Source organism: Poeciliopsis prolifica, unplaced genomic scaffold (assembly GCF_027474105.1).
Source record: "Poeciliopsis prolifica strain line A6 unplaced genomic scaffold, Auburn_PproV2 SCAFFOLD005, whole genome shotgun sequence".
NCBI lineage: Eukaryota > Metazoa > Chordata > Actinopteri > Cyprinodontiformes > Poeciliidae > Poeciliopsis > Poeciliopsis prolifica.
The window spans coordinates 3,563,862-3,811,485 of record NW_026562380.1 but is presented as its reverse complement, the minus strand read 5'-3'; the positions used below and the strand labels follow the sequence as shown (position 1 = coordinate 3,811,485).

Genomic DNA, 247,624 nt, shown 5'->3' with positions numbered 1-247,624 from the left:
CCACAGAAAAGCCACTTTTACTGTTTTACAGCCACCATTAATATTTTTTTTATTCATAATTGTTGCAAGATTTAAAAAAAAAAAAGGAACATTACACGCTAACTAATATTTACATACAAATAGAGGTTATTACAATGGCATGTTAGGGTTGCTACAGAAAATTAGGATATTTCTGAGCTCCAAAAGTTGAACATTTTCAGGTTTTACCTAAAAATCTGTTGAGATCAATCTAAACACTTCTGAGTTTTTTCAAGCAATTTTTTGATTTTTCAAACTCAGAAAACTCAGATTTTTCTAGATTTTTTTTTTTTGGGCAATCTAAAAATTTCACATTCTGTTGTTTTTCCTAGTATGTTTTTTATTTTTTAACTTTTTTTTTTTTTACATATACAGTTATGGTAAGTCCAGTTTCTGACCTGCGAGTTCAGAGAAGTGTAACCAAATGTAAGCAGTTTGGTTGAGGTGCGTTCAAGGTGTGTCTGTTCATTTCAGTTTTCATGAAAACAGGCATGTTATGTTTGTAAGTTTAACATACTGGGTTAATATTGGTCATTATGTTATTTATAAAGCTTGTTACATAATGTTTACATGATTTGAAGTTCACTGAATATATAAGAAAATAATTATTGGTTGCTCTTTAGGAACTGCGACATTTATAACTATAATTTTTATTGTATTAGTTCTCATGATGGGTATAAACCATCTGTAAATAAAGAACTTGTTCTTGTAGTGACTGACAAGTGTAACTTGTAGATGAAATTGCCACTGTAGTGTGCCACCCTTCTACAGTTTGTGTCCCCCTAAGAAAAAAAATTCTAGACACGGCCCTGCAGCTGTTTCCAGGAATCTCATCATCAGGCAGACGAGCTAATTCACGATCCTCCACAGTCTGGATGACTGTCAGTAATGGCCGGGCTAATTATCTCTCACAAACAGTATCACAGTAAATCTGCAAAGTTCCTGCAGCAGGGGTCAAGTGGGCTTATGAAACTCACTCAGCGGTTCCTTCACTTCCTCAAAGTGTGTAATTACGTCCACCATCCAACAGCAGACCTTTCACCCAAACGTGTCATGGAGTCGATCCAAAGTGTCGCACTCATCCCAGCTGTGTTCTGCAAATGTTTGCAGATAGTGGCAGCCCTTTTACCTCACTCTCCAGCGTATTGTTGCTGCTGTGGAAATGAGACTGGGAGCTGTGGGAGGGATTTCAAACTGTTTGCCCCAGTAGGAAAGAGCCAGCCGTGTGTCTAATAATATCGCCTTGAATCCTGTGAATCAGAACCAGTTAGAAATGGTGGGTCTTTTGGATGCTGGCTGTCATGAATAAATGATTTCCTCTTTGATTTTTTTTTTTGGTGCACACAGAGGAAGAGCTGACTGACAGGAGTGCAGCACTCCATGAGGAAAATCTGGAGTTGTTTGAATGAGTATACAGATGCATGGCGCTCCATAATTCCCTTTTTCCTTTCTGGGAAGGCTGAGCTCAGTCGTCGTTTCATTACTCCCTGACAGAAGCACAATTTCCCTCTAAATGCATCATGTATTTAATTCCTACTTGACTGGGAGTTTTCTATTTTGCTTCCAGGATTTAGATTCTCCTTAAATCCTTAAAAGTGGCCTTGATTAAACAGAATAGGTTTAATTGACAAAGATTTTGTTTATTAAGTGTTTTGCATCTGCAGTCAGTGGATGCAAAACTCTTTGATTCATGAAGGACATTCAAATTGATTGTGTCATACTTTGTCTGCTTTTTTGGTTTCTAATTTCTCCGATCCGCATCCTTGACTACGACAACATCAGAGGTGGATACTAGCTTCATTTACTTGAGTAACATTTTGGAAAAAAATGCATTTAGAAAAGTGTTTCTTCTGCTTAAAATATGGTATTTTGAAATTATGTTTCTTCATTTTAGTCTTAGAATATAATTTCCACATGATTTAAAAATCTTAAATCTGGTATTACTCACTTACTTTTTACTTTTACTTCAGTAAAAACATGTTGAAGTAGTGCTACTTCTACTTGATTAAAATTGTTGCATTATCTACCCACCTCATGTACATCAGGTGAAACAGACAAGATTATGACAAAAGAAGAATAATCAGGTTTAAAACAAAAAACAGGTAAAACACATGAGCAGAATCTGATAAGCAGCATCTTTAAGACATAAAAAAAAGATCAGACAAAGCAGAAACAAAGCAGGACCAGAGATGTTTTCGCTACCATATGCCAAGTCTTCATCTAACAGCTCTGAGAATCACCTTGTTTGTGCAAAAATACAATTTTCTTTCTGTCAGACTGTTATCTTTTGTATTTTTTTTAGAGATTGAGCTGGAGAAATGGGAACATATTGTTGTTTTGAGACAGGTTGTTGGTACCAGAGGGCCCCATATCCAATTTATTTATTCACTAGTTCTTTGCCAAGTTGTCAGTTATGTGTAGCTACAGACACTGGTTCATTTTGAGCTTATGGACATTATTTTCTTTTCTGAATGATACAGTGCTTTCCGTGAGGATTCGGTTCCCTTGGTCCTTAATTATTTGCTGTGTAACAACAATGGTGATGCAGCTGGTAGCACTGTTGACTTGCAGCGATGTTCCAAACATAAGTGGAGATAAACAATGGATTAATGGATGTTGTACCGCAAAAACAAAATCTTAGCAAGTAATTCTGGCCTAGGTTCTTCTAGAAAGATGAGGCTAACTTACAAGTACCTTTTCAGCAAGATTTAGGAGCTTGTTTTAAGAAAATAATTCTTAAATGTTAATGATAAAGTACTAATTCCATTGAAAGATTATATCACTTTTAACAAGATATTTTCTCGACACCAAAAAAATAAACTTATTGTTAAACATTAAGCGCTTGAGCTGATTTTAGAAGTAGAGACCCAAATGGAAGTATAAAAACATGCAAAATGTTAATTTTGCATAACAGAGCAGCACTGTAAAAAGGAGCTTACACCAGTTTACACACTTCAGTTTTTCACTGAATTCTCCTCTCTTTGTCAGAATTAAACTCCAGTTAGTGTCGCTCTGTCCCTCAGAAAACCAGTAAGGCTTTTGATAAAATGTAGAACAGCTCATGGGATATGAAGGTAGAGAAAGGTGAATTAACAAAAACACATTCATCTGAAAGTCGTCAGGTACCGCTGGACCAGAAAAATGAAGCAAAATATCAAAGAAATCCTTTAAAAGAGCTTCAGAGAGCATGGAGGGAACTATGAAGAGGACTTCAAAAGACTGCAACAAAGTCTGGCTGCTCAAAAAGAAAATGAGGGACCTTCTGCTAGTAGACGTTATTAATCAAAGTCAAGTAACTACATTTCCTCTGAGCAGATTAAAGAAAATTAGTTTTAGTCATTGGTTGATGTGAAGCCTCCTGTGTCAGGCGGATCTTTTCAGAACAATAGAACGTCATTTAGAAAATGAGGCAAAAGATATGAAATGGTGAAATGCTGTGATTCAGTTCACATCTTATTTGATAGTAAACAGTTAACATAATAAACAAAGACCTGCATGAAAGGATGGGAAAATGTGTTAAGACGGTAAAAAAAAAATCAAACGTGATACAGTTCAAACCAGACGTTTACATACAGCGATTTTTTTTTCTCTTTCAGAAATTAAATGAGACCAAACTTTTCTTGATTTAAGCCAGTCAGAAATAACAAAATTATTTATATTTGCTAAATCCCAGAAAACTAAACAAGAACATTTTTTAGAGAATTTTTCTGCAACGTTCTTTGAATTCAGAAGTTTACCTTTATCTGATCAGGATTAGAGAGAACTGTCTTTTAAACTGTATGACTTGAATCAAACCTTTTGGGTTTACAGAAGTTCTGTTCCATTCCTTCTGACAGAACTGGTGGAACCGAGTCAGATCTATATGCGTCTTCAGATCTATCCACAAATTCTCCAGGACTTTGACAGCCGTGTCAAAATATCAATTTTGTCTTTAAGCTACTTTCTAACCATTTTGTCTGAATGTTTATGTTTATTGTCCGTTTGGAAGACCAAAGCTTTAACTTTCTGGCCGATGTCTTTAGATGTTGCGTCAATATTTTTGAAGTGCACCAGTTCCTCCTGCAGAAAAGCAGCCCTGCAACAGGATGCTGCCACCACCGTACTTCAAAGTTAAGACAGTACGACAGTCCCCATTCTTCCTCCAAATGTAACGATGGTCATTAAGTCCGCTTTAGTTTCATTAGACCACAGGTCTAATGTCTGCAAAACTTTGAGATCTTTGTCATTGTAGTCTGGATTTCTTTTCTTTTTTTATAAATAAAGGTTTTTTGGTTGATTTCTTTGATTTTTCATTATGTTAAACAAAAAAGCAGGTGTGACTCCAATTACCTGAACTCTGTTAACCTATCAGACGTTTGTGGAAGGAAACCCAGAAGGTTTGACTCAAGTCAAACAAGAATCCCTGATACTGACCAACTTCTAAATTGGAAGAAAGTTGTTGAAAAATATCTTTAAAAAATGTTCTTACCATATTTTCTGGCATTTAGCAAATATAAATATTTTTTGTAATTCTAACTAATCTGAAATAAAAAGAATTTCAATCTAATTTAACTTCAGACAGTGAGAAAAAAAATGTGTGTGTGACTTTATTTGGTGTAAATATCTGATTTTTACTGTATATTTGGGGATGTGGTGCAGGTTGAGTTGGACAATTCAACTTTAAGGACAAACAAAAACATCAAAAAGCTCTGCTGATTGCCTTGCAGCACATCTAGCAGCTTCTTTAAAATTGTGCACCCATTTCATGCCTCAACGAAGAAAAATTACATATATAGAGAACATATAATAGAGCGTCTGCAAAAGCCATTAAAGAAAACAGGACTCAAATTTGTACCATCAACAAACCCTTTTATTCAATCTGCAGCATGAAGATGAGTTTGGGGAAGAAGTGAGACTCAAGATGAAAAGGATTTTCTAAACACAATTAAACGCAGCGCGCTCCCCTCCATTTTCTACAGGCAGTTCCTTCCTCATGCTGAACTGATGATTGCACTTTCTCTGGGAAATATTAATAGAGTGAAAATTAGACAATGTGCTTTCTCTCTCTTGAAAAACTACATATGCTTGAGGACAGACAATTTAACTGGTCTGGGTTCATAGTGATCAAACAGTGATGAATTGAATTCTGGGTCAGCCAGATTACATCTTTTCATTAAACCCAGTTTCACTGCTGCAAAGCTCCGCTTGTTCAGATTATTGATCTGTCGGAGATCAAGGGGATTCTTCAGAAACGGTTTTTCAATCTGAAGCCAGTTTAGTATCGTTTTGGCATCGACATATGGGGTTCGACATAGAAACGTTGAAAAAATTGCATTAATTTTAATATAGAAGGAAAAAGATCCATAGTTTTAAGTTTCTCTTAAAAAATTAACTTAAAATTATTGTCTGAATAGTGACGTTTGTCGAGCATCTGTGACGTCGGATGAATGCGACGTGGACGCAAGGTCACATTTGAATCGGATACATATTGGATATCCAAGCGGCCTGGGTCGTATTTGAGAAATATCCGACCCGTGTTCTTCAGACTGTCATGAAACGATCAGATTTATTAATTTATAATCTAAACCCCCCACCCCCAAAAAACAGAATTGTGTTACTTTAGGCTACAGTGCAAACACAATCTTAGTCGGAGTTCAATCTTTAGAGATGTTAATCTGCTGTTTCTCATTTAGCACTGCTTTGTGCTGCTTATATATAAGCAGCTTCACTCCAGTTATAGTGTGAGGACAAGTGAAGAAGTTCAAAGTGTATGAATACATTTATAGCATCTATTAAACTTTCTATTCTAGAAGCCTGAGGAGAATCCAAACACAATACATTACACAAATCTGCAACTGAACATGCTCCAGTTTGTCCCCAGTTCCAGTTCAGCTGATTTCATCATCTCGTAGCATCTGTATGTACGACTGAGCAGGCCTGCAAATCAAGGATTTAGAGGATTTGGGATATGTCAGTGAGTGACAACATTTCCACATCGCTCATCAAAGTTAAGACAAAAATCAATAACTTCATAATCTACAGAGGCACTCGTACAGAAAGGGAGATTATTTTTCATCTCCCGTGTCATTTCCACGCCGCTCTCAGCTCACGACGAGCCAAATCAGAGGGAGAAGCTGATGGGCTGGAAAAAATGGCGTGCTTATCTAAGCTGAGAGAGTGGAACAGATGCAGGATGTGGCAGGATGTGTTATCATGAAGCCGAGTGAAAAGATGAGAGGAGAGGAAAGGAATATCTGCTGCCATGTCAGGACCTCTTTGGTTGGCAGAAAAAAAAATAAAATCCAAACAAAAGAGTTGTATAATTCTGCTTTAATAAAATATGAAGCATCATTATTTACGAAAACAAACAGCCTGGGGGACTCTTAGCTGTCGTAACTCAGCCTTGATCTGCCGTCTTCTGATCAACATTGATCAGTTCTCCAAAGATTTTCCAGCAGATTTCTGCTTCCTGTCACAACACAATTACTGGAGGAGGATTTCTTATTCTTTTTAAAGAAGACTCAAGTCCATGTTTGGAGGGGTCGAGTTTCCAGCCAGAGATATACACCAAGCAAAGTCTTCATCTCTCTTCTTGGGTTCTTTGTTGACCTCTCAGAGCGTCTGCTTGCCGAAGCGTCCATTTCAGTCGCTAAAGACGTCTGCGGCGAGATCGCACACGAACGGAACGATGGCGAACAAACACGGTAAGGCCACATCACTCACTATTTGCACGAGAACTGATACTGTACAAAGAGTTGCTGCTTGTGAGAAATCTACAAACGTTGGTGGGGGGTGACAACATGTTCACAAAATAAAGCAACTCATCTTTAAAATGCTATTAAATATTCCCTTTAGATTATTAAAGCTTTCTAAAAGTAATTCTGTACATGATTCTTCTCCATCACTTAAACTTTTCTAAAATTGTTAAAACTAACAAGAATTACTGACAGTAAAATACAAGTACATCTGCGTTTAAAGGTGCAATATGTAACTTTTATATAAAAAAAAGAAGTTTTTTACATATTTATTAAAACCGTCACCATGTTACTGTTATCACAGTTTGCTGTGAGACAAATAATCAGTGAAAAGATCTCTACTGCTCCTGACCAAAAACTTCCAATCAGAGCCAGGAGGAGGATCTTAGCGCTGTCAATCAACCTCATGTGCTTGCTTCTAAGTGTGCTACAGGCACAGAAGCAACTTACAGACAGAGGAAAATTGTTTTTCTGCTGTCATGCCCATTAATCTGAGCATTCATGACAGGTTGTGCCAGCTGGAGTGTAGCAGATAGCAATGGCGAAAGGGAGAGGGGAGGTGAGCAGCGCAAGAATGCACCTTCGGACTCTGGTTGTTTCTGGTTACCACTGGGAGCACTGGCAGAAGGCAGAGGAGCTCAATTTGTTCACAGATTATCTGTCACCACGTAGTGATTGTTTCAACAAATACAAAATTTTTTATATAAACGGTATATAATGCATCTTTAAAACAATCCCTTTATCCGAGGATTGTTTATTTGAATATTTTCAATATTATAATTCAGAAGAAAATCACTTCAAGTCTTTGCATCGTACCAGAATATCGAACCACAGCTGAGTTTGACGTTTTAAGAAACTGAACGAGGGAAGAAGTGTTTTCTTTTTACCCACAGTGTCACTGGAGAGGACCACGATCAGCGGTCCCAGGGACACCCACAGGGGTCTCCGCAGGTCCTCTTCCTGTCCCAGAGGACATGCAGCTCCTTGGCCGTGTGCTGTGGAGACGACAACATGTCCAGGTAGCATTCCTTCTCACATAGCCAGCCGGCGTCCTGCAGACAGATGCCAACTCATTATCTGCAACAGACTCTGGTTATTATGGAGCATGGATTAGTTATGGACACGCGCAACTCCTTATCCTTCGTTGGTGGAGCATAATCTTAAAATCAAATTGCTAATTTCTGAATCCCACATTAGAAAAGTAATATTTTTAAGATTAGAATCTCATTTCTCTAAGCCATTTCTTCACTGCACAAACACAAATCTTACCAAGTACTTTTCTTCTAGTTTCTAGTGCAAATACCTTGGTCACAATAAGAAGTAAACCAATTAATCGCATAAAATCAATGAATCACAATCATTTTGATTTAGAAAACAGTTGTTAAAGAGATGTTCTCCTTTATTATTGTTGAAAAGCCGCCATTTTGAGAAACACTGCAAACATTTGACACCCAGTGCAAAGTAGTTGGTTTGTACTTCCTGCCACTTTTACCTGTTTTCCCTATCTGAGATCAATAATTATTATTTCAAATGCATTTTTTATTACAGAAACTTTATTGTTGATTCTATTTTGCTTAATATTTGATATTTGCATTTTAGTTACTCAAATTAAAGGTGGGATTTTTCTAGATTTCTTAGTGTGAGATCGAGAGGCTGATATAGCAGATTTATTTGTTTTACGGGTTTTTACTTATCTTTACCAGGCGGGTCAATTAAAGAAACTGCGCATTGCTAAGCGACATTAAAACTAAATGCCACAAATAGGTATGTTTGCCCTACACAACTATTTTCCGACTCAAAATATCTGTAAACTAGTTTACGCATGCTAGATTAACAAAAAACAAAGCTTTGTCTCCAACTCAGCTGAAATAAATTTGATTGAAATTGAATTTATTTCAGCTGATAACATAAAAGGTTATTAAATATGACTTCTGCTCCAGTTTTCTTTTCGTAAGAAGAAGGTATCTGTAAAATAATGACTTGCAAACAAATGTATGAATAAAGATCAGTTTTCTTTCATGCAGCTTTGATTTTATGTAACGTGCAAATGCTACTGCTTTCCTCTGGAGGAAACATTATTTGTATGCATTATTCATTTCCCTTCTTGAGTTTTTCTCTCTTAATGTCAAACTCTGACCTTTGTGAATCCACTGGTAATAAAGGTGTACAGTGAACATTGGACACAACAATGTAGAACATCAAAAGCCTGATTAGTTGTTTTGCCGCTCAGAAAAAGTGAATCTCATTTGTTTCACCTGATATTTCTGCGGTCCGACGGCTGCCATCCATATTCCCATGCTTACGTCTTCTCCCTGTAACCAAACAACCCAGGCGGGTCGCTCATTTTTATTGTAATGATTATCTGTCACGGCTGCTAAGCATGACGGCTTATGATGGTGGTTGTAGATAAAAAGAAAGGAAGAGTGAATTTCAGCCAAACTTTTTTAGACTGATCTCAGAAATTTTCTTAAAAAAACATTTCAGGTTTTCAAAACTGTTGAAATCCTGAAATTTTTCATCACATCAGGGTTAACACATTTCAACCCTGAATTTTAAACATAAAAAAATATCTAAAACTAAAAAACTTTTAGACATTTTTTGAGTTTCGAAAGTCTGAAATTTTTTACTTTTGAAAATCAGAAGTTTTCAAGAAAATTGATCTCAAATTTGGGGTTTTGGCAAAAAAAAATAAAAATCTAATCTTTGCAAAACTAAGTTTCAAAAGTAGAAAATATTTTGCCTCTTCATAAATTTTTCAGTTTTTTTCTAGAAAATTTCTGAGATTAAGTTGCAATATTTGGAGTTTTTGCCAAATTTGTTGCTTTGTACATGTGACAGTGCAATGACAATAAAGTTGAATTCTATTCTATTCTATTCTAAATTTTTTCAGCTTTTGGAAAATTTCAACATATATTCAAAAGTGAATTTTCCCTACTTTTTCTAGAAAATTTCTGAGATTAATCTAAATATTTCTTAGTTTTCTAGCAAATTTTTTGACTTTTCAAACACATACATTTCCATGTTTTGTTTTTTTTTTCGCAGAAATGTATTCTTTTTTTTTTCCTATCTCCATCTATAGTTGTAGCTAAGTGATCTCTACCTGATAGGGCTTCAGCTTCTCTGCGTTGCTGGCGAGCCACTGGACCAGGTCACGAGAAACCACGTATCCAGAGCCGCAGGCGAACGCAGGGTAAGCCGGGCTGGCGTACTCCAGTTCCTGCCACTTCCCTATCCGATCCACGGCCCAGCTCTGCCTGAAACTGGGTCGGGAGGTAATATACAGTCAAAGGCAGAACCGAGGAAAGAAAAAAAAAAGACATCATCATCAGGATCCAACACCGAGCTGTCCTTACTTCCCCCACCAGAAGTTTCTGCGCTTCAGACCCTTGTGGTCAATTTTCATTAACACCGAGTCCACGTCGATGTAACAATCATCATCCGTCTTCAGCAGCAGATTAAAGTCAGCGTTTCCCACGGACCTGTCAGAAAAGGGAATTTGCAACTTTAATTAAAAAAAAAAAAGCACCTGATTGTTTGCAATATATCAGAGCAGATTTATTCTCAAAAACCACAGAGAGAGAGAAGAGAGAAGAAGTCTGTAGATAACCTTAGAAGAGCACACACTCCTGGTAAAATGCCTGAGAAAATGAGACCATGACAAAATTTCCAATATAGTTTTGTGCAATAAAGCCCACACAACTCGATCAAAAAAAAAAAAAAATAGGTAGGGAGATATTTTATTACTCCCCTGAGGAAAATCATTGCCACGACAGCAACAGTGAAGCCATTTAAAACAAAACCGACAGAAAACATGTAACATGGTGCATTAGTAACATGAGGACGTTTCCATCAATTATCTATACATGGTACAGTATATGATGATGTATAGAGCTGAATAAATGAGTGAATGGAAGATCCAGATATGATTGTTGGTAGGAGGGTTTAATGGCTGCTAGCAGGGATCAGAAATTAAGAGAAAAATAATAAAAATGTTGCATAACCTGCTGCAGATTTAGTACTTCATGGCATCAAGTAGAGCCAATCTGATTAATCTAAAATAAGGCTGTAGCACTGTTACTTCGCAGAGTATCTGCAGGCAAGATGTCTTCACATTGTGAACTTTTCCATGCTGAGGAATCAGAAGATACTTAAACAACCTTTCAGTTTAAGGCTGTTGCAGATTTTTGGATTTAGTTAACCTGCCGGAGATTATTTATTGTTCTCTATTATATTGGATCTCAAAAACAGGAATGTGTACACTTTCTAGACCCACTGCAGCTGTCAATTTAAAGCCTGATACCACTCAGGGAATACAATCTGCTATCTGATGACTCACAACGGTGAAGCTTCTCCGACTGACTGATTGCAGCCGTAATTTTAGCACAAAGACGTTTTGAGGCGACGGCACGCTTTCATTTCAGGTTGCTGATTTCCTCTGAGGGCTCAGGCAATTTGGAGACAGAGAATCGAGTCATTAGCACTTGGCATACCATTTATAGAACTGAAGCAACTTGGAAGGCACGTTCCTGTAGGTGTCCACCACGTCTACGAATACCAAATCGCCATGCCTGAGGCTTTCCTCCTGCAGAGTGGCGTCCTCCCGCCTCAAACCGGAGGCGTGCTTCTCCATCCTGGCAGCGCGGCCTCGCAGGAGCCCGGACAATCCGTCTTCATCTGATACCCAGGTATCAACATGGAGCAAAACGATAGAAAAAGATAAGAGTTTTTAGATGCTGCTAGATTTTCAACAAAAGAGAATTCTTGAGAGATGATAGCTAATTACTGGCTGTCAAATCAATGATAAAGCTGCAACTTGCTACAAAATGGATCATTAAGAGACGCTGAATGATTAATTAAAATTTTTCCACACAAAATGGCTATGAATTCATTCTAAGACAGAAACAGATGTAAACACGTATGAGTCACAATCAATAATCCAACAACAACAACAGGTGTCCATTTGGCATAAGTGCAGGAGCTTTCAGGTATCTCTCAACCTGCCAGAATGAGCAATGCCTTTTGGAGCTTTTAGATTGGGATTATTTTTTTTATAACAGATGGCTCTTGAAGGGATATTGATTGAACACTTTTCATAAAAAGTGCAGCTGAATCAACGCCGTCGCAAGACTAACCGTAGATAGTAAACGTGAATCCTCCAGCCAAACCAGGAAATCCAAGAGCACTTCTGTGAGGCAAGACGCCTTCTGCAATCTGCATTTCCAAAGAGCAAAACAACGGTTTTACACTCTGAAATATGTGAATATTACTCCCGGTGCGGCTTTCTTTGAGACGTAAATACTTACAGAGGAAATCTTGAGGATGCCGCCGCCATCATTGAGCTCCACGGACGAAGAGTTGACAGTGGTGAGCAGAGCAGAGTCCTGACTCTCCCAAACCAGCGTCCCCTCAAAACCCTAAACAAAAAAAAGAAGCGGTTACATGTTTTACAGTCATCTGAAGTCATCTCGGTGGTTTCCTGGCAGCCAACAATTGCCTCTAATAAGCTAAAATACCTCTCTTATGGAAGTTGGTCCACATTGTCATTCAGGTGCATGACGATATTCAGATTTTACACTGGTTTAAATAAATCAAATGATTGAATTTTTACACATTTTGTCATGTGGTTGTATGCACCACTAACTTATTTTCTTCTTTTCTCTTACATTATTCTATTTTGAACTTTAAATTTTGTCGTCTTTCTCTGGAAAACAGATTTCTAAAAGTTCATTTATCAAGATGCACAAGTCTACTTTTCTTTTACTCTTAAGTATTAAAATTGGCTTTACTTTATTGTGGATATATATCCTGTAAAATTTGCTTTCTTGGGTATCAATAAAAATAAAACAAAAATAAAAGACTCTGGTTTTGTTTGCCTGCTGTGTGGATGTTTCTGTCGTCTCTAGAAATGCAAAGCGGGCGGAGGATTACCCCAAAATGACATGAAGTTATAACTGCAGCAAGAAATAGTCCTGCAAAGTAGTTACTCAACCGGATGAAGAACTTTTCATATTTTTATTCGCACTACTTTGTGTTGGTCTAGCAATGCATAAAATATCACAAACTTGTGCTTTTTAAAAGTCAAAACCTTTGTTATCTAGTATGATTCAGATGTTTTCTAAACAAACTGCATTAAAGGTTAATGTAAAACCAAGATACTCCATTCTTGAGATTTCACAGCCATGTGAAAAAAAGTGATATTCTCAATGAGGAATGAGTAAAGCAAGACATTTAAAATGTTACATCATGCAGAGCAGCACTGCTTCAAACTTTAAATAAAAACAGGAGCAGACTTAAAAGTTTTATCATAATATTTAGTGATAATAATGAAAAGTGACAGTAAGAACTATTTATTGCTTTTTTAGGTAACTTTATGGCTGTTCTTGAAATACACATAAAGAATGAATTCATTCACTAAAATGCTCAAAGTAACATTTTTAAATTTATTATGTATTAATACACATATTGAAAAAAACGGTGGAAAAATAGCATATAATCCTGACAACATGTAGTTTTTAGACATTAATTAGAGTTTATTGTGACAACAATAAATTAAAATCTTATCATGATTAGGAATTTATGACAATAAAAGCCTGATTAAGAGGTCATTTTTGTTCATATTAAATATACAGATATTAGGATTTAAAATGAAATTTTGATAAAAAAAAAAAGAAAAAGGAATGAACTATTTGTAAAAAAACAATCCATGTTTTTTTCTATTCAAGCCTGAAGGTTTTCTTCCCCAGTTTGGCTGAAGCGCGACACCCTGAGTGGAGAAACTGACCTTGGGCAAGATGAACTGCTCCACTGGTTTGTACCACACCCAGTTCACCATGGTCCCCATGCTGATGGAGCTGAAGCGGGCTGTAATGACAGCCTCCTGCAGAGAGAAAACAAAAACTAGAATTATTTAAAAAATGAAGAGCGATCCACAATAAAACACGAAAGCATCAGTTTTTAAAAGTGAGGTCAGCAGAGTCCTCCAGCTGCCCCCAAGCTCAGTTTCTACTGAGCTTCACAGATAAAAGCGCTCCATCACCTCCTGGTCCAGCTGCAGAAGCTTCACCGTCACGTTGCCGTGCAGCTCAGGCCGCGTCCCACTGGAAAACACCCCGAGCTGGGTGATCACCACCGGGTGCAGGACTTTAAAGTCCAGAGCGATGGCCGACACGTCGGAGGAGACGAGCAGCGAGGGGTCGGCCACCGTCACGATTTCCATCTCTGCATCCTGACCCAACACTGTGTCACACGTGGTCAGGAAAACATAGTTAATATTTATTACTAACATGCACAGAGTATTTTTTCCTGTGATAAACCCTCAGCGCCTTTAAAGGAAGAAAAAAAAACTCTTTAAAGCAACACTAGCATCTCTCTTAGGAGCTGGTTTTCTGGATTGCTCGCTTCAAAGTGAGCTCCTGCTCACCAGCGTGGCTTCTTAATTACAAAAAGAGAAGTTTACTATTCGGGAGATCAATGGAAAGATCAAGGCTGTTAAAGAGAAGCAGGGTTTTCACTTTAGATGCAATCTGCACCAGTTTCACTGCTCCATCCAAAATAAAGGCAATTAGAGGTGAGGAATCACATGGAGCGAGCAGCGGTTTATCAAACCAAATGTTTTTCTCCCTGACAGAGTGGAATTGAACTGCAGCATCTGAAGATGTAGGTGATGTTTCTGTGCTGATTAAATACAAAAGCTTAGCCAGTGCAAGCTTTTCAAAACAAATGGAGCTCCTGCTTGCAAAGCCCTGTTTGTGATTTGTAGATTGGCTATAACATTAGTAATAAAGCTTAATTATCATTTGCAGTAATTTTATTTAAATTAGATTTGGCAACTAGATACTTCTGGATCTATTTTTGTTTCGAAGCAATTCAGCTGGAGCATTATTCGTCTCCTGTAGAGTTATTAGCATTAGCCCACTGCGTATTTAACATTAGCTGTGATGGTTTGTTTAGAAAAATGAGTGTAAGTTACTTTGTTCATATATTTGAAGGCTTTCCAAACTATTACTGCAGTTTGAAAAATAGCAAATGTGTAAAAAAGTAAAGATATTCTTTTTCCTCCTATTACTCTACAATGATAATTAACAATCACTTCAATTCTGTACTATAAGTTGAACTGACTTCTTGCAAATCTCTCAAGTTTGTTGGGACGATGCTTGTTGAGAATCTGTGCAGTAAAAATCAGCAAAATGAATGTTTATTGATGTGACATGTTGATTCGTGTCATCTGAGCCAACAGAGCCACAGCAGCAAAAGCAACAAATGCTAAGTTCACTCAACATCCACCTGGTGTGACAAGAGGAGAGAGCCTGTGCACAGTCATCCTGAATTAAACGGTGGTGACAGAGGGGAAATGCATGAAGTGTGTGTTACACAATAGGCAGACTTTCACATAGTAATCCTGCTTTTCTATCTCACAGAACTTCAATGATCAAATCTGCGTAAAGCATTTGTACGCGTATAAATACAGCTCTGGAAATAATGAAGAGCCCATTGCACTGAAAAAGTCCAGGTTATTCCACCAAATATTGATTTCTGAGTTAAAATATTAGTACTGTTGTTTCTAAATGAATATGAACTTGTTTCCTTTGCATCCTCTGCAGAAAGAACTGCATTTTTTTCAGAATTTTTAACATTTTTTATTTTCTGCAGATAAATACAAAATCTTTGCTTGGAAATTCATAGACATGTTGTCAGTAGTTCATAGAATAAAACAACAATTCACATTTTACTCAAACATATCCTATAAAAAGTAAAATCAGAGAAACAGATCATTTTAAGTGGTCTCATAAACTTTTAAATTAAAAACATAAAACAGTAAAGAACTATAAACCACACACAACCAAAACCATAAAAAATGGATTAGCAAGAATCTGTAGACAAAATAGTTAATTTTAAGTAATGCCCCCCCCAGCCCTCCTTTAAAATTTCCATGCTTTATTTGTTCTTGTTAGTCTTGTTTTTTTTTCTAACACTGCCAAATTTTATATCTGTTGCTGCTGTTGAACTTGAATTTCCCCTTTGCGCAGCAATAAATGCCTTTTCTATTCTATTCTTTTTCCATTCTTTCCAAACCCGGAAAAAATCCTAAATGTCATGTTTTTCCAAACTGCAGAGTATAGGATTCGTTCTGAAAATGATTAGCATTATTAAGCATTTCTCATTGATACATTCAGGTATGGAACAGGTTTCTTTTCAAAGAAACCATCAGAAACCAAGAAAACTGCTTCACCTCACTATAAAAATATTTTCTATCAATATTAAGCAATTATAATACAGCATTTTGTTCTTTTGCTATATAACTTGAAAGCCTGGAAGGTCATAGTAATTATTTACCCGAGCTGAATATCAGGAGAAGCTGCGTGCAAAGTACAAGCTCATTTCAAAAAAACTAGAGCAAAGTTTTAAGGGGCTAATTAACATTCACCTCATTGTAGTCTCTGAGACAAATGCAGCACAAACACGTTTCAGCAACAAATTAACTTGTGCTTTGACCTGAATCCAGAGTCCAGCGGCTAACTGTCTTTAAAAGCAGCCGCTGTCTCTCTTTTCTCTTCCAATTACACTGAGCGCCTCACATTGAAGCAGCCTGCGATTCGGAGGCAAATCACGTCAATGCGTGTGGCCATTAACACGGCAGCGGTGAGTGAGGGAAAATAAAACGCTGCTCTGACCTTAAAGGCTGTCGTCTGAAAAAAAAGTCCATTCTGATGAGCAGTAATTATGTTTCGTGCCGAGCAGAAAACACGGAGCTGGACCGACTCTGTGAAGGTGAGAGACGGTAACTATCACTGCAGATGTCCAATCTGACAATTGATTCTGTCCAATTACAGCATATTTGGTGCATCTAAGCAAGGCTGGAGGGATAACCTTGATAAAAAAAAAAATAATAATAAAACACCACTGATTTACTGGATCAGCGTACCATAACATTTTTAAGCATATTTATTTTTTAGTGCATGTGATATTTCACTTAAGTGAACTGCTTTTTTCCAGGTTTATTAAAAATGCCCTTGCAAATAACCTCTAATTTGATGAAGGTGGCGTCCAAATACCCAAATGTGACCAATATATCAATTTGGTAGGCATTAGTTGTTAAGTTAAAAAAGTTTCTAATATATGAATTTACTAATTTAGAGGCTTTGAAATGATCAAGAACTACTAGAAAAAGTACTTTATATAGTGTTTATTAATATGGTAAACCTTGAGAGTGGACTTGTGTTTTTTATTCAGTTAATGAGAGAATATCTGGATCTTTGAATGTATAAAACATCAGAGCCATTTAATGGTATTATGTCCAAAATAATACCATGTTGACATTTTTGAATCTAAAGAATGCAATTCCAACAAATTGAACTCACGCTCCCTTCTATTAATCGCATAATAAATTAAAATTATTCTCATAATCTGCATGTTTTATCATGTTCTCTTTTCTGTCTGTCTACCAAAAAGTAACTAACCGATAATGTTTGTTTAACACATCGACATATGTGACTATGTTGGAGGTAGTGTGTAGATAAAATCAAAATATTTACTTAAATCTGTGGCAGTGGAGTTTAACATAGTATCTTTGTTTCTTTTGCTTAATTAAATCAGTAGAGATTAGATATTATTAGTAATCTATGTTTAGTGTGATTAATAATAAAGGCTGCTGGTGTCAAGTCAGTTCTCGTTGATTATTTTGAATGTTTAAAGTGTTTATTTTAGATTTACCTCTGAATAAATACAACAAAAATATTTAGAAATTATCTTACTTATTTTTACAAGACAAATTCAGCTCAATAACATCTAAAGAGTTTATTGTTCAGACAAACTTTGAGGTGATAAAGTGTGAGATTATTAAGTTTATGAACCTTGAAGTAATTTATTGTAGATAAATAAAAAAATGTCAAACAGAAAATTTTAATTATTCTTATAATCTACGGTATTAATTGTAGTAGTTAAAATGTTCTCATCTCTAATATTTATTGGCTGTTCCAGGTTTTGGAAGGTGATTTGTCTATTATGCAGGTGAAGTGCAGTAGCTTTTTGTGGGCCAGCTGAGCAGCAGTGCACAGCAGTAGGTTGAGGAGGGGCGATGTTTTATTAGTCAAAGCCTAGCTACATTTTATAAGCTCCACTTCTCATGTTAGTGAGCCGTTTCTTGTTTCATCTGCAGCAGACTTAGTCAGTCATTTCTGCAAAAGCCTTGGATGGAGAAAAGAAAGTTGTCCTTGAGCTGTGGGTGAGCATGAATGACGCTTTTTCACCTCTTTTTTTTCTGAATACTCATTCTTTTCATTCTCCCAACTCCTCGGCCGCCGTTTTGACAGCACGCTGCAGGCAGAGGAGCGTACCCTGGCATTGCAGTCCACGGACCTTGACCTTTCACTCTCACCTGGCTCGCTGAAGTTCAGGAGGGAGCAAGAGTACGGGTCCTCCCTGTCCTCGTCCGGGATGGGACACCCATGTCGACCCACGATGAACTTCACCGCCACTCTGGAAGAACGAGAAGAAACACAGCAGCACAATTTATTATTATTATTCACTTTATTTGGTGTTTCATCCAAATACAAACATCTCAAAAGCCTGTCCATCTCTCTCTCTCTCCCTCCACCCTCCGTTACCATGGTTACCGGAGGTAGCTTAAAGGCCATCCACACCTTATCGGTGCCCAGATCGCCGAACGAGAAGAATGAAAAGAGAGAACAACATTGGCCACTGGTCAGGCGGAGATAAAAGGATGGATTCCACAGTCAGGCATCTGTTGCCGGCTGGAGGCTTTATTTCCACTATACGAGTTCAGAGTGAAAGTATAAAAAAAAAAAACAAAGAGAAAGAGAGAGAGGGCGATGAAGTTGGAGCGTCGGCTCACAAACCTGTGCTGGAAGTGCGGGTGATCTGTAATGTAGCCCAGCCACGTGTCTCTTATCGCTTGCCGGAGGTCATGATGGTGCCTGGCGGACAGAACTCCCACCAAAACGTCAAAGAAAGGCAAGCGCTCTTCTGCATTCAAAATGTAGATGTTTACAGGTTGTGTTTGAAGTTTAAGCAAAGTGATTAATACCATTCGTTCATTCATTTCTATTGATCATAATGCATCGTCCATCAGCCAAACATCAATTACATAAATGCATCAGCAGGAGGATATTTTGAAAAATCCTTCATTTTCTATCTTTGATAGAAGCGACTGCCTCTATTAAAGATCCTGCAGAGTGTATTCTCTCTTTTGTCAGCTGTACACCTTAGAAAAAAATTTATAACCCAACATATCAGAATCCTCAGCTCAGATCTCAGAGAATGCCATGAAATCTGTATTTTAGTTTCCAGTTTTCACAAAATTCAGCTGAACAGTCACTTCTTTTTTGTTGCAACCTGATCTGGCTACTGAACTGGGTAGAAAAATGTAATAACATTAAATACAAATGACATGACGGCTAACTCAACACAAATAATTAAAACAAAACAAAATAAAATAAAACAAAACATGATTTGGCAACCTGGCTTGATTAAAATAAATGTGACAGGAACTGGAATGTAAAAATAACAAACAATGATACAGAGAAATAAAAAAATGTATAAGTATCAAGCAGGGTAATATGAAAGCTTAGTCTTATCATTGCCAATTTAAACATTTTTGCAAAATACAGATACATTTTTAAGACATGCTTTGCTAAAAACATTTACATTTGATACATTTTTAATGTGTCATATCCTCAAACTTAAACTTAGTGTTCGTTAATAACTTAGGTTTTTATATACGACAGTCACCAAATGTATTAATGGCACATTTTCATGTCTAAATAAAAATAATTAAATATCAAAATTAATTACCTTTCCTACAATAGTAAAGGCATCTCTATAAACAAATAATAGGATAAGAGCACAATACAGCCAAAACAAAGCAAAAATGATTAGAAAGCCAAAATATAAATATTTATATAAGCAGGCAGAAATAACAGAGATTTATGTTTTTGTTCTGATAATTGGTTTGTTCAATTATATTAAATAAATTCATTCATCATCCATCAAGAGCTGCTTCATTTATACTCAAGTGGCAAAGAAGGTTCCTCATGATTCTATAAATGGTAATCCGTGTAAAAACAGCATAAAGAACCAGATTACACACAATCCAGGGTCTAAAGTGAGTCCTTATCTACAGTCTGGGGATAAAAGGCTGAGATGCTGCGCTCCCTGACTATCCCAGCAACGCCCAGCACTACTGAACTGGAATATCCACATAATTTATCCAGAAAACGCACAGAATAACACACAGCTCAGCCATTAACTACCTGCTCACACACAAACTGAATAACACATTGGGCGGTAAGAGGCAAAGTTAGCCAGCTGCTACCACGTAAAAAAGTTCCCAAGCTTCGAGGAGGTAAAGCCCAGATAGGGAGGCTAAAAATTAAAAGTACCCGAGCATGTGCTGTTCTCCAGCGGGGTGAAGAAGAAGCAGAAGGAGGGTCGTTGTGCCAACCACAAGTGCACCAGAACGGCGACAGCACAGGGCAGCAGGAAGAGCGCTAGCCTCCGCATGGACGGAGCCCTTCATTCAGCCGCAGCAGGCTTGAGCTGGAGCGGAGTGGAGCCTCTTCCTGAGCCGCACGGCGCTGCGTGGTGTGAGCCACTCCGTGTGTGCGCTTCATTTCAGCTCCGCAGAACTCCGCCGGGCTCCCAGCACTACCTCTCGTCCTGCCTCCGCTGCTCAGGGAGCCGGACCAATGGGAGGCGGCGAATTCTGCCGCGGTGCATTCTGGGAAGTGAAGTTGGAGCTTATAGCGAGGAAGCTAGTCAAAGAAATAAATAAAATAAAATAAAATGTTATATTGAATAAAATTTAAAAAAATTATTAACGTAATAAATCACCAATTTACGTCAGAATACAAAGGACATTGTAAACAGAAAAAAAGTTAATTTCCGCCAAAAATTCACAGAAATTCTTAGATTAATCTCAGAAATTTTCCCACAAAACTTGGAAATTTAACCATTTCAAATGTCAAAACTTAGCTAGAATTTTTTTGATTAATTTCAGATATTTTCAAGAAAAAACATTTGATTTTTCAAATTAATTGTTTTAAAAAATAATTTCTCAAATTAATCTCATAATCTGGAAGACTAGCCATCTGAAAAAAATACAATTTTAGAACTGTACAAAATAAAAGGTGAACATAAACAATCTTGAGCATTTTCTTCATCAGTTTATGACTCAAAGGAGTGTCTTCAGTCAAAGGCTTCTTCAAATGCTTCCTGACATTCATCTGTCCAAGTAATCTTTACCTCTGACCTCTTATTAGCAGGTATCCCAATCAACAGAGAGTTCAAAGGGCGCGCCATTTTGGCAAAACCAGGGACAAACTTCCTATGATACCCAGCCAGGCCCAGGAAAACTCTTATCTGGCAAATGGTATTTGGAACAGGATAATTTTTAACAGCACAAATTTTTTCAGGGTCAGCTCTCACCCAATTCTTGTCCACAAGGTGGCCAAGAAATTTTACCTGAGACTGAAACAACTTGCATTTGTCCAATCTGAGTTTCAGACCATGCTGCCAAAGACTCTGGAAAACAGTTTCGAGGTGTTGCAAATGGGAGGAAAAGTCTGGTAAGTATATAATGATGTCATCCAAATAGACCAAGGCAGAATCTGTAAGTTGGCCTCTTTAACATTGTTGCATTAAATGCTGAAATGTGGCAGGAGCATTACAGAGCCCAAATGGCATGCATTCAAACTCAAAAAGGCCAAGTGTTGTGGTAAATGCAGTCTTCTCTTGGTTTTTAGGGTCCATCTCCACCTGCCTGTAGCTGCTGGCCAAGTCCAGCGTTGAAAACCATTCCGTCTTTGTTAAAGATGTCAAGGTCTCTTCGATCCTGTGTGTATGCTATGCTGGACCAAGTCTGTTCGGCCAATATCTTCTTCATCCACAGAAAACACCTTTTTCCACCTCTGCAGGAAGGCCTGGAGCTCCCCCTTCTGCTGTGGGGTTAAATCTACAGAAGTTAGGAGTTTGTTCACCTCTTCACAGCTGTTGGGTTCTTCCATCCCCACAACCTCTGTGGGGATGGAACCCTAACCCTAACCCTAACCCTGTTACACCAACTTCAACCACCCCATCAGATCCCATAGTTAAACTAAGGTCGCCGGTACCCTGGATTTCAGTCTCCTCCACTTGATACAGTCGGCCTAACTTCTCGTAGCGTCCTATTTTTATTGGATATGGTTGACGGTTACAGACTTGTGTCCTGCTCACAGCGCCAAAATTATGTGAGGCCAAAATGGCCCACACTCCGTCTCCAACACAAGGGGGAGCAAACAACTCAAAAAACCCAAACAGCGGAACAGTCAGGTGCAAGGTATTTTAATACAAAAAGTCACAAGTAGTGGCACAATGAAAACCGTTCTCTATAAAATCCAGTGTTCAATAAAAATCACCAGTTGAAGGCCACAGGTTGGGCTCCGCTTATTATCCTGTTCGCAGCGCACACTCTTGCTTGTCCACAGCCGATGGCCAATTAGCACGCCCTGCCTCCCGAGACATACACCTTCAGTCCAGGGTGTTTGGATTGTCAAAGGGGAAAAGGAAAAAGAAAAGCAACAAACCCCAAAACAATCTATACATGCAAAGCAAACAAAAAGGCAACAATAATTAACCATAAAAGAAAATCATTTTCCCCTGTACAACACAAGTCATAAATCATTTAAGCAGAATCATCTATGCATGTAGATGGATGCATGAAGAGGATTTCCTCTGACTCTGAAAGCATTAGTGTTTTTCATATAGAGGAAGGGTGGCTGCAGCTTTAAGAAGGCTTTGCTGCTGCAGATTTTATTTGTATTGATTTCTATAAAATTCGGTGTTACATAAATGGTAGATTAAAAAAAAACGTAACACCTTTTCTACTGATGAATAACAAAGTAATAGGGTAAAATCAATGAGAAACTGCTTCAAAATAATATACGGTGGTTGCTAGTAAATTAAAATGACTTTAAGTTTCTTCTATACACTTCCTTAGTTTACACACACAATTATTTTTCCAAAAAAGATTGTTTTTCTCAGAGTAACTCTTTGCTTTATTAGCAATTTAAACATTTATTGACATCCCTGGTGAAGATGTGTTGTTATTTTCTCCCTTGCTGTTGATAAGAAAATATTTTGAGTTTAATTTTGCATCAGACATAAAGTCAGTCTATCCCTTACTGTTCTCTCAAAAAGCAGGTGAAGTTCCTCCACTCTGGTGGTGCCACCAAATTTTATTCAATCCCTCTGCGTCACCTGCACATCAAAGAAAATGTAATAATTGATTTTTTCTTTGAATGTATGATGGATAACATTATTGTAGTTTAGAAAGCATTCTTAAAGCTTGATGTTTGCAGGGGGTTTGTGTCACAGCATGCAATATTAGATTTTTGGTTTTTCCACTATGTTTCCAAGGTACAAGAGGTGAAAACATATATATTCTCTTTTAGTGCATACATCCAGTATCGGGCAGCATCAGAAAGCAAATCAATAAGAGTGTCCTCTGTGTACCTGCTGTGTATCTGCTGCTGCACCTCAAACTGCTGGAGGCTTTTAGTGATGACCTACGAGGTGACCAACATAGGCAGTTGCCCAAGGCAGCTTTAATCAGTGGGGTGAGGGCTGCAAATGTTGCATGCATAAAAGAAAACAAAACAGAACAGAAAATGTTGCAAATATGTTTTAGGAGAAACATGTACTTCATTCTCAAAATTTCAAATTCATTTTATGTTTACTTAACCCTTTTAGAACTAATTTTCAAATTTCTGCTTATTTTAATTGTACAAAGTTCTTTAAATGTACTGTGAGTAAATATATTTGCCCATTTATCCAAAAACATCTGGAACTTTCAATATCTAGCAAGTCATTTCTGTAATTTGAGTGCCCCTCATATTAATTTCACTCCCTGCTTCGGCAGGGTGAAATTACCATAATATCCCAATATTGGCTGGAAAGAGCAATGTCTCCTCTTTTGGAAACTGTTGGAATTTTTCAGATAGTGCAAAGTGTGGCGGTATTACGGTACTGCACATTTTCCTGTGTCATCACCAATCCTTTTGGTTTAGAGGGGTTGAAAGGGCAGTATTATATATTTTCTAGGTACAAAATGTCATTTCATAGCACAATCTAGTAACTATGTTACCTTCAGTTGTAAAAATTCTATATATTCCAAATATGACTTAAAAACAATGTTCACTTTGAAATTTAGCGCTTTGAAATTTGGCCTCTGCCTCTTTAAAACGACCACTCTTTCTGAAACACTACTTTCAGGAAGTCATCCCAATGTCACTCCACTATTAACTCTTTAACAGGGTTTTTCCCAGCGTTGCACAGTCATGTGGCTCATTCAATGAGCTCAACTCATGCACAGTTCAACCAGGTGTTTGCTAATTGCTGCTGGCTAGTCTGAAGGAGCTGAGTGGCGGGGACATGGGGGATGCATGCTCTATGAAGTGGAAGTTTGGAAACTGCAGCTCTGAAGAGGAGCTGCACCTTGAAAATGGGGCTTGGTCCACCCAGGCATTTGCAAAGCTGAGATCAAAGAATTTCTCAAACATGCTAAACACAATCAAAGCAACACTCCAGGTGTGGTTTTCAATGAGCCAATGATATTATTAGATGATGCAAAGCTTAAAAAAGTCAATTTCACGTAATACGGTTCCTGATCAGATTAAAAAAATATTCATTCTGAATCTTTCTGGACATTTTTACAACAATTGGTAAGGATGTTACTTAGATCGGAAACAGAGATTTTATTTAAAATAAAGAAAAAAGAATGAAAAGAAGAGAAACCAATATTTGTTAAAAGTTGATCTGAATATGCAAATTAATAATGGAAGTTTTGTAAATTTTCAATGTGGGATTATTTCACTTCAACAACAAAGGCTTTTTAGTGATTTTTTTTATCCTTGCAGCTTCGGTACAGTGATTTATTTCCTTTTTTCCAGATGAAGATAAAGGTTTGTTTCACCCCTCTTTACTGTGGCATCCAACCTTTGTCCCTTATGTCTTTTATTTTCGCTTCACATTTCGTTCATAAACTGCACCATATGCATGCACGAACATCTCATCACTGTTTCAGCTTGTGTGAGTATCTGCATGTGTTTTCTCCCTTTTCTCCTTGACTCTGCAGCGCTCCAAGCATCCAGGATTCACTGTTTTCTCTATAAATTTCTCTTTATTCATTCCAGTCCCAGCTGAGACTCATGTTCCCCATAATATCAAGTCTATTTTTTGAATTTCACATTTATTTTTGGCACCACACAGGATATATATTTCTCCCTGTTTCAGAAAACCAGCCATCTGGGGACACAATTGACTGCAAGGAAAAACTCAGACAACATTGCACTTTGAGGTGAATTAGTCATCTGAATTTCATATTTCTTAGTATTTTTACTTCAGTCTGGATTATCCATCAACAAACATTACTATTGGTTTGAAAAAACAGCACCAAAATTCCCTTTCATCATGACTGTGTGGGTGTGGATTGATCAGATATTACTAGCAGTGAGCAGCTGCACACAGAACACAGTGTATTCATTCAGGACCTCATCATTCATTGTCAGGCACTGACAGAGAAAATGTATTTCTGCTGCCTTTGATTTAAAAGAAATATATGGATGACACTCTGCAGCACAGCCAGTCCCAAGGCTTCACAATCCTCCTTCAAAGCTGCTCATGTTTTTATCCACAGCTTGATCCGTTCAGATTAGAGGAGAGAAATCGATGAGAGATGCCAGGATTTGCATCATCATGCAAAAACCCTCCCATGCAATTATTTGTTTTCATCAAGGGTAATTTGCTGCAGCATCCCGGTTCTTTTTTAAAAATGTTTTTCTGTGATGCACAGGTGCATCTCAATGAGAAAGAGAGAGTACAGTGGAGGTTTATTTATTCGAGTAACTCAGTTTAACGGCACAAAAATAATGTAGTAGAGCCACTGTAAGAACATAGAGAAATTAAAAAGAGGAGTAAATTTCTGGCAAAAAAACTCAGAAATGTTTAGGTTAATCAAAAATGTGAATAGACAAAAAATAAAGACATTTTTGAGTTTGGAAAGTTAAATATTTTCTTGAAAAAAAATGCTGAAAATTTGAGATAAATATCAGAGATGTTCAAGGAAAATTGACTTTGTGTGAAAGTTGTTCATTGAGTCCATTTTATTTTATTGTTTTATTTTATCTTTTAACAAACCGTCCTTGTTTTTAAGTTGGACAAACGTACACAAATTACGTTTTGTTTGTTCTTGAGACAGTTTTCCACAGGGTGACATGTCTGTATAAAAATCCCTAGTGATGGGAAAGCACCATTATCCCTCATGCTTTCCCAAATTTTTTTCTACCACCTAACTTTACCCTAAAATGTTATCATGCAGTGATCAATGAACGGTCGGCTATGTTGGCGGTGAACTAACACTCCTTGAGGAGGTTATCAACTTATTAGAGATGTGAGTAATAACAGGAACCAGTAATTAGAATAATGAATAAGAAAATGACAAAACAAAAAGCGAAAAATAAAGCAAAACAAAATAAAATAAAAAAGCCAACAACAAATATATCCAAACCAAGGAAGGTTGATAAAAATTTAAATAAATTAATTAACAGAAAAGAACATAATTATAAAAATTAACAAAATTGGAAGTTTAGCACTTTGTGCAATGAATTCAGATGACAATGTTTTGACTTTGTAAAGTGAATATCTTTAAAAAAAAAAAAAAAAGCTTTTTGAGGAGGATCAAAAAAGGTATAATATGAAAAAAAAAGTAATAGAAGGAGCTTATTCTAGTCAAAGCTGAGGCTGTGAATGAATGGGCACAAAAAGAACCGCCACAAAAGAAACATACAATAATAAAAAAAGGGTATTATTGTATCTATACTTCATGCAAATAAAGGCTCTGCATGCATTGTCTTCTCTGTGTGCTTTTTGCTGGGAAACTAACTGAGGTTGAAATGAGTCATATATATTTTTTTAAAAGTGTCACAACAGATGTAGAGCATCCAGATGGCCGGTGGCTCTGCTCAGCCACAGGAGGTCTCCACTGCACAACAGCAGCAGCATGTTTCCTCTGTGAGACTCAACCATTTGGCCTTTAATGCTCCCAGTGTGATCAGACACTGTCTGGAAACCTCAAAGAGGCGAGACATGAAGCGGAGAGACACAAATGGGTTACCGTTTTCCTTTAATTCATTTGATTCTTCAAAGGGTTTACAAAGCCTTCTATTTAAATGCTTTTCCTCCATATTACCATTCATACAGCTGCTTGTTTCATTGACACATCCAGGCTCCAGTGTGATCATACTGTGCAGAGTACAACGCCAGCCGCATTTATTGGCACCGCTGGTAAAGATGCTTAAATATTCTCAAAATAAATTCAGCCTGTTTTGCAGCATTTGTTAATCCCACTAAAAAATGTTGAAAACCAACCTTTTGATGTTAGTTCCTTCAAAGAAAATTTCCTTTCAGCAGGAAATATGAGCGTGTTTTAAGTCTTAATATTGGTGAATAAGTACTAGTTCCGTCGACAGATAATTTCATTCATAACATGGGAAAAATGTCTTGTTATAAGTGAATTTATCTTCCAATAGAACTAGTATTTTTAAAATCATTTCAAGGAATCATTAACTTAAAACAAGCTCCTATGTGTTGCTGAAAAGTTAGTTATGTCTTATATTAAGTGAACTACAATATTTGCACTTGAAACTGACCCAAATTAGTTTGTATTTTTCCAGTGCAGAGCATTCTTTGCCATAGAAAAAGCAACACAAAATGCTTCATTATATGGAGTAGTGATCCACAACATTTGATCTTTATGGTCATTTATCCAACATCCAATAAGAGCCATGCAGAATAATCTGAACAATCTGTTTTATGTGAATAAAAACATGATTGCTTTTTAGAATAAGGTTTTCTTCTGTACTAAAATTAAAGGTTGAAATTTTCCCAAATATTTAGTGTGAGATAAAGTTTCTCTTTTTAAAAGAAATGTATTGGATTTTAATGCTTTCTACATTACCTTTTACCAGTGGTGCCAATAATTACATCTGGCACTGAAACACCAATAAAAGTCAATGACGGTGCAACATTTCATATTAGAACAATGCTCCCTGTTGTAGACAGAAACAAATCCATGCATTTTTCATCTTTAGATGTTTTAATCTTTGTTGTATGTTTGGCACCATCTTCATGTGAAATAAAACCGTAAACAAACCTGTACCAGGGGTGCGATTTGTATGTTGAAGGTAAAATTCAAGTAACAGGAGGGAGGAAATTTCTCTCAATTTTACAGAAAAGAGGCAAAAAAAGGCCTGAACCACTAAAGGGATCATATCGTGTAAACAACCCTTATTGTTGTTCTTAAAAAATACAGAGATAGTATCAATAATTGCAATGATTTATAAACAATTGTTTCTTAATACAAGCTTATAGTAGCACTACACGTCATGTACCTGTCAGTGCTGTGCAACAAATATTTAATATTACTACTGATAATAACAATAATATTAACGATCATAACAAGTTATTGTAAAAATTAGCAAATGCTATTCAACTACAATGTAAAGGAGACGTTTCGACAGTGTGCTTTCTCTGCCGAAACGAACAAAAGGGAAAGAAAGGGCTGCAGGGCCTGCAGGGTGAGAATCACGCTGCTCTCACAGAAATTGGCACTGTAACATACTGTACACTCTAAAAGACCCACAGTCCCTCGGAAAGAGAGGAAGCTGTCAAAAAGAGGAGGAGTGGAGAAACATGCAGGCCTCTGGTCCGGCATTAATGTCAAAGGCCGTGCCATTCACTCTATTGGACAGGCAAAAAACTAAATAAATAAAAGTAACCAGTCTCAGGAAACAGGCCCAGAAAATAAACAGGCAGGAAAACTCCTCTTGCAAACTCAAAGATAATACTCTAGTTGGGAGCAACACGACCTCATAATGTCTCTTATTTGTAGGGGATAAAATAAACTGGAAATAAATCAAAGAGAACACCAAAGCAAATGAATAATTTGTGTTTGTTGTGATAACCTTGAAAAAGTCACCTGATTGTTGTCATTGTGCCCTTTAATAAATAGATTCAATCTAATTACTTGCAACAGAATTGATTTGCAGCCTCCTCTCTCTTATTTTCAGTGCAAATTAAATTATTTATTACAGGAAACAGTTTCTTTGTGCTTCTGGCGAATCCTGATGGGTGAAGTGGAGATGTCATTTCTCTCAATTCAAAACTAAAGTCATTTTTTCATCAAATACATGATGTTTAATATGAAATTTATTCAGCTGGAGAGACACCTGTGTGGTCGTTATTATAATGATGAACTTAGTTATACAATAGCAACAAACATGTAACAAATGTTGCGTTTTTGCTTCCCAATCAAACCAATTTGGTTTGAGTTAAAGCCAAGTTCATAGAATTTATGTCTCCATCAGCTCTCACATCGTCAATTTGTGAATGAATGAAACCACATGCTTTAATTTAGTCAATCCCTGCATTAAAGTTTTGTACTCCTTAACTCTATGCTGAACTATTTGAGGTTTACAAGTTTTTCTCCACCTCAATTTGAATTATTTAAAATCGTTTTGCAAAGCCTAAAAGGTAAATATGCTCACAGGTAAGATATAGATTTAAAAACGTTATGCCTGAGGCACTGTGGAAAGAGTATATAAGTAAGTATTATGATATTTTTTAATAAAAATAATGGAAATGCTTTTATTCTGATAAGCAGGAAGTAGCTAGAGTGAAGTGAATAAATCAGGTTAATGTTTTCATAGGAATATAATACAGATACTATGTATTATGTGTCAGAGCTGCAGTCATATCAGATTGTTTTAACCTCTGATTATAAAGAATCCCAATCAGACTTGAGTTTCAGTCCATGAGTCCAAGTCAAATCTTGAGTTTAAATAAAATTTGAAGTTGCTTTTTTCCAGCTTGAGGCTCCAAAAAAGAAAATAAATTTTCTGAGACTCTCCTGTCAGATTAAAAGGAGGCATCAAATTAAATTTCAATGTTGCTATAAAATCAAACTGCATCACTCTTAAGAAAATGAATTAAAAATGTTGTAAACTTTGCTCTAGATGAAGTAAAAGGGGAAAACATGATATAAAAGTTTAACACTGGGCAAATCTTCTGTTTTCTGAGGCAAGTTACGATCTAGCACAAGAAAATTCAAAAAGAAAAAGGAAAAAAAAAACCACATCTTTCATCTCATTAAGCACTGAGCAAGGCTGTTCTCTAACAACAAAGCAATAACAAACCTATTTAACAAGACATGGTAACGCTCACTGGGTTGCCAGTTCGGTGGCTGACTCCCCCAAAACCCTCAGCCACTAAGACAGCGCTGACCAGCAACAACAGAGTGTCCACCAGGCAAAACTCAACTCAACGCCTTTGATGGCCAATAGCTTCAGGTGTGGTGAAGACAGAGAAGCCAGGCAACGCCAAGCCTGCACTCGTAGCGGCTGCTGTGGCGGCGGCGGCTCATCAGAGGATGGTGCAGAAGAACTTCTTCTCCCGGAACGGGTTCTCGGAGGCGGGGACGGGAACGATGAGGGGGTCCTCGCGTGTGTGGGCGTCGCAGTACGCCATCAGGTCTGCAGCTGCTTTGGAGACCTGTGGTTTTGATGTAGAGGGGGACAGATGTTTGTCAAAAATTTAAGAACTTTCATATTTAAAGGAATTTGACGTTTTAACTGTCTACTTGACAGTTAAAATGATCCACTTTTTTCACTTCTGATATATTGTTTAGTTTTAAAACACAGAACTGAACCTTCAGAGTCACATAAAGACTGTTACAAAGTCAGCCTTCTATCACCCGAAAAACATTTGAAGGACTAAAGGACTAACGTCTCAAAATGATCTACAGAAACTCATCAATTCGTTCATCATTAGTCGCATTGATTACTGCAACAGGCCTGATTGAAAAAAATCAATCAGACATATCCAGGACCAACAAGCTCAGGGAGAAAATCAATCTTTTCACAGATTATCTGTCTCATGACAAACAGTCATGACATGGTGACAGTTTTGTGAAAGTCACACACACCAACTCCTTTAAATGGTTAAAGGAAAAACCTATGAAATGTGCCTTTATTTTTTTATCCCTTTAATCAATTAATTGTAAGAATTGTAAGCTAATCATTAGTTGCAACCCTGATCTTTTTACAGTACAGCCAGACTGTATGTGAGCGCAGGCTTCCACTCGGGAGCGGAGTGGGAGTTACAGGAGGGGAGGCAAATGGAGAGCAGAGGAGCAGCTGCAGCGGAGGGACGGCCGGGGCCCGGGGATCCGCATGGAGAAGAGAGCCATCTGATCTCCCGCCTGCCTCTTCACCTCACCCACTGCTGCTCTCAGGGGAGAATACATCACACATCATCCGGCCATGTGAAGCACTCGCGTCGACGCAACGATGCAGCACAAAGCCAAAAATATGATCAGCAACTACTACGACTTCAGAAATCAATAGAGCCATTGTTGATGTCTCCTTTAAATGTTAAGGAATAATTGTATGTGCATCTGTATGTCAGACATATTTTCTCACTTAGAAACGCTGATTCAAAGAGGCACATTTACTTTTAGTATACGATGGGTAATTTGTCAAGGTAGGGTGTTCAAAGTGTGGCGCAGGGGCCAATTGAGGCCCCTGGATTGATTTTGAGCGTCCTCTGAATGGAATTCAGGAATGATAAAAACTTGGCCATTGAGGCTTTTTACTTTTGAACAAAATAAATATCAAATATTTTTTATATATACTGAATTTATCTTTCAGTAAATTACGCTTTCTTAAAGAGGACCAGATCTGTCCAGTGACTTTTACTCAAAAGCAAACTTTGGTGCAACTAAATCTGCTTTCACTTAGTTTATCAAACTTGGCTGAATAAATAAGCAATTTCAAAGAAATAGTGACATAAATCTTGTTCCTTTTCTTGTTTTCTCCAACTAACCTCAACATAATTAGCAAATAGGATCTCGTTTGTTTCATATGGTAAACATCCGACTGTGACAATTAACACTTCTTTTTCTCTTTATTCTGCTCAGTTGTGACCCAAAACATTCAACTATCTAAATATCAAGAGGAAATGTATTCTTCAGCATTATATTGAGAGCAAGCATGCATCTAAATCTTCCAAACAAATGACTTCATGGGAGATAAAGTAAAACTGATTTCAGAACCACATGATAAAAAACCCCATCTGTGGATGAGATGTTCTCAAACCTGAGCAATTTCAAGAAGTTTTGCAACATATAGAGTTGAAATGAAAGAAACAAACCTTTGGGTTTCTGTCATGCAAAACACAACAATCTTCCAGCAAAGAAATCTGTCTGTGTGCTGGTATTGTTTTCTGAAAAACTAAAATCCTGCATCTGTACACAGTCATAACTCGATGAGCTAAATAAGATCCAGAACAAAGTTCCCGGTTTTCTCTGCCTGAGTTCCCTTTGTTTATCTTCCAGCTCTAAATATTGACAGAAACATAATAAATGTGATGGATGTTTGTTTATGAAGAATTTCTGGGATGAGATTAAAGCCGGTTAATGAGAAGTCAGACATGAATCATGCTTAAATCCTGCTTAATAAAAGATGGATTTACTTGAAGTAGCAGAAGAGATCTTTATTTTAGACAAATATGTTCATCGCTTAAGAAAACAAGAAGTGTTTCTGTATCTATTTAATAATTAATTGATTTTTTAAAATCTCCAACCTCATATACCATAAACGTCTTACCAGTTCGCCTTGCTTCGATCAGTGCACTGCACGCTCTCTTAATTGGGTATTTATGGATTTTGAATTGCTCTTCAGTGATCCGGTCCATAAGTGATTTTACATTTATGCCCGAACTATGAACTCAAACAGCGCAATATTTTTTTATAAAATGGAAACAGTTTTAGGAGTAGGAAGAAGTTCACATGAAATTCAGAAATGTTTTTCTGTGTTTATTACATTTTTCAAAAATGAAAACTTTCTAATCATGTTCTTAGAAACTCACAAATGTTTTGTTTTTATGGGATATATGTCACAGACATGATGTTTCCAAATGTGTAACACTTAAAAACCTGGAATGTTACCAGAAGTTTGAACAGTTTTAAAAGTCACTATAGAAGCGACTCAGCCCACCAGTGAAGATCTTATCATTTGAAATGTGCTGCTGGCATCAAATTATCACTGAGTAGCCAAATAGATTTCACTGCAAAGAAGCAGATTGCAAGAGCTGTGTCATCGTCACGCATGGCTAATAATCTGCACACTTCTGTTTTTTTTTTCTGCTCTAACTACAGTACCGTCGCTAGTTTCTTCCAGATGATCTGCTTTATTTGATCTCTGTCTGCAATGCTACACCTGCGATCTGTTTGCAACTTCTCTGCAGCTAAAAAAAGGTCAGAAATCACAAATTATACTTGTGTGAGGGAAGGGTACATTTACTTTTAGTATCCAGTGGTTATTCTAAAAATATTGCTTAAAGTGACAATAAAGATTTTCGAAGCTAAAGGGATAAAACCGAAGACACAATCTGTCTACTTTCTGAAAAACCTTCACAAAGTGGAACTTTAACAAAGTCATCTCCAAAAAACACAACCCAATTATTTTCATAATGAAACTAAATGCAGTAATTATCTAAACTGCAGAGAGCAGGAGCCCCACAGGAGGAAAAGTGGTACTGCACTGGGGGTGTCATTAGGCCCAGACTGATTGTAATTACACTTCAGCCCCATGATGGAGGGAGACTCCTTCTAATTAACACTGATCACATTTATTTGGCTGGATGAGCAATTCATGAGAAAGTGGTGATCCCTGCTCCTTCCACTGATACCAACCTCCTCTCACCAGATCTCTTAAGTTTAAAAGATAAGCAAAACTCTCGTTGTAAAAATGTGTAATTTTAATGTTTTTACGGAGGAACAAAGATGTGAAAATTGAGGATTTTGCTGAGGAAACTCAAGCATGAAGATTGTAGTGGTGATATGCTCCTGCAGGTTAAAGGTTATGTAAACATAAATTTATTAAAGTTGCAGTATAAAACTTTTGTAATAAAAAACATGTTCTTTACATTTTTGTATTAGGAGGAGGGTGTTACTGCTGCCAATCACTCTTGTGTACCCTTGTTGCTCTGTGCTATGTTACATCTGGCTCCCCACACCAAAAGCAATGTTCAGGTTAGTTACAATGACTACCAATGACAGCAGATAAAGTGTGAATGAAACTTTAGTCAACTGGAATAACAGAAGTTTATTCTGTTATGCAATGTTGTGCAGAATAACAGTTTTGTACAGTAAGCTGAATACTTTCACCATAAACTCCCGGATACTTTGGTCATTATTACATATTATTTTGATGGCAAATGAAGTTATTTGACCTGTGATAAAGTTTCACTATGAAGTTTTTTTTTATTTTAGTAGAGTAATGTTGCACTTAATGTACAACAGACACAGGACTTTGGAACTAAAACTAGATCTAGTCAAATTGCATTTCTTTCACAGAAATGGAAAAACATTGTTAAATTTGGTTCACCAAAATGTTTTTCAGCTACAATCCAATAGCAGTTGTGTAAATTCATTCAGTAACTCACTTCACACACAAACACAATGTGTGAAAATACTACAAAACAAGCAACTGGTTCATCAAGCTACAGTCACGTCACCGTCTAATCAACACTTCATTTTCACATCAACGCACAAATCTAGCAAAAGTTCAGATCTATTCCTCATGTCTACTCATATTGTTGTTGTTTTTTGAAACAGTTGTGGCTGTTTGCTGCTTGTCAGCCTCAGGGAAGAGAGGAAACGATTCCTGGAGCACATGAGGAGCTTCTGAACGACATGATGACACGGTCGTTTCAGCTGCACAACAAGCTCTTTATAACACATCCTAAGACCTTCTATCTAACAAACCAAAATTTCAAATGTCACAGTTACGAGACTGACCTTAACTTTAAAGAGGAAAAAAAAAATTTAAAAAATCCTGCTGCATTATTAGCATGCATGTGTTTTTGCTTTATATAGGAACTTTTAACTTTGGAAATACAAAATGAGGAGAACCCAAAATGATCCCAACATTAACAAGAAAACGGTGCAGGAAGTAGTTTGGAAAAAGTGTGAATTTCAATTTCAATATTTTCAGTATAGGTATGATTTAATATTTTGTAATACTATTGTGATAACAATAAAAAAAAGCTATTGGTTACTCTTTTTATAGGTAATTGTATGACTGTATAAAAACATTCTCATTTTAAACTGGTTTCTTGACTTAAAAACATTTAATAATATTTTCTATTTTTCCTACATTTATTCATGATCTCATGGACCAAACTGTAAAAAAATATAGAAAAAATAAATAATCTAAATCTAAATGTTTACAAATCATAAAACAGTTAAACTAAAATTACATACGCCATGTTCAACAGTATATATACATGTAGCATTTTTTAATAGTTCTTCACACTTCAATACTCATAGATTGACTAATATAATTAATTTGAAGTTGAACATCAGAGGGCTATGAAGAATAAAATCTCCAACCTTTCTTTCAGCATAAAGCAGGTACAAATTATGGATGATAACTTATGGACAAAACAGTAAAATGGATAGAAAATGAAAATGTTGAGAGGAACTGACTCAACTAGTAGCAGTAGTCCACCTAAAGAAAATGTAACGTGACACGCATTATGTAATAAAAACCTTGATCTGCTTTAGAGGAAGTGATTTTGGTCTTGTTAGTCATGTTGTTGACAGGCTAACCCATTCTTTACCACATGACATGTATTCTGCACCGGCATCAGTAAAAAGCGGAACAGGTGTTTAGGTTGGGTTTAGCAGATGCTGACTATCGAGAGAGCACAGATATGATATCAGTTTTGTGCTTACACGACAAACGATTGCACCAAACGATGTGGCCAAAAATCCTTCTTCAAGTTATGCCCAGATGAAAAACTCTTAAATTGACAAAAACAAATGATTACTCTTTTGTAAATGTCTGACAAGCGGAAAACTTAAATCGTCAGATATGCAGCTATCTATTGTACCCACTGACGCACGACCACGAGATTTTATCAAGTGACCTCAGTGGAACACTGGCATTCTATTGGCTGGAATGGTTGCTTGGTGGCGGTGGTCCAACAGAGAAGTTTGCAAATACAAATTTGTTCTGTGCAGACAGAAAGTTTGCAAGCGAGTAGATGTTTTGAGAGCAAAAAGATGAAATTCTCTTTGCTGAAAACTGAAAACAATCCACTCTTGACTTCTGGCAGTACAATTCCCCCATAAATAAATGCTTATGGGAAGAATACTGCAAATTATAGATCCTGATAAAGGCAGAGCTATAAGGAGCTTGAGTTGTTTTGACACTAAAACCTAAAAAACGTCGCTATCCTCGATGCTTGTGCTTCATTTTATGTAAATCCGAACACGGAGGAGACTGAGACTCACAGGTCTTTGCTCTTTCAGCTCTCCATATGGCAGGTACAACTGAACAGTGAATCTGGTCATCATGCAATCTGGAAACTTGTAGGCATCAGCGTCTGCAGACCAACCAACTGAGGAGCAAACCCACAGCTTCAGACGTGTAAACAAACAGCTTCAGACGTGTAAACAAATCGACATATGTGCTCAGAATGTGTCTGCAATCAGATATAAAAATGTCCCTGCCTGGCAACCAATATTAATGTTTACCTTCAGTCAGAGAGCAAACTTACGCTTTCATTAGAAAGACTGCAGCCATGTTTTTCAAGGCAACCTCTCTCAATACTGGTCCAGTTCATCATTTAAACTCAAAAAAAGTTATTCAAATTTCCTTCAGCACCTTCGTTATTATATATACTAGAATGACAAACAAATGAATGTGAAACCAACAAAAGAATATCTTACAGTTTTAGGATAAATCAAACGTTTCCTCTTAGTGATTCAAATGTCTGATTAAAGTGACTAATTAATGTTAAATGAAGCAAAATTGGAGCAGAGTTAAGAATAAAACAATTTGTTTTTCTTCAAGTTCCCACAATTTGAACCTGACAGATGGTGAATTGCGCAAACATCTCATTAAAAATGGATTCAATTGAGTGCAAAATCAATATTTAGCTTTAATAATCAGGTATTAGAGTAACACCTCTGAACTACTGAACATCATTTGTAGAGCTATTGCTGCTGTTAACTTTGTGTACTTTCTAAACGTTTCTTTAAATAGAAAGTACTTCCTGTCCATGGATTCTGTAAGAAGCTGAGTGTCTTTCCCATCTGATATCATTCGCTTTATTTATTTTCTTTCCATAAGTATTTCTTGCTTAGTGATTATGTGGTTAGCCGTATCTTTGACTTGATTTCTGGAAAGACAACAATTCTGCAAATGGCAATTTTTTTTTAGATAATCTCTCATAAAATGACACATGATAACTTGAGTGCCTTTTAGTGCACTAGGCTTACAATCAGTATCAGATACAAATCTAGACCATTTTTAACACAAAGTGTGCAAAAGGACCTTCATGCATCTGAACCAAGAAGAGAAAAACCTACATAAATGCTGAACCTGAAACCAAACACAACCAGTGTACCTTTATCCTGTCCATGCAGGCCTCCATCTTCAGCTGCTCCACTGCTTTCCTGGCTTGGGAGATGCTGGCCGTGCTGTTATTGGCGATGCTGTCCTTCATGATGTGCCTGTGACAGACAGCAGAGGTAGAAAAGAAGGTGAGCAGGAATCCTACAAACCTGTTTATTCGTCTTGGAAAAGAGATTTTGTGGAGTGTAGTTTATTTTTGAGCAGCTAAATTTTAAGCATTCGCCACTTATTAAAAGTATTTGAAGTATTTCAGCTTGTAACGTTCCCAAACGTGCCTCAATTGGAGGGAATCTGTCCACTCTTTGCCTCACTTTCTCTTACAGATGACTTATTCTGCTTCCATAAACAAGTTAGAGTAGGTCTAGAATAGGTTTTGTGTTTTGGTCTACACAAAAAATATTTACTACATTTTGTTTTAGCACAAAATCATTCTTAGATTATAAAATTTCAGTCTGCTCACTTCTGCTTTTTTGAGCTGCTTTAGGGATTCTTGTCATTTTAAATCAAAATAAGGTCCTGCTGGCCACGACCCCCAGCTCAACGCCACACATACAAATGACTGCAAACAGATGAACACCCACATCTTTGAAAAGCAGAAGTGGAGCCTCCTGCACAATCAACAAGAATCCAGCAAGTGGTTTCTGAATGGTAAGTCAGCAGCAAAATACTTATTGTTTCCAGCAGCCATTGTAAAGCACATAAAGCATCCAAATGTGCTGGAGCTCAGCTTTGGCTGCTAGGTGATGAGCTGGACTTTGTTGGGGTTGGTAGGACTGGAATGTGATTCAACAGTCAGGAGATTTTTGAATCGGATTGTTTTCCAGACATCAAAAAATAAGAACTTATTGCCAAAAAACAGCAGGATATTTTTGAGCCTCTGGGTTGTTTCTAGAAGCAGTTGATACCCAAATGGAAGTACAAAATCATGCAAAAATATTAATTTTCCATCTTAGGTCCCCTTAAAACATGCCTTAATGCAGCTCCCCCACTTGTTCTGCTAACAAAGAATTCTGAAGAGGAAAGAAAACCTGGTTTCAATATATTTTAAAGCAAAAAATTTGAAAGTTTATTTAAATTCAGCCTCCTTTAATCTGATACCCCTAAAACTTCTGCACATCACCCTCAACACAACATGGCAGTTGTTGCATAAAATCATAGAAAGCTTTAAAAAAAAATAAAAAATTTTTAAAAATCAAAGAGAGTGAATCAGAGTTACATTTACTTGATTAACTTTTTGGAGAAAAAAATTGAGTCAAAAATGTACCAACCAGACACACACCAAAATTCCATAAGCTTTTTCTATTGAAAGAAATTGCTTTGGAAAAAGGTTTGCCTCATTTTGTAATTAGATTAAATTAGATTTATTGTCAGCTCCATAAATAGTTTGTTTATAAAAGCACAGGGCTTTTATAAACAAACAGTCCAGACACATAAAAACTAGACAAACGTTTGATCTGGGAAAGAAACAAAAAGGGAGGAAAAATATTGATTTCCATCTCTTTGTTACTGGTTTTATATAATTATGTTAAGTTTTGACTGGTTACTCGGTACACAAGTTCTAACTCTTGTTGGCTCCTTTTTGCTTTTACCTGAGTGAAGATATGTTGCAGTAGTTACTGGAGCATCATGTTTGGGTGCTCTGCCCACCTCCAGTCACCACATTAGACAAGCAGTGACCAAGACTTGCTCTGGTTCTGACCCCCCTCAGCGCTGATTTGGCCCAGTTTGGCAGCAGCAGCAGCAGCAGCAGCAGGGAGAGGAGGAGGCACCAAACCACAGATGCGTTTCATAAGGATGAAGACATGAAGCCTTCCACCAAGCCGGATGCATCCTACCTTTATTTGTGCTTCACTTCCATGGTATCAAACCGAGATCAGTCAGAGATAATAAAGCAGATGGAAGATGGAGTGTTTCATTTCTAATGCGTCGCCTTTTTTTTTTTTCTTTTTGTGTGTGATCAATTTGCAGCTTCGGATCACACACCCTCGCACTAAGCTACCAGGCCTACAGATTCCCCCTCAATCCGCGCATCGTGAGGCTTCATCCGGCTGGATTTCAGCCTCTGATCGCCTGTGTGTCGTTTTATCCAAACGCAACCGATGCTGATTGTAGAGCCAAATCTGTCAAAACGAGACGCGGGCGCCTCTCCTTATTTCTAAGGAGACAAAAACAGAGCTGCGGCCCTGCTTGGACCCGAAAAGCCCACGCCACGAATCACATCCCAAAATCCGGATTTAAGGACTAAAATGCTCGACTATAAGCACACATTAAATCAGGCTTCCTACCTGAGACGTGCCAATGCTTTTCCAATTTGGAGAATTCCGGGTTGACTCCACCCAACACACACACACACAGAATAAGGAGAGGAAGAAGAAGAGGAGGAGGATGTAGGAATAATAATAATAAAAAATGAAACGATAGGAGGAAATCCCAGCCTCGCTTCTGATCTGAAGGAGGAAAATCCGAGAGGGTTCTGATGCGATCCGGGCGGTCAGGTGTCGGCGCGCTCCACGGCTGGACCCGGAGAGACGTTACGCATGCAGCAGAGGGGGGAAACCTCGGTGTGACGGAGAGATCTCTGATGCACAGGCTGCGAGATCTGCGGACCAGGAGCTGCTGCAGCAGCGACGGAGCGTTTCCAGTGGACAAACTGGCCCTAAACGCACCGCCTGCGACTCTAATTAGAAGCGGACGGGTTTGTTGCCCCCCTCCCTGATTTACCGCTCCAGAAGGCGGCAGAGATCTGCAGGCTTCCCCGTTTCATTTTTACATCAGCTTTGACATCACCGGGTCCTCCCCGCAGCAGCTGACGGGCCTCACCCAGTTTTAACGACGGCTCTCTTCCTATGGATTAATAACTAGATTTTAATCATGCATTTGTTGGTATCTCCCCCCGGCAGAGATGCCTAAAAATAAATTCAATATCTAACCTGAGTACATGTCTTTTATTTCTCTTCAGCTCACCTGGATGTAAATCTGGGGATCAAGAGGCTGAGAAAGAAAGCGGATTTTGTGTCTGATGAACCACTTTTAGGTTGATTTAGTTGGTTATTTTGGACCTTTATCAACTTTTAAGAGAAGCAGCCCACAGCACCACTGATGGTACATGGTGTATTCTCCCAATCTCAATTCTTTATTAAGTCACAAAATCACTTCCAAGTTTTTAATGCTATCCACCCTTTTATCTATTCCAAAACAATGGCTCCTAACAACTTTTGCTGATATGATTTAATATGTATATATATCAAGAGATTATTAAAAAAATATTTATATCTTTGTTTTGGTCAAAAAGAATGAACTTAATGGCAAAACACAGCTGAAGGTTTATTTATTTGTTTAGAAACCTAAATGTAGATACAAAATCGTGCCAAATGTGAATTTTGCACATTACAAAAGGACTTGCAGAGTCTACAAGTATTAAATTAAAGGTTGGATTGTTCTATGTTTTTCTTCTTCAAAGTAGAATTTATTTAGTTTTTAAAGGCAGTGTGAATAAATCAGTTGATTTTCTCATGCTTGTTCCTCATAGAAATGGACACAATAAAAACAAGGTGTCGTAATACTTCTTCAGATATTTATATATATATATATATATATATTTATAATATTTATCACTTGGTTTGTCCATTCAGACACGCACATATGTACACCAAAAAAAGAAGAAAAACAACAGAGCCATGATGCCAATCTGCAAAAAAACACAATACTAACTAAGACAATGATCTTAAATTATGCATAGCTTAAGTTATTAACAGGAAAAATAAAACTTTCTTCTGTCACACGCAGCCTTATTTGACTTCCTTTCATGTAACAAAACAAATTAGAAACTGAAAAACAAAAAACTTTGATGCAAAGGAGAAGATAGAGGAGGATTTGTAGATAAGCATTGGAGACGGTAAACAAGCAACACAACGTGACACTTTCCCCAAGAGTCACTGAGGCGAAGACGAAGGAATGATGATTAACGAAGACTTCCCTTTCTCTAAGACAAATCAACCAGTGAGGCATTTTTCCTTCATGCTGCATTCAACACAGAGGCAGGAGATCTAAAAAAATAAAATAAGACATTTCTTGTGAGTGAGATATTGCTTCCAGGTATTTATTTATGTGCAGCATTGAGTCACAGCCCCTGCTCACATTAAGACCACAGATTATTCTGCTACTCTGGTAAACAAACAAAAAGTGCTTCTGACAAATATTCGGCTTAAAAACAGCCAACATGTAAGTGCAGCGAGTTTGGTGGGAATGTAGAGCGAAGACATGTGGACCTTCTGGTGGGTTCAAAGGTCAAAAGGCCGGCCTCCATTTCCCTGGACTGATCAGTGTAGTGTTAACAGAGTCTGAGAAAAACCTCAGCTTCATCTTTCAACTGAACTGCAATCAGCCAAAAGCTTTTATTAACACTCAAAAGGGCCTAACGAGGACCAATTACTGCTACCAGGGTTACGGTTTAAAAACATTAATGCAATAACTTTAAGTCATACTGTTCCTGTGTTTTAAAGACATCTGAAAAAGATGGCAGAGTAAAGCCACACAGCGCCTCCCCTCCCCTGCCTGTTGCTGCATACTGCCAGTCAGCTGACTGAAAGGATCAGAGAGAAATTGGAGATATTACAGAAAACGCAAACAGTCGTGGAGTGAAAACAAACAGAGGATCATCCTACGCCCCTTATATCTACACTAACTCATTTCAGCAGGACACACAGGAGCTGATAGCCTGACTAACTCCAAAACGTTTAGACACCAAACTACTGTTAAATTTAGCAGGTGGTTTATTCTGCAGTTCTACCAAAACAGTAACTTTATGTTGATGTTATTCTTAGTTTTTTTGTGGCTAAGATGCCAATTTTCTGCTTTAAGATCTCAAAAAAAAAATTATTAATTTGGATCTTGTTAAGGACAATAAAGTATAAAATAAAAAAAGATAAAAGGTTTTACTTAGAGGTCACAGTTATGAACCATAATTACTAGATTAACTGATATTTTTATTCAGCTTCTGAATGTTTGGAGTTTGTAAACCAAAAATACTGAGATTGCTCAGATTAGTTTCATTTAATAAATACAAAAAAGAGGAGTAGAGCTGATTCAAATCTCTAGTTGGCTGATCGGTGTATCTCTAGAAATGTGCAATATTTTAGTTTTAGCAGCAGCAGCTTCACTGTTTTAAATAAAATGTAAATAAATCATGCTATTTTTGTTCTACTTTCTTATAAAACCCATAAAATCTCGATATTTCTCTTCCAGGTCATCATCTCATGATAATCTCATGCCGGCCCGGTTTTGGATCGGATCAGATTCTGGTCCTTCTCCGTAAGCATTTAATGCTCTTTGAGTTTCAGAGCAAAGGCCTGACAGTACACTGCAAAAACACAAAATCCTACCAAATATTTTTCATCTGGTTTCTAGAGCAAATATAGTATTTTTGTCTTATTTCAAGTGTACAAACTTTTCAACGTTTCAGTAAATGCCTTCTAGTTCTACTGGCAGATTTTTTTTTACCTATAACATGTAAAAATGCTTTTGCATGAGTAAAATAATCTGAAACTTGTACTTTAAAAAAAAAATCAATATTAAGGAATTATATATCTAAAGCAAACTTATTTGAGCTTGTACTGTTATTGGAGTTTGAAATCAGACATAAATACTGTTGTGTTTTTGCAGTGTGGCTTTTTTAACAGTTAAATCCAGCAAAAAAACAACAACAACAAAAAAAAACATGGAACATGAGCTTCAGTTTTAAATAAATACATAAATATGAGATTTACTAAACGCAAGAAGACATGAGCAGCCCAGGTAGGCATTAAGACGGCGAGCTCATGACTGGAAATGTCATCTCTGCATTCACAAAGTTAAGGTCAGCATCATCCTGGCATGCAGAAGTAGTACAGAACAACAGGCAGCACAAGGTGCAATTCATGGCATCCTGTCTCCCCTGCGGTTCCTCCTCTGAGCCGGGCCGCAGAGCGAGGCGGGCCGGGCCGTGACACCGCTGTTCAGACCAGAGCGGGGCCGACAGCCGCCTCACGCAGAGCGGGACGCCTCCCGGTGTCGGGCACAAAGAAAGGAAACCGCGGCGTCGGCACGACACGCTCCAGCTCTGGCAGGAATCTGTCAGCAGTGAGGCGAGAGACGAGTGGGGTGGTGGGGGGTAGAGGGGAGTTTTTCTCTCTTTTTGGTTCCGGCTTTGCTCAGACAATAGCAGCGTACCCGGGAACAAATACAACAGAGCGAAAAAAATGAAATAAAATGGAAAACAGAAGGAATCAGAGTTAAAAAAAAAAAAGGGAAAGAGGAGGAAAAAGTGTCTGTTGCAGCTGAAAATTCATCCACTCCTCCAGTATTTTACTTTATAAATATAAATCTATTTACACATAACGCTCGCTTCATCTTGTTCTCTTAATGCTGGGTGTGGTAGCATTTGCTCAGCTGGGAATGGAGTTATTAAAAGTCAGGGCGGGTTCGGAGAGACGGACGCCATGCTGGTGCGTCCTTTCCTCCCCGTCAGTGCAGACAGGAGCAGAGGGAGGCGGGAGAGGAGAAAGGCGATCTCGCTGGGAAGTGGACAGCGGTAAACATCAGACTCGCTCAGCCGGCCGCGTAGCTGCTCAGGAAGGAGTAGAACATGGGCAGCTTCATGCGCTGCTGGTCCCGTCGGCACCAGGCCATCACCGTCCCCTCGCTGTTGGCCGTGTAGAGGTGGTGGCCGTCGCACGAGTACGTCAGGCTGCGGTGGCCAGGAGAGACGCGCATCAGCAACGTATTTATGAAGTAATCAGGAGGTGGAAGATCGTCGTGTTGCTAAATTACCTGATGATGGGTTTGCTCGACTTGGGGAAGGTGATTTCTCTGACTGGTTTCAAATCCCAAGTGCTCCACAATCTGGACAGAAAAAAAATGAAATTCAATTTATTTAAATAGCGGCAATTCACAACAGGTGTCATTTTGAGGTACTTTACAAAAAAAAAAATTAATTTCAATACAATTGTTCCCTTTTTTTTTCCAAATAAAGAAATTATAAATGACATGGGAAATATTTTCAAAAAATGGCTTTTATTTCAATCCTCCCTTCTCTGAGTTGTCAGATGGAGACAATGAGAATTTCTGTTTATTTACGAGAATAATAGCGGAATAAAGATGCAATTTTACCAGAAGAACGTCTTAAAATTACAAGAAAAAAGTTGATTTAATGAGAAAAAAGGAGTTCTTATATAGTTACGACTTCATTTTTATTCTGGTAATATTATGACTGTACTCTCATATTATTTTGATTTTTTTTTTTTATCATACTACTTTTCTGATATTACAACAACTGTATTCTTGAAACATTAAGACTTAAAAAAAAGATCTCAGCCTGATCCTTATATTTTGTCACAGAGTTGACCTGAATTCAAAGTCCAAATAAATAGGAGGTGTTCAAAACCCTTGTGGAACAAGATGGCCGCCTTCGATGTGTTGACATAGCTCCGAAATAATCCAGATTTTCCCCCCAAAATTAAAACATTAAAAGACAAAAATTCAGTTAATTAATCAATACTCAAAATTCAAAACTGAACTGTTGGATTAACTTTGTGCATTTTTATTTTACTTTTTTTACAGATTTTCGCCACACACTTATGGATGTGCTTCATTACCTGACGACGCCATTCTCCAGACCGCCAGCGATGACATTGACGGAGACCCCCTCCGGCTGATTGGAGAACGCCACGGAGCAGATGGTCTCCCTGCAGTGGACGTGACCAATCAGGTCTCCGTTCACCGTCCACAAGCGGAGGTCGCTGCCTCCACCCTCTACATGCAAAATAAAATCAAATTAAAATGAAGAGAACCAGTGACTCCAGATCCATCTGTGAAGCAACAGACCAACGTTGCTGAACAATCAGGTCTCACCAGAGTTACAGACTGTAGCGATGTCACCTGTGGTTTCGCTCGCAGAGACGGCCGTCACTGGACTTTTGTGACCCGTCAGGCTTTGAACGTAACAGAGTCTGGGATAAAAACATAAAAAGGAACAGTTCAGAAACTAAACAAACCGAGGCTTGTGTTCACTGTTAAAACCACGCTGACCTGTTGAGGTCCCAGAGGATGCAGGTGCCGTCGTTGCTGACACTAATGAGGATGCTGTAGGGTTTGCACACAAACAGGCTGGTGACTTCTCCTGTGTGTCCGTACAGGTGAACCTGAGACTCCACCTCCATCTCTGACGGCTGTAAAATAAAAAAGAAAAGTGTAACTAACCCGCAAATTAACTGTACCCCTGTCGCCAACTTGTCGATATATTTAGTGACATATTTCAGATACTGATGTCAAAGAAATGACCAGCAACAATTATAGCGGCTTTCTCTGGTTTATCGGAAACTTTGGTGACAAAAATGAAAAACACCAATAGGAGTAATGCCATTACAGTGAGCAGTGAGTTGCTTAAAAGTTGCATTTACGTCAGTTTTACTGCTAACCTACTGCTAACTGTTCAAAGGAATCCAATCGCTAGTGAACGACACATCAACACTCGGCAGCTGTGACTTAGCTTCCTCATATTCCTAGACTTGATTTCTTTCCACCAGTATCTGCAGCTTTTATTTTTTGTATCTTGGTTTTAAGCCAGTTTTCCATCAATATTTTCAACACAATCCTTTGTTAAACTAGATGTAGCATCGCACTTTGAGCTGATGTCGTGGCCGTTTACCTGCATTACCACGCAGACCATTAGGGGGTGCCAGCGGACTAGAGCCACAGTTTGAGAAAGACTGGGTTTTGGTCTTTTCAGCACTAGTGGATTGGCTCTGCCCTGTTTGGTGGTATTTTTTAAAACTCGTCAGGGTTGAAGTTAGCAACACAATAACAGATCATGCAGCGTCTGTAACTCAGCTCAGTATCAGACTTTTATTTATTTATTTATTTTTTCACTTCTTCGCTGAAAAATGACTCCATTAATGAAAATTCAACAAGGCTCTGCAAGCGATCCAGTGCTGAAAAGCCCTTCAGACACACAGAAGCAGGAAACCTCCACATAGTATCGTGCACTGATGCACATCTGAAGGCCTCTCTGATGAGTGAACTGCAGGACCCCTAATCCCACTTAGAAACTCAGTGAAATGTGTTTCAAGGGCAGCTGTGATGTGACTAATGAAGCCGAGCGTTTGAGCACGGAGAGGCCGTCTAAAGAGGAAGAGGAGGTGGGGGGGGGTCGCGATCGGCGTTCGTGCGGAGGAGGAAGGTTAGTGGGGGACATCGCCATGGAAACCTACTGTGGTGCTGGTGAAGCGGTTGCTGTAGGCGGTGATGACTCCACACTTGCTGCCCGTAAATAGCTGGCAGCCATCGGGAACCCAGGCGCAGCTGGTCACCTGGAGGAGACAGGAAGCGAGAAACCTCCATGTTTGTCGGCTCGTCAGCGGTGTAAAAAAAAAAAAAGATCAAACACAACTGATCTTGATGAGTAGGTTTAAAACCCAGTGATAAATGTTAAATTAACCACTAATAATGGTTATTATTAATGGTCATCATCTACTAGGAATTAACTTAATCTCACCAGTTAATATAAATCAAACAATTTAATTATATTCAGGTTTTATTATAATGACACAACTATTTCATTATTTTCTCAAAGTAATTTTAATCCACTGGAAAACTTAATATAACAATAAAAAAGTTTAAAGAAGTCATATACTATTTATATGAATTTTTACAATTAATAATAAATTAATAAGATTTGCATGCCATACTTAAAAAAATCTTATATTGTTACATATTTTTATTTGTCATTATTTGCTTTATAATGACTTTTAAATATTTTTTGTAATTTTTTTGTCAGAAACCCAGATTTAGTTGATCAAAACTGATTTCTAAAAGCAACAAAAAAGTAAAACATCCATATGTTCCATATTATTTCTATATATTTTTTAATGATCATTAAGTGCACTCTTAGGCTTATGTTTTGGATGACATACTGTAACAAAAAAACAACAACTATATATTTCATGTTACATTCATATTTGCCATCATTTACTTCATAGTTTTTTGTCAAAAAAGTCATAATTGTTGAAAATAACTGATGTGTAAAACCAACAAAAATACTCTTCCTATGCATTGTATCTAATAATATTTGTTATAAAATGTAATTCATAATATAATTTATAAAATATCATCTGTAATCCTGATTATTCTGAGCTTTTGTTTACCTGGTGGAGCTGTGAACACTGAATGAAGTTGATGGGCGGCTCGCTCTGCTTGCTCTTCAGCCTCAGGATGTTGTCGGCGTAGCCCCAGCTCAAGATGGCCGACCACTGGATGTCTGTGCTGTGCATGCTGCGCACACCTGAAGAGCAGAGAGCGCGAGGCATCAGGCAGATGCTGCAGTTTGAGTCCTGACGTGCGCCGTGACTCTTCCTCACCCTGCTCCTTGCTGTAGATCATCATGAGGCAGAAGCTGCGGGACAGACCGCAGATGGCTCGGGTGGGCAGGGCCAGCAGGGATCCGAACTGCTCTCCGTGTGGCTGACTGAAACACACCACCGGGTCCGGAGCAGACGGCGAGCCAACATACTCACCCCACTTCAGACCTTTGATCCAGGGCAGCGGGCTCTGAGGAAGACGAGCAGGAATACTTCACACCAACTGACTATGAGCGTGCGATACCACCAAATCTCAAATTCATTTAATCCAATTTTAACTGATTTTTCTCGTTTTCTCTTCTAAAAAAGGAAAATGCAAATGACAAAATATGTTTTCTAAAAATGGTTTTAATAAAGAAAGGCGTATTCGGGTCATTTTAGAAAGAGAAAAAATGCAAGAAGATATTTGTACTAGAAATTTTCCCCAAAAAACTCAAAAACTTGGAGACTAATATCAGAAAGTTTTTAGAAAAAACTTGAAAATTTCTGAAAGGTTGATAATTTGCTATAAAAAAACTCTGAACTTTTTTAGTTCAACCTCAGAAAGTGCTTCAAAAGTCGACTTTTGGGTACGAAATCTTTGCTTTTTGGAATTCAGAGAATTTCCAAAAGTTGAAAAATTAAGACTTCCAAAGTTTAGAAATGTAAATTTTTTTTCTAAGAAATTTTCTGACGTTAAATAAAACATTTTCTGAGTTTGTTTCTAATTTTTTTTCAAGCTCAGAAGTTTCCTTGCTTCTTCTAGAAATTAATCTCAAATGTTTTAATTTATTTGCGCAAATTTACTGCTTTTTATTTTCTGCATTGGCCCAAACACTCCGTCGTGCGATCGATGATGGACAATGGAGTTTTAGAAACAGGCTGTGAACTTTTCAGATTTGATTTGCCATGTATGATTTTCCATCTACTCCTCAGTTTTGCATTGATGGGAACTTTACCGGGCAGACGATTTCCTTCACATGTTCCCGCGTCTCTCTGAAGGCGAGCTGAACCAGGAGCCCCATGGCTGCTGGGAGCTCTCCCTCCATCATGAGCTTTGGGGAGGTTCTGCTGATGTGAGTGGCGCTGAAAAGCTGCCTGGGCGTCTGGCCATACGTTTTGATCATCGTCTCCAACGCCCGCCGCTGAACCGGGTCTTCTACAGCTGATACGTCCATGCCAAAATAAGTCTGGAGGAACGACGCCCATGTTAGCAACAAGATAAATGGATCTTCAAGCAGAATGCACTTCAAGGATTTTTAGGCAAAACTAACTCACAAGTAACTTTTTAGCAAGATATAGGAGCTTGAATTATGTAAACAATTCATTTATATTAATAAAAAAAAATACTAGTGTCACTGGCAGATTATTTCACTTCTAACAGTGGATAAATGTCTTGTTTTAATAAAATACTTTGCCAATGGAAATAGAACTTTTTAAAATCAATATTAAGTAATTATTGACTTAAATAAAGCTTCTATTTCTTCCTGAAGTTACTCGTAAGTAAGTTTTGTCTTATACCAAGATATATGTACTAGAAACTAAAACAAAAATACTCATTGCAGTGAAAAAAAAATATAAATACTGTGAAAAAGTAGAAACTGAAACTCATCATACAGATTCATTACTTAAAGTGAAATATTCAAACCTTTATTTCTTGTAATGTTAATTATAATAACACAAAATCCACGCTACGCCACATTGATGCGTAGCGGCAGTCAATTATTTGAATTCCTTTCTTAGATAGGAAACTGTTCCTCCATTATTATTATTATTTTGCATTAGTAAACAAGAATTGAGCGAGTAGAAATAGAATATAAATACTTTTGAGAAGCCAGGCGTTTCTATTGATAATAAATTTTCAGTAAGACATAGGAGCTTGTTTAAAGTAAATAACTATTTAGTATTGATTAAAAAAGTACTAGTTCCTTTTGCAGATTATTTCACTTGTAACATGAGAAAAATTTATTGTTATAAGTGAAACTAGTATTTCTTAATTACTGACTTAAAGAAGCTTCTATATCTTGCTGAAAAGTAACTTGTATGTTAGTTTTCTCTAACTTCAAGTGTATAAAGACCTCTGCACTAGAAACCAGACTAATAATCATAGGATTTTGTGTGTTTGTGGTGCATTTGTTCCTTACAGCGGGGTGGAAGACGTTGATGGCGTGGACCGCTGCTTTGCCTTTCTGCTTGAGCCCGAACACCAGGTCGATCCACTGGCACAGCGTCTGGGAGACGTGCTCCGACTCCAGGGCCTGCCGGTGGATCAGGATGAACAGGCGCGGGTCGTTGCGAGCCCACGGAGGTAAATTCACGTGATTCACCCTCTCGCCATTCTGACGAACCCCGAAATCAAAACCTGTGCCATTCATAAGCAATGTGGTAGTTATGACATGCATAAAAACTTTTGCTAAGGCGCCATAAAGAAAGGAAAATAATCACCTTCCCTGTTGACCAGGAACTCTGGGAGGTAGAAAAACTCTGGGATGAGCTCCTTCACGTCAGTCATGGACTCGTAGGAGGACAGACGCCACGTCGTGTTCATGGAGTGAAACGTGCGGTCCGGGATATCAAAGCTCTGATCTGATTGAGGTCAAAGAAAATGAAATTTAACATTCAAGCTGCTGCTTGAAACACACCTCCTTTCATGACCTTAAACACCCGGCTTGCTGAATACATTTACAATCGCATGAAAAGAAGATCAGAAGAGAGAGAGAGATGATTAAAAACTCCAAAAAGTGTTTATCATCAGATAGAACCACAGAAATGAAATCTTTTTCAGAGAAAGAAAAGTATTCTGCAATTATGGCTTCACTGAATACAACTCATAAATGGAAGTTTGGTTGTTTTTTTAAAAGTACAGAGTAAGATTAGTGCTTCTTCTTACTCTCTTTTGGACGTTACCCTGTTTTTGTTTGAGTATTTTGGTTGTTGTCTTCTTTGTTTTGATCATTATTTTATGTTTGTTTGTTATGTTTTTCTCCTGTTTGAAAATGATTAAATGCTGTTGCTTGCTTCCTTCAAGCTAAGGCATTATTTATGTAATTAAAGCTGAAAAATAGCAAGAATTCAAAGCAGGACAAACCTGCTAGATTTTGTTTTTCAGAACTATAATAACTTATAGCAAGTCTTAGCTTATTTATTCTATTAAAATGTTGTGTTGTTTTTGTTGTGCAGATAAAAAAACGTTTTTTTTTTAATCAAAAATGAAAAAAACCTGAACTAAAGAACTGAAGTGAGCAAAGTTGCTCACTTGAGTTTAGTAAAGTCTTAATTAGCATTATTGCTATATTTCCATATTTCTCACTGTAACAAATTAGTATTTTTTAGATAAATTGTTTAGGATAGGAGTCACATTTAAGGAGAAAAACAAACTGGTTAAGATGGTCTCATATTTTTACATCACAATCAGCCTGACATTTTAAAATATCCACTGTGAACATATATTTTTCATTAATCATGAACTATACAACAAAAATGCTGAACTCTATTTTGTGACTTTCTGAGTTTAACTTTAGAACCAAACTGACCTTGGTAGGCGAGGAACATCTTGGTGAACGGCGGCATTCGGACCAGGAAGTGCAGAACCGTGCCGCTGTTGGAGTAGTGTGAGCCGTAGTGGTAAGGCTGGACTGGAGGCATGGGGTCATCCTCACGAATCCCCTTTTTGTACTCTTCCTCCAGGTACTGTGCAGGAAACACAAACACATAGACATGCTTTCTCCCAAAAAAAAACTCTGAAGAAAAGAAAATAGATCTTTTTAATTACCCTGTAATTATCAACGTAGCGATCCTCTTTTTCTTTTGACTGAACTGCAATGGGTTTGTTTAAATTCCTGCAAATCAAAATGTGAGCAAAGAACAACTGAGCTGAAAGTCTTTAAATCAACAAGAATGTAATAAAATGGACAACATCCATGCACACATACAAGATAATGGCTATCCCTATGCATTATGCAAGATGTAAGCCCACCTGTAGATGTTTGTGTCCTGCAGGTCGATGGTTTCGCTGACGTAGTCGCTGAGGATGAAGGGAAACACCGGGTACTGCATGAGGTCGTTGAACGAGCGGCCCGCGTGTTTGTTGAGGTGCGTCAGGTACTCGAAGTTTGTGATCTGACCGGAGCTCCACAGCTGGGTGAGCGCCGAAATGTTCCCGTGCTCCAGCAGGTTGGGAAGGTCGGAGGTCAGGATGTTGTGGTAGACGTCATCCCGAAACTAAGCCCAGGAAATACATGCAGTGTTTAAGACAAAAAGAGAAACTTGCTCTTGTTTTTAAGCTTATTTAATTGAGGTAAATTTCTTACTACTTTTATTGTTGGTGTGTTTGTAATTTTTTGCTTTGTTTTATTTTATCAAAGCGGTTCTCTCTTGTAAATGAGATCCTGAACTTTAAAGATTAAACCTGCAGGAAAAATTTTAAATCCTTCTTTCATTTGAAATGTAAATGTTCTCCACTAAATCCCTTTGAGTCTTATTTCATTTTAAAACTTTTTGCATCACCTTGGAGTTGTCGAAGGCTAACAGCAACGTCCTGCCGTTGGTCAGAAATATCTCCACTGCGTTGTCTCTCAGCTGCCACCATCGCTTGTGCACCTCCTTGATTTCCTCGTACGTCCAAGAGAAAGACGGCGCCTCCGTCTCACCCTGAAGGATCTATTCAAATGAAAAACACGTTTAGATCTGAGCGAATCAGTGGAACATCAGTCCACTAACTCAGCCGTTTACTTGGTTGTCGTGAGCATCAGCGGCGTTGTCCTCCACAAAGTACATTCCAGACTTTCCTATGAAGAAGAGAAGAGTTGGATTCAGAGAACGTCTACTCTTTGTGTTACTCTTTGTGTCTGTGCCTGTACTGCAAAACCACCAAATCTTAGCATCTTGCAGACATCTTAATAAGATGTCTGCAAGATGTCTAAGATGTCTGCAAGATGTCTGCAGACATCTTAATACACTTGAAATAAGACAAAAACAACTTAAAAATAACTTTCACACACAATTTTAATTTAATTTCTAATTTAACCGTTTAAGGCCTACATTTTAATTCTCTGTCTGATTATTTTTGCTTACTTTAATTGTACGCAGTTCTTTAAAAGTCCTGTGAGTAAGTATGTTAGCCCATTTATCCATAACAACTGGAACTTTCAATATCTGTCAAGTTATTTTCACAATTTAAAGGATTATTTTATCAAATTAATTTCACTTCCTGCTGTGGCAGGAAGTAATAACCTGATATTGGCTGTAAACCGCGACGTCTCCTCTTTCAGAGACTGTTAGAATTGTTGAGATAGCGCAAAGTGCGGTGGAATTATGGTACTAGAAATTTGGCTGGATCGTCGCCTATCCGTTCGGTCTGGAAGGGCTAATGAAAACAGAAATCTCGAAATTGTGTTTTTGGGACAAAGATTTGTGCATATTTGTAATAGAAATGCAGCTACTTAAAATAAGACATTTTTGCCATTTTATAAGTGAATAGTCTGCCAGTGGATCTAGTATTTTTCAAGGTATTATTGACTCTAAACAAGCTCCTATATCTTTCTAAAAAGCATTTTGTACATTTGTTTGGTTTTATTTCACATGTACTAGGATATTTGCACTGGAAACTGAACCAAAAATACTTGGAAGTATTTTGTGTTTTTGCTGCTGTTAGTGATGGTCAGGGTTTTACCCAAAAGCAACTCTCCCGCCGTCTCTCTGGACGGGGCGACGCTGGTGCATCGTCTGGTGAATCTGAGAACAGAAATACATTTCTTTAACTCCTGAGATCAACGTAGCATTTAGGAAATCAGTGAGCTTTACCTGATGGACTCGCTGGTGGCTTTGTCTTTAACAGTAGAGGAGAAGAAGGAGTGAGTTTTGTCCTCAAACAGGAAGGATAGAGGAGGCTTCACTGTTTCTGAACACAGGACAAAGATCAAATGTTTAAAAAAAAAAATGCAGCAAAAGCTTTAGAAGAGAAACTTAATCGAAGTTTATTCACCCTCTGGTTTTCGTCTGTCTTTGAGCAGGTATTTGTTTGGTATGGTGAGGTAGCAACGCTGCAGCCGCCGCCGTTCTCGGTTCGGTCCTTCAGTTGGATCCAGCTGCCACGACGTCGGGTAAGATGTCTGGTCATACCAAACGGCTCTGAAACACAAAATAAACCCAGATTTTACTTAGAAAGTCTGGAATACCACTGCAGTTTCTGCATAGTTTTTATTTCCAAACTGCAGATTTTTTCAGAGTTAAATGCTCAGACGTCCATGTCTTTTTTAGACAGTTTGTGACATCAAAATACAGATGTTTCAATTCATTTGGTTTAATTTTTTGCAGTATTTATTGATGTGCAATAAGCTTTGAAAGTAGGGTTGAAAAATGATTAATTGATAACTAATTTAGGAATCGATTAAGACTGAAAAAAAGACTAATTGCTGAAAGAACAACACATTCAGAGCAGCAGTTAAGCCAAAATTGTACAAAAAAAATATATATATAATCTTTAAGATAAAAAAAAAAAATTTTGTAAACTTGTTCTACCTAAAATCTCTAAGGTGGGATAGTTTTTGTTTCAAATTATGTAGAATAAAACCTTCTATTAAGAATGTTTTGCTTGGCAGAAGAGAAAACACTCATGCACAGGGAGAACCCAGAAAAACAGAAAACAGTTCAGTTTAAGAGGCTTAAAATAAAACAAGATATCTTGAACTAGACATCATGTTCAATGTGAAAGTTACTTAGAACAGGTAAACAATATTTTTTTTCATAAGGTCACATTCCATGTTGTGAAAAATGTTTCTTCAATACATCATTTTATTTTTTTCTGTACTTCAGACTTTTTAATACAGCAAAAAATTATTTTAAAATGATACGATCATAAAATCAGCTTGGTTTTGGTAACCAATATTTCTAAAGCGAATGAAGCCGTTTAGTTCACCCACCGGTCGTGTGTGAGCTGCTGCACCAGCTCCTGCCAGTGGCGACTGGCGCTCAGGTCGGTCTTGTACAAACCCCTGATGTGCTGGATGACTTTCTTCCTCTCCATGCCTTGCCGTAGAGACACATTTTGGGTAATGTCAGCCGCAATCTTGGAAATATCCTTGGATTTTCCGTCAAGCCTCTGAATTAGGCTGAGTAGGAACGAGAGAATTAAAAATAATCAACATTTTTTTTCTGTTTAAAGCTACAGTTTATAAGATTTATAAAAAGTATTTTATGAAGTGACAGTATAGTAGAAGAGATTATCTGTGCTAATAAGAAGCAACCAATCAGAGCTCAGAGGAAGGTCTTAGCATTGTCAATCATGCCGTTGTGTCTGCCGCTCTCTTACTCTCTGGTGCAATAGAGCTATCAGCAGAGCTAAGGCTAGTTTGCATGGCCACTGATAATAATTTTCCTGTAATGTTGAGTTGTTTTTCCTCCATTAGCACTTTTAGAATAAGTTCACGAGGTTGATTGACAGCGCTAATACCTTCCTCCTTGTTCTGATTGGTTGTTTTTGACCGGGAGCTGTGGATTTCTTCAGATGGCAGTAGCAGGACAAGAAGGTTGTGACGGAGACTGATCTTTTCACAGATTATTTGTGTCATATTATACAGTCACAACATGGCAACAGTTTTAACAATTATGTAAAAAACACATACATAGATATATAAAAATATATATATAAAACAAGACTCCCAACTTACTTTTTCTGCGTGTGTGCCACTTTCTTTTCCCATGCAGCTTTGCTTGTCTTCTCTTCTGCTTCAAACTTCATCTTTTCCTGCATCAGTAAAGCAGAATCTCTTTCATATTTCTGTCTTGTGATAGTGAAATAGTGTCTGTGATTTCCACCCTGGAAGCTCCCATCTTCTCCTTCACAATGACAGCTTTTACCTCCTTTATTGCCTTGAGCAGGTCGTGTTTGTGCGGCGCGTTGAGTGGGATGCAGCGATGGCCACAAAGCTTCAGAGAGGTCATGAAGACACCCACAGCACTTTGCTCCTCCTTCGTCAGTTCGTCTTTGTGATCGTGCAGCATCTCGAACAGGTACAAGCTCAGTTTTGGCCCGTGCTGAGGGAAAAAGTGTTTCAGGGTCAAACCCAATGTGAGCAGCTCAAAGGAATAATCAAGGAGAAGCGAGGATTTCTTATTCACCTCTAGTCCTGGGCTCAGGCTCTCCTTGAGGATATCTATATGCTTGTGATCAAACACAAACTCAAGTGCCTCCTTTCTGTCCTGTAGTGGAAGTGAAGGGCTGAGCGTGTGCACCAAGAGCCGGCCTATCTGCACCCTGAACGTGTCCCTGCAGGACCACAGGATCCGCCGCCACTGATGGTTTGGGGCTCCGCCACGACTCGTGCTGCCCTGCATCCGCACAACAATTAGTAGACAGAAAATACACAACATGTCTGACACACAGAAAAAAAAGGTCAGTGGTGGAGAAAGTGCTGGAACTCCATACTTAAAGGTGACTTACTAGATGTACTTGAACAATTATGTAAAAAATTGTTCAAGTACAATTTCAAGTACTAGTTTAAGGCTAGAATAGGTCTGTGGACAACACAAAACATTCATTACACTTTTTACACACAGAATTGCACTTCAATCAGATTTTAGTCTGCTAAGTCCCAGGTAAAAATGTCTGCAAACATATTGCACCATTATGCAACTATACATCTTTGAAAAGTAGAAGTAGAGCTTTCTGCACAACCAACAAGAATCCAGCAAGTGGTTTCTGAATGGAAAGTCGACAACTAAACAATTGTGCTTTCCAGCAGGCATTGTACAGCAAGTACAGCATTAAAACTAGCTGACCAAACGTACTGGAGCTCCGCTAAGTAACAACTGCTACTTAATAATCGAGGTTTTAATAAAAGAGGTTTTTGAAACGGCCCATTTACTACACATTAAAAAGCATGAACTTATTGGCAAAAAATGGACATGTATTTTTTTAAAAGCAGTTTTTAGAAGCAGTAGAAACCCAAATAATAATAGTTCCTCTTTAAGTAAAAATAGAAAAAAAAACAGACTTATGACATGGGAAAAACGCATTGTTACAAGTTTAATAATTTGCAGAGGAAAATTCAAATTTTCAACATTAAAGAATTATTTTTACTTAAAACAATATCCTATTTCTTTCTGAAAAGTTACTTGTATGTTAGTTTTATCTCATTTCAAGTGTACTAATGTAGTACACTAGAAACTAGACAAAAAATACTCTGTAAGATTTTGTGTTTTTGCAGTGTAACTAAAGCACAGATGCTGTAGTGAAAAATGTAACGAGTTAAAGTTGTCAGACCATGCTGATTTTGATCCCGTCCATCATGAGCTTCAGGATGTCCTTCTGCAAACTCTTCTTGCTGGCATGTGGAAGGATAAAAGGAGTCGGAGAGTGTGGGACGGAGCACGACCCGCTTTCGTCGTGTACTTGATCCCCCAGATCCGGCGTGAAGATGTGGTGGTCCGGAGAGTCCGGGATGTTCAGCAGGTCGAATAAATCCTCACTCACGTCTGAAACGGGAAAAACATTTGAACAGAAAGCAGAATTAGATGACAATTAGAGGGAATAATTCAGAGAATCAGACAAAGTTTACCATAGTAGATCAGTCTGTTGATGGCCAGAACCACAAGCCTCTGCAGCCGTTGGACAAACTCAGTCTCGCTGGCACGGATCGGGTTTTCCTGGCTCATCCTCCGCTGCATCATCTGGTGGAGCTCGTCGCTGGCGACGGAGCGCATCCGCATCAGGAGAGAGTCCGTCTGGGCCAGAGAGAACCGGCGCCAGCCTGCAGGGGGCAACGTTAGCAATGAGCTCAGTTGGTGACAATAACCTCTACAGAAAGTCTGACCAAACCTTGGATTTGTTCACATTTGGTCTCATTACAACCTAAAACTTCAATTTATTTTTTTTTAGTTAAATGTGAGAAACCAAAATAAAGTAATGCAAAATAGTCAAGTGGAAGAAAAATTACACATTGAATTTTTCTTAATCAAAAAGTGGTTAAATCAGGGAGGTTGAATTGAAATGCCAGCCACACTTTTCAGATTTTTATTTGCACTTAACAATTATGCACTAGGTGTTGTTGTTGGTCTGCAACATTTACAACAGAAAGAAAAACTTTGTTCATTTAGTCGCAATTGTCGCATGACGTTTTGAAAAAAAAAAACAAACAAAAAGAACAGTTTTTAAAAAAATATCTATTTTAGGAAATTTTTTCTCAATTTTAAAGAACTGGTGTTTTATTCATATATTTTGGATTTAAAATAAATATAAAAATACAAGAGAATGCCTTTTATTTCTCTTTACAATGAATGAAAAAACAGATCTAAAGATATATTTCTGGTACTTTTAATGTCATTTTTTGTGAAAATTTAATACATTTATAGCAGAAAAAGTTCAAAATGGTTAAAAGCCTGCATTATTTGTTATATCCGTATGTAAAACGGACATAAAAACAGATATAATAATTTTTGTAGCTAAAGCTATGAAGACGACATTGTGGAAAGTGCAAAGAGCCAAAGATTGCAGACCAATGATCAGTTACATGAAATCCCAATTAAATAAAATTGATGTTTGTGGTTGCAACAGGAGAAAATGTAAAGAAAAAAAAACACGTTGAAGGGTGTGAATACTTTGGTGAACCACTGAATAAGTTTCCAGAGAAGGATCTTTCAAAGACAAGATGATTGTACTGCAAAAACACAAAATATTGGCAATTATTTCAGGTTTAGTTTCTAATGCAAATATCTCAGTATACATGAAATAAGATAAACAAAAAGAAATATGAGCTTTTTCAAGTCAATAATTCCTTCAAATTTATGAAAAAGTACTAGTTATGAGTAAAATAATCTGACATTTTCCCCATATTAGAAGTTACTATGTAAGTTTCTTTTGTGACATTTGCACAAAAAACTAAACCAAAAATTCTGTGTTTTTCCAGTGATGTCTATTGAAATGCTTGACACGGACTCATGTAAGCATTCGATTTGAAAGCACCAGCAGCAGCTGAGGATGCCGGGCAACATTAAACCCTAAAGCGAGGAAAAGGATCCGAGTTCATAGCAAACACGGGAGAGATGCTGGACTGTCTCCACTGTGGGTCAGAATCCCAGCTACCTGCATCACAGTGGAGCATGTACGACGGCGTGCCAGTAGGGGAGGGGTGAGGGGAGTCCTGGGACAGGAAGCTGAAGGGGGAGGGCATTGGGATTTGGCCATAGGAGGAGTAGTGCTGTCTGGGGATGCGGGGGATAATGGAGTCTTTCATGGCAACGGAACCTTAAGAGCAGGATGACACGAGGATCAACAAACCGACAGACAGAAAAATCTTTAAAACACGTATCAAGTCTGCAGCGTTCACCTGCTATGCTCTTACGCTTCCGATAGATGGCGTGATGCGGAGAGGTCGGCGTGTTAACAGCACTGCTCAGCTTCGAGGCCTCCTGGTTGGCCGTCGTCTTTATGAACTCGATGGCCGACTGGAGGACTCTGAACTGCAAAGCCACAGCCATTTCTGAAGAAACAGATTAAGCATGCTTATTTTAAAAGCTTTCCCCCATGAGCTTTTAAAAAACACCCTCATTTTATAACTTCAGAGTTCAAACGGTTAGCAAAATATACATAAACAACAACAAAAAAAACTGTAAAATTGAGATTACAGTTATTAAGAGTACAACTACATTCAGTTTTAACATGAGTCTGAAACAATTAGTCGATTATTGAAATAATAATCAACTAATTTAGTACTTTAGTATAGAAACTAAACTCAGACCAGTAACTAACCTAAAACTGTACAAAAATAAATACATTTAGCATTTAAGAGACAACAAAAAAAGTCAATTTGTGAACATGTTTTACCCAAAACTCAAGAGGCATAGTTTTATATTCTGAACAAAAATAAATGACTGAATCTTCTATTAATCTTCTTTTTCAGCTTCTCTATATTAGTGTTGAGTTGAGCAGAAAAGGCTGAACTTTTCTCATTTTTATGTTTGAAGTGTTTTCATTTTCTGCAATAAATGATTAAGTGTACCTTAAATAATTGCTGTTATTTCATTTTAGGCAGCAAAATGTTTGCTTTCAAAATTAAATAAAAGGAACTGAATTATTTATGTGATTTTTTTATGTATTTCTAATATTTTCTACAAAAAAAACTAAATGAAAAATCAGCAAAATGTCCCAATTTATTTATGTGATTATTGGATTAACTGTCAAAATAATAATAAAAAAAAATTAGTTGCAAACGTAAAAATTCTTATTTTAAAGGTAAAATTGACAGGCAAGAGATATTCCCAGACAGTCAATTTATCAGCAGCAAAATGAGATCTATTTTCTACTTTTTCACGTTTTCACTCTGAGGTTATTTTAGTTTCGTTCTGCAGCAGAAGCCGGCTGCTCGGCTTTGTCCTCCACATCAGAACGCAGCAGATGAGAAGCCCGGCTTGTTGTCTGGATGTGCACTGAATGCTGGAAATGCATCCCTCACCCTGGGTGCGTCTCATCTTGCTGGTTTGCATGAAACCCAGCAGGGTAATGAGGTCTTCGATGATGCGGAAGTACTGGGACCCCGAGGAGCTGCAGGAGTGGATAGTCACAGCAACTAACATCTGCTGGATGTCACACACCAGGAGCTTGTAATCATTCAGGGGGATACTGCAGAATGGTGAGGTAGAAAGTCGAAACAAAAACACACAAAGTCAGGCAACACAGAGCAGCAGACAGAGAATAAATGATTTAATGCTGTGTTACAACTTCTCGTCTGTTCTGGCTGCCTTACCCATTCTCCATGCCGTTCAGGGTAGAAAGAGTGTTGAAGAGCACGTAGAGCAGTCCGTGGTCCAGCAGGATGTCTGCCAGCTTGGGGCAGGCATTGACAAGCTGCAGCAGCATACAAAGGATGTTGTGCACCAAGGAGTTCTCATAAAGGGAGTTCTCAATAAGACCCAACACCGGGATTATGCAGCGCCTTCTGAAAGGTGAGATATTTTCCATTTCCTCCAGGTCAAGACTGTGGAGAAGGAAACAAGGGAGAACAATAAGAGGCGGGATTCACAAACAGCTCCAGAGAGAGTGATCAATGCACTCAATGTGGGGAGCAAGTGGATAATTATGTTTCCAATCTTATTTTTAAAGTGATGATTTCACAAAAAAAATACATTTTGAAAGCAAGAGCTGGGTGAAACATTTTTTATTAATGTTATAAAAAGAGATAAAATTATAAAAAAATATTCTAGATCAGGTATTAGTGGCAAAAAGCAAAAGGGAAGATTTTTGCTGTCTAATTCTATGCTTTATTATTTATTTTACATTATATTTAGAATTCCTAATTGCAAGAAAATATGTTGCAGTTTATTTCTTTATTATTTATTTGGGTTGTTATACTCCGAATTACCTTGACTGAACAAATTAAATCTGGTTTTACATGTTTGACTAAGTTGTTGGTGTATTTAAGGTAAGTTAAGGTGAGGTAGTTTCATTAATATAGCACGTTTTCAGAAACAATGCAGTTCAAAGTGCTTTACATGACTTAGAAGAAAATACAAACTGTGCTGTATTGGTGCAGAGTTATCAAATAAACTTGTAATTCAATACATTTATATTTGTGTTTTAAAAAAAATATTGTTTTTAGTTATTTCAGCACTTTTTCTCCGTACTGGCCAAAACTAAACCTCAGATAACAGTATCAGTATCGGAAGTGAAAAAAGTCCATCGGTGCATCCATGGTTATAATCAACACAACCATCTTCTGTAGAAAACAGTCCTGGTTAGACAAGACAAAGATTGAGGTACTTGATAGTAAAATGAAACGTATTTGGAGGAGCAAAGATGATGTTTTAAAACTTAAACTAACGCTCCTACCACACAGGGTGGAGGTAGTATCGTGCTTAGGGGTTCTGTTGACTCACTCTTCTTCGAGGCCCATGGGCCGCCCAAACAGCATCTCCAGGAAGCACTCCAGCAGCCCCTGGCTGCCCTGGTGGATGTACAGCTGGTTGGCCAGCAGCGAGAAGCCGTGGTTCTTCAGGAACTTCTCCTTCTGCTCTTTGAGAGCTCTGCTGAAATAGGCGTCCAGGAGCTGGAAGCAATTAAGAGAAAATAAAAGTCTTTAAAATACGGCTATCAATGTCAACACTTTATCGCATGGGATTAACCTAAAAAGTTTAGATTAAACTCTGCAGTGGAGGCATCACATTACACGATTTTGTACTGCGATCAACAATGTAGAGTCGCAAAGATGAGCAAGGAGAGACACATTGATGTGGCTCAGTGGGAAATTTCAAATAAAAAAAAATTAGATCCTTCCATGGACGTTTGGATAATGATGAATTATCCTTCCACTATGGCTGAACAATAAATCAATAACTATATATTGTGATTTACACATGATCAATATGAATAAATAAAACATCTGATAGAAAATTTAATATTCATTATATGGAATATTCATTGATTCAGATTGATGCTTTAATTTGAAATGTTATGGATTATTACTGGATTGTAATCCAGTTACGACTTTCGCCACTCAAACTGAGCTAAACAAAGTTTGTGGCGGTAGGAGTCTCACACTTTCTGGAGGATTTGAAAGAAAGTTTGTTGTAGTTTGTTCTTACATGTCTGACCTGTTCCTTTTGTCAGTTTCAGTTTTTTATTATTTATTTCACATCAGCTGTTGTAGTCCTAGTTGCCCTGACTGAACAAATTAAAGTTGGTTTTACATGTTTGATCAAAGTTTTGACGTTATTGGTTTACACAAAAACACACAAAAAAATTCTTTCATCACTTGTCTGAAAAGACAAATACATGTAACATGTAGAGCACATTTAAATACACCAATTTAAGTATTGGTGTATTTAAATGTGCTGTACTGGTGCAGACCTAACAAATATAAATCAGTACATTTATGTCTGTGTTTCAAAACAGAAACATTTTAAGTCAATTCAGGACTGTTTTTCTGTATCGGTTCGGTATTGGCTGATACCGAACCTCACAGTATCTGTTTCTGTAACAGTAGTAGAAGATGATTGGTGCATTCCTACTTTAAACTGCAATAACCCAAACAACAGGAACCAGATTTTGACCCACCTTCATGACGCCTTGCTGGATGAGCGGTGAGGGATGATTGACCAATACGATGAGTGCCTCTGGCTGGATCAGCTTGTCCATGACCTCCTCCAGCATGAGGTCGGGCAGCAGCAGCAGGACACCCCTCAGGAGATCGTAGAGACCACAGCAGATCAGGACCAAGCAGTCCTCCGTACTGGACCTGAGAGATAAAACCTGTTATAGTACAGGCTTTATTAAACTGGCAGGTTATTTTTGCTATATTGACCTATCATTGGCCTCCGTCTTGCTGTGTGTTCTGTCGGAGCCAGGCGAGTATGTATAGCTTTCCCAGTCTTCAGGCATCGAAGCCCGGTCAGCTGCACTGGGCCAGCGGGCGACCGCCAGCGAACCATTAGGGAATGGGAAGGCCAGACCCAGACTGGTCAGGTTGCTGTGGCTCCTCTGGAAGGACTGGATGCCCTTCAGGCTGTCGGGGCGACGCGGTGCCTCCTCGCTGGCCCAGTCCTCTGATTCCACCCCGCCCACGCTGCCCTCCGCCAGACTGTCTACTTCCGCCGACTCGTCCCGCTCTTCCTCCACGCTGATGGACGGCGTCCGTGGTGCGCCGCCCTCCCCCGCGTCGCAGATCGTCTTGGCGGACTCGCAGCTGCTCAGAAGCTGCTCGTCACCTCCGACCTTCTTGAGAGTCTCCGTGCTGCCAAGAGCCTGCTGGGAGGCCAGGGAGGCGTTGTCGCCCTCGGCCGCGTCGCTCGAGCTGCCGTGGCCGACGCGAGGCGTCACCAGAGGTGAAGGGTACGGAGACGGAGCCGCACTGGGAGGCCGTAAGGACTGATCATCACCTCCATGTTCAGGCGAAGGAGCTAGAAGATGGCCGGGGAATGATACCAGTTCACCAGTTCAGGTTTGCAGTGTAAGACTTCAGTAAAAAGTTGTCAAATCTTTGCTCATGCTTATTTAAACCTATTATTTCTTATGATTAATTGATTTACTTGACAGTTTACAGAATATCTAAGACAGTTTGCTGGACTATTTCACTGTGAAAGTAGCTAAGCTTTCTCTTTTCTATGCAATCATACAAAAACACACTACAAATGATCAAATCTGGATTTAAATGTTTCTTCAGTCTGCAGAATTTCCATGTAACTGTGGGAGATTTCTGCACCTACACCATCAGTTCAATCCTTACTATACATGAGAAACAGTCATTAGTGTTTTAATCAGCAAAATAGGCTGCTGGAGAGACGTTGCCTAGAGAACAGATTGGTGAACAGTTATTTGTTCTGTGTAAATGTCAGTCTGAAGCAATTATGCTAACAAAATCTACAATTTGTATTTTCTATTTTTTACCATCACTGATGACTGAGCTGATCCCAAAGGCTCTTAAGCATAATTTTTTAAACTTAAGCCTAAGAAAGCTACAACTCTCATTGGTCTCCCAAAAACTTGCCCATAGGTGCAATTTGGAGGTGTTTTTCCATACAATGTGGCTTTAATTTTCGTCATTCCTTCGGTGAGTTGATTTTCCAAAAATTATATTTTCCAAACTAAAAATTTGATAAATCGGTAGTCAATGTATTGCCCAGCGGTAGGACAAACTCATCATTTGCTGTAGCAGTGTGGTGGCCTGCATACGTACCTTCATGGGGGCCGTCAGGGAAAACAGTCGGAGAGAGAGACATGACGGAGCTGCTGGCAGACCTTCCTCCGCTGTTGGAGCGTCTCAAGTACATAATGGACTGCACCTTTTCCTGGTACAACTTCCCGTCTGAGAAACATTAAAGAGAGCTCAGAGCTTTGAATCACTAAAGCTTTGATTTAAAGGGCCAGTATCATGTGTTTTACAGGCATACAGTGCAATTTTACATCAGTTATTTACAATTTATAGCCTATAAAATAGTGTTTCAGACTAAAATGAAGAAAAACATGATTCCAGCAATGGCTGGAGTGAAATTATCATAATAACCCCATATTGGCCGGGAAGCGCAACGAATACTCTTTCAGAAACTGTTGGAATTTTTCAGACAGCGCAAAGTGCCATGCAGTTATGGTACTGTGAAGCTTGCTTGTAAAAATGTGTTGTGACTGACACATTCAGCCGAACAGAATTAACCAATTTAGCAACGTTTTTAGCATTATATGAGAAGTAGCTGATATAATGAGCTCAGTAAATGTTTCACCAGGTGGTTGCTAATTGCCGTTAGCTAGTTTGAAGGAGCAGAGTGAGTAAATTACAGAGGAGTGCTGCTCTGTGAGGCAGAAGCTTAGAAACTGCAGCTCAGAAGAGGAGCTGCGTCTGGAAGGCGGGGCTAGGTCCACTCAGGCATTTTGCACAGCTGAATGGTTGCCATGAAAGAATCAAAGCACTCCAGGTTATTCCATCCAGGTAGGAGGAAATAAGATTATAACATGATATAAAGCTCAAAAAAGTAAATTTTTTTGTGATACGGCCCCTTTAAAGGTGCTGCGTTCAGCTGGACTACTTCCTTACCGATGTGCAGCGAGAAGTAGAAGCTGGATGGAGTGTGACAGACGTAGGTGTTGGTGGGCGGGTGAACAGCCAGCAGGAAGTTGCAGATGAGCTTCAGCAGATCCATGTCTGGAGGAGAGCCCAGCACTTCCTGGATGATTTTGATGAAGGACAAAGACACTTCCTGAGGTATGGACGTTAGATGGTCGTCCCGGTGCTCCTTAACAGAAATGCATTCTTAGTAACAGCGAAAGAGAGGAAGTGGAGGCGACATTAGAGCTGCGTTATTTGGCAGGATTACCTGCAACACCTGGCAGGTGAGCAGGAAGCGATGCACGACTTCAGCGTTCAGGAACTGGCGGATGTTGTAGACCTGATGTGGGTGGTGAACCCTGATGAGGATCTCTAAAGCGGCAAGCAGTTTTTCCCACACACCACACTAACGAATACAACAAGAATATCAAGTTACTTATACTATTAGGCTCAATTTATCTGCATTTAACCCAAAACATAGGGCTTATAATGAAGGCAAAAATCTGCCTCCATCTTGATAAGTCTTTAGTAGAAACATTTTAAGTAAATAGCCAACAAAAAAAAGGAAATTCACCAGCTTTAAAGACTGAATGTTGAATTTAAAACATTCAAAATTGTTCTGTGTTGTGCAAATATAAGCAGAGTTGGGTAATAACAAGTTACATTTACATAGTTTCACAAAAACAGATTGATGCAGAAGCAAGGACAGGAAGAAAAATCAATATATTTCCAATTAAATTATTGAAGACCTCACGACTCCATCTGAATGGATGACATTTACACACCGAGCTGCCATGTCAGGATGGATAAAAGTCTGATCTGCGACCAGCCTGACTGCAGTGGTCGTAAATCTTCAGTCCTTTGGGACTCTGAAAGCTTCAGGTAATAAAGGCTACAGGCATGAAGTCTTAAACGTTAGCAGAGTTGGGTAGTATATTACATTTACCTCAGTAACATTTTGCAGAAATGTATTTTTAAGAGTGTACTTTTTACTTTTACTTGAGTAATTTTCTTATGAGGTATCACTACTCTTGGAGTAAAATTTCTGGATATTCTACGCACTGCGAGTAACTTCACTGAATGAAGAACAATTTTGTTTCAACAAAAAATTCAAAAGACACAGACACACACCTGCAGTTTTTGTTAAAGTTTCATAATGAAGCTAACAACCTTGCAAAGTGCAAAATACAAATGTGTGTCTCTCTTGAAAAGAGGTCTGCAACCTTTATATTCCAACAAACCATCTCTATGCATTGTCCAGTGAAATAAATATAAATTATAACCACAAATGACATATGACCAATAAAATAAGAATGACTTATAAGGATACAGGTTTCAGATCCCGGCTCTGGAATCTAAATATTAATCAAGATCAGTTTCAGACTTTAGGGCAAAACCGATATCTACGTGTGAGTTCACCTCAGCTTTCGCCCAAATCTTCCAGTCCAGCAGGATGTCAGAGAGCAGCCTGATATCCTGAACAACAGCCACAGACTCTGGGTCCAATCGAAACTGGCCGTTGTCCCCCAGGATGAGGACCGGTCCACTGCAACAGCCGTCCAGCAGAGTCTACAAAGACGGGACACGTCAGTGTTCAGACTCATCAGGCACACATGAAACAGATTGATGAAGAAGCAAAGACAGGGAGAAAAATCAATATATCTCCAATTAAATTATTGAAGACCTCATGACTCCATCGGAATGGATGACATTTACACACCGAGCTGCCTTGTCAGGTTTGATAAAAGTCTGATCTGTGACCAGCCAGACTGGAGAGGTCGTAAATCTTCAGTCCCTTAGGACTCTGGAAGCTTCAGGTAATAAAGGCTACAAGTGTAAAGAATTTTTACTATGCCATACTTTTAACTTTTATTTGAATAATTTTATTATGAAGTATTGCTGCCCTTTCTTAAATAAGCTTACTGCAAGATTATTTTAATAAAAAATTGACCAGATCCAGACACATACCTGCAGTTTTTGGTAAAGTTTCGTACTGAAAGAAATTGATTTGTAAAAAATGTTTCTTTTGCCTGATTTTGCTATTCTGTGATTATGTTACATATATGAATCATTTTGGTTTTTAAAATACCAAAGTCTCCACATAACTTTATATTTTAGTATGTCTGATTATTTTTAAACATTAAATGATTGATTATCTGATCAGTTACTCAGTACTTGATTAGCCTTTTTATCAAATACTTGAGTTAAAATATGTTTCAGTACTTTACCCTCCTCTGCCCACTACTAATTAAACAGTATGATGAGGCTGAAGAGTTACATCAAAAGATATTAGATATTTTAACAGAATAACAAAAAATGGTGAGAATAAATTGTAACAGCATGTTTTCTTTCATAGTGTAATAATTACGAGAATGTGGCATCGCTAATCAAAACACAATAAAGGATTTGAGGATGTGTAAACGGTAAAGAGGCATGCAATCAGAGGAGCCATGGACGTCAGTGTCTCATCAAACCAGACGGAGTTGGTTTCAGCGCGGCTCTATTACACACACAGCCAGAGGGTCAAGTAACAGCGGGTCACTGACACCGGCTCAGACAGGGTCCAGTCTGTCGCTCTAGATCAGATTCACAAAAAACCCCCTCCAGAAAAAACAAAAAAGAGATGCAGAACAGAGGAATAGAAACAGCAAGGGGTTGAAGGTGTGACTCACTTTCAGCATATGGTATCCTACGATGCATTTGGACTTGATGAGGACCTGATGGATCATGGAGTAACCATGGTAACAGTCCATTTCATGGATGCGGTGTTGGTTGTGCTTGCAGAGAGACAGTAGCACTCGCAGGGCCAGAGCCTGGGTCTTCTCGCAGTCACTCAGCTCCACCGTCTGGACGATGCAATACCCAGAGACAAGAGAGAGGGAAAAAAGTAAAGATTAAAAAAAAAAATTCAGGTCACATTAGACTTTGAACCAAAAGGATGCACAAAAATATAACAAGCTAAAACATCGACAATGTTTTCACACTAAAAGAAGCAAAAGATGTATTCAAATTGTCAGAATACAATGAATGTCCAGTTGCTCTGCAATGTCGATGCAACATAAGCTTAAAGCAGAAAATGTATTTTAAAGCAATATTTTCCTGAAAAATTGTCATCCTAATTCAAATTATTTACTTGTTCAATAACCATGCAAAAAGATAAATAGGTAGAACAAATACATAATGGCAGCATTGCTCAATGGTTTGGAAAAAAAACCCCGTCAAGTTAACATTAAAATACTAAATAATTTCATTGTCAATTCTTTTACCTTTACATTCTCAGCAATAACAGTACATGAAACATGTTGTTGTTTTTTTTACTTTTTGGGTGAAATGATTCCTATTTTGTTGGTCTGAAAAATATTTTTAAGATTACTCTCCAAAAGAAATAAATGAAAACTTTTAAAGTACAACAAAAGTTTCTTTGAAAATCATTTTTGTATTTAGCTATATTTACTGAATGGGTGTTACATACTATAAAACGAACACAAAAATGCTTTGTGTTAAAATAATAATAATCAATTTTATTTATCATGCCTTTTACATCTCATTCACACACTGATGATGAAGCTACAGTCCAGTAGCCACAGCTGCCCTGGGGAGTCTGACAGAAGCAAGGCTGCATTTTTTCACAACAGTGTCAATAATCTGCACCATCTGTTGAAAAGCCAAATTTGTTCCACTTTTGAACCACAAAAGTCCCCAAAAATCCATTTGAACACCAGTGATGAATGGTTAATAATAGAATTCTTAATTTAAAACACATTAAATTATTAATTTGTGTATTTGCATTGTATCTAAATTAGATGCTCTACCTGTGCAAAAAGGAAAACAAAGTTTCCCGTCCCTCCAATCTTATGCAAGACGCTCTGCAGGCCGTGGGTTTTGATGGGAAGCAGAGATCTAAATGCATTTGCATCCAGTGAGATGCTCTGCACCTCTTTGGAGCTGAAGGGCCGCTGGGTGACGACCGTCTTGGCCTGACCTTTCAGCCTGATCACAGGCTCATATATGGTGTAGACTCTTGGACTGCTGGGGGCATAAACTATCGCCAAGCTCTCCTGTAAAGAAACAGAAAATGCCATCATAATTATCTCTTCTGTTTGTGGTGACTTCTGATATTTGATCTGCTTTATATTAGTTAAGATTCCAACTGGGAGCATTAACTTAACTAATCTATTAATATTTAATGTTCAGTCTCACTTAAATAGCTGCAGCGTAACTAACAATTTTTTCCATGCGATGCAGGTGAAAATTACTTCCTGCATTGTGTTATTACTGATCTGAGAAAATCAAAAGGAAACATTTCACCAGCACTTCTTAAAAAAGATGCTTTTATATGTGGCATGAATAAAAGTGACACCATTGAACATAGTATCCATCACCAAATGTTTTACTTACAACCAGTGCTGTTGTGTCAATGTCCTTGTTCTTCATCAGAATCTCTCGGACACGTTCACACCTGAGGCCTTCCTGAGAGACGAACTTGGAGATTGAGCCACTCGACTTGCCGTATTTACAGGGCATTATTGATGTAAGGTCTGGTCCACTGGAGTAGAGGAAGAAGGCCTCCTCAGATCCTATCCTCGACCCTGACACAAGCAAGTAAACAACAAAAAGAGTGAATCTTTATCTCTGTTTTGGGAAATCAGGTGCACCTTCCGTTTTTAAGTTCTTGCTTATTATTTTTCCCACAAAGAAAATGATTCCCAAACTTAATTCAATCAAAGCTGGAGAAGTAGAGTTTGCATAAAAACATCTGTTTTTAGGCAACTTCAGTCTTGTTCTGAGGTCCCACTTGAAAGTGATGAAGTTTAAAACGTCTATGAATTAGGACATGTAATAATAATTTCATTGAAATATATCAACCCAAAATAGAGTATAATTGTGATGAAGTAAGGGTCCCTTTACTCTGGTATGTCAAAATGAAACTCAGTGCAACCTCGAATGTCAAGGTTGCACTGCAATTTAATCTCAGTGTTAATCCAGCTGAGCAGTTAACAGTGTAAAGACGGTGAGGAAAAAAACTTCCTGATTAATAAGAGCTCTGACTGTCATTACTCAGCTTTGATATTCTTATAGAGCTCAATCCCTGTTAGAGGGAAGGAGCTGTAAATGTAACAGGAGTCCTACCATTAAAGAGAAGCACAGTGCCCATGCTCCAGCGTCCCGCCTCCTTCTCCAGCTCCTCTGACGAAACTGTGCAATGGCCCAACATGCAGAAGGTTTTGTTGCTGTCAGACGATAAACTGGACTTGCGAGGGAGAGTGTAATCCAGAGAAACCTCACATTTCCTTAATAAACAAATAAAAAAGCAACTTTAATATTTAGAAAGTGACAGAAGTATGGCTTTTAAGTGTACATCTGTCATTTGCAGTAAAGGATGCATACGGAGATAAAAAAATTTGAAAAAGCGAAAAGCTCAGCCCATTCTGCATGAATTATCAATACATTGCTTTGGCTGAGTTGTTGATTATTTTTTGGATTATTTGATTAATAATTTGACAATAAAAGATAATTAATAGAAGATTAAGTCATTTTGGGTAGAACATATTTAGAGACAAATGTTTTCTATTTTTAATGCAGAATGTGTATCTTTTTAATACAGTTTTGGTTTAATCAAAGCTCTGACTGTTATTCTTTCAGCAAGTGGCCATTTTAGAGTTTGCATGCACCAGTTAACAAGTAATCAATTCCTAAATCAGTTGATCATTATTTCAATAGTTAATTGAAATAATTAATTAATAATAATTAATCTGATTGATTGCTTAGCTAAAACACGGCATATTTCCGACAGGTTTTCTTACCAGATGCCACAAACCCACACGACAACGCGGCCGTGGATGTTCTTCTTGCCCTCTGGCTGCTGGCTGTACGTGAGGCCGAGGTGCTGCCACTGCCCTCGTCTGAACAATCCCTCGCCCGACTCGACCTGCGCCAACAGCCCAGCTTTTATGTCATCGTTCGGATCTATGCAAATCCTGAGAGAGCAAAGAATTACAATGAATGAAAGTTCAGATCCTAGCAACAGTACACCTTAGAAATAGCAGCCTGTATGGAGATACCAGTGGAGATATAATACATCACTACAACAAGAATTTGAACGGAAAAACCTCATAAGATAAAATGTAAAACATTAGGTTCTTTGGGACTGTCCGATCATTACGGATTAATGGAAGAAGATAAATAAGTATTATTAGTGTTACTATTTTCAAGAGACAAAGCTTATGTATTTTGGTAATATGCAAGTTTCAAAAACAAACAAATACCGATTAAGAGCAAGTAACATAAAAATGGCTATCACAGGACAAACAAACCTTATATCACTGGATGAATATAATATTTGACACATATAAAAGGGCCTATTGTCATTTTAAATCAAAATTAGCTGCTGCTGGCTCCCCAAACTCAATTTTTACATTCAAATTTTCTGATTAGCTAATTTTCCAGAGACCACAAAGCATAAAGTTATTGCAAAAAAACAGCTGGTTGGTTTTCTCTAAGAGCCTTGGCTGTTTTAATAGGCAGTAGAGGCCCAAATGCCAGCATAAAAATTGGCATATTATATTATCTTTGAAATTTACTCACTTGGAAATCAGTAATGATAAAAAGTAGAAATATCAACTTATTCTGCACATAAAACCTTCATCCTCACCTGAAAGTGAGAGAGCCTTTGGAGAAGTTTGCCCACACTTGAAGCATCAGCGCCTTGGAGCCCATGGAGAGAACATGAACGAGGTTTTCTTCTGCTGACTTTGCTCCAGACTGAGGTGAAGCATGATGAATCTCAGATGCAGAACAGACGCTTTCTTCTGGAAAATGAAACAAATCTTAGAAACTGTCCATCTTTCAAGTAGATCAAGCAGTAAGAATCCCAACCTTTGTCGTCGCTCTTCTCCTCCAGCTCCGTCACCCTCAGCCACATCGAGGCACTGAAACCGGGGGCCATGTGGGGCCAGCAGTTCTGCCCCACGAGAGGTAGGTGGAGAGGGGCCGTGTGCCAGGGTGAAGACCAGAGGTGGCTTGGTCGATACTCTGGTTCCCCCTCCCGGCGACCAGGAGAAAGTTTCCCCTTCCAGAGCAAGCTGACGGCTTTGCCTCCGGCGGCACCGCTCTGCCTGGAGCCAGGAGATGAGCCTCCAGGTGTTGAAACCCCATGGAGTATCGGAAACGTCAGGAAGTGAAGAGGCTCCATGTCCATGTTGGCTTCGACAATTTCTAGGATACCCTTCAGTAATATAGCCTATAAACAAAGAAAATTAAATGGCTGGGATAAGAGCACACAAATATCTCAGATTTGACCTTTTATCTTTATTAAGTTTTTTGCTCCAGGCCACTTTAAACTGCAAATGGCAGACTTGCTAAAATAAGCTCCTATTTCACACAGGCGACACCCAGGCATCTCTGAATATTAATATTTTTGTAACTTTAAGCATCGTTACACCCAAAAAAGATGTAATCTTTTGTTTGTTGTTATTTGTCACTTGGAACCAATGTTCCCTCTAATTTTTCATGTGTCTGGGCATACACACAAGCTTCCTGGGCACACTGAGGACCACTGTGAGCATCATCAGTGTACACGGTGTGGCCACGCACAAGTATCATAAATCTGGAATCATAGAAAGTTGCATGGCTTATTAAAAAAAAATCAAATACATCAGCAATTTTCATTCGTTTGCTTTTAATTTAAGTGATTTGCTCAATTAAAATAAAAAAAAGAAAAGAAAACATTGGTGTTCATGTGATGCATGCTATAAGTAAGAGTCCTGCTTCAGCCAGGGTGAGAAATGAGACATTACACCTTTCAGACATAAATGTTTGTTCATATTAAAACATTCACATTTTGCACAATGAAATGTTTTCTGTAGCTTGTGATGCAGTATAAATTCTTGTAAAATATTTAATTACAGTTTTTTTACGTCTGCCCTTCTCACTTCTTCTCACTTCTCCAGTGGTTGTTCACTTAGCCCAGGTTGATGGACAGTCTGCTTCTTGCTTTATCTACTTGAATTCAGCATATTGACTGTTAATTGCCTCCATAATCTGTGGGTGGAGGAGAAAGGCCTCATACTTCTTTGCCAGTGTACAAATGTCTGCTTATCCATAGTCAAAAATCTGAACTCAACATTTCAATATCAAATGCAGACCATTCCTTTCATTTGATTTGATTCCATTTGATCTTAGAAGAAGTGCATTTATTTTTTTTTACTTTGGCTTGGTGAGTGGATGTCCCACGTAGACATGATAAGGTGATTCCTTTCACGTTTCTTAACTCTGCCGCACTATTCTCACCTACACGGCGCATATGACCAAGGCACGTCAGCGCATGCTGATTGGCTGAGTGTAAGTGTATGTAGCGAAAGTGAACCGTATCGTATCATTGGCTGGATTCCTGTCACTCACTGAGTTCGATCGCAAAGTAGTACGGAAAAAAATTTTTATTGGTCCATAGTCAAAACTGATGTTTGAGCTCAATGTCCACTTTACGCTGGATTTTATTTCATGCGCTACATAGATTTTCTTGTGCGCTGAGAATATGTGAGCAGTGCGAGATTGCGCAGGCGCGCAGCTTAGAGGGAACACTGCTTGGAACCTGTCATTTCAGTAGAATAATATAAAAATCGAGGGTGCTAAAAAAATACATTTTACATAATAAAATACTCTCCATTTAAAAATACAAGAATCCATGTTTTAATCATCTCCACACAGTGACAGTTTTTATGCCTCTGATTGGATGGTCTGTCCATCTTGATGGCTCTTCATCCAGAAAGGAGTTTTGAGCTCCAAGTAACAAGAACCAGCAAACCAAACAAGAAAAGCCTTCCACATCAGGCTTTGAGCCAATTTTGATAACCTTCTCAGATTCGATATTAATAACTGTTTGTTTTGTGTGTTTATATTCTGTGCAAGTCTTCAGCCATTCAACCATGTTGGACCTTACATCCAACATAATGGCAAAAAAAAAAAAAAAAACTCCAACAAGCTTCGAAAACATTCCCCCTTTTATATTTTTTCAGCCCCTTATGTTAATATATGTACTAAAACTCTAAATTAGATCATAAAACATCTGTCCTTTGAATCTTGATAGATAAAACCTTAATAAGTCCCAACATTTAATTTTGTATTTATAAAACTTGTTCAGAAGTAGTGTGCAGAGAAAAGGCAGTAGTAGTCTAGCATGTTTGTGTGCATCATTAGTTAATACATTTTAGCTCGAATAAACATATTTTCATTTTTTTTAATTCTTTTTTTTCCTTGTAGCATATGCACTATTACATCAGATCAATTTCCTACTCTGTGAACTTGTATACTAGCAAAGGCAATGAAGTGATTCTGATTTAATTGTTCATTAGCTGTTGTTTTTTTTTTAATTAATGATTAAAAGTTTGTTAGTAATCATCTTAAAACATTCTACTTCTTTAAATATGTGAAGATTGCTTTAAAAATGGGAAAAAAGATTAATCATTCAGGTTGATTTTTGGTTTATAAACCTCCGTTTGACGTAGCTTAATAACGTAAGAAGCACTGAGAATATTCCCTTGGTAAAAATAAACATTTCACTTAAACAGAGGCTATGAACAGCTCTCTCCTGCAGGCTTCCAACCAAACATACTTGTGCTAATGAGCTGCAGCACCACATCTCTTCCGCACACTTTGGTGTTAACTGTGTGTGATGTGAAGAGAGCTCCAGGATCTAGTATGTGTTGATGAATTTTCAAGAACCACAAAGTGCAAAGCGAGAGTGACAGGAAGCGCGTCTTACGCAGAAACTCTAGTTTACATTAATAAACTGAACTCGCAGACTTTGATCACAAGCTGGCTGCACGTAAGCAAATAGTACAGTGCTGAGTGACGGAGCGGTATTTACTGTAGGTGGGGTTTTCTCCAGGAAGAGGCGAATCAATAGGGCCAGTTCCTCTGCCGTAATGCGCTGGCTCACCATGGCAACCAGCAGCTCCACCAGCACCGTCTGGCAATCTAAACACCAGCGATAAAGAACAGGAATATATGAACAGTTTGAATTCAATCTACCAAGACAAGAACACTTAATCGTGTTGGTTTTATTGTCGAACTTGACTTGCAAAAGTATTTACACCTCTTTTAAGTTTTTCACACCATGTCCGGATGCAACCACAAACTTCTGTATATTTTATTGCTGTTTCATGTGATAGACCAACACAGTGTTAGATTGCACTTCATCACAAATATTAGGAACTTTCAAGTATTTTATGCACAAATTAAGCTCTTTCTAAATTTAAGCATTATCAGTTGAAGCACCCATATAAACACTGAGATGGAGAGAGTCTGCTAATGTACATCTTTAGGTCTTTCCACAGATTGTAAATTGGATTTACAGGGGGTCTAGACTTTGATTAGGTTTGATGTGTCAAAGGATGAATACTTTTGAAATGGATGGTTATTAAGGAGAAATAACATACACTGAAGTATATCTTAAACAATAGAAATTGTAAAATAAGTCCAACTTTGAGAAACTAACTGGGTACAGATTTAGCCAAGTATCTAAGCTAAATATTATGCTTGAACTCTGGGGGTCAAGTTAAAACGTCATGTCTGTAAACATATGAACTTTTAGACATGCTTCACAAAATGTTCTGGCGGATAAAATAAATTACAAACCTTTAAAGGACAGCTCTGTTTGACTGAGGATGTTGTGAAAGCTACAAAGGATGGTTTTGACTCCTCCCTGTGAGAAACCAAAGTGATGGGTTACGTCAAACCTGCAAGGCAGTGAACACCATCACAAAGAGGAAGACGTATTCAGTCTGACCTGGTCGTAGAGCAAGGCGGCGTTGCGGCGGTTGGCATGCACGGCGCCCAGGAGGCTGTGAAACACGTGACTGAGAACCTCCAGTTCCGGCGAACCGGAGGCAAGAAGCCGCAACTCCATGGTGCATATCTCAGGGAACAGCAGCACGCCACGCTCCGGCCCATCCTCCGCCACTGCCGCAAACTCACTCAACCCTGCAGGCTCCACCTTCCCTACTGAGGAAACGTCCAGTCAGCAGGGGAAGACAAAAAAAAAAAACCCCAGAAAAAACACAATCCAACAGATTATTAATTTGCCCTACAGACTAGCTGACACCATTAACATGAATAGCCTCCAGACTCCATCCATTCCCAACCATCGATGTTGGAGGAATCTCATGGAAATGAATTAGCCGGAGGTCTGCGCTCAGCCTTGGAGCAGTCTGGGTTTCCCCTCATGATTTACAGGGTTGCAGCCCTGCAGCCTCTCACATGGTGCCTGGAACCTCCTTTTATTAATGAAGCTGCACGTTCGCGCACATCTGCACTGCTAGCACAAATACACATAAATACTGTCTTCTGTATATTTACAGTAAGGTCTAACAGTTTTCCCTGAAGAATATATAAAGTAACGAGTAAAGCTTGTGACGTATTGGAATGTAAATAACACAAAATTTCTCTGTTCAGAGCAGAAAATTTAAGACAGTAAAGCTTTTTTCTAGATATTTGTGATGCTTTTGTACAAAGTGAAGGTTGGAGACAAACTAGGCCTGCGAAATATGGCTAAGAAAAGAAAACTTTAGATGTTTTTGTATCATATCCAACTTTTTGTATCATATCCAATTTTAATATTTAATAAAATTTTCTTACTATAGATTCTAAAATAAGAAATAAATGACTTAAAATATTTTCCAAAAGTGGCTTTTACGTCAGTCATCCCTTCTGTGAGATGGATGATGTCATGTTAGTGCCAGATTATGAGAATATAGTAACAATATTAGCAGAATAAAGATACAATTTTATAGAAAGAATGGTGAAAATGAGAAAGAAAGTAATTTTAATGAAAAAAAAAACTTTGATATAACAGATTTGATGTGACCAGTTCATGTTGTTCATTCTTCGAAGTAAACAGTTGTTTGCACAATTGTTTCAATCTCCTGCTACAGATAATAATTTGAAGTTGACATGTTAAGTATTTCTATAAAATATAAAGTATTATCTGTGAAACTTCTACTAAAGTGTAACTTCACCAAACTCTCAAAATTTATCATTTTAATTTTTTTGCTTTTTTGTGATGGAGTTTGTGATAAAATGTATTATTCTAATATTACAAGATATATTTTTATGGTAAAATCACAACTTTTTCTCAGATATTATTTTGACCCTATTGTGTGTGAATATTATGACCTTTTTCTCTGAAAATGTTGACTGGCTCTAATATTTTTTTGTAGACCTAAATTCATAGTCCAAATAAATAGAAACTGTAAAACACTACTGCCAAACAAGATGGCCCCCCTAGGCGTGTTGACATCACTGAGCTGTGAAACATAAATATATAAGTACATTGGTGAAAAAAAATTTATTTTCCAACACGAGAATTTGATTAATTGTTCAATTTAAAAACACCAAAATGACATACTAAGTTGTGAAAAAAAAAATGTCAGCAGTTTAACCCAAACTGTGTCTTTAAAATTAAATAATGTTTACATTCTGACAAAATGTCCAATAAAGACGACACCAGCAGTAACTCTGCAGTTACTCCAGCAAGTGACTCGTCTGTCACTGTAAAAATCAGATCTGTCACCTGCATGCTCTTTAATCAAAACTACTCATTCTTTGTTCAATTTCATGTGTCTTTTTTAAACTTTATCAGTGATACTGGTTACACTGGGAAAGTTATTGGTGCTTTCAAGTGAGGTTGTGTTAAAAAAAACAACCCAAAATGCTGCACAACCCATGCAACACTTTGCAGCTCAAAAGAAGTCAAGAAAAGAAAAGATTAATGCCGCAAACAGAATTTGTTGAAACTCCTGCTAAAAAAATGGCTAAAAAGCCTTAAATTAAACAGAGCGCGAGATTGATGATTAGCACAATACAGTATACCAAATATATGTAAGGGAGAGACTTGGCTTTGAAAATCAACAAATGGACAAATTTGTGGATTTTAAGGATTAGGGCATTAAAACTTGATTTTGTTTAAACATTGGCTTCATGTGGGTTGTTACAAGGAAGGAGAGTAAATTATCATATTTTATTTTTTAACCAGCAATTTTACCTTCTGTATTACCGTTCTTTAATGGTTAAAAAATAAATCTGTTTTTTATTCTTATTTTGAATGTTTTGGTTTTTTTTGGCAGAAGCAGTCATATTTGTTTTTGCTTTTTAATTTTGTCGTTTTTTGAATTTATGTTTTTGTTTTTAGCAGAAGCAGTCATGCTTGTTTTTGTTTTTATTTTTCAATTTTTACTGGTTTTGTTTTTTGGCAGAATAAGTCATTTTTGTGTCTGTTTCATAATTTTTATTTTCTAGTTATTCTGATGTTTAAGCTGAAATGTGAATTCAACACTTTGAAAAGCAATAATGAGTACTTTGACACATATTTTTTGGCCACAATTATCACTATTTTGCACAATATGTGTTTTTTATTTAAAGTAGAAAAAGAGACAATGATTGAAAACCAATGTATCTGATTTTAGTCAGTCTGACTAAAGGTCAAAAAAGGGACCATTGTTAAAATCGGATAAAGATTTTACAGACATAGTCATTTCATAGACAGAGCCATTCAAAGTGTATAAATTAATTAGTTAGACCTGATGGGTTTTTGTTTCTCATTCTTCAAAATTAAAATGCTCTCTATTTTAGGTGATGCAATCGTTTTTCCATGAAGCCAGCGCCTCCATCAGATTGGAACCACAAGTCACAAGATGCAGCTTATGAGGCCAAAGCAACTCGCTGCCAGCTAGTTGTAAAACTTATCACAATGAGTCCTTTCTGAGGAGATTAAAGTATAAAAAAAACAGTGTAATCAGGCCAATTCGTCAACCTGCATCAGGCTCAGGGCTGCTTTCTGCTTTGTCATCCATACGCAATAAAAATATCAACTTCTTCTTGCTAAATATCCTCCACAGGAGGATGTTGCTTTATCTGTCACACGACAGAACAAGTCAAAAGCCAAAAAAACAAACAAAAAAAAGAAGTCCAGAACCATTCATTTTTGAGTTGGTCAGAGTTAGAAATGAGGTTTTCCCAAGGCAAGTTTTCAGCAGGGTCAGAGGTTGAGACCAGCACATGACCTCTCAGTCAAGCCAGATAAGTGTGCTGACATTTCTCAGCAACAAAAACAAGACGTAAAGAGCAGATGACGTTTATAGTGATCCACAAGAAACAGTACAGCTGAAGCAAATGGTAGTAACAAAGAGTTGTTTACACAGTTTTAGTGTGCATTTGTGTGTGGACCTACCCTCTTCCTGCTGCTTCATGGTCTCCGGGTTGCTTTCACTATCAGCGTCGTAGCCCTCCTCCTCCCCCGGCAGCCTGACACTGCAGCTCTGCACCTCATCCACCTCCTCAGACAGATCTCCTGCTGGAGCCGCCCCCTCAGCAAACACCTGGAGCTTCTAGTAAAAAAAAAAAAAGCTAAAATGAAACTAAACCAAGATCCTCCTCCCCAGTCCTGCTACCTTAAATGGTGATAAGATTTAAGACTAATCATCAAATCCTTTGATGATTGAAAAAACAAATCTCCTTGACCAAAAGTATTTCCAGCATGACAAGTGGTGGTCTTTCCACTTATGTGGTAAAAAAAGGCAGGGAAAAAAGTACAAGTTTTTGGTCATAAGACAAATATCAGCTGACTTGCACCGCATCTACACAACCCAGTTCCTTGTTGTGCACAGTTGGTTATAGTACGCACACATCAGAAAACTCCCAATAACAACACAGACACTGAGGAATTATTCTACACCACCGCGATGTGAGAAACCATACCTTCAATTGTGATGTGTAAGTTATCATCTAAAAAAATGTGACACCTTCTGTTGCAAAATACTAATTTCAGAGCTCTGTAAATTGGGTAATTTTTAAGTAAACATCACACTCTGCTGGGTCTACGGAGAAAGTACTAAGCTCCTAGAAAAACAATAACTCTGAGCCAAAAAAAAAAATTATATATATATATATATATATATATATATATATATATATATATATATATATATATATATATATATATATATATATATATATATATATATATGAGAAATACACTCTCATCCAATACTTTTAATTTTCCGAAACAATGCAGTTACAGTGATTTGGAAAAGTATTTATATACCTTATACTTTTGTGCATTTTGCACTTCAAAATCATGAATATTAAATAAATGGATTTTAAATCTAGTGCAAAAAAAAATTCCTCAAAAGTTAACTTATAATTAAACTTTACAGACAGCCACAGCTCAGGTGGAAGAGTCTGCTAACTGGACAACCATTTTAAAAACAGGTCATAATTGCACCAATGTGCTGAACAAAAACAATGCCATAATAGAATAAATTGATGGAATTAAAACATAAAAATAAGAAAATAAAATAAAAATAAAACATCAAAACAGAAATGTTACAATATCATGCCTCAATTAAATGCCAACGCATAAATTAAAGTTTTAAGAAGGGTGTGGGCAGATCTAAACTGGAAAGGTAATTTATTCCAGAGAGTAGGAGCAGAAGTAGAGAAAGCCCAATCTCCTTTGAGCTCAAGATGAGTCAGAGGGACTTCCAATAGCAACTGATTACTGGATCTTTAGGTTCTGGACATAGATGCGCTTAAAAAGGTTGTTAAAAGAATCTTAAAATCTATCTGATACGAAACAGGCAGATAGCGTAAAGAGGCCAATATTGGCCTTATATGGTCGGGCTTCTGGGTTTTGCACTCTGGATCACTATAAGATTATTATTGGTCATTTGATAAACCAATCAGCAATTTATGGAAGAATGACAGAAAGACAAATATAAAGTCAAAATTGAAGCTTGAAACAAAGAAAACGTTACATATCTTGAAATTTTGGACCTACATCCAAAACAGTGTGGGAGAAGACTGACGAGACACATCAAAATGCATCCAGCTGTAATTATCATGAATAGTTCGATGCTAAAATTAATTTTCAGATTTGTTATAGATAATAAATGATGCTGATAAAAATAAAATGCTTTCGCACGGAACAAAGGAAAGTGGGTGAAACTGAGTGTAAATTTAAATAGGTTATGCTTGCTCTTCATGAACGCTGTAATTACGTCCACTATCTTGTTGTCCAGATAGTGGTTGCCCAGCAACATGGTGTGAATGCTTTACTGTAGTGACTGACAACACTTTGCTAGATGATTACTTTCCTTTCATTCATGCTCAACTTCTTTACCTTCTTTGTTAGCCAACAAAGCTAAAGTGATCAGGTTTGTTGGTTTGATACTAATAAATCAGGTGATTCAGAACGCAAACAGCAGAGGGGAGTTGATAACGTTGATAACGTTCCTAACTGCGTGATAGCGTCTTAGTTATCACCTTCATGACATCTTGAAAAACAAGTCACTGTTTGACAACTTTGTAAACTCAGTGTTAGGGCTGGCGGGAATTTATTTAAAAATAATAGTACAGAGGAGGAATAATAGACAAGAAAGTAAAAATGAAGCTAAAACATTGCAACCTACACATCCTCTAAACAAAATTTGATATTTTACTCAATTACTAAAACTCTGCTTTGGTTGTAGCAACATTTAACGTCATTATTTTAAAAGCCAGTTCCACTAAAATACCACAAAAATTATGTATTTTGTTAAATCAGCTAACCAAACGTGGATAAGTAGAATGGCAAACTCTTCAACTGAGAGCACAATTAGCGTCAAGTACACCCTAAAGACGATACATGGCTCTGAATGGAAATATTGGACAGGCAAATTTGCGATCGCCTTCACTGTCCTATGTGTTTGTCTGAAAAAGCTGCAGCAAACAATAAAAGTAAAATATTGATTAAAGTCACTTCACTGCAAAAACATAAAATATTACCAAGTAATTTTAGTCTAATTTTTTGAGCAGGTATCTTACTACACTTGAAATAAGACAAACAAACTTAAGTAACTTTTCTTGTTTTAAGTCAATACTTCCTTAATATTGAACGATAAAGTACATATTTCACTGGCAGATTATTGCACTTAAAACAAGACATTTTTTCCATGTTCTGAGTAAATTTATCTGCCAGTAGAACCAGTACTTCTTCATAAATTTTAAGGCTATACTTACTTAAAATAAGCTAATACATCTTGCTGAAAAGTTACTTTTAGATTAGCATGTCTTATTTCAAGTGTACTGAGATTTTGCACTAAAAACTAGACCAAAATTACTCTGAAAGATTTTCTGTTTTTGCAGTGTAGCAGACAGTAAATCATATTCTGATTTAGGGTTGTTGTAGATTTGTAGTAGCAAATCTTGCACATTTTGTGTTTTTAATCCATTTCTGGGTCTTAGGATATAGCTACAAATGTTTACTAAACGCTCCTTCTTGCGCCACAGGTTATTTTTACCTCATCACCTTTCATATTGTTCCAGTTTTAGTCATTTTATCAGACTTTTTACCATGATTCTCTCTACCATGGGGTCTAATGCACCAACTACGTGTCAATTCACACCCGCTTTCAGCTCCTCTCCCCCACTAGCACTGATTTTTCAAAACAAAGGCCACAAAGCGTGTGGTTTTAAGATCCCAAGGAGCACAAATGCATATTGGGACACATTTGAGAGCAAAATATTTCAAAAATAATAAATATAAAAAAAATTGTGTTAAAAATTATAGTTTCAGTACACACACACAAATCTTAACAAGTATTTTTAGTCTAGGTTCTAGAACCCCACCTTCTTCAAATCAGACAAAACTGGTGTCAATCAACTCAACTGTTTTGTGGAGCAACAACTTTTGTTTGTGCTGCTTTGGCTTTGAAGATATTAATGAAAGCTAATTAATACAAATATGCATAGATTGTATCTTGCTATGCAGAACTTACCCTCTCTGGTTTCTCCTCGGGCATATCAGTACATGAAGACACCTGAGCCAAGGCCACTCGCAGCAGAGAGTCGAACAGAGGCACGGCAAGGTCAGAGTTCACCACACCTGAGCGAGACAGTTGGTCTCTCACCTCCAACAGGGTCTCCTCCACAGACTGAGGCTGTTGAATTTAAAATGCAATAGATCAGGGCTTCTCAAAGTGTGAGCAAAATGTTTACAGGTCAGGTTTTCACTAAATGGCATAGTTTTTTTGTGGCGGAGGTACAGAGAAAATAGAGCTGCAACAAACTAACTATTAATTGATTATTCTGACAATTAATACAATTAATCTTATTTAAAAGGTGGCACATTATGCAGATTTTCACTTAACCATGGTGTTTTATAAAACCACCTTTTTATAAAACATTGTAAATACATTGAAACATGCTAATAAACTAATAATTCAATACCGTTTTAAATCAAAGAAATACACATTTTACTTCCAAAAATGCAATTACAGCGTTCCTTTAGTGTACGCTTGATTATTTGTGGTAATTGATGCATCTGGAGCTAAAAAAAAATAAATAAAATTCATATCAACATGTGAAAAGTTCGGCCTTTGATTGTTTGTTTTGATTAAGTGATTAAGTGATTAATAATCGGACGTCAAAAGGTGCTTAATTTAATCCAGTTTTGGCTTACTAATGTCTCTGAGTGTATTGTTCTTTGAATAAATGGCCTTTTTGTAGTCTGCATACATCACTTAGTGATTAATCAATTTCTAAATTAGTTTATGATTATTTCAATTATCAATTAATTAAAAAAAATTAGCCATGGAGATAATAAACCAACCTGAGAAGAAAGCTCCGGTTCTGTCCTTTGCATGGCAGAGTTAGCGCTGTGCAGACAAATTGCCAGCAGGGCCTCAAGAAGACGAATACTTTGAAGCTGCCACTGATCATCAAATCTCTTTCCTGGATCTTTGGTCTTCCCCTCAGTCGGACCCAAACTGTGAAAATCTCCTGATTCGTAGGGAGGATCTTCAGATCCCAGTGAAGCAGCAGAAACTGCAGACTCAGGGCTGCCTTTCCCTTTGCCCTCTCTCTTCTTCTTTGTTTTTCCATCCTTGCTCTTACACGAGAGTTTCTGGATGACCATGGCCATGAGGCGCAGGCACACATCTAGTCCTCCGAGGCTGAAGAACTGCCTTTGGAAAAGAGGGCTGGCCATGTAGATGAAGCGGCACACAGACCAGACGTCCGCGGCTCGTCGTAGCTGTTCTTTAGAGGGCAACGCCACGCTGTCTGGGGACAGATATGGCAGGCGGCCCCCTAGAGGTTCGCTCGCTGTACTGTCGTAACCTGAAGTGTCCTCAGAGTCGTTGGCAGAGTCCCGGTCAGAATCTGCCTCTTTGCTGACACAGAGGAAGGCCACACAGAGGAACAGGTTGATCACATGCAGGTGGGTCTCCGTTCTGCTTCTCCTTGGTCCATGGTTCTGTCCAGTTCGGCTTTTGTGACGTGGATACACTTCCTTTAGGCCTTCGTAGAACTTGCTAAGGCTCTGTGGGCCTTCTCCTACCCCTCGTGACCCCAGCTCCTCAGCCAGGCCGAGGATGGCCTCCCTTTCTTTGGTGTCGGCACGCTCCAGCTCATGAAGAAGCCCGTCACTCTGCTGATGTCCAACTCCTATGATCAGAGTTTCAAACACCTTCAAGGCCAAAGAGCGAGTCTGGTCGAGGTAGACGAGCTCTGTCACCTGGTTGAGCCCGTTACAGCTGATGAAAAGGTCTTGCACCACTCTGAAACACAAAATGTGGAACTACAATGAGTAGAGCTATGAAGAAAAACCTTGAAATTGAACATAACCTAAAGTCAGACTATTTTTTTCTAAAAACTTGTACTATTTTTTTACCATCATTTTATCTTCATAAATGAGATGCCTGTCTCATTTCACATCACAAACAAACTTCTAGGTTGAATGAAAATAACCTTAAATCTAAATCTACCAAAGGTATGAATAATTTTGGGTCCAACTCTAATTCAGCAGCCTTAAATGTCACACATGAATAACAGAACTGGTGAGAAACAGATAAAAATAGATGAAAATTCAAACGTGCGTTTTTAATCTTTTGGAAAACAACCAAATCAAAAGACAGGGAGATAAAATTACCATCTACATTAGAAACAGTTGCACTCCTCAAGGTCACGCTCAGTCGATAAATTTAATTAATTCAGATTAAATCTAGCTATGATTTTTAGCACCAATATGTTAATATTTATGATACATTTTCTCCTATGATGTGATCCTGTCAGTCCATATGTGAATTAAACACACAGGGAATAAATAAATACGTTCCTTATAGGCAGTGGTAAATTTATACTTGCTTCAGCGATCCGTGCTTTTAAATAAATATGTTTAATCGACTCAAACTCAACATATGTTTGTATCAAGCATATGGTACCATATCTACCATATTCTGTCTATATATATATATATATACAAACATATGTTGAGTTAATTATCCCCAACCAGACATTGTCGTAGTGGATAAACATCAGAGGAAAGCCGTTGTGGTTGATGTAGCAATACCAAGTGATTGCAACATCAGGAAAAAGGAGCACGAGAAACTGGAGAAATACCAGGGCCTCAGGGAAGAACTGGAGAGGGCCTGGAAGGGGAAGACCACAGTGATGCCTGTGGTCATCGGGGCCCTCGGGGCAGTAACCCCAAACTGGAGCAGTGGCTACAACAGATCCCAGAACAACATCAGACATATCAGTCCAGAAATGTGCAGTCCTTGGCACAGCCAAGATACTGCGCAGAACCCTCAAGCTCCCAGGCCTCTGGTAGAGGACCCGAGCTCAGAGGATAAGAACCACCCGCGGTGGGTGAAAAGGGAATTTTTTATTTTTTTTTTATATATATATTTATAGAAAGTATAAAGTATCACCTGGAGACACAACAAGAAAGGAAATCCAAAATAATCCTTAAAAAGTCACTTTTAGCCTCTTTTTGTGAGTGTGGTAGAAATCTAAATGGAGAATGTAGCAATTTCTCTTCTTATGTTGGGAAAACCAGATTATGCAGATTATCTAAAGCATGGCCAGCTGTACTAGACATACATAATTCACTAGCAGCACCTTTATATAAATAGACCACAATATATGCAACTCTGTAGCCAACAGCTTTAAATAAACTCAAATTAAACCACAACTTCTACTGTATTTGATATCCATTATGTTTTTTGCTCTTTGTGTTTTATGAGCCATCGTAATTATGATGTGGATTTAAATTTGTGTTCAACTTAAATACAAATGAGAGAGATGAATAACAGAATATTACATCTAACACAAAAAATAACCTTATATAACTTGTAGGATAAGGTTAAATCAAAAGCAATACTTGATATTTCCTGAATTTACACATTAACTCCCTGCCAGTACAAATACTTTTTATTAAAGTAGTGGTGTCCAAAGTGGAACATTTCAATGAACTGTGTTGGAGCAGAGACGCGTCTGAAACTGGCAGGACATTGACTTTTGAGGACTGGAACTGGACATCTGTGAATTAAATAGATTCAATTTCTAAATTAAGCTGTTATTTTTGCTCCCTAAAATTGAAACCCTTTCCTCACCCTTCCTCTAATTTATCTCATTCTTTATTAGTTTTGCTCTCCGGAACATTTCCTGGTTTCATTAGCAATGTGAAATTCCATCAAGATGGCTCATCTCTAACTCCACGTGTCGTGATATGTACGATTTTATGAAAGGGAGTTGTGTTAAGCCAACGGTCACAGATGTGGAGTCAGGGCGTGTATTCAAACAGCATAAAATTGCTTGTCTTAATTATCCTCAAGCGCTCTAATGTTACCTAATATATGCATGAGAAATCTAATAATCCACCAATTCTGTTTTTATAAAACCATGTTACCAGATTGGTCCAGCAGATGGAGCACCTTAAAGTACAGAACAACAATAAAATTTAAAAGTTTTTTTTTTTTAATTGTGGGCTTGTATAAAAGCAATCTCTCAATAGCTAGATTTGAACATTTTGTTTCCTAGAACAGGCTAAATACTTTAAATGTGGCATATCAGTCCAAGCCAGGCAACAGATGAATTGATTAACCCTTTATGATGTCCTAAATTTAAAATGTCAGCTGGATATTTTTGTTTATTTTAACTGTACGCAGTTCTTTAAATATCCTGAGTATTTATATTTGCCCACTTTTGCATAACAACTGGAACTTTCAATATCTAGCAAGTTATTTTTGCAATTTACCATCTATTAAAAGAGCGCCCCTCAGATTAATTTCACTCCCTGACACAACGAGAGTGTAATTACCGTAATAACCCGACATCGACTGGAAAGAGCAACATCTCACCTTTCAGAAACCGTTGGAATTTTTCAAATAGCGCAAAGTGTTGAGGAATTATGGTACATTTAGGACTTATATATTCAGTATGAATATTCAAAGAATAACGTTTTATTAAAGCAACTTTATCCAAAAGGTTGCACTGCAGCTGAATGAAATGCGGCACAAAAACTATTTCAACATTAGAGATGCACCAACAAACGTCTGAAGAAAAAAATATGTTCTTCAAAGTGGAAGTTCAAAACTCAATTCTTTTTCCAATCAGTAAAAAAGCCCCATATGTAAGCTCTACCAGGTTACAACAACACTCTTTGGGGTGGAAGTGGTTACTGAAGGAAGACAGTTAGCTATTTCTATTTAGAGGAATGTTTTCTTTGACATGTTTTGATATTTCTACAGTCCAATCAGACAGTGAGAGACGAGCTTTTCACATGAAAACACAATTAGAGCAGAGTACACCAAAGACCCTCCAGTTTGGAACATGGAGGATTTAAGCCTTTTAAAAATCTTTGAATGCACAAAACTGCTGCTATTTTAGAAATGCTGTTTGCAATAATTGTTAATATAAGACAAAAAAATATTTTGAATGCTGATTTAACAGCACAGAAATCCAAATTGGCCAAAATCAGAGTCAGTGGAAAATATTGATCAGTCCATCAAACAATCTGGGAATGTAGCAAGAAAAACACAAATAGGAATTATAAATATTATACATAAACAACAGCTAAAAGTCCTCAAAACGTCATTCGACAATTAAAGTTAGGTGTACTTTTGAGTGAGCATCTCAAGCGTGAGCACTTTTGCTCATTTATCTCTCAGTATACACCAAGCTAATTGAACCCAATCTAAAAAAGTCACAAAAGAAAACACACAATGATTCATTTCCATATGTTGATGTAGATCATATTAAATATATTTTTTAAGGTGTTGGAAAAAGAAATGTAGTATGTGGATCAACAATGCCTGCCTTATAAGAGAGGCAACAATGTTACATAACAGTAAATAGTCTTGCATTTCTTACTAGAAACACCAAAACAGGATAAATTATTGATTAGTAACAATTACCACGTGCTTGGAAAGAGGGATCTCATGACCAAGTGGATACGGTCTTCTTTGAGGTGTCTCGTGTTCATACAATTCCTGAACTGTTGAAAATTGCAACGCTGCACTAAATTATAACAACTGAGACGTAAACGGATTTATGGTATTTATGCAAATAATCCCAATGTCTTTGGGATTGTAGCTGCTAAGAGTTGAGCAAAACCAACAAAAGCAGAGAAAACTTAAAGGGGACTTCTTGTATAAAAATTCTAATTTTTCATCTGTAGGGAAATAAATACACATATACATCTTTTTGGCAATAAATTCATGTTTTGTGGTGTCTGGAAAATGAGTCGTTTCAAAAATCTTTTGAAATAGCACTGTGCCATTATTTAGCAGCCTGAGCTTCAGTGCCATTACCTAGCAACCCAAAGGGAGCTCCAGCACATCTGGTCAGCTGGTTTTACCACTGTATAATGGCTGCTGCAAAACACAAGTGTTTAATTATTGTCTTACTATCAAACAACACTTGCTGCATTCTTGTTGGTTGTACAGGAGGCTCCATTTCGGATTTTCAAAGATGTAGGGTTGTATAATTACGCGTCTGTTTGCAGCCATTTTCACGTGCAAGTGTAAACTTTGAGTTGAGGGGTGTGGCCAGCAGCAGCAATTTGGATTTAAGGTGACAAGAGGCCCCAATACAACTCATTCTGAAAGGAATTAAAATCTTATTATCTAAGAATGATTTTGTGCAAAAAATGAGAGAACATGTTTTGTATTCCCCACAAATCTATTCTAAACTGTTCAAGGAAGCGTAATAGGCCATTTTTAGGTCAGAAGATTCCAGATTGAAGTAAAGAAGAGTGGTTGAGGAGCTCACCTTGACTTGAGAAGTGCTGGTAATGTTTGCAGGTAGATGAGTAGGACCTCCACAGGCAGGCACTGTGTGTGGTAGCTGCAGACCTGAGTGCAGACAGTAGAAACCCCCAGCTGCTGAGCATGGTGGACCAACTCCACCCCTCTTTGCAGAACGGGGTTGAAGATGTGTGTGTAGAGTTGCCACTGTACTACAGTATTGCCACGTAGTGTTACATGGCACACATGGCCGGCTATCTGCTGGCTCAGCTGCCAGTCCTCACCAAATACTAGCTCCTGGTAAGCCTCCAGAGCATCCCACTTCCAGAGCATGTCCTCAGCCCCTCCTCCGCTAGGCAGGATACCTTGGGAGCGGTAACATAAACTGGTAGAAATATTTGCAGGTTCTCCTTGTTGCAATGTCTCCTCCAGACTTGGAAGTTGGCTGCTGTCCAGAGTACAGATGTTACAAGAGGCCAGTTTAGCTTTCTCGGATGGCTGACCCCCACCAAGCTGATCTAAAATCAGCCGACTTAGCACACTGAGCACATGGGACTGGTAACTACGGAGACCTGGAGCTCGGAAAGCATGTAAAAGGGGTCCTACAACTGAGCGAGGGTTCATGCAACAGCAGATTCCAACAGCTTGAATCCCAGCTAATACCTGCAGCACAGACGGCCCACTGGGCGAGAGGCGCTGCAGGAGCCTGAGACATTGGTGGGCACAGGCAGCCAGGCAGCAGCATCTCTCAGGGTAACGCACGTTGTCTCCCTCAGATTCTTCTGAGCCTTCCACATCCTCCTCAAAGGGGTTGCTTCTTCCGGTTTGCATGAAAGCAGAGACAGGCAAGCCAGACATGTCTCTGTGGTGATGGAGGAAGTGGGAATACTCGCAGCGACGGTGCCGGCGCCGAGCACAAACCGATTGATGAAGCTGTTCCGACTTGGCTTTCTTAATAGCGCTGATTATTTTGAAGACCCCTGCAATGAGACCGCGTATCCGCTCCGACGTCTCTCTGCCTAGGTCAGAGCTGGCCCTGCCAAGTCCCTCCAGCCGCAGAACCGTGGCTTCAAAGAGCTCGAGGCCACGGTGCATGACAAATTCATGGATGAGCTCCAGAGCCTGGCTAAAGAAAAAAGGGTTGGGCGTTGAAGCCTGGAGGCAACTCAGGAGAACTTGTAATACTCCCTCTAAAAGCTCAGGAAGTAGTAGAGCCCTGTGGCGATAACGGGAAAAAGAAAAATCATCCTGGACCTCCTGTAGGGTCTTTTTTGACCGCGGAGCAAAAGGATTATTCTGCCTCTCCAAACAGCTTCGGATTTTGAGAGTTGCTCGCAGCAAGTCTGTCAAACTTCGCCTCAGGCTGTCTGGAAGTCTGTCGCTCTGGCTTATATCCACAGACATCAAATGTAAGATGGTGCGTAGCAGCATCCTCTGAACCAATGCGATTGGTTCCTCCGTCCAGCCTCCAGCAAGTTCCTCTGCTCCCATCCCTCCTCCTCCCCCCAGACCACAGCAGTCTCCAAACTCAGTCAAGATCTCCGTGAGGGTCGGTACGACGCTGATGGCCAGACCGGGGTTGTGATTGATGCTCATGTCAAACTTACACACCTTCTCCAACAGGGAAAGCAACACATGACAAAGATCAAAAGGAGAGTTCTCCATGCGGTTGAAGATGGATATTGCAGCCGGGTCAGTCAAGGTTTTGTGGTCTACCATCTGAGACCCAGGGGCTCTGGGGTGGGGATATGGTGCACTCATGGTTTCTGTAGTGTTGGTGGCCGTAGACATCAACTGCGAAGCCTCAGAGCGGTGATGCTGGCAGCTCACTTGGATGGTGGAACCGTGTGGTCTTCGGTTCCTTGAGCCCCCAACAGCTCTGTCTTCAGAGTTGGCTTCTGAATCTGAGGTGGAGACCTGGGACTTGCGAGCATCTTTCACAGAGTATCTCTGTGACGTTCTGCGTGATCTCCGTGATTTCCAGGTGCCACTGCCAACGCGGGACCTCTTCCCAGAACTCTGCTCATCAGATGCAGCCTTCTGTCCCGTCCTGAGTGGGACGGCCTTCACCTCCCGGCTAAGGAATGCTTCAAGTAGGGATGGCAGGTTGAAATCTGTTCAAACACAAAGACATTCACTAGGTTTTGGCATTCTGCATTAAAAGACTTTCAGTCAAGAATATTTTTGTAGTTAAATGTGAAAAAAGATGAAGAAGGTTATGCTCCACTGCATGTCAAGAGCAGGTTTGGGTCAGTAAGGGTGTCTTGCATGCTCGGTTTGACTGGGAACAAAAGTTGTAGCAGTTGTAACATTTTCGGTTGGTACAGTTCACTTTCACTCTGAGCTGTGTCAAACTTATTGAAAAACCTGCAGCAATAATCACTGAAGGAAATGACATGAAAACCTCTGAAGACATGAGCGCACGTCTTCTTTCGTCACAAAATGTAAACAAAAATGAAGTAACATCACAGTTTAGTGGTTGTAGGATTTCTCTTTTGTCTTTCTTCCACTAGTATTAAAGCTATATCAAGGTAGGTCTTGAGTGGGCTGAGTATGGGGCACCCTTTCTGTCCCTCTCCCATCTGTTGCTGTGCACTGCCAGTCAGCAGGTTGAAAGAAGGTTTCACAATCTTATAATATAGTAAAATTTTGTAGTTAAGAAATATTTCCAGCTTTAGTAAACATATTTATATGTTGTGTGACATAGTACTTGCCCATCACGTTATCATTTTCACAATTTAAAAGTAATGAAACCAATGACGTATTAAGTTATGATGCTTTAAGTGTATCATTAAAATGAAAAAAACTTGAAAATGTGATAAATAATGGTACAATGGAACACATTTATTGAAAATAAAAGCATTTTGTAGATTTTGTACATTTTGCTTATACAATATGTGTAACAAATGGCATGGTACTTATGATTTGAAACATTTTAATTTATAAGAAGACATAATATCATGTCTATTATTTATTTTTTTTATTCACCATTATCACTTTGCGGCAATCTCGTAACAATTTAATGTCTTGCCACGACCCAAAATCTTGTGTATTAAAAGTTTCAGAAAGCAAAAATTAATTAAGCAAAAAAATTTCTAGACTCCATGTTACAGAAGATCAGCAGCCTTATTCTAAATGCCGGAGTAGTTCTCAGGTCATAGGCCTCTACAAACACAAATGTTCTCCTGCTCTGAGACAGGTTGTGCTGCTCACAGCTGCAATAATTAAAGGTTAGTTAAAAGCAAAAATTTAATCTGGATTTCTACACATTTATTTTTAAATTTTTGACTTTTAAAGCTAGAATTTCCATAATTCTTGGTATGGAAAATACCAAGAAATATGTATTTTTGTATTTTACATAAAAATACATATATATTCTTTTTATATATTTTTATGTTTAAATATATAAAAAGAACAATTTGAATTCATGTCAGATAATCATACTTTATGGACAGACAACTTTATGCAACACTTCAAATAAATTATCATGTGTTTAAGAAACTTTCCACTGTTATTAACCATTTTCTCATTTAAATAGAGGAACATTGATGCATAAAGCCTTAAGGTGTGTCAGTATGTATGCATCTGCAGGCCTTTGGTCAGGAATTAATATAACTTTGATGATGCAAATTTTTTATGCAAAAAAATTTAAAAACATTAATTGAAGCAACATTTTAAGATATTGATATGAAAAAAATACATGGGAATACAAAAAGTTCCATAATACACTTTCATTTTTTAAAGCTACTCCAGACTTGTAAAATACTTAAAGCTTTATAGATTTTGAAACTTTCAAGACTATGTTGGAACTCTGCCAAAAGGAAACTGAGTGCAGTGCAGCATTGAGAAAATAAAGGTTTATTGCTGTAACATGAAGATGATATCAAAAGTTATAGATAAAATCAACAAGGTCTTCACATAAACCCATCAAAACAAATGCTGCAAAGCTGCTGGATGATAAAGTCATGCAACCTCTAAATAAGTTCGGAGGAAAAAATATTTGTAACATGAACACAGGTTACAGATAAGTAACACGAATACATAAGTTACAGTAGGAGTGTGACGGCATTAACAAAACAACAGAAATTAGTAAGTAAGGTGGTAACGATAGTTGACAACAGACCTGGAGCTTTTTCCTCTTGCACAGGAATCTTCCAGACCAGAGGCAGCAATGACAGCAGCAGAGTTAGCAGCTCTTCCCGACAAGTCAGCTCCTGAGAGTTCAACAGATCACAGTGTCTTACTTAGATGGAGAAAGAAAAAAATCCTTTCAGTCGTCACTTTGGTCCCACTTCGTCACCACACCAAATCACTCCCTCTAAGTCCTACTCCACTCCTCCCTAAATTTAAATATCCATTCAGTCTTCATTACAAAACTCTAATTTATGAATACTTCTAGTTACAAAATTATGGTTTTTTTTTTTGTTTTGATGTATTTCATTAGAAATGTCACAGGGAGCAATGTAGCAGCTAGATGACGGGCATACTTTGAGGAATTTTGAATCAGACGTGTAATCTGTGCATCCTTGCATTCCTCCGTCATGTGTTAATTAAAAAGATCAAACCAGATCATTTGTCAAACATAGAAGGTTAAATATTAGGTTAAAAACACTTTGTTCTAAACATAATGTTACAAGTTTGTATTCAACTGTTTAATTATGGTACAAAATCTTAACCTAGAAATTAGGGTTCCTCTAATAGTAAAATCATCACAATGATAAAATAGGCTTCAGATTTTAGAAGTGGTATACAATTCCAATTAATTTATTTACATTAATATTTTTTGACCACGTGGAAGAAGACAGATGAGCTTTATTTCACAATCTAACAGTTACCAAAAGTGTTATTGTATTATGAAACAAATATGTAGCAACTCTTTAAATGTTTACCTCTTCAGGGTTTTGCTCACCATAATTAGCAGCAGCAACAAGTATTTTTTCTCATGACCCAAACCGAACGAGCAAGAGTGTCTGATTAGAGGCCATCTGATAACATATCAGTATTTTAATCTCTACCATGTAAGACATGCTTGTAGAGCTCTAACAACATGTGAGAAAAAACAAGTTGTGTGACAGAAAGTGTCTTCAAAATGATGCTCCAACAGCCACATCTCTATAGCACGGAATAGTACAATAAAATACTGGGAAATAGTAATTAGTCATCTTTTTTTGCTCTTAAATAGAAAGAACCCTATGTCTTAAAAAAATGTTACAGCAGTATCAAAAATGGAGCTGAATATTATTACGATAACCAACAATATTGCTGAGACAATTTTCAGGTTATGTATCGGCAGTGGCATAACAATGCAAATCCACCATGTCAAATTTCAATAAACTTTAATTCTCTAAATAGTTAAAACTGGAACTGGGAGATATTTTAGATACGCAAACCAGCCGAAACCATAAATAAAATGGATTATGTCATTTCTGGAAACAAAATCTTCCTTAAAAAGACTATTAATCATCAGAATACAAATTATCAAGCTTATTTTAATTCATCATGCGGTTAATTGAATGATTATTGTGAAAGGCTTACTGATACAAAGAATAAGAATGTATTTTAAAATCTGTGATATATATTGTGTATCTTGATACATAAAAAATATTGTGGTGTTGCACTATTGACCTTGTTGTCCAGCTCTACTTACAGCCTCTTAATATTTTATAGATTTTAATCTGACAGGAGTAAAATATCTGGCACATGACTCAGAATATGATCTCTAAAGACAGCAGAGTTACATTTCCCAATCATAAACGATACAAAACATTTTATACATATTCATATGAGGGCATTTCCAACCCAGTGGGACAAATACAAATCACAACACATTTGCTACTGAATCACAAGCCTATTTCTTTGATTCGCAATCAGCATTAGCAACACACAAGCTGATTATAAAGTAGTTCTGATTGCCAAGTCAGAGCTGATCCCTAGCGGGATGCTGTTGACGCACACAGCCAGAGCTTGTGATGACAATTTCCACATGCATGCCTTAAATTTGCAGACGAAATGCTAAAATAAAATGAGAATTATAAACAGTGAGTGCAGGCCCAAACATGTGAGGTAATATTTTTAATAACTTGCATACCATTCAAAGTTTTCTTTAAATTGAAGGGCTGTTTTATATAAAACTGATGAAGAAGAAGATCATATTTCTCTGTCACACCACAAAAAAAGAAAAGGTTTACATCCTTGGGGTTTGTTTAATCATCGCTTTGGTGTCCTTATGTCACCTGAATGAACCACAGAAGTCTAAACTCTGCTGGGGTTTCATCTGCATATTCCTTTAGGCTTATTCTGCAACGTTAATAAAATGTGGACGCTAAACGCTTTGCAAATTCCTCAAATTTTATAGGTGCCATCTGACTAAGCAGCAAGAAGATTTCTGACAAAGTGTGCACCACAACTCCCAGAAGTCATATTATTTCCAACTCCATCAAGGACTCACACAGAGCACTAAGAAACACGACACTCAGAACGGCAATTATAAACCTAAAAGTTGTGTCTGCAATTGAAAGTCTTTCCCAGAAGACTTATGGTGAAGCGTGCAGAAAGCAACGATATGAACAGACAAAACAGCGGGCTGCCTGAGCCTGGTGCTGGTTGATGGAGTAACATTGCCTCCTTCCTTGAGGCCATTCCTACCATTTCACACAAGCCGCAAAGGAGAGATTCCCCTTCTTTCTGCTGCTGAAGATCCACATCATCAACAACAATTAATATATATTTAGGCACTGAACCCTTAAGGGTAAACAAAAATATTTACACCTGATAACAGGTGGATACTGGAGAAGCAGCCGTAACAGATATATGCAGAGAATTTAAAACCTCAGTGAAATTTAAGCATCCTCTGTAGAGAAAAACATTTCCATTGGAGAATGAAAATGTGGTCAGTTCATAAAACTTTACAGCATCTAATTGTAGCACAACCTTTTTGTTTATTTAATCATTTTATTGCACCCAGTACAAATATATATCGATGTAAATGTTCTCATGTAAATGTGTTCATTTCTCTTAAGCATCCTTGCAGTCTGTCTGATTCTCTTGTTGATAAAAAACTATTAAATGAATGAAGAATGTTTAATAATATTGCAGTAGAAGTCTAGAGTTTACCATGCAAAACTAAATCTGCAACTAAAAGCAATTTGGGGTAAATAATACTAAAATTAGGTATGCTATGCTAAGTTAGACAAGCTGTGTAGGCTTCCAGTAATTTTTTTAATAAACACTTTTCTGGTCTCAGATTTCTAGATTTTTTTTATTTTCTGTAATGAGAAAAAAAAATCTACCATGAAATTTTATGAAACATATAAAACCACAAACCTGAAATTAGAATCAGATTCACTGGTGTGGTAAATTGTTGTTCATTTGGTATTCTGGAGTTATATTGAGATTGTTTCATTGCTTCTAAATCTATTACATCTAAAACTGTTATTGTGCTCTTTACTCATTTCCTTTTTGTGCAACCAAAAAGGGAGTTTTAATCCTTTTTACTACACGTTTCCTTTATGTCACTGACCTTTGACCCTTTTACTTTATTAGACTAAAAACTTGATTTGGACTTACATTAAACTCAAAATGTGAAGTGAAGCATTTTCAATACATTTTTGTCTATAGATAATAGAGTAATTAATAAAATCTGGTAATATTCTCTGCTACACTTTCAAATTTTGTCTCAGTTTTTTTATTACTATGATTTGACTTTTAGGGAAAACATATATTAGCTTTTCCTACCTGATCAATGATGGCGTCCAGAGTGCTGAGCAGCAGGAAGCCCCGCCCCCTGACCAGGTACTCGCCCAGTGCCACCATGTGACTCTCCTCCTCATCTTCATCCCGCGCCTCGGCTCTCTGGGCCACCGCACTGCATAGCTGGTGTACATCTGTCAGAAACTCTCTGGCCAGGGTGTTACTGGCCCCACTCATATCGGAGCTGCAAGGAAAGACACCATACGTCAAAAGCCTGCGGCAAAATCTAATTATTTACAGACTAGGGCTTCCTGAACATAGATCACGTGTATGAGGTAATCTGTAACGCAACAAAGATTTTTTTTTTTTAATCTAAGGTTGCAAAAAAACAGAAATCTGGGATTGTGTGATTATCCCTCCTCATGCTTTTCAGAGCAGCCCCAAGCTGCTGCACATGTGTGCAATAAGCACGTGTCTCTAAAGAGATTCTCTTTTCCACAAATTACTGAAAGTCCTATTTAAAGTCAGCAGAACCTTTAACACATGGCACCAGGATGGCATAATAATTAGAAACCATAAAAACCAAGTAGGTACCACCAGCAACGCAGTCTGTTTTTTGTCTTAAAACAGTCAAATAAAAACCCAGAGACCGATCAAAAAGCACAGATCCACACATACAATCTGCATGATCTTACCAAATGTTGCAGGGCCAAACGGTTTCCCTCCACACATCTTGTATGCGCTCCAAACTTGACTCAATCCTGCTAGCTGGATCTGCACACTTCCTCACATGACTGCTGACTGATTTCTCTGTTCTGCTGCACAAATTCCATTAAATCGGAATTTCAAATGGAGGCTTTCCAGATTCGCAGCAGATCAGCGTATCACATGAAAGCATGTGATGTCACATGTCGAGGGGACTGGTCTTGGTAGCACTGACAAGCACCCAGTGCCCTGCGGAAGACCTCAGTCGGCAACCGTCATTGATAGATACTGGCGTTTATATTTTCCACTACAGCAACTGGGAGTGTCTTTAAAAGCAAAGAAAAGGCATCTTAGGGATAGCAGCCCATGGTATTATAATATAAACCTATCATTGGTATCTAACTAACAATTTATTATACTATAAACCTATTATCTAACTAACAATTTATGAATTCATTAAGATAATATGATAAACACAAAGTACTTTTGACTAGTTTCTAGTGCAAATGTCTTGGTAGTCATAAAATAAAACAAAATTAGCTCACATTAACTTTTTTCCAAGGTATAAGAGCTAGTTTTAAGCCAATATTCTATATCTATAGATTTTTTTCTCACTTATCTTTTTTTCTATATTTTTCTTGTCTTTTTTCTGGACAAAGGCCTTGATAGAGAAATTACTGTCTTCAACTACTTACAGTCCTTCCTTCTTCCCCCGATACAAATGTACTCATGTCTTAGTGCTTTTGTGCTTTCTGTCTACTTCCTTCACGCTCAAACCCCATCTGGTCGCCCCAGAAAGCTGATTAAACTAAGCCTGGTTTCCTACTCCTCTTTTTATTTTCCTCTTTCTGTGAAAAGGAGTACACCCTGTCCACTGCTGATCAACCATCATCAATCACTCTGCTCCCGTTTTTACAAAGTCGAACGTATGATGAACTGAATTTGACTGTATTGTGTTATAACTGGATTTAATTGAACTGTAATTGTGTGTGAATGTGTGCTTGGATGAACTGGATTCATCTGAAATGAACTCAAACCAAATACGACTCAATATACTACGAAAATGAATTTCAAAATTGCATTGACTTTTATCTTTTAGAAATGCTGCAAAATAAACTGAAAGAGCTTAGATGAGCTTGTGCTCTTCCAATTCATGAGTTCTTTAGATCAACTGAAGCTCAGCATGCAAAACATTTCACAACAATATTATTTATTTGCTTTGAGTTGTCAGGAAAAAAACAAGTTTGATAAAAATCTTCTCCACCAGGCTTACAATAGACTGGGAGAAACCCTGTAATACCAACAAAAATAAACTTATTTCATCATTTCTTAGTCCGTTCTACACAATCAAGAAGAAGCTCAATGAGCTGGAAATAACACAAACATAATTTTGGTTGTGCAGGGAAGACTTTCAGGGAAATCTCAGAGTCAGCAGATTTGAATTATTTTAACATAGTTACACATATTATGTCAACGGTGAGCTCTTTAAAATGCCTGCATTGGGATAAAACGTAACCTTTAGCAGAACAGAACCTTAATTGGGTCATTCCTGCTCCCTGTCAACCGACTTTAGTCTAAACCAGTAAAATACCACAAAATACACATAAACAGTGTCACATAAACACTAAATATTTGTTGCATCCGTTGGAAATTAAAATTACACTCCGACCAAGACTTCAGTGACACACGCTGCCCTCTTGAGAAATTCCCGCTCAGCATGAAAATGGTCTCTGAATTGAGCGTAATGAAGGTCATCCATAAAGAGGCCAAAAGAAAATCTAAGATGGTTTGACAAGCAGTCGCCAAGTGTGACCAGATTCCTCCTCAAACCACCACAAGATCAGACATTGTTCAAAAATCTGCACTTTTTGTGGCATCCATAAAAACTACTAGAATAGCAGCAAAACTATAAACATTTTATTCATAAAAGATAGCAATGAAACTGTGCATATTGTGTATTTTCAGTAATGTATTACTGAATATTTTTGTTTGTATTAAATAGTGCTTCAACTAACCATTGTTTTAGTTGTCAATGTCGATTGATTCTGATGACTAATTGATTAATCGGTAGAAACAAATTGGCACATTCTACAAATATTTTATGTAAACCGCAGCCGTAATACAGCTTACCGTACTAGAAATACCGCAAAGATGCAAATGAACAAATAATTAAATACATTTTTTAAAATCAGAAAATAAAATGTAAATGTAAAATGTAACATAGCATATTCCTTCCTTCATTTGTAGAAAAGAATACAATTTAATTTCCATTAATTTCTGATCTGAGTTCATTGTTCTTTCAGCCTTTTTTTTGAATCTGTATAATTAACAATCGATTACTAGATGATTAGTAGACGATTGTTTCAATAGTCATGATTAATCCAATTAATAGTTCGGCTCTAGAATTAAATGTTATTTTTTCCCCAGCAGAGAGCTTTGGTTGAACAACAATTATGCCCACTAGTTTCGTTGACGCTTCTTAGTCCCGTCCTCTCTACCACAAGAAACTGATTAAAGCCAAGTAAACAGAGATAATTGCTTCCACACAGCTGCCCACTTTAGATTTGCAGTTTTTTCCCTTCATCCAGTTGTTTTGAGCTTCTTATCTGCAGCCCAGTCATTTCCATCAGAGGCTTCATTCATCAGTTTTTCTTTTTTTGGGAGTGCAGCTTTAGATGTTAGACAAACAGAGGCCTGGTTGGCACAGGGAGGTTTCCTGTGTACAATGCATGGTCGATGGAGACTCTACAGCTACAGTGATGTCAGGGAGACAAACAGGGTTTATCTATATCAGTATATCTGTATATCTGGCTGCAGTGCAAACAATACCAGAGTCTGCAAACACTCACTCTACTTTCCATTTGATGCAATGTTGCTGGCAGTGGATGTAACACTTTCAATTTATGCAGTTTAGGATTGATTTTATAATTTATCCACAGATCAGACTTTTTGATTGGAATTAAGCATGGACTTTGACTAGACCATTTAAGGGTTAATATATTATCTTTAGGGTTGCTTTTCTCCTGGAAGGTGAACCTCCAGTTTCAAGTCTTTGCAACTGCTATCAAGTTTTATTCCAGGTTTGCCCTACATTCAACTTTGATCAGTTTCGCTTTTTGGCTGAAATATGCTGCTACACCTTGGAGTATTGCTTCATAAACCAACCCTGCTTTAAACTACTCCACTCCTCACCTGTCTGCTGTGTTAGTTTATTGCTTTGTAATAAATCTTTGCAATGTTTGTACTGTATCAGTTTGTTTCATTGGATTTCTTTTAAAGAAAACTGCATGGCACACTTTTGAGATATTTGTCAGAAAATTTTAAGAGCATCCTTTTTCTTCCACTTGACATATAACGCACAATTTTGTCTACTACTTAAAAGTCCTAGTCAACAACATTAGGACTTTTTGAGAAAATCAAATATGAACATTTTAAGCTGTATTGCACAGCTGATTTATTGACCTTGATTTCCTTAATTCCGGGAGATCAGATGATACTTATCCACCAATATCTGCAAAGGTCTCAAAATCACCCATGAAAAAAGGCTGAAGAAGTTTTATGATGTGAATAAATATAAGATTGGAGGAACTAATGTTTTGTTTAGCTTAGATGATATAGTAGCTTGAGTAGCAATCTAATTACATTCAAATGTACAGCTAAAACAAAATAGTTTCATGGGTTTTGTTCAATATTTTTCAGTAAAATAAGATTGGAACATTGAAGGTGTATTGTAATCTTAAACTTAAACCGTTTTAATGGATTTCAAATACATCACCAAAGTCTTACACATGCTAAGTAAGATAAACACATTGATTATTTTAAAACGACAATACAGTGAGGAAATCTTACCAGAATTTCAGAGCATCTTTGGTGCTGTTATTGGGGTGGTGTTGCACGTAGTGGAAGAGACAGAGGAAATTCTCCAGACTCTGAAGGCTGATCTGAGAATCGACACACAAACGAGAAACAAGAGCGACAACGTGATTGGTACTTGCACAAAGACGAAGAGGAACTGAGATGTGTATCAAATATTTCCTTTTCTCAGAAAGGTTAACAATGAGTTGGATGGTTTTAAAGTGAGAGCTCAGTTTTGATTTTTCATCAGAGATACAAAAACCACTGGAAACTAGTGTGCAGTTTATATTTCTCCTTTATTTCTCAAGCACAACAAATCAATAATACTGAAATAACCTAATATTAGATCAAATCTGAGTGACAAAGTCAGAACAAGAGAAACTGTGACTTTCTAAATGGTGAGATGAGCCATCTGACCTCGGTTAACAGCATTACTGGTTCCAGGGTAGAATGCTAAAGCTTCCTGGCTTACATGCAAGCCGCTAAGCCAGCGTGCCGCTGTCCGTCATCCCACACAGGAGGCTTCTTTACGCTTCTGCTAATCTGACACCGCTGACGGGCTTCATTCAGGCAACGCTGATCCCTGACTGATGTGGCTGCCCTGACTGTCTGGGTTGAGAAGCCTGAGAATCCACACCACTCCACAACCACTAGATGGCAACGACACGATTAGAGCTGACGCGATGAATCAGATTGAATATATGAATCGATTATTGACATAATTGCTGGCTAATTTAGGAATTGATTAACCGTAAACTGGAGGTGAGAGATTCAAAAAAGTATATATATTTATAAACATATGCTTATTCAGAGCAGGACTTAAGCCAAAACTTTGCATTTAAAATAAAGAAAAACTTTATAAATATGCTCAAACCAAGTGTCATAGTTAGAGCTTCTATTAAGAACCTTTTGCTATCCAAAAATCAAAAAACAGTGAACAGATCTGCCTTTCAGTATATTGATGTTAAGTCAAGCAGGAAGGTTTTCACATATTGATGTTAAAAGTTTTTTTTTTTTTTTTTTTGGGCTGAAATGCATCCTTTGATACAAAGGACCAGGCGTTCACTATAAAATGTTTCTTTTCTCATTTTTAAAAAGGAATTTAATTGGTAATTTGCATTTTTTATTTATTTTTAATACTAGTTTGTGTGTTCCTAACTTTCAAATCCTGCGTATTTTTCAGGAAGCGGACTAAAAACTCACTTTCATTTTTCATTGGTCTACAAATAGCAGAAGTTGACCCTGCTAAGAGGAGCTGCTGCTATATTTGTTTTACAGGGTGCAAAATTTTTAAATACATTAGATTTACATTTTACATTTATTTCATAGCCTCAACTGCACAATTTAAAAATATTGACATATTTGGGCTATTTTGTATTTGTATTTTTATTTCACTTAAAAATTAAGAAATATGCATTATTGGATCACTTTTTTCGGATAAAATGTAGTTTTTTAGGTTGTAAATTTTCAATGACAATTATCTGACAATTATTCAATTCAATTCAAAGATACTTTATTTATCCCAAGGGATATTAAATGTTGTTATAACTCATGTTGTCCTTTTATTTTCCAAAAGTTATTGTGGATGAAGATGTGGGCAGGAAAGATATCCAGTAACAGTCAATCTTGCATTAAATCTGAAGATGCCTCTGACTGAAGTCAGCTTCACAGCCATTATAACATGATAACAGTTCGATATGCTGGCAACAGAGACATAATGTTACATCTAAATGCTCAAAATCAAATTTTATTCTGAACGTACTAAAGAAAGTGAATTTCGTAGTTTTAAATCCTGCAGGATGAAGGTGCAGAATGGACCACACTCACCGGGGTCAACAGCTGAGACAAAAACCCAACCAAAGCACTGATGGGTTTGGTGAGCAGGAGTGTGGATGGGTGGGTTTGGGTCACAGCACATCAGGGGGCTGAACAAAGCCATACACAGGAGACAACAAAAAAAAGGAGGAAAAAGAAAGGAATGGATGAGAGAGTGGAGAGGAAGACAGGGGAAAAACATGAGAGCTGACATGATCACAGTGACAAAAGAAACTAATGCAACAGATGAGAAGCAGATATAAAAGCAGGGGAGAAAAACTGGCAGTAAATCAAAGTTGCAAAGCTGCCAGACCTACCATTAGTTCATATAAACTACACCCTGAAGCAGCTCTGGACCTGAACTTGTGCTGTTAAATAAATCTAAAAATTGGTGTCTAAATGGATCTGTTTGTCCCTGCGATATCTGTGTTTTTGAATTAATCAAATAGGAAAGGAAAACCAAATGGTTGGAGATAATTTCCAAGCAACAGGATTGTTTTTTTCCTCCATGGCCCTAATCCAATATTGTAATGCATTCTGCACCACTTTGATTTGATAATGGCGACTTTACTGGCCGATACCAGTGAACACAGCTTAGGAGGGAAATTGGTTCACAGAGCTCAGTGTTTAACCTTCCCTATGAACTGATTAACGTCTTTCATCATTTGCCACCAAACATTACGGTTTTCTGGATAGGTGGAGCCTGACTGCCACAGATTATTGCTCCCATTTGTTTAATAAAGATGAAACAAGAATATAATCAAAGCCACCAGTTGGAAACTTTAACAGCTTTATCTTTTTTCCAATAAATTAACTCACCATTCCTTGGTAATATAAGGTTGTACCAACAACACACTTCAGTGTAGAAGCTGTTACTGAAGAAATAATGTTCACACAGCATGTGTTGTGTTAACATATCCAACTTTTTCACATCAAAATGATTGTATTTTTCAATTTAATTTTGGGTGGTTCCAAAATGTATTGATAAAACCCATTGACAAACTGTTATATTTGTTCAAAATACGAGTAAATAGCTGTCTCTGCATTCAAAAAATTCTTCTTAAAATTAAATACTAACCATCCATTAACACCGATCAGTCCCTCCAGTATTTTGTGATTGTTTTGGGGATTTTATGGCATTCAAAATGACAGATTTTGTGGTGCTAATTTAGAAATATTTACAATTTTGAGATATTTGCGTTTATCTTTGACTCTAAATATGACTTTTTGCTACTCACCACCAATTGCAGAACAGAACTGAGACATACTGCCACCTGCAGGTGGGAGTTTGCATCACTCAAACCCAATGTTTTTGACCATTTTTTCAGAAAATGTGGAGATCTGTTGATTTTGAGCAAATTTCATCAAAAACTGATTGATATAATTTGGCTGCAAACAGGTACAAAACTGCTTTGATTTGATAAAATAATATTTCAACACTTGAAGGTTCTAGTTGTGCAGACCTCTGGAGTCTAGAGGGGCCAGATAAAAAGCTATAGTGAGCCAGATTTGCCCCCCAGGCCTTGGGTTTGAATTTAAATAAGAATTGAAATAAGAAATTGAAATAAGAAATAAGAAAAATAATTTGATAAACAAATATAACAAGGTCTGATTGTGTCAATTTACATTTATACTTACTTAGCAAGAATTCTTTGGCGATATGTTTTAGAAAAATAACCAGGACAGAATTTGCTGTTTTGATTTTAACAACGCTTAAGAAAGTGAAAGTGTAAAAAGCTTATGCATCCACCTACACTTTTATTCAGTCTACACTTTGTGCTTTTCTAATTTAGAAATGGTTTACTGATCCCAGCCCAGCCAACCATGCTAATTCCTAAAATATGAGGCTAAAGTCGGTTTATCATTTGATCTCTGATAATAGAAAAAGACAAAATGGAAAAATTATTTGTCACAGTAAAAGTTATTGACAATAAAAGCAATAAATACAAAATAAAATATAAACTGTGTACAAAAACAGCATAAAATGCCATAAAGAAAAGGCACAATTTCAGAATTTGTCCTGTTTTAAAATATGTGCAAAACTTTGTTCACAGACAGTGTGACATCCACTTGGCTCAATGTAAAAAAAAATTTACTTATTGCAGGAAGTCTGCAAAGAAACATTTTGAATGCTGTTCTTCAGCTTATATTCTGACAGAATCAGGTCAAAGCATTAAAAAAGCCCTGCAGATCAGCAATCAACACTGATTAATCTCCCATTATTTGCACTTATAGAAAACAGAAACTCAGAACTGAATGGAAAACAACAAAACTCAATCCCTCCATTTGCATGAAAGAGATGCATCTTTGCAATATGAAACCCCTTGGATTCAGTGGCTGCGCCCAGTGTGGCGATCATGGGAGAACTGGTCATGGGAGTCTCATAGCTGAGTCACCCACATCGGTACAAACTCTGCAGCTCTCTGGATAATTGGTTAGACTACAACTTGGCAGAGGGAAGAGCCATGCTGCTACTTATGTAACATTTTATTTTTGTTTTTTTCACTTCTCTCTCTTCCCGTAAGAAATTCCTATTGATGCAATTTGACGTTTGGGTGATGAGCGTCATGAGGAGCGCCTAACGTTCCACATTTCCGCTCAAACTGAGCAAAACGTCTCAAACCCACTCGGCTAAATATAATACGCAGAGGAAGCGTAAACCAGTGTTACTTAAAATGATCATCCTGCTCTGGTCAATTTTCTGCTGTTAAAATTTTGTTTTCTTTTCAAAGCAGCAACGGACTTAATAACGTGTCTGTAGGTGGAAAAAAAGCTGAGGTAGAGGAGCAATGGTTCAGAGGTCTGACTCAGCCTGGAACAAGGGAGATGAATTATTCATCCTTTCAACCAGTCGAGTGAAACAAGTCAGCGATCGGCGCGAGCTGGACTGAAAAGACGGGGCAGAACAATAAATGCAGATGTAAAAAAGTCCTGACAGCTTAAGAACTTCTATTTAATCATCATAAATAAGCTGAGGAAAGTGTAGAAACTATAAAAATAAATTACAATGACCAACATGAGGATGCTGAAAGCCGTGTGATAATCACAAGACGTCACAGTCGTCTATTTCCCTAAATGAGCAAACAGGTGAGTCATTGTGAATTTATGTGAATTTAAAAAGGAAAAAAAATCACTGAATTAAACATTTTATTCATTGAAAGCAGAAATAGAAAGTACGTTTAGCAAATGATATGCGGCCTTTTTCTATAGAGCTCAAAAAAACCACAAATATGCTTCATCAGAGTGGATTTCCTCTTCTGTAATGTTTCACCAGACTAACCGCATTGTCTTCAGTTGTTTGCGCACAGGTTTTACAACCTCCTTAAGTGGTAATTTATAAAGAAATAAGTCGCCTTTCTGAAGCAGCATCAAAACACTGCTGGGACACTTCAGTATCTGTACCACAAATACCAAAATAAAGCATATAAAGAAGAAGAAACAGCCCAAGATCAAAGATATAGAGAAGATAGAAGATAGAGAAGCTGAACATAGCTTTGTCAAATTTTACAGAAATCTAAGACAAACATATTCATATGTTTTATAGTCATAATCAAAGAAAATCAGAAGTTTAACTTTCTATATCAAACCTTGTCAATAACAGGAAGCTGGTATCAGCCAGCATCTCTAAATAAACCCCAAAACAGGTAACTGTTTTCATATTTCTATAATATTTGAGAAAGAAAGTCCTCAAAAAGCAAGAACAATTTCAAAAAGCAACTATAATTTTTCCTCTACGCTGTGTCGAACTGATGCTGCTTCCCACACATCATCACTTTTTGCTTTGCAGAGCTTAAGCTTCAATGCTCCTTTCTGCTGAGCTAAATGCTACAGAAACTTGTATGCAACTCTTATGGTGACATATTGCTTAAAACATAAAAACACCATTCAAATTCACATTGTCTTGTAAAAATAAGAGCTAAAACGAGATTAAATCACTCACCCTTCACCTTGTTCTGCAGCACATTTTGTTGTGTTTTTTTAGCAGTTTTTTCTAATAAACATCATTACACTATACAAAGTACAGCTTTGACGAGATCCTAGGTGGGGGAAAAAGCACTTTGAAAGCTGCACAATGGAGAAATAAAGGTGCATCAGTCTTGCAATCTCTTCGAGCTACTTTGTATTCAGCCCATTTTGCCATATTCTTCGCTTGAGAAGTTTAATCTTCTTTAGTCAAGCAATCAGAACTTCACCACAGAAAGACCAGAACGTACTGGCACAGGCGAGTGTGAAGACGTAACAACATGACGTGGCTGGGATGTGTAACCAGGGTTTCTCTTATTCAGGAAGTCAAAAAATTTCAGCAACTTTACCGACACTTAAGTTGTGCTATGCATGAAAGTAGAATTTGCATGATTGTCAACCATAAAACAAAAACAGGACTGAAGGCAGAGGAGATGCAGAGCTGTACTTACAAGACCGATCAGCCTTGAGAAGCAGAGTGAGCATTAATCCAGGAGTGTGACTGACTTCACTTGACTGAACTAGATGAATCAGACACACAGACTCAGGTGAAATGTTTAAGCAGGAGCTCACAGTTGGTACACAAAGACAAAAAAACGGGGCCTCAAATGCCTCACACTGATGTTTTGAAACATCCTGTTGTCTCATAATGAAACTCAACATTGACAGGCTACAGAAAACCTGCTTCTTATGCTTGGCTCCTGCCCAACAAACCATTCTGCTAAATTGACTCAGCTCATCAGGATACAGCGAGAAAGGAAACATGACTGACCACAAACTGCAGATTTACCTCCCCTGAAGGAAGATTTTGTTTTTAAAAAGAAGAAAGTACTCATTTGAATTTTTATCTGTGCAATGCAAAAAGGAATTTATTTAACTTTTCTTTATAAACAAAAGAATGTTTTCACTCCAAAATAGAGGAAGTAAAACCAATCTGTCAAATAATTTCTTTATCTTAGAAATTCACCTGCTGACCGTATTGTCATGAGAGTCAAGGCGACCTGGAGGTCATTTTTAACAATCCGACAGCAGCAATCCTGATCACTGAGCTGCAAAAACACAACAGAAGAAGTTAAATAGACCTCAGATCCAACACTTTGCAAAAGAATTCAACTGATTTTAATTTTTTCAAAGTTTTGGTTCAAACTTTATTGCTTTTTATTGTGATTTGATGCGATAAAACAGTAAAGCTGTGAAGTTTGCAGCTATAACTAGGCAGCAGCTTAGGCGCAGGGTGTTTTCACACTTTTTTTTATATAAGGTTCCTCTTCAGCTGCTATAAAAGAACGAGTTTATTTACCCTCCATATTTCACTGTAAGGTGTGATCACAGATTAAGATGCAAAACAGAAGAGCAGAGTCCTCCTGCTGTCAGTGTTTAGACATTTCCCACAATCACCATCTTATTTAGCCTTCATGAATGGACATCTACACTTTTAACACCCTCAATTTATTGCTCCCAAAAAAATTTTTTGGTGTTGTTTTTGTGCCACCAATTTGAGTGTCCAGTGAAACCGATGTGAACATATGTATCTCTGTAGACAAAAAGTAAAGTGCATGTAAACGAACACTACTGGTAATAAATGACTGATAGATATCTTTCATCCATCAGCGTATTCCTTGGATGTGAAGGAACCAACAACAATCTACAAGTCAAAATGCTCCAGGAAGTGACAAAAATTACACAACATACAGCAGATTTTCCTGCCTACATGCTGTCTGACAAAGAAAAGACACGGACCGCCAAACTTTACAGTGTGCTGTTGTGAAAAAAAATAATTTACAATGGTAGCCATGTGAGCACAACAAACTGTCACAATATCTTCCCCACTTCAGGATCAGTTGAGAGGGAAAGGTAGCACTATGGAGATGACAGCTGTGTTCAACAGACCCTCTCTGTGTGTCTGATACACTTAAATGATCATGCTTATCTAACTGACAGGTGCAGGAACAACCGCAGTTGTATCAAGGGAGCCATCGTAATAAAAAATGACGGATTAAGTTAAAATATTATTAGAAAATTCAGAGCATCCTCAGTGTAAAGCGGGTAAATAAGAATAAAGCTCACCAGTTTCAAGGATAAGACGAAAACAGAGCAAAAAGTGAAATTTTAGGTCAGTGACCTGTAATGTATCTCATACAATTCTAGTGTAACCCAGCTTTTCTACCAGAAGGAAACAAAGACACAATAATCTGTTTGTATAGGTGTGTACACTCAAATGAATCCTCTTTTTCTGCACCTTTTGATCCAATTTTATTGTTTAGTCCTCTTGGGTTTAGCAGCTCTGATTAGACACAAAGTGTAGCTGTTTGTCATTTGTATTCATTAGCTAAAGTCATGGTGTGAAGAGAGCCTAGAGTGCAACAAAACCCACAGAATCTTATTTATCTCTGAGAATCCTGAGTAAGAGCAGAAAACATTGGAGAACGGTGAATCAAAACCAGGACTTTTCTCCAGAAGTGATGAAATCAACAAACTGTCTGGTCTAACAGAAAAGCCATTCCCGCCACAAAAAAAAAAAAAAAGATATTCTAAAACAAAATGGGAAAAAATGTGTTGTGATCTCAGTAAATAAACACCATGCCCACAATGAAACACAATGGTGACAGCATCATGCTGTGAGGTTATTTTTCTTCTGATAAAACCAGGGATTTGAGCCAAACTGGATCAAATTATCAGCAACTGTAAAAAAAAAAAAAACCAGCCAGTTTGATGCAAAACTTCCAAGCGTGTTTGTGGTGGATTTAAATTTTTAGCATCACAGTGATTTTAAACAATATATTTTCTAATAGATTATATTTGAAATAGATCAGCCTATATAGAAAGTTGAAAATGGCAAAAATATCTGGGATCACCTAAAGAGAACTATGAATGACATATGTCCTTTTACAAGCAATTTGCAAGGCTGAATGTTACTAAAACACGAGATGTTTTTGTTTTTCTGATAAATTGAACCGGCTTTTGCATTACATAAACATTTAAACTAGTTATTTCTGGCATCAGTTTTATATTAAATAAGATGAGGCATTTTAATTGGAATCTGGACTGCTGAGATTTTCTGAATAAGTGTGTGTCTGATGAGTGTAAAGACACGCAGTCTGATCCTAATCTAGGTCTCGTGATCCGACTGCCGTTCTGCTCCAGCGGCACCAGGGGAAGGCAAAAGGAGCAGCAGTCGTCTGGGAGAGATTTCTGAACAAACACATCACAGCTCTTTCAGACAATAATGCATTCACACTGTAACACAACAAGCTGTGGTTTACACCTGCCTCCATCTCTGCTCTGATTCACCACACAGCACGTATGTGCTTCTACTTCAACTCTTGTGAGATTATTTCTTTCTCCAAAAGCTGGAAGCAGTGGAGGTAAATGGTTCTTAAGTAGGAATGGAACAGATCCTACTTCAGTAGGATTGCATTACACCCAAAATACTATTGTAGAAATGTGGGTGTAATGCTGTACCAGCAATATGATGGTATATTGTATAAACATATTCATGAGTAACTTCAAGACAAACGTCTCCTTTTGGCAGTACATTGCATAAGGTAAAGTAGTAGTTCTTATAATTGAAACTGGAAAAAAACTAGGTTCTCAAATATTTGATGATCATCTCTTTTTGGAAGAAAAAAACAGCATCTTCTTAAGCCACCTTAGACATTTACACACTGTTGAACACAATCTCTGAGGTTTAGTGACTCTAGGAAGCCATAAAACAGAAAAGGTAGACGTTTTAGACAATAAGAATGTCTGAACAATGTTTTCTTTACATTGCAGAACAGCCCAGAAGGTTTGGAAAATGATACCAATGCAGACAGAATATGACTAATATTACCCAAGGGAGCATTTTAAGAGTTCGACATGAAGCTAGATATATTTCATATGTATTAACATAAAAAAAACATTTTTATTGCATTTTTTCACCTCCAGAACAACTGGCTTCCAGTGCAGCACTGACAAGGATCACCACCGACAAAGCTGAGCTTGCATCCTATACATACTGCTGCAGAACCTTACCTGCAGATCTGCTCCCTGCAGCCTACAGTCCATATACTTTTCCCACGCATATGACAGATCGGTCTGCTCCAGATGAGCCATGGCTTCCAGGTTCTCCAGGCGCTTCCCCGAGAAAGTCAGGGATTTACAGCAATCCTTTCTTAACCCCCGGGAGGCTGGAAGCGCCCCGGAAAGAGACCCAAAGGTTCTCCTGAGTCTTTCATTGCAGATTCATAATTCACTGCGCCGCTTCGCCGCTTTTAAAGTGGAGCTCCTGGATGGAAAAACATGATGTTGAAGGGTATTAAAGCCAAAAAAATAACAAAATATAAGTCGTATAAGTCACTTGTTCTTAGAAAACGGCTTTCAGATGAACTAAGACGTTACTACAGCACGCTTTGCCCTGACCTGAACCCGAAAAACGTCGGTCTGACGATCCAGTCGCAGCGTAACATAACCAAAACAAAACGGTCTCAAGCTAGCTAACGAGGTACTACACAGAACTACCATCAAGCTAGCGGCAATTCCGTACCACGCGATTTCCTCTGGGGAGTTTCCTTCAAAATAAAAGCTTTTACGGATCACTGAACTACAAATCAATGAAGAAAAATGTTTGCAATTTTAGTTTGGTTTTGTATTGATTCATATGTTGACGCAACATATGAATGTGAAACTGTCCCATGTAGTAAGTAATTTCACTTTTAAAAAAATTGTATGTTTAGTGTTTTTTCATTTAGTTGTTTATATAACCATTTTATTTGTCCAGCGTTGTAAAATTGGGAATGTGCAAAGTGATACACATAATGAAAAAGTGAATAAAGAAAGAAAACTAAACAGAATAATTAATACAGCATTGCATTTATAGATATCTCCATTATTTTATGTGTAATTTTGCTATAAGACAAAAATAAGTATTTAATTAATATATTTTGAATAGAATACAAAATCGGTTTATTTAGATATTTTTTTTTTTATAAATACACTGCATATGAATTTCATTCAAATTTCATAGTGTAATAATTTCAAAAGTGTTGCACAGCTTAGCGGATCGAGTGTAATTAAAGCTTATGGGTTTGTTTGTCAAAACCAACACTGGGGAAATTTAATATCCACAATCTAAAGTCTTATTAGACGATATAATAATTTATTTTCTCAGCTAAGAAGGGAGCTATTAGTAGAAAAATTTGTGCTTGGTATTTTATTTTGAATTTCCTTTCCTTCCGTGAATTTAATGTTATGGCTACCTTGGCCGTAATGGACACACACGGTACTGGAAACTATAACAAAATACGATCAGATTTTTATATACCAACCGCACAAGCCATATATTTATAATTCATAAAACCATTTCCGAAATAAGCCCATAAATTTCAGGTTAATAACTGTCGCAAACAGTCACAACATTAGCTATTTTATTGGTTATTGCACCGCTCCGATCTGTGTGTTTTGTCAACTGTCAGAACTGTGTCAAAGAGAAATGAACGCATCCTCAATTGCTTTTAAAAAAATAATTATATGGTCTGGCTAAGTCGACATACCCCTTACATCTGAAGAATAAATACGAAGATTACGTCTTTGAACATACCTTGGTTTGCAGTGACTAAAAAACAGTTAGCCTTCGTTCAACTCTAATCAGGCTCTGGGCGATTTCGTCCTCAACATTGACTGGAAGGCAGCACCAACGTCTGTCTCGATTGCTAACAGAGGCGCCGAGAATCAATATAAAAGGAAGTCATTCACGAAAGCACGTCTGCATGCTTATTTAGTAGTCAATTTTATTAACCAGCATATGAAATGTAAAAAAAAAAAAAAAAAAACTCAAAACGTAATTAAAATTATAAAGTTTTATAACTTTATAATTAAATCTCTATATATATAAAAAACAAGTGGTGAAAAAAGACAAATTACTACAGTAATTTAATGCGCATAAACTAAGGTGTTTCGAACAGAAAATTGAGAATAATGTTTAGATTACGTTGCTTAAAAAAATGGAGCTGGTTTCCTTGCAGACAAGTCTGAGGGTGTAGCTTAAACAATTATAATCCTTTCTCGTGATATGGGTCCGTTCTTGCTTCCGATTGGACGTCACACAAACCGTGTCCCAATCAATGAAAGAACTGGCAGTTGGCACAGAGAGCTGTGGTGCGTTCAAAGAACTTCTGTACATTATCCAATCAATCGCGCTGAGATGGCGTTTTCGATGTTTAAAAGAGAGAAATTGTTCGAAAATTTCTCAGCCAAATCTAAATAATATTTAATAAGGAAAGGGAAGTTTGGTACTATCTGCTATGTTTAACATGCTATCAAAAGAAATTGCACAAATTATGACAAAATTAGCCATGATTCATGTCTTTTGCCATTTCAACTGAGTTGTTTGGCAATAGCTTGGCAACCCTGACCTATTGTTTGAAATATTAGCTCCCAAACATGTTGTATCGCATTCCAGATATTTAAAGTATACCGTAGCCAACACAAATGATCAGTACTAAATACTGATGAGGCCATTTTTAGTGCGGCCTCATCAGATGTGGAAAACCACAACCTTCCCTTTTATTGTCATTGAGAATAATTTCCTGTGAGCTTAAACAGGAATATATCTGTGTATATCTGCATTATGGTTATTTATTTAATATATGAGCTCAGTCCTGACAGAAAATTAATTTGCTCCAGCAAATGTCCTGTTTTATTCATAGAAATAAAGACAAAAGCAGAGAGTTAATCCGTGCAGTGAGGGCAAAACATTCCCAAACTATGACACTTCCAGCCCGTGGGTCACAGTTAGCCTAATGCTGTGTTTTGTTTACGCAAATCATGTCCAAGAACATTATTGGACATAATTTGCGAAAGATGGTGGTTGTTGTCCACCATTTTTCTGGTGAACTTTAGTCTTGGCCTTCACATTTCTCTTAGAAAGCAAAAATTTCCTCCCTGTACATCCACTAGGAAGTTGAACTTCTGGAGGATTTTTCTAAGAGTGACTTAGTCTTCTCCTATGACCCTGGCCAACGTTGATGTACACTCCCTCTTCTTTTTAGAGTTTATCAAACTTAACATGTTTATATTTGTGGTGGTAAGACAAAATTAGTTACTTCCTGGCACGCCTTTAAAGCTAGTTTACACATCGACTGTCTAATGAATGTCATGGAGACTAGTGATGCAAAGATCCTTTCTGCAGCTCCAGTGATATTTGGAAATGTTTTTGCCTCGTTCTCACTCATCTTGAGGTCTGGTTAAATATCTGTCATTGTCTTGTCTGGGCTAGTACTTAAGAAAAATGTCTCCCTGTGCCACGTCACATTTATACCCCTCGGAAACAAAAAGTAGACAGATTCAAAGTTCCTAGAAGCTCTAATAAAATCAGAAATCTTTTATAAATAAAAAGAAAAAAAAAAATAAACCTCATTGGTTACATTTATTTTACAGGACTTGGAAGTACCAACAACTATACCTTTGGTGATTGTTGTTAAAAACATTTTATGCTTTATGTCATTCTAGTATTTTCTCTGAATACAAAAGTAAAAGTTTACTTTTTCTTAAATTTTCAGGGGGAGATGTTACATTTGCAGAGTCAGATTAATTCATTTGAATGATCTCTACACATTTACACCACGTATGAAAATGAATGTGGCCTTGACTATATATTCACATTCAGATATGCAATATAAGCGATATGGCATTGAATAAGCTAATGTTTTATTATGTATTTGTGTAATTGTCTTCTGAGCTGATTAGCTCATTTTATTTTATTTTCAGTTGTTACATGACCTATTCATATTTGTTATTGAGTGAATTACTTAAAAAAAATAAAATGAAATAATAGAAGTGAAGTTAAATTACTCTGTTGTGTCATTTGATATGTTGAGCACTGGAGCTGCAGAAAGGATCTTTGCATCACTAGTTTTCAAAAATAAAGGGCAGCCGCAATGGTCCCCAATTCTCACAAAGTAACCTATTAAACATGGGTAGTGATTACAGCCAGGTTGGAGTTGATTACTTATAGCGCCATCCTGCAATTTTATTTATCAAAAAAAAAAAAAAAAAAGGATTTATGGCACATAGTTTTCCAAATTCCCATACAACTGCAAAGATGTTTTAGCATGTCAATTCAACCATCGGACACATGATGGCATTGTTGCTTTGCTTATGATAAAAACGCAAAAGCCTCATAGTGGTAGAAAAACATCTATTTATTTAATAACTCGCCGGTGTGTAACGGGATTCTGCCAGCTTCACAGAGATGTTTATCCAATCAAATCAACATTGAGACCATAAAAGCTAATAAGCTTGTAGTCGGACATGACACAGTGTAACACCACTGACACCAGATGCTGCCCCAATAAACTTCACATTAAATTATGGATCCCTTGAGCTTTATTCTCAGTTTATGTGCACTCAGGAAATAATTAAACATGACAGTGTATTTTTATGTACAGAACCTATTATGGATGAGATTTTAGTGAATAGAAATGTTAAAAAGTTAACTTTTGTTCCAATTTTTTCAAAAGATTTCACAACACCGAGTGGTCCAAACAGCTGAGAACGTTCGACTCTCTGAGGATTTCAGTACTCTCTCTCCACGCAGCCCACGCTCGCTCCGTTGTCGGGACACTTGCAGGAGCGGCCCCTCGGCGTCGCTAAACAGAGGTGAGTGCAGCCGCCGTTGTTCACAGAACAGTAGTTTTGACCTGTTGAAGGAGAGCAAACATTAAAGGACACTTATTTCAATAAGAAGCCTGAATAGCACGGAGTAGCAGGAAACAGCCTCTATACATATATGAAACACATCCAAGGGAAACACATAGCAAACTCCAGATGTTGGGGGCCCACTCCCTCCACTGCACATTCCCTCGGTTTGGTCCAGCCTTTATCTAGAGGGGAGTATGAAGCCTGGTGCTTCGCTTTATCATGACTCATTCTTCCAAATAAAAAACATCGAGCTGCAAATTCCTGCTGTTACTTTAAGCTCGTTATGCATGCAAGCTATATTTCTTTTTTGTTTGTTTGTTTTTACCAGTTACGTCTTGCAGTTTGTTTTCTAACTGCAACCTCACCTTCGATCTTAGCTGAAGTTTTGTGCACATTTGTAATGGAAACATAGCTACTGATTAACTGAATTTACTAGTTAGGTAACTGATTTTATAAAGACGCATCAAAGTAATGGGGGTTTAACAGAAATGCACAGCCGAGGTAGTTAAAATCGATTTCACATGTAAAAATCAGCCGATCACCAAGGAAATCGGCACCGAAAAATTGTCTGGTTGATAAATCGGTGCACCTGTACATAAGAACATGAGTCTCAACGTGACAAAGTGTTAAAAAGATGCAGTTTGAAACGTTTTGAAGAATATAAAAGTAATCATTTGTCACATCCATTGAAAAAATGTTGCACTTTTTAAACCTTTTCAAACCGGTTTACTACCTGGAAGACACTGGGCGTAGGCCGTGGTGATCCCGTAGATGTTGGCCCGTTTCTGTGGCTGGAACTCATCCGTCTCCTTTCCAGCATATTGGTCCACTTCAACGACGGCGGCCCTGTTGTAAACACAATCAGCACGAGAGATTTCAGCAATGTGGGAAGGTCTCGGCCTGTGGGATCTTCCCAGTGTCTCCTGTTTAGTGTGTAAAGTCTGTCAAGGATGAGTAAGAGTTTGGTTTGGCTTCAGAACTGCAGTTTGTTGCAAACTGTCTGAAGTGCTCGCCTCCCCCCACAACCACCTCTCAACCTTCTTGTGTAAGGTCCTGCAGAGATCACAGAGAGGCCCCTGGTAGGACACTGGCAGATGCCTGAGCTGAGAAATTGCAAGCAGCTGTCACTTTTTAGGATTCCTCCTAACTCCTCGCTCGAAGCAACTTATCCCCAACCCCCGCTTTCTTAGCTGCAACATAAATTCAGCTAAATAGAATCTGAGCTTGAGAAACCATGAAGAAACAACTCCAAACCTTTTCCAATCAGTGTAGTAGAGGTTCTTCCCAAAGGTTGTAATTCCAAATGGGTACTGGAGTCCTTCCAGAACCGTGCTGCGCTGCGCCCGGCCAGGATTCATGCACTCCATTTTATGTGTGCCTGGAGGCAAGAGGATGACGCACAGGACTCATCCCAGAGCAGACATAAAGTGAGGGTTAGTCATATGTCTGAAGCCTACCTGCGTCCGCCCAGCACAGCAGGGAACTCTGAGAGTCGTACGTCAAGGCGTTCGGAAGGCCCAGCTCGCTCTGAACCAGCAGTCTCCTGTTGGATCCGTCCATGTAGGAGGTTTCAATCTTCGGAGCGTTACGATTCCAGTCAGCCCAGTACAAATTCCTGTTGTCAAGAGAAGAACAGTATTACAATATTTCCAACTGAATCAAATAAAGCAGATAGACTGTGTTTTTACCCAGCAATAAACAGAAAGTTGATTAATTTATACCAGAGTTGGGTAGTAATTGGTTACATTCACTTGAGTAAAATCTTGGAAAAAATGTACTTTTAAGAGTATTTTTACTATATGATGCAGTTTTTACCCTTACTTGAGTGATTTTATTAGTCTACCCACTGTGAGAAACTTTACTGAATGAAGACAAGCTTGTTTTAACTTCAAATTCACCAGATACAGATCTGCAATTTTTGTTAAAGTTTCATAAACTCATTAGGAAAAATGTTTCTTTTCAGTGATTTTATTCTTTTATTATGTTATTTACAGAAATGTTTTTATTTTGTTCCTTAAAATACCAACATTTCCACACGACTTTGTTCATATCTATTCCCTCTGATGATGTAATTTTAAAATATTACATGATTTATGTTCCGATTAGTTACTCAGTACTTGAGTAGCATTTTAGTGCTACTCTTGCTTGAGTACAATTTTTGGGTAATCTACCCATTTCTGGTTTGTATAAATCCAAGCCAGTAGCCCAGAAAAAGGTTGAAAAAACAGTAATATCCATATTCTGAGACATTTGTTTTAAAAGAATCTGCAAAGTGTCGCCTATTTTTAGTCAAATTGATTTACATTTTTCTGTGATAAAATTTGCTCCTGATATTTTGCTGGCTTGTTTGTGGCAATAATGACTTAAAAAAAGAGGTGAAAGTTGATATAACAGAGTTTTCTGTTTATCTCTGAAGTCAAAACTTGAATCTCAGACCAACTTACTCACAACTCTTTGTAGTTTTTGGAGATTATCTTTTTTCCACAATGTTTGGAGTAGTCAGGCTTATTTTTGAGCAAATTAACTAGATTTTAAACAATGTTTCTGAAACATCACTAACTCTTATTTAACAATTAATTTTATAAGAGCCTCTTATTTTTAGATCTCAAATATGTCTTCAACAAAAATAAGACACTGCTATGTTGTCTTATTTTTTATGTGGGGTTTTGTTTTGTGCACCATTTGAAATGAGTTTTTTTAGATAAAAATGTTGGTCAAAAATTTCACAATCCTAAATTTTTTTAACACATCCAAGAGGCTGGTGTTTAGTAATATCTGGAAGATATTAAGCTTTTTATTTTAAGAATTACACACCCATTGATGGGGTCAGTGACAATAGCTCGGGGGTTTACGAGATCTGTATCTACGAGGACTCGACGCTGAGTCCCGTCCAGAGACGCCACCTCAATGCGATTGGCCACGGAGTCGGTCCAGAACATCGTTCGACTCATGTGGTCAACGGCAATCCCTTCAGGGCTGCTCAAATCTGCAAGAATACAAATTTACTTTATTTCAAAGCAGTCTCTTAATGTGTTGAAGTACAAGGAAGCAGAAATACCTGATGTGATGACAGCAGTGGGTTCTCCTCCATCTATGCTAGCCTTGTTAATCGAAGGAGGTGAAATTTCTGTCCAGTAAATCATTTTCCCCATGCAGTCGTAGGCCACTCCAATGATTACCTTCCCCTGTGGATGGGTCAACAAACAACATTTTTAAGAGTGTTTGTTCTCAGAGTCGGGAGCAGATGTGCGTCTAGACACAAACGATTTGAGTAAAAAAAAATCCAGTGCGGGCCACTGAGCCAAACTTCAGTCCAGCTGGTTGAAAACATCTCAAACTGATGTTAATCATTAGAGCGGATAGAGTTGCCATGTGACTCCAATAAAAATGTAAGTCCTAAATACAAGGAGCAGACGGGAGTCTGACAGAAAGACAGCAAAATCTTTGACCCAAGATTCAGTGACTGTATCAAGAAATAATTCCTGTTCTGTTGGTTAAACTAAACATTTTAAACATCTTGACTGTTTAGAACTGGATCTTAGACTTATGAGGGAACATTTTATGGAAGAAACTTACAGGAAGATGGAGGACAGCCTTGGCATCTTGCTTTCTCATATTGTAAGCTTCCAAAGGGATGTGATCTATTCTGCCGCTCTGGGCAAACAGGAGGTGTGTCCCTGGGGGCAAAACCACATCGGGTCGAGGTCGGGGTCCAATGGGTGGAGCCTCAGTGCCATGAGGGAGACCTGACGAAGTAAAAAAAAATATAGAGTCAATTCAATGGACCTTAATCAAACTCTAAGGTCGGAAGATTCGGTTTGATTGGGGACCAAAGTTGCAACATTTGCTGCATTTTCAGCTGCTGTGGTTCGCTTTCACACTGAACTGAGTCAAACCAACCAGACCAATTGAAAAATCTGTTCCCCCAATTGCCTGTGGTGGCTCTGCACCAAGAACTACTGAAGGAAACAACATGAAAAAGACCAGCGCAACTTCTTTCTTCACAAAATGTAAACAGAGTTAGTGTTAATCCACCCTTCATAGCTGATTTGGGAGCAGCCATTTACTTACAGTAAGGTTGGCTGCCATCGTCTGTGCGAGTCCCAGGGATCTCTTGTCCATTTCGATCCACACACCAGCACTCCCCAGAGCTACTGAAGCACTGAACGGGCCGATAATCGCCATTTTCGTCACACTCAGGGATGAACTGTCCAACAGGTCGGGGTCCACGTGGATTGAAGCTGGTCTGACCTAGAAGGCGTTCTCTGTGGTCCTCACACTGGGTTTTGGTACGCTCTGAATGTAGAATAAAAGGAATCAGACCTCCAAGTAGCAACAGACCACTTCTGAAAAACTCCCCTCTCTGCCAGAAGTATAAAATAACCTCAATAAATCTATTACCAAGAACAGAATAGATGAAACCTTTTAACTATTTCACCTGAATAAATATACAACAGATATGAACTAGGGGTGACTACAGTGTGACTCAGTTAAGGAATAGCAAATAGAGCTGATTTTTATCTCCAGTGACTTTTCACTCAAAACCAGTAACTAAAATGGGCTAAACACTGGGGGGTTTTCTTGTCCCCGAGGATCTTTGTTGGCTTTAATGGCCCGTATTTTTTTGAAAGTAGGCTGACAGGAAAGGGGGGAAGACATTTCTGTCGAACCCACGACAGCCACATTGAGGATTAAGGGCTCCATAGGTGGGTTTTGCGAAACCACTACGCCACCACAGTTAAGGGTTTTCATGGACACCTCTCATTTCTGTTGCTGGGAATAAACTAAAATTAATTTCTTGACCAACAAATTAACATTATTTAGCATTTTTTGCTTAAAATGGGATGTGGCTCATGAGTGCTCTCAATTTGGTGAATTTAGTAAAAAGTTTGGACACCTCTGGTGTAAATCATAGACTCACCTGAGGAGCAGTATAAACCGTCTCCGCTGTAACCCGGCCTGCACTGGCAGATGAATGAACCCTGTGTGTTTGTGCACAGCGCGTTCTGATGGCACCTGCTCTGCTGGCATTCGTCTATGTCTTCAGGAAAAAGATGAAAGAGTGAGTGAGGCAAAAGGAGCAGCGTAACTCATAGAGCAAACTTCAAAATGGGCTTTCAAGCGGTTCTGCACTGCATGCAGCACAATATGAGGTCCTATTGTTTTGCTACATTGACATAATATTGCACTGTTTCACATGCAGCATGTGAAATAGAAAAGACCTTCATTGGAAAATGTGTTGTCTGGGTGCAACAAGGTTTGCAAGCTTATCTATACACAAACATCACAGCGAGGTCACTATTCTGCAAATAAAGTCAAAGGTTTTTTTTTCCATATTTAGAGTTTCCAAAGCCTCTTAGAAATATATGAGATTTTTAACTTAGCATACCTCAAATTCAACTGAATCTATTATAAAATGTTTAAATAAATTATAATTCTGTCTTACGCCGCTTTATAGTTTTGATTTCCAGCAAATTAAAGGTGTTTAGAAATTTGGATCGTTGACGTGCAACTTTATTAGCTACTTCCAAAAAGCTAACACTCTCTCCTACCACGGCAAGATCTCCCATCTCCTGCGAACCCTGGGAGGCAGGTGCAGATGTAAGAGGAACCTCCATTGTAGCTGCACTGAGCTCGCTCAGGGATGTCACAGTTATGCGTCTCTTCCTCACAATGGTTCACTGGTCGATCAACCTCTGTGGAAGGAAAGAAATAAAAAAAAAGAGATTGTGAATGATATTAACTTCAAAAACCCGTTGAGGAGATTCAGCTCAACATGCTGCATGTCTTTGTACATTCATTTGGTTCTTAAAAAACAGCACAAGTGCTTAGAAAAACTAAAACGCGAGACAATGATTATAGCTCCACCCAAAACTCTTGTTTCACTTCACTGAACAACAAATTCCAGAATTAGAAATAGCTTTATCCCTCATTTGGCTTTGATTTTGATTCATTTCATTTAGGGAACATTTATAAATTGTGTCACATCCTTTCCTATACCAAGTCAGAGAAAATTATTGCAGCATCCTTGCTATCATATTTAGATAACTATAAGATTCTATTGAATTTACCATCTAGTAAATCATCTTTCAAGCTGTTCAAAATGCTGCTGCCAAACTACTTGATTTCATGTTTATATCTGAAACAAACACTAAGTGATGTTTATGGTATGTTCTTTGAAAGTAAAGAGATTAGGCCACTCACCAATGCATGTCCGTCCATCAATACCGAACTGATACCCTTCATCACACTCACAGCGAAAAGTCCCAGGCTGATTGTTGCAAATTGAGTTAGGTCCACAGATCTGAGGATTTTCTCTGCACTCATCGATGTCTGGCAAAGACAACAGGCTCTTATCACTTCCTAATTATTCCCAAGAAAATCTGACTTCTGAAATCTGCATTTATGAAATCCGTCTGTTTTTCTGTCGGATGTTGCATGATGAAAGAGAAAAACTTGATGAGATTTGGTCATTTTCTCAAGATAGCATCTGTCTGAAACACTTCCTTCCTCTCTCTACTGTGCCTTTTTCCTGTTTGCTCTTTCATGTATGAGACTTTTGGTTGTATGGAGGAAATTGTGACCACGCTGGACATGTCAAAGGGGATTCAATACATTGGATAGCCCCTGTTAAGTGGCACAATTGTCCTGTCCCACAGGAGGAAAGTTTGAATTACCATAATAGTGGGTCTGGAAAAGATATGAGAAGTGTGTGATTCACAGCGAAACCATCATATGAACTTTTTCTATATTTGGTCACATTACGGTTATGAAATTTCAAAGCGTTATTAGCTTCTGTTATACATTTTTATGATGTATTTTATTCTGAAGTTTCTGTTTTAATATAAAAAAATGGCTTTTGATGTATTTTCCTTCCTTTAAAATGTGGTAAAATAACTATTTGATTACTGTAAATTGCAGATTGTTAATGAAAATGTTAACACAGTAGTAGACAAGAAAATAAAAGACAAAATGAGGAAATTATAGTAACTGGACTTGATTGAGGGCAACAAGAGTAAAAGAGGACAACCATTTATCTTACCCTTTCAGATGTATATTCTACTTTGTTTATATATAATGCATGAAAACACATAAAAATAGAATTGCAGAGATTATGCTGATATATTTCATTAAGACCAGTCTCACCATAACATGTACGCCCATCACCATTAAATCCTGAGGCACACTGGCAGGTGAACTCATTTCCTTGACTGGGTCGGCAAATGGCATTGGTATCACAGCCATGTCTCCCAGTAAAACATGGGTTCTCTTCTGGTTCCCCGCCTGACAATGACAATTTATAAGCCAATTTTATTGGAGAAGAACAAAAACAAAACTTAATCTTTTGTGGAAGTCTCTTTTATGCTGACGCTTTGTGCCCTTACCATTGACATCTCCAATCTTGTTGCTCATGGCCAATCGGAGGAGCTGGTTTGGAGCGTCATACAGAGCGAAGACCTGATCCACGCTTAGCAGCTGTGTAGGCTTCATGTCCCTGGAAACCTCGCCATGCTGGCAGCCCTGGAAGGAAATGGTCTGGCGCCATTGAAACCTCCTGTTTTCACTGGTTCCTTCGGGGAAAACCAGCTTGTAGTTCTGAGTGGAGGATGAGGTGATCACTGAAACATAAAATACCCTGATAAGTAAATACAATAAAGACATCCTGAAGCTTCAGACTCTGTGTCTTACGGTTGCTGCTGTACTGGTAGATTTCTGTGTAAGGCTCAGACTGGATGGAAGTGCCTGGAGGAACCTCAGGGACCTGGCCGTTCAGGGTGGTGGTCACCACAAGGTGGTCCTGTTCGTCCGTCCCTTTAAACTCCTGTCTGATAGTTAGCTTCTCGTTCCCAGGTAGAAAGGTCACTTCAGCCTGTCGGGTGAACTCTCCCCCTACAGAAAACAGCAAAATTTAAGATCCTGACCATAGAAACATTATAATCCAGCTGGTAAGTGAGTTAAACTACAACGCAATCGCAAATGTTATTCCTTTTTCTAGTTTCATGGCATTAAATTCTTGTTGAAAAAGTAATTTGATTACTGATCACTCCTTGAAAATGTAACAGATTAGGTGTGAAAAGATCAATCTCCTCCACCTCCTCCCTGCGCAACTGAAGAAAAGCACCACTTCCCACCAAAAACAACCAATCAGAGCCAGGAGGAGGGTCTTAGCGCTCTCAATCAATCTCATGTTGTTGCTAAATGTTCTAATGGCAGAGAAACAACTAATTGTTACAGAAATATCATATATGAGCTGAACAGGTTGTGTAATATGATATCTGTGATTAACAGTGCTAAGACCCACCTCGTGCCTCTAAGCCATTCAGTTAGGACTGAATGGTTCAGTGCTAACGAGAACTCTGACTTCTACCACTGGGAGAAGGTGGTAGATTATCTGACTCATCCTGTACTCTTCTGACATAGTGACAGTTTCAACATACATACTCCAGCTTTAATCTGATTATTAGATTAAACATAGCAACACGTTGAAAAATGAATCGTAGAGTAACTCAATGTCAGAACTGATATCACTACTCACCAATAAGGCTGAAGCCGTTCTTAAATCCAGGCTGCTCAAGAGCAAACGCCCAGCCGATCACACCACTGATGGCCGACAATGGCATCAACGACGGCCCCAGAGCATCAGGAATGTCGCTGATGGCAACATAGGATCGGCCGTCGTTCACCACCACATACGAGTGGAGGTCCTTGCTGCTGAACTCCACTGGAGACTGAGAGTTGCCCACAAACACCCTCCCATTGACTTTACCATTCATTCTTTGTGGCTTTCCTGTAAAAAAAAAAACAAAAAAAAACTAATTGTTTATTGAATGTTCTCACTGTTATCATGTTTTATAATTTCAGCAGTGAAAGCGTACCCTCTGCCACACACTGCAGTCCATTTCCATAGTAGCCGGGTCTGCAGTGACAGCAGAATCCACTGGCATAATCTCTGCAGTCTGCAAACTGGGAGCATTTATTTCTGTTGTTGGCACATGTCCCAAGGTTGTACGAAAACACTGAGAATGAAGAATTAAAACAAAGCTAAGATTTCACAGATAAATACTAATAGTTTAATAAAAACATTTTTCATTAGAAAAGGTTTCCCACAGAGGTGTGTATTTGAATTTCTGCTGTTTTAATAGACAAATAAACACTAAACACTATTCTATTGGAATTCTTTTTTTTTTTTTTTTTTGATAAATTAAAGTAGAACATTATTGTGAACTGGAAGGAAAATTACATTTGTGTTTCAATTACAGAAATATAAATCTGATTAAAGTTGGTTTGCAAATGTATTCAGATGGTTATTACCTGAGTATCCTAAATAACAGACAGTTAGCAAAAAAATAAATGAGTGAATCAGTAATTTAATCTTAGGCCTGTTATGGCACATCATTCTGACACCATACAGAATTTGAATAAGGTAAAAGTGAAACGATGCCACTTTCGAAGTTCTGAGAATTACATATTCACACAAAAAGAAGGGTTTTAATAGCTTAAAAGCAAAATATAAGTATTTTTAGTATAGTTGTGCTTAATTACTGCTCTGAATGGCCTGTTTTAGAGTCAATACTCCAGTTCATTCAAACACTAAATTAGTTGACAATTATTTCAACAATGGATTAGTCACAATTAATGTCCTGGATTTATTTTAGAGCTCTGGCAGTTAACTACTTCCATAGGTAAAGCATGTAAATATGAAGTTATGTAGTTGTAATGTGACAAAATGAGAATGAAATTCTGTTTTTCTGCGCAGACTCACCATCTACATTTATCTCTGAGTCATCGACCACAACTACTTCAGGGTTCTGCGGCTGATGTGGCTGGTATGGCAGAGGAAGGATCTCAAGGACCTGAAACTGTCCAGCGTCTGGAACAATGCGAGCAGATTTCTGCTGTCTTTCGTGCTCCAAAACCGGCAGCGGAGCCTCTGGCGGCAGATCGGTGACTTCCCCAGGAGCAACGTTGGAAAAATGGGGAGACGTTCCGATTTCATAGACCCAAACACCACGCATGCCAGAGTTTGTCTCCCTGTGAGAGTAGACGATATAAGTGAGTCTGCAAGATGGACAAGGCAGTGAAACAGTGATTTTTTTTGGAACAGATTCTTACTCTGCCAATGCCCTGACAGAAGTCTCCTCATCCTTGCTGATGCGGTAATATTGTCCCTGACTCCAAAACAGAAATTTTCGGACCAAACCTTTGCTGAAGCCAGAATGCATGATCACATCACTGTCTCCTACTGGGGTGGATAAAAACTGAACTCCATCCCTGGCGTAGAGGAGAATTGCATATGAGGCAGTCTCCAGGGAGGCGAGAACCAGCTGGAAGGTGTTTCTCTAAGCAAAAGAAATGCAAGAAAGGGTGTTAATGTTTCGCTCCAACAAAGCCGAGTAAAAAATAAGCCCTCGACGATTGAGAAAGGAGTGCTAACTGGAAACGTGGACTCATTTGAGTTTTTATTTTACCCAATTGCTAACTTTTGTCAATGTGCCAATATAATGCTATGAAGCTTACCAGAAATTGCAGGACCTTCAAACAACCATCCGGCACTGCTAAAAGAGAATATTCAAACAAGATGGCTGCTAATGTTATTTCAATATTTGGAGGCATGGCCAACATGGACTGAACGGCGGTGGGGCTCGTAAAGCATGGCTTCTTGTTTATGTTTTTAGGATGCTTTATAATAATAAATAAAAAAACACTACTTTTTCTTTGAAGTTGGATTGCAAGGGTCTCTGTTGCTCTGAGCGTTTCACTGGCGGAGCAGATTTATTCCTAAAAGACATGTTTATAGAAAATAGGTTTACAGTTTATGCAGTTAAAGCCAGACCAATCACACTGCTGGCACCTCTGTGCGTTGTCTCTCATGCTGCAGCAGCTGGATATCTTAGGTTTACCTCAGCGCGGATCCCGCACACCCCCCTTTTCACTCAAACTGGACACAAGCTGACCTGATATTTACATCAACCCCCTGTGAGGAACTATGTTTCTTTCCAGAGTGTTTGATCAAGGTAGGAGTTTAAACCCCACCGCGTGCAGCTTTATAGCAAGTCGCGCTTTCAGAGGATGATTTATATTTGTGGACAAAGAATTTGTGTGGCTTTTACATCTCAACATGCTGCCCAGCATCTCTATGCTGATGAAGTTTATGCATGTGTTCCTGGTTGGTCGAACCAGCCTTAACCATCTTGCAGGTTCAGCCCGGTGAGGAGCTTTGCGCTCTCCTCGTTGTCACACATCACGCTGGTTTTATACTTTATTATTATTTTTAGTATTATTTTTCCAGTTACGCAGCATCAAACCCTACCAAATGCTTTGTCCACTTAGTCAGCCAGAGTTAATGTGTGCAGCTGCGCGCAGATCTGAGAAATTTGTTCCATAAACTGGACCAACCAAAACAGTTTCTGTGTCCCCTTGTTAAAAACTCATCAGACACAAATGGAAGAGTAACTAAAGCCAAATTAGCAGCATCAAATTAAATCTCCTGTTGTTACGCATCTCTGAGCAGTGCAGCGGGTTTAACTCATGCAGGGCCGGTCTAAGGCTGTCTGAGGCCTTGAGCTGAATTTGACTTAGGGGCCCCTCTTGCTGCCAAAACAGGAGCACCTCTAACAACTTCTAGGTTAGATTTAGTGAAATATGGGAGAGGTGGAGAAGTGTAATTGGCCAACCTAAAAAGCAATAAGTCATTTCAGTTTAATAGTTTGTATTTGTGAACAAACTGCTCAAACTCAAATATTAAACTCAAAGCATCAGATTGCTGCTATTGTAACAAAACAATTTAGCTATGAATATTATTGTTTGAATTTTTACAAAGTAAACTTGCTTTAAAATCTTGCATATACATATTAATATTAAACAATTTAAAATATTTTAATTATCTATGCTGAAAACATTAAATCAAATTTAGCAGCATTGATAATCTCAGTAAATAAATATTACATTTATGTATGTGTGGTCTGTGTTAAAATATTAGCATTTATGGGGCCCCTGAAGCCCTGGGGGCCTGATGGGGCTGCTGACTTCATTTGGATTAAACAAAAGTGCAAATAATTGATATTCATTTTAATTGTGTTATTGATTTGTTGTGGGTTCGGCACACGGCTAAGTTAGCTCCACCACAGATAAACTGCAGAACCGTTTGACGCTCACCTTCTTCTCGATGCCATCTCCTCTGGTTTGGGGTTCATGAGCGGCGACGTCCAGCCAGGTGATCACCACGGCAGCTGTAGGATTGACCTCATCGTCTTCCGGGAAGGCCCTGTTGATGTGCTCAGCAGCCCGACGCAGAACATCCGGACTGGAGTCCTGACGGAAGAAAACTCTCCCCACACCATCGCTTGTGTCCAAATCCCCCTGCAGAGCTGCGATCATGCCAAATTTGGGAGGCATTTTACTGAGGTATGTCGACTCGCTTGTTGGTTCTGCTGTAGCGACAAAACCGTTGGTGTTGATCTGAAATTAAAGGAATAAAATGGCAGCTTGGATATAAAGAAAAATATGAGCGACAGTCTGATTAAACTTTCAAAATTATGTAGCTTTATGTTATTAAAGCTAAAGTTTAGTCAGTAATACTTTTATAACAAATTTATGTCAGATCATGAGTTATTGGTTTAATGTCAAGTTGTCATAACAAAGATATTTTGAATAATGTCAACTTTGTACAAAGGGTCATGATTTACCGAATGACACTTCATAAATATCCATGAAGACTTACTCATGTTCATTACAGCTGTTATGTCATGTTTATGGTGATGTCATGACAGTCTTATTCACAACCCGCCAAATAAAGTGTTACCAGTCCTTTTAACCTTGTTTGCATAAACGTTAATTTGTCTTGCTAAAAACAAACACTCATTATCCAAGTACATTAGATGTAAAACAGCCTTTTGGCTAATTCTGGAGCATTTACAAAAATGTTAATAAATGTGCTTTGTCCCAATCAAATAAATTAGAGTTAAACATTTTCCAAACTCATTAGACCATAGTTGTTTTCCATCCAAAGAGTTATATTTGACCCCACTACTACAAAATAAAACTCACCTAGAGCCCCCAAAATCCTCTCTTTTAAATATGTACGACATAAAATGTTTTACTCTGAAAGCTAACACAATTAAATTAAATGTAATTATGAAAAAAGCAATTCTATAGAATGAGATATGCCATTTTTAAAAATATAGGAAATGAAGAAAGATGGAGAATATAGTTTGATGGTAGTGACTTTTAAAAGCCTGTTGTAGACATTGAAAGCAGATATTGCTTAAGAACTTATGGAAAATCCCCAAAAATTAACATTTTGCGTTGCATTTTGGCTTAGGGGTAGCTTTACTCTAATGATTCAAAAGAGCTATCCTTCTGAATCATTACAAGGATGAACAAACAACACATTTAATATTGTGTTTACACGCTTACTGGTATAATGGGAGCACATGTGAAGGCTTAGAAACAGTAGGATTATATCAAAAACATCCTTCCAGACAAAAAGAGAACAAGAAAACTCTTCATTGGAAAGGTTGTGCTGTTTCCTGTCCCCTGAAGAACAGCCCCAAAGAGCATAAAGATAGGATACTAATCGTCATTACAGAAACTTCCTGCCAAACTGGGAAAACAATCAGCGATTGTCATCTTACAGATGTGGACCAGAGAGCGCGAGGGAAAAAGCGAGATCTTTATAGATAACTGTCAACATATGTTAAACCTTGATAAAATGCAAATTACACTCATAAGGAGATGATAACCACCCCCAACCTGATTACAAAAGACAATTTTGTTTAACCATGTCTGCACTGAAACCGCTGGGAAACAGTTAACTCCCACAGGGCGCAGACAGTTCAGAGCAGACTGTGTCGTAAATGAAAAACAGAGCTCTTTAAAGGCTAGCTGCAGCTGGGAGGCAAGGCTGCGGTGAGCAATGCAGCCGGGAGTCATCCTAAAAAAAATAAATAAATAAATAAATCAGTTTCAAGCTAATGCGTAAACCACAGCTTTTTGACTGTACATGTTTAATTAAAGTTAGCTACACTGCTAAATATGAAAATTATAGTGAAAACCTCTAAATGGCAATGGTAAGAAAATCAAAGCAACAAAACCAAATTTCTATAATAGATATAGCTGCTCAGGGGTTCCCCCAGTGAATCATAAGCCTGGCGGCCCGCCAGGCTTCACCTGTGCCCCTACCAGGCTAAGTACTGCTTGTTTATTTTAGATTTTTTTTTTTTTTTTATGTTTGCATTTTTTAAGACTTTGTAGTTGGTGTTCAGGGGTTAATCTTCCAATCTTTTCAAATTTTCCGTCGACTTTAATCATTTTCAACTCAAAATCTCAGCAGGCCGCTGGATGTATAACTTCTCTAACGCCCAAACACCAGGCGCAGCAAGTTTTCTGGAGGAAACCTAATTCACACAATTTACTGAAATTATTATGGTCAACTGTTGAAAAAAGGACATTAAGATAAAATCTATATGTTCAAATGATATCAACAGGAGAAAGTTATATTACAATTAAAAGTAATTAATAGTATAATTGTTAATTGTTTTTACAGCTTTAATTTGCTTGAATCAGTCACCCAAAACATACTTTAATTCACACAGATACAGGATGTTAAGATGTTGCACATCAATTTTTAAAGCAAACATTTAGATTTTGCAACTTCTTGAACAATAATATAATTAAATAATGAGATACAGTATATGATCACATATATTATTAATAGCAATATCTGGAGCAGCATTAACCCTTTACTAAGTCATTTTTGGGGTGTATAAGAAACTGAGGGATTGTTTCAACAAGGAAAGTAATGTGGAATACACCAATCACAGATTTTTATCTGTACATATTTATTTAAAGTTAGAATTACGACGAGTCCAACACACTGAAATGGCACTCAGCAAGGAACAAACCAGTTCTCCAAAACCAAAATAAAAATCCAGATTAGTCTGCAAATGCTCTAAGGGTCAAAAAACTGATATTTGGAGATGTATTCCGTGACTAGATTAAATAAAAACTAATCAATGTATATATGTAGTTCCTTCAAACTAACTAGAAGTTTAAAGGAACAAACTTCAAGGAAAGTTGTGGGAGGTGTGACAATGGGCTTTATAAAGTTGTTGAGGGGCAACCTGTCAAATTTTGCATAAATTGATCTTTTAAAAAAACAATAACTCAAAGCATATCAGAAAATTTGTTACAGTCACAACTTTCTAAGTGGTCACCACCAAACCCTCACCTCTGTCTCTGGCTTCCTAAACATTAGACTCAGGTCATGCAGTTTCAAAAGTAATTATACCAGTTAGAACATGTCTGTACACTTCTGACTTTGAAAGATGTCTTAGAGAAATTTAAAATTGATTTTATTGTTTGTTATTTAGCAAAAGATTAAATATCGGAATAAGAAAAATAATCACGTGCCTCTGTGCATAAGCTGTATGTAAACATCTGGTTTCAGCTGTAACGCCTTGGAGATTAACACGTTACAGGATTTGGCCGTTTTGGCGCCTCGCTGCGCAGCACAATTAAAACAGATGTTTTACACATCAGATTCAGAGGGGCTGCTTGTTCGACCAAATGGCTCGTTTCCTTTTAGAAATAACTGGAGGGGAGGGGGAAGATAATTTAAAGGAAGGTTTTGAATAGAATCGGTTCAAGAACACATTTTTGACATACCAAGGTTTTATGCAACTTGAACTGATCACTGGATCTTTTTTGGGGGAGTTGGATAACAAACTGTGATTGTTGCCCCTTATGTAAACAGTAACATGATAAGCTCAAGAGAAGCGGATTTCACCAGTCAGAGAAGGCGCAATGAAAAGTAAATCGATGTTCCGAAATGTTTACGGTCGACAGAAAAAGCACAAATCACCGGGAAAATTTTTTTAAACTTCCAAGAATTGCTAATGGATGTGCCTTCTGTTTGGATTATGCGCAATTACGCAAAAAAAGACTGCCAATCTGGTTGACTTCTAACCTCCGATTTGAATATGTTTTAGCGCGATGAATTACTGGTTTACTTACGAAAATGCTGTCGAAAGTGCCATCATAAAAAAACACGGGCTTGTTGAGTGGGAGGCGGTGGGTCTGGTCATTCCCTGATTCTAGTGACTGATCTCCTGCGCCGGGACCGAAGGCGAAAAACTCTTCTCGTCTTACGCTCTGCACCGATGCCATAAATCCGACAAAACTCGCCCAAAGGAGCCATTCTGGCTTTACCCAACTCATCGTTCCAGTTTCTGAAGCAACAGAGCGGCCAGTCCTGTGTTTTAGGGAGGACTGATGAGCTGTTGGGTCACGTATGGAGTCCTAAGGAGGGGGCGGAGAGCTGCGGAGCGCGTCAAACTCTGAGAACAGCTTTGGTTTAGTTGTCTATTCAAGATCTCCTATAACAAGCTGCTTTTGGAGCTAAGTTGAGATTTTCAGACGCATCTTATCATCAGAGAAGTTATTTGTTTTAATGCAAGTGTAAGTCATGTTTTTCACCGATTCATCCCACGCAGTGTGATATTTATTAGAAACGGATGTTCTAGATCCGGCTTTATCTTAAATGTTCTCAAGAGAATCTATTGATAACCCCCATTAAACTGTAAAATACTAATAAATAGTTGTCTTAGCATTATTGATTATCTTTGCACATTGATCTGTTCCTCTAGAACTTTGCGATTGTTTTTGTATGTATTTATTTATTGCAATCAAAGTCGCAGATTTATGACCCTAATTTAGAAACATTTGCAAGAAATTTACCAGTATTTTTGCGCGTATGTATGACAGTAAATGTGATAAGAAAAGCCTGCGGCAGCTGTATCGTGAAAGTGAGAGATAGTGCCAACTACAGGTGAGAGTTAGTATAACTGAAGCCATGCATTAGCGGGAGAAGGAATCTTTTGGTCTGAGAATATCTGCGATCCCTGAATCGCGGAAAACCGGCGGGTCAGATCTATGTAATTTGGCGTCTGTAGGGCCACATTTAAAGCTGTGTCAGGCTAGATTTTATCTAAATTCTGACTCGGGTTTTAACAAAAATAATTCCAAGAAAAAAACCAAAAGCACCTAGTGGTCAGACATTTGATGATAAATCAAGCTTAAATATTAAAAGTATCAATATTGATATTGGTATCTGAAATTTTGGCTCTCTCTTTACTTGGTATTGAATTCATACCAAATTATGCATTACTGCATCTACTGAACAAAATGACTTCTTCGTGGTGTTTATATTTTTATTTAATTGTTGAACATCTTATTCTTAGCATTTGGAAAAGATACAAAATAATAAACAAGTTTTAAGATTTTACCTGACTTTTTTCTTTTTCATTTTTTTCCATGATGCCAAAATGATTTTGGTAAAAAATCACAACCTCTTTCTTTCCAAAAGATGTTTCAGGCAAAAAAAATAAAAAATAATGATAATAATAAATCCTTCTGGCAAAAAATGACTTAGTTCATTATTTTAAAAACCTTACAAATCTGTAACATCACTGGGTTATCACAAGTTGTTTAAAGGTTCAGTGATTCTTCAAACAAAGTCCCAACCAAGCGTTAATTGCAGAAGCTGTGTAGTAAAAAAAACATTTTTTATTGATCTTATTTAATATTCTAGCTTGGATTTTCATCCACTGAATGCCAGAATAGTCAAAAATCACAAAAGTAAACACTCAAAATATGTTACTCTGTGCACAGATGTATGGTTTCCTGGTTTTTTATGTGCTTTGGCATTCAGTTTAACTACTTGGAATTCTTTGTTGATGATAAAAACCTGAGAGGGGAAGAGTTCATCTTCTCATCCTGTCATTTAAAGGAAATCTTAAACCTTCCATGCAGTGTTGTCATAACTCTGGCAGTCGGTTTATTTGGATGATGATACTGTTATTATACAGCCAGGGGCCACAGAGTGGGTCGTCTCCAGAGGGACAACGCTGGACTCAGGCCAGCAGATCGTCAGAACATGGACCAGTAACCACACAAAGAGCTCCAAGTTTAGTTTAGTTTGCTGAAATGTTATGTAAACAGCAGCAACATAAAGCAAAGTGGTATCCAGTAATGACTCGGTTTGTGCTGCAGCGGCTGTCACAGTCAGCCCCAGCTGGGATAATGAGGACAGGTTTCGGTCTTGAAGAGTCTCTGACCCACTAACAGATGATCAGTCATCCATCCAGCACTTTGGCCCGTCTAATTGAGAATCGGTTAGGCCTATTGTTATGGCATTTGGTGTCCGTGGTAACCATCATGGCCACTAACGTTCAGTGAAGTTTCTTTTTTTTTTTTTCTTTTCTTTTTTCAATGCAAAAAAGTGGTTCAAAAATGCAATTTAAATGTCTCATTTTAAAATGAATGGAAGCTTTACTAGGCAAATTAAGATGTTTTTTTTCTACTTGAAAAATACCAACTTCTGCTTCACTAGAACAAGTCACTAATTAGTGATAATTAAGCTTTAATTTAGCTGGAATTGTCTTGTATGATTAGTCCAGTTATCTGAGGTTGATTATTTTAAAATAACACGCCACAGATTGGATAGCAGCTTTATTCTTGTTTTAAAAAAATGATTGATATTTTAAAGATAAAACTATGCAAATTGTAAGACTCCATTATGTAAATTTGGAGCTTCATAATGAGTGAAGCCAAATCAAGAAAAATTTTATTAGTTATTTTTGTTGGTTTTTTTTTTTAAGTTTGGAAAAAGCAGCTTAAAGAACGTTTTTATTTTCTGCTAAGTTCAATAACTGTAAATTATAATAAATTAAATTGTAAAATGTCACAAAGCGACGTTGACTCGCATTACTGTTTTAGCACAGTCATATGGCGCCACCTTCTGGTCGCACTGGGAATCAACTCTGGTAGTCTGTGACAAGTCGGGGCAAAAAGACCCATTTCCTCCAGCAGAAGCGATAAATCAAGGATTCCAAAGCAGTCGTAAATATAATACTAATTATATGTTTTTAATGACACCTTTAAACAAGTATTTCTTATTCAAACAACAATTTTAACGACTTTAAAGAGAAGAATTGAGTGCACAAGCTTCCTTATATCATGTATTTTCTCTCAAACAAAAATAGAAATATAGTTCCATACATTTCTATGTATATTTAATTAAATGAAAACTACCTCTAAATTCTTTAACCTGTCTTCACCTTAACATCTGAATATTGAAGTATAAAATAGAATAGAATAGAATAGAATAGAATAGAATAGAATAGAATAGAATAGAATAGAATAGAATAGAATAGAATAGAAAAATTGGCATTTAGGTGTAACAAGAGTAACAGGTATAAAATTCCACACAAAAAGTTCCCAGTGTCAGATATATAAAGACGATATTAATAGCAATAACAAAATACTGTACAAAATCATAACAGAAAAAACTGTATAGTTGTTAGGAATAGAAATATCAGATCATTTTCCAAAAATGTGTGTAATGAAAAAGATACTATAGGTCAAGGATAATGATAAACATGGCCATTGTTACTATTTTGGAATAATGTCACCCTCACTTATATTTAAAATGTTTAGGTCATTATTTAGAACCAGGTCTGCCCTACTAGTTTAAATAAAATAAATAGAATAATTTCAGATCCTTTACAAAAACAGAGCAACCAGATGAAAAGACAACAAATCAGAATAAACAAAAAAACAAATAAGCATACATAAGTCAATCTTCAAACTCTTCCCTTTGCTTATTTTCCCATTAATTCTGCCAAGAAGAGAAATTAAATCTGCAGGCTTACAACAGAGTGTAGTTTCTCTGCACCTTGCCAACAACAATTTATCACAAAATTTTCTATATTTGAATATTTCAGTCTGAGTTTATTATTTTGAGCCTTTGTGGAGCAGAAACAATATTTTCAAACTTATGCATCTCACTCTTTTTTTTAAATGGTGAAAGCTGAGTAGTATCTACCAGTGCTGCCAAGAATAAAGAGCAACAACACACCTTTAGCAGCTAAAACTGGTAACATTCATAACATTTATGTGTTAAAATATATATGGTGATGTCATCAGTGATCGTCACTGTGTTGCCTGGGAACCAGTAGCCTGTTGTCTGATTTGCCCTTAAATGGAAACTGGATTATTTTTTACAGAAGCGACAATGTGGATAATTTAAAGGGCCAGAGTCTGACTGTGGAAAACACAATAAAAACCAAAAAGTGTGTGCATTCATTTCTAAATGAGGTTTGCACCGTAGCTGACAGCATCCTGTTTGGTGGGGCCTCTGTGGCAAATTAATGCATTAGGAAAGTTAAAGGTGAGCTGGAGTGAACTCCATCTGTAGATTTCCTCGTGTTCACATGTCCGGTCATGTAGCACAAAGACCGTGCTGCTCAAAAGCAAAACAAAAACCAACCTGACTGGGGGTTGTGCACACATGAGATAAGCTGCTTCTTCTTTGGGTCAAAAACCAAAGTCTGTCCCTGTGACGTTTGGTTGCCGGAATGAAAGGGGAAACCCATCAAAGTTGCACATAGAAATCAGTCAATGTGACCCAAAATGTTCTTTCAGTTCCCTGAGGGACTGAAAAGAAAAACAATTCTGATAACATCACACTTCCTATTTTCACTGGAAAACAAATATGACGCAATCTTGGACAGAGTTGAAGAAAAATAGTGACCTTAAACATTTTAACTTTGACACAAATTTTATAAGTTGAATTTTATTTGAAGTCGCACTTCTAGTAAAATCCATCGCAATTTGTTAATTAACATTTGTTATTGTCCTTTCTTATGGAATAAGAAACTCTTGACCTGATGTAAATATTTTAGATTCACATTTGAACACCCACATTTCTTGTGTATTTCAGGCTAAATAGGTCTAGTTATTGCTGTTAATTTTTCTACTGTGTAACTTTATAAATGGCACCGCATATTTGTTGGATTGTTTGCACATTTGGTGATATTATTGTATTAGGAAATTTATTTTTCTTAAATTTTCACCACTTTCCTTCACACACTTATCAAGCAAACAGCACCTGATCAAGGCAAACATACGTATCTTAGCTGTTCTTAGGACTGCAACATTCTGGAAAAAGGTCAGAGCGCTCGTTCTTGGAATCTGCTGTTGTCACTTCCCCCACTGTGTGGATTTTTCAAACTTCTCGTGTTTCTTCTTCATGTTGCTGTCGCTTCATATTACTAGATAATTGGGAAAACCAATTGTTTATCAAGTCTGAGGACTTTGAATCATTTTACACTACAATCGATCATAATTCACCCAGTGGTGGATCAAAACCTGATAAATCTATCACTGATGCCTGACAGTGATGTGGACATTGTGATGAATGAAAATAAAAATAAATAAGTCTTAGATTAAACTTTATGGGAAGGTTCCTCTAGGATATTCAGTTTCCAGCAGCAGTACACTGACAGAAAAAAGACCAAATATAATGAAAACAAAATAAGAAAATATAAAAAATCAAAATATACAGCATCAGTATTTACACCACATTTTAATGGTTATGGTTAGCATACATATCTGTAAATAATTTAAGCTTATCCTGCTGTTGGCATGAAATGAAATATATCAAACTTGTTTCAAATAATTAAATTAATGTGGCACATTTAAATACCTCTCTGCATCTCAAAATTATGGAAACTTGCCTGCATTGTAAACAACCATCCTTCACTGTCAAGAGAGAAATACACAGCCAAACAATATGGCTACTAATGTTAATCCAATATTTGGAAGTGGATTGGTTCACTCCCTCCCTCTGCTGTCATTGCTAAAACAGCAGAAAACAACCTATCGTTCGCTTCTCCTTCTGGTCACTGATTGGTCAGCTGGAAAAATCTGCCGGAGTGAATCAAAGTCAATGGGAGAAAGTCCAGACTATCTGCAGAGCTAATGGGCTGCGGACGCTAACTAAAAATAGTTAGAACTATTTTGTTTAGGAAATGCATTATTAGCTGTTAAACTTGCAAAAAATTTGCATTTAGGACTATACCCACCCACATAAATATAGAATACGTGAATTTTGTTGTTTAATTTTTTTTGTTTTTAGTGTAAAGCCTTGCTGTTGCCCATATATTTGTTTTATTTAACACATATACTGAATGAATCAGTCTGGTTTTCATGCAGGGTGGTAAAACGAGATTGAATACATAAAGGAGCCCTGATCTGCCCTCCGGGATCAGAGCTGCGGTGGGAAGCGCCATCACAGGGTTAAAGGTACAGTAGCATGCGTCAGCTGGTGCGTAACGTCACGCACTGCCCTCCCTGGCTGAGGAGGGGGTTGGGACTGGTCCTGGAAACCCGCCGCAGTCCTGCTCATCATCTTTGGTCATGTGCCTCCGTCTCTCCGGCTGCCTCTGGATCCTCTGCAGGAAGTTGGACCGGTTTCCTTCCCCGCTGAGTTGGTGACAGCCGCCCTGCCGTCTTCCTGGTTCTCCGTGCTTTGACTGCGCCTCCTCGCCGCGTCTCGCCTCGCTTCGGCCCCGGGCCTGGGAGCCTGAGAGGCAGGGCTCTGCTGCGAACAGCTCCATCTCCCCTCCAGAAAGCCAGGGAGAGCTGATCATGGAGGCCCCGGCGGAGGAGAAGGAACCCCTGCCTCTGCCCACCCTGAGCCCGGCCGTGCCCCCCTTTGTGACTCTGGGTCTGACGGTGGTCTACACCGTCTTCTACTCGCTCCTCTTCATTTTTATCTACGTGCAGCTCTGGCTGGTTCTGCGGTACCGACACAAGCGCTTCAGCTACCAGACTGTGTTCCTGTTCCTGTGCCTGCTGTGGTCGGCCCTGCGCACCGTGCTCTTCTCCTTCTACTTCAGGAACTTTGTCACGGCCAACACTCTGGGTCCCTTTCCCTTCTGGCTGCTCTACTGCTTCCCCGTCTGCCTGCAGTTCTTCACGCTCAGCCTCATGAACCTTTACTTTGCACAGGTGAGTAAGCGGGATCAGACCCGATTATTGCCTCTGCAGGACATGTAGGTGGGATGCGTGCTTGAGCCGTGATGTAGAGTCTTCATAAATATCCACAACCCCAGAAAACTGACCCCAAAACTCGAGATGTTTGGTCTTTCATGGCCCCTTTTCTTCCATCTCCATCCATCTTCTCGTGAGAGGGTGGGCGTTTATCTTTCATCATTCATCACGATACATTTTGTATCATAAAAATGAAAATTTTGTCATGTTGTGACAAATTGCACTCCACAACTATCTGTATTATCAGGATTCTCGTTTTTACCAGTGTCTCCAATGTTTGTTTCATAAGAGTATCAATAAATGCCAGTAAATTTGAAAATATTAAAACATTTAGTATTAATTGTGAATTAATTTATTATATTTTGATCTAATATATATTCCAATTGAACAAATTTGTTATGTTTTAATATATGTGTTATATTAAATGTTACATTTATTATTTGTTTAGTGATATAAATGTGACTGGCGTCCTAAAGAAGCTCATTAGATATAAATGTGTTTTTCTTGAGCAGTATTTGTGTTTATGAGGCTATGATTGCTACGTCATGCGGTCATAGCTGCAGTTACCTAAAAAAAGAAGTAATAGTTTTGTTGTCACTTTTATTTCTATCATAATAGCACCACAAAGTATTGTGATAAAACTCTTTAGTCTTTACTGCCCAAACTTACTTCTGTCATCTCTAACCAGCTTGTGTTCACAGCATTATACTGTGAACATGTATAATGCTGTTCTACAGTGGTTTTTTCAGGTTGTACTTTCATCTGACCAGAGTACCTTCATGTTTGCCGTTTCTTCTTCATTGCACAGATTACAAACTTCTTATGTGATGTTCTGCTATAAATACGGATCTCTGCAGCTCCTCCAGAGTTACATTCAGACCTATCGAAATAATAAATGTTACCGGATGATAAATTGTCCCAGACATTTTTTGCGATAAATAATAATAATGTGAGTTTCTACCATCAAAGACCAATAAACACTCCGCAATATAACTGGAAGACATTTTAAATATCCAACCCACCAGAAACAATAAAAAAATTAATTATGAAGTCTGTTTAAAAAAGCAACAACATGGAAATTATTGAGCTCGTTTTAATTTAAAATGCGATGAACTGCTTAGTGACGCCTCTGCTTTCCTCACCTTGGCAGGTGGATTTTGATCCGGACTGTCAAAGTAAAGAGGGCTGCAGACAAAAGCATGCCACATTTTCATATTTAACTTGTCAAACGTTGTGAAAGCTATGCATCGTTTTGCTTCCATGTCATGTGCTACTTTGTTTTGACCCATCACATCAATAACAATCATTGAAGTTTGTAGTTTAAGGGGTTACAATAGGTCGAGTCCAGAAGCTCTGCAGATGTGAAGTAACAGAAACCTGATCCCAGATCCTCTCTAACAAAACCAAAGAAATATAGTCTGCAGGTGTTGATAGGAACTCCTTTTGTTTAGATGGGGAAACTTGACATTTAAAGACATTCAGTACAAGTCTTTTCATGTCGTAGCTTCAGGGAATCTTTGTCTTGGTGTGAACTAGAAGCTGAAATGACATTTTGCACCTTGAGCAATATAGCTGATTTAGCTGTGTAACATAGGTCATTCAAGTCTCCTGACAATGTTTAAATTACTCATATATTAAAGACACAAGCCAAACATTTCAATAAAATTTCTTAAACTCAGTTTAGATGTAGAACAAGATGCCATAGTTGGTTTTTATACTTTTTAAAAATAATTTGTTATTTAACTAGGATAAAATCTTTAAAAAAAAACAAAAATATTTCCACTCATACATCTTTCTGATGACATCACAGAAGGCAAGCAGTTAATTACTTTATGTTTCTTCTGTGGTTTTTCTGTCTCTCTGCATCCTTTTAATCTAATTCCTCCTTTGTGGGTGTTTATTAGCATTATGTTCTGCTGCAGAAAAACATTTGAGTTGCATGTGATGATACTGCAGAGATGAAGCTACACTAAAATGCCTAAATGTAATTATTAAAAGGTCTTCAGTGATGATGTTGGTACAAGTTGGTGGGGTTGAGTCGTTTCATTAAGATGGCGATCCCAGCGATGTTGCCTGCAGAACTGCTGCATCACCAGGCAGACGAAGCTAACTCCGGTTAGCTCCACAATGCATGCATCTGCAGATCAGCATGTAGGATCTCTATCACTGCTTCCAACTACAGAGTGAAAAAGTGAAAACAAACGGTCATAAAGAGAGAAACTGCATTGTGTTGAGACTGTGAGGAGAAAACAGCCTTTATATACAAACCACTTTGAAAAAACATCAGTACAAACATGCTGGGGAAATTATAACTTTCATCATTTTCGGGTAGAAAAACGATTAAGAGCCGGCCTAAGGCATGAGCGACCCAAACAGCTGCTTAGGTCATCATATCTACAGAAACCGTCACATAAATGGTTGAATTTTTAATATTATAAATCCAAAAATTAAAAATGCACCCATTGAGAATTAGAACGCTCTAAAATGTCAATCTTACTTTATTTATGTTGGTTCATCTTAACAAACTTAGATTGACTCCTTTGTGACCAATTTAACTTAAATATATTCACTAATAGTAGCTTGTTTTAAATAAATAATTCATTTGATATTGATAAAACTGAACAATCTCCTCTTGCAGATTATAAGTGGAATAATTTGCTAATTGAAATAATTAATTGTCATCAATATTAAGAAAATATTTACTAAAAATAAGATGTTACATCCTGTTAAAACGTTTCAAATATTTCAATATATGTGCACCAGAAACTGAACTTAAATCCTTGGTGAGGTTTTGTGTTTTTGTAGTGATCAAACTCCGTTATCCAAAAATATGTAGTGAAAGCAAATTCATGACTCATCTGGGATTACTAAGACTTTTGTATGATTTAACAAATAAAGGCGTTTTCTTGGATTATCTTTAAAATTAGTGAAAAAACAAAGCAGAAGAATAAACAAATCTGCAAAGAGGAAATACATTTTACACCTGCATCACAAAAGATGCATGTGAAAGTACAGTTGCTCTACAGTTTCACTTCGCTCAGGATGTGGACGCGTATAAAGCATCGACACTGAGAGCAAATAACCCTCACATAGACAAATGGTGCGAAACCTGTTTGGCACCCTCCATCATTCATGTGACTTGAGAGGAAGGAGCCCACTTATTACTGCCTTCAGTGTGGGAGGCTCGCATTCAGAATCTGCACCGAAATGAAATGAATCATGTCTTCAACTGCTTACGCAATCCACATACGAACCGCTGCCTTCTCCAGCCTCTGCCTCAAGCTTATTTTTAGTGTAATCCTCCCGTGTTGATACGAGCACATTTAAGTTTCCAGTGAGTCCTGGGCTGAGTAACTATTGTGCACCACAAACATAAAATGCAACCATTTTCAACCACGAGGTTCCTGGTTAACCAGAATGGAGAAGTGAAACGGCCTGACATATTTGCATAATTAAATGTTTTTTTTTTTTTTTTTATAGGTTGTTTTTAAGGCAAAGTCCAAATACGCCCCAGAGCTCCAGAGGTACAGGTGAGAGCAGGCCTTTTCCGCTCATTTTCCCTGCTGCAATTTTTAGCAGCTGAATAATAAAAATGTTTGTGGTCTTTTCCTGTCAGGCTGCCCCTCTACCTCCTGTTCCTGTTCATCAGCCTGGTGTTTTTAGTCGTGAACTTAGCGTGCGCCCTGCTGGTGAGGATGTCCTCTGCAGAAGCTCACACCATTGTGCTCGTGAGAGTCGCCATCAACGACACGCTCTTTGTCCTGTGCGCCGTCTCGCTCTCTTTGTGTCTTTACAAGATCGCCAAGATGTCCCTGGCGAACATCTACCTGGAGTCTAAGGTGAGACTGAACCAGGAATCAGAAAGAACAAATTATCTGCTTTTGTTCTTGGTTGGCTTTGAGACCTTAAAAAAATCATTCAACGTGTGAACTTTTTCACGCCAGTTGGTTACAGATGTGAATTGTGATGGATTTCATGCGACAGAATAATGTAGAAGGTAAATTGGGATTAAAATAACAAATGAGATGAAATATTATATGAAGTCAGCTTGCATTTTATTTGATCTCTGTATAAATTCTGTATAAATTGGGGCCTCAGCATTTTCACAAAATGTTGTTTTCATTGTCCACATGAAAATAAAAAAACCCAACAAATTTTTAATCTCAAATCTGTCACAACTAACAAAAAAAAAGTTAAACTTTAAAATGTTGGTGTGTGAATGTGGGAAACTCATTTTGGATAAGACATTCCCGTCTGGACGGAGCGCACAATAGTGTCTTCAGATGACTTGGACATCCCTGGTTTAGATCAAACCATATTCATTTGTTACAACGGCCTAGTCAAAGTTCATAGCTAATTCTCGTTTAGAATTGAAAGACATAAAACCGCTGTACACAGAGTTTGATGTATTTTACAAAGAATAATCCAAATATTTCAGCCTTGAGACGCACAAAACTGGTAAAGAAAAAAGTTTATTCTGCTGATTATTGATTACTTTTTTAAATTCACCATAATTTTACTTCCATTTCAGAAATATGCACCACCATGTGTTTAACTGTCACATAAAATCCAATAAAAATAGTCTGAAGTTTGTGATTGTGATGTGACAAAATGTGCAGAAATCTTAATATTTTTCAGCTTGCTGTTCAGCTTGAGTTGTTTTGTTTTTACTTCGTCTTAAACTCCGGGCTGCTGCTCTGACTTTGTGCAGGGGACGTCGGTGTGCCAGGTGACGGTTATAGGAGCCATTGTCATCCTGTTGTACACGTCCAGGGCCTGTTACAACCTGGTTGTCCTGGCGTTGTCGAACAAAAGCATCAACTCGTTTGACTACGACTGGTACAACGTGTCGGACCAGGTAAATCACCTTGCCGGGAGGATTTCAAAGTAAAAGTTCAGGATGTTGGCACAAACAATTTTTCTCTTTTGTTTACTTTGAATAACTAGATATTTTGGGGTCTCATACAAATCTTAAACAATAAAGATAGAAGATTAAACATTTAAAAAATAGAAAAGATTGTGTTTTTATGGAGGATTACAAGCGTTTCTAAATAAAAAGAAAGATTATTTAGAAACGGCAGGAAGTAATTAGTCATTCTTATTATTTCCCCGTAAAAAAAAAAACCCTGCTTAATATTGAAAGTTAAAAAGAAAACAAATATAAACCAAACGAATCACCTAAAATCCCCACATTGCATAAAAGCTAAAAATTACCCACAAGTCATTGAGGAAAAATACTGAACGAGTACAGCAGTGTATTGGAGATGGAGAAAAAGAGTAAATTTCATCCAAAAATCTCCGAATTTTTTTTTCTTTTTGAGAAAATTTGTGACTTTTAACTCCGAATTTTCCATCATCTTTTCCCCCAGATTTCTGATTTATCAAAAAGAAGATATTTTTTTCCGCAAGTTAATTTGAATTTTCAAGTCAGAAATTTCCATGATTTTTCTAGAAAAATGTATCTAAAAGGACCTAATGCGTCGTCGTAGATAAGTTTTTGATGGATGGATTTATTTTGCTGTTTGTAACGTCTTTCTTTTGTTTTTTATTCAGGCAGATCTACAGTCGACTCTGGGCGACACTGGCTACGTCGTCTTCGGAGTGATTCTGTTTGTTTGGGAGCTGCTACCGACTTCCCTTGTTGTGTATTTCTTTAGGGTTCGGAAACCCAACTTGGACAGGGTGAGGCCTCCACAACACGGCTGAGTGTTGAAACTATTAATTAATCAATTATTGAAATAATTGCAGACTAATTTAGTAATTGTGTAATGGTTAATTGCGGTGTAAGGACTGAGAAAATGGCATTTGTCAGGACAGTAAATAAGCCAAAACTGTACAAAAACTAAGTACATTTTGCATTTAAAATTAAGAGTATTTTATAGATTATATTACTGGGCATATTCTGAAGAAAAAAAATCTCCTTTTTGTTCAATTATTTCTCTGTTAATCCAAACATATATCAGCCCTAAACTGTATTGATGCTAAACATGTTTGCAGTATTTCTTTAGCTAGTTTTTTTTAGTACGAATAAATCAAGCGTACACTAAATTAATGCTAATGTTATTGAATTTTAGCCAATTATATTATTGCCTTATTTATAAAATAATTTGTTTAAATAATTTTTTTTATGTTTTAAAAAACAGGCTTGAATGATAAATCTGCAGAATGCCTTTTTAAAAATTTATCCGATTAACCGATAAATCTTCAGTTTAGCCAATTAATCACTAACTAGAAGGTCATGAACCGTCACAAGGGGTTAAAAAAAAGGTTAAATATGTGAGAGTTTGTTCTGATTTTTCATAATACCGTGTTTTTCTTTGCTCCTGGGGCAAAAAATTAAAATATTTCTGATAGGACCTGTTCAACAGTGGAGACTCTGCTACAAAAAGACCCATAAGAACCATGGGATTAAAATCTAATGTGATAATACACATAAGAAAATATTACATATTTCTTATAATCAAAAGATGTAACTGTGACGAAAAATTGTTACAGAACTCATCGACTTCTAAAATCTAAAGCAATGAAGCAGCGTTAATGCTAAATAAATATAAGTTATTGAGTAGTGAATAAAAGTTTATGTTTATTTACATATTAGTAAACTGTGGTTAGTTACCGCCATCTTGTCTTTGTCTCCTGCAGAGCAGCTCCGGCCTCCCTGGCCATGTCTTCTCGTCCAGAGCTTACTTCTTCGACAACCCGAGACGCTACGACAGCGACGACAACCTGGCATGGAGCGTCATGCCTCAGAACATTCAGGCCAGGTACAATCCTCTCATTTCCTGCTGTTCAGGAAGTTCTGCAGGGACGATCGATGTTGACGGATGTTGTCTTTCACACCCTCTAGCCTGGCTGCGGACAACTACGAGTGGGGAAGCCAGAACAGCGGCATCAGCGCCTACATTGGCAGCGAGGACAGCTACAACTTCTCCCGCCCGCCAGAGGAGCTCAGCCATTACTGAAGGGCGTTCAAGGACTCGTCTGTATATTTTTGCACAGTCGGTTACTGACCGAGGCACAAGGTTCTTCAGGAGCTGGAGGAAACGACAGACTCTTCTCATTGCCAGTATATAAAAGCCCATAAATGGGATAGTACTTTTGCACACTCCTTGTACAGATTATGATCTGTTCTTGAAACTCTTTCATTATTTAGGACATGTTGATTTCATCTTAATATATTTCCTAACCTTTGTAAGCTGTACTGTAATATTTTAATGTACTATGTGAATGTTTTTGTTTTCATACAGATGTTTATAATTAAGATTCTTTTAATTCATATTAAAAAGAAGTTTAAATACTGTAGAAATGTTTCAATTTCAATATTTAACGGCTGAAATTTTCTAAGGTGGAATCCACAACTTGCACAGCAGCGCCCCCTATTGGTGCGGCAACGCATTGTTCTTTAAAACTAAAAGTGAAATTAAGATAGAATATGATTTTGTTTTTCTTAGAATCCAGAGTTCCTATATATTTCTACTTAAATATTTTCAGATACCTGTGCAAATACAAAAAGTACTATTGGACTGGATAATTTTTTTAATTTATGGGAAAGTAAAACCAGCTCTGCTTACTTTTGCCAGATTTGCTGTTTTTTTTAGACCCAAATTGTTCTGCTATAGATACAAGTTCAACAATTTATTTTAATTCCGTTTTCTTTCATTTTTACCATTTTCCAGACTCAATTTTAAAACACATTGGTCTAAAACGGGTCATTTGTTATTTATGTTTTTTAAATACATAAGGGAACGTTTTATTTATACGCTGGTCTTTTCACTCTTTAAGCTATTTATTTTTTAAAAAATCAGATAGTTGCACATTATGGATAAATTTAATACATTAAAAAAAAACTTTACACCAAAAAGAAAATTGAAAAATACATTTTCTTTTTAAATCCAAATTGATCTATAACTTTGGCACAAAACATGGTGGGATGAATGAAGTAATTTAAAAATAGAAAAGTATAAATATGGAAATCAAAAAAAGAATCACTTTTTTTTTTTAGAAAGGAATAAAAATCTGGAAGATTAAACTTTTCTGCACTCAGTTTTTTTTTGCTCAATAGCCAAAGTTGGAGAGTAACAAAAAGCCAGTTATTGTTCCTGAACACAATTTTTAAATAAGAATATAATTTTTGTCCCATAACATGTTGGTTGTAAATATAAAAATGAAATTAATTATTCTAATTAATGGCTAAATGTCTTGATTGATTGTTCATAAAGATAAAAGCTGAATTTAATTTGCTACACAAATAATTCAAGAGGAAAACTCCCCAAAATTCTAAACTTTCATTTCCATGCAGCCAATGAACGTTTAAAAATACATTTAAGTTGAAAACTGAAATCAAAACTCAAGATGTGGATAAAAAAAAAGTTTTTTGTTGAGTTGCAGAAGACAAAGACCGACAGACCAGGCACATTTGGATTCCTCTCAATTTTATTGAGGAGCTTTTCAAAGATGAAGGCCCTCTAAAAACATACATAATAATGTTCCTGATCGTTAAGACTTCAGCTTAACAATCAGATATTAAATCTGGAAACGTAAAGACCGTCTTGAAATATTCTGGAAATAATCAAGAACAAACTGCAACCAGATGACGAAACAAGTACATTACAAAAAAAAAAAAAAAGAGAAGCATTTTATGAAACAGTGCACTGACTGAGGTAGTAATAAAAATGCTTATTACACTGTTGTATTGTTTTAATAATTAGTGAGAGCAATGCAGAATCTATAGCGATCCTGGAAATTTGATCTAGATAATTTTGATAAATTATAAACAGTTAATACTGCATGAAAGATGTTTGTTTATTAGTTTTTTTGTAAAAGTAAGACTGAAGACATGCAGGTCAGCTGCAGCTTCTGCCTGATGAAACACAGGAGAGGAAATAAAGCTGCAATCAACGCATCCCCACTGAAATCTAAAACAGCTGAGAATACAAAGGTGTTAGTCCTTCACTACATCCAGGGTCTAAATTCCTTATCAATTAGATGCAAACTCTTGAGCGTCTTCAGTTTTTTTTTTGTTTGTTTGTTTTAATGAGGCAGATTTAGATTTTTTTTTAGACTACCTTCTAGCCTTTACATCACATCCAACAAAAACACATTTTGTCATCCAGTGGGTCAGTCTGAGACAAGGCATGGGCATCATGCACAAACCTTAAAGGGACAGCATTATGTGTTTTCCAGGCACATGGCGCCATTTTATAGCACAGTTATGTAACTATGTTACCTCCAGTTCTTATAAAAACACTACATCTACAGCTCTGATTAAAATGAAGAGCCCACTGCACTGAACCCCATTGGCTATTCCACCAAATATTGATTTCTGAACTCTTCCTGAGTTAAAACCTTAATACTGTTGTTTCTAAATGAATATGAATTTGTTTTCTTTGCATTATTTGAAGTCTGAAGCCATTGCATGTTTATCATAATTTTCTGCATCATTTTGTAGACATGTCAGTAGTTCATAGGATAAAAGACTCAAACATTTGCCTATAAAAAGTAAAAGCAGAGAAACTGATCATTTTGAAGCTGTCTGTCAATTTTTTCCAGAGCTGTATGTCAAACATGACTTGGATGAAATGTGGGGCCTTAAAATTGGGCCTCTGTCTCTTTAAAAACTCCTACTCTTTCTGACAAGCCGCCTTCAGGAAGTCATCACAATATGGCTCCTCTATCGGTTACGTTTTGTCACCAAAATAGCTCATATGATGAGCTCAGAAGATGAAGTTACCCCGGGTGTGTGCTAATTGCTGCTGACTAGTCTGAAGGAGCTGAGTGGGGAGAGGAGCTGCGCCTCAAAGGCAGGGGTGGTCCACCCAGATGTTTTGCACAGCTGATTTGTTGCCATGGAGATTAAACATCCAATCAAAGCAAAACTCCAGGCATGATTTTATTTGAGAAACACATAACATGACGTAAAGCTCAAAGTCTTTTTTTTACATAATACTGCCCCTTTAAAAATAGCTAAATAAAATCTCAAAACATCCTTGATGTCAGAGAGAAATGTAATGCATCACTGCCCCTCCCTCACCTCTTGCTGACCATCAGTATGCAGAAACATTTGGGAGTGACTAGTGCGTTCTCCAGCTCTCTGAAGCACATAACAGAAGACTACCACTTACTTCTGAGCACTGCAGGTCAGCTGGCTGAAAAGGGTTAACTACTCTCTTTTGTTTACAATAATAAAAACAAATGCAGCTTTCTGCACCTCCCATTAATGTAGAATTTTTTTAAAAATTATTTTTAGAGAAAAATCCAATTAAGAGTAAATACCACACTTAATTAACCAGATATTTTTTGTTCAAAAAATAAAATAAAATATTGATTCTGATCATTCTTGTTTTGTTTACTTTCATTTTTTTGTGCGTTTAATTTTTTAGGAATTACATTTGTAGTAATTATATGATTATATTATTGTTATGTTATATACAGCTGTCTTCAAAATAATAGCAGTGCAACCTCAACAACCAGATTAAAGCACCGGTTTTAGTGGAACTTCCATTTCTACACAGAAAATAATTTACAAATGTTGAGTAGCAACAGTGATGCTGCAGGTTCTGTGCAGCTGAATTATTAATTAAAAGGGTTTTTATTTAAAACAGCGGCGTTGTGGACAGGTGAGTCTGATTTACAGTAAAAGTTGTTGCTTTAAAATAGAAACAAAAACCAAGGAGATGAGGAAGAAAAGGAAGAATTATTATTTGACTGAATCAAGAAATCGCCCACAAAAAAAGCAAATAAAAAAATTAGGTACAGTTTGTTTTAAGTACTTGAACACTTAGAGGAGAGCTTCTTAATGCCAAAATTATCAGCAAAAAACAACTGTTGAGAAAATGACAAGCTACAGGAAAATAAATTAGTTTGTTTACAGAAATATTACAAGAGATCCTGGATCTGTCTGAATACTTAAATGACTTAGGTTGTGTTGCTGAAGAGTAAAATCTATAAAAATAGGAACTTTTGTAAGACAGGAAAACGTCAAAGAAAACAAACGACCTCCATCTTGGTTTCAGGTCTGGAAGGCTAACATGAGAGAAGCTCAGTTCCTAAAACCTTAAGGCTGCAGTACCTAACTTTTAGTAGAATATATATATATATATATATATATATATATATATATATATATATATATATATATATATACATATATATATATATATATATATGTATATATATATATATATATATATATTTACTTTATGTTGATTGTGTCAACATGTTGTAACAGATAATCTGTGAAAAAACAAGTTTTATGTAGCATTTCCCAGTGCTACATAAAACCAACCAATCAGAATGAGGAGACGTGTCTTGGTGCTGTCGTTCACCCAACATGCTACATTTCAGCTAGCATAGCATGTTGTGAATGCTAGGCTAGTTAACATAGCCACTGATGACATGGATGAACAATTTTACAGTAACAACAGGCTGTTTCTGCACATTGAACAATGAGTACTTTGGGTTGATTGACAGCGCTAAGACCCTCCTCCCTTTAATTGGTTGTTTTTGGTGGAGGAAATTGATCTTTTCACAGATTATCCATCTAATATTATACTGTCCAAACACGGTGAAAGTTGTAACATTTTTTATAAAAGTTACATAATGCAACTTTAAATTTAAACGAATCATGTGATGTAGTCAATCATCTTGTTCACAGGTGTGAGGTTGATCAACTCGTAGCTAAATATTAGCTCAGGAGCTCATTGGAAAGCTAAATCTTCAAGTATTTTCTGTTCTTAGAGTAACTGCTTAAAAAAACCCTGCAGATTAATTTATGAAAACAGACACTTCCTAAGACACATTGCTATTATTTTGAAAACAACTGTATTTTTGTTTTGTTAAAAAGAAGTGGTGATATTTTCAGTCATCTCTATCACATCGTGTGAATCTCACTCCGGCCCATGCCTAGTTGAGACCTGAAGAGATTTGGCCACGGCAGCAGCAAATTATTTTCATCCAGAGGTCCAAAATAAAAACAAAAAAATTGGCACAAGCATAAAGGTGCTATACACAAGTGTACTGCAGAGGGCGCACTCTACTTTCTGCTGAGGGGATCACAGCAGGTCTCACTGCATCCCACTCAGTCATGATGTTTATGTAAGTTTCTGCAGCTCCAAACAGTTCATGTTACCAAGTGAGACAAAAAAACACAAGGCCATTAAAATCTGAAGCTGCAGATTTAAAACCAATGCAGTTCTGGCAGAGATTAGTTGTCTTTTTATGTCCATAATTCCTGAACTCACTGAAAACTGACATGGATGATTAAGCTTTCCTATGAAACCATCTGATGTGAGGAAAATAACATGAAAAGCAAAACACTGTACCTTTAAGAAATCAACAAATTATGAGGATCTAAAGCTTTTTTTTTTGCTTGTTGTTAGTCAGCTCAGCTGCACTGTAGATGCATACTCTGTTAATAAGAGGAGAAAAAAAGCATACAATCCCTTTCAGTACAATGTTATGACATTCACTGTCCAGATTAAGTGTAAAGTATATTTGATTTCTGTACTCCTATTTTGTCTTTTATTATGTAAATTGAGATTTTTCAGTTGCACATATGATCTCTGTAGGCCACTTTCTTAGGATAGAGCACTTAACGGATGTTTGCAGTCGTCCTACTAGCTGGGATCCGATGATTTGTTGAGTTCGACTTTTACTCCCTTTTCTCCTGCACCTGCACACAGAGGAGCCATTAGAGGAAAGACCAGGAAAACAATAAAATAACAGGAGCCAAGAAGCAAAGAGTACTACCTGTTAAGTACTTTTCTTTAGCTCTGGCACGCTCATCTGCGTCAAAATACCAGACCGTGATGGCATACCTGCAGAGAGACGTGGAGAAAATGAGGTGAGCCACAGCAAAGCCACCGAGCGCAGAGTGCAGGGTCTCAGGCTGACCTTGTTGAGAAAGCGGGCTGGACCTCGTGGGGGTTTCGCCTGTCTGACCAGAAGAGGAGCAGCCGGTCAAATTTTGGCTCTATATCAGCGAACTGGGCCTTTCCTTCAGGGAAGATTCGCAGCAGGCCGCCGTGTTCCTGAGAGCAGAGGAGCATCGTCATTAGATGCAGTTTGGAATAAAATGCCAACATGGCTCCCTAAATCAGAAATTACTGCAGAACATCCACATTGGACAAAAAAACAATTCGAACTGTGACACTATTTCCTTCCACTTAACTTTCCATTAAAAAGTTTGGACACAGAACTTTTGATGTATCAAATATCTGCAGTTAACACTTTGCATTCAAAGAAATAACTGGATTAATCTGTTATTGAAATAACTAATTAACTGGAATATTTGCAGACTTAAAAGATAACCTGGAGTAAAAAAAGGCAAAACTGAACAAAAAAACATCCATTTAGCCATACACTGTTTTGATGTTGGATTAAGCAGAAAAAAAGCTTTTCTTATTTTTTAGAGATACAGTTGCATCCTTTGCTGCAACTGATTAGGTGCACACAAAAGGAATGTTATTGCATTTTAGACAAAACAATGGTTATTTCCTTGTTTGAAAAGGAAATTGATCAGTTTAGCTTAATTTTTATGTATGTCTGATATTGCGTAGAATAATCTTATATAATCTTAAATGATTAAATAAAAGAAATCTATTACAATTTTCTTGTCCGGCTACTCGCATTATTATTATTATAAATATTAATAATAATTAGTATTATTATGAATATAACTGATATTAACAATATCAATTAAGTATATTAAATATTATTAATAATATCATTAATATAATTAGTATAATTTCATTAATTGTTAGTGACAATGATTGTTAGTATATCATCAACTTATGAAATAAAAATAAATAATGAATTACTAATACAATCGTAAGTCATATCTGTCAACAGTTTTCTGTCAGTTTTTCTTTCCGCTCAACTTTTCCTGAGCTTCTTCTTGCAATGACCATTTTGTCGCTCAGGTTTCAGTGACGATGTTAAAAATCTCTCCAGTCAGCATTTTTCCCCAAGAAGATAAAACAGGATTTCTTTTTTTGTTTTTGGAAAGATAATTTGTTTTCATTTTCTCTAAACCACAATTAACAAACCAGGAATTTATCAGTCTCTGGCTGAAATGAGTTCACTTTTTGAAGTAAATAACAGAAAACTAACTTTGATGACAGTTTTGTTTTTTTTTTGTTGTTTTTTTTTACCTACTGGTGCTTGGAGGAGAATATTTAAGCGACACTCAGCCATCTAAACCAGATCAAAGAGGAGCGAGAACATTTAAGGCAGAGCAACGCGAGGCTCGGAGAAAAGCCCAGGATAGGAAGCAGCAGCAGGGGACAGCTTTCCTGTGGAGGGATAGGAAGAATAACCCACAGGAAAACTGCTCTGGCTGGATAAAGGACCTGGAGAATGAAAAAGCAGATTGCTGCAAGCCAGCTGCTTAAATTCTCACTTTGCTGATATGATAGGACCCTCTCTTCACACGCAAACCTTGCGTGCTGAAAACGCTCACGCCTTTCGGTGCGCATATAATGTTATTTCCATTTGAAGCGCGTTGAATAAGGGGAATACCGGTGGTATGACTACAGCAAATTAACCAGAGACATTGGAATCTCAATAGGGTCAGAAATTTTTTTTAAAGAAAACCAAAGTTTAACACCTGTTTGACCTGCACATAACATGTGTGGGTTAAAGGTCATACAGGATAATTGGCATCATGTGCGCTGATATTTTTCTGGTTCCTTTTCAAAATAATACATCTATCTTCTCTAAGCTAATACTTACGATCAGATAAAAGCTGAGATGTTTGGTGATATCAACACAGTAAAATCTGCCAGAGAAGTAAAATCCTGACACCCTCATGACATCCGAGAGAAGCTTTCACAAGAGGAAGTCACGTGCTGCCACTGCAGAAACCAGTAGAGCTGTTTATCTTTCGCATCAAGGTTTACAGTGAATCAGGGCTCATTCTGAAAAACAGGGCCTTTATTCACCGCTTTACTGGCAGTTAATCATGTGAATGTGAACATAAACGTCCAGAACCAGAACAAACATCTCCGTACAACAAACAAAAAAAAACTCTACATTTTCTACTGGTTTGGGATAATCTGCAAAATCATAAAGTTAACATCTGAAACTGAGGACAGTATTTGGATTTAGACCCTTTTACGCTGATACCCCTAAAGAAAATCCAGTGAAACCAAAAACCTTTGGACATCTCCAATAAAGACTTGAGATGAGGGCAGAAGTTCAACCTTCCAGCAGAACAATGACCCGAAATATTCAGCCGGAGCTTCATTAGAATAATTTAAATTAAAGCATATCCATGTGTTAGAGTGGCCTAGTCAAAGTCCACAATTAAATAAAACTGGGAATCTTTGGTAAGAGATTCCCAGTTTCTCTCAATCCAATTTGACTGACGTTTGACAATGTTTTTAAAAAAAAGAATGGGCAAATATAGTATAAATTATTTTAAATTAAATTCTGAGGAATTAACACTCTGTACTGATTTAAAAAATTAGAAATATTTTGTTTCGGCTGAAAATGGGTTTGGTAGTGGGACAGAAAAGTCAGTTAAATCTCAGCTTGTTTTTCTCAAATGTTTCTTTTAAAAACATAGTTTTTAATGCCATTTGGTCCAGTGTGAGTTAAATTCTTGTCACTGTCTTGGGACCGTTTTAACTTTTTACGTCTATTCCTGATTGGTCTTGTTTTTGCGCAGCACTTTTGGCAAACTTCTGTTTTTAAATGTGCTTTATAAATAGTAATTTATAAAATTGCACAAAAAACAAGTTTGTTGCACAGAATCAGGCTGCTCAACAAACATGGCCTTGGCTAATAAGCAGCCGATGAGAAATCAAGTTGCTGTTATTCATGTAACCATCTGTGATCTAGAGCAAAGTTCATCTAGAAGTCAGAGGATAAGCTGCATGAACACCATAGATATCATATAACAAACTGATTTAGTTAACACAATCCACGCTGTAACTTCTGCAGATATGGACAGAAAAAGATAAACAGGCCAACCCAGTTTTTCTTTACCAGCTTAGAGAAAAATGATTTAAAAAAAGAGAAAGGGATTTGCAGGCATTTGTTTACTACTTTTACATTTAGTGATTTGAACCCAAAACCAGCCACATCACTTGTTTACTGTTTAAAGGTGCATAGGTCAAAACAGAAAGCTGATGCATTCAGAAGGACAACTCTGTGAAACTCACAACCCCAAAGTCAAAACAAAGAGGTAGAGTTGGGTTAAAACAAATCAGCCCAGACAAATCCCCCCTCCCCAAAAAGAAACACAACAACTTGTAGGCTAATCATAAAAGTAGTGTTGAATTAGGAGCTTATATCTAAAGAAAATGGTTGAATATACAACCGGCGATAGTAAAAACTGTTGTCCAAAGTCAAAAAGCTGTTTTGGGTTAAAGGTCAGGCTCGTTAAGAGATTAGGAAACTGATTTGTGTGCGCAAGTCATGCAGATTAGAAACTACTGTTGATAATTTAACAAAGATATGTGAGCTATTACACCCAGGAATAAATACTTTGGCAGGCCACCAGGTTTTACTAGCGCCTCCACCAGTAAAGCCACTGCTTATTTAAGTTTTTTTTTTTTCTTTCAATGTTTGCATTTTTAAGTCTTTATTCAATTCAATTTAAATCAAATCAAATTTTATTTGTATAGCACATTTCAGCAGCAAGGCATTTCAAAGTGCTTTACATCATAAACACAAAAACACAAAGTCATGCAACATAGAATAAACAATACATTGTTACATATTACCTTTCAAATACAATTCTAAACAGGTGTGTTTTTAGTTGCGATTTAAAGGAAGTCAGGGTTTCTGCTGTTTTACAGTTTTCTGGAAGTTTGTTCCAAATTTTTGGTGCATAGATGCTGAAAGCTGCTTCTCCTCTCTTGGTTCTGGTTCTGGGGATGCAGGGCAGACCAGAACCAGAAGACCTGAGAGGTCTGGAAGGTTGATACAACAACAGCAGATCTTTGATGTATTGTGGTGCTAAACCATTCACTGATTTATAAACTAACAACAGTATTTTAAAATCTATTCTTTGAGCTACAGGGAGCCAGTGGAGGGACTTTAAAACTGGTGTTATGTCTCTATCTTCCTGGTTTTAATGAGAACGCGAGCAGCAGCTTCTGGATCAGCAGCAGCTGTGTGATTGATTTGTTGGACAGGCCTGTGAAGACGCTGTTACAATAATCAATGCGACTAAAGATAAACGCATGGATGAGTTTCTCTAGATCTGGCTGAGACATCAGTTCTCTAATCCTGGAGATGTTCTTCAGGTGATAGAAGGTCGACTTTGTAACTGTCTTTATGTGGCTCGCAAGGTTCAAGTGTCCATCACTACTCCCAGGTTTTGGGCCTGGAAGTAGTTGTAAAGTACTAATTTAGTTGTAATAACTGAAGCTGTGCATTAACTTTGTTGGTATTGAGGTGTTAATCTTCCAATAATCCATAATTATAAAGTGACATTTTCAAATTCTCTTTAAGCCAAAACCAAAAAATCTATTACATCAGTGAATATGTGTTTATTATTTTTCCACTAATCTGGCTAACTCCTGACCAATGGTAAAGCATTCGTGTGCTATTTGATTTTTGGAGTCGATCCCAATTTTTGTTACAAATCGATCAGTATCTTCTGATACTGATCGATGGAAAACACGCACAATAAACATATCAATTAACTGAGCCTTGATCATTTGAAGAAGTTCCTCTTAAGGATGTTTTCATATCACTCTTTACTCGTGTTATGTAAAGAGTAGATACATTGATTGTATCACTGGCTTCTGTTTTTTTGTTTTTGCCCGTATCCATGGCAGCACTCGTCAACCTGGACGCACGAGCAGGCTGGTGGCTGAAGTACCTTCATCAGATGGTAGGTTTATGCAAAATCCCTTTCACCTGGTATCCTTCTGAATGTCAGTGGGAGTGGGGAAGATCAGCCCCATCCATCAAGAGCTGGTTACCATGTGACTGTGTGATTCGCAATGATTCCTAGGTTTGACTTCCTCCTGCTTAGGCGTTGATAAATTTGCTCTGATCTCCTAAATCTGAAGAAAGTTCCCATGGACAAATCCAATTTCAGACATCCTGAAAACCCTTCTTACATCATTGATACATCTTTTAGTTGCAATATTAAGAAATAGAAGAGTAGTATGCTTCTCTATAGGGCTGCAAATTGCAGTTATTTTCGTAGATGATTAATCGGATAAAAAAAAAATCCTGTGACTTTCGACAGATTTTTCACTTAAGCACTTAATGTTTCATGAAATATTAGAAATACAATAAAATATGCAAACAAACATTTTTTTAAATAATAAAATAGACATATTATTGCCTAAAATGAAGTAACATAGCCAATCTTTATTTCACTTCAGTTTTTCTATTTGTGGAGAAATGTACTTTTGTCATGAATTTAAAATGTACATTTATGTATTTTGTACAGTTTTGACTTAATTGCTGCTCTGAATGGGGTTTATTCAGCAATTTTAATTTTTTTAATCCTATATACTCTAATTAGCAATTAAATGATTGTAAAATTTCTATAACTGGATAATTGATTAATTATTATTCATTGTTTCAGTCCTATTTTCTGGTCTTTACTTGATTGAGGCATTTTACGATTACTTTAGATGGCTGGTGTGGTTATACAGCATGAATTAAAGTGTAGCCAAACTAATTTAACCTAGAACGGTGTGATTTTATAAAGTAAAAACATATTTAACTTAATCTGCACCAAACATTCAAGGAAACAATAGAAATCTACTTTTAAAACACGATTGTGTGAATATTTTGGGAAAACAAATAAATATTCTATGGAAGATTACAAACAAAACCCTTCTTTTTATCCACGCACTCAGAAGCTCTTGCTTGCAAACCGCACAGAAAATCCGCCATCTTGGATTAAAGATGCCATTTTTTTAGGGATTTTCAAATCCAAAATTTGGATCTTGTTTTAAATATAGAATATCAAAATTGTGAAATAATTCTACAAGTATATAAACCAAACACTTTGCAAACTCTTAAAAAATTTTTTTTTAAAAACCTGAAGAAGCGTTTTCTCATACCTTGGCATTCCAATCTCTATTAAGGTAATATATGCATGTGACACAGCGTCCATCGCCGTTGGGGTTATCCACATGGCGCACATAACCTGTTCCATTCCCAGGGTAACAGGCTACCATTGCCTGAAGAGAGAGCGATGGAAAAATGTGATTAGTACATACAGAGCACCAGGGAAACCAGCAGTCACCTGACTTCAAAATTAATGAACATGAAAGTGAAAAGTCAAGGCAAAAAGTATCCAAGTGTGAGAAAACTCAAGTCAGCATGTTCAAAGTATGAAAGCAGAAAATCAACTCTTTTTTTGTGTGTTTTTCCTCACCTGAAGATGAAGACAAGCACAGGTCACATTTACCCAACTGCCCCACAATAATATTTTGAAACATTTGAGAAAATAAACCAAGGATATCGTCCTGCATGCCTTCCTTTTGCCCTTTCCTGCTGTAGTAAGATTTCTATGATCTGCTTTGGAGTTGGCAGTGAAAGCTATGAATTGTATATTTCTTGGAGCAAATAGCATGCTGAATCCTGGCTCTGGTGAAGTACAAGAATACCCCGCAGGAAAATGGAAAAGCACAAGTAATAACTTGAACAGTCCTGGACTAACAGGAAAATAAAGTACAGTTATTTAAACATTTTTAAGCTGAAGAAAACAAATTCTTCCATAAGGAAATGAAGTAGAAAATAAAGGTGAATAAAGTTCTCAAGAATGTGAGCAGTGGTTCTTAAAATACTTTTTGACATTTTAAAAGTGTCATGACAGACATTATAATACTAAAGGATTTGGACATTTTAAGCTTTTCATGCTTTGAAAAAAAAAAAAAAAAAAAAAAAAAAATAAAAAAATATATATATATATATATATATATATATATATATATATATATATATATATATATATATGGTGTCATTTACTTGGTTGGAGCATGAAAAGTTATTCATATTCCATTTTAACCCAAAAATGTAAATGTTGAAGTTTGATATGGGCAAAAATAACCCATAATAAACTGGACCTCATAATCCAAAATGGCTGACTTCAACTGAAACAATAGTTTTATGTGCAATTTTGACCATTTTGAGCACATTAAATCTTTCATTCACAGCACTAAGCAACCTCTCTAAAAATGTTTCCTACAGTGTTGATAAGAGATGCAGAAAAATAGGTTTTTACTAGTTTCTAAAGTATATTTAACTAAAATGAACATCAATTTAGTTTCAATTTCTGAGAAAATGCAAAGCAAAATTTATGTTCTTTAGTTTTTGAGAGGGTGTATTTGCTTTATTATCATCATATTATTTGAAAACGACAATATTATTGTTTATCGCAATAATTTATGGGACAATTGGCCGTCCAGGAAAATTTGGTATCGTAACAGGACTACAGACATATATATCCACATACAAACAATTTTAAAAAATGCAACAAGTAGGCAACTCTAAAAGTAATTATAGTTGTTAAAACTAAAATGAAGAGAAATGGTTTTCAGCAAAGAAAGACTTTCATTAAAAATAGTCTCAAAATGCCAATTGTATTAATTATTTCAATAATTTTTGGGACAATTTAATGTCCAGCAAAATGTAGTATTGTGACAGGCATACAGTCTGACATCAAGTCACACAAGAACAACTTTTAAAGGTGCAATGACCAGGAAAATGCTAAAAATAATTAAGTGTTTAAAACTGACATGAAGCGAAATGGATTTAAGCAAAGGAAGACTTTCTTTCTGCCAGCAACTGGAAAGACCCAACACCTGCTCTGCAACTTTTTCTGGCATCTCATTAACAAAAAACTAAAAAATAAAAAAAATAAAATAAAAACTACTAAAGGAGCAAAAATGTGAATGATTTAGAAAAGCTAAAACTGCTGTTTGCACTGACAGCAGTAGGAAGTGACTGGCTAAATACAGTAACAGTGTCTGTGTTGAAAGTGGATCTGGGGTGACTGGTAAACGTGCACCAACACAAACAGATCAGCCCTCATGCACTGCAGCATCAACAGTGATACAGCGGGCAAAAGACAAGTCGGGCCACATTCTTTCAAGACCTTGCATCAACATAAACCATAGCAACATTATTATAAACAGAGTAAATCTCATCACCGTTTCTTCTATAATAAAAAAAAAGATATTATTGGTGTATAACCAATTGAAAGCAAAAGCAAAATGTGTGCAGAAAATGAAAGAACGAGTTGGATTTAAAGCAGTCCTCCAATGAGAACAAGCAAAGTCATTCACATCACACTCGCGCACGTCTCCATCTTATTTCGCTGCGCATCTGATCGGAGCTGCTTGCGTCAGTCGGCATTGTGCTAACATCTTTGGAGATGCAGGTTACCGCTGGAATGCACGATATCAGTGCCTTCAAAGCTAGAAAACAACAAAACTACAACATAAAGGGGAGGAGAGAGGGTGGCAATGCCAAGTCTGGCTGCTACAACATTAAAAAAAAAGAAGAGAGGAGGGGAGGGCAGAGGAGGTTCTTGGAAGAAACTACTTCTGATTGAGGCGCACGCACAGCTAACAAAAGGGCTTCCTGTGTGTAGAAGGCTAGGCTTTCTTTTTTTGTTGTTTTTGTGAGTAAAAGAGAAGGGCAGAGAAAGAAAAAGAGGGGCACAGACAGTGAAAGTAGAGGGGTGGGTCTGCAGCTCACAGGGAGGAATGAACTGCTGTAAACTTTGACTCCTGGCCACCCTCCAGAGGGAGCAGTATTTTAATGGTTGTGCTACGTGCAGAACGTGAGGAAGGTTGGCTTATCCTCCGCTATGTCACCCCTCCCACTCCCAACTGCTGGGCTCACGCTGCAAGGATAGAGATGGGTCAAGTGTGGATTCAGATGTGTAAGGGCTGTGTGTGGGCCGACTTAAGGTGAGAGACAGAGAGAGAGAGACAGAAGAAGAGGGAGAAGAAGTCAGAGGGAGGGAGAAAGGGAAGGTGTGATTTGGCGGACACAGCCTTTCACTGCATGTAAAGGGAAAGCTCATCTTTAAAGCACACCTATCTGCACCAGCTGGGGGTTTTACCAGAATCTTATTAATTATTAATAAAAGCTTTTTTTCCTTACCATATTTATTTTTCTCGCTTTTTCTTAAATTTTCAAAAAGCAGCTTTCATTTCAATTATCTCTTCCCCGAGTTGTACGATAGAGTATTTGCACCAGGTTATGAAAAGTTTTGTTTAATTACAATAATATTAACAGATTATCTTAAAATTATGAGAAAGAAAGTTTAGATATTTAATTGATCTATTTTTCACATTGGAGTTCTCATACAATTACAAACATTTGATTAATATAAAACAAACATTTGATGAATCAATAACACTGACTACTATATGACATATATTACCATTTTCTATGGTTGCTGGGATTTTTTTATGATCACCTTTCACATCTTCACAGTGAAAAACAAATAGAAATGCACACAAAATATGTGTGTTCTTAATTTATTCACAGAAAATACATGACATAATGCTATTGTGTGGATATGCCAACCTGGTATGAAGTGCTGCTTAATTCCAGTTTGCCTTTCATTTGATCTGGTCATGAGACCTAACAAGCTGAAGCACACAGAAGAGACACATCTTAAGATCAAATCCTCATTCAGGTAGGAGAAAACCTCGATAAAGGTACAAAATATAGAGGAAGGTACATTTAAAACATCAGCGTCACTATAGATGTTCATTTTCTTAGACGGTTCAGACCAATCCTCCGTCTCAACTTGACACCTTTGCTCTCCGCTGGATATTATTCCCTCTCCATCTCCACCCCTGAACTTTATGTCCACTTGCGCTCCCATTCTTTCAGCCTCTTACTCTTCCGCGTTCCACTGCGGCCCTCATTAAGCGGCTGACCTTGCTCCTCATGTTGTTTGTTTACATTCCACAAGCACAACTTCAGAGGCCAACTGGTGTTTACGTGCACGGAACGGGAGGAACAGAGGTCACCAAACCAAGCTCCGAGGGGCCTTCAATGAGGCCAGAGTGGAGGCAAACACCACAATGAAGCCATGTCAACTCGGTGCAAACATGATCAACAATCATCAAAAGGAAATAGTGAAAGTACTAATGCAGTTTACATGATACAGATCAGAAAGTAAACGGCTCATTTCTCCTTTTTAACTACCCGACTTTTTAGGGCATTGTCACACCCATTAGTCCAGTAGACTCGGTTTGATTGGGAACCGAAATTGCAACACTTGTTACATATCCAGCTGTTATGGTTCGCTGTTCACCTCCAAGCCTGTGGTGGCGCTGCACCAAGAATCCGCGAAGGAAACGGGACGGAAACTTAGAACAAATAAATCAATAAAGGGTTAAGCACTTCAAGGGGTGACATGTTTAAGTAGGCTGAGAAGAAATGGCAAATCATACAGTGCGGGTAGTTGGTGAAATGGCCCTGGAGCCGTACAAATATTTATAAGAGTCAAAGTATTCTTTGACAAGAAAACATCTTCCAAATTTTATTGTGCAAATCAACTTCAATCTAGAGTTTGTTCCAAAGTTAGTGACTCAATGTCAAATATAAAAACTGCCGCCCCCCCAAATTTTTTTTTTACTGGGACAAAACTGAAATGTGTGTCATTGTATATTACCGAATTAAACCAATTATATATTTTGTATATAAACTCGTTCCAGGAGGTAAAGTGGAATACCTCCAACCTGATTACTTGTGATAAATTTTAATGTTTATTTTTTAGAGAAGGTTCTTTTATAATTATTGTATTTCATCAACACCTCCATTTAAATTAAACAACTCTCTAAAAGTACTTTCTCCAAATGCTACTCTGTCTATTAAACTTAAAATAATGTCAACAGAAAACATTTGCTGCACAGCGAATGTTTTCTGTTAACGTAACCAACGTTTTTTTAATTTTAGCCAAGCAAAGTCGAGTGGAGAATAACTTTATTGACTCACATTTGTTACAATTAACAAACCAACATCCAAACACGACTGACCCGATCACTGCTGAGGACAACCCGATCACCGGAACAACCCGATCACCGGAACAGTATAAGTTCATCGCCCTGCATCCACTGATGGGAGCCATGAACCAGGGTGTGGCGAAACGGAAAAGCTAAAAGGGATCTACTCACTTCACAGCAGAGATGCTTATCCAAACATGGAGCACAAACAGTAGGGATTGAGACCTTGCAGCAGAGAGGAGTGTGGGAATGAAGACGGTTTAGGTCACAGGCTGGAAGACCTTTCCGTTTCATGTGACGGTGTCGCTTTAAAGGAAATCCCCGTTTAAAGGAATGACCTACTTTACCTCTGTAGTGTTTACAGTTGGGTTTGAACAATAGGAGGACATATATTAACATTATCTTTGAAATACTACAGCAGAAATACAGTTCATTGGTAACATGTGAATGCTGTAAAAACAAGTAATTGACTTACTAAACTCAGAAAAGGTAAAGTAAGCCAATTAAGAATAAAGATCAATTATGTGGCATAAACTCAATCTAACCAACAAACCGTGTTTCCACTCTGCTTCTTGTTTAATCTAGAAGTGTTTTAGCTGTATTATTAACGTACCATCCATCATCTCCACAATGTCATCCCTAACCTCAACATTGACACTTAGTAATAAGGGAAATTCCCAATTTTCCCAATGTTGTTTATGGATATCACAGCAGAGGTGACTGAATATAAAATGCACACCATTATTTTCAGTTGTGTTTTAGAATTCAAAAAAAATGTTTAAAGATGACAGCAAATATGAAAATATCACTTCATAATAACGTGTTCATAAAATATTGGAAGAGTAATACCCGAGCACCAACTATACTGTCTTAAAAATGCAAACATTCTAAAAAGGCTTTAAAAAAAGGTCATGCTTAGCCTGGTGAGGGCACAAATAATAAGTGTAGTACAAGCCTGGTGGACCGCCTGGGTTGTAATACACTGGGGGAAACGATGCATGTACTACTTTGTGTTAAATCTAACACATAAGATCCTAATAAAAAAAATTCAAGCTTGTGTTTGTAATACTTTACATCTTAAAGTGCTGCAATAAAATCTTATAACTTTCAGCATTATGCTTCTGTTGCTCTGTCCTCAGCAACAAGGGGCCAAAAACAAAAAAACACCTCTGAAGGTGCAAGAACTAATTAACTAATCCCAACAATTAATTAATTCCAAATGCATAAACCTGCTTCGCTTTAATTCACTACCAACTAATATTTAACTATGAATGCAACTAAGGATGCTCAGACTGATCCCTCTGACTGATGGGTAAAACAAAAAACAGGAAAAAAAGTGGCACGCAAGGTGCTCCAAGCGGAAGGAAAGCCTTTAGCATAACGTACGGCTGGCTCCGGTGCAAGTTGAGCACCATTACAAGACTTCCTTTCCTCTCCATACCCACCAAGGCTTCAGAATTTAGGTCAACGGTCAACTTCCGCATGAAAACGCACATCCAGGCCTCGTCTGTCACATTTAAAATGACAAAAATAAACATGCAGTCACCTTTGACCCACAACTCAGACATGAGGGCAAGGATTGTGTGTAGAAGTATCTCACTTTCCGAGTATTATCGTTAAGAGTTCACAGAAAATAAGCTCTGTTGTGCAACATGCCGACATACCAGAAGACAGTTTTTACAAATATTTTCTTCCTTTCTTTTTTTCATTGGATTAAACAGCATATTTTCTTAAAATAAGAAGAGAGTAAATCAAAAAACTAACATCTTGGAGAATTTGATTCGTTTTTTTCAGATCATTAATCCAATGACTCATTCATTAGGTGTCAATTCTTCTGCGAGAAGAAAAGGGGACACAATATGCTGCAATTAATTTCTAAAGTATTTCTAAAAATTTTCCATTTATTATCATATCACAACCACAAAATTCATTGTATTTACTGGGTTTTTACAAAATAACCCATATTTGTGAGGTGAAAAGAATTGGATACATGGTTTCTCAATTTAAATACATTTTTGAGAAAGCCATGTAGCTTTTCTGTTTCATTTTATAAATATGCACTATTGTGCATTTGCCGGTTACATAAAATCCCAATAAAAAACTTTGTGGATGCATGCAACAAATTTGGGAAAGATTCAATACATTACCATATTATTATTGCAAGTGTTGGTGTATTTGTTTAGAATGACTACCGGTAATTAAGCTTTCACAAAATTCTTGATTTTCATGCAAACTGTATTTTTAGTAGCAGCTATCTGTGCTGAAACAACCCAGATGCTAATGCTACTCCACATGCTTTTATGTTGGAAACATGATGATGGATGCATTACTTCAGGATGCGTCTTTCAGTATGGCTGTTACAGGAGTCAGAGGTCACCTTCTGCTTCAGTCTGAATTAAATAGGTTTCTGCCAAATAAAACATGATCACTGGAGTGCCTTTGTAAACTACTGAGTAAGCAAAGTCCAGAAAAATTCCTGCAAAAACGCATGTATTTTGTGCAAACATGTTAAGAGTCAATAGGAGATTTTTAAAATACAATTTGCAGTTTGGCAAAAAACATTTACAAAGCCGTCCTGAAGTTGTTCTGCTTCACTTTGAATCACTCCACTGCTGATAAATTGCACCTTTATTTATGCCTTAAGTGATATTTAAGCCGTAAATAAAAATGCTCTGGAACATACATTGCAAAGGTTTCTCCCAGAAAACCCACAAAACTGGGTGTGAGGTGTGCTAGGCCAGTCATCCAGCTGCCAGCCGTGTTTTTCAGTTAAAAAAGAAAAATGTCTAAAGTTGACAGGAAATTTTTAAATATCACTTGATAATTATGCATTACTGGAAGACTGGAAGATTAATGCCTAAACACCAACTACAAGGTCTTTAAAAAAAGGAATTAGATAAATTAACAATTCCAAGCCTAGTGAGGGGAAAAAGTAAAGCCTGGTGGCCCAACAGCCTTATAATACACTGGGGGAAACCCTGATTGCTGCAATCATCTTCCCATCTATCCTGAGCAGTTTTCCAGTTCCTTCCACTGACAATTATCGCCACAGAATGATGCTGCCACCACCAATTTCCACTGTATGCATAGTATTAGCCATGTGGTGGGCTTTTACACTGTATAGTTTTACATGTTAGCTTCTGCAGACTTTTTCCATAGTGCATATCAAAACATATTAGGAAATTTTTGGTGTTTGGACAATTAAAACAAATAGTTATACATGTTTTTATAGCTGCCTGTCAACTATCTTGCAGGTTCTAAGTATTAAAAATCAGTTTCTATTACCAATTTTCATTGATTTTATTTCAGTTTCATATGTTAATTGCTTTAAAACCAAGTTACTAGATCATGAGATTTGTTTTCCAATTTGGTACGCTACATTTAAAATCTCCTCCAACAATGCATTTGCTTTACAGATGCAGCCAAAGGCTTTTAAATGGTAACCGCTATGAAACCAGGGGTTCCCCCAGTGTACTATAAGCCTGGCGGGCCACCAAGCTTTATCTGTGTCCCCACCAGGTAAAGCTTGGTGGGGACACACCAAGCTTTACCTGGTAAATAAATAAGTTTAATTTGCCTTATTTATTTACCTTAAATAAATAAGGCAAATAAACCTTATTTATTTAAGGAGTTTTTTTAACGTTTGCATTTTTTAACACTTCACAGTTGGTGTTCAGATAATAATATTGCACATACATAATTATCAAGTGATATCTCAAAATGTCATGTCAACTTTAAACATTTCTTAACTCAAAAACACGAAGGGCCGCTGGATGAATGACTGCCGAGCGCCCCTACCACCGGGTTTAACAAGTTTTCTTGAGGAAACCTTTTGAAACAATATGAGATAAATGCTGTGTTGGTTTGATTTCACTGTTTTCAATCACATTTGTTTCCTCAGATTCGAGCTCCTGTAGAAGAACGTAATCTACATAAACTGCCCAGGTTTCAGCAATCCAATTGAAATGCACATAATAATCCAGGTCTATAAAACGGTTTCAGGAAGATTATTACTGGAGGGGAACAAAAAACATTCAGGAACTCATAGTGGAAACATCCCTTAAGTCTGAAGTCTTTGTTTTTGTGGCTTAAGTGCCACTCCAGTCAGAGTCTGAAACTTGAGCCACCATCTCTGCCAGGAACTGATCCATGCTTGCACATTTCAGAGAAGCAGTACTCATGAGCAAAACTTCTTATAAACTTCAACATGAAGGAGGACCAACATTCTACATGCACAACAAACATGTTGTTTATAAAATCTTTAAACTTCCTAATAATATCATAATGGACACAGAAAGCAGAAACGTCTGTGGAATGTTATCAAGTGAGAAACAAAAACAAACACAAAGGCATTAAATACATATTTGGGCAAAATCTTTTCCGCCTGTGTCTTCCAATCTGAAATGTGCCAACATTGTTTGGTATCCCTTTGAGTCACTGATAGTCATGACTCACAATTTGTGCAAGTCATGCTATTTTCTGCCGGTCATAGACCAGCCGAGTGTTTGCCAAAACAGCAAGGGCAGCAGATGAGGAAGTCATGCCCAACCTGGAATGATAATTTCAGCTATGGGGGATCAAACTGAATAATATCTAAAAACAAATATCACAATTCCTAGTCCTTGGAATTCTGAAATTATTTAAAATGCTAAAAAAAATTTAATTGACAATGAGTTTTAAATTGTACAGCATATCATATTACATATCCACGAGGCCACCACATAGCTAAACAGTTAACTAGCTCCTTCTGTCTGATGATTGTTCATATTTTAATATAAATGCACTTTGTGTAAGAACAACGTTTGTAGTTTTGTTTTAAAGTTGTAGAGATTTACAAAACACAAATGCACCATAACTGTAAAGTCTGTCTTTTATTTTCAATCAAAACTCAGTGCGATATGTTCGAATGAAATCTGCTTAAGTTTTGTAAAATTATGTTTTGAATATTTTTTTTAATTTATGTGATGTCAGGCAGCTAAGCTAACCCAATACCTGTAATTTGTCACACAATTTTATCCACAAACCTATTTTTGCTTAAATTGAACCTGATAATAAATTTAATACATTATGGAAAATGATAGAATTGTTTTAAATATTTTTCTTCCTCATCAGTCACATACAGCTGAACCCAAATATTGACATACATACAAAAAACAACAAAAACAAAACATTTCACTGTCTGAAGTTAAGTCAGATCAAATTCTCTTTTTTAAGTTAGTTAGAATTAACAAAATTATTTATATTTGCTAAATGCCACAAAATGTTTCTTGCAACTTTCCTTGAATTTGAAAGTTTATATATATACTTTGTCAATATCAGAGATAAATTGTCTTTAAAACTTTGAAAATTATTTCTAAATGTCATCATGTGTACAAAATTGGAATCAAATCTCTTGTGTTTCTTGATTATGTTGCGTTTTTCAATTTGCAGTTGTGTTGAGTGTTTTGTTGCACTTCAAGGCCACCTTACTGAAAGATTCACATTTCAGTTTTTTTATTTTATTTTTTAAATTTAGAAGTCTTTTTAAAAAGTGATAAATCAGGAAAAGCTCCAGTTCAGAAACAAAAACGACTTCTGTTTTCTTTCCTTTACAGTCAAAAATAAAATAGAAAGTACCTGGTAAAGATCTATTTCACAATAATTTAATGTGTTAAGACTGTTGTCAGCTTCTTCTCACTTAAATCCTGGCAGTGCACATGCAGTGTTTCCCTGCGAGAGATGGAAGAGGAAAAGGCCGGGAGCTGCTCTGTTCCTCCGGGTTTAGTTTCAAGCGATCTGGTCAAAAGAAGTGCTGCAGGTCACATGCAACCCGACGACCAAGAAGACGCCAAACCAGCTTTGCTTCGGCCTGATCGGAACCATAGGAAATCTTACGTCATTTTCTTAGAAACAGCCTCAGAGAAAGAAACACAACCTGGTCAGTGCACTTTGAACAGCGGGACACCTTGCATGTGTTGGTCTGGGTCAGTCACTTATAGAGCAACGTTCCTGTAATTTATTCACTGCTTTAACCAAAACCAACATTTTTACATTTAGGCTGTACCATGTATTATAACAATACCAGTAGCGTACATTTTCATGACTCTTTTTGCATCTTTTTGAGCTTTCTCATCTCATCCAATAAAAACCCTTAAAATGCTTAGTTTCTTACTTCTTCCTACTCCTTTTCAAGCATGTTAAGATTGCTGTGGTGCATAATTTTATACTACTATCATGTTTGAAATAAAGTTTAATTTCATTTTTAGTTACCTGCATTTTTTTTAAAGTCTTTGTGGAAATGTTACAAGTCTCTCCCTCTGACATCAAATCAGGAATAAATTATTCCAAACTGCATACAGATTCTTGAAAGTGCATCCTGAGATTTTGAATCTGTCCAAACTAAAAAGCAAAGTTGCATTATGAACAATTTGTTAAAAGCTAAATTAGAGCATCAGTCAACCGGATGCATCTGGATGCAATTTTGTTCAGTAAAAATCAAATACAATTTAAAACATGTCATAATGTATAAATAAAAAAAATTATATTTTTACAAGTCGTTACATTGATCCACTTGGTATTAAAAAACCTTTTTGAGTTTATTTCAAACGCAATGGGCAAGGAGTCAGAAAAAAGGGGGGAGGCGTTAAAACAGCGAAGCGGAATAAAGGGAGATTAGAATATTGGATGGGTAGAAAAACATTATAAAGAGAATGCAAGAAAACACCCTAAAAGTCTGTTCCTACACCTCTACAAAGAGAGAAAAAACAGAATGGAGACACCACACTAAATATGCAAACACCTTTAAAATGAGGACAATCCTGTAATTTCTTGATTTTCTTTGTTAAGACACAAAACTATTCGATCCATGAAGAAATTCTTATAGTATTTCTTTCTTTTAAGTGTTGGATAGCACATTCAGAAAGAAAATAAAAAACAAGTTTGCAAGTCGACATTTAAAGAAATGCATCAATCAATTTGCCACAAACTGAAATCAGACAACATGACCAATTGGCAGGTTGAATGCTGAAAAATCAAATTCCCTCCAACGCATCAAAATGTTTTAAAAATGAACAACTTCCCTCTTTTTTTTTAATTATAAACACATACATCAAGAGCAAATACTTTGATGCACTTAAAACAGGACGATTTATATTTATTTTTTCTGTACTCAGCAAAATTGCTGTGAAAATTGCTACATAAAGTCAATTGCCTGCTATTTCATAATTGACTAATAAAACCAAAAGCCACAGTCAACCAAGAAAAGATAGACAGGTACAACTGAATTTCCACTTTTGATGATTTATCTTGGCTAAATCCACAATTAACAGCATCAACCATTCACCTGTTGAAGACTCATGCATCAACAAACGAAATGACATCAAGATGTACTAGTAAATCAATTTATACCTCATTGTTGAATAATAATAACATCTCAAACAACAAAACTCAGTATCAGCAGGTCAGGCTTACTAAAGATCGGAAATCAGCAATCAGTAAGAAAACTACAATCAGTGCACCCCTACTTTTATGTTCTTTCAGAGAAATAAAAATGAACAAAAATAGAAGAGAATAGAAAATCGGTAATGGCCAAAAGAAAACCCGATTCGTGCAACACCATGTTGATTCAGTTTCATTCAACTGTTTATCACAAGGGCGTCAAACTCATTTTAGTGTTGGGCCAAATCAGGATCATAAATGCTCTTGAAGGCCCAGTTGTGCCAGAATGTATTGACAAAACCCATTAAACTGTTAAAAATATAACTCAATTCTTAAAATTAAAAAATATTGAATACCTTTTCAGTCCCTCCAGATTTTTTTATTGTTTTTGTGATTTTTTGCAATAAAAATTAAAGTGTTTATAGTACTAATTTTGAAATATTAGCAATATTTTCACTTATTTATGATAGGAAATGTGATCTTTTATTACTCGCTGAACAGATCATGGACTATAATCTGACATCAATTAAAGCTGAGACAGCTGTTTAGTACCAGTTGGAAATTTGTTTGTAATTTTTGAGAAAATCTGAAATATCCTCCCATGTATTAAAAAGTATGGGGATTCGTTGATTTTGCATTAATTTCCACTTTAATTTGCAAGGAACTGTAGGAACTGATTGATATAATTCGTCAGTAAACAGATAAGAACTGCATTGATTTGATTGATAATGTAATATTTAACCAGACTTAATGTTAAGTCGAGCGTCTGGAGGGCCAGTTTTGAGTTATAAATACATTATGAATAAACCAGAATACTTAGTGTAGTGCACATGCATTTTAAGTGAAACACAACAGACTCTGATGTCTGCATGAATATTTCTGATCCAACTACTGATGATGTGTGTGTGTGTACCTGCTGTCATACTTACTTTTGTCCTTCCGTTTATAGTGTAGTTCCCCAGTTTGCCATTACAGTGTCTGATTAAGTCGTCCATCCGACTCATTAGGAAGCTGATCTTCTCGCAGTTAGACTCTGTCCCGTCTATCCACGTGATTTTGTCCCCTCGGATGTCTTTAATGGAGTCGCTCTTTTGGCTCACCAGCTGGCCGTCTGTGAACCTGCCCGTCTTGTACAGAGACTTGACGTTCTCCAAAATACCCAGTCCGGTCTCTGCTCCGAGGAAGTTGTCCACCACGCAGATGCCGTGCTTGTTCATGCAGGGGACGATGCACTCCGTTGCGAGTTTCTGAGGAGAGAGGCTGGTCTGGCCATTAGGCGTGGTGGGGGTGTTGGACCCTAGTTCTCCCTGTCCATCCCCGTCAGCAGGTGCTTCTGTGTTTGGAGTTGGGGGTACGGTTGCAGAATCCCCCTGCTCCGTGGTTTTATTTTCTCGTTGTTTCCTGCTGTCCCCCGCCGACGGACCGTCTCCAGGCTTCTGTTTCGGCTTGTCCGCCTCCTTACAAATCAGCTTGTGTTTCTTCCAGTCCTGCTTCTGGTGCTCTTTGCTGCAGTAGAAGGAACTCCGACACCGACCGCACTTTAAAAGGTTCTCCATTCTTCCACAAAGTTCACAGACCTGTCTGTCGCGGTCCAGATCGCTCTGCTGCTTCTCCATGTTGGGAGGCTGCAGCGGGGTGTACTGCTCCTTTAAGTCCGATCCTTCACACGCGCCCTGCTGCTAACCGTCAACTTTGGAAAAAGACCCGCTGCTTCTGCCTCGCTGCGCCGAGCGAAACGGCGGAATAAAACTCAAAAAGTCGGCATTTTACTGGACACATTCCGTCTCCACTCAGTCCTACCAGTGAAGTAAAACAACAATGTGCTCCCACGGACGAGTATTGAGGGGTGGGTCGAGGGCTCCGGGGGGCATTTCAACGGGCTAGCTGTTGATTTTGCTATGCTGCGTGTCGCAGCTACGTGTATACTGTTAGTCACCGGCCCAGCCCACCGTCACGTAGAGAACAAGCTCCGCCCCCCGGGCTGCCTTCATGGGTTGTCGGACAAATTCACTTTAGAGACACGTGTCTCCAAAGTTAAACTGAAATGAATCAGTAATACTCGTTTATTTAATAAATCTATTTAAAGTAGCTTTTTTCTCCAATGCTTAAAAAGTAATGGAGACAATTTGTATTTTCTTTCAGCTTCAACAAAGCTCAGTGTAAGTCCTAGAAGTCCGCTTGGAATGCCTCAATGTGCAAAGCATCCAGTTTATGGATTACACTATATGTCCATATAGCTATAACTCAGTCACAGCAAATTTTGGCAAATGCATTGCAACCAATACTTCACTAAATATATTAAATTTATTTGCATTACTCCTTTTGTTAGAACAGAATAATCATATTTTTTAAAATGTGCTAATTTCTGAAATGCCAACAAATCTTTACATTGATTACTGAGAACAGCGTGTTTTTGAAGTCCTATTTTAATTTAAAAAAAGTGAAATGAGAAAAAAACAAACAAACAAACAAAAAACCCCAAAACATAATGATAAAGTTAAAACATCCCGGATGGCATTAAACAGTCAGGATAACACTCAGGGCATCTTGACCCATAACAATAAACATTGGTGGATAAAGTTTGACATTGGGGACAACTTTAAGCTTCGAAGATAAACATTGGAAACAACCTTACACGAATTTTGAATTTGATTGCAAATGAAATTTTTCCATCAAAAAATAATTTTCAAATGGGAATCTGTTTAGGGTATAAATAATTTTATATGTATGGCATTTTCTGTTTTTGATTTGACACAGTAACAATTTTCTCAGTTGTGAACCGAGCAGAGGAGAGATGTACAGAATCAATGTTTAAAGATAAAATAAATTAAGAAATACAGAACTAACTGCAGGTAACGATTAGCGTGGGGGGAAAAAATCACACATTATTCTACTACATTTCCCATGAAGCACCACGCCACCTTTTCTGTTACGCATGTAAACAGCGCAGAAGCCCCGAGGTTACCGCATGGATGCCTGCTATCAAGAAACAAGTAGACTACATTTATTTGGCTTAATTATTGCGCAGAGATTATTTTATATGTTGATCAAGCTTGGAGATGGTAGTGAAAATGAGGTAGAGTTTTGTCCTTTTGTCTAAAAATCCAAAAACAGACTACCGGTTGTATTTTGTTTGCTGCACCCCGCCAACGAAAGCTAATCTAGTAACACTATTTAGACACTCGTAGAGAGCCGACTTTATAATTTAGGGAAAAAACAAACTGTACCTCTAAAAGGATGAATAAGCGAGAAGGTAAGTCAAAGACAACTTACAATTTCAGACGAATTATGTTAAATGCTCAGAATGAGCAGTTTTATTTAGCTAACAACACATCTTTTATAGTTCATTTATGCACTAGCTAACTTTAGCCATAAATGTTTAATTTCTATTTGCCCTATTGTTGTATTGGGGCTTTTTAGCTCAGTATTAAAGCTCTAATTACTCGTATTTATGTTTGTTGGTTTATGTTTATCTTATACTAAAGTGTAGAACAGTGAAATAAAAGGAACAATCGTATACTTCTGTGTTTTTGTATTCAACCGTATTTACTCAGATGCTCCAATCATGAAATCTAGAATAAATAAATTGCTCAGATTGTGTTCTGTAGTTTTATTCGTAATAAAACTTTATTTGAATGAATGAAAAGCCTCCGGGGCGCACTTCTTGTTGATTTGTGTTTTATAATATTAGAAAAACATCCAACTGCAATGCTATTATTGTTAATTGTTCTGGCAATATTGTTTGTGATTTTCTGTTACTTGCAGCAACTCTCTGTGAGCTTTAGGATCTCCCGCCCAAAATTATATACCAAGGGCAGCAAGAGTTCCTGCAAATTTTCAAAGTATTACAGAGCATGATTCATGACAAGTGAAGTAATATAGCCTCCTACATATTTCACACATTGTTATTGTGGTGATGACTTCACTGGCCACATGTCAAAGCTAGAACTTAGTCATTCCAACTCCAGGTGGGCAACAGAAGAGCCACCCTGTTAAATAAAATAAAACACCATGTTCAGGTCCCTCATATAGATTTAACCCTCTCCAGGCAGGTGTTGCAGATTTGCAACAACTTAGACAGTCTTTTAAAGTAATTTGAGCCTGAGAGGGTTAAGGTTAGAAGGGGTGAAAGTGTGCACAAATGCCTCCAAATTTGTGGAGCCTATCACCAGATAAGCTGCTAATAGTGAGGAAATGAGTTCTTCTGTTTGAACTCTGTCTAGAATAATAATAATAATAACAACAACAACAGACAAAAAAGCAACACTTTTTTCATATTGTGAGAGTTTTAATTTATTAATCTAAGCTTACAGAAAATAATAGCAACCAATCTGATTTTTAAAAATGCTCACTTTCCATCATTGCTTACTTATGCATGGTGTCAGGTGAGGGCTGGTCACGGAGAAATGCTGAAGCTGCACAGGAGCGTGACGCACATGCCAATTCATCCTCACCAGTCATCGCTGCATTTAAAGGTAAGTCCATCCTTTGTAGTTTGTCATCACTTTTTAATGTTTAAGTCTCTTTCATTAATAAATATTAAAACTTTCTTTCTGTTTTTAAAGTTTTCCAGCAGGAGCTCGACACCAGACACGACAAATATGAGCGCCTCCTTAAGATCAGTCGAGACATCACCATTGAAAGCAAGAGGAGCATTTTTCTTCTGCATAGAGTGACCAAGTATGTTCAGGTTATTTTTCTGAGAAATAATTTTCTGTCTTTTATTTAAAAACTTATTTTGAATTCCTGTTTTTCACATTTTTATTTTGCTTATGGCACATTGTGAAATTTTACATTTCCTCAGAACCAGGACAAGACTTAATTTAGACTATTACAGCTACTATGTTTGTATGCAAAAGTTCTGTTTGTATGCCTGGTGTCAAATACCAGTTCTGATTTCCAGTTAAAATAATTCAGATCTTTGTTTTTCTGTGGCTGCAAAGCATTCCGGATACTGAAGGAGTTTTGAATGAGGCCGAGAGCAAACTGGATGGAGTCAGGCAGAAGATTGGGCAAATTGCTGAGGAGCTCAGAGGAGAGGATATTTATCAGTTTCACAGAGCTTTCACTCCAGGTGAGCTGTTACAAACTGTGTGAAAACTAAACTTTTCAATACATTTTCTTTATACTTTACAAATCTAGAACAAATTTGTTCTGGGTCTTCTTAGCAACCCAGAACAACTGGAACCAACATTTAGTTTTATACTTAATGTAATGACTATTTGTCCAAAAACTCAAAATCCCAAAATCCAAAACTTGAAACTTAAAAGTGATCAAAGTAAATGTGAATTTCATTCAAATAGCCACTTGATACACTGTGGGTTTCTGGCTCACAGTTCCAAAAAAGATCAAAAAGTCAAAAATGCAGGTCTTTGTTTATTCCATAGTTGCAGGTAAAGCATGGTACAAACTTCACATGAGCCCTATTGTTTGGCTACCTGAATGTCTCACCTGCAGAATGACGCTTGTGACTGGCTGGACAGACTGAATGGTGAAGTGTGATGGTCCGACCAGCAAACTCAAGGACAAAGGCATAAAAAAATAACTATTTAATTTTTCAAAGAGTTAAAGATTTTTTTACAACAAATTTCAAAAAGAAATATAAGAAAAATGGGCCCAAAAAAATAATCAACTAAAGCATACCAACTCAAACAAAACTAACTGACTCTTTACAATGACACACAGGGGGAATTTATAATACAAAGGCTAGCCTACACACACACACAAGGAGGGGTGGGGGAACAAACAAAACAACCACAATACATAAACATAAATAAATTCAAATCACAACATTTTACTTTAACACAACTATAAAAAACAAAACAACCTAACACCATAAATATTATAACAATAGAGTGAGAGGAAGATGTCAACAGGCGAGAGGAGGAGTCTTCCACATCAAATTCCCTGCTTCCCGCAGCCTGATGGTTGGTTCCAATTACTGGTTTGAGACAATCAACTCCTCCCAGCCAGTCCTTCAACTCAACCAAAAACAAAATAATTAATATTCTAATAAACCAAGCGTTTATAAATGTGTGCACCAATCTAGTAAACAACTTAATACCAAAACCCACCAAAGAAAAAGTGATATAACCAATATAAATATTATCAATATAAAACATTAACTAAATACTAACACTAAAGAAAAGAACACTTAAACTGAGAAGATGGAGGAACCTCCACACACTCCCCCTCTTCTACCCAGCTAGTCAAACTTTGACTGATTGACTAGCTGGGTAGACTGGTAAATAAACCATGTTACCACCCATGTTCATAAAGAGCGACCTAAAACCTATGCATTCATACTGTGAAACACCCATGTCCCAAACTGAAATAAATTAACTAATGAAGTGAATTACTAGCCAAAAATCTCATTCTAAATAACTAGAATTCAACAAAAATTCTGTTTAGATTAACTAATACAAATTCTAATATTTAACTGAAAATAAAAAAAAATAGCTCCTACACTTAACCAACTCTCTAATCCAGAACAAACTTAAGAGAAACCCCTATTAGTTTTTAAATTATTGTCTACTTATTCTTTTTCTTATTAAACATGGGGAACCAATATTTAGCTTTGTACTTTACCTCTTTGTTTTTCTTTTGATTTTGTTGTTTGGTTTATATCGCCTTCTAATTCATGTAAAGCACTTTGTACTGCCTTGTTGCTGAAAATGTGCTATATACATAAAATTACCCTACCTATCAATAAATATTCATTAATTTGAAAATATGATACAAATCACTCTTCTTTCATGGCTGGTGTACTATGGAAGCGTGTTACAAATGGATATGTTTTTTAAAAGCAGTATTTGTATCTGTGTGGCTATCAGCAAAATAATTACCTAAGAAAAGAGATAATCAATAGTTTTTATCATCACTCATATAGTTATAACAATATAATCACAAAATACCATGATAAAACTTTGACCTGATTAACTTCTGATTTGCTTCCAGGTAAACCAATTGTGTAAAAGTATCACTACATAACTTAAAGGGCTATAGATTCTTCTTTTTTCAATAAGTTGTATTTATATTTTATTGAAATAGCAGAAAATGTCACTGAAAATGTTTTAAAAATTGACCCTGTAGTTTTAGTACATTTATGTAGAACAAAATGGCAACAAAGTAGCTTTTTCCATTGAGTATGGAGAGTGCTGTATTGTGTGTCGCTACATGCATGATTTCAGTGAATTGTCTATTTATACTTTGGCCATCTTTTATCCTTGTCGGGTTCATTTGAAGTGAAAGATAACGTGACCTTGATGCTGCTGTGTGTATAACAGACAACACTCTCTGATAAAGCTGCTTTCTGACACCAGTGCCGGTCTTTTTGAAAGCAGACATAAAGTCTGCTGCGTTTGGAGAAAAAACATTGCTGGGAGTGAGAGGGAGCTGTTATCTAGCAACTCGGAAGGGGTTTTTTAGATTGCGGCCACTCAGGGAATCGGTGGTGCCTCGAATACAACGTGACCAGTGGCAGTTTCCACCAATTACTGGTTTCAGTTTTTTTTTACTTTATTAGATGGTGACTGAGCTCAGATCATGGGTTTCCCTGATAATCTTTGCTGTAGAAGTCCCCAGGCTTATGAAATGGGTCTGTTTTTTTTGTTGTTTGTTTTTTTTATAAGGACTGTTAGAGACATTGAGTCTAAATTTAAACACAATTACCACTGATAACGCAGCACTTTGATAAGCTATTTAGCTCGACCTCAGTAATGACGCTGTGAAAACAGAAATGTACTTTTCCCATGAATCACTTACTTCTCAGTGAATCTCTCTGTGGTCCAATGCTAATCAAATACAACCTAAATATTCACTTTTCTCAGTATATTAATAAACAATCAGTATTTATAAAATATAAAAAGCAGTTTTTGTCTATCAGATCCCAATAGACTGTCCACGCAAATTTAGCCCTCAACTTTTCCAAATGCTGTGCCAATAAAATCTCTTCTATTTTCAGTTTGTTTTTCCCTTAGTCATTGTTTATGAATTTCATTGACCAAAGGTAATAATGGCTGCTGTACAGCAGATAGCATAAACAGCTCCAGGCAGTAAACTCAGGAACTGAACTCTGGCTGTTTGCCTCAAAGCTTGTGTAACCTTTTCATGTCAAATATCCTGTCCTCAATCAGAGACTCCACCTTTCTTTGCAGGTTCGGTCTACATATGGACAATATGGCTAAAAAAAAACGTATCACAGTACAAGTGTTTCATATTAGTCGATATTGATAATTATTGATTCGTTTTTTGTTTTAAATATCTGAAATACTGCCAAATTGGTAGTGTAACATTTTCTGTTTACCCAGTTTTCACTACATGCTGTTTTATTTATTTATTTATTTTTTTATATATTTAAGCAGTTATAAGGTTGTTGCAGTTATGAGTGACTAACTCACTCAAACATTGAGTGAGTTAGTCAATACAACCATGGTGTATTACTATCTCTGTGGGAAGAGGCCCTCCTGCCTTTCCCAGAATGCTGTGGGGTTCAGTGAATATTCTATATATTGAATATTCAATCAGACGTAATACCTATCAATATCAAACACATGTCGTGATCTATATTGATATTGATTTATTGCCCAACTGTAATATAAATGTTATATTGTTATAATTTTAAATAGCTGCAAATATCCACAAAACTGTAATGCTTGTGTATTACTGAGTGTAGCGCAGACCTTATACAAGATGAATGAGAAATTAATGTACATATATTTGGCATCTATAGAAAAAGTTGACTGCAATCGTCACAGATTGGAGATTTTTTTTCAGGTTTATTTATATAGGTGGATGTAAGAATCTAACTACTTCAAGTATAAAATAAGAAATTTAAATAAAAAGTCAACAGGCAGCAGATTCTTTGATTTCACACAGCTGAAAACAGTTATGTTGCCTTCAATACGCTGTTAAATTGTAGTAAGAAAGTAGGGTGCAAATAGCTATTTTAGTTATCAATGAACCTATCAATTATTCTGACAATGAATCAACTAATCCTTGTTTTTATTCAATATTAGAATGTTTAATTTATTGTTTGTAAAGATACAAACAATAAATTAAACATTTTATTGCTTAAAATTCAACAAGATAGCATCCCTCTGATGTACACTTTGCAACTTGAGGAGTTCTGAGTAGAACATGTTTAATTTTAAAAATAACAAAGCATATATATTCTCCAGTTAACAACTGGTCGATTACAAAATTAGTTGATGATTATTGCAATAATTGATCGATCTGATCATCATTTCAGTCCTAATTCAAAGTAACTTATAGGTGTGAAGAAAATAAAAATCAATAAAGGGTCAATTTCTTTTAAACCCTCTTTACCCTGAAACACCAAATAAAATCCAGACTTATTTCTAATTAATGAACGTCGTCTACCTGTGTGTGATGTCCCTGTGAAGAGGCCCTCCTGGCTGCTTGTTGCTCCACGCTGTGGTTAGCAATATGAACGCAGTGCGGCGGAGCCTTTGAAGCCCGAGTGCAGCTCCTAAAGTAAACTTCAGACACGACATCTTCCGTCCTGCAATTATTTGATTGTTGTTTACTCAAGGCTGAAAACAAATGAGGGTTCATCTTAGCCGCTACAAAAAAAATCATCACCATTTCATCAAACAATGGAGGCAGGAAACAAGATGATTATTTTCATCTGTGCTCTTTAATGCACAAACAGCAGGTGTTAGCATTTTCTGGATCATTTAATTTCTGCTGTATAACAAATAAAATAACTTAGTACATTTTTTACACCATCTTGTGCGGATTTATATAAGTTATATTTTGTGCTTCAGGAATTCAGGAGTATGTGGAGGCCGTCACCTTCCTGCACTACATCCGTCATCGCAGCCTTATCAGCCTGGAGGAGATAAATGCGAGGCTCGTCTTCATGAAAACCGACAACACAGATGCAAAAGTACATTTGACAAGTTACCATCTCAAATAACATGTCTATCTAATGTTTCTTATCAAGCCTCACGTAACATACTCTGATGAATTTTAAAGTGGTGTGAGTAGTTTGTGTGAAGCAGTTGAAACCTTTTTTCATTAATTTATTTTCAGGAATCGGTGGAAGCCCCGCCTTCGTCAGCTCAAGTCCTGACCTTCCAGGTGACGCCGGCCGACTACCTGCTGGGCGTGGCCGACCTGACAGGAGAGCTCATGCGGCTGTGCATCGGCAGCGTAGGCAACGGCGATATCGACACGCCCTTCCAGCTGAGCCAGTTCCTGCGGCAGATTCACGACGGCTTCTCCTACATCGGGAACACGGGGCCTTATGAGGTCTCCAAGAAGCTGCACACGCTCCGGCAGAGCCTGGGCAAAGTGGAGGACGCCTGCTACACCCTGCGTGTGCGCGGCTCGGAGATCCCCAAGCACATGCTGGCAGATGTGTTCTGCACCAGGACCACCCATATGGACACAGAGGAAGGAGTGATTTAGCTAAACACTCTTCATCACCTTTGGTGTATCCTTGTTTGGTATATTGTGTTGCATTTTTAATGTAGTGTGAGAACCGTTCTTTCAGCCTGCTTGTTAACGTAGCACAAACATTGTTACAGTAGAAAATCTGTTGTTTTCTTTGTTGAAATTTTAAATATTCTGCTGTTTTGCATGAATAAAAGTTTGGTTGTGTTCTCCTTCAGACTTCCAGCTGCTTTGATTCAGTTTGTTTATTTTCTCTGTGGCCTTCTTCTGTATCACTCAGATGATCTGATGGGATGGACCATCAGATGCTGATAACAACATTTGTACATCAGCAAACACAAACAAACCCCTTGTTTCAGATCACTATTTTCTTTGATCACTCACCACCACATTTATTTGCATTATATCTAAAGCTCAGAGCATGCAGAGAAATATTAAGGGTGAGGAGCTGCCATATTGTTACTAGATGCTCCTCATCTGAGGAGGCTTATTGCTTCAATTCAGACCAAAAATGATTCTTGTTTGCATCACTTCTTGGTTCAAACATGTCAAAGTTTCCCACAGAACTGCATTACTCCAGATTCAACTTTAGGAGTAAACCTGAAAGCCAAGATCAACATTATTTAAGGACAATTGTTTACTGAGAACACAGTTCTGCACATCGTAAATATATTACAATTATATTTTTGTTTGATCTTCAACATCTCTTCCATAGATTTTACATCGAGTACATTTATTTTTTTGTGCTAAAGATCTAAATTTCATCTGGTTTAATGTGTACATGTTCATATTTCTCCAGAAATCTACTTAAAAACAATAATAGGTGAACAAAAATGGTGATAAAGTTAAACAAAAAATTTTTTAATTGTTTTAGTGGAAGCTTCACCTTTGAAGAAGCTTATTGAATCCTTTTCATACTTTTTCCAGAATCATTGCTGACTTTATGCGCTTTTGATTAATAGTGATTAGCTGATGTGAATTACTTCAAAAGTACTTTTCATATTAATCAACACAATCCAGAAGATATTTATTTTGGCCTTGACCTTGATAATAATTTGAAAGCTCCAGTTTTTACTTGTAAATATTAATGCTGCCATCTTCTGGACAGTATTGGTACCAGCTGCAGACTATTATAATTGAAAAGCTAAAGGTGGAAGGTACATACAAAGACCCACTCAATGTGCATTTTTGTGCACATTTCTCCTGGTAATGGCCAAAAAGAATTGACACACAAAAACATTCTTTAATAAAAACTAAAAGGAAGTCGATAAGTATATCTCCTTAAAACTTAATGTGACCAAATCCAGAGATTTTGTGTAGATTTTACCAGGTGAAGAAGCTGATAGTGATTGACCGAAAATTCTGATAGATTTAGGAACAAACATTTCAGCTCCTCGTCGACTGATTTGTCTCTACCAGGCAGACATCCAGCTGTTATTAAAGCAAAGTATAAGTAAAGTAGAGAACCTTGATACAAATTAGATTTTTCAAATTATAATAATAATAATATGCTCCGTCTCATTAATAAACATGTTTCTCTGTCAAATAGAATCCCGTTAAAATCCTTTGTTTGTGACAAAATGTGAAAAAACGTAAAGAAGTTATTTACTGCCATCTGGTGGCAGTCGTTGAGTACAACATCAGAAACGAGAAAAGCACATTCCATGTTTATTTTATTGCCACCACCAAAGTAGTGCGTTTATTTTTGAAATAAAATACTGGCGATAATAAATAAATAAATAAATAAATCTGGTGATGAGTCTGTTCATTTAGAGGAAGTTTTATCTGCTGCACTAGCTGATTAATGCTGGCTCTCCCAGTCCGCATGCAACCTGATAAAAGCAGCTCCATCCTCCACTCCGCGCTGAACTGAGCCGCTTTTATCTCGCTGTGTTGTCCATCAGCCAGCCGGGCTGAATGAAAGGAGCCTTTGGGAGTGTGGGAAAGAAAATGAAGGGACTCCAGCTCCTGTTCTGTGGTGGTTTTCCCATGGATTTCCCCTCAGCTCTTAATCAATGAAACATGTAAGGAACCTATGAACATTAACATGTATACTTGTTTACATAAATTTATCTTTTAGCAGGTTTGGGCAGAATGACTCAAATAGTAGATCCAGATGGAGCTTTCCTAATTGCCTGTCTCTTAAAAAAAGCATGAATAAACACAAACAGCTGCAGTGTTTAAACATCTGCTGAAGTTGTGACGCGGTCCGAAGGAGTCTGGAGTCAAATTCCTGAACACGTAGGAGCTCCAACACGGCGCATGACGCAGGGCGCATGACGCAGCGCGCAGCGGCGACAGACTAACGGATTTGCTGATCGATTACCGATCTGACAAGACAAAGTAGATTCCTATTCACTGCTATTTCTTCATATCGGATAGTTCTTTTTGTCCTCCTGCTTTTAATCTCTTCGGGAAACATGACCACAGGAGCAGCTTTTCTTTTCCGCCTGTTGAAGCGCAACTGAACCTCCTTGTTTGTTTTTCGCAGCGGAGAGAGAGAGAGAGAGAAAAAAGTAAGAATTTGATTTGATCAGCTGCTAATACTTGAATTTAAAAAGCATTTTGAAATGGAAGAACAATTGCACTTTCACACGACAATTAGAAGAGGAATTCATTTTAAAAAAGCGGCCCGGGTTTAGTTTCCACAGCGGAAATGAGATCAGTCCGTTCGCCTGGCTCCACTTTTTCTGAAACATGGTGGATGTAACTCTGTTGCTTCAGGATCTGTCATTATCGGACTTCTGAAAACCTTTAATTTGATAGTTATTTATATAATTGAGGGAAAGATGTTTGCTGGGCTGATGGGGCTCGACTGTCACCTGAACTCTCTGCATCACCTCTGCGAAAACACTGAAGGTAAGAAATAAACTGCTTTATTTCTTTTTTTCTTCCGTTTAAGGGGGCTGGTGTACGTAACTCTTTGCTTTATATCTCCAGAACCCATTACACTCACCCAGTGAATGGTCCGAATATCCTCCAGCTGAATGTAAATAAGACAGAAAACAACATTTTGGGGTCAAGATCAGCTCTAATCAAGGCTAAAAGTCTGCTACTAAATAATGTTTATGATGTTCATAATGCTTTAAAACATGGCCAGGTCTAATGAGTTCATGCCAAAACAGGACAGAAATCTGGTGCGTCTTTATTTTCATTAGGCTAGATTACTGCAGTAGTATCTTATAAAAAGGAAAGAAGTATCAGGCAGCTGAAAGTCACCCAAACCTCTGCTGCCAGAGTCCTGACCAATGATGATGGCTGTTTTGTCACTTGGGAGAAATTTTGGTCCAATCATCTTTGCAGAATTGCTTTACTTTTGAGGATTTTTTTGCATGATTAGCTTATTTGAAAGTCTTGACTTTGACTAGGCCACTTTGACACCTTACTTTTAAAATTATTCACAGATGGATTTGATGGTATTCTTTGTATCTTTATTCTGCTGTGTAACCCAAGTGTCCTTGACTTCAGGTTTTCCCAGTTGTCTTTTGCTTTGTAAACCTTTGAATTTTCTTAAATTTTATGATTAAATTGCGGTATTGTCTGCCTCCTGCTGCATGGCTTGTAGGGATGATGTGGTTTTCCACCTTTTACATTCTTTGTTTCACAACAAACCAAAATGGACTGTTATTTGTTGTGAAAATGTGAATCTTAGTCTCATTTGACCAAAGTGTGTACCAGCTAAGGTCCCTGTCCTGTTTATCAAACACTCCAGGCTTTGGTTTGTGATGGTTTGACAACTTATGCCATCACTTCTACACCACCAATTGGTATGTAAACAAGCTACAGTAGTTATAATAGGGCCTTTTTCATAAACATAGGTCCTCTTTCTGATGGTCGATGTCTAATATAAGTTGGGTTTTGTTTTGCTTCATGTTTATACACCAAGAAAACAGACAATTATGAATTAGAAAATACTCAGAAATTGGGTTGACTTCAAAAATTAAGTCTGGTTTCCAATCCTGACTGTTAATTGATTACTCTAAATTTTTCCTGACTTTGGTGCATGGATGATTTATTTATCTTGTTGTAACCTGTGTAAGTTGAACTCCATCTTTTGCTTAATAGTCAGAGATAAATAGCAGACAATGTATCAGGGATGGATATTCCTGATGCATTTATTTTAAAAGGATGTTTGAGGTAGGCTACCATTAATTGTCACAGCGCTGATTTTATTGTAGCTCCTTTCTTTTTTTCTCACTGAATAGGTTAACTCAAATTGAAGATTGGATTTTTAATACTTTTTTTAATGTCAAAGATTATAATATTCTTCATCAGGGTTCTGGTGAACAACTGGTTACACTTTCTAAAATGTAAGAGAAAATATTTATCATAATCATAATTTATCATTCTGTCATGTTTTCTGTAAAGTGCAGAAATTTCTTCTCAAGCTGCCTTTTATCTGAACATGTTTGATTTAATAAAATGGAAAGCACAAAGTGTTTAAATATCTGTCCACATCATCAGCTCTGTCACATTTTGCTGGTTCATGATCGTCATGGGAATAAACAGGAAGTCAGGCATTAAGCCTCACACCCGCAGAAATTTTTAATGCTGGACTTTCACGGGTAATATTCAAGCTTCCTGTTTATAAAACTGGCTGGTTTTCAGATAGCCTCTTGGTTCATTTCACTTCCCTTTTCTTCCTGCTGTTCTTCATCACGAATGCCGAGGCATCGCACATCTGCCAAGCAGCGCTTCTTCTCAGGAGGCTGCTGTGCACTGATCCTGTTCCTCAAATGTTTGTGTTTTTATGAGCTCCTCTGCATTCTTCTGTTGTTTCAGCAGCCAGTAGGGACACAATGTTTAACCTGAGGGTCTCTTTTAGCTCCAAATGTAAATAACTGTGACGCTTTGTTTTCTCAGACTTCGCCAAAGGAAAGAATTACTGAGGGGATCAATTGTTGCTGCAGCAGATTTGATGTTTGGTTGTTGGAGCTTTTTGATTTGGATGGTAAAAAGCAAACAGTCTGGACTGCTGAGAAATGGTTGCTTGATACAAAAGGGATTAAGGCAATAAGACCCCCTTCAACAAATTCAGACTTCATTTCTCAGAACCAGAATTGTTTAAGTTGTTCAGGCAAATCTAGTCTTAAAACTCAAAACTACCAAAGAAATTTTGGAGGCTTTCATTGTGGGTAAAGTGCAGGTTTAAAGATCTTTCAAGGGAAAAATAGTTACATTATTATCATTATGATTATTTTTATATGCTAAAAATGTAATTGACATGCATCTAATCTAAGAATGTTTGGTTATTTAATTAAATTTTGATACAGAATTAGAAAAGAGAAGTAAGAAAATCACAATTGATTTTTTTTTTATTTCTAGTGGCCTTAGTCCTACTCCATAGCTGGAATTTATTAGTTATTACATATATAATGCACCAGTTTGATGCTATGAAGCTTACCAGAAATTGGCGACACTGTCCACTGCCAGAAGTGTCGACCTTAACGAGCTGACCGTTAATATTAATTTAATATTTGGAAGCATAGGCAACAAGTAAACGTCTTACTAAAACTACAAGCAGACGAAAATTTTAGTTTACATCATCATTGACAATTTCTCCTTCTGTTTTCTGATTGGTCCAGTTAAAATTCCACCAGAGAAATCCAAGCTAATGGGAGAAAGCCCAGGCGAAGCAGAAGGGAAATGTGAATCAAACATAGGAAGACAGTGACTGTTCTACTTTCTAATGGGATTCCTGGCAAATTATTTTTGCTCACAGCACCACAGGAAGCAGAGAAAGACATACCACCAAAAGGCCAAGAAGTTGATGTCCCAACACACACATGAACATGTGCAAGCACACGCACACACACACACACACACACACACACACACAGTCAGACAGAATGAGCCCCTAGGCATTTCCTTCCCTTTTACTGGGAAAAGCTGTCTGTGTGCAACTGAATCATGGTGAGGATGCCGTAACACCACCAGCAAGTCCTTCTCCTTTCACCAGCCAGGCTCTTTCACTCTCCTGAGGGATCCCTGTATAATAATAGCAACCACACCAGATGGTGGATGGTGCTGTGGTATTTGGTCCTTATGTTGAAGGGTTGGGTTCCTTCAGTCTTTTATGGGACTGAAGCCACAGCTACAGATCCACTTTAATAAATGGAGCTGGGTGGAACTTGAGCTTTCATGTTGCGGTCCCAGTGGACCGGGCGCTCTCGGTCCACTGGGACCGACCTGGGCATAAAGGAGGCAGCTTGTTATCACTCTCTAAGTCTGACATCCTAAAGTGGATTCTGTTTATGTCCTATGCTCCCAGTCACATGGGACGATTGCATCACTAGAAGTCACTACGGGCTGCGGCTGAGTAGCCTATTTCCTTGTCTTGACACATTGCTGCGAGACATGGAGTCTACACATTCAGACGACAAACTACAATAACTTCTTTTAGTGTGTGTGAAATGGACAATGCTTATCTGATTCCTCTCGTTACAGCACAAAAGTGTCAGTGTGCCTCTGTGCTTTTGGTGTGTGCATGAATGGAGGGAGAAAAGTGAGTCTGAAGTAGGAAGTGCAGCTGGACACAAAGAGGCTGTTGATTCCCATCATCTCAGCTTGCCTCTATTGAATCCAACACATTATATGTTTCAATTTGCATCGCAGCAGGTGTCTAAATGCAAAAACAGAGCTTTCTTTATCACCCTAAAGAAAATCAGGCTCATAGCTCAATTAAATGTGATTGGCCAAGACAACTCTGTCCTACTTTCTAAGTGTTTTTAGCTCAACAGAGTTTATTTGAGCTTTTATTAAGACTTCTTTTTTTAGTTGTGTGGGAGTTTGTTTGGTTTTACTTCCCCCATTTATTTGAAGCTGCTTTCAGCTAAGCAAACAAAACAAAATAAACAAATAAAAGTCTGGATGGCCCTGGGTCTTTGTGTCCCCCTTCATGCTTACAGTATGTGTAACCATTCTATGTAGTATATGAATTCAGATTTCAAGGATTCTTTGTTTTCAATCTATTTTTAATTTGAGACAAATAATCCCCCACAAATTTACCTCCTCTACTCTCTTTCTAGAGCCCACTAGAAACAACCAATCAGAGCCATAAGGCTCTGATTGGCTCTTAAGGCTGTCAAACACAATCTCTTGTGGTTATGCTGCCCTTAAACTATAATAGCTTGTTATGAATCCTAAGGCTAGATAGCATGGCAACCAATGACGGCAGAGAAGTGGGTTTCCTATAACCTTAAGTTGATTCTTGGCCATTAGCACATTGAGCAGCGAGTACATGAGGGTGATTGACAGTGCTAAGACTGTCGTCCAGGCTCTGATTGATTGTTTTTGGTGCATTTTCTCAAACGGTAATAATTCCTCAAGGATTAGGAGGAGGAGATTGTACTTTTCACAGATTATTTGTCTCGCAGTTTTAACAAATAGTTAAAATTTCTATTTTATTATTTTTTTACAATAATTACAAACTGCATTATTTACATAATCTGGAATATTTTCTCTCGGGTTAGATGATTGTTGTTCTGAGCAGAACAAACGGAAGAAACATTTTTCACTTGGCCACTTTTTCATAGAGAGGCGTGTTTTGGTTTAAAATATGACTGTGGTATTTCCCAACAGCTGCAGCTGAACTGTGGGAAATGTTGCACAGCAGCACAGCTTTTTTTTTTTTTTCTTTTATCCAGACAGTGATGCAGGGCTGGAAGAGTCCAGTTAAAGTAAAGAACAATGTAATGCTCCAGATTTTCAGTCTTCCATGTTGCAGTTTCTCCTTCCATGAGCTCATACTTTATCTCCCACGTGAACCTATTGCCCAGATTAATGGTTAATCTCTGCATCGACAGGTGGCAAAGTATCTGGGACAGCTGGCAGCTCTGGCCGTAAGAGGCTGCACAGGAGACCAGGGTACATGAGAGGAGAGCAGGCCAGGCTGCAGTGCACTGCTCATGCTCAGGACGAAGAGGAAGACGAAGAAGAGGAGGAGGAGAGCATTGCTTGCATTAGGAATGGAAAATCTGGATGCCCCACTGACATCACTAAAGCAACCAGAGTTCAACAGTTAAGTCAAGCTCCTACCGTCAAAGTGTCTTTAATGAGTGATCTACATCACAAGCGATCCACGTATAGTTCTTCAGAGAGTAATAATTTGGCTGGCCCTTCAAATGGAGTTCAAACCACATCGGATGAACTCAGTCCAAGCCTTCAATCTTCATCTGAGGTCGTTTTTAACTCAAGTTTTAGCTTCATCCAGCAGTCTCTAAACAGCAACCAGAATACAGACTCTGCTAGGCTGCCACAGGAACCAGAACCAACAAATCAACAAGTTAATTTAGAGACAAAAACAGAGGAAATCACCACCAAATCCAGCCAGGTCCATAAGGAAGAACGTTCACATGGTGGGAGATGTTGGCGGGACTGTCTGTGGACTGGCAAGGAGGAAATGTCCCACCTCCCGAACTCTGAGTCCCACTCTCTCGACATAGAGGTCATTTCCTCCCTGTCGGTGGACTCGGACACAGCCTCAGCCTCCTCTGTCACCTCCGGCTACGAGAGCGCGACGCCTGCCACAGAGCAAGGCTGGGACAGCCTGGTGAAGACGTACGACGGCGTCCTGCAGGACTGCCTCCAGAACAACCGCACTTACACCAAGGTGGGTGTAATCTCTCTTAATTCATTTGGTTTAGTGATGACAACATAATTTTTGTTTTGAATTAACTTAACTTATACAATTTTAACTTAACAATATCATTTAACTTGAAGCAATTTGGTTCAATGCCACATTCGTATTTTACGTCTGATGTCATGACGCAAGCTTCACCAGGGACAGATCTTCTATTAACCAGGTACTGCGGTAGTGCAGCACATAACGAGGGCATTGACCTCAATGCAGTCGTTGCAGGTTCAATTCCTGGCCTGATGACCTTTGCCACATGTCTTCTCCCTCCATTATTACCCACTTTCTTTCTATTTACTCTCAAACTAAGGCCAAAAAAACCCTTAAAAAAGATTCTTTACCGATATATTTGAAGTACAATAAATGATTTGAGTAAGACTGACTGAAATTTCAAGTTAAACCAACTTAATTAATTTAGTTGGATAAACTTAATTGACTCATTTGTTACGGAGAGAAGCAAGTCAATTAAGTTGGTTCAACTATTTTCTTCTTTCAGTGTGTGTGACCGAGTAACTTTGACTTGGCGGTCGCTGCTCTCTCACTCTGACCCATGAAAACCTTTTCAAGACTTTTGACCCGGTATACTCACTGTTCTCTTTTCTGTCCCGTCAAAGATCGAGTCCATGATGTTGAAGCTGCAGAGGCTCCAGCAGAAAGCCATTCTGGATGACGACTACGACGGAGGTGAACTTTTAACCAACGTTTGATGTGATAAATATTAATTTAATAATATGAATAGTCAGGTTGTAGTTGTGGAGGTTTGCTGGTAAGCTGAGTTTGTGTTTTCATATTAAAATTTGCAAAATGAAAGGAGAGCTTTGTAAAGTGCATTTATCTTATTATTTTTAAATTTTGTTTATTCCACGCTGTTTACTTATTTATGCAGACAATTTACAACGGAAACCTTTTAAAGCGAGAGATGCATGGTACCAGGTTTTGAGATAATCAAATCTGATTTAACAAATTATGACTTGGCCCACTTTCAGACACCTCATAGACTTATTACATTTGTTCATTTATCATGTCTGTTCTACAAATATTTATGAATTCTGTTCATTTTTATCTATTTATTCAGTCTTCTAGTCCCTTGTGTAGACATCCATTGCTTCCTACACAATTGGATGTGCACACAATGTTTTGGATGTTTTAATTTCAAACCGAAAAGAACCAAAAAGTCTGCAGAACAAAGTTTATGCTGACATTCACTTTGAATCTGAGTTTGGGCTGCTTGACCAGAATGTTGTTGTTTTTTTTCATCTGCCTGACCTGAAAAAAGTTTTTCAAAACACGACACTATTTTGACCCATTTCTTGAGCTTCGTGACAGAAATAATTCAATTAAAACAGCTTCACTGCTTGATGCACCAAACTCCAAGTCTAATAATTAAATTCTTCTTTGTCTGGAAAGATTTTTTTTTTGACGTCTTTAACAAGCCGGACCAACAAAGATCTAAAAACATTCTTATTCTTAAGAGCTCATGATTGTTATTTTAAATATGTTTTTATTGTTCTTACATTGGTTAATGCTTTTATTGTCATTTTGAAGCACTTTTAAATTTACATGCAAACTGTGAGAGATTTATATTTTTTTGAAGCAGAGTGAACACTTCAGCAATAGAGCTATATAATAGGGATTAGAGCATTGTTCAATAAACTAGAATATGCATTCGAATGAAGCTGGGTTGTCAGATTAAAAGTAATATTTAACTATCAAACGTTATGCATTTATCAAACATAATTTTTATTAAGTCCACATTTCTGCATTGAAAAATATGTTTCTATTAGTCTTCTGTAATTTTATTATCTTAAATGTCTAGTTTTTCTTAACAGTAAGTGGAAATCATAAGCAATATAAATAAACAGGTAAAAACAAATTCACCTGTACAATTTGTTTGTATTGGTGACATAAGTGGTTGAAATAAAAGGAGTTTTACTGCATGAAATGTTAATTTTCTACCCTGACATAATAATCATGTTCTCAAAGTTAATCGGCATTTCACATTTTCAGCTGAGCGCTTTGGGAAGAAGCTGGAGGAGCTCTGCAGAGAGCGCGGCGCTCTCAAACTGGGTTTACCCTCCATGCAGCCCAGCGTTGCCCACTTCCTGGATAGACTCTCGAAGGTGGTGCACAGCGCCCTCCATAGGGAAGACTGCTGTCATCGCAGGTCAGTTTACATCGAAATGATAGTCGTTTTCCATTTCAGTGGAAATAATGTTGACTGTTGAGAAGTGAAAAGCAGCATTTTGCACTGGTTACAGCCCACTGCAGATAACATAACATTTATTTGGGCCTGCCATAGCATTACACAGGGAAGAGCAGTCACTGCTCTATCTCTATTTTTCTTTTTTTTTTTTAATGGGGCTTTACAAATAGTGGGTAAAGTGACAATGAAAATTTAATAGTGAATTCTGAAAACAGATGTCCTGGGATCTGATTTTTGTGCTTGATGATTTATGTTTTTTATTGTTATTCTTTTGGCAGAGAGAGATCAGAACCAGACTCAGTGGAGCAGTCTGACCCAATGCAGCGGAGGGATCACTTGATTCAAGAAAAACATCAAGTTGAGGTAAATGCAGTACAGATTATTTAATGTTTGTCCTTCCTCGGGTCGGTGGGAAAAAAAAGCCCATCGATTTTCTGACTTATACTAACTTATATTTCAGTTTTATTGACCAGATTTATAGGTTAACACAAGCAAATGTCACTTTGTTCTCAAAAATACACGACTCTTAGTGGCATACTTCTTTACATTTTGATTTACTTTCACTGCAAAATGATAAATTTTTAATTAAATAATGCTTAATTTAATTGTATTTTTTTAAAAAAACAGTGCAGCTGATGATTATTCCGGTGCAATGTGTCACCAGGAGGAAATTGAGAAGCTGCAGACGAAGCTGGTGCAGCTGAAGGATCGGAGTCGATATCTGGAGCAGCTGGTCCAGCAGGAGGAGCAGCGGGCCGAGGCCGTGGAGCTGGAGGGGTCGGTGCTGCGGAGCTGCACCGTGGCCCAGCTCCGGGACATGAGCCACACCCTGCAGGACCTCATCTCGTCTGAAAACCGCACACAGATCTCCATCTCTCCTCCACCTTCAACGCTCAGGTCAGGAACGTAAAGGGGAAGAATATTTCACCGTGTGGCAGCAAATTTTGGTGTGTAGTTTGACAAATTTCTAAGGAGAAAGCTGGAAAAACTGAACTTTTTTTTTTATTATTTGTTCTGCTAACCAGAGCATCTTTCAGGAGATGAAAGATGCTCTGTGATTTTAAATATGTTACTAATGCCCACTGAAGTATCTAACTGATTATTAAAATAATTGCCAACTAATTTAGTAATCGATTGTTAACTGGAGTATATGGATTCAAAAAAATGCAAATTGCTGAAAAAAGAAAACGACACTTTGAAAGTAGTAATGACAAAACTGTAAAAAAAAAAAAAAAGTCTTCCCCCAGAACTTCTCAAATAATAGTTTTAGCTCCACCTGGCTTAAATTGTGTAAATAAAAATCTCCTTTTAACGGCCTAATTATTAATCATTTAATCAAAAAAAAAAAAAAAAAGAGCAACAACAGAGTCTCAAAACTAAGTGTTTAATTTCATATAAATACATCTATTGATGGATTCAGTAATTATCTTCAAAAAACTATTTTAACTATTTAATTAAATCTTCCTAACAAAATAATGAAAGTTGTATTTCAGAATTGCTGAAGCAGAAATACAGTGACTAGAAAATCCTTCTTTTCAAATTTAGTCACATCACAATCACAAATATGTCAATTTATTGATGTTCATCTTTTGCTGAAATTAGCAGGTTTTTCTTCTGGAAGTTTGTAAGACCTGGTGTTGATAGCATCACGCTGTAGCTTTCAGAAACATAAAATATCATTCATATATACAATTATATAACTTAATGCAGCATTAAAAATGGAGATTGACATCAGAACAAAGTTTTTGAATGACTCTTGCTTTTTTTGATTAAGTTTAAACAATTATTATGAAATAGAATAGAATATACCTTATTGATCCCCCAGAGGGAATTGCTTATTTGTTGACAAGCTACACAATCTTGTATAGCTTATTAATATTTAAGGCGTTAAATATGACCATAAGAGATCACATTTATAATATATACCTAAGAGTGTTCAAGTAATTCAGTATGACTGAATATAAGTAAATAAATGACAAGCACACACATGCAAATATGTTAATCTAAAAAATGATCTAGTCAGGGGGTAACTGCAGTATCTTTAATCTGCCTTTAGGGGACACCAGAGAGCTGTGAATGTCACTGACAAAACAAGCTGCACTTGTACTTTCCTCTTTGTTGTCTTACAAGATTTCTCACGTCTACAACAGCTTATTTGGAGGAGATTTTTATTTGTTTTTTCCTTTCAGTTTTTTCCTCCAATAAAATAAATATCATAGTCAAGTAGATTTTTTTCCCTCAAAAGGGTAAGACTGATTATTCTGAGAATCTCACATTGGCATTAAACCAAATCTAAAAATCTGAAAGAAATTTTTGATAATGTTTTCTATTAAAATCTAAAAAACAACAACAACAACAAAAACCCAACCAAACAAAAAACAACAACAACAACAACAAAAAAATGTAATTTGATGCAGGCACATCAAAAAAACAAACAAACAAACAAACAAAAAAAAAAAAACAGGCAACAGTTGGGTGAGACCTGAAGAATAATTTGTTTTTCAGGCTGAGTGAGAATGCATTAAGCAGCACCGAGTTATTTTATTTATTTATTTTACCCAAAGCGTCCTCTGTGCTGCCAGCCTTCTTCCCTCACACCTGCTTGCTCCTGCTTTGAATTTTAATGGTTTTTCTCAAATGCTAATGATTACTTTGCATCTCATCCTCAGAAGTTAATAGCTTGCGAAGCAACCCTGCGGAAAGCCCCTCTGTCTTGACACTCGTTACAAAGACATGTAAATTGTACTTATTGCGTTCTGCCGGTGTGACCCACCATCAGGGCAATAATTTGATACCTGACACATCGCCATCACAAATGCAACACAGTTATCTGATAGAAATCATGGTTTCTGACTGGATACCGACACGACTAACTCTGAGCTCTTCTTTTTCATGTCGAGGTATTTCTAATGGCGGCAGATTAGAGTATTCATGAAAAAGTTGTTGTCCAACAGATGATCATTTTGGAACATCAGCTTGAATAACATGCAAAGGGCACAACAGATTTTTGTGATATGAGAAAGCTGGGACTTCCTCAAGGTGAATGTGTTGTGCTTAATGGATTTTATGCTTCATTTTCCTCATCTTCTAATTAATTTATACCGCTGTCACCATATAAAGTCACCTTGCATATTTGTTCTCTGTGCATGTTTAGAGACGTATAATCTATGTGGCCTTTGCCCTTCAGATTTGCCAGAATCGTGTAAACACTCGATTCAAATCGAGGCGCTAATGAAAACACACTTATAGGCAGCAGTGGTGAAAATGTGTGAAAATCACACTCATGCAAAAAACACAAAATTTAGTAAAATTACATTTGTTTGGAAATTGAACACCCATGTTAGAACTTTTTTCCCAAATTAATGAAACCACTTAAAGTTTTTTTTTTTTTTTTTTTAGTTCCATTTATCAAGCTAATAAGCAGGCAAACAAATTTTAAATCAGCAATACATGTCTTCCAAACTCCCTGGATTAAAAATGACATGACATAGAAACCCATTTGTCTTAGCTACTCCTAAAAATGGGAAAGACAATCCATACAAGTTGTGGAATTGCTGCAAAAAGTTACCAGTTTAATTTAAAAATGAAAAACAGTTAGGACTGTGACAACAGACTGGACTCATGGACTCAAGTTCATTTTCCAGTCTTTCACCATTAGAAGTGGGAAACCAAAGCAAACCAGCAACTTACACTGGCAACATACATCTAATATAAGTCAAAAAATATGCAGCTCTTCTTTGTTGTTGAACAAATCATACCAGCGGGCCTGATCTCTGTCAAACCCGTTCTTCTCAGAACCGTTGACACTTCTGATGGTCCAATTATCTTTTCTGCCTTGGCATGCTTCAGCTAGACACATCTGATGTCTTGACAATGCAGAGTTCAGGCCTAAATCTGACGAAAGCCACGTTCATTAGCTTCAGGAGGTAATGATTGAGCTATTCAGCAAGACTAAAGACGATTCTGGTGCAAAAGAAAGGATGAAAATGCAAAAAGTGCCCTATATCCACTGTAGAGTGGAGGAACTGTCGTGATGTGGGACTGATTGTCTTTCAAATCTTTAGCATCATAAGCTCAAATCAACCTAAAATGATGTCCAAAATTGTAAATAAGCTATTTCCTAAATTTCACAATTTCGATTGATTTAATTTGAAAAGAAAAATATTTATTTGTATCCCTACACATTTTGTGCAGACTCCAGGAACAGGAACAGGCGCTGAACCTTTCCATGAAGGAAGCTACAGCCAAGGTAACCTGATTTTTCTTCCTTGAGCTAACCGGGATTGACTGAATGTGAATGAAAACCTAATGAATTGTGAGTCAAAATAGACAACATATGTCTTGTGTCAATGTCTGTGTGCTCACAATGCGTACTGATGTCAGAGTTGTTTTTTTTATCTACTCTTTTTGATCTGACAAGGCAGTGATTTCCTCAGTTGTGTGCTGGAGTCAGAAGCAGCAGGATATGCCATTTCGAATAAATTCTCCCCTTATTCACTGTTTCTCTAAAGATAAAAAGAACTAAAAGTATGAGAAATAAAAATGAGAAAAAAGGAAAAGTTGGGAATCTGGTCGGTATTGAACCTTTTCAACTACATCACTTAATCTTTCAAGGCGCCATGTTGGTCGTTGGAAGTGAGGGACGGTGTCATGCTGAGAAACGCGTGCTTGCCACGAATTGCAAGCCCTGTCGCGGGAAAGCGCATCGCTCTAAACTCTTGCAGAAAATGGACTGAAATATGACAGAAGAGGCAACTTTTAAAGATATTTGTAACATTACCATGTTTCTTAATCATGTAAATTCTAAAACGGTGGGTTTTATTTCGCAGATGAAGTAAATACAGTTTTGACACCTTTATTGAGACATATGAGTTGAACGTTTTAGTCAGTGTCTGATGAATGTTTTCCACTAATGGTTTGCAGTTTTCCGCTTTTTCTTTCAACACCATAATAACTTAACACATGACAAAACACAGGCCCATTATGTAGAAAATGTGGTATCACCCCTAACTGTCCAGACTATTAATATAGAAGGAGATGCATTTTAATTTCTGAGGCTACCAATATCTGCATCCCCTGTCTATTGTCTTATTGATATGAAACTTATACCAGTAGCTCATAGAATAAGTGTGATAAAGCAGAAAAGGTGAAATCCCCTTTAGTTTTCTTATTTCTCCAAGTTAACAGGAGGATGCAATTTTTGGCAAAGCAAATTTTTACCTTACCAATATTTGCATACCCTATCTATTTTCCCCAAATATTGTCATGTTGATATGAAACTTATACCAGAAGTTCATAGAACAAGTGTGATTATGTAAAAAAAAGTTTTTTCACTCTTAACTCTTTATTTTTTTCAAGTTTGGAAGGGAGAAGAGAGACCGATGTCATGTGCAAAGGGTCAGTAGTGGTGCTTCTGAGTGACTATTTGGTAAACTAAAGCAAGCAGAAACAAATAACTTTGAATGGTTTCAGGACAGGAAGAGGTGTCAGTCTTTTCTATGTGAAGCGTTTTTCTCCCGTCACATTGTCCTTCAGAAACCCATCATCAAATCGCTGGTTGATGCTGCAGCTGCACTTCAAAGAAACCTAGAAGCTCTTCACAAAGAGACACTTCTACCACGGTTACCATTGTTGTGTTGGAAATGGAAAGTTTGCTTCTTAAATTAAATATCCATCATGCTGAAAACGGCACACCTGCTGTGACAAAACGATTACAGGCATGAAAGTAACCCCGGTTACTTTCATGGCCTCCCTCTGTTGATTTTTTTTTTTTGCAACAAAAACTGGCAAAGAGCTGCATGTTTTGGAAATTAAATCACAAGTGTTCGAATTTTTACAGTTTGAAAGGCACTCCAAAGTTGTTTCCAGTTCGTAGAAATTAAATTATTCAAGCCTGTTTTGCCGGATTTCTATGCGAGGAAAACTCCCTGGAGATGTTTTGCCTTTGAAATACTAATCAGGACGACATCCTCTCAGAAAACTGTGTCAGATTCAGGAAGAAAAGAAGTGGGAATATCCAGTTCGAGGTGTAAAAACAGTCCCTTAAAAGAAGGAGGTGGACTGTGGCAGTAATGCAGTACTACACCAAATATTGCAAAAATATTTCTGGTCTGGTTTCTTAGTATACTTGGAATAAGACAAACTAACTAAAAAGTAACTTTTCAAACACACAAGCTCCGCTGGCAGATTATCTCACTTATAACATAGGAAAATGTCTTCTAATAAGTGAAATAATCTGCTAGTGTAACTGTATTAAGGAGTTATTGAGCGTCGGACATGTCCACACAAAGATTAGTTTTATACGTACGCATACTCAGGAAAACCGTGTTCACATTAAAGTGCTTTTTAGGGTGTTTTCACACCTAATAGTCTGGTAGACTCTGTTTGACTGGGGATCAAAATTGCAACATTTGTTACATTTTCAGGACTGCAGTTCGCATTCACACTGCACTGTGTCAGATGACTCAAACTAACTGGAAAACTCGTGCCCCCCATCTGCCTGTGGTGGCACTGCACCAAGAACTACTGAAGGAATGGACACAAAAGCCTTATTGATGTAATCTGGGAGTAAACGGATAAAGACTGCTTTGATTTGATTGCCAAAATTACATATAAGCACACGAATATTACCTTGAGGAGTCTATTTATACGTTCCTCTGGAGTCTAGAGGGTGAAACCGTAAAAAGTTTGGCCCCCAGGCCTTCAGTTTTGTAGATGATTTGACGCTCACCAGCAAGCCAAGAACTATATTACTAAAAAAACAAGCTGGTTACACTCAAAACCTTTCCAGTGACTTTAAAACAATTCTGCAAAGAAGAGTGGACCAAAGTTTCTCCACAGTGACTTGTTGGCACATCCAGGGCAATTACTCTGTCCTCATAATCATAACTTAATAACTGCATTTTGAGTTTTCTAAGCTAATATTTGTCAGAGGAAATCCGTTAAGGCCTAAATGCTTCTCGGCTTTGGTCACAGCGAAGCAGTGGTTTAACTGATGGAGCGCGTTAGAGCAGATGGAGGCCAGAATCCTCAGCGGATGGTCAGCGGCTGCATCTCCATCAGCCGCTGACATTCAGCTTCCTTTTCTATTTTTTCCTTTTCTCTCTGGCCTTCCAATGATATCTTTTATAGAGATTCCTCATACCGCTGTCCTACCTTGTTTTGTTCTTTCTTAAAGGTTATAGACAGGTAACACGTTCGAGGTTGATTCACAGCTGCATATTCCAAGCAGGGCGAGCACACAGAAGGACGCAAATACACCCGCAGAATGAGTGTTAAAAATATAGGAAAATGGAGGCAGAGGAGGAAATGAGCATTGCGTCCTGTGGGATACATGTGCCCGCAAAGGTTTTGCTAGTTAGCACCATCCCCCCACTTTCTACTTTCCATCATCTTCTCCGTTTTATCCCCAGGTGGTCATGAGTCAGAGGCTGGGCAGCAGCCTAAGGAGGAAAGTCAGCGAGACTGAAACGCAGCTCTTGGCTCTGCACGAAGCCAAACTGGCGGCCATATCTGGTAACTTTCCACGCAGCTCCACCCCGAAAACCATCCCTGCTACATTACACATCCTTTATTTACCCCATTTACTTGAATGGCTTACCATTAGCCGCACTTAATTACGCCATTAATGATGAAAAAGCTCATTAATGGGCGGTGAAAGCGTAATGTCCTCCTGCGGTGCGCCCGTGCAGGTAATGACTTCGGCTGTGCCAAGGAGCTGAAGGCGGAGATGAAGGCGGTGTACATGGAGCGGGACCGCCTGGAGGCGCTGGCCAGGCGGCTGCACAACCTCAGCTCGGGCAGCAGCCAGGAGCTGGCCAGGATGAAGGAGCAGCGGCAGCAGCTCAGACTGGAGCTAGAGCACAGGGAGGCCCTGCATGGTGAGCACCGCTGGTTACCTGGAAATACTGATTAATAATTACTTCCCCAAGAAAGTAATCCAACTACTTTACCAACTACTTATTTCCAAAAGCAATTTGTTGCCAGGCCTAAGTCTCAAATCTCCGCCTGGATATTTTCTTTAAATGTCCTGAGAGTAAATATACTTGCCCATTTCTCCACAACAACCAAATACCATTTTAACAGACAGTTATTTACAATTTACTGTCTTGTTAAAATGGTATTTCGGTAATAACTCAACATCGGCTGGAAAGCACAACGTCTCATCCTTCAGAAACCTTTGAAATTTTTCAGATGGAGCAAAGTATTGCAAAGTTATGGTAACGCAAAACTGGCTTGTAAAAATGTGTTGTTGGCGACATATTTTGGCATTAATTACTTTTACTTCTCAAAAAACAATGCACAAATACTCAAGGTGCACTTATAAATTGGTCCCGATTTCCTTAATCTTGAAAGATTGGTTATTAATTGATGCTTAGATGTGAAGCTGATCTTCTCCACCAATTTTATCTGCATATAAGATCTAAAAATCAACCACCTTCCTCTTCTAGAGGTTTGACCGACAGACCAGATAATTTTCCAAGGTTTGCAGGTAACAATCTTCATCCCACTGTTGCCAATTCAGTACATTTCTTACTATATTTGGCAACACTTCAGACAAAAAAAAAAATCAGAATCAGCTGATTTTTAACCCTTTAACTGCCCGCTGAACCATATGGTTTAGCACATTTTGGGTCTCTGTATCTCCATATGAGGAGTGCCTAACTTAGCTTAACCTGATTGAGCCATCTCTGCCGCTTGTTTGAGGTACGATATGCTAAAGAAATCAACTACAGGGCACTGTTTCTTCAAATAGTATTCTTCTTCTTCCCCTCTCCAATCAGGAAGTCAGAAACACAAAAAATCTGTCACAAATATTTGTTTAAATTAAAATTTAATGATTATTCAGGAAATTTTGCTGCTTAAATCTTGTTTGCTTTCAGACTCCGAGAGACTTTGAAAGCAACAGTCTGAGGTTTTCTTTAACATAATAACAATAGATGTAGATAATTTAAAAACGTAATTAAAAGTTTAACTTCATTAATTAAAATTTTAAGTTAAATTTGGAACAATTCAGGAGAGGTTAGTGCCAGGAAAGAATCTACTTATAAGACAGAAAGGAGTAGCTAAGTCTATTTTAAGACTTTTGTTGAATTGAAAGCAAATAACATGTTTCTGAATGATTAACAAAAATGTTTTGAACAACTAAAGATGTAGTTAAAACTGAATTTTAACTAAGTTGATTCAGGCTTAGTTAGTCTTTCTCACATTCTGCAGCTATTACCTGCACACAAAATCACATTGACACTTAAGATATTATTACTTTACATTTTTGCTTTCCATTTCCATTTGTTTAACCTGATTGAGCCATTTCTGCCGCTTGTTTGAGGTACGATATGCTAAAGAATTTCAAAACATATTTCCGCCTCAGATATCAACCGAAGCACATTTGCGAAAATATTGTTACTTGTTACAACCATTAACGTGCATTTAATTAAAGAGTTTGGACAATCAAGAAAACTGTCTGGTAAACTATAATGTTGCTTAGTTCTTTCTAATGTAGCTTGAAGATTTTTACAACAGTCTTGCTCAAAAATAGGAAATTATTAATGTCAGAAATATTTTTAAATGCCTTTGTTAGTTTCTTCACCTGACAAGTTTAGCTTTGAGTGGTTCAAAAAGCAAAGCTGTTTTTCTCATCATAAACTGAATAATACTAGGAATAAAATCCATGTTTATGTGGTTAATGTTTATTTCTGTTTGTATTTCAAATATAAATGCAAAACAAGATCTGGTTTGATTCCAGATTCCCTCGTAATATCTTGTTGATGTGTTTTCAGAGCAAGGCACTCAACCCCAGTTCAGTTCAATTCAAAAAGACTTTATTGATCCCAGATAGAAACTAAATGTTGCCGTAACTGACATCATGCAGTACTTTCAAAGAGTCGTCACGGACGGCGATGCAGAACGGATCTATGGAGATATTTTTGGTGCAAAAGTGTTTGTGTCTTGTAACTCCTAATCAGGAGTTTTGCTTCTCTGAGTGATAAAGAAATCTTCGCAAGTTGTTTTTTTCCAGGCCTGTGGATTTGTTTCGCGCCATTTGCTTTGGATCATCCGAGGCAAAACTTTAAGATTTTATTTAACGGTTGACTCAAAGAACTTCATCGCTTGCCAAATTTTGAAGAGGTTTAATTGTTGTTTTGTTTTTATGAAAGAAAATACTTCAGCTTCATAGCTGCAATGCACAAATACCTTTGCACCAAAATACCTTGTTTGTAAATCTTGTTACAAACAAGGTAACAATCCATGAGGATTTTTTGGTAGCCGTCAGTCTTGCGTTTATAATCTAAAGGCGCTTCTGCTGAAGAACGTCACTGTATCACAGTTTCACGACTGTCCGGTCAGTAGAGGCACATTTCACACCAATATATCATGAATGACATCATCAGTTGTTGGTAAGCACTGCTAATCCACCTCATTTGCTTTTGCCGCTCCTCTTCAGAGCGCCGTTTGGTTAGAAAGCCGGCCCTAATCTCTTTGCTCTTTGGTCCTGCTCTGCATCCAGAAAGCTTAACTTTTTTAACTCCTCTGGGATTTAGGGACAGAGATCCTTTATGTAATCTTTTGAGATGCTAATGTCAGTCATCTACTCCAAGTTGTAAAAAGAGTACCTTGTTGTCATGGTTACACCTTGTAAATACTGACCGAAAGTAAAAACAAACTGCACAAATCTCTCCAGCTGACAGCAGAACGAACAATTATTCAAACATGCAACAGTTTAACCCAGAAAGCTATGAATAACTGCTCTGCATTTTGGTTTGAAAAATAGTTGTTAGTGGTTGAAAAAGCTAAGTTCAGTCTATTTCCATGTTCATCCTTATAAATGGCATTTTATTATAGAATTTTCTCCTATTTTTTTGTTTTTCTTTTAACAAGAACACTTATGAAAGAAACATTTCTGTGTCTTCACGCAGTGCAGGTAGTTTGTATTCTCAGTTTTTGGAGCTGTTAATGGTTATGTTCTGTAACCATTTCAATGCATAAATATGAATAAATGGGTGCTAGCTTAAAATAACCACCATAGATCTTATTTTTAAACTGCCTGCAGGTAAAAGAAAACTTGTTTTTTTAAAGGATCTTTCTTTCCCTTTCAAAAGCTAAAGTCAAATGCGAGTCATGAAAACTCTTTAAATGCTGCCACACACTGTGAGGACATCAGTGACTTTTCTCCAAACCTGAGAGCTGGCAGAGGAAGAGGAGGAGGTGGTGGCGGGATGATGCTGAGCCTGTTATCTTGGAGTCCCTCAGTGCACACATGATGCATCTGTGATCGGACAGTCTGCATCCAGATCACAGACCCCGGACGCTGCATAAATACGAGGCTTGCTTTTTAGGGTTGGGGATATTGATTTGGCACGCTGGTGCTGGCAGAGATTTAAATGGGTTTTGACGGCACCACCTGCAGTGCTGCTCGCTGTAGTCCATCAGTCAGAAAGATTTTCTAAAAAAAAAAAAGGTCACTTCGCTCTCTCTGAGGCGAGAAACAGCAGCTGCAGATCTGGGTTCTCCTGGAAACCTAAAGCTTAAATTCACACATCAAATATAAATGTTTAACATCTCCATCAATTAATGTGTGGTTAGTTCTTTTGTTTTATCTGGCTGCAGCCTTTCCTGTCAGTAGGGGGCACCCTTTTGTTGTAAGATTTCATTCAGGATTAATTGCATCCAGTTTTTCATGGTGTACTTCTGCTTCAAAGATATTCAAATCAACTATTATCACTTCATTTTGTCAATTCCTTTCACCCATGCATACAATTCAGACTCGCGCTGTGATTTCTGGAGCCCGAAACAACTCGTCCCAGTTGCATTCACAACCCTGATCCACACTGAGCAACAAAGACTTGCACAAGCTTCAGCGCATTACAGCGCAGATCTTAGACAAACAGGCTGGGGAAAACCAGTGACATGATAATTCTGCGGCCAAACAAAGGAGAAGCAGTCAGGTGGGTGTTACATCACAAAGAAAACGGCGAGTTAATGGCTGGGTGTGTGTTCTGATCAAATGCTTAAGTGGGTGTGAGCGCTATGGGCACAAAGTGTTACCGACACCAAGAAAAGGGATTCATTAAATTGTCATCCTGTTTGGTAATAAGCAGGTTGGCACACCCTGACTGGTAACTGATAGCAAACGGCACATTGCTGTTCTTTATGTGGACGGGATTAGAAATTACTGTCAACATCTAGATGGCTGAGCTTTTGCTAACCGGAGCATTTGTGGTTGATTCTTGTCATCTCCCCTGACAAGAAAACCATACGTTTCATTGTGGAAAAGCTTTTTGTCTTCACCTAAGATCTGGAGGAACATATAGTTCATATAATGGCGTCATGCGTTCGTTCGCATGTTGGAGCTGCTGGCCTGGGAGCCATTAGGTCCCTAATTGCTGCTGGTGTTGAGCGTTGATGAATAACAAATTAGAGGTTTGATTCCCTGCTGAGGACGCGAGCGACGCTAAATTTACAAATAAATAATTGAAAGGCTGGAAAAGATGAGTAAATGACCCTCAGAATGGGGGTTTTGGAATTTGGAGTGCTTTCTTTTTTATTTATTTTGGAGTGTTCTTATAAAAGCTTTTAAAAGACTTCCAGTTTAATACAATTAAGTCAACTATGTGTGTTTATGTTGACATGAAATTCCCTAAAATTCATGAAGTTGTACAGGACTGTAAATTGGAAAGAAAATTATGCCTAATTGTTTTTTTTTTTTTATTTGATCTAATTTATTCATTTCAAACAGGCTTTTTAAAAACAAGAATAAAAAGCAATCAGTAGGAATACATAACCAAGAACAAAATATTTGTTTACCACCACTTTTCTGTTTGAAAAATTGAGTCAACTGAATTTTTTGCATTAAATCTTCTCTCTATCGTTCAGATTAGATTAAAAAACATAAGTTTTAATTTCTTACCACAAATATTCAATTGGATTTAGGGTTGAAGTTTGACTAGGCCATTTTAACTAATTTTTTTCATCTAAGCTGTTCTGTTAGAGCCCTGAAAGAGAAGGAGGCATTAAATTATGAAGTCAAATTTGATACATACAGCATTTTTGTAATCACTGAAGGTAATATATTTATTTTGCTGTGAAGTGACTGGAAAACACTGAATACTTTAAGGTCAGCTTTAGTTTTTCAGCACACAGATTTTTGAATATTGGCCAGAAAGTTTAATTTCTACAGTAGATTGTTGCTTTGTCTTCTAGAAAATCGACAGGTTTTAACAATGGTTTTCATCTTTCAGTTCTTTTCAATTAATGAGTAACCAATCAAATTGCCAATCATTTCATATCTAAAAATGACTAAAAATTGACTAAAATATAAAGTTAAGTGGAAATTTTGGTATTTCAAGATTCAAAATTAATATAAGTAACAAAAATAGCAAAATTAGGCAAAAGAAAAAATTTCCACATCAGTTTTTCTTTACAAATCTGAGCAAAAACTGCAGGTGTGGGTCTTTATTGGGTGAATTTTTAGTTAAAAAATGTTTTATCATTCAGTGAAGTAGAGAATCCAGAAACTTTACTCCAGTAAAAGTTGCTGAAGTAAATGTAACTATTTACTACTCAGCTTTGCTCCTGTTGAAATGTATAAACTCAGTTAATTAAGTGCATTTAAGAGTTTACTTCACTATTTGTAAAGATAAATTACTGAATGAAAATGAGATCTTTGTTGAGAAACTAAAGCTGTCAATTCTGCAGCTCTGTCTTAGGAAGAGGTTAGTTATTAATTAAAGTTAGATACAAACACTTTTTATGTGTTTTTTTTAATGTTATAAAGTGGCGGTACAGTAGCTGTTTAAAGTCCATTTTGACACGGTGTGACTCTACTGGTGCAGGATTTTGCAACCTATCCAGGTCAAACTAAGCTAATGCAGCTGAAGTGCAGATCACAATGCTGTCAGTCCACGTTATTTAACAAATGCAATTCCCCACATGCTTCTCTGACTCTAGAGAAGGCGAGGACGTACGTGATTTATTCATGACCTCTTCTTCTTCCAGGGTGCTTCTGGTGAGTACATGGTGGAACATATGATAGCTCTTCTCCTAAAGAGCATCTGAATGACTGAGATGATTTGAGCAAAAAATAAATATATTTTTGCTGTAGGTTTGGACAGGATGCTGCACAGAGGTGATTTTGCATGTGGCGTATAGACCTACGTTTCAGAACTAATGGAGGTTTATGATTATTGTCATCAATAATGTTATTTACATAAATGATGTGCTAATGAGCAATAAAATACCTACCTACCTACTTACCTGGCTATCAATCTAGCTATTGATCTAGTTGTCTATCTGGCAAAACAATCTAGTAAGCATTCAACAATCCATTAAAGTAACCATTTCAGTATCCCATTGACTGATTGATCAATCAGAGGTTTTTTTAGCCAGAGTCACAGGTAAAATTACTTTGATAGATTACATCATAAGAGATTTTATTGTTGAATTTTAACTATTGATTATGAATTCATATTACAAAGCAATTAAAAATGTAATCATTGATTTCCATATTTAATTAAGGCATTTAATACATTACTGAGAATGGATGTATGTATTTATGTTAATTTTAATATAGTTTTCATCAGTTGCATTTAAATTGTAATTGAATGATAATAAAAAAGTGACTTTTATCTGTGAACGTATAAATAAACTCCTGATTCTGTGTAGACAGAAATTTTCCTGGGAAGAGTGACTGTGCCAAATTCAGAAAAAAATAAAAAAAAGATTTTGAGAGAATGAATTAGCATGGATTTCCCAACGGAAGCCATAGAAGTAATAAGATGTGAGATTAATGGGGCGGTATTGTGAGCAGGTGGAGATTTCTCAGTGTTTCTCACTACATATTTGGGGGAGAGTTTCTCTTTCTAGACTCTAGTAAAACATCTTGGCAGCCTGCAGCAGTCGATTTTTGATTTCACTCTGCTAACAGAGGTGGAACAGGACAGACAATAGCAGGGAGAGTGTTTTAAGATTACACCCAAAGCCGAAGAATTGAACTATTTTTGCACAAAGTGTTGCACATTTGTGCAGACCAGCGCTGGAACATCACAGTTTATTGATTGTCTGTCAGATTTCCACCTGCAGGTCGTTTCCCCTCTCAGCTATCCTGCTGTGACGTTCGTATACAATCATTCAACATGTCTGCATGTGCTGACTGAGCGTTAGTGCAACCCGCGGTGCTTCTGCTCCCAAACATCCTGAACCGAGCTGAAACGCATTAATCACAGCTCCGCTCATTTATGAAGCCTTACATACGCTCTCCTGCATTGTTATGCAGACATATCACCTGCACTAGTTTGGCAATTTAATTTATGTCAGAAAATGAAGATGACAGTTGCTTGTGTTTCTACAAAACAGTGAAAAATGTAAAGCTTAATTAAATTTAAGCCAAAAAAGATGTCTAGATGCATATATTACAAATTTATATGTTAATAACAGCAGGTTGACTCACAATGCTTTGCACAAGCATTCATAGGCATTTATTGTTTCATCTCAATGTATTTTATTGGATTTGTTTATGTGATTCACCAAATTAAGGGAGTGCAAAAGGGTGGAGAGGCAGAAAAGTCCAAGACACAGCAAACATGTGGAAGAGGTCAATATGAAAAACTCCTTTCAACATCAGCAGCATCAAATGATCTAAATAAAATGTTTGGAAGAGAAATTATTACACTGCAACTTAATACTGCAATTTAAACTAAATAATAATTAAAAAAAACTGTCCTCACCTAATTAAAGAGCACACATTTCTCTGTTATTTTACTCACACAATTAAGGTAAAATAATTATTTTACTTTAGAATAATTGAAATTATTATTTAAAATCACATGAACAAAATTTCTTATCTGATGATGAATTTTATTAAACACCGCAATGAATGCTGCTCAAAAACATTTAGCGTGAACAAGACATTAAAATAAACATTTGCCTTAATAACATATAAGGGTCAGATCCATCTCAGGATACAAAAACCCGCTGCTAAGCATTCTGGGAAATAGTTCCAACTCCCGTCTTTTTCTTCTTTCAGTTTTTTTTTTTAGTGCTAACTGAAACTCTGATTTATTCAACTCTTGGAGGTTTGACAAAACCTCTTTCACAAACGTTCACACATTTATGTTTAAAATCTAAAACTCATTGAATTTATTTGACTTAAAGAATAGAAAACTTAAAGTAAATGTGGCTCAAGTGTTTTACAGTGTACTGCAATAGATTTGTGAGTAATGTAGAGATTTACTTTCCTGTAGGTCAACAACCTTCAAAAATGCAATCTGAGAAGTAGGAGATCAAAGCATAATTAATGTGTTACAGTGGTCTAGTTAAAGTCCACACCCAAATTCAACTTAAAAACTGTGGATGGTCTCCATCCATTCCAACTGATTTGAAACCATTTTGCCAAAAGAATGAGTAAGTTTGTGCTTCATGGCAAAGAGCAGAGAATTTTAACTCAGTTACGTCTCTGTTCACCATTAGGAAGTAACAACCTGAGTGCAGCTCATTCTCCTGATCTCTCAGAAGCGTCCCGGTTCTGTTTGTGTTCTGAACGAACGACCTCTTCCCAGTTTGGCCGGGGCCCTTGGCAGCAATCAGTGACGTCTGACGCCTGCTGGGATCACTGGGGCGACAGCAACCAGAGCTCATGAATTTCCAATGCAGCCTTTCTCTCTCTCTGAGTGGCTTTGTGGAGTTCCTTCAGCACCAGAAACACACCGCTGCGCGTGTTGCCGAGTAGCCGAGTGCCTCCCTCTTTAGTGCTGATTTTATCCGCATGGCCTGCCAATGATGGCGGCCTCCCACAGACGTACAGAAAGTGGTAACATCACCCGGTGGGCGCAGCGGGGGGAGAGAAGGGAGCGCTTTATTAGGGGAGAATAGTTTTTCCCCAAATGATGGTTCTCTAACCCGACTGGTTGCCATAGAGACAGGGTCATGCACCAAGTGTAAACATGGGGAGGGATTTTTGAAAGACGTTATGATGCAAAATTTGCATTTTGCATGTTTTTGTACTTCCATTTGGGTTTCTACTGCTAATAGAAACAGCCCAAAGGGTGAAAAAAGAAAACGCCCAGATCTTTTTTTTTTTTTTGACAATAAGTAAATAAAAGCCCATAACTCCTGTTCTCGCTGCCCTGCACTGTTAAGGTTAATTAAAAAAATTAGATTTTAACTTTGAAGGCCATCCACAGCCAGGTTCCTAAATACATTCATCTTTTAACTTCATCTAGAACTATGATGTATTTGAGTCAAATGGGGATAGATTTCTTTTAAAAAAAAGAAGAAACAACTAAAGACATTTTTGTTTTTCTTTTATCATTTTTGTTATTTTTGTTTGAATTTTCATGTGAAGCATTTTGTGATCTATATGTCTGTGAAAGGTACTATAAAAATTCAATTTTACTTACTTAAAGCTTTTTGGTGTCTCGAAAATGAGCCATTTCAAAAACCTCCCTCATTCAATGGTCACTGAAGCGTTACCTTTTGCTCAGTAGATTTTATCGATGTATGCGCTGCACAATGGCTTACATGCTTTGTTATTGACTTACCGTTCAGAAACCTCTTGTTGCATTATTGTTGGTTGTGTGGGAGGCTCTACAAATGCTTTTCAAAGATGTATGACTGTATAATTGTGTATCTGTTTGCAGCCATTTTCATCTGCGAGTGTTAACGTTGAATTGCTCCAAATGGGCAAAACTGACTGACATTTCATTATCTAAGATTGATTTTGTGCAAAAAATACAATAGAAATGTTTCATATAGATAATACATCTAACCTAACATGTTTAAGTGAACAGTTGGATCTGTGACTCCTTTGATATGTATCTGGTTGTAAATAATTTTCTGAATCGAGTTTTGTCTCATGAAGAGCCTGCTTTGTCATTTTGCATGTGCATGCGCTGTACCATTCAGTGTCAGGCTTCAAGCTTGCATGTATTATTCAGCAGCTATCCCGTTGCAGGCTGCTTAGCGGGGTTGCCATGAATGGAATCTGACAAGAGAGACTCTGTCAGGTGGGACAGGATCTCTGCAACGTTGCAATTAGTTGATGGATGGCAAGTGAACTGTCTGGATCACCTGCACACACATGGAAGCCTTCACATGCCTTACTCTATTAATCTGACTTAGTTACTTTAGAGGAAAAACTTTAGGGAGAGATTCACTTCTTTACTTACGCCTCCTCGTAAATAGCCCTACTGTCTCCAGCTCTGAGTTATTTCAGTAATCTGTGTTAGTGGGTGTGTGGAAGTGTGTGTGTCACAGCCACGTTCTCCAAGACGTTTCCTTTTCTCCCCGCTGAGAAAAGCCTGTCACATCCTTGAGCTGAAGCTGTCTAATAACCATCATCAAGACAATGATACAATTATAACTCAAACCTCTCTGTGACTCAGAGTGTCCAATTAGGTGACGTTTTTGGTGCGGATTCTGCTCAGTGTGAGATGGATGAGTGGGATTAAACTGAAGTAGTATCCATTCATATCCATTTAGACTTAAAATTAAGTGCTTTCTTCTTTTTGTCTGTGAGAATACCTTCTCAAAGTTTTTCTGTAAAACTTTTAATGAGTTTTCTAGAAAAAGATAACGTATTTATTTCATGTCAGACATAAAGGAAGTGAATGCAAAGCTAAGTTGGACGAGACATTGCTGAAACTGCAGGAGTACAGTGTCTTTTCACAGAATGCTTATTTGTTCTTGGAGAAAAGCATGAAGTGTTAAACGCGTTCACAGATTTATCAGGTTAATCTCTTTTGGAGCTCAAACTTCAAGCAGGGTGTGGAAAAACACAAAATGAGTTGTGAAGTTTTTAGTTTTTTAATCTAAAATATGTGTTTTCACTGCTAACTACACTGAAAAAAGAAAATAGACACCCAACTTAAAAAAAAAGAGTTAATTTGTTACATGTAATCAAATCCTGAAGGTTTGTCAAACGTACTTTATTTACATTTCATAAACTTGATATATTTACTTGGACAAACTTATTTGGTCACTTGTAACACATTAACTCAGTCACTTGTTTCCTTTTGTCAATGCAGAAACATTGATAACGTTAAGCCCCTCCTCCTGGCTCTGATTGGTTGTTTTTCATGCATTTCCTCATATGGCAAAAGTCGCTTTGGGAAGAGCTATTCCACCTATTCCCATGACATACCAGCAGTTTTAATAAATATGTATAAAACATTTTCTTTTTAAAAGTTACAGTCTTCAACTTTAACCAAAACATTTGGTAAAAACAGAAACATCTAGATGTTAGGCTAAAGATTTGTTTCTCGCTTGGTTTTATCTTATTTACATAATGTTCCAGTAGCTTGTTTTAAGTCATTAAATCCTGAATTTTGATGAAAAGTACTAGTTTCATCAGCAGATTATTTCACTTATAACAAGACATCTTTCATTATTATTGAAAAAAATCTTCCAGTGGAGCTAGTATTTTTTAAAATGAATAATAAGCTTCTATATTTTGCTGAGAAGTCACTTGTAAGTTGGTTTTGTGTCAATTAAAGTGAAATAAAACTATTTGCACTAGAGAATACTTGCTTAGATTTTGTATTTTTGCTGAGAATCTGAGCAAAAACATATTTTTTTGCTAAGAAAAAAATTCCACTTTTTAACTTATTATAGAAAGCTAAAAATAAAATAGAAAAGTGTCTAAGAAAAATTGTTGACCCTAACAACCCTAAATATGTCTAATATAAGTTAGAATCCTTCATAGATTGTCTTTTCACTCTGACATCACTAAATTTTCTCAGCTATAACCTTCCTTTTTTTGTGCTTAACTACATATATGTGGAGCAATTTGATTAAAGTGCATCCTATTGTGTTCAAGGATCTCCTGCTGTGTGGGGCATATTCTCATGTTTCATACATGAGCTCATTAACGGTGCTCAGATTGCCCTCGTCTCCAAACCGAACGCCGTTCTGCGTCCTCCACCTGCCTCCTCGGGCACGGCTCTCCGCTGGCAGGAGGGCACAGGAAACGGCACCATAAGCTACCTATCCATCCATCCGTCTTGTGCCCTGCGAAAAATCTGGCAGGTTAAAAGGAGCGGCACCATGATGAAATCCTGAGACTTCCTCAGGCTGCATGAAATTTGTTTCCCTCCTCAGATGTGTGCTAGCTTAGCGAGAGGAGAACCAGCTGCTTCTTTGTACTGTTGCAGTTTCTCTGCACAATGCTGTTGCCAAGTGCGATGATGACTACCTTTCCTGAAAAGGCCCATATAACAGAGCTAATGACAAGTGGGTTTTAATAGTATTAGCAACATGATTTGTTGCTAGGATACCACATCTCTGCCAATAAAAGCCGGCGAATAAAAGTGAAAGTGACAATACACGTTTTCCTTTTTGTGCCTTTGTCTCCATGCAGAAAGCCGGCTGAAAGAGAACGCCACCAAGTATGTGGAGCTGCTGGAGGACAGGCTGCAGAGGTACGGCTGCTCTTTTTCTCTGTGTTCCTCAAGTGGAAGACATAAACAAAGCAGAGCCCTCCGAGGAATTTCCTCTCACCTCTGCCGTCCTCTAACCAGATCGCCGTCTCCTCAATGCATCACCTCATAGACAGCTCCGTGCAGCCACACCTTGTTGTTTCCCAGAGCCGCTTTCTCACATTTCACTACGTCTCTCACCTGCACTTTGTCTTCATCTTCTCACCCTCTAAAGTATTTTATGTCTTTACCTTCATTTCTATCTTCCCTCACATTCTTCTCCTGCAAAGAAACTTCTGAAGTGGATCCTCCTGTTGTGTTTGCTCACATTTAGCAAATTTGACATACAGAGTCAATAAATTCAACACCCACTTTACGTTTTCCACCAAACTAGAACTGCTTCAGCTGTTGCAGAACAATTTGTACCAAATTGCTAGAAAAGGACTTGAGTTAACAGGACCAAACGGGAACCAATATTTAATCAAATATCCTGTTTTTCTTCTTGGCATTTCGTGGCTTCCTGTGTGCATCCTTTATCAGACAGAGTCACCTCTGGAGGAGTTTGTGCCAGACAGAAATGAGTCACTTTCTGTCAACATAGCTTGTTGTGTTCCTTACTTTGTATTAAAAGTATGAATAATATTAACGCTGAATCTCAAACAGTCTAAAATAAAAACAAATTTTTAGATCTCAAATGTTTGACATGTGGTCTAAAGTATTTGAGCTCATGTTTTCTTTTATTAACCCTTTAAATATTCTATTTCTACCCGATGTGTTGAAGTATTCATCTGTTTTGCGTCTTACTTTGACCAGTCGACTGTTTGGCTTAACCAACCTGTAAACCTTGCATCTAATCTCAACAGATTTTATTGAAAGATTGAAAAATGTAAAAAAAAAAAAAAAAAAAAAAAAAAACTTTCTTGATGTTAATAGACAGATTGAATAATTAATGCCAGTAATCAAATGATTGATTGTGTAAGGACCATTTTTGACCAATTAAACTAAAATTTATCAGATAAAATGAGTAAAACAATTCAGAAAACATTTAATGGAAATAATTAAAAACTGAATTAAGTTGAGAGTTCAAAGAGATTAAAACAGCTTCTAGTTACCTGATTAAAGTCGTGCTCTGTCTCACTTTCTCACAGCCTGTACAGATTTCAGATGTGTCAGAAAATACAATTAAAACAAAAAAAGCTCCTGACAGCTTTTCTGATTCTCTTTACTTTGATTAATCACTTCACTAATATTTAAAACAATGAATTCAGAGTCTTAACTAATAACCTTTAAAAATGGCAAAAACATGAAATCCTGCCAAGTATTTTTGGCAAATATCAAGAACAAATATATTATTACTTGAATTAAGACAAAATCAACTTACAAGTAACTTTCCAGCAAGATATAGCAGCTTGTTTAAGTAAATAATTCCTTGATATTGATTAAAAAAAACAAGTTTCAGTGGTAGATTATATCTAATCATAAGACATTTTATAAGAGTTTTATTTACTTAAAACAAGCTCTTATATCTTGCTGAAAAGTTTCTTGTAAATTAGTTTTGTTTTATTTCCAGAGTACTAAGATACGTGAACTAATATTTTGTGTTTTCGCACAAAATGCTAAACAAACGGGTGTTGCTGTTACTTTGACCTGATATGTGAATTCACTGATGGTGAATGGACCAAATTTATATTTTTTAAGTCACAGCAACGAGTTAAAGGAGTTAATAATCGTCCTTCAGTAGAAGTCTTGCTCTCTCTTGCTTTCTTGCAGCCTGATTGAATCTAACCAGGAAGTTTAAGTTTTCAAAAGGCTCTGTTATTCAGAAACACATTTATTCTTGGTAAATACATCACATATAGATGCAAAGATCACCTATCAGTCACTGTAAATATTCTAGACAGTGGTGAAGAGGTAGATTAGTGTCTAGTCTCTATGGTGACGGATTCTTCTGAAAAAATAAAAACTATCATCTCCACACCGAGGACGAGAAAAATAATAGAGCAGTGCAGAAGCTGCTAAGTGTGTCACCAGACAAAAACGAATTTAATTCAAATTAGCTTCACCTCGGAGTTGTTTAAAGCATTATGTAGATGCTTCATTAGTAAGTGCTTCTTGTGTTTGTCCCACTTTTTCACGCTCCTTCCTTTGCAGAGACTCGGCTGCTATTTATCATGTATGATAAATGCAAACCAGCTGGGTGTGGAAGTCATTAAAATGCTCAAGCATGTTCTTCTTGCAGAAGTTGCAGATATGCAGTTTGCATGTAAGCAAAAAGAAAAAAAAAAGGAAAATTTTGCAAAATCACAACATAAATTTAGAAAACCTACACATCCGTGAATGGACGTGTACTTACAGAACATAGTGAGTTATCCACTTATTAGTGCCTGGGAAATATTTTGGTTTTGAAACATATCTATGACGTTAAAAAAATATATTTAAAAATTGTTTATAATTTCAGCATTTTTCAAACCTAAAATTCTCCTTTCTTCTTAAATTTCTGACCATTACTGCCCTCGTCTACTCTGTTTAACCCTGTAAGACCCAAGTTTCAAATCTCCGCCTGGATATTTTTCTCTTATTGGAAATTTGGCAAATTCGTCGCCAATCCGTTTGGTCTGGAAAGGTTAACCAGTATAAAACTCTTTTCTTCAGTTTTTGCTGTTCATAAATGTCAGTATTATTGAAATGCACTCTAAATATTCACTTGTACATAATCTCCAAGAAGAACCAAATCTAAAATGTGTAAAATGCCTCAAAATATGTTAATTCTTTACTTTAATAGCATAATTTCACACTGAAATCTTTTACCAGTGAGGACAAGTACATATTACAAATTCGCTAGTTGAATTATTATTTGAATACACGCTATTAATACTTTGATGAAATGACTTTAATAAGGCAACCATTAGCTTTTGCATCTTTAAGAGGCTGGAAAATGCAGAATATTATGGATTTTGTATCTGGTGAATTAGTTCTGTGGTGATTTGATCAAATGTTTTGGGTCACTATGCAGCTTGAAGAACAATAAAAATCCTAATTTCATTGGATTTTGGCATAAAATCTGTTAATATTTGAAAGACTTCACAATGCCATGCATTCAGTTGATGTTCCCAAAACCTTTGGGAGAGAAAAAGCCCCTTAGCATTACACATCCTTCACCGTACTTCACATTGTGTGTGCAGTGCTTTATTTCTTGCCCTTTCCACCTGGTTTTCTGAAAAACATGATCTTCTCTGTGGCTTATGGCATAATAAATAAATGTCCCAGTCCAACTTTTACTTCTAACTTCAAAAAGAAAAAACACAAATAAAAAATTTTTGGTTACATTTATTTTCAGGTAATTGTTGGGAGTACCTGTGTTCTTAAACGATTCTGGTTAATAGTTACAAATACTTTCAGTGTATCAATATAAAAAGCGATAAATGTAAGTTTGAGGTCTTTTACATATCATGTAATATTAATAAAAGCTGTCGCCATTGTTCTTTCCCCATCTGTCTCTCCTACCTTTTTAGACCCTCTCTTTTATTTCACAGTGTTATCAACACCTTTTTCACAGCTGGTTGTGTTGGAAATTACAACGCTAAGATGAAACATTGACATCCATTTCTAAAGTGTGAATGCCAACTGCATTTTGATAGGTTTTCCTCGTTCATGTCTGATTTTTTCAGCAGCTGGATGGAATTTTGATTATTATGCAGGCATATGATGACATTGTGCATTATTTTGAGAGTAGAAGTCAGAATATTGGGACACTGACTGTAAAAAAGTCAGTGTGTTTGAATCTGTATTTTGCAGGTAGCGATTAATCGGTTACTAAATTAGTTTCAATCAGTAAATCATAATTAATCCGATTCAGTTCTCGTTTGGATACACAGCTCTGGAAAAAAGAAGAGATCAGTTTCTCTGATTGTACTCTTCATAGGTATATGTTTGAATAAAATGAAAATTGTTTTTATTCTATGTTTTTATTCTGACAACATGGCTCTGAAATTCCTAGCAAAAATTTTGTATTTATTTACAGAAAATCACAGACCAAAAAAGATGCAGTCAAATAAAACATTTAAAAACAACAATGCTAATGTTTTGAGTCAGAAATCAGTATTTATTGGAATAACCAGGAGGTTTTCAATGAGGTTCAGTGCAGTGGACTGTAGATATATATCTTCCATTACCTGTTTAGCTTTTAATTCTCAGGGGGAATTGTGTTTGCTTTACATTATTTTCCACCCAAAGCCAAAAGCTGAAAGCACAAACTTTGTGCGATTCTTTAATGCACCAACCAAACCTGCTTGCACAAGCAGGACAAAACCAGAGCGTCTTTGCTCAGCAGTTAGCCCTCGATATATTTATAGTGCTCCCTCGGCGGCTCTCTGAGCTCAGACGTAACGTCCTCAAGGAGAAAGAGCAGTCCTGTCAGTCTGCGGTCCCTCAGGACAGCTGGGTGTTTCTCCTTCCTCTGACTGGGCCGTCAGCGGCGCAGCACGCCCACACCCTGCCACTGTCAGATGGAAGACCGAGCGGCTGCCACCAATTAACCCCCTGAGTGGGAAGTTCATAGCGACAGGCACCGGGACGCCATCACAACAAGGAGGCTTGGGCACTGATGGGTTTATGTGAGCTTTGATGCCGGCTCTCCACAGCGAGTCTCGGAAAAGATTTTCTGGCATATTTATATTTTCCAGAAACGCATGAACCTCCAGTTGATAATGATTTAGGAAAACGCATGCAAGTGAGCATGCGTGTGCCTCTCATCTTCAAAAGAAACAAAGGAATAGAAAAAAATAGCTCACTGGGTGCATCCCTACTATTAGAGGAACTCAGAAAAACGAGTGTTGAGTAGAAAATTGGCGAGGGCAGGGAGGTGGGGACGAACAATCTCTCTATTGTCTCTTTGCCAAATGAAGGTTAGAAAACAGCTGAGAGGCGTGCGTTGGCAGGGAACAGAGGTTGGCAGCCTTTTCAGGCGGGAGATGGGCTGCAAAACAAGTGGCATTCAATTTTGGCCGCTGAGACTCTCGTCGCTGAGTGGAGAGAGATTAAACAATATCACCCGAGTGCGTTTTGTGTTTTAGTTTGTTGACAGACGAAAGAGAAAAAAGTGTTTTACGCTCTAGGTAAAAAGACAATACTTTAAGCATATTGTGACTAAGAGGATGATTTTTTTCTACTTTTTATAGCTCATCATTTCGAACTTTTCAAACGATCCTTCTCCCTTTAGGATGGCGAAAATGTCAGTTTGAGTTTAGTTTCTGATTCATTCCTGAGATTAAACTTATTCCTGACATGTAACCCCCTCAGGAAATCTTTGTTGAAAAGACAGAGACATAACATTATGTTACATGAAAACCAGGAAGTGTTTTTGGTGATTCAGTAAGAATCAACATAGAGACTCCACAGAACACAGAAACCTAAATAAACACACAGAAAAACTCAAATCCTCACAAACAATATCGAGCAAAACCTAAAGATACGTATGTTTCTTTGAGATACCTTGTCTGCCAGCCCATTTGGTGCGTCATTTTTAGCATTGTCTTCTGGTCCCAAGCCATTAGCATTGTAACAAACAAATCTACCGCTTAGTTTTTAAAGGCTAACAGATTAATACGGTTTTTTTTTTGGTTAAATAAATAGTTTTGTTTCAAAACTTTTGGCCCTCAGTTCATTGTAATCTAAAACTGAAGCGCATTTAGCACTTTTAGAAACTCTAGTAACCACAAATAAACTTGGTTTATTCTGGGCTTGAAATGTTTCACTTAAAGCAGAAATTGATTTGGACCAGAAAAGGTAAATATGTCCATAAATGTTCAATGTTTGAACAAAAGGCTGAGTCAAATACATTGTCGTACATGTTCAGCGTCTCTGTATGTGTTTGTGTGTGTGTGTGATATGTTAAAGCTAGAATGTGTTTCTATGAAGATCAATGGATATAAGTCATAAAATGTCACCTGCTGGGACTGAAGCCAGCTGGTAATAATTTGTTATCTAAAGGTCACTAAAAGAGGAAGGTGAATACATAAAAGTACTGAAAAGGTCAGGATGAGACTTTCCATCTGAAAGTGTAGAGAGGCTGTTTGAAGCAAAATTTAAAAAGTATAGATTTTCACACTACACTAAACAAAAAGATGGATAAGATAAGAATTACATTTTAAACCACTCATAGCCACCAGTGAAGCTTTCAATGGACTGAAAATAATTAGTTTTGCATCTCCAGGTGAGTTTTTTACAGGTCAGAGTGAGATATCGTAACAGTCAGAGAGCAAAAATCTTCCTGTTCTCTTTCATGCTCAGAAAGATGAAGACATCCACTCTCCTTTTTCCCTCCATGCCGCCTCTCTTTGAAGCGAAAGGGCAACCTGTCAGGAGCACATTCGCTCTCGTTACGTTTCTGTCAGCGTCTCCCAAACCCAAACGACTCCCTCTCCTCCCGTCACTCTTCTGTCGGTGCTTTAATCTGGAGATGCTGTTAAAGATGTCCTTTACCGCGCTTCTGTACTCAAATGGTGTGACCAAATTTAACACAGTTATTTTAACTTCTCATTATTATTTAATGGTCTTATTAGAGTTGCTTCTTGTCAACGTTCTGTATGTATACTGCCACACAAATTCACATCTCCTCATTTATGCTTTAAATTTATTAAGGGGGCGGTTTTATGTAAAATCAACACGATGTTATAATGTTATCAAGAACATAAATGGAGTGTTGCTTTGATTCTTTCATTTATGTTTGAGAAAAACTTTAACCTTCTAAGGCAACCATATGTGCAAATCTCCACCACTCAGCTCCTTAAGACTAGCCAGCAGCATTTAGCAAACACTTGGTGGAACATTATGCATTCTGAACTGTTATTGTGTGTCGCAGCAATTATAACTCCACAAACACAAACACTGCTCTTAAAAACATTTCTATTTTTAAAAAGGTATTAACTGTATTTTCAAATGTATTTGTATTTTTCATGTTTTCACTGAACAAACAGTGCAGGAAATAGTAAAAGTAGCACTACTGACAATAAGGATTGATAGCGTAATTTCCTTAATTTTGCGAGATGGGAGATCGATGATCGGCCAATTTTTACATTTGAAGCCAATCTTATCTACTGAGTTAATCCAGCTTGGCAAAGGTCTGAGAATCAACCACTGTCCTCTTTTACTCTCCGCTGAAAAACGATTGACTGACAGACCGCCCCACTAAGTTAAGTCTGCACATTTACAATTAACAATAGTGACTCCACTGTTGCCAACTCAACAACTTTCTTGCTATATTGAGCAACATTTCAGTCGAAGAAAATTAGTATCAGTCAAAATCGGAATCGGCAAATTAAGTGTTTTAAAAGTTCGGTAATCGGCAATCAGTCAAAAAACTGCAATCAGTGCACCCCGAGTTTTATTATTTTACGACAAATGGTAAAACTGTGGGCAGTTTTTTTTCTTTTAACATTAGTTGGGATTTATTGTTAGGATAATAAATCAAAAGTCTTATAATGAAAAGGAATGTGTCATGATGAATTTCTGAAAACATTTTGTTCTTTTCTCTCTCTCTCCAGCTGCGGCTGTCCCGGTTTGGAGCGGATCTGTGAAGCCGACCTGGAAGCGTGTCACCTGTTCCTTCGAGGCCTGCAGGTGCGAACCTCCAGCTGCGGGGGCTCAGACATGGATGATGTCCCCGATCCTGCAGTTTATACCTCCACCCAGCCCTGCACCAAAGAAGAAGAAGACTGCGCCATGCTGACTGCGTTAGGAGGCCGCTGGTGTCCTGAGGCCAACTTGCAGAACTCAGAGTTCACAAAGGTAACAGTGAATGTATTCTTACCAACACAACATGCATTATTCATATACATCCATGCTGCACTGTATAAGCGATATGAAGTTTCTTGAATGTATAACACCCCCCTTCTCTGGCTTTAAGGCAGGATAGTAACATAACCTACGCTTGCCACCAAGAGGTCAAACTGAAGCACATGTTTTTAGACTCAGCTGCATTTTTTTACATGTAAAGTGGTGTGAAGCGTGGCCTCATATAAAGCATGCTTGCTTTGTCAGCCATCCCACTTGACTGGAGAGGACGTTTTCAGTTCACACCGCTGTGAGACCCTGAAAATCTGCCGACCGCAGAGAGTCGAGCAGCAGCCTATTAGCCTGTTTGCTCGGAGGCATTTCTGAGGGAGGTGGCCATTTGGAGACGCCATCAAAGAGCTTCATTCTATACGCCGCTGAATTTCAGAGTCGGTTTCTACATGTTTACATGTGTTTAGTGTGAAGCAGGTGTGTGTGAGAGTTTTTTTTTTAACCCGACTGAGAAGAGAGGTCCCGCTGCCTCAGGGTCGAATCGGACTCGCTCTCTCCTGTTCTCGCCCTTCCCTCCGCCCACACGGCCTGGTAGATTCATCTGAGGCAGGAACAAAGCCAGCAGTGGAACAAATAACTCTGACATGTTTTAATACTTGGCTGTTTTAGATTGTGATTTAAACAACGTTTTTTCTATAATTTTGCTCATTCAGATATGTAATTTCACTGAACCATTGCAAAACGTTAAAATGTCATAATCTTTCTCTGAGAATTTAATAATCCCTTGCATGCATTAAACCTAATTTATTTTCTTGCACTCTTTAAGCCTTTTTAACTTTTCTTAAACCTGCTATTTGGATCCATTGCTGTACCTTCTGCGTTGATGTTTACCACTCCCATCTCCTGCATTTTACCAACTGCATGCAGTCAATTTCTCCGCCTGCTTTGTCTCTCTGTCTTTCTTTTCTTCAAAAGCCCCCAGGCCCATCCTAACGTCTCTCCAACAGCTAAAAAGGTGAGACAGGAAACCATTTCTCTCTTTTTGTGTCAAGGATACTCAGTTTTCTGCTTTCTCTGCAAAAGAAACCCAAAAAGAAAAGAAAAATGATCTTGTGACTCATGTCCATGGTAAAGATGTTCACAAAGTCATCAAATAAATTCAGATTTTATGTCAGAAGTAGGTCATTTTAGACTTAAATGTGGATGTTTTTCAGTGGGGAGAAAAAAATCTGTATTATTTTGAACCAAATTGCAAGTGTCAAGTACTTTGTTTCCCTGCTATTAATTTAAAATAGGACAGCACTTAGCCTAATGTAATATTTCACAAGGTTGGAACATGAAGAGAGATGTATCTTTGACTATTTCTCCTGGCAAAAGATTGCTTTTTAATGGAGATATTTTGCAAATGATCCGAATAAATCATGTTTTTCAAATTAAAAAACTCCTGGTGATAGTTTGTGCTTTCCAGTGCAATGTATCTATTTCTTTTGCAAAATATTTACTTTTTCCACTATTAAAATTTTCCTGTACATTTTCTTAACCGGGTTGCAGTTTTACCTTCTAGCTGCAATCATAGTTTGCTTTCCTGCAGGGTTGGAAATAATCATTTTGTGAATGAACTATTACTGCTGGTCTGCTGTGTTTACCTGAAAGGAACAAACGTCTGAGGCCTCCGTTTTTAATTAAAACCGCTGATTATTATTTGTTGCCTCTCTTATGAAGTTTCCCTTAAGCCACAAACAATACGCCGGTCTGCAAGAGGAACGGTAATTACTTCCCTCCTTAGTGAGGAACGTGTGATTACATATCTTGAATACAAACAATAAAAACCTGCAGCAAAGATAATACAACTATCCGTTTTCCTAATTTTTTTTCCTCATTATTATGCTTGAATTGGGGATAAATAATCACGACCTCTTCACAATATGATGATGCTGCACACATGGAGCCCTCAACTGGCATAATTGGAGTTTTAATAATTCATGAGCAGGTTTACGACCGAATGACCTCATCAAACGTTTCCCTCTTTTGTTGCAGAAGCTGGAGGAGTTTTTGTTCTGCATGGAGGAAAACCACCCAGAGGTTGGTATCCTGAACGCTCTCGCTGGATGTCATCGCTAATTGAAGTATATTGACCTTGGTTGATGCATAAAAATTCGATAGTTGACTTCAACTTAAACATGACCCCTGACAACTTTCTCATGTCAGATCAATATTTTCTACATGAGAAGCCTTGGCTGCGTTCCCAGACTGTCTTTGGTTTTTATTCATCTGGACGAAGCCAGGCGTCTCTTTGCTGAACTTGTAGTTTCTTTTCAGCACTTTTAAATAACTGAACTGTTTCTTTTAATTATAAACACAAATTTACTCACAACAAATATCAACCTGTACAAGGTTACTATGTACTGCAAGCTTAATTATGAGATTTCAGTTACACCAGCGTGAAAATTGCCTCCAAAAATATAGTATCGCATGTTTACCCCAGAAAACTTGTTAAGCCTGGTGACCGGGGTGCTAGTGTAGTCATCCAGCTGGCGGCCATGTTTTTGAGTTCACAGGAAAATTGAAAATATTAATTGATCATAAGTCATTTTTGGAAGACTGGAAGTTTAATACTTAAACACCAACTATATAGTCTTAGAAAAAAGGAAATAATAAAAAAAAAAACTAAATATGTCTCAACCGATTTTGCATATTTTGATATCTGATCAATCAAAAAAGCTCGAGTCAAATTGGCAATCCGAGACTTTTACCTTGGGCAAAATTTCTATATTTAGATCTAGATCTTTCATATACTGGCTAATTGTAGTTCTGGCTGTGTGTTCAGGGTCATTATTCTGCTGGAAGGTGAATTTCTGCTCCAGTTTCAAATCTTTTCCAAATGTTTCCTTATTGTCCTTCATTTACCTCTGTTCATTTTCAGGTACGGCCAGTTCATGACTCTGCCTGACAAAAAACATTCAAACGGCTGTTTTTCATGGTGTGTTCAGGGTGACGTTGAATAATGGGCACAATTGATTTACTATTTAGAACAATTTTATATTTTGTTTAGAACAAAACGTTCAGTTTTGGTCAAAATGACTAAATTTAGATCAGGATGGATTGATCAGAGCTCTGTGAGACGTTCAAAGCTTGAAATATAAAATAACTTTACTTTAGAACAAGGGTGTCAAACTCATTTTCATTTTGGGCCGTATCGAAAATCTGAATGTTCTTATCGGACTGGTTGTGGCAAAATATATTGATAAAGCCAATTAAACGGTTAAAGTATCAATGAATAGCTTTTCCTCCAGGATTTTGTGATTCTTTTAGTGATTTTTCATGAATCTTACAAGCATTTATAAATGCTTGTAAGGAATTTGCACTAATGTGATTTTTTTTATCACTTGCCTTATCAATTAACTTGGCATGAAGTAAGGCTGAGGCAGCAGTCAATTAAAATTTCGACCAATTTTGAGAAACTTCAGTAAAATCAGTAAAAACTATTTAAAACAAGAAAACATCCAGTCGTTTTTTTTTTATTTTAAATAGTTTTTTGTCTGGAAAATAAGCCATTTCAAAAACCTTACAGATTGTAACGCCACAAATCAGTAGGCGCTGTCTTGAACGAAAGGAGTCAAAGGAGCTTGTGACAAATCTCAACGATAGGGTGGGGTAGACCTAAAACCATTAATAAACAGACATTTATCAGTTTTTCTTCAGTTTTTAAAGATTAATAGATAGAGTGCAGTGATGTGTGTGAAAAAGAGGCATTAGTTATGAAACGTCCCGCTGAAATTTGTGTTGATCTATCATGTGAAATTCCACTTAGAGAGACTGTGGGGTTTTTAATGTGATGAAATGTGGAAGGGCTCCAGGCGGTTTGATACTTTGCATTATGGTTGTATGTCCTTGTGAACTCTGAAATCACTCTGGGTTATAAAATCTGGCTGACGTACAAAAAAAAAAAAAAAAAAAGATTCAGTCACAATAAAGTATGATGCATCACTGAGTCAAAGGATCTGATGGCCGTTTAATGGGGCTGGTATCGTTCTCGTCATGGTGTTGTGATAGCGCTGTGCAGGAGCCGGATTTTCTGCAGAGGCGCTGACCTCTTTCTCCTTTCCATAATGACTTTAAGTAAATGATTTCCACTTAGCTGCTGCCAGGCCGCTGCCCTGCTGCCACAATGGAGATTGATTGGTGTGTGAGTCTGGGTGTTTTAGCCCTCTTATGTTTTCTTTTAATGCCCGCTAATTGTTCCTTTATCATCTCAAGGTCCTTGCACACCCCTCTTCACAATAGTTCACAACAGCAAACAAGAATCAAACCGAAATGCTGAAGGCTCGATAATTAGCTTTGTTGATTCCAAAACAGATTCTGGATCCTGACTGAATAACCTGGAAGGGAGAAACATTGACTGTTTTGTATTTACTTCTAAGCGAGGACTAATGTAGCATGAAGTGACTCTTAAAGTTTTAACACCAAATTAAGTAGTAGAATGATATTACCAATATTTTATCTCTACCTTGAGTTTCACCTCAGAATTAGAAGAAATGCAAAATTCAGGTAGCTGCTGTTCCAAGATAAAATGGGCCAGAGAAAGACCAGTATTTGTTTAAAATTTTACAAAATCTGCATTTAATCCCAGAGTTATTCATTCACGTTGCACTTTAATATATATAAATTTATATTTTAACATGATTCTTCTTATTGGAAGTGATGTAAACGTGTTAAAATGGCCCACCAAGAGTTCCAACTGGAACCTGACAGAAAATTTGTGGAGAAAGCTAAAGATTTGTTTGATAATAAGGAGACCTTGAAGCTCATCATAAGATATATAATTAAAATCCCAGTGGAGACCTGCAAAAACCTGCTGAACAATTCTAAAAGGGTTTGATTGCTCTAAATCCAATAGATATTTTCCCACTGATTATTGAGAATGGTATCAATGATTCCTAAAATGAAGTCTTTCAATAAAATATAAATATAAACACGTATTTTTCCAAATTGATTCTCCTTTTACACATTTCTATCATATTTGTGCTTCTTTATATACAATTTAATTAATTATAAGTATAAATCTGCCAGAAGTATGAATAATTTGTTTATTTGTGAACAAACCTGCTGGCTTTTGTTTAAAGCAGACAAAAACTTTGATCTTTGTGGCCTGTATTTCTATTTATACGAGGATCTGACTTGGAGTTGTGAAAGAGATTCCAGCTTCCTGCACATTAATGGCGTCCACCATGTCAGTCTTCAGACTGGTGTATGAATGTGTACTTCTGTGTGTGAGTGGATGAATGAGAATAAGTGCTTTAGTGAGTCATTAAGACTAAAAGTGCAGCCCATTTACCGTGGATTGATTTTTTTTTTTAAATATTGCAGTATAAATTACCTGTAAGCATTCACAAGCTTTAACAAATCAATAGCTTTCAAATTCTGCATCTTTCTCCACATATAATTGCCACTTTTCTAATTCCTGAAATCTTCCTGCATTGACTTAATGCATTATACGGAACATAGATGGTAAATGGAGGCATTTTCTAACAACATCTCAGTGAAAATTGAAGATAGTACTTAATCATCTGCTACTTGATTTCTTATTTAACACGAATGCAGGAAAGTTTTTTTTTTCTGAAACCAATTACAACCTCAAGTGTAACCCAGTGCAATATAAATTGTTTGTATTGCGTGCCTGGTGAGAAGTATCAGGCAGAACAACACCTGGGGGAAGCTGCAAAATTACCTTCTGCCTTTTGTTCATTATTGCTTAAATAATCATACTAAGGCATGCATAAGTTTGACTACTGAATTCACACATAATTTCTATCAACTTTATACAACTTTAAGTGTTTTAATATTAGCACTAACATGAAGAGAGAATTACAGAGACTACAGGTGTAATTCATTCTTGCAAATTAGCATCTCACTAAAATCTCATTTATGTTTATCTTCTTTGTTGCATGGATAGTGATTGGCTTGAACACCAATTGGAGCAAATTATACTCATTGGACTTTGTATTTTTAAACGATTTGTGTGAGGAAACGGAAAAATCTACCATTACTGTGCGAAGTCAGAACTAAGTTGACTCATTTCTGCCTCAATCCTGGCATTGCATCAAGACAAGCTGGAGGACATATTTATGCTACTATTTCTCCTCTTAAAATTCCTGAAACATGGAAAATAATATTGTGGACTGATGGTATCTCTTCCTTAATCCTGCAGTTGCATCAGGATTGATATGCTCACATTGTCGGGCCTCTTGATGTTTTACATTCTTTGGGGTGTTGCATCATCCAAAACGGGGTGCGCAATTACAGGCAGAGACCAGATCCAACTTTCTGGTGATTGCTCTGACACCTCAGAGCTGCAGGGAGCTGATATTTTTTACCTGGAGCTATGAGTCAGATTAGGATCCCAGTGTGAGGAAAAAGTTGGGGTTTTTTTTGCATGTATAGCGTGTGTGTTTGTGTTCTCTATGCCTGATAAGTGTTAAGAAACTGGGACATAATGTCTGCAGAGGAGGCTGGTCTAATTTTGGCCAGCTACACTCTGAGTGCTCTGTCCTACTGCACTCTGCACCTCCGTCAAGATGCCATATTTAAAAACACACTCTGTACTGCTGCAATGTGTAGATGCATTCTGGTTATATAAATTTAATATGACGTTGCCAAAACATTTTTATAACAAGGAGCAGGTTCAAAAGGAAATTATTCTGTATATCATTGTTCTTTACTGGTTAAATTAGAAATATATTTGAAAGAAGAAGTCGCCTAAATTAGTGAAAAAGTACATTTTCTCCATGTAATACATTTTTATAGTAAATTATGTATTATAACAACTTCATATAATTGCGCCACCACAGCACCCCAGTTTTTGGTTTTAAATATATGAAATATTTCCAAACTGTTGATGTCAACATTTCTTCAGTTCTGGTCTGCTATGCAGAACCTCCATCTGTGCTGATGAAGTTTCTATCACCTCTTGAGATCTTGAATGGATTCAAGTGACAGCAGCCTGGCATATTTTCCAATTAGTTCAATCGATAATCATTTGTTCAACAGTTTTGCTTACTTTTTCATACAGTTCACCACAAAACTTTAAATTGTGTAAATATGGGGTTCATAACTATGACGTTCTGTTGAGGTAACGATGGTTGTGTTTTGTTTTTTTCAGTATTAAGTACATATTTCAGAACAGTTAGTTTTTTATTTTGTCGTTCTGCCTTTTCTGTACTGTCCAGGATGTGTGCAGTGAGGCCGACGCTACAGACCTGACGGAGCACTGCGAGCTGATTGGTGACAGACTGATCGCCTTGGAGGACAAACTGCAGACGGCTTTACTGAATCGGGACCAAGCCCTCACCCATATCCTTCCAGTTCAACCTAAATGTATAAAAATCCTGCGTTTCTTTACGTCTGTCTCTTCAGATCCTCTCTTTGACTTAAAAGTAAATAGCAAAACCACTCAAACACTGATGGATGTTTGCTTTACTGATTTTACTGTTAAAGGGGGAAAAAATGTCATATCTGATTTCATGAATCCATTTTATAAAGAATAAAGAATAGACAGAGAGTTTTGAGTTTTTTTCCTGGAAGACTGGCTTTGCCAACTGGAAAATGAAATACTAAAAGTCCATGTGAGGTTATTAGACGGCCGCTGATGTGCGCTGCCATTCACGACGCACTGAGATTAAAGCGGGCCGATGGGGCGCTGGGCCCGGGCAGACAGAGGAATGTCACTGTAATGACTCTGGCCCTGTCATATCTTAACGTCCATCCTCCAGCTGACCCTCCCGTCCTCCCCATGCTCTCCCTTTCCCCATCTGCCCAATTTCACTTTCTGGGTCTGGCAGGGAGAAAATTACAATATCCGTGATAATGACTCGAATCAAACTGTTCTGGCTGATTACAGGTCACAATACATCATTCTCTGCGCTAATTAGAAAGCTGATTGGAAATAGATTAGTGTGTTTCTCCAGCTCCACCTTTCTCTCCCTTCCTGCTTTTTCTAAGTGAGATCATATTTCAGAAGCAAAATGAAGAAAATCTGCCAACTAACAATTATTTCCTCAAACAGTGGTCAGGAGATCTTATCTGGACCAAGGTCAGCTGTGATTGAATATTTATTTAACTGTGCCTCTCAGCTAATGCACAATAATACATTTTTATGTACCTGGCTTTTCTAGTCTGAACAGTACATGCTGAACCTGGCTGGAGCCACAGGAAATACAGATGGAAACTTTAATGGCGTCAGCTAGGGCTGGACAATACGACTCAAAAATGTAAAATAATATAAGCATGCTGCATTCTTGTTGGATGTGCAGGAGGCTCCACTTCTACTTTTCAAAGATGTACAGTTTTATAACTGCGCCTCTGTTTGCAACCATTTTCACATGGAGGAGGGGGGAGGGTGTGGCTAACAGCAGCTTATTTGGATTAAAGTGACAAGAGGCCCTAAAACAATTCATAGGCAAATCATAGAATGACTTTGTCCAAAGAAATGTCAATGAACATGTTTTGTATGGCCTATAAACGTATCCTAACATGTTCAAGGAAGCATAATTGGCTACCTTTAATTAAGAGTATGCTCAACACCTGGTTAAGGGTTGTTATTTCCAAATGGTACATTTGATCTAGACTCATTAGGACGTATATTCTAATTAAGTGAGTGTGACTGTAGATGTCCATGTTGTTACCTGAAGTGTTTGGGGTCAGTCCGCGCTCCTCCGTCACGGGCCGTGTACCAATGCAGACTGGCAGGTGGAAACGCACAAGGACTGACCTGCTTCTTTCCACCTCGTTGTTCCCAAGTCCTCATGCGTCATTAATTTCTCATAGCAAGAACTCGCTGCACTCCGCAGTTGTGTGGTGGACTCCTGAGTACAGTGGAGATGCAGAAATTGAAGAGAAACTCTATTGCCCGTGATGCTGCGGTTACCATAGTAACAGTAAGATCAAACCAGCAGACAGTACTGGTCTTAATTGGAGCCCTGCTCTCAGTAACAAGAGGTTGCATGGGTAACCTCAGTGAAATGAGGATAACTTTTTCTATCCTGTTGGACAAAGTTGCCTCTAAAACTCATGTCTAATTTTTGCAGCATTCATAATCTCTTTTGGTTAATTATAAATAAGAACATCTGCATCTATTCAAAAAGAAAAATAAGCTATCATGCTCTGTCTGCTCCGCTGTTACAGCATTCCCTTTGCTTTGCAACTCAGTGCGGACGCTCATGATTAATTCACATTTCCAAGCAGATTAAACATTCCCTCCATTGCCCCGGCTTCTTTACCGTTTCATCAATGGTTCATGAATAATCTAACTTGGCAATCTGCTTGCATGGCTGCAAAGTTTAGATGGGCTCATAAATAGTGAGTTAAATAGGGTTAAAGTGGGGATAACTTGATGATCTGTCCAAGTAATCTGTTGAAATTGATGGCTTTATTGAGCAGTGGCTGTCCCAAACCATTACTGTTAATACTGTTGCATTTCCCCTGACATTTTGTCTTAGTGTTTTTTTTTTTTCTTTTCCTTTTACATACTAACATGCATTACTCTGAAACATCAGATTCTTCCCTAACCGTCTCTGCACAGTGTTTGGAAAAAGAAGTTCAGGAGGTGAAATCCACCTTACAGCGCATGCTAACGCAGCTCCAGGTAGAAGAACAGCAGGAGGACGACATAGATGTGTCGGATGAGCTGGTGAAAAGCGAAACTAGGGTGAAAGTAAAGGCAGAAGAAGAAGAAGATGAGGAAGAAGACGAGGAAGAAGAAGAGGACCAGTACTTCAGTGACAGCTGGGATATTTGAGATAGACACCTGTAGAGTTTTGGGAGCGCATACACTAGTGGCTTGATGAGAGCGTAGCCTCAGCGCAGCAGCAGATGTGACCTCAAATCAGGGTTACACTTTATTTGATGGGTTGTGAATAAGACCAAACTTATTCGATTAAACTTAATCTTTAATAACATGAAGCTACATCATTTTTAAACTTTCATCAGTAATACCTCTATAACAAATTTATGTCAGATGATTTCTTGGTTAATGTCTAGTTGTCATGACAAAAGCATTTTGAATAATGTTAACTTTGTAACTTTCATGATTTACTGAATGACACTTTATGATAACAGTCATAAATATTCATGAAGACTCACTCATGTTCATGACCGGTGTTATGTCATGTTTATGACGGTGTCATGACAGTCTTATTCACAACTTGTCAAATAAAGTGTTACCCAAATCAGTTTACTGTACAGCTTTACAACCACCTTATGTGCTGTTATATACTTCTAAAAGTATAAACTTCATTCTGCCATTCTAAAGGTTTAAATTCAGTGAACCTCGCTGCAGAACATCAAATCTTACCAAGTATTTTTGTTTAGTTTGTAGTGCTAATGAATAGAACTCCACTGGCAGATTATTTAATAATCTAGCACTTTTTTCATCCATATTAAGGAATTATTGACTTAATACAAGCTTCTGAAATGTTGCTTAATATTTAGGTTTGTTCTATTTTAAATTTAATAAGATATTTGCACTAGGAAACTAAAAAAATACTTGATTAGATTTTGTGTTTTTTCAGTGCTTTTTCGCATTTTTCCATGTTATGACCACAAACCTGCAAGTATTTTGACCTGGGTTTTATTTGTTAAACCATCACACACTATTTATTATAAAAGTGATGCCTGGATTAAATCTATACTGCAGCCCCTTGAATTCACAGCTTTTGCTATTTGTGTTTTGTCTCTGCCAGCTCTGCAAATCTGGATGCGGACTTTAAAAAAAAAAAAAACAATTTTCTCAAGCTCAGTTACATTTTATGGAGCGAAGCTCTGAAGATAAATTTTAAAGTTTTACTGCGAATTCTCAAAAGTTTGGAGTTTTCGATCCCATTTTGATCTAAACCATTCAATTATAGATTCAGATTGTTTTACGTTTTAAAGTACATAAATCAACAGATTTTTCTTCCTAATTTCCTCCACTATTTCCCATTAGAACTGTGGTTCTAATGTGAAATTGTTTAAGAATGTCAATGGTTTTACCAATGTAAACTGAACAATACTAAAGATTTGAAGAATAAAATATGTTTGTAAGACACATTCTAGTTTTTAAAACCACTTTGGATCTTTTTTCAGGACCAATTTTGTGACATTTTGTTTTTATATGAAGTTTTAGTGTTGGTCTTAATTTTGTGGACCAGCAGAGTCAGAGCTTTTTGAAGAGTATTTAACCTCTGGACTCGAAGCTGCCATGGACAATCTGAACACTTTTAACTGTCAACTTGTTTTTTTTGGGGGGGTTTGCACACTAACTAAAAGTTATCTTATTTTAACTACTTTTTCCTGTGTTTTTTCCTGTATTTGCACATAATGGTGTTCATTGAGGAACTAATTTTTGAGGTGCTACAAAATGTGAGTTAACTTAAAACATTTTATTTTACACTTTGTGTGGAGAAATGCAATATTTAGGTTTTTTTTTTTTTTTATGCAAGAAATGTTCTGAAAAATAAAAGTGTAAAAATTGTCTTGCAGATTTTGAAGCTTCCTTTTCATTGCCACCCTTTTGATTTATTGGTGTAATTTTACTTCAAAATGCACTTAAAGACACGACTTCTTCATCTGCAGAGCAGTTTGAAGTCACTGTACGAGACTTCATATTTATTCCTAACAGCGTCTCTCTAATTACATCACGTTGCGTTCAGCCTAATGTTGCGTCCTGCTGTTTTCTTTTTGGATTAAATCACGGCCCCCTCCGGTGAGTCGGGCGCGCTGCCAGGCGAGTGAGGGCAGCGGTGACATGTAGGAGACATCAGTACGTTAATACGTGAGGTCTTTAGGGGATACATGGCTTTCTATTATCTTGCCTCAGCAGCATCTTTGTGGCTAATTGTAGGCAGACGCACAAAGGAAGTGGTTCCATCTCGTTCTGGGTTGGATGTTCTACCATCCTTCACCCCTAGGCTGTGAACGCAGCTGAGTTCTTTTTGTTTTTTTTTTCTTCTTTTGCGACAGCAGAACACAACGTGCCGTTCTCGCGTCTCTGCCAGGTTGCAGAAGCTCATGCCTGGCCAGAAGTCTCCACATCTATCCGCTTCAGGCAGCGTGTTAAGATCTGGAGCCCTGGCACAGCGCGCCTTCGTGCCAGACACCCCCACCTCATAACATAATCTGAGCCTGCGCCACACTGTGCTCCACGTGGTAACGGAGCTCATAAAATGACCACAAAGAAACACGCAGATGGTTTTCAGCAGGCGGAAATGGCTGGGTGAGGTGTTTCTTAATGTAAAACGAAGCGCCACGCAGCGTCAGGCCCTTTATCGCTGCAGGTTGGTTGCCAGGATGTTGGGCAGCGTTTTGTGAAATGGATCACTTTTCTGGCCTTTGTCTCATCTGGTTTGGCCTTTTCTCTTCATAACGGTCATATTTTAAACGTTCAAATGTCACCAAATTAAAAAACGCAGCTCATGCTTCCTTGTTTTTACATTCTTCAGATTTAATGTTATCTGGTGACCAAATATGAGTTCCTTTAAATCACATGTTCTTTCTTTGAGATGGGGTTCTGTTGAAAGATTTAAAGCAAGCAATATCTTAACCTGCAGAAAACTCTTCAAAAAGGTAACTCATTCAGTTTTCATTTTCAATTATTTATTTTCTAAAGTAATAATTTTATGAATTAAATGAGGACTGTTGAACATTTTGTGAAGTGTTACAATAATACTTAACAGAAATAAATCAGAATCAAATCATTATCATCAGCAGGACTTTAATTTTTAAGAAGGAAACAAACAAACTAAGCTGTTTTATACTGAATAAAATAGCTTCCCTGTAACTTTTAAGATGTTTTTTTTTACAAAATGGTGTCTTTATTATTGATTCTTGTAGCCTGCCTCTAATACTTTAGTGTTCAACTCGCAGAAGGCATGATTGAAGTAAAAACAACTTTTGAAAAGATCTTTCATCTTTCATAATTTAATTTTTAGAAATGAAGGCAAGATCAAAAAAAGATTTAAACTGGATCTCTTTATTTTTGCTTCCTTTGCTCTTCCTGCAGATTTTCTCAAGCTGTTGCTTCATCCAACAAACAATTCTGTAAATAGACCTTTTTCACGCTTCCGGGTTTTAAAGCGGATGTGGGGTCGGACAACTTCCGGTGGCTATAGCGTTAGTATTAAAAGGTTAGGAAAGTGGCTCAGTCTCGGCTCAGTTGTTTTTGTTCAGTCCCTGGTTGTTCATGTGGGGCAAGAAAACAGCCTTATCTGTTATATCATGCGTTCCCGACGGACCCGGACCAACGGAGGCAGTGGATCCAGGCGATCCGAAGAGATGAAGGTCCGGACTTTTGCATAAAGACGGGGAGCACTTTCGTATGTAGCCGCCACTTCACACCGGAGGATTTTGTTAGCGGATCCACCACCAGCCGCCTTAAAAGTGGAGCTGTTCCTTCCCTGTTTGCCTGGAATAACTTCACTGCACCGGCAATGAGAGTCTGATTTCGAGAGGGCTAAGAAACGGCAGTTTGTCCTCTCAGAAAGCTAACCAGGCTGAAGATGCTACTATGGACCATGATTATATGGCACATCCACCCGCAGGTAAAAGATAGTACATTGTATATGTTTTCCATGTAAGAGAATTTCAGTAAAATATAACTGTTACTATAATAATATTGTTATTATTATGATCACATGATGAGTTTATGTGGTTATGTATTTTGTGGAGAGATTAAGTCAATGACTATACATACATGCTCCGACTCACAACATGTATTGATCTTCACAGAAGTAATGTCTGATTGATGAGTTCCTGATGTACTCATTCAGGGTTGCAGTGGACATGAAGGAGCAGCTCATTGCTGACATGTTTCAAGTCAGCATAGCTACTCGGCTACTGTCAGCCGAGTGACCATCACCTGGGCCAACTACCTCTTCATTGTGTTCTCTTCCATCAACCTGTGAATTAGTCGTGAGAAGGTAAAAGCCAGTTTTTAAGTAAGGACGATGAAAAGGACCGGAGGAGGAGAGCCATTTTCAGAGTACTTGAATTACAGTCACCAAAACAGGAAGTGCCGCAGCCCTTTATACAGCTTCCGGTTGCCGCAAAAAAGGTCTATTGTTTTTTTTTGTGTGTGTGTGTGTGTGTGTGTGTTTCTTCTTTTCTTTCAGCTCCTTAGAGATTTCTGTAATTTAAACCTGACACATTTTCCCTTTGTATTGTGTGAGTGACTTCATGTCTGATTTTCATGAGAGGTAATTCAGTACCAGGTGAACCTGCTGCTTTAGAGACAATGTATCTCTGGCAAACTGAGCTTTTATTTCATTTTTCTCTGTAGCTTCAAGAATCTAATTTAAATTTATTCTCCCTTTTGTCTTGGCCGCTGAATAAATTTGCAAGATTAGTTTAAAATAAGAGAAACCCCTCAGGAATTAAACATTTTAAATAATTTAAATAGAGCTTATCCTAATTCAAACTGCATTTTTACTCTCTGATCAAAAAAAGACATAAGGAAAAAAATATAGACAGCTGGAAATTACATTGCCCTTAAAATTTAACACTGATGTTTAAAATCAAACTCAATTATAAAAATTGCCCTGAGGAAATAACCAAAGTAAAAAGAATTTTTTTGAATTATTGTGTGTCATAAACTCAGACACATGTATTAAGATTTTACTTTGTGCTTAAAGGCTAGCACAGAGATCGTCTAACCCAAGACATGTAATTATAATTTCTGCTTTTTCTGATATTTTATAGTCTAGAATACTGTAAATATTTAGTGTTGTATAAACCACAAAGTCACGACAAGCTGTAATCTCTGTCCACGCCTTCATTTGTATTATTAATTACATAATAAGCCTCAGAATAATACTTTCATACCAATCTTATTAGCTGTAGAACGGCTAAATCTTAACTGGTGTTAGGGAGCACGATGATCTTTTAAATATTGACCCTTTGCATGTGATGTCACTGTAGCATCAATGTGTGCATGCGTGTTACGACAAGGTAGGCCAGATTCATAAGTATGACTTGGAAATATTGAGAGCTACCAGTTAAACCTAGTTTGCAGCCTTCACTCTGGATCAGCTTCTTCAACCTAAAACTACCTGAGGGAGACGGATGGCAAATAAAGGAGCCGTCCTGTTATTTCCATTGAACTACTTCTGTATTCAGCCTGAAAGAACGAGTGTATGGGAACAGGAGAGCAGGCCTGAGCCAGGCAGCCAAGCAACTGATCTGCCTGTACACTCCACTGTAAACACCATCCTATTTGAGCTCTTCACAAGAAGCATGCAAGCACTGCATATTTTTTTAAAAGCAACAACTCTGAACCTGAACAGTCAGCTGAACTGGAATACTGACTCCAGAACTGCTCTACTGTTAAGCCAGTGGTTCCCAAAGATTATCTCCAGCTTACTTGTTGGAGTTTCGGATCGATGTATATCATTAATTATTACCTTGGCCAAGCCCTGCAAGCACAGAGTGTAAAATGCCACTTTCTATATACCGGAAACGACCGAGCCACTTTTCCCCGAAGCTGACGCGCAAAGAGCCCATAGCAGTGGTTTTTAAGAAAGGTCTCAGTCATGTATACAAACTGCATTATTTAAAAGCTTATTTTATTTTTTTACCCAATAATTTAACTATCACATTTTTCACCCACAAACAGACCTTTTGTTTATTTCCTTGGATGTAAACATTTCAGCAGGCTGTTGGTATTTTCAGATTCATGCCTGATAGAGGCTGAGAGTTCAAAAGTTTAAAACAAAGCATCGTCTGGTAATCCATTTATCCGATCTGCTGCTGCTAAGCTCCTCTGTGAAAGTTTGACGTGACTTATTCTGATTTAAATGTTTGCACAAAATATATAACTAGCATTTAGTTTATATATAAAATTTAAACGCTAAAATTTCTTCTTTTCCACCTGACATTAAGCAGTAACTGCTTTTTAGTAATCTAATGGTGTTTAAAACTATAATACAGTTTATTCTCCAATACTTACACAAAGAAGAAATGAATTCAATTTATGTCTTCCACCTAAACAGAAACCAAGAAAAAATATGACTAAATGTTTTATTTAAAAACATGTTTTAGCTGATTATCTAAGCATCCAGTAAATAATAGAAAGATTGAAAGTTACATTTATTTAGATACAGCTCTGGAAAAAAATGGAGTTTGCACTGAATCCCATTGAAAACCTTTTGGTTATTCCACTAAATCTTGATTTCTGAACTCTTCCTGAGTTAAAACATTAGTATTGTTGTTTCTATGAGCTTGTTTTCTTTGCATTATTTGAAGTCTGGAAGCGCTGCATCATCTTTGTCATTTTCTGCAAATAAATGCAAAATGTTTGCTTGTAATTTAGGAGACATGTCAATAGTTCATAGAATGAAAGAACAATGTTCATTTTACTCAAACATTTACCTTTGAAAAGTAAAATCACAGAAACTGATCATTTAAAGTGGTCTCTTAATTTTTTTTCATATATGAAAGGAAGCCACTCTAATTTTTTTCTTTTTAAAAATTGTATTTTAGCACCAGCTTTTAACATAATTTTTATATATAGAATAGAGAATCAATTCATGAAAAGACAGCATGTTTCCACTGAACCAAATGCTCTCTTTTGGGAAGAAAAATCTGCATTAAAAACATGTAAACAATTTGACAAATGTCCACTTCACTACGAGAGTTTGTGATCTTTGACTCACCGGTCATCAGACATTTAACGCAGATTATAAGGTTCAAACTGTGGTCATGACCTGGCTTTTATATAGAGGGAGGATAAAAACGTCCACATTATGCCCCCTCCCCCTCTGTCCAGATGTGAATTTGTATTTACAGACGCAGCAATGCTTTAACCTAATTCCTGCTGCCGGCACGCAAACATGTATATGTTTACTCTGCCAAAATCAATGTCAAATTTATTTACGATTCCCTTTTGAAAGTGTTCAAATCCCCAGAATATTTAACTGCTAACATTATGAAGCAGATAAATGTCTATATATATAAATATAGATATAAATAAACAAGGAAATGATCAAAACACAAACCAATGGATTGAACACATACAAAGTTGAGTCCTGCAAGAATTTGGGATAAAAATTATGATTTTTTAAAATTTAATTTGACTTGTGTTTTGGTGCAGTTACCCCAATCAAGCTTCAAACGACATCAGCCATTTCTTTCCCACAAAGTCTTTTTGTTTTTATTCAACAATTATGCCTTGAGTATTTCAATTCTACTGAAAAAAACTCAGAGCTTTAGCACTCAGCAATGAATCAAACATTTAACATTAAACATTAAAATTTTGGGGTGCCAAAAACAATCTGCTTCATGATCAAACATTCAAAATTAATTTAAAGTGAAAAAATCATTTCAGTGCTGCACACTTGTTACATTTCACACAAAAAAATGTGCCACACGTTATTGAGTTAAATCCCAGTTTGAGGCCAACCAAGTGTTTATGTCAGTCTGCTCTAAAATTTTAGAGCAATCGCTTTAAAAGCTTAAGCTCGCTTCTCTTCCCGAAAATACATCAGAGTAATGAGATCAAAGAAAGGAGAAACTATGTGACACACCAGCAAATCTGGTCGGAAGGATTTATGATATCCATTTTCTATTGTGAAGCATCAAACAACGGTTATGTCGATACCAGGTTTGCTTTTGGTTCAGGAAAGATGTTACCGAAGATACGGGTTGTGGCCTGTTGAAGAAAACTCTGAGAACAGGAAGCAACAGATGGGTTGTTATTTCAGTGTCCAGGCCAGGAAACATGTTCTTAGTAACTCCTCCAGGGAGAGTTCGTCCATTTAGATCCATGAAGGAAGCACTTTCTACAAGACGCCAATTCTCTGGTTGACCTTGTGCCTCCAAAGGGGGACGGCGCTGTCACTGGAACGCTGAAATATCTAACGCCACTTCTGCCAACCTTCACATTTGGACTGGAAAAAAGGGCAGGTGCTCCACCAGGGGATACGAGATCAATAGATGTGATGGATGGATCTGGCTGCGAGTTGGCAGGAGGGCAGAAGTAATGAAAGCTGTGGTGAGGGATGGAGAGCTTCCTGGTCCTCTTTCCTTTTTGAGTGGTTCTGCCAGTTTGGCCTAATGGGACTAAGGAGTTGGCATTGCTGCTGCTTCCCAGCATCTGTCTGTTTGGGATGATCAGGTCCCACCCACAGGGAAAAACAAACACAACATATGGTGAGGTGTATTAGTGGAGTAAACTTGGTCAGTACACCGCTGCTCATCCTGTTAGCTAACAGGGGAAAACATCTAATGTGTTCCTAATAAATCTCTCTTAAGTTGTCGACATTTCACAGACCAAACCCAGAGAACTGATTATTCAACTTTATGAAAGCATTCGCAAAATCGGTTTTAATTTTACAAGAAAGTGTTTTCATTCATTTTAGGAAAAGACCTTTGACATTTATTTGACAAAATTTTTTTAAAGGGGAGGCCAGATCTACAGCTCTGTAAAAAATTAAAATTACAGCTTTTTCTGATTTTACTTTTTCTAGGTATCTGTTTGAGTAAAATGAATATTATTCTTTTATTTCATGAACTACGGATAACATGTCTCCAAAATTCCAAGCAAAAATGAATTTATTTGCAGAAAGTGAAGCTGCAGTGCTTTTATACCTTAAATAATGCAAAGAAAACAAGTTTATATTGATTTAGAAAGAAAATTACTAATGTATTAATTCAGGAAAAGTTCAGAGATCAATATTCAGTAGAATAACAAGGATGTTTTTCAGTGGGGGTCAATTAATTTTTTGTAGAGCTGTATGTACTTTACAAAACATATTTATTACATTTTTTTTCTCTCAAAATTGTTTGTAGATCGTGACAGGTCAGTTCTGCCTATATTTAGCCGCTTTCATGTGTCAGGGCGTCTTGTCACTTTAAATTCAAACCAGCTGTTGTTGGCCACGCCCCCATCGCACATGAAAACTTGTTGACCAAATGCTGGCGCTCCACTTGGGCTGTTAGGCAACGGCGCAGAGCGTATGTATTGTGATTCAACACAGCTCATTTTCCTGACACAAAAAAACCCATTAATTTATTATTTAAAAACAACTGGGTGTTTTTTTAAATGTGTTTTTAGAAGCAGTTGAGACCCAAGTGGAAATGTAAAAACATGCAACTATAAGGCAATCTTAACTTTTAATGAATTTCTTCTGGTACTAGTGAGACAACAATTTTTTGAGCACTGTTAAAAGCTAAAAAAATGTAATCTTCTGGCAAAATTCTCCCACTTATTTCAACCCTTTGCCCGTTTTAAATGCATCTATTATTGTTATCATCCTCCACGTACATGGCTTGGACTTCTCAAGCAGAGCAATCCATCTCACAAGAGACGCATGGCAATATCTGCTGCTGTGTAAAAGGTCATCACTCCAGGGGAATTATTTTTCACTCACCCTGACAAATAGCAGCATATGTCAGCATTTGACCAAATAAATCAAATATATTTCTCGTTGACCCCTGTGACCTGGAATTAATGTTATTAAAATACGGCATTTCCCCACACAAAAGATTACAGCAGTGATCCTGTTTGGACATCTGACTCGACTTATGGTGCACACATCTATTCCAGTTGAAAGGGGTCGCCTTAAGGGTCAGGCTGGTTTAACACCGGGGCATTAGATGACTTCATCTGAGCAGCAACCCCCTTCGTGTGATTGAAAATAATTTCCTTAATCTGGAACCAAGGTTTCTGTGATAAACACTTATCAAACTTGGACTTTATTTCAAAAGGTTAAGCCAGCTATAACTCTGTGGACTGACTCCATTGGCCTCTTTCCCATGACCTTTCCTGTTAAAAATGGATGCTGACCCTTTACCCTATCCGTTGCACTGCAAAACATTCGAGCCACATTTAGTTGCCTACTGTCTTCTATTCTTTAAGTCAAATAAATTCAGTGTGTTTTAGATTCTGAACCTAAATGTGTGAGTTTGTGAAAGATAAACTTACAATAGTTAATTTTGTCAAACCTTCAAGAGTTTTTAGATTAGCACTTAAAAAACAGAAAGAAGAAAAAGACAGGAGAGAGAACTATTTCCCAGAATTCTTAGCGGCATGTTTTTGTATCCTGAGATGGAAGTGTGTTACATTGATTTGACTATTGTGTTATTAAGGCAAATGCTTATTTTAATGTCCTGTTCACACTAAATGCTTTTGAGCATGAGACATTGTGATGTTTAATAAAATTCATTATCAAATCAGAAATTTTGTTCATGTGACTTGAAAAAAGAATTTAAATTATTGTAAAACAATTTACTTGTTGACTTAAATTGCATTTTTAAGGCAGTAGGTGGACTTTCATTTTCAAGTTAAACCACCTGTAAATATTTTGCAGTGGGAATTTTTCTAAACTCTAGAGAGCCCAGACCTCCAGGGTATATTTGTTCACCACATTGACTGCAAGTTTACAGAATCATTCCCTAAGTTTTCTACACAAGTCTTAAAGAAATAAAATAATAAAAAAAACAATTTTGGAACATTTTCCAAGAATGCCAACACTTTTAGTGTTGGCCTGCAGCCGCGCAAAATAGCAATATAAGTGTCAAGACCGACTATATAGGTGCCTTTAAACTTTCCCTCGTTCTTTGCAGCACTAACGCAACAAGACGATGAAAAGCAGCCCAGGGACATCAGTGTCATTTGGGATTTAAGATGGAAGCAGGGTGAAAGAGAGGAGAAGAAATAGAGAATGACAGAGAAAACAGATAGCAGTGAGAGCATTCATTTATGCAGCCTTTGGCTAGAAAAGTTGCAGGCTTTGACAAACATCCGAGAAAAGATGCTTCTTGGAAAATGCCACGGTTCTCCATCGACAACAGGAAGCGGTTCTGAAATGTTTTGGTTCTTCGTTTGAACTCCTGTGCCTCCGTCTGCGATTAGCCGCATCAATCATTTGAATTGCACACCTAGCTACATCTCTGCGACGATCATCTGGCGGCTGTTATCCAAATGAAATGGAGGCAGCAAGCCCTGATAAGCAGATCCAGAGCTACGGGACACGAGATAAACTTAAATGGAAACATCAATATTCTTCTCGGGGCTTTAGAGTTGATTAAACTTTAATATTATGCCTAAATACCAAGTGTTAGTGGATTAGAAAGTGTGTGTTCGTGTTCTCCCATTTAAGTAACTGTAATTTTATTGTAATTTCATTTTTATTTTATTCTCTTAATGAATATGAATCGTTCATGTAACAACTAAAAGAACTCATGAATGAAACAGAGCAGGAAGAAGTATGGCTGTCTAATGCATTGAAAAACTGAAAACAATAAAAAAAGGAAAAAATGTATATATAGCCATTCAGATTTTTTTAAATAAAAGGAAAATGAGAGAGCAAAACGTTTTTACTTTATTCTTCATCCAGTGTGGATTTCAGATAATCCACATTAAATGTGAATTAGAAAACTCTTTGAAGTACTGGGACCAAAAATAGTCCTACAAATTCAAAATTTTTGAATTACAAGTAAAGTTGTTGTCTTCCCAAACATATCCCAGTATCTCCAGGGGAATTAAGGAAAATTCAATTAGTATTTCATCCTCCCACCTTTCTGCTCCTGTTCTGTGTGTTGCAACTTTACAAATTATGGCCATATAGTTTCAAGGGCAAAAGAGGAAAACAGCAAACACGTTAGAGAAGCAGCAACAGCGATCTGTATGGTTTATTAATATACAGTTGTCACATTGATAACAAACACAGAGTTTGGCTGACAGACAGGATATCTACTGCCAAGGGGTCACTTTGTGGCGTCTCCCCAGGAGGTTTCCAAATGCAGGCAGTCCTCCTGCCGTGTAGGAAATGAACTTGAAGAGCCCTTTGAAAACTCCCACCGGAATCTGTCTGGACGCGACCCCGAGGTCACGGACGCAGTGGGAGGAGCTCCGGCTGAACTCGACCTCAGCATGAAGCCTGGACTCTTCAATAAATTCCTCATTCATGTTGTGAAGAGTGAATAAGAAGCTCTAAAATAGCGATCGCCAGGACACATGCGTGCAGAATTTCATTAGTAGAACCTGAATCAGATGTGGGAGTTCTCAGCAATGAGAAAAATTATTTATAATTAGTTTTGTAGCACAAATTGCACAGAGAGCAAACTAAAACCATCAGTATTAATGAGCAGTCAACCTGAGTGAACATGTTTCCACCAATGATAAGCAGGAGCCGTCACCGGGGGAGTCTCATCCGCACCGCCCGCCTTTGTTTTGGTTGCCATGGCGCTGCTGGCTCATCCATCCCTCACGCTTCTCCCAGGCGTTTCGCCGTCCAGCTCGTGTTACTATTACTCCCTTCTCTTCCACACGTCTCCAGCACACCCGGCCGCCCCATCAGCACCAACGTGCCATCTGCAGGCTCAAAACCCACTGGGTTTTTTTTCTTTTCCTTTCACTGGGCAGCTGAGGGACAGGTGAGGAGGCGAAGTGAGAAATAACCTTCTGGCTGGAGGCTCGAAGCAGCCAAAAAAGGAAGCCTCTTTACAAATTGAAATAATAATAATAAAAACCTGAAGCAAATGCATCATTCTTGATCTTTTTTGGCAAGCATTTGAATAAAAACTCCATATTGTTGATGATAATGTCAATATGTTAATATGTGTCTTGTAGACTGTGATGTTACTGCTGACTAAACAAAATGATCTATCAGGGATATAAAATATTTGCTTTATTTATATTATGACTGCCTGCTGGACATGAATATAGCCTATTGATTGTGGTAGATACCATTTTGAGGCTGAGAAAACCTTTTCCAGGGGTTTCAAAAAATTTTTTCCCAGGAATCAAACTTTCTAAAACAGTTTTTAACAGCCATAAGTCATAACCATCATAATTAACAGAAATAATAGTTTGATATATATCACTCAGCATGCAATAATTGTGTGTAAAATTGAAATAGCCAATTAAAAAGGTCAAGAATAATTTTGACATTAGAAAACTAACTGGTTGATGACCCACTTTAAGATAGCGTGATCATGCTACAACACAGAGTGACCATTCATTTAATGAATAAGGAGATTACATGAAATGGCAAACAGACAAACATCTTGGATAATGAAGCCAATGTAAGTCAAATTGAGATGATGATGATGATGATGATGATGATGATGATAACAATGAGAATGTCTCATAGGAAATTAAGTTTTAGGATTTAAAGTTGTAAACATTGAAGCTGAAGATGCTGTGCATTCCCATGTAACTGAGCTTTGAAGCAAAATAAAACAAAAATATGAGGCACTTGGAGGCGCAAGAAACCATTTTTTAATGCCAGATTCTTGTTTTTTTAAAATATATTTTATAGATTTTTATTGTGACTGAGATTTTCTGTTTATGTGCCACAGTAAATGTTTTTACATCGTGATCTTTGACCTGAACAGAGTAATGAGCACGTCGAAGTACCAAAAATAAGAGCCAAATAGGGATAGGATGAAACAAAAACATTTAAAAACAAAGGGCAAAATAATATGCGTGGAAAGATTCAGAATAATACTACAATCTTTGTTGTTGATGTTCTGCATACCTTAGAAACTATTAATGTTCACGATGTAAAACTCAGCATTAGTTCGGGTTGGGTTTGCCTGTAAAGTGAATTAATGAGAAAATGGTTGCATCCTCAAAGGTTTCCTGTCAAAGACTTGTCTTGTATTTTGCTTCCATCCATCAGCGATGTGGTTGACTGCTTCGGCATAAGCAATTACCACCCCAAATGGGCCTAATAACACTGAGTGCTGGGGGTCTGTAGTTCACAGAGCTGCCATGTGCTATTTATAACTCCATTGAACGAGCATCTGAAGATATAGGGCTGCAGTGAAAGAATAATCACTATTTACGAGCTACGAATCGATTCACTTGTTTTATCGTACTATAACCTGCTGCTCAGCTAAAGTTTTAGCTAAATTTTGCCTCAGTCAATCTCTGCTAATTGTTTTCCTGTTTAAAAAATTCCCTGCGTCAGGATGAGTAATCCATCTTTCTCTGTCACCACTCGCTCCGCCACGGTGGCAACATGACAGCTTCAGAACAAGTATCCCCAGACAGATTGATATCTCTGGCGGCAACCCCACTCAGAGAGAATGAAAATGAATGACGGCATGTAAAAACCGTCTCTCAGATTCCCCATGCTACATTAACTACTGCCAGCAGAGATTATTCTTTTTTACTTTTGCCAGAAGGACATCTCCACTTTCACTCCGAGCAGCTGTCCCACTGGATGCAACTTGGCAGCTACAGGCGCTTTAACATGACCAAACTCGACATGAACAATAAAAAACGACTCTGGCACTTACGTGTTACCAACCAAACATTGTTACTATTTGCTGAATTTAAAGATTGTACATAATTTAAAAAAAAAGAAAACAAAAATATCTCTAAGCAAAATGTGATTTATTTATTTTGGAGAGTGGAAGTATTTTATTTTGAATTTTTATTTTTTTTTCACAGGATCTAGTATCTTTGTCTTCCGTTGATTTCGGTTGTCTGTGCAATAAAAACTGAACAGAAAATGTTCTGGGCCTCCTTTATTATTATAAAAGCTTTCAATACGGAATATTTTGGTGCCAAACAGACAGACAGACAGACAGACGAGCAGGTTTTGCGTGAGAGAAGCAAACTGCAACAAATGCATACAGAAAAAAAGTAACTGACATTTCTAAAGACCCTGAAAGCAGTTCCTTTATGTATTAAAAATGGTAATATTGGTTCTTTATCCTTATTTTATTTTCTCTAAAGTTTCTAAATTTATATTTTTGTCTATACACTGAGAACCCTTAAAAACTGAACTCAGATTTCTCATTTGCACACCCAGTCTTGGTCAACAAAGCTGATTCTGATCTAATTCTCAATCAGATCATATGTTTTGGGTAAATAAGTGACCTGACAAACATGTTTACTGAAATTCTGCATTTGTTTTTAATTTCAAAAGCATTCAACGACACAATCCAAATGAAATATTGTGCTTCAAGATTTAACACTGTAGCACACACAGATTGATTAACATTTGTATGTGTTTCACTATGATTACTGCAAACGCCTGCTGTGAATTTCATATCAATAGGCTAATTAGACATATTTACTCGGAACCATGCAGAAATGTTCAATACTTGTGTTCCCTCAATGTAAGACTTTTGTCTTTTGGTTTTCTTGACAGTTTCCTTTGAATATGATATGACTGGTTTGTCTTTAAATATATCAAACATGCAAATAAATAACTGAGAGTCTTGTCCATTAAAGCCACAACAGATTGCAGACTGTTGATTTTCCAGTATGCTCTCGTGGTTGTTACATGTGTTTTACACTTCCAATTCCCACACTCTGATTCTTCATGCCTATTAGACACGTTATGTTTCACCCATACACCCACTTTAGCTGGATTGAGATGCACACCAGTCACATTGGTCTGTTATTATTAGCACAATGTTTTGATCCAAACCCAGTCAAACTTGGCTTCCTGCCATGAGACAAGCAGCAGGAAGAGCTGGCGGCGTTCAGCCAGAAAGATGGCTGCGGCTCTGATTTGAGCCAATCGGGGGTCGCTGGCTGGTTCCGATTGGCCTCAAGACACTGCGTTGAAGGGGAAAAGAATCAAAGTTACAGCTTACAAATGTCACACTGGTCCTGCCACACTTGTGAGAGATAATATTACAGAGCTCCAAGAACACCAGATTCTTTACTAGAGGAAGATAATGGAAGGTGACTTTTACAAATGTGAAGAGGTGGCCTTTTCGCAATGCATTTCATCAAGTGGGGGCAAGGAGACGCTGAGTGCCGAAGCTACCACTGTGTGCCAGAATTAATTTTTTTTTTTCTATCTGGAGGCCAAAAGGTTGTCAAAGTGATCAAACAAAATTTTAATTATGCAAGTGATGATTTTTGTGCTAAGTCTTCATAAGGACACAAAGTTCAATGGGTTAAAGTGACTCTAGGCAAATGTGAGTGAATATCAAATCTGAACAGACAAAACTCTTTTAATCTTTCCAATATTTTTAAAATTTTATGTATAGAAATATAATTTGATTTATTTCAACAATGTTACACTGGACTAATTACCTGGACAACCTAATTTTTGCAAAATAGACTTTTAGGTATTTGGTATTTTGTGTTTTCTGGAAGAAAGGTACTGCTGTGCTTGGCATCTCTTTACTTTTTATAGAAAAGTAAAAGTTGTCAGAGTTTAGCGTGTCTGTAACATAGTTAAAAAAATAACTGGACATAGTTAAAAAAATAAAATGCGTTTTATTGTTTCTCTTTCTTGTAGAAAGTACTCTTACTTCATCAAATCTGTTTAACTATGACTCTTTTCTGGGCAAACTCATAGATAGAGTCACAGCATGAATAAACTTTGTGTTCCCTTTGGTTTTCTTTCTTACAGAAAATGTCCCAGCTCAGTGAATAATTTAGGGTTAGGGTTACATAATCACTTTAAGACAATTTACTTTCATTAAGTTGTTACAATATTTGGTTTTGGCTCCATAGAAAGTGCTCTCAGTTCAGTGATTTTATGTTTAGCTGTGTCTCATTCTTGGATGAAATCATTGACAAAACCTCTGTTGCAGAAATGTTTTTGTGCTCTTTTTGTTTTGTTTTTTTTTTTGTTTTTCGATAGAAAGCTTAGCAATTTTGTATTTAGCCATCTTTCTTTCTTGGACAAAGTACTTTTGTCAATTTAAATCCAAATAAGTTGCTGTTGGCCACGCCTCCAAACTCAACGGTTACATTCACATGTGAAAATGGCTGCAAACAGATGCACAATTATACAACCATACATCTTTGAAAAGCTTAAGTAGAGCCTCCTTCAAGAATGCAGCAAGTGGTTTCTGGATGGTAAGTCAACAACAAAGCAGTTGTCATACATACTTCACTTCAAAGCTCAATGTCAATGACGATATAACAACCTGAAGATTTTTGAAACATTTTCCAGACACCAAAAAACATGAAGTTATAGCTGGGTGATTTTGTTAACATTAGGCTGTTTTTGGAAGCATTTAAATCCAAATGGAAGTATAAAAAAGTACAAAATGTGAATTTTGCATAATAGGTCCTTCACGTACTTACTTCCACAGGCAATAAGTCAAGTAAACATCAATATGGTTCAATTACACACCTAATCTTAGCCACCAAAGTTAAATGTAACCCGTCTAATTCATGCAACAGTAACCAACAGACATTTGCTTGGTAAAAGATAAATTAAAGTGACTGGCAGCTTAAATGAACCAGCAAATGTCACGTCTTTTCCAGACAGGCATAACATTTCAGCAGATGGTGTCTTTACGCTGAGGACACACACACTCACCAAAAGCTTTTCTTCTGTTCTTGCAAATTGATTCAGACTAGTTTAGCCCATCATCATGAAGCAGAAGTGTAGCATCTTGGTTCAGCAGTGGCATCAGCAAAACCAGTCCGGTACTGATATTATTCAGTGACTTCTTTCTCTTTGTCCATAATGGCAGGAGGACAGCAGTCACAATACGTACTGACGGTTCCTGACTGTTTTGTTTCTCTTAACATACCTTACAGTTTGGTGCACTAAAAAGATGGAAAATAGACCATTTATTAACAGTGCACCTTATAATCTAATGCGCTCCATAGTCCTGAAAACTATGGGGCGCATATTTGCAAATTTAAGGCCAATTTGCAAGCACACATGAAAGTCATTTAAAGACTTAATTGTAGATTAAAGTAATGAAGCGTTTTTAAGACTCTTTAAGGATGCGCAGACACCCTCAGGAACTTTTGGTCTTGTAAGTCGTCTTAAGACGACATTTCTTGTAAATTGGTGTTATGTAAATAAACAGAATTAATTTTTCAGCTGTTCACAAGTGCTGTAGGCTCTGAATTGAAAAATAAGATCATAATGAATTCAGTAATCTGCACTGAAATAAACAACCAAGGTAAAAACCCTCAGGTATGCGCCTGAAATAAACTCAATTTTGTTTAGATTAAAATGCCTCTGACTGCATCAGGTGCAGAGACTGAATGAC

At 37.4% G+C, this 247,624-nt stretch overlaps 8 protein-coding genes across 12 annotated transcripts; 3 read left to right on the top strand and 5 right to left on the bottom strand.

The window, feature by feature from the left end:
- Window positions 1-6,312: 6,312 nt before the first annotated feature.
- On the bottom strand, window positions 6,313-20,418 carry b3galnt2 (beta-1,3-N-acetylgalactosaminyltransferase 2). Its single transcript, XM_055030274.1, has 13 exons — window positions 20,150-20,418; window positions 18,608-18,734; window positions 18,127-18,227; window positions 13,789-13,988; window positions 13,534-13,629; window positions 12,056-12,166; window positions 11,885-11,963; window positions 11,243-11,426; window positions 10,106-10,231; window positions 9,853-10,012; window positions 9,008-9,064; window positions 7,644-7,804; window positions 6,313-6,656 (listed from the first exon to the last, which is right to left on the bottom strand). The coding sequence occupies exons 1-12, from the start codon at window positions 20,268-20,270 to the stop codon at window positions 7,667-7,669; spliced, it is 1,500 nt and encodes a 499-aa protein (XP_054886249.1). The 5' UTR covers window positions 20,271-20,418; the 3' UTR covers window positions 6,313-6,656; window positions 7,644-7,666.
- A 6,490-nt stretch (window positions 20,419-26,908) lies between these two features.
- On the bottom strand, window positions 26,909-40,012 carry LOC129360008 (guanine nucleotide-binding protein G(I)/G(S)/G(O) subunit gamma-4). 2 transcript variants are annotated; one of them, XM_055030043.1, is made up of 3 exons: window positions 39,571-40,012; window positions 37,278-37,383; window positions 26,909-30,350 (listed from the first exon to the last, which is right to left on the bottom strand). In XM_055030043.1, exons 2-3 carry the CDS (start codon window positions 37,374-37,376, stop codon window positions 30,222-30,224), a joined length of 228 nt encoding a protein of 75 aa, XP_054886018.1. In that variant the 5' UTR covers window positions 37,377-37,383; window positions 39,571-40,012; the 3' UTR covers window positions 26,909-30,221. The 2 variants fall into 2 exon arrangements, with proteins under 2 accessions (XP_054886018.1, XP_054886020.1); XM_055030045.1 differs by lacking the exon at window positions 39,571-40,012 and adding an exon at window positions 38,875-39,406.
- Window positions 40,013-41,636: 1,624 nt separating this feature from the next.
- Window positions 41,637-112,917, bottom strand: lyst (lysosomal trafficking regulator). Of its 3 annotated transcripts, XM_055029392.1 has the most exons (55): window positions 112,851-112,917; window positions 111,287-111,539; window positions 101,489-101,580; window positions 96,980-97,178; window positions 93,369-93,459; window positions 89,271-91,359; window positions 83,827-84,775; window positions 82,994-83,155; window positions 79,408-79,564; window positions 75,970-76,184; window positions 75,819-75,885; window positions 75,049-75,158; window positions 72,060-72,423; window positions 71,836-71,992; window positions 70,988-71,161; window positions 70,314-70,474; window positions 69,582-69,772; window positions 68,996-69,241; window positions 67,856-68,029; window positions 66,603-66,752; window positions 65,452-65,589; window positions 65,172-65,370; window positions 64,320-64,448; window positions 62,949-63,543; window positions 62,702-62,882; window positions 61,525-61,694; window positions 60,396-60,626; window positions 60,105-60,271; window positions 58,980-59,132; window positions 58,736-58,897; window positions 57,213-57,404; window positions 56,918-57,129; window positions 55,774-55,983; window positions 55,513-55,689; window positions 55,323-55,399; window positions 54,576-54,764; window positions 53,639-53,784; window positions 53,458-53,554; window positions 53,327-53,388; window positions 52,387-52,442; window positions 52,162-52,314; window positions 51,632-51,876; window positions 51,428-51,494; window positions 51,189-51,345; window positions 50,101-50,241; window positions 49,800-50,017; window positions 48,615-48,845; window positions 47,677-47,866; window positions 47,464-47,600; window positions 46,531-46,629; window positions 45,350-45,489; window positions 45,173-45,270; window positions 44,917-45,073; window positions 44,093-44,164; window positions 41,637-44,009 (listed from the first exon to the last, which is right to left on the bottom strand). In XM_055029392.1, exons 2-55 carry the CDS (start codon window positions 111,365-111,367, stop codon window positions 43,871-43,873), a joined length of 11,616 nt encoding a protein of 3,871 aa, XP_054885367.1. In that variant the 5' UTR covers window positions 111,368-111,539; window positions 112,851-112,917; the 3' UTR covers window positions 41,637-43,870. The 3 variants fall into 3 exon arrangements, with proteins under 3 accessions (XP_054885367.1, XP_054885368.1, XP_054885369.1); XM_055029393.1 differs by lacking the exon at window positions 112,851-112,917 and having other exon boundaries at window positions 65,172-65,367; window positions 111,287-111,734; XM_055029394.1 differs by lacking the exons at window positions 58,736-58,897; window positions 112,851-112,917 and having other exon boundaries at window positions 111,287-111,734.
- Window positions 112,918-115,431: 2,514 nt separating this feature from the next.
- nid1a (nidogen 1a) lies at window positions 115,432-132,238 on the bottom strand. The gene is made up of 20 exons (XM_055029982.1): window positions 131,966-132,238; window positions 128,108-128,410; window positions 126,065-126,291; window positions 125,715-125,983; window positions 124,828-124,968; window positions 124,488-124,739; window positions 123,641-123,841; window positions 123,337-123,570; window positions 123,098-123,235; window positions 122,156-122,284; window positions 121,504-121,647; window positions 120,873-120,992; window positions 120,023-120,247; window positions 119,528-119,697; window positions 119,010-119,136; window positions 118,766-118,937; window positions 117,409-117,566; window positions 117,206-117,329; window positions 116,685-116,797; window positions 115,432-115,950 (listed from the first exon to the last, which is right to left on the bottom strand). The coding sequence occupies exons 1-20, from the start codon at window positions 132,167-132,169 to the stop codon at window positions 115,826-115,828; spliced, it is 3,576 nt and encodes a 1,191-aa protein (XP_054885957.1). The 5' UTR covers window positions 132,170-132,238; the 3' UTR covers window positions 115,432-115,825.
- Window positions 132,239-138,148: 5,910 nt separating this feature from the next.
- Window positions 138,149-146,423, top strand: gpr137ba (G protein-coupled receptor 137Ba). Its single transcript, XM_055029547.1, has 7 exons — window positions 138,149-138,805; window positions 142,328-142,377; window positions 142,464-142,686; window positions 143,559-143,705; window positions 144,401-144,529; window positions 145,490-145,611; window positions 145,695-146,423. Exons 1-7 carry the CDS (start codon window positions 138,443-138,445, stop codon window positions 145,807-145,809), a joined length of 1,149 nt encoding a protein of 382 aa, XP_054885522.1. The 5' UTR covers window positions 138,149-138,442; the 3' UTR covers window positions 145,810-146,423.
- Window positions 146,424-150,062: 3,639 nt separating this feature from the next.
- egln1a (egl-9 family hypoxia-inducible factor 1a) lies at window positions 150,063-172,152 on the bottom strand. Its single transcript, XM_055029548.1, has 5 exons — window positions 171,144-172,152; window positions 157,885-158,004; window positions 151,739-151,875; window positions 151,595-151,662; window positions 150,063-151,517 (listed from the first exon to the last, which is right to left on the bottom strand). The coding sequence occupies exons 1-5, from the start codon at window positions 171,828-171,830 to the stop codon at window positions 151,462-151,464; spliced, it is 1,068 nt and encodes a 355-aa protein (XP_054885523.1). The 5' UTR covers window positions 171,831-172,152; the 3' UTR covers window positions 150,063-151,461.
- Window positions 172,153-173,141: 989 nt separating this feature from the next.
- On the top strand, window positions 173,142-180,845 carry tsnax (translin-associated factor X). The gene is made up of 6 exons (XM_055029663.1): window positions 173,142-173,467; window positions 174,600-174,689; window positions 174,780-174,894; window positions 175,158-175,288; window positions 180,003-180,124; window positions 180,271-180,845. Exons 1-6 carry the CDS (start codon window positions 173,452-173,454, stop codon window positions 180,646-180,648), a joined length of 852 nt encoding a protein of 283 aa, XP_054885638.1. The 5' UTR covers window positions 173,142-173,451; the 3' UTR covers window positions 180,649-180,845.
- A 2,090-nt stretch (window positions 180,846-182,935) lies between these two features.
- On the top strand, window positions 182,936-231,141 carry disc1 (DISC1 scaffold protein). 2 transcript variants are annotated; one of them, XR_008605968.1, is made up of 14 exons: window positions 182,936-183,492; window positions 188,439-189,244; window positions 189,883-189,952; window positions 191,276-191,432; window positions 191,750-191,834; window positions 192,136-192,368; window positions 195,666-195,720; window positions 198,884-198,986; window positions 199,163-199,351; window positions 211,822-211,882; window positions 219,421-219,664; window positions 220,637-220,676; window positions 221,699-221,743; window positions 226,888-226,927. XR_008605968.1 is itself a non-coding variant. In XM_055029875.1 (14 exons), the coding sequence occupies exons 1-14, from the start codon at window positions 183,423-183,425 to the stop codon at window positions 229,452-229,454; spliced, it is 2,460 nt and encodes an 819-aa protein (XP_054885850.1). In that variant the 5' UTR covers window positions 182,936-183,422; the 3' UTR covers window positions 229,455-231,141. The 2 variants fall into 2 exon arrangements, 1 of the variants encoding a protein (XP_054885850.1); XM_055029875.1 differs by lacking the exon at window positions 220,637-220,676 and adding an exon at window positions 229,238-231,141 and having other exon boundaries at window positions 226,888-227,012.
- The last annotated feature ends 16,483 nt before the right edge of the window (window positions 231,142-247,624 follow it).

Bases quoted from the DNA above. Each gene is read 5' to 3' on its own strand.
- tsnax (XM_055029663.1), top strand. The intron at 174,690-174,779 runs GTAAGTCCATCC...CTGTTTTTAAAG, and splicing joins AGTCATCGCTGCATTTAAAG to TTTTCCAGCAGGAGCTCGAC. The intron at 175,289-180,002 runs GTGAGCTGTTAC...TTTGTGCTTCAG, and splicing joins TCACAGAGCTTTCACTCCAG to GAATTCAGGAGTATGTGGAG.
- nid1a (XM_055029982.1), bottom strand. From the start codon at position 132,169: ATGAGTTGGGTAAAGCCAGAATGGCTCCTTTGGGCGAGTTTTGTCGGA. The intron at 121,648-122,155 runs GTGAGTGGCCTA...TTCCTTCCACAG, and splicing joins TGATGGACGGACATGCATTG to AGGTTGATCGACCAGTGAAC. The intron at 117,330-117,408 runs GTAGGCTTCAGA...TCTTGCCTCCAG, and splicing joins GCTGTGCTGGGCGGACGCAG to GCACACATAAAATGGAGTGC.
- lyst (XM_055029392.1), bottom strand. From the start codon at position 111,367: ATGGCTCATCTGGAGCAGACCGATCTGTCATATGCGTGGGAAAAGTAT. The intron at 54,765-55,322 runs GTAAGTTGGGAG...GTTCCTACTCAG, and splicing joins GTGGCACACACGCAGAAAAA to CCTAATTCAGAGGCTTGACG. The intron at 45,490-46,530 runs GTAGGTTTCCAT...TTTATTTTACAG, and splicing joins ACCGCTTCACCAGCACCACA to CCGTCAGAGATGGAGGTGGA.
- LOC129360008 (XM_055030043.1), bottom strand. From the start codon at position 37,376: ATGAAGGACAGCATCGCCAATAACAGCACGGCCAGCATCTCCCAAGCC. The intron at 30,351-37,277 runs GTACACTGGTTG...TCAAAACCACAG, and splicing joins CCTGCATGGACAGGATAAAG to GTCTCCAAAGCAGCTGCAGA.
- disc1 (XM_055029875.1), top strand. From the start codon at position 183,423: ATGTTTGCTGGGCTGATGGGGCTCGACTGTCACCTGAACTCTCTGCAT. The intron at 191,835-192,135 runs GTAAATGCAGTA...ATGTGTCACCAG, and splicing joins AAGAAAAACATCAAGTTGAG to GAGGAAATTGAGAAGCTGCA. The intron at 192,369-195,665 runs GTCAGGAACGTA...CATTTTGTGCAG, and splicing joins CCTCCACCTTCAACGCTCAG to ACTCCAGGAACAGGAACAGG.
- gpr137ba (XM_055029547.1), top strand. From the start codon at position 138,443: ATGGAGGCCCCGGCGGAGGAGAAGGAACCCCTGCCTCTGCCCACCCTG. The intron at 142,378-142,463 runs GTGAGAGCAGGC...TTTTCCTGTCAG, and splicing joins CCAGAGCTCCAGAGGTACAG to GCTGCCCCTCTACCTCCTGT. The intron at 143,706-144,400 runs GTAAATCACCTT...TTTTTTATTCAG, and splicing joins GGTACAACGTGTCGGACCAG to GCAGATCTACAGTCGACTCT.
- egln1a (XM_055029548.1), bottom strand. From the start codon at position 171,830: ATGGAGAAGCAGCAGAGCGATCTGGACCGCGACAGACAGGTCTGTGAA. The intron at 158,005-171,143 runs GTAAGTATGACA...CTCTCTCTTCAG, and splicing joins CTATAAACGGAAGGACAAAA to GCAATGGTAGCCTGTTACCC. The intron at 151,876-157,884 runs GTATGAGAAAAC...CTCTGCTCTCAG, and splicing joins ATAGAGATTGGAATGCCAAG to GAACACGGCGGCCTGCTGCG.
- b3galnt2 (XM_055030274.1), bottom strand. From the start codon at position 20,270: ATGCGGAGGCTAGCGCTCTTCCTGCTGCCCTGTGCTGTCGCCGTTCTG. The intron at 13,989-18,126 runs GTGAGAGTGAAA...CGTGTGACACAG, and splicing joins CCTGAACTTCAGCGAGCCAG to TGTTGGGTCAGGATGCAGAG. The intron at 10,232-11,242 runs GTATGCCAAGTG...CTTTTCTGACAG, and splicing joins TTGCTTCAGTTCTATAAATG to GTCCGTGGGAAACGCTGACT.